The sequence below is a fragment of the Globicephala melas genome, chromosome 14 (genome assembly GCF_963455315.2).
Source record: "Globicephala melas chromosome 14, mGloMel1.2, whole genome shotgun sequence".
Lineage (NCBI taxonomy): Eukaryota > Metazoa > Chordata > Mammalia > Artiodactyla > Delphinidae > Globicephala > Globicephala melas.
In genome coordinates this window covers 12861652-13150009 of record NC_083327.1, presented here as the reverse complement: position 1 = coordinate 13150009, position 288358 = coordinate 12861652, and the positions used below count along the sequence as shown (strand labels likewise).

The 288358-nt window shown below is 39.1% G+C and overlaps 1 protein-coding gene and 1 non-coding gene across 2 annotated transcripts; both read right to left on the bottom strand.

Moving 5' to 3' along the window:
* Positions 1 to 46957: 46957 nt before the first annotated feature.
* Positions 46958 to 47094, bottom strand: LOC115854880 (small nucleolar RNA SNORA70). Its single transcript, XR_004040158.1, has one exon. It is a non-coding gene; the product is annotated as a small nucleolar RNA SNORA70 (small nucleolar RNA).
* Positions 47095 to 74252: 27158 nt separating this feature from the next.
* Positions 74253 to 272050, bottom strand: MEI4 (meiotic double-stranded break formation protein 4). The gene is made up of 4 exons (XM_060283968.1): positions 271819 to 272050; positions 231104 to 231639; positions 148927 to 149058; positions 74253 to 74522 (listed from the first exon to the last, which is right to left on the bottom strand). The coding sequence occupies exons 1-4, from the start codon at positions 272048 to 272050 to the stop codon at positions 74253 to 74255; spliced, it is 1170 nt and encodes a 389-aa protein (XP_060139951.1).
* Positions 272051 to 288358: the final 16308 nt, after the last annotated feature.

The following is a 288358-nucleotide window of genomic DNA, read 5'->3' as shown; positions in this document are numbered from 1 at the left end:
ATGTGGGAAACATTTAAAGAAAAAGTTTCCAGAGCAGTAAGAGACTTACTTTTTTTTTTTTAAGTCTGATATATTCTTCTGCATGTCGGTGAAGCAGTAAAAGACTATGTTCTTTAGCGTTGTCATCTTTCTTCTAGGACAAATTGAAAAAAGATATTTGAATTAACTTTTATCTTCTTTACCGATTTTCAGAATCATTAATATAAACTCACATAGAAATTTCTGAGACATCTGATCCTTTTCATTTCTCTATTCATAGCTGCCGCAATGGTAAGTGTATTACCTTGCAGAGACAGAACTTTAACATTGATGAAATGCATTATCCAGTTGTAAAGCCTACTAAATTGAAAATCAACTACGAAAATGGACTATGGTGAATTAGGGTCAAAAAAGTTAAACAATTGAGAGAAAGGCTATTCCAGGTAGAAGATGATTAAATCCATGGTTTGGAGAGGACAGTTATTCACCTTATATAACTATAATACATGTTAGACTCTATGGTGCCCCTTCCCTCAGTAAACTGATTTTGAAATGAACAAAAAGATATCTCACACACAGGAAAGATTTCGTGGAAGAGGTGGCATTTGAGATGTGCTTTGCAGATGAGTAGGATTCGATAAAGAGGGATGATGCTATGTGAATGTTTCATTAAATGCTGAATTAAAGTTCTGAGAAAAGGAAGCAGATTAGTACCAAATCAGTGAATCACTTTTGCCAAGGAATCCAGTAATCAGCATAGAAGGGTCAATCTAGCAGCATGGTTAAGCCAGACCAGTGAAAACAGGAGGCAGAAAAACCAGTTCTCTTAGTAAAGAAACTGACCGTTAGTTCAAGTGAGAAGAAATAATGCCTAGAAAGAGAGCAGAGATAATGGAAATGAAATGGCAAAGGCTGCTGCTATAGAATGTTGTAGGAAGTCCCATGATGGCAGGAAGAAGGACTGGTTGGTCGTCTCTGTAGTTCAGCCTTGAGTTTTATGTCTGGAACTTAGCAGGGACTGATTGTGTTTTGAAGGAATGAATGATTGGATGACTAGCTGAAAGCCAGAATGTATATGGCTTTGTATCTATTTTATGAATGTACCTATTGGAATTTGAATATGAGTTAGGCTTACCCTGACATTAACAGAAGTATTAATTTAGGAGAAGGAGACAATTTCAGGGAAAGGGGATGTGTTCATTCTGGACAGGTTAGGTTAAAAAAATCCAACGGGATATCCAGGTGGAGGTGTCTAACAGAGAGTTGAAAATATATTTGTTACTAAGAAAAGAGTATGTTTGTTGAAATAAATGAATGACTCATCTTCCAAAAAGGGATGATTTTTTTATTATTTAGTTATGAGACTCTGTTTTTTCCTTATCTTGATTGCTGTAAATTAAATTTTCCACTTGAATTTTTCTACCCTTTTTTTTTTTTTTTTTTGCGGTACGCGGGCCTCTCACTGTTATGGCCTCTCCCGTTGCGGAGCACAGGCTCCGGACGCGCAGGCCCAGCGGCCATGGCTCACGGGCCCAGCCGCTCCGCAGCATGTGGGATCCTCCCGGACCGGGGCACGAACCCACGTCCCCTGCATCGGCAGGCAGACTTTCAACCACTGCGCCACCAGGGAAGCCCTTTCTACCTTTTTCACTCTCATTCTGTTCAAGTTCTCTATTGCTGCATAGCAAACGACCTCAAAACAGTGGCTCAGATGTCAACCTCAACCATTCAGTTATTTATACTCGAAGGAAATTAAAAGAGAGGCTAAAAAAAAGAGGTCAAAGACAAACAATCCCAAGATTACACTGAGAGATTATTACAGTGACAATATGTCATAATGTCATAGAGTAGAATAAAAATAGATTTTAGAGTTGAACTTTACTGAATCTCTTGGTATATATATATATGCCCTGTAGCCATTTATTTAAGCAAAGGAAGGATGACAAGGTTACTATGTTCTTAATAAAATATGTTTTATGGTCAAGTTTTTTTGAAACTTTTAATGGAGTTAACTTCTGAGGTTTTATTTAAAGATACTTCAAATGTTTTTCAAGCTATTAACTAACAACACTATAATCTCTATGTGAAAATTGTAAGGGTCCATTATTGTACTGGAGAAGAATAGTTCTTTACTGCTTTTAACTGCTGCGCCTTCCCTCAAATAGCAGGCTGTCAAGAACCTTTCTAGTGTAATTGCAATTGTGAGTAATGACACCGCCTACCACCTGTAGCTTTCTGTTTCTTATCTGGTCTGTGTTCCAAAACCATGTAAGAAAAGCTTCTTTGGAATTTCATGGTAAAAAGAATCTAGAAGTTTCTGAACATGCTTGATCCTAATGGCTAAAAATAAGAGCTAATATGTTCAAGTTCTACTTTGGGGCCAGTGTTTAAAAATGCACATGTCTCATGTTATCTGATTCTTATCTCAGTCCTATAAGATAGGTACTATCATTACCCCTATTTTATAGATGAATTAAATGAGGCTTGGATAGGTCCTTCTCATATAAGCAAGAATTCTGTGTGAAGTCTTTTCTTCTTTATGAATCCTCCCTCAAAAATGGATAGAACAACTATATAGACAAACAAATAAGTAAAACATCCAGGGACAACATCTACTACACAATATGATAAGAAATTCTCACGAACCCAAAATATGAATGGGAGAGGACCAACTACTGTTAGCAACTGGATCCTTATGATACTAGAGACTGTGCTTTGGAATGCAGCAAAAACAACAACAACAACAAAAAACATGACCCAACGTGAGCAATGGTAGTTTAGATTGGACAATCTATGAACAGAGGTGGAAACTGGGAGGGGACTTTGCAGGCTCCAATTCTAAAGTGAGGGGAAAGGGTCTGCAGGAAGACCGAATGATGTTGGTGGGTCTGGACCCTTCCAACTCACAGAACTAGCCAAATGAGCTACTTGCAATTCACGGTCCTATACTGAAGAGAAAGTTCTGGGAGGAGAATTCAAGTTGAGGTTGTTAGCTTGATTTACATCTCTAAAATAATTAAACACAAGATCCGTGAGCTCGCATTTGGATTATTGCCCTGGGCCTTGCAAATGTCAGTGGTGGGTCTCGTCCTGAATATTAAGCATGACGCTACTCTCTACCTTCATGGTAGGGGTGTCAAGAAATTGCAGTACAGGTGTTCTTCCAAAAACCAGGGGATGTGGAGTCTAGGCTGTACCAGAAAATTCATTCTACTTAGCTGATCTGCGTTTGAGAACATAGAAAAGTGTCAATTTTTTCTAACTGTATAAGTATAGGTCATATTTGGGTGGGTTTTATTTTTCAAAAAGTAGAAAAAGAAACTTCTTTTTAAAAAATTCCATAGTTTGTCTCATATTTTTAAAAAGGCTTTAAAGATATGCAGAGAGATAAAAATGTGATGCAATGATATTTTGCCATAATGTGAAGGATTTTCTTTGTAGTTTCCCATAAAGTGGACCTCATATCATGAGGAAAGTGATTCTTCACCATATCCTCTTCTTTCTGCACATACACACTGATGCAGTTTAAAATCTTCTTATTTATAAGTTAAATTCATTTTCAAGCCATAGTTGTGATGGAACTTTATTTTTTCACTTTCCCAAAGAGGATTCATTTGTTCAGTAAGAAAAAAAGAAGGTATTTTAGCATAGAATTTTTAAATTGTCTTCACTATTTTAATTAAAAATACATGACAGAAAAAATATTTAAAAATCATCTAGTGAGTAAGTGTCCAGGCTAGGAGCTGGTGTCTTTAATTACTGGGCTCTGGTTGAGCCTCCCAAAATATGTGATTCTAACACAGGATGGCTTTTCTCACATATTTAGTTTTAAAGATTTGTCCTGAAGGGCAGAACCTCTAGGAGACTCTATTAGTTTCCTAGGGCTGCCATAACATATTACCATGTACTTTATGGCTTAAGACAACAGAAATTTATTCTCTCACAGTTCTGGAAGCCAAAAATCTGAAATTAAAGTGTTAGTAGGTTGCACTCCCTCTGAAGGCTCTAGGGGAGAATCTTTCCTCACCTCTTCCAGCTTCTGGTGGCCCAACATTCCTTGACTTGTGGCAGCATCACTTCAATTTCTGCCTCCGTCTTCACATTCCCTTTTTCTGTGTGTGTGTCTCTGTGTCCTTTCTTCCTATAAAGATACCTGTCATTGGATTAAGATCTAGGATGATCTTATCTCCAGATTCTTAATTTAATTATATCTACAAGTAAAGTCATATTGGGAGGTTGTGGGTGACTTATCTTCCATAACCCATCATGGAAGCTGATCTATAGATAAGTAAGAAATGTTTTTTCGTATACTTAAAAATCTATTAGTGAGAAAAATTATACTGTCTTCTTTCAATATCATAATTAAAAACATAAAAACTTATCAACCCATGATATTTAATAAAAGGAGACATTTACATCTTGAGTTGATTCCTAGTCACAGTATAAGTAAATACAATTTTATTAGCATGAAACAAATTTTGTTTTAGAGAAAATTGATACTTCAGAATTGTGAAAATCAGTTTCTTATACTGGGATATTGAGGGGATCATCTTGTACCCTAAAAATAAAAGCAAAGTCAGAAAATGTCAGAGGTATTTTAATAAAAGAATTTAGTTTAATGTTTTCATACTGGGTCATAGCTATATTATTATTATTAAATGTTTTTGCATTTTTCTCATTTGGGTTCAGTCAATTGTGAGATCAGTGACCTGTGAATATGAAATACAACCAGGGAACTTTAAAATAAGTGGAAATTTTCTATAATATAAAAAGGAAATTGAAGAGAAAAAACTGTTCCCTTCAATTTGAGGATCCTTTTTTATATTTTCCAAATAGGAAACCTAAACAAAAATTATCAACTTATGAAGAAAAGGAAGACATCTCATTCCTAATGTGATGAGGCAGAAGAAAATTTTAAATAAAAGAGCAACAGAAAGGAGAAAATTATTGCATGTGTTATTTTTGTCTTTAAGAGAGCATAGAGTCTTCAAGTGCAAAAGAGTAAGAGGAGGGGGAAAGAAAGAGGGAAAAGTATGGAGGTAGGAAGAGAGAGAGAGAGACAGAGAGACAGAAAGACAGAAAGAGAGCAGAGAGATGGGGCAGGGAATGTGGGAGAATGCTTTCCGTCACTTTCAGCAGTGTTATGTTTGCTGCTCCTCCTGTAGCCTAGTAGGAAATACTTGTGTTTCTCCTCCCCAGGAAGGAAAACTAGCTAAAAGGGACGAAGGCAGTAAGGCTAGAACACAGAATTGGTGAGTGTCATTTGTTTGTAAGTCTGACTACCCTCCTTTTTGATTCTTTCTCCACCAATAAGTTCCACATCATCAAAATCTTACCCTATCTCATAGAACTTTTTGCATGTAAACTCTAGGAATTAACCTTTTGGAAAGAGAATATTGGGAACCTTGTGCTCTTTCTCAGAGCTGGCTCTTAAAGTGTCTAATAATCTAATTTCACAAAGACACAGATGCTCAACTAACATTTTATCTCTACCCCCATTTTCCAGTGCCCTGCAATGAGAAGGGACCATGCAACTAGTCGTGGTCAATGAGATGTGAGCTGAAGCAATAAGTGTCATTTCTTATCCGAGGCAGGAAAAAAAGCCCTCATGGTTCTCCAGTTCTGTTCTTATGCCTTGAGGGTAAGAAGAAAACTCATGTGTTATTAATAGCAGAGCTACAAGTTTTAAACAGCCTGGATTTCTGAGTCACCACATTTAGTTTGTACACTGCAGAGTTCTAAGGCCCTACAGTACATTTTACATGAGTGAAAAATGAACTTTATATTTCAAGTCATCAAGATTTGGGGATGGAGTATAGCCACAGTATAAACCTATCTTAATATGTCTAATATTTCTAAACTGTTTGGGATTTGCTGAAGTTAGCCCTTAATAGACGTGAATCAAAATCAAAAGCTACAAAGTAGGCAGCCATTAGATAAATTTGCTTTTTAAAAACTGCACTCTCTTTGATGCTTTTTGATATTTTAGTTACTGTTAAAAAGAAAAATATTCTTGTGATCCTGGGCATGGTTATATTAGTAATAATTATATCCAATTTTACTAACAGGAAGGTCTGTGATTGCAAATTCCTCTTATTCTTTTCTTAACCCTTGTTAAGTGACTTTCTGCCACTTTTTAAAAGTTGTCTGGGAAAGAATAGAAATCATAAATTTCTTGATATCAAAATTTTCTTCTGGATATTTATAAATACTATATAATAAACTTCATAATCTGGCATGGCTGGATGGTATTTTTAGCACAACCAAAATTTAAACTCACATAAAAGTTTTTTTAACTTTGATGAACCTAATAGGATGGATTTGGGAAAATCACCAAAGCCCTGACCCAACCATAAAAAATCATTCTCCTTTTTCATGGGATTATATGAGAATTATAGACTATGGTCATTGTTCCTAAGCCCTGTGGGCCATGTAAGTGACTGAGCCCCTTCTTTAATAAATTTTTGTATCTGCATTGAAACATCACCCATTAGATATCTGGATAGAAAAGGGACATATGACCCACACCTACCCACTTCTAACCAGTGAAGATTACTAGTATTTACCAAAATCACTTGCAACCCTAAGATCTTTCGGGCATTAAACTGCACGTGTACCTCAAAGCAATGATAACTACTTGTTGTACAGGCTCTCTTAGTAAGTACTGGTAACCTTCACTGGTTAAAGATAAGTAGGTCAGAGCTGTATATACTTTTCCTTCCAAGATCTCTTGGTTAGATGAATATATATCTCAGAGTAAATTCTCCCAAGCAGGAAGAACAGTCTGTCCTATAGGTAATGGAAGTCCCTCACTCCTATACACCCTTTATAATACAGTTAAATTAGCATATGCACAATTTAACACTGTTTTCAAGAAGTTATATTATCAAATAGGCAGGTGCCAATTTTAAAGGGCATCCCCTGCTGCTTCGTGTAGACATTATGAACAGGAATCAGGGTGAGGTGTGGGAGGAGACTATCCCTTTGCTTCTAGAATTCTTCTAGAGCCCCCAGCATCTTTTTTTCTACTGATGACATATTACAAGGACTGGAACAATATATACTTGTATTATAATCCCAGAAGTTAAGGTCTGTTGCAGGATTTTCTTTTTGCTGTGAATGTCAGGAAAAAGTAACCATCTCAAGCCTTTTAGACTAAGCCATGAATTAAATAAAAAAGTCAACAGCTAACTGTACTTACTATGCACATTTCCATGCCTTCAAATGTACAAATAAATGTCATTCTAAAAAAATGTTTTATTCATTTAAATGAGAAGTGAATGGAAGCTTTTGGAGACATGAGGACTTCTTATTGCAACAAAAAATGTTATTTTTGAAAGATAAAAGGAAAATCAGTAAATCCATCATGTGTGCTCTAAAAGTGCCTCAAAAGCTACATGCCCCCGCCAGGTGGGTGACTGACCCGCTACTGACTGTATCTGTGGATTGACCTCTTTTGCAGGAGAATTAAGGCAATATGGTACTAAAATGAATAATTAGATCTTAATTAAGCTCCTGGGCTGGTAATTAGTAGGCACTAGCGGTGGCATGCTCGTCATTATAAACAGGCAGGTGCACGTTCATTTATCTTGGTTGTCTAGTGCTTTTTGCAGACAGACAGGGTAAATAACTGGGGAAATTAGTAGCCTTTTTGTCTTTGCCTACCTCAATTCAGCAAGTGACTTTTCCTGTTTAATTTCAGTTGAGGTCAGAATACTGAGGGTGATTTTAAAGATCAAGGAGAGAAAATTTTCATACACAATATTTAACAAAAGAATAAACCCAACAAACTTTATCCTATTGCTATCCCCATTTCTAATTTACTCCTGCCTCATCCCTGCCTCCACCCTGTACACAAACTACTGATAGCTCGAGCTCATTATAACCTGAGCTTCCCTTTCCCTTTAAGCTTTCATTGCCTAAGAAGTGAAAGATGATCTGAGACCACTGAGAAACAAGGAAAGCGCCATAAATAGGAGCATATGTTTTGTAGCATGACCTGGTCCTGCTGTGGAAAAGGAGGTTCTTGGTAGATGCAAGTCTCAACAAAAAAAAGAATCTTTCTCCTGATGAGTTCTCTCACAAGAATGGAAGATTTCACTCCCTTTTAACAGGTTGTCTATGAATACTCTTTAAAGAGAAAATCATAGTGCTTTTAATAAAAGTCCTTTCAGTTTCCTTCCCAAACTGCCTCTGTTGCTTTTCCTATTGCCTGATGGATCACAGTTTATTAAAAGGGTTCTGTCTACAAAGGATGAGAGAATTATAAGGCTACTTCAGGACCTGTTTCTGGAGGGGGCAAGAATGTCATAAACTAGTATCTTTCTTCTATTATAACTTGATTCTACACTTCAACTTGAGTCTCCTTGAATCAACAATAATAAAATAAACAGACTTCTACATTCTGAAGAAAATCATTCCAGTTAAGTTTTTGAAAGGTGAATAAAATTATAGCTAGAATATATTTATAATGTGCAAAGCGTTATATATACATATATGCAAACATATATCTGTATAGATAGGTAGCTATTAATAATTACCTAGTAAAGTAAGTTATAGCCAACAGTTGATTTTGAAAACATGATAAAATTTAAACATGAATATAATAATAAAAGAATAAGAGCTAACATTTTTGAACTGATACATATAAACCAACTATAATTTTGGGTGCTTTATATGCATAGTTTCATTTAAACTTCAAAATAATGCAATTAGTGGATATTTTTACTATCTTAGTCTTACAGGTGAGGGAACAAGACACAGAAAAGTTAATTAATTATGTAGAATAGGGTTTAATAAATACTTGTTTTTGATTGATCGAATTAACTCTTTACCAAACAGGTTTATTTAAGCATGCACTTATATATTTATATTCTATTTTAAGTGTACATTTACATTATATATTACTTATGTTTTATATATTTATATATTATATCAATATATACTTACATATTATGTTATATATTTCTCTATATTTAATTAGATCTCTAGTTGCTAAATAGTTAATTCAATCAATGAAAAATTAGTATTTATTAAACTCTATTCTACATAGTTAAATAACCTTGCTGTGCTTTTGTGTGTGTGTGTGTGTGTGTGTGTGTATACACACACACACACACACACACACACTAAGTAGAGAATATATAAAGATATGTATAAATATTTATGTATACATACTAAGGAGAGGGAGAGAATTCTCATGTCCACGAGTGTCTTGCATTTTACACGTCTTGCAAGTTTGCCCCTTTTAATTCTGAACTCTTTTCTTTTCAAGGATGTCTGTATAGTAAACAGCCTTTGACGGTAGAAATAGTGTCTTTGTCTGGACCAAAGGTAGGCTGGCTTACAGCCTTGGAAGATAAAGATAGTGTTATCCTCCAGAGCAAAGGACTAGCATGCTGTCCATTATGAAAGATTCATATTCGCCAAGCTCAGGGTTCCTCTCCTGGAAGGCAGTCCGTTGTGTGTGCCAGTATTACCTCAGACTCTTCACATCATTGTGGAAATTAAATATCATGCTGATACTCTCACTACTGATATTGGTACAAATAAGTCCCGTTGCCTCTGACCCACGTATCTTGGGTCTTTTGCCAGCATCAATAAAACTGTAAGAGGCTAACTTATTAGCTTACAAATGCGGTAAACCCTCAGACCCTTCATAGGTTCTTTCCTGCCTTCTGGTACACAGATATATTGTGCCTCCTTTCTCATCTTTCTTAAGGTTCCAAAAGTAGCAAAATTCACTTACTGATACTTTTATCACTTTTTAAAAATCCCTACCAAACAGTGGAAAGGGCAAATAGAGGGGAACATAAAACAAACAAAGGGCTCAAGAAATGACATCTTGGTCTAACAGAGACATACAGACTCTGTGACTCTGCTTTGGGTGTCTTACTCTGTATTACACACTCTGGGAGCATTTAGGACTGACTAATCTGCTAACAAGACCCATCTTCCCCTGAAAAGCTCATCTATCCCACCTTCCTTCTCTAATAAGGCCCTGAATATTTCCCCCATTAAGCGTAAGCTGCCAGCATGGATCTAATATGGTGATAGGAAAACAGCTCTTTAAAAGAACTATTTTGTTGAACCATAGCAGTTCCCTGGAAACCAAGTAATAGATGCCACTCTTTTTTTTATGGCTAATGAAACTGATCTCCTTCTTAAACCCTGTCTTTCATAATCCTAGATGTATTAGAAAAGTGATACTTCTAACAGCAATTGCTCTTTTTAGATTTGTAACTATAATAACAGGTGCCTTCTATGATCATGTAAAGATTATTTTACTTGCACCAAAACATCACTGTGATTTTTAAGGGTGGTAATATTTAAAGTTAATGGGAAATATACATAAGTCTATCTAGCTGTAGGAAACAGACCTTTAAAACATTTAGGAAAATTCTATAGTAACTTGCATGTTTTTTATTTAGACCTGAGACAACTGGTTTATTTTGGGTTTGCCTGTATGGGTTGATTTAGCTGTTTTAATTAAAGGCCAGTGCTCACGGTTTCTGTACCCTCTGCTCACCTCAGATTATCATTGACTTGTGAAACAGTCTCATCTTTTTCTGGAGGTTTGGGTAAAATGTGTCTTTGCTGTGTTAGCAAAGGTAACATAGGTAGGATAATGTCTGTTGTTCTAACAAACCAACCTCCGCATTTCAGTGCCCTAAAACAATAACTATTTATTTTTTTTCACTGATATAAAGTCCTATGCAGGTGCTTTCAGTCGGTGGGGTAGAGAATTCTACTCCATACGGTCATTCAGGGACCCAGAATATTGGAGATTTTACCATCATCAACACACGTCTTCTAAGATCATCCTGGGTTCATATTCAGCTGGCAGAGAGGGAAAGCAAAACTACAAAGACTATTCTCACTTCAAAACTACCTTGACCCCATAGTGTCATATACTACATCTGCACATACTCCATTGGCAGGAATTAATTGCAAGGCCCTAGTGATGTGTAAGGGTGACTGGTGAGTAGAATCCATGATGGGGCAGTCACTTCTCAAAAATAACTTCAAACTACTGAATTGGGTTATGACTCTTTGATGGAAGAGCTGTCCCCATCTTATTCCCCACTCTTAGCAATTACTTCTCAAGCCACCTTTAAGGACCTCTCAATACTTTAATAATGTCTTCATTTTATTCTTATGAAATATTGTGAATGAGCCTGTAAATCCTTCTGTAGAAACACTGACTCATTATACTACAAATAAAGTATAAACTTACGCAGGCTTACACTGGTTATGATCAATGCACAAAATAGTATGATATATGATACTATTTTCAGGTACCCTTACCTGTAGTAAGCATGATTTGAAGTCCATAAAGTAAATATGTATTGTTAACCTTGTTTATATAATATATCCTTCTCTAAAAAATAATTCTAAAAGATATCCTTTCTAGTTATCAATCTGTTTTTTTCAGAATAAGCTAATGTACATTTTCAAGGAAGGAAAGGGAAATCAGTAGAGTATATTAATTCACAGAAAAACATAATTTCGTTCTCATGGTATATAGTTATTAACTACTGAATGAATCCATTGTGTTTTACAGATGGGGAAACCAAAACTAGAGATGCAAGCTGTTGCCCATGATCATGCCACCTATGGTAAAATAAGATCTGGGAATTGGCTCTTCCAGCCCTGTGCTGCCGCTGAATACAGCTGACACCTTAGGCAGCTTAAGGCTGTCTAGAGCTGCTGCGGGGGAGCCCTCAGGTCTACTCTATGGCTACCTCTGAGTCTCTATATTGTAGGCTACAATGAATTAGAGTGCCATTGGCTATGAGGAGTAAAAATAATAGTGGATTTTTGTGGGAAGTGTTTTTATTGTTCATCTCTTTTCTTGCTATTCAACAAAATCTATTAAAAAATGAAGTGTAAAACTCACAAGAGAAAAAAATATTCCAGATAGTCATTGCCATATGCAAACTAATACAATAGCAATGGTTTCCATTCCAGTAGTAGATGCTTTACATAATGTTATCTCAAGGAATCATCAAATAATCCTTTGCAGTACATACTGTCAGCACATATGACCTATTTTACAGATGAGAATATAAGTAACTGAGTAAATAAGGGACAGAGTTGGCATTCATATTGAGGAATGTCTCATTCCAGGCCACTCCCTTTCCCACACTCCTACTTTATTCTCATGAATTTCAGAGGAGAACATGCAGCTAATCTTGTATGTGGTACTATTCGTGAGAGATTTTAGGCATACTGGAGCAATGACTGATTGTTGTACATGCAATTAAGTTTTTGGTGCTGAGGCTTGAATTGACTGCTAAAGTACCTGAAACATTGAAAAGGTTGCTTTTTAGAAGGTGCCTTTTGATTGCCCATATATGGTAATACAAAGGTATAAGATAATTTTTAGAATAAACCTGTTTAAGGAGGTAGAAATGAGGTTCAATTAATATGTTTATTCGCATAAGAGAGCTTTCCTGAAAGCACAACACAATTTCAAAAGTTAAGTTTTAAAAAGGATTTAGAGTAAAATAAAGATACAACATGGAAATGATACCTGTCAAAATTCAATTTTTGGAAAACTAAGGATTGTCACTACGGTCTTGAGAATAACTCCCTTTGGCCAGCACCTTTATTTCCTACTTACATTAGTTCTTGATATTATACTTGTAATTATTTGTCTATTATCTGCATGCCCAGATAGACTGTAAGCTACATGAGGACAGCACCCAAGTCAGTGTTAGTCATCAACATCTCTGCCTCTGGCACAAGTTTCTTCCTCATTATGTTGGCTATTAATAATACCTGTTAAGTGAATTGATGGACAAGGTACTGAAACTCATTAAAAGTACTTAAATAAATTAATACAGGCTAATGGTAAAATTCAAGCAACACAAAAAAGTATAATGTACTTCCTACCAGGCTTCTGTCACCCAAGTGAATCGCCCAGAAGAACACTTGTTCATCATTTCTTATAAAAATTTCTGAACATTTATAAGCATGCATTTACATCTCTTTTTTTATTGAAGTATGGTTGATTTACAATATTATATTAGTCTCAGGAATACAGTATAGTGATTCTGTATTTTTACACATTTACTCCATTAAAAGTTATTACAAGGTAAAGGCTATAATTCCCTGTGCTATACAGTATAAGTCAGACAAAGAAAGACATGTACTGTATGATATTACTTACATGTGGAATCTAAAAAATAAATGAATGTATATAGTAAAACAGAAACAGACTCACAGATACAGAAAACAAACTAGTGGTTACTAGTAGGGAGAAGGAAGGGGGGAGGGAAAGATAGGGGTATGGATTAAGAGATACAAACCACTGTGCATAAAATAGATAAGCTGCAAGGATATACAGTACAACACAGGGAATCTAGCCAATATTTTGTAATAACTATAAATGGCATACAACATTTAAAAATTTTGAATATTGTACACCTGAGGCATATAATATTGTATATCAACTATACTTCAATTTAAAAAAAAGAAATACGTATAAGCAAAAAAGGAAAAGGATATACAGATAAGCAACAGAGGTATAATGTATTTACTTCTTGGTACACTTAATTACCAGATGAATATAGTGACTTGCAATGTAAATATATTTATTTGTTTATATAATATCAAATCAACAATCAACGATCTAGACAAAAGATGTACAGTTTGGTTGAATTCTTCCAGTCCCTAATAAGTCATAGTCTACATATTTCTAAAAACAAAATCTTTATATCAACTCATTTGTTTATGATTTATCTCTTTCTTATAAAGGTAGTAAGCCGAAGGTAGACCAAGACAATTGCATTTCAACATTAGTTGAGCTTTCGGGTTGTTTGAAGTCAGGAGAAATAACAGTAGACATAAAATTTTACACATGGCTTACAAGAGAGGTTCTTGATTGTAGTTCTTCTACAGTTTTAGCAATGACCAAGAAATTTATTGTATCTGGGTCATGTGGGCGTAAGCAATGGGTTCATTAACTAACAAGTAACCCAGTCGATGCAAACAACTCTGGCAAAAGGAGCCACAGGAGGGCGCTTTGACACTGCACAGATCTTAGTGGACTTTCTTAAGTCGAATCTTATCATTTGGTATTAGGCGATTTAATTTTTTGTGTGTGTGTGTATAGGTATATTTTTATGAATTATGATTTAAAATAACAGGAGAATCAGTTGTGACCTGGAAATTTTGGTTCTACATTGGTATAATGTGGTATGGAATTATTTCAGCAGAAACTAAACTATAGATATAGGATCAGTATTATCTAGTGACATGTAAAAATATATGTAGAAAAACTAAAGCTGTATTTTTCCTTATGAATGTATATTTGCAACCACAGTAGAGTTCATCTTATAGCATAATGTAGGACATTTCATAATCTATAGTAGTTGTACGCAAAACATTCTTTGATGCACACCCAGATCTGAATCACGCTGGTCTCTTTTTATAATTCTTATGTTTGTTTGTGTTTTTTAAAACATCTTTATTGGAGAATAATTGCTTTACAATGGTGTGTTAGTTTCTGCTCTATAACAGGTGAATCAGTTATACATATACATATGTCCCCACATCTCTTCCCTCTTGCATCTCCCTCCCTCCCACCCTCCATATCCCACCCTTCTAGGTGATCAAAAAGTACCAACCAGATCTCCCTGTGCTATGTGGCTGCTTCCCACTAGCTATCTATTTTACGTTTGGTAGTCTATAGATGTCCATGCCACTCTCGCACGTTATCACAGCTTACCCTTCCCCCTCCCCCTATCCTCAGTCCAAGTTCATTCTCTAGTAGGTCTGTGTCTTTATTCCCGTCTTCCCCCTAGGTTCTTCATGACCACTTTTTTTTTTTTTTTTTTTTTTTAGATTCCATATATATGTGTTAGCATACGGTATTTCTCTTTCTCTTTCTGACCTACTTCACCCCATATGACAGACTCTAGGACCAACCACCTCACTTACAAATACCTCAATTTCGTTTCTTTTATGGCTGAGTAATATTGCATTGTATATATGTGCCACATCTTCTTTATCCATTCATCTCTTGATGGACACTTAGGTTTCTTCCATGTCCTGGTTATTGTAAATAGAGCTGCAGTGACCATTGCGGTACATGACTCTTTTTGAATTATGGTTTTCTCAGGGTATATGCCCGGTAGTGGGATTGCTGGGTTGTATGGTAATTCTATTTTTAGTTTTTAAAGGAACCTCCATACTGTTCTCCACAGTGGCTGTATCAATTTACATTCCCACCAACAGTGCAAGAGGGTTCCCTTTTCTCCACACCCTCTCCAGCATTTATTGTTTCTAGATTTTTTGATGATGGCCATTCTGACTGGTGTGAGATGATAGCTCATTGTAGTTTTGATTTGCATTTCTCTAATGATTAATGATGTTGAGCATTCTTTCATGTGTTTGTTGGCAGTCTGTATATCTTCTTTGGAGAAATGTCTATTTAGGTCTTCTGCCCATTTTTGGATTGGGTTGTTTGTTTTTTTAATGTTGAGCTGCATGAGCTGCTTGTAACTTTTGGAGATTAATCCTTTGTCAGTTGCTTCATTTGCAAATATTTTCTCCCATTCTGAGGGTTGTCTTTTCATCTTGTTTATGCTTTCCTTTGCTGTGCAAAAACTTTGAAGTTTCATTAAGTTCCATTTGATTATTTTTGTTTTTATTTCCATTTCTCTAGGAGGTGGGTCAAAAAGGATCTTGCTGTGACTTATGTCATGGGGTGTTCTTCTTATGTTTTCCTCTAAGAGTTTCATAGTGTCTGGCCTTACATTTAGGTCTTTAATCCATTTTGAGTTTATTTTTGTGTATGGTGTTAGGGAGTGTTCTACTTTAATTCTTTTACATGTAGCTATCCAGTTTTCCGATAATCACTTATACAAGAGGCTGTCTTTTCTCCATTGTATATTCTTGCCTCCTTTATCAAAGATAAGGTGACCATATGTGTGTGGGTTTATCTCTGTGCTTTCTATCCTGTTCCATTGATCTATATTGCTGTTTTTATGCCAGTACCATACTGTCTTGATTACTGTAGCTTTGTAGTATAGTCTGAAGTCCGGGAGCCTGATTCCTCCAGCTCCATTTTTCTTTCTCAAGGTTGCTTTGGCTATTTGTAGTCTTTTGTGTTTCCATACAAATTCTGAAATTTTTAATTCTAGTTCTGTGAAAAATCCCATTGGTAGTTTGATAGGGATTGCATTGAATCTGTTGATTGCTTTTGGTAGTGCAATCATTTTCACAATGTTGATTCTTCCAATCCGAGAACATGGTATATCTCTCCATCTGTTGGTATCATCTTTAATTTCTTTCATCAGTATCTTACGATTTTCTGCATACAGGTCTTTTGTCTCCTTAGGTAGGTTTATTCCTAGATATTTTATTCTTTTTGTTGCAATAGTAAATGGGAGTGTTTTCTTAATTTCACTGTCAGATTTTTCATCATTAGTGTATAGGAATGCAAGAGATTTCTGTGCATTAATTCTGTATACTGCTACTTTACCGAATTCATTGATTAGCTCTAGTAGTTTTCTGGTGGCATCTTTAGGATTCTCTATGTATAGTATCATGTCATCTGCAAACAGTGACAGCTTTATTTCTTTTTTTCCAATTTGGATTCCTTATATTTCTTTTCTTCTCTAATTGCTGTGGCTGAAACTTCCAAAACTATGTTGAATAATAGTAGTGAGAGTGGGCAACCTTGTCTTGTTCCTGATCTTAGTGGAAATGGTTTCAGTGTTGTTTCACCATTGAGGATGATGTTGGCTGTGGGTCTGTCATATATGCCCTTTATTATGTAGAGAAACGTTCCACCTATGCCCACTTTCTGGAGGGTGTTTATCATAAATGGGTGTTGAATTTTGTCAAAAGCTTTATCTGCATCTATTGAGATGATCATATGGTTTTTCTCCTTCAATTTGTTAATATGGTGTATCACGTTGATTGATTTGCATATATTGAAGAATCCTTGCATTCCTGGGGTAAGCCCCACTTGACCATGTTGTATGATCCTTTTAATGTGCTGTTGGATTCTGTTTGCTAGTATTTTGTTGAGGATTTTTACATCTATGTTCATCAGTGATATTGGCCTGTAGTTTTCTTTCTTTGTGACATCCTTGTCTGGTTTTGGTATCAGGGAGATGGTGGCCTCGTAGAATGGTTTGGGAGTGTTCCTCCCTCTGCTGTATTTTGGAAGAGTTTGAGAAGAATAGGTGTGATCTCTTCTCTAAATATTTGATAGAATTTGCCTGTGAAGCCATCTGGTCCTGGACTTTTGTTTGTTGGAAGATTTTTAATCACAGTTTCAATTTCAGTGCTTGTGATTGGTCTGTTCATATTTTCTACTTCTTCCTGGTTCAGTCTCAGAAGGTTGTGCGTTTCTAAGAATTTGTCCATTTCTTCCAGGTTGTCCATTTTATTGGCATATAGTTGCTTGTAGTAATCTATCATGATCCTTTGTATTTCTGCAGTGTCAGTTGTTACTTCTCCTTTTTCATTTCTAATTCTATTGATATGAGTCTTCTCCCATTTTTTTTGATAAGTCTGGCTAATGGTTTATTAATTTTGTTTATCTTCTTAAAGAACCCGCTTTTAGTTTTATTGATCTTGGCTATTGTTTCCTTCATTTCTTTCTGATCTGATCTTTATGATTTCTTTCCTTCTGCTAACTTTGGGGTTTTTTGTTCTTCTTTCTCTAATTGCTTTAGGTAAAAGGTTAGGTTGTTTATTTGAGATGTTTCTTGTTTCTTAGGTAGGATTGTAGGATTGTGTTGCTATAAACTTCCCTCTTAGAAATGCTTTTGCTGCATCCCATAGGTTTTGGGTCGTCGTGTTTTCATTGTCATTTGTTTCTAGGTATTTTTTGATTTCCTCTTTGCTTTCTTCAGTGATCTCTTGGTTATTAAGTAGTGTATTGTTTAGCCACCTTGTGTTTGTATTTTTTACACATATTTTCCTCTATTTGATACCTAGTCTCATAGCTTTGTGGTCGGAAAAGTTACTTGACACAATTTCAATTTTCTTAAATTTACTAAGGCTTGATTTGTGACCCAGATATGCTCTATCTGGGAGAATGTTCCATGAGCACTTGAGAAGAATGTGTATTCTGTTGTTTTTGGATGGAAATGTCCTATAAATATCAATTAACTCCATCTTGTTTAATGTGTCATTTAAAGCTTGTGTTTCCTTATTTATTTTCATTTTGTATGATCTGTCCATTGATGAAAGTGGGGTGTTAAAGTCCCCTACTATGATTGTGTTACTGTCAATTTCCCCTTTTATGGCTGTTAGTCTTTGCCTTATGTATTGCGGTGCTCCTACATTGGGTGCATAAATATTTACAATTGTTATATCTTCTTCTTGGAATGATCCCTTGATCATTATGTAGTGTCCTTCTTTGTCTCTTGTAATAGTCTTTGTTTTAAAGTCTATTTTGTCTGATATGAAAATTGCTACTCCACCTTTCTTTTGATTTCCATTTGCATGGAATATCTTTTTCCATCCCCTCACTTTCAGTTTGTGTGTGTCCTTAGGTCTGAAGTGGGTCTCTTGTAGACAGCATATATATGGGTATTGTTTTTGTATCCATTCATCCAGTCTATGTCTTTTGGTTGGAGCATTTAATGCATTTACATTTAAGGTAATTATCGATATGTATGTTCCTAATACCATTTCCTTAATTATTTTGGGTTTATTATTGTAGGTCTTTTCCTTCTCTTGTGTTTCCTGCCTAGAGAAGTTCCTTTAGCATTTGTTGTAAAGCTGGTTTGGTGGTGCTGAATTCTCTTAGCTTTTGCTTGTCTGTAAAGGTTTTAATTTCTCTGTGAAATCTGAATGAGATCCTTGTTGGGTTGTAGGTTTTTCTCCTTCATCACTTTAAATATGTCCTGCCACTCCCTTCAGCAGAGTTTCTGCTGAAAGATCAACTCTTTACCTTATGGGGATTCCCTTGTGTGTTATTTCTTGGTTTTCCCTTGCTGCTTTTAATATTTTTTCTTTGTATTTAATTTTTGATAGTTTGATTAATATGTGTCTTCACGTGTTTCTCCTTGGATTTATCCTGTATGGGACTCTCTGTGCTTCCTGGACTTGATTAACAATTTCCTTTCCCATATTAGGGAAGTTTTCAACTATAATCTCTTCAAATATTTTCTCAGTTCCTTTCTTTTTCTCTTCTTCTTCTGAGACCCCTATAATTCGAATGTTGGTGCATTTAATATTGTTCCAGAAGTCTCTGAGACTGTCCTCAATTCTTTTCATTCTTTTTTCTTTATTCTGCTCTGCAGTACTTATTTCCATTCTTTTATCTTCCAGGTCACTTATCCAGTCTTGTGCCTCAGTTTTTCTGCTATTGTTCCCTTCTAGAGAATTTTTAATTTCATTTACTGTGTTGTTCATCACTGTTCGTTTGCTCTTTAATTCTTCTACGTCCTTGTTAAATGTTTCTTTTATTTTCTCCATTGTATTCCCAGGTTTTTGGATCATCTTTACTATCATTATTCTGAATGATTTTTCAGGTAGACTGCCTATTTCCTCTTCATTTGTTTGGTCTAGTGGGTTTTTACCTTGCTCCTTCATCTGCTATGTGTTTCTCTGTTTTCTCATTTTGCTTAACTTACTGTGTTTGGCGTCACCTTTTCGCAGGCTGCAGGTTCGTAGTTCCGTTGTTTTTGGTGTCTCTCCCCAGTGGCTAAGGTTGGTTCAGTGGGTTGTGTAGGCTTCCTGGTGGAGGGGAGTAGTGCCTGTGTTCTGGTGGATGAGGCTGGATCTTGTCTTTCTCGTGGGTAGGTCCACATCTGGTGGTGTGTTTTGGGTTGTCTGTGGCGTTATTATGATTTTAGGCTGCCTCTGTGTTAATAGATGGGGCTGTTTCCTGTCTTGCTAGTTGTTTGGCATAGGGTGTCCAGCACTGTAGCTTGCTGGTCGTTGAATGGAGCTGGGTCTTGGCGTTGAGATGGAGATCTCTGGAATATTTTCGCCGTTTGATATTACGTGGAGGTGGGAGGTCTCTTGTGGACCAGTGTCCGGAACTTGGCTCTCCCACCTCAGCGGCACAGCTCTGACACCTGGCTGGAGCACCAAGAACTTGTCATCCACACGACTCAGAATAAACGGGAGAAAAGAAAGAAAGAAAGAAACAAGAAGATAAAATAAAGTTATTACAATAAAAATAATTATTAAAAAAAATTTTAATAAAAAAATTTAAATAAAAAAGAAGAGAGCAACCAATCCAGATAACAAATCCACCAATGATAACAAGTGCTAAAAACTATACTAAAAAAAACAAAAACAAAAAACGGACAGACTGAACCCTCGGACAAGTGGTAAAAGCAAAGCTATACAGACGTATACACACTCCCCAAAAGAGAAAAAGGGGAAAAAAAAAATATATATATATCTTTTCTCCCAAAGTCCACCTCCTCAATTTGGGATGATTCGTTGTCTATTCAGGTATTCCACAGATGCAGGTACATCAAGTTGATTGTGGAGCTTTAATCCACTGCTCCTGAGGCTACGGGGAGAGATTTCCCCTTCTCTTCTTTGTTTGCACAGCTCCCGGGGCTCAGCTTTGGATTTGGCCCCGCCTCTGCGTGTAGGTCGCCTGAGGGCGTCTGTTCTTCGCTCAGACAGGATGAGGTTAAAGGAGCAGCTGCTTCGGGGACTCTGGCTCACTCAGACCAGGGGGAGGGATGGGTACGGGTGCGGGGTGAGCCCGCGGAGGCAGAGGCCGACATGACGTTGCAGCAGCCTGAGGCGTGCCGTGCGTTCTCCTGGGTAAGTTGTCCCTGGATCTCGGGACCCTGGCAGTGGTGGGCTGCACAGACTCCCGGGAGGGGAGGTGTGGATAGTGACCTGTGCTCGCACACAGGCTTCTTGGTGGCGGCAACAGCAGCCTTAGCGTCTCATGCCCGTCTCTGGGGTTCGCGCTTTTAGCCGCGGCTCGCGCCCGTCTCTGGAGCTCCTTTAAGCAGCGCTCTGAATCCCCTCTCCTCGCGCACCAGGAAACAAAGAGGCAAGAAGAAGTCTCTTCGCCTCTTTGGCAGCTCCAGACTTTTCCCTGGACTTCCTCCCAGCTAGCCGTGGCGCACTAACCCCTGCAGGCTGCGTTCACGCCGCCAACCCCAGTCCTCTCCCTGCGCTCCGACTGAAGCCCGAGCCTCAGCTCCCAGCCCTGCCCGCGCCGGCGGGTGAGCAGAAAGTCTCTCGGGCTGGTGATGCCGTTCGGCACCAGTTCTCTGTGCGGGAATCTTCCCGCTTTGCCCTCCGCACCCCTGTGGCTGCGCTCTCCCCCGCGGCTCCGAAGCTTTCCCCCTCCGCCACCCGCAGTCTCCGCCCGCGAAGGGGCTTCTAGTGTTTGGAAACCTTTCCTCCTTCACAGCTCCCTCACCACTGGTGCAGGTCCCGTCCCTATTCTTTTGCCTCTGTTTATTCTTTTTTCTTTTGCCCTACCCAGGTACATGGGGCGTTTCTTGCCTTTCGGGAGGTCTGAGGTCTTCTGCCTGCGTTCAGTAGGTGTTCTGTAGGAGTTGTTCCACGTGTAGATGTATTTCCGGTGTATCTGTGGGGAGGAAGGTGATCTCTGCGTCTTACTCTTCTGCCATCTTGAAGTTCCCTCTCATACCAAGTTTTCTATAATTCTTTTAAAATTTCTCTTGTTATATGTGGACTTTTGAAGGACTGCCCCTGTTTTAATTCAAAATTTATATTCTTTTCAAGACTGTGTTTCTAACGCAATAATAATGGAATGTTTCTAAACCTGTTTGGGTAGTTTGATTGCCTTTGTCTGATCTGTATCTTTGACTAAATAACAGTGGTTTTCAAAGTGGTTCCCAAACCAACAATATCAACACCACCTGTTATCTTGTTATAAGTTCAGAATTTCTGGTCTCACCCTGACTTGTGAAATGAGTATCCACATTTTTAACAAGGTCCTCAGTTTGATTAAATATACATTAAAGTTTGAGATGCACTGCTGCTGCTATACCACTACTCACCTATACCTGAAGAGCTCCTTGATTCTGGGTAGAGTTGATCATGTTTTCTCCTGCACCACAACGATGGCGTGTGACCCAGCCTTGGCCAATCAGAGCACCACAGTTGTAAGAACTCCTTGCTTGATTCAGAGATGCTTAGGCCACCCAGCCCATGCAAATCAGTATCTCCCAGGAAACCTTTGCCAGGGCTCTCAAAAGCAGCTCTCTTTGTATTAAGGTTGCTCAGCTTTCAAAATTAAGTTCCATAATCCTGATGGCCAACATTTCATTATAAAGGGAGAGCCCACCTAAGAATGAAGCCAACACAGAAGAAATTAAAGGCAAGAGATGAGGAAGGAGCAATGGGCTAGACAAAAGAGAAAGAGGAGAAGGGAAGAGGGAAGTGAAAGAAAGAAAGGGGAAGATAGCAGAAGGGAAGAAGGAAGAGGGAAGAAAGAGGGAAGAAATATTTATCATTAAGCTCCCGAAACTATCTGTGCCTTAAGCCAGCATCACCTATGGGATTTCTCAGTTACATAAGTCATTAAATTCCATTTCTTAAGTTAAAGTTGGCTTTCTGACACTTGCAAAGGAAAGTGTCCTAATTGTACAGATGATAAAAGTGTTTCTGTGAGGAATTTAATTACTAAACTACCAGTCAGCAGTCTCGTAGTGTGCCTTCCATTTAGAAACATGCTTTAAAATGCTCAGCCTCATCCTCATTTACTCTCTAATGTATTCAACAAAGCAAGATCATGTTTTACATTCTTGAATCTCAAAACATGTGCTTTATCTTGAATAATTAAAAATGTGGTTCCTTGTGACCTTGCTCTAATGGCTGCCTTGGTAAGGATTGACAAAAATGCCAGGGATTAGTGTTTTCACTTGGTTATTAAAAATCTTTAGCCTGGGGCTTCCCTGGTGGCGCAGTGGTTGAGAGTCCGCCTGCCGATGCAGAGGACGCGGGTTCGTGCCCCGGTCCAGGAAGATCCCACATGTTGCGGAGCGGCTGGGCCCGTGAGCCATGGCCGCTGAGCCTGCGCGTCCAGAGCCTGTGCTCCGCAATGGGAGAGGCCACAACAGTGAGAGGCCCGCGTACCGCAAAAAAATAAATAAATTCTTTAGCCTGAACTACTTCTTATTATCTTCATGATTTTTAATCCTCTTAACACTTTCTGAAAACCTGTTTTATGATACTGACATACGGCAAGTAAATAGATTTAAAGAAGCAGTTGGAAAAAAACAAATCTTCCTTTCCTTCCCACACTTCCTATTCCTTGCTTTCTCCTGACTCACTTCCCATCTTTCTTCACTACTCATCCTTTCTTTCTTTCTTTTTACTTTTATTCCTAGGCCACATAGTGGGCATCCTCAAATACCAAATTCTAATTTTTAATCAAATTATAATTAAACAGTTTTTCATTTTTCCTGCACTATGAAATTCTAGTTATCAGATTGTCAAATGAATGTTAGATATTACATGTCCTCTGCATGAGAATGTTCAAATAGACCAAACATTGCAAAGGAGAGATTAGTGTTAATTCAATACATTAACATTATTGAACTAATGTATTAATTTGGAACTTACGCTGTAGATTCTTAAATTGTTTAATTTTTACATAACATTTTCACAAAAGTTGATTCATCACAAAATAGAAAGTTTCAATGTGCCACAGATATATATATATATATTTTATAATAAAACACATATATATTTTCCATAATAAAATACATATATATTACTATAGTAAGCCAAACTTTTGAGTGTTGAGCGAGGCTAACAGCAATATTAGTTCCAGAACCTAAAAAGAGAAGGTCTCCTTTCCTACATCCTATAAACCCATTTGACGTTAGAAATACATTCTGGAGAGGAACAACAAGTGCTATTTTTCATTTAGTTAGTCAAGAAGAATTTTTTGAACACTTGTAATGTTTTTAGGTCCTGTGGTTAGAGCTAGGGACAGCAGATGGTTAAGTCATTGTTCTTTCTTCTAAAACAATGTAATATGTTAGGGGAACTGTTGGGGGTTGGAAAGGTCTGGGAGGAGGGGGCCTTATAAATCTTTCTGGGGATTTGTATCAAAATATCCAGAAGCTTGGATTTTCTCCTTTCTCACCTCAATCTAAGGAAGTATCAAAATTTGGAGTGGTCTTCCTGAAAAAGTTTTCCAAGACCTGGGTCCTTCCAGTATACTCCAAACTTGCCAGGATCCTCACCCACTTGTAACCAATTGATGGTGTTTCCAAGGTGTTCTGGGAGCAGAGAAGAAGGGACGATTAGTTCTGTGCAGAGTGGAGTTGGAGAACTCAGGGGAATTTCTAAATTCTATTATGATTATTACTCTTGTATTTGAAGTGGGCCTTGAAGGATTAGAACAATAAAAACAGGTGGAGAAGTTAAGGAAAGAGCATTTCTGCCTATAGAAATAGAGACATAATGGTTATTAAACTTTTTAAAGCTTTTGTCATTTGCCATGCACACTCTTCAGGTCATAGACAAGAAGATAAAGGACAGAGATTCCACGATTTTCCTATGGTTTCATAGGAAATGAAACATAGGGCTGGTATGTGAAGTCCAACTTTCCCGTCCAAAAAGTGTGCTCTAAACCTCCGCACTTGGCTTCATAAAGGTTTAAAAAACATAAAGTTCAGTGCATCAGGGTTGATTTTTGCTCTTTCACAGCTTACTATCTAAATTAACGCACTTTCCTCAAACATCTATTTCTTTTCTATGCCATATTTCTTCCTCATCATGAGTTCTCTGTGTGTATGTGTGTGTGTATGACCTTGTGTGTGTACTCACAAATGTATACATGTATGTTTGTGTGTATTGTGGATAGGATCTCCACAACCTGGGTGTCGACCCTCCAGTTGCTTCTGTCTGGATGTATTCTATTACCAGGCAGATGGTGTGTTCTTGACAAGGTACATGCTATGGGCTAGGGCATGGACAGATGTTTAGCAGTTTATCGAACTGTGGATGAATGAACACCAATGAAATGATCGTTCAGAATGAAAATTTCTTTCCAAAGAAAGAAAGTCGGGTGGTTTGGTTTTTTAAAACCGATTTTGATATGCAGTATCTACTTTGTAGAGAAAATAAACATCTGTTCTCAAAATGTGTTTTCACATGTGAAAGTCATGCCAAGGAATCTTCCTTTGCTCTCATTCTTCATAAGCCACTTGATTCAGTCCCAAATTCATTATCAAAATCCTCTGACGTTTTGTTATCCATCTCTCAATTTTATTGCATGCAAACTTGAAAGGACAGAGGAAATTTCAAATATGAATAGAAAAAGGGTATGTGGTGGTTAAAGTAGGCCAGACACCTTATCTAGCCCTCTTTGGAATTTCCACCTCACTGCTCACTGAGACTTGGAAAGAGGCAGGTTTCACCCAGCTCGAAAATTCCACACGCTGCCTTGATCGCCCACCCTGCTCGCTCTCTGTCAGAGATGGCTCTAAACGCAATGAGATATGATTTAAAGGAATGAGCAGTGATATTTTAAAGGATTTTTTTAAAGACTGAAAATAATCTGTAAATTTACTGTAGCCAAATATTACATTCAGCTCATTCAAAAATAATTCAGGTTGTTGAATAATTCATAAAAATAATTCATACCATAATATATGCTAAGGTCAAGGAGATACATGAGAAATCCTCAGTAAATGTTAGTTATGTAAAGTGAAGTTATTTGTACAGCTTTCATTTATTTGCGCTTCCATTCCCACGATGAAAACATTTGATATCATAAGTAAGTTTAACATTTCCATTTTGATCAGGTTTTCTTTGGGGGGCAGGGCCATCTTGTATTTTCACTTCCTGCTTGGTTATTATATTATCTTTATAGAACTCACATGAGAAAAAGGATTGTTTTGCCTAAATTGACTTTAAAAAGGTATTTTATGCTACTTTCCCATACAAATATGGTTAAAGGCTAGGCTATTTCCAGGAAAAAGGCAAGGAAACATATAGCCTCAAATCCCAGTTGAGAGAAAAACCCTGTTTCAGTGGAAGTAGTTCATTAGTATTCCCCATAAATATTATCACTAAGTGAGATTAGATCTGTTAAGTTATGCATTTTAAAAATTCTACATGTGCTTCTTTTTCCATTTAAAATTCTGGCATGTGCTGTTTTTCCATTTGCTTCCACAGGATACTTTCCCTTTGGAAGTAGATTTGTGGTCAGTGAGTACCTTTTCTGTTTATAGAATTCTGCTTTCTCATGTAAATGACTTGCACTAATGAAAAGCAAGGCAGTTCTACTTCTATGCAGTAGAGAAATGTGAGAAATTTTCTAGGGACAAAACAGAGAGAGGAGAGGCAGAATAGGGCAGAAATAAATAGAAATTCTTTCTATTTATTTATTTATTTTTAAATGTATTTTTCTTTGAAGTATAGTTGATTTACAACATTGTGTAGTTTCTGGAGTACAGTAAAGTGATTCATTTATATATATATATATATATTCTTTTTCATATTCTTTTCCATTATGGCTTATTACAGGGTATTGAATATAGTTCCCTATGCTCTACAGTAGGACCTTATTGTTTATCTATTCTATATATAATGGTTTGCATCTGTTAATCCAAAACTCTCAATCCATTCCCCCCCACACCCCTTCTCCCTTGATAACCATAAGTCTGTTCTAAATAGACATTTCTCCAAAGAAGACATGCAGATGGCCAAGAGGCACATGAAAGGATGCTCCACATCACTAATGATTAGAGAAATGCAAATCAAAACGACAGTGAGGTATCACCTCACACCAGTCAGAATGGCCATCATTAAAAAGTCCACAAATAACAAATGCTGGAGAGGGTGTGGAGAAAAGGGAACCCTCCTACATTGCTAATGGGAATGTAAATTGGTGTAGCCACTATGGAGAACAGTGTGGAGGTTCCTCAAAAAACTAAAAGTAGAACTACTATATGATCCAGCAATCCCACTCCTGGGCATATATCTGGAGAAAAACATGATTTGAAAGGATACATGCACCTCAGTGTTCATTGCAGCACAGTTTACAATAGCCAAGACATGGAAGCAACCTAAATGTTGGCAAGTTGATGCTCATAATTTTTCATTTATTCCTGACATGATCATTTCATTGGTTTTGAGAGCTGTGGTGTTATCAGTTATTCCAACAATTTGGCCAGAGTCCTCTTAGTAGATAAAATCCTCTAGAGTCCTGTTCACACTGCCTTTTGTTCATCTGTAGCTATGTTCCTTGTTATTTAATCAAACTATTTTCTCAAGGCATTGAGCATTTATATATGCAGAAATAAATATAAGCATTATTAGACCTAGTCCCTACATGTATTTGTTCGTTCTTATGACTTATGCCATTTTAAATTGAATTCTTTTTCAGTCATAAAACTGAAGACTTACTTTAGTAAAACATCAATAAATAACACAAATACAGAAGAAGAGAGGTTAAAGGGGAAAATAGGGATTGCAGAAAATGCTTTCTCAGTGTTTATTCAAAATAGACTTTTTATTTAAGAATACTTTTAGATTTACAGAAAGCTTGTGAAGAGAGTACAGGGGGTTCCCATATACCCTACACCTGGGTTTCTCTGTTGTTAACATCTCATATTACTGTAGTGAGTTATTTGTCACAACTAATGAACTGATATCATTACATTATTATTAACTAGAGTCCACACATTTTTCAGATTTCCTTTTTCTATTCCAGGATCCCATTCAGGCTACCACATTACATTTAATTGTGATGTCTCCACACCTCCTTTTGGCTGTGTTAAGTTTCTCACTTTTCCTCTCAGAATTGGACTGCGGTGATGGGTTTTGGGGAGGTGTATGGTCAGGCCACTCAAGATGGCTGTTCTCTTGCTCTCTGTACATCCTCTGCCCAACCAGTGCCTGGTTCACCTACACCCTATGCACACGACTGACCTTCCTACGTACTAACCCCACGTCCCAGCTGGTGGTATTTTTATCAAAGGGGCTGTGAAGGGCGTGCCGCTCAACTGGTTTCCCTGGTAACTGATGAGCCCACCTGACATAAATTCCCCTATAAACTTCACTTCCTCCCCTGAGTGAAGCCTGCTGCCATGTCCTGTCCGCTGTCCGCTGCACACGGTGGGGTGTTGCTCTAAGACCTTGCTTCAGACAGGTAAGCTCCCCCATGCATTAAACCACTGAGGTCTCTGTCGCTGACTCAGCTTCTTCTTTGGTCTTGAAGCTGGGTAAGCACAGGCCTTGTAGGCCTTCGGGGTGCAGCCCAACAATTGGCAGAGAAGCCAGGAGACCAAGGAAACTCCCGTGAGCATGGAAATGTTGGGAAATACAGGACGGGGAATGGAAAGTTGCAGAGGCTGTCCACTAACACAGGGGACCCAAAAATTCCAGGGGTAATCCCAGAAGTTTCAGGGGCAATGCCGGGGTGGCTGTCCACTAAAATATGGGGCCCACAAGTTCCAGGTGTGATCCTGAAAGTTGCGGGGGAAATCCTGGGGTGACTGTCCACTAGTATGTGCGGCCTTGTGGTAGCTCTCCTTGATGAATGGGGGCTGCCAAGAGATCTGGAGATCAATGGCCTTAATGGCTCAGATACTGAACACAAGTGAGACGTTTGTAATTGGTTAAGCTAGCTTTCTATTTATAGAAGGAATTGGTATTCCTCTTGTGTCTTTGAGATGTAAATGATCTACCTGGGTTCTTTGGAACTTTAATCTTAAGTGGAAAGGAGAAAAAAGAGCTTTTAGGTAAACTCTATAGAAATAATTATGCTTTGGGAATGTCTGTCTAAATTAGTCTCTCTAGATTTTGGTAACTTGAAACTAAGCTAAGTTAAATAAAGAAAAGTCATTAACTCAGGAATCTCAATACTTTGGGAACGTCTAGAAGAGAAAAACCCACCAAGGCTGAGCCTGATAGCAGGCCTTTGGCATTTCCTTCCTGGCCTTGAGAGGCCTTTTGGGAATTCAGTCTGAGACTCCTGAGGAGTTCCCCCTCAGCCAGTTTGGAGGAGCCTATGCGGTCAACAAGACTTATTTTGCAAACAAATTAGTTTTGATGTGGCTGTGTTTGGTGGAGATGAGGGTAATTTTAGCACAATATTATGTTTCAGTGGATGTTAAATTCTAGTTCTGTTAATTGAGGTCTGCATTTATGAAAGTTATTGTGTTAGCCATACTTTTGCCCTGATGCTCTGGATGGAAAGAAAATTATCTAGTGACATCGTCACAGAGTATAGCTGTTAGGGAAACCACTGTCCTAAACTGCCGGCCCTGGCCAGGCCCAATAGTAGCCACTTGCATGAGTTAACTCACAACAGGTGGTCCTCATAAGGAATGTGGAACTAACAAGCTACCACCAACTGGAAGAATTGGGGAAAGGTTAAAAGGAGAGAAGAGACGCCAGTCCATATGTCCTACCAACATCCCAGAATCCTCCTCTCTGGAATCCATCTTGGCTGAGTGATGCGTATGCCACCAGGAAGGACCCTGAGTCACAATGATTGTGCAGAGACAACCTGGAAACTAACCCAATTCTCATAAAACCTGAGACTGTGAGCCATGTAGCAGAGTAGTTCTCCTGGGTTCCCTTACCCCCCTGCTCTCCACCCAGGTGCCCCTTCCCAATAAGGTCTCTTGCTTTGTCAGCACGTGTGTCTCCTTGGACAATTCATTTCCGAATGTTAGACAAGAGCTCACTCTCGGACCCTGGAAGGGGTCACCTTTCCTGCAATATAACTACTCATGAAATGTGACACTGCTTGCTTTAAGTCTGCTGCTAAAAACAGATGTACAATGCTTGTGTGACAGTTGGGTATAAGGGATAAAATGTATAGCCTATAAAGTGTTTCCCCATTAACATACCTTGAGCCTGTTCAGGAGATCTGATAAGTTTTCCCCCACCGTGAATGACTAGGCAAATATAAAGGAGGCCTAGCACCAAGGGACATGATCTGAACCTGGTGTAGGAGCCAGCACCCCAGCATTGAGGGATGGATATTTTGATCATCAATACTTTCTATTGAAAGTTTTACAGTCAAAAAGGGAAATGATGGAAAAATCTGTACACATTGCGGTATGGGGAAGTCATTCTGGCTTATATTCAATACATGGTTTAACTTCAATTTTACTGACCAGAGCAGCCTGTTTTGTGGTCGTTCAGACAGGCGTTGTGCATCTGCTTTGGCCATTGAGGAGGAGAATGCATTTGAAAGTCAAAATGGAGTCACTGTGGTTCAGACATGCAAGGTAAAACTAGGTGGCCATTGTATACATGGTTTTGGACATGTTATTGTATTACTGAAAACCTAAGTTTTCTGAACTGTATTGCAAACCAGGACAAAAACCACAGGCGGGGGCTCCCCTGGTGGCGCAGTGGTTGAGAGTCCGCCTGCCGATGCAGGGGACGCGGGTTCGTGCCCCGGTCCGGGAAGATCCCACATGCCGCGGAGTGGCTGGGCCCGTGAGCCATGGCCGCTGAGCCTGCGCGTCCGGAGCCTGTGCTCCGCAACGGGAGGGGCCACAACCGTGAGAGGCCCGCGTACCGCAAAAAAAAAAAAAAAAAAAAAAAAAACCCACAGGCCGCTGTGGCATTATCTCTGAATGCAGTTACTGCTTGTATTTTGCTTAACTGTCATGATCTCCCCTGTGCTGGACCTGTTAGATGTCCCACATTTCATCCCTAGCCCAAGAGGAGGAAATCTATTTGAAAACTTAGCAGCAACAGTGGCCTCACTGCAAAATGAGTCGAATTGCTGGGCCTACAGCCAGATACCATTGTCATCCTCTGGACTTCCATGAAAAATTGACCTGGCTACTGTGACTATGTGGGGACTACTGACCATGGGGGACAAAGACTCACCGTCTTCCTGGCCCACATGTCAATATATCAGAAGGACCCCCGTTGGTAAACATGACTGTACAGCTGACAGCCCATGAGCCCCCTGGGCTATGCTATGTGGGTGGTATAGGCTGGCTTCTGGACACACAGGTCCAACTAGTGGGATTAACTGTGCTTTGTTTGGAAAGACCTACCAGGTCCACCTCTGATGGCACTCAACATGGGGTGGCAGACCTATGCTGTGACTGCTGACTCCTGGCTAGGCCACCAGAATGTTCCTTTTAAAGCTGGGCCTTCGCCTCCCCATGCAGGTGGCTCTGGGTTTGTGAAAAACGGGGGTGGCCTTGCCTTCCTTATAACTGGACGGGACACTGCTGCTGTTGACTCCCTTTCCTTTGACCCGGTAAGCACTTGGCTCCAAAACTCGCCCACATCCTGGCAAACGACTGTTCTGAGCGTACTAGGTATCTTACTGTTGATGCTCTCTGGCTGCTGCTGTCTGTAGTGTATTTGTGGTGTCTGGTTGCAGTGCCCCTACAAAACTGACCCCAGGGATATTGTGGAAGAGGGGTGGGCCAAGATCATTAGGGTCGGTCGTGCAGGGTGTGTGAGGGTGGAGTTCATGGTCAGGCCCCACAAGGTGGCTGTTCTCTTTTCTTTTTTCTTTTTTTGTGGTACCCGGGCCTCTCACTGTTGTGGCCTCTCCTGTTGCGGAGCACAGCCTCCGGACGCGCAGGCTCAGCGGCCATGGCTCACGGGCCCTGCCGCTCCGTGGCATGTGGGATCTTCCCGGACCGGGGCACGAACCCGTGTACCCTACATCGGCAGGCGGACTCTCAACCACTGCGCCACCAGAGAAGCCCAAGATGGCTGTTCTCTTGCTCTCTGTACACCCCCTGCCCGACCAATGCCTGCTTCACTGATACCCTAGGCACATGACTGACCTTCCTACCCACTTGTCCCAGGCCCCAGCTGGTGATTGTTCTAATCACCAAGGGGCTGGTGAGGGTGTGCCCCTCTACTGGTTTCCCTGGTAACTAATGAGCCCACCTGACATCAATTCCCCTATAACTGGTAATTTCCCCTTCCCCCCCCCCAGAACCAAGACTGTCACCTTGTCTTGCTTGCCGTCCGGTAAGAAAACCACAGAGTTAAAGGACCATTCTCATCACAGCGTATTAAGGTAATATCCTATCAATATGACTATCACTCTTGATGTTAACCTTGAACTCCTGGCTGAGGTAGTATTTGTCATGTTCTCCATTGTTACATACTCTTTTTTCCCCCTTTTCCACACTATACTCTTTGGAAGGAAGTGACTATATGCAGCTCACACTAAGGAATGGGGAATTTTGTTCCACCTCCGTGAATGGTATTATATAAACTATTGGAATTCCTCTGGATGGGAGAGGTATCTGTTCTACTGATTTATTTATTCAATCACTCGTGTATATCAATGTGGGCTCATGGATATTTATTTTACATTTTGGACTATTATCCAATTCAAGTTTATTTGTTGTTCAGGTGTTCTAGCTTTGGCCATTGGGAGCTCTTTCAGTTAATTCCTGTATCCCTTTGACATAACATCATTGAGGGTTTTTGGTTTGTTTGACTGATTTTGTTTTTTAGGGGTTTTTTTTAGCACTACAAGATGCTCCAAGTGTATCTTATATATCCACTGACCCAGTCCTCCAGGAAGTCATTTCTCTAAGGGTCCCTACTTCCTTTTACTGAGAATTGTATTAGAATCCAAGATCTGTGTCCCAGTTGTGCTCATTGCGACTGGAGTGTCAGTACCACTAGGCCCTCTCAGCTGACAGAGCAAGGAAATATATGTGTGTGTAGTGATACTGTATACACGCAGATCTATAAGTATTTATATTAAGCTAAACATGAGTTCATGCTAACACGCTCAACTCTAATCTCTTACCACATGGGTCATTCTAGACTTCTCCCCTTGCTTGTCCGTAACTCCCCCTCCAACAGTAAGAAACCTGGCCCCTAACATCTGCCATCCTTTATACTCTCTTGATGACTGTAACTTCTTAATAAGTCTTGAAATCAGAGAATGCATTGTGGTTCTTCAATATTTTGTTGAGCCTTCTAGATCCTTTGCCTTTCCATATAAATGTTAGACACTATGCTGATATCAGATTTTGATAGTGATTGGGTTGAATAAACAGATTAATTTGGGAAGAAGTTTCATCATAAGACTATTGAGTCTTTCAGTGCAGGAACATGGAATATCTCTCCATTTATTTAGATATTTGATTTCTTCCATCAGTGTTTTAGATTTCTGCATATAATTTTGTACATGCTGCTACATTTACACCTAAGTACTTCATTTTTGGTGCTATTGTAAATATTTTTTAATTTCAAATTTCAATTATTCATTGCTGGTATACAGGAAAGCAACTGAGTTTTGTATTGATGTGTATGTTGTGATCTTGCTATATTTGCTTATTAGTTCCAGGAGTGTTTTTCTACAGATTCAGTGGAGATTTCTATACAGTCATGTCATCATCAAAGAGTTTTATTTCTTCCTTTCCAATCTTTACTTGCTTTATTGCACTAACTAGAACTTTCAGTATGATGCCGAACAGAAGTGGTAAGAGAATCTCTGCCTTTTTCCCAGTCTTAGTGGGGAAGTATCCAGTCTCCTATCATGAGCTACCATGTTAGGTGTAGGTTTTGTGTAGACATCCTTTATCAAGTTGAGGAAGTTCCTCTCTATTCCAGAGTATTGAGAATTTTTATCATGAATGGATGTTGGATTGTGTCAAATGCTTTTCAGCATCTTCTTTTTCTTCTTTTGCCCACTTATGTGTTGGCTTACACAGGTAGATTTTTCAAATGTTATGCTAGCTTTAGATACCTGGAATAAATCCCACTTGTTCCTAGTGTATAATTCTTTTAATACATTGTTAGATTCTATTTACTGATGTTTTGTTGAAGTTTTTGCATCTATGTTCATGGAAGATACTGATCTTTTTTTCTTTCCTTGTAATATTATCTGCTTTACATGTTAAGGTAATTCTGTTTTCAGAGAATAAATTAGGAAGTATTCCCTCTGCTTGTGTCTTTTTGGAAGAGATTACAGAGAATAGGTATTGTTTCTTCCTTAAATACTTGGTGGAATCATCAGTGAAAACATCTGGGTCTGGTAATTATTTTTAGAAGGTTTTAAAATATTATTTCAATTTTAATAAGCATAGAGTTATTCAGGTTATCTGTTTCTCTTTGTATGCATTTTAGTAGTTTGTATCTTTCAAGGAACTGGTTCATTTTTTCTACATTGTCAAATTTGTACAAATAGAGATTTTTGTAGTATTTCCTTATTATCATTAGTGTTGTTCCCTTTTTCATTTCTGGTATTGGTAATTTCTGTCTTCTCTCATTTTTTTCTTGGTTGGCTTGATTAGAAGTTTATCAACTTTGTTGATTTTTTCAAAGAACCATATTTTTAAAAGCAATGTTCTCTGTTGGTTTCCTTTTTTCAATTTCATTGATTTCTGCTCTAATTTGCATTACTTCTTGCTTTTTCCTGCTACCTAAAGCTTAAATTGCTATTCTTTCTCTAATTTTCTAAAGTGAAATCTAGGTTGTTCATTTCAGATCTTTCTTATTTTCTAATATAAGCATTTAATGCTATAAACTTCCTTCTATACACTACTTTTGCTGCATCTCTCTAATGTTCATGTTGTGTTTTCATTTATATTTGGTTCAAAATATTTAAAAAATTTGGGGGGGACTTCATTTTTGACTCATAGGCTCTTTAGAAGTATGTTATTTAATTTCCAAATATTTGTGGATTTTCTAGCTCTCTATAATTTATTTCCTCTGTGGTTTGAGAACATGCTTTGTTATGTTCTTTCAAATTTGCTAAGATGTGTTTTAATGGCCTGGAATTTGGTATATTTTGGATAATATTGCATGTAATCTTGAGAAAAATGTATATTCTGCTATTGAATGAAGTACTCCGTAAATGTCAATTAGATCAAGTTGATTGATAATGCTGTTTAAGTCATCTGTATCCTTAGTGATTTGCTGCCTGCTTGATCTATCAAATAGTGAAAGGGGTGTTGAAATCGCCATTGAGAATGGATTTGTCTATTTCCCCATTTAGTTCTATCAGTTTTTGCCTCGTGTATTTTCGTGCTCTTGTGTTAGGTGCATACACAATTAGGATTACTATGTCTTCTTAGAGAATTGACTCTTTATCATCATGTAATGCTTCTATTTATCTCTGAGTCTTTTCCTTGTCCTGAAGTCCTTTTTGTCTGAAATCAATACTGCTTTCTTTTTGTTAGTATTAGTATGATGTAGCTTTTTCTATTCCTTTACTCTTAAACTATTAAAATATTTGTATTTTAAGTAGGCTTAACCTAAATGTGAAAAGAATTTGGAAAAGAATAGATACATGTATATCTATAACTGAATCACTTTGCTGTACACCGGAAACTAACACAACATTGTTAATCAACTATACTCCAGTATAAAATAAAAATTAAAAAAAATAATAAAGTAGGCTTTTACAGACAACATGAACTGGGTCATTTTTACTTTTAAAACCACTCTAACAGGGATGAAGTGAGAGAGTAGCATTGACATATATACACTACCAAATGCAAAATAGATAGCCAGTGGGCAGCAGCTGCATAGCACAGGGAGATCAGCTTGGTGCTTTGTGACCACTTAGAGGGGTGGGATAGGGAGGGTGGGAGGGAGACGCAAGAGGGAAGGGATATGGGGATATATGTATGCATATAGCTGATTCACTTGGTTATACAGCAGAAACTAACACAACATTGTAAAGCAATTATACTCCAATAGAGATGTAAAAAAACCCACCAAAAACACTAACAACCTCTGTTTTTCAATTGGTTTATTTAGACTATGCACATTTTATGTGAATTTTAATTGGATTAATACCTACCATATTTGAAATTCTTTTTTATTCATTGCATTTATTTTCCCTCTTTCTCTCTGACTTCTCTAGTTTTAATTGATCAATTTATATCATTTTATCTCCTATCTTAGCATATTGATTATATTAAAAATTCACTGATTGCCCTGCAATTTACAATTTACATTTTTATCTACTTTAAGTCCAATTTCCAGTAATACTATGCTCAAAGCAAGTATACTCCAATAAAATTTAATTTTAAAAAAAGCAACTATACTCCAATAAAAATTAATTTAAAAAAACAAACAATACTTTACTCTTACCAAGTAGTTTAGGTACTTATAAAAAAATTATTCTCAATTTCTCCCTGCTTCCCCTGACATTGATATCACTCATTTCACTCATTTATAATCACCTAATACATTGTTATTATTGTTCTTAAAAGTATCTTTTAGATCAAATAAGAATTAGAAAAAAAAGATTTTATTTTACCTTTATATGTTCCTTCTTCAATGCTTTCCTTTCTCTATGTAGATCCAAGTTTCCGACCTTTATCATTTTCCTTCTCTCTGAAGAAATTCTCTTAATATTTCCTGAAGAGTAGGTTGGCTGGTGATGAATTCCAGTTTTGTGGTTTTTTGTAAATTTTTAATTCACTTTCAGAGGATAATTTGATAGATACAGAATTTTAGATTTTGGGGTTTTTTTGTTTTTTTTTTCAACGCTAACTCACTCTCTTCTTGATTTCCTGTTCTCTGATGAGAGGTCCACTATAATTCTTATCCTTGTTCCTCTTAAGTAAATGTTTTTCCCCCCTTTTCTTTTTATGATTTTTCTTCTTCTTTTTTAATTTCCTGTGGTTTGAATATGACATACCTAAATGTAATGATCAGAACTGAAGGAAGGAATATAGAGTCTCTCATTTGAAGAGTAGGTCATCTGTAGAATAAATACTTGAGGAGAGATGGATTTATGGAAACTACATTGTACAATTCTTGCAGGTGTCACTCATGTGAAATGCTATGGGATTGATGTGTCCTGGACTTGTGGCAAATCTGGGGAGATATGACTCATTTTCCCCAGAAATAGGACTGAGGAAGAAAAGCAAAGAGAGTGGAAAGATCGTGAGCTGTCTAGTAGGATAGGCTCCCATTGAATCTCAGCCTGATTCTTCTATCTGTGTATCCTTGGGAGAGTTATTTCACCTCTGAAAACTGTGTCTCATTGTCTGGAAAATAATACTCAATACCCATGTTTATTTTGAAGATCATAATACTATATAGACATACTGGAAATAAAGCAGCTGACACATAGTATTGATTAAAAAAGTTAGGTTTCTCTCCCCCCTGCCTCTTCATTCAATTCTTCCTCTTTCTCTCCTTCCTCTTCATCTTTTCCCTCCCCTCCCCCTCCCCCTCCCCCTCCCCCCTCCCCCTCCCCCCTCCCCCTCCCCCTCCCCCTCCCCCTCCCCCTCCCCTCCCCCTCCCCCCTCCCCCTCCCCCTCCCCCCTCCCCCTCCCCCTCCCCCTCCCCTCCTCCCCCTCCCCCTCCCCTCCTCCCCCTCCCCCTCCCCTCCCCCTCCCCCTCCCCCTCCCCTCTCCCCCCCTCCCCCCTCCCCTCCCCTCCCCCCTCCCCCTCCCCCCTCCCCTCCCCTCCCCCCTCCCCCTCCCCCTCCCCCTCCCCCTCCCCTCCCCCTCCCCTCCCCCTCCCCTCCCCCTCCCCCTCCCCCTCCCCCTCCCCTCTTTTTCCTCTTCCTGTTCCTTCTTTTCCTTATCCTCCTATTTTTTCTTCTCCTGTAACCTAAAGCACTGAATCTTCTTATCTGGTTTTTTTTTTTTTTTTTTTTTTGCGGTACGCGGGCCTCTCACTGCTGTGGCCTCTCCCGCTGCGGAGCACAGGCTCCGGAGGCACAGGCTCAGCAGCCATGGCTCACGGGCCCGGCCGCTCCGCAGCATGTGGGATCCTCCCGGACCGGGGCACGAACCCGCGTCCCTTGCATCGGCAGGCGGACACTCAACCACTGCGCCACCAGGGAAGCCCCAATCTTACCTGGGTTTTAACCAGAGAGATATTGTGTAGAATAGAAAGAGATCCCATGTGGCCAGACTATGCAGTTACCGTATAAGGGATAGGTAGAGTAAACGCAAAGGAAAGAAATTAGCCAGATATTTACAACTTGTGCCTGGATGGGAGGGCGGGAGTGTAGTTGTCTCAAGGCAGCGGGTGGATTGGAACAGGCTTGGCAAATAATCTGACAAGGCATAAATAGATTTTTGAAGTTTGTCAACATGTCTGGGATTACACTCTTTAGATCTTACTGACTTACTGTTATTCACTCTGGGAGTTCCAGCTTGCTTCCAAAGAGAAGGGACACAGATTTGAGCCAAAGTGCTGGAAATGGGATCAGGGCAGCGTCCTTCTATGTCCCAGACAGGTGGTGTTGGCATTACAGTAAAAAATGATACAACTCTAAGAAGCAGGTGAATCTCAGGGTGGCAGAGTCAGAACTATTTAGTAACCTAAAGATTACTCTGTTTCTGGTAGGTGTAGGAGACTGTGTTTGGTTTTATAATGAGTAATCCCCTACGGGAAGCAGGAACATGACCTTGACTCCAAGTCTAAATTCTGGATCTGCAAATGGCACTTGTATCCTTCTGAAATCACAGATATGGAAAAAATTTGAGAGCTTCCTCTAGGGTTGAGACTTGAAAACAAACATCTTTAGAGAACGACGGGCATGTTTTCTTTGTCTCTAACGCACTTGCTCAATTCTTATTATGCTTTAATGACATCATTTTATAGAACATTTTTGCCTCACACTTGCTCTCAGCCTTACCTGTATATTAGCATACCCTGAGAGACTTTAAAAAAATACCAGTGCTTAAGCTGATTTAATTTTTCTGAGGCATTGGTAATTGTTCAAAATTAATTTTTATTGGAGTATAGTTGCTTTACAATGTCGTGTTAGTTTCTTGCTGTACAGCAGAGTGAATCAGTCATATGTACACATATATCCCCTCGTTTTTAGATTTCCTTCCCATTTAGGTCACCACAGAGCATTGAGTAGAGTTCCCTGTGCTATACAGCAGGTTCTCATTAGTTATCTATTTTATTCATATTAGTGTATATATGTCAATCCCAATCTCTCAGTTCATCCCACTCCCCCTTTCCCCCTTGGTAACCATAAGGCAGTGGTAATTTTTTAAAGCTCCCAGTTGAATCAATATACACCTAGGGTTGTAAACTACTGCCTTACACACTTAGAAAAGTGTTCCCATGTTTCTACTGGAATTTTAGCCCATTGTCTCTTGGTTTGCCCTTTGTGGCAATGAAGGACATCTGGCCTCTGGCATCCTAGAACAGTTCTCCAAATGTTTGAAGGTAAATCCACCCCTCAGGCACTTCCCTGAGCTAAATCAACCTAGTGCCTTCACCTCACGTCTTAGAAGCCTTTCTATCCTTTTCATTATTTTTGTAAGTCTCATGAGGAATTCTTGCAACTTTAAATCTCTTGGAAGGCAAAAGACAAAAGTTTAGGAAAAAAATAGGCTTTACTGTAATTATAGTGGTAAGATTTATTACCAATTCACACCATTATTCCCTGGTCAAAACATTCTTAGAGTGTATCAATAGTTTCTATTTTTGAAGTAGTTATTGTCTATTGGTGTCTGATATAATTCAGTTTTTCCCAAAACTTAGGTTAGAGATTTTCCTAGTATTTTGAAGCCTTCTGTTGAGAAGAGACGACTTATACATTTCATTAAATTTGGGGGGATAAGAGAAGGCACTGTTGAGCAATAACTCTCAAGGAAAGAGTCTATGGAAAGCCCATTTCTATCTTATTATAGCAGCGTTTAGGTGTACTGGATTCCTGCTTTAAATTCTGCCTGAAGCTTGTCAAATGGAAGTGAAAGCTAGGCGGGAAAAGTATCTTAAATTTCAACTATTGAGCAAAGAGTAAAATTTCCCCCAAAGCAATGAACCATTTAATTTCTACCAATGTCATCTGAGGGAAAAAATATCAATAGAAGAAACTTAGAAACCAGAATATGCACTCAGGCTTCAGAGACTCCAAAACTTCTGGTTCAGGGAAATCAGAAAAGAAATCTTCTCAATACAGCCTTGATTGAATTTTTGGCCTCTATTTACGAATTAAACTTAATTTGACAGAAGATTGGCAAGGACACATAGCTCTGTTGGGAATTCAAAATCTGCTCCAAAATCAGCATAGCACTATGTAAACTGGACAAGCCCTGTACTACGAAAGGGTAAAGAGACTTATTCTAAAATAAAGAGTGGATGATATTTTAAGATGCCACATAAATGCCAGTTAAAACTTACTATATGGTAGGTTTTAGGCAAGAGATCAAATAAGAATTCCTACCTACTTAGAAATAAATTTTGTTTATTTTTTAGATCAGCCCTAAAATCGAACGTTCAGAGACCGGGTGGTGAGACAAAGTAGATCGAAGAATCACAGTAATATTTTTCAGTTAATTTTAAAATAACTAATTACAAAGAAATGTTATTGAGCACATAATAAGAAAAAGTTTTAAATTAGTCCATATCTATTTCTGTCGAGGAAATTTTAGTTGGGTCCTTTGAGGCAGATTGAACTGGAAGAGGATTTTATTTAATGTGGGGTCTGGGTTGCATGGGGGAAGGCATACAAACTGATTTTTATGACCTATAAAATTAAGTTGTAAAAGTTACTGAGAGTATTGACTGAACAGATGGTATTTTTTTTTTTTTTTTTTTTTTGCGATACGCGCGCCTCCCACTCTTGTGGCCTCTCCCGTTGCGGAGCACAGGCTCCGGACGCGCAGGCTCAGCGGCCATGGCTCACGGGCCCAGCCGCTCCGCGGCATGTGGGATCTTCCCGGACCGGGGCACGAAGCCGTGTCCCCTGCATCGGCAGGCGGACCCTCAACCACTGCGCCACCAGGGAAGCCCCAAACAGACAGTATTTTGAGGGTCATCTAAGGTTAATTATCATGTCAGTAACCTGCCATTTGAATTTAAAAAAAAAGGAATTGTTAATCTTAATATTGCTCATTAAAGAGTCAAAAAAGTATCATCTACCTAGAATGCTCTCCATTGTGTGATGTCAGACTGGTGCTGATGTCAAACCTACTGTTTTAGATTCCCTGGGATGGAAAGTTTCAGTAGACGCTCAGGAAGTTATTCTTGGTCCTTTTCTCTGAGAACAGTCTCCCATCCGTAATGGTTGGTCCACAGGGACCATAGTTCTCTCACATCACCCTGATTGTCTGGCAACATCAGGTTGGCCCTGACTCACCTTGGTTAGTCATATTACCTCAGGAATGTGAACCGAGGGACAGAGCCTGGGCCTTGGACGCTGAGTCCCCTTAATGGCAGTGCTCTAGGGAAAGACCCACAACCTCTTGATGCTACGAGCCCTAGATCCAGTTTCATCCTTTCTTAAGAGTTGCTTCTTCAATATTTAAAAAATTGTTCTTACCATAAATTTCCTTTTAATAGTGAAGATTTCTCATGCTGTATCTATTATTTAAAAAAAATTCTTTACTAAGTAAGCAATCATGACATTAGAGCTTAGGAAAGGCTTCAAGGAGTCAGCTAGTTAGTTCAGCTCCTTCACTGCATATGAAGAAACTGACTTTAAGTTTTTGAGTTAATTCTAACATCTACAAGAAGTAGAGATGAGGGATGAGAGCTTGGTTCTTACTTTTGCTGAGTGTTCCATTCTAGTTCCTGTGGTTTACCCAGGTTACAACAAAGACTTATGGACACAGCACAGCCTCTTGGTCCACATATTATGATTCCTTCTCCTCATGCTAAATTTCTCACTTTTCATATTTCTTAATATTTTATTGCTTTCACTTTATGACTGAAGCAAAAGAACCAAGGAGTTTCACAAACACTCTATCTAGAAAAAACCCAAAATTAAGTCTCATAGATTATTATTTGTAAATAAAATGTATTTGGGTAGGGAGAATTCAAAATTATAAATTAATCAATTAATTCAAAATTATTTAATTACATCTTTAGTGTGTACCAGACACTATTCTAGTGTCTAGGGGATACAGTGGTGAATACAGATAAATCTCTGTCCTCTTGGAGTTTCTATTCTAGTAGAGGAAAAGACAATTACAAAATGTAGATAAAATATACACTCTACTACATTGGAGTGAATACCAGGAAGTAAAATACAGCAGGAAGGGAGATAGGCACGTGTGGTGTGGTATGGCAGTTATAGAGAGGGTGGCCTCACTTAGAAGATGACTTTCCAATACATCCTCAGAGAAATAAAGTAACGAGCTATGCAAATACCCGGAGACAAGCAAACCAGAAAGAGAGAATAGCATATGCAAAGGCCCTGAGGCAACACCATATCTGATTTTTGCCAGAGACGTGGCTGGTGCAGAGTGAATAAAGGGGAAAATCATAGGAGATGAGGTTAGAAAGGTAAAGGAGTCTAGGAGACACAGGTCACATAGTGCCTTATATTCTACTGACTTTGTCTGTTACCCTGATGCAAAACCATTGTGGGGACTGAGGAGAGGAGAGATGTATTTTTACCTGCCTCCCTGTGGCTGCTGAAGTCAGAAGCAGGGAGACAAGCTAGGGAACTTGCAATATTCCAGAAGAAAGATACTGATGGCAGCAGAGCAGTGAGAAGTAGGAAGATTCTGGGTGTATTTGAAAGATGGAGCTGACAGGATTTATTGATGAATTAGATGCAGAGTATGCGAGACAAAGAGGAGTTAAGGAGACCTCCAGTGTTTCCACCCAAACAACTCAAAAATAGAATGGCCATTTACCAACAACCCCCCTAAGATTGAAACAGATTCCATAGGCAAAACAGATTCCTATGCAATTCCATAGGCAATGTAAAATGTAAAAATAAGACTGTGATGTAGGGTGCCAGGGATTAAGAATATTCCAAGAAAGAGTTTCTTTAGTGTCAATCTTGTGCTCAGACATCACTGAGTGTGTACTGTAAACCTGTGTCTGAATGTGGGTATGTTTTTACCCCAAATTCTCAGACATTATAACCATCTACAATTACTCATCAGGACATCCTTAACCATCTTTCCAGACAAGGTGAATTGCATGCTTGTGACTCAGACACAGTGCCACTGCCCATTTTTTCCTATCCAAAGGCCTGGTTTATGAGTGAAACTGATGGTTCAAATGTTAAATTTCTTGTGGCTGGGACTGAATTTGAATTTTTAAATAAAGTCCTAAGCACAGTCTTGTTACAAGTGCGTCTTGGGTGATTAATCATTGTATTTAGGATGAAAGTTTATTCTTTATTATTATTTTGCCAAATATAGCAGAAAAGCATTTGATTAATAGATAACAGAAAACATAAGGAAGCAGAGAAATTGATTTAAATTCAACATGTTCTCATTTTTGTGCCAACTTCAAGTATGTCTGTGAAAGTGAAAATTTTCTTCCCAAGTTAAACTAATTTCAGATGAGAGATTTGTTTTCCTCTACCCCAATAATGGACCATCTGCTCAATGGCCTTGGCTTTCTGTAAGCCCAAAAGAGCACAGTACCACCCATTAAGAGAGAAGGAAGAAGTATTTCTCTCTTGTTTAGAAAAACATTGCCCACTTCCAATAAATGTGAGCCATTCTTTCTTTCTGTTTCCAATAACTCTTAAAACCAATTGGTCAGTTTTTGCAGAATGAAGCCATCTTCATGGCTGTACATTCATTTTTGGTGTTGGAATGCGAGTAGGACCCAACTTTTCCAATTTTCTAACAAAAAAACAAATGTGTTCCTTTCACTGAAAAAATAAGGAAGACTTTTCTTTTTGTACTGTTGTTTGGAAAGAGCAACACTTTCCCATCTGAGTTTCTTCTAACTAGATTCAAGAATCATCATACTCATTAATTATTTACTCAATCCTTCCCTCCTTCCTTCCGTCAGCACTTATTAAACATCTACTAAGTGCCAGGCATTTGCTGGATACTGACAATAAAAGATGAATAAATCAAGGTCCACCTTTAAGCAATTTACAGTAAAAAACCAGAAGCAACTAAATACAAAATTAGTGACACGAGTATTTCTCAGCAGGGATAATCTCCCCCTGAGCTTGCTGCTTCCACTCCTGTCCCCCTCCAGTCTCTTCTCTACATAGCGGCTAGAGTAATCTTTTAGATGGTGTAATTCTCATGTCCAAAAACTTCCTATGGCCTCTCATCACACTTAAATTCTGAAGTCCTTGGTAAGGTCACAGTATGACTTGGCTCAACCACCTCTCTGAATGCCTCCCCCACCATCATGGTGCTCAGGACACATTGACCTACTTACTCTTCTTAGAGCTCCCAAACATGTTCCTGCCTCAGGGCCTTTGCATGTGTTTCTGCATGCAAAGTATCCCTTCAAGTATCTGCTCAAATGCCATCTCCTCAGCATCCTTCCTTGATTATCCCATTCCTTTGTATATAACGAGGAAATCAGGGAAGGACTCTAATGATGTTACACCACTTTATTTTAAATACCATTTATCACCACTTGACAACATATTTATTTCTTTATGGCATAAACCATGTTCCAGATTTTAAGTGTCATGCAGGAAGGAATTTTCTTTCTGTTTTGTTGATATTTACATTCCCATACTTTAGAGATAGGCCTGACATAGAGGAAGTACTCAACTAATACTAGTTAAGTGATATCACAAGTTATGGAAGCACAGATGGGTAAGTGGATTGAGTGGCAAGCTAGGGAATTCAGGGGATAATTCACTGAAGTAGCATGTGAATAGGGTATAAAAGGTGAGCAGAGATTTGATTGATGAGGAAGGAAAGAAAGGGAATGTCATGAACAATATATGCATACAAAGCAGGTACCCAATAATGTGATGAATTAAATTAACTCAGAGCGTGGTGTGCTTGGGCGCAATTGTGTATCCAGACGATACAGATATGGCATTCATTACTGTTAGAGAAGTGACTTAGAACAGTGGAGTTTCTTTGAGGTTAAGCATCAGGGAGAACCAAGAGAGATTCTAACTCCGGATAATGCCTTGCTTTAAAACAATCTGTCCTTTCCCCTAACCTTCTTATTGATGACAAGTATCTCCATGAAGAATTTGCATTCATCTCTAATAAGTTTATGGTAATTAGTGGTTTTAAGGAATAAGCCTTCTGCCATTCTATTACTAAAATTATCTATAAGCAGACAGGTGTACTCTCTGCTCCTACAGGCTTGAAATTACATCCTCTTTATCTTTCCTTCCCTCCTAGCTCTAAGCACAGTGCCTGACACATGGTTAGGAGCTCAGTAGATAATGACTAGAGCAGAAGTATAAAATTTTTTATTTCAAATATAAATATTTTAAATGAATCAGGAACACTGTTTTGAGCATCTCTACGGCATTTTTGTAAAAGGAATAGCCATCTTCATTTATCCATCTGAATTATCAATTGCCGTGAGTATTTAAAACGGGGCTGTTTCTGACTGGTCAGGATGTCTGTTCATCATGTTTGCAATGGCTTTGGCCCCAGGAGAGGGGCCATCGCCTCTGAGAGGGACATTCTGTTCTCAAGAGCTTTAGGAGTCCTCAGCACCACTACTTTGGTACAAGTCACCCCACCTTTTTCTAACAACTTAGATTTACAAGTTTGTGTTGTAAATATTGGTTCTGCCACCCACCTGTATATGGCGTTCCCCAGGGATGGGAATAGTTATTCATTCTTAACTCTGTGTCAAGCATCTAACGGAATGTCTTTCATTTATTCAATTAACACATAAGTTAGGCACTGTTTACTGTGTTTTATATGGGGCATAAGACAATGAACCAAAAAACAAAACCCCTTACCTCCAGTGTCTTATATTCTAATGGGAATAGATAGGAAATAAAACATAAATAAATAACATATGTGGTGTGTGAGAAGTCGATAAATGTTAAGAACACGAAAGCAGGGAAGAAAGTTGGTGATGTGGTCAGGAGGAAGCTTGCAAGTTAACATAGGATGGTCTGAGCGACCTCAGAGAGAAAACAGCATTTGTGAACAGACCTCAAGAATGTGAGGTTGTATGTTTACCTTTAGCCATTTTCAGTTGCCTGGGTACAGATGGATATTTAGGAAGAGAAATCTCCAGATATGGAAAGCCACAAGTAGAGAAGACTCGAGGTGAGGGTGTGCCTGGAATGTTCTTGAACAATAAGGAGGGCTGCAGCAGAAGAAGTGTGGAGGAGAAGGAAAGGAAATAGGTCCGAGAGACAGTGGGTGTTCAGAAAGTAGAGCATCTTGTGGGTGACGCAAGGATTCTGGCTCTTATTAGAGTCTGTCTGGGTCACCGGAGGATTTTGAGCAGAGGAGTGACATTATTTGACTTTACAGGATTACTCTGACTTCTGTGTTGAGGATCAAGTGTAGGTGGGTGAGGCAGGACTGAGAGCAGTAAGTGCTCATGGGGTGCTGATCAAGCCAGATCTCCACCAGAGATGGGAGACGGCTTGTGCACGTGAGCAGGCTTCGTTACGGGCTCCTGAGTTCCAGAACTCTCTTTTTTTTTTTTTTTTTTTTTTTTTTGCGTTACTCGGGCCTCTCACTGTCGTGGCCTCTCCCGTTGCGGAGCACAGGCTCCGGACGCGCAGGCTCAGCGGCCATGGCTCACGGGCCCAGCCGCTCCGCGGCATGTGGGATCTTCCCGGACCGGGGCACGAACCCGTGTCCCCAGCATCGGCAGGCAGACTCTCAACCACTGCGCCACCAGGGGAGCCCCAGAACTCTCTTAACTGTAGTCTCTGGACACTGAGCTGCCTGCCCTTTCAGGTCGCCAGGACCTCTAACCTATCCTGAGCTTTCTCTCCTGAAAGCTGAATCCTGGAAAGTTTTACCTCACACGTCTAAGACATCTTTATTTTTTTTTGACAGGAAAGTAGGATTTATTGGTGGGCATGAGTAAGGAGGGGACAGCGCCAAGGCTCTCACGAGCTCAGGGCCAGCCATGTGTCCAGAGGGTCATGATTAGGGATGTATCCGACCCCACAGCCATCGGGGATGAACTGCTTTTCTCCCACCATGTTTTCAAACTCGTCTGCATTAAACTTAGTAAATCCCCACTTCTTGGAGATGTGGATCTTCTGGTGGCCAGAGAACTTGAACTTGGCCCTGCGGAGGGCCTCAATCACATGCTCCTTGTTCTGCAGCTTGGGGCGGATGGACATTAGGACTTGGCCAATGTGGACCCTGGCCACTGTGCCCTGGGGCTTTCCAAAGGCACCGCGCATACCTGTCTGGAGCCTAGATTAGGGACAGTATGTCAGTTCTGAATGTCCACTGGAAAGGGCTGTCTCCAAGGTCCCTTCGGGCAAACCATACAGGCAATAGGCTGCGTACACTACACCCAGGAGGCTGCTCTTTGCAGACATTGCACACCGGGCCCTCACGGGGAAAAGAGCGCAGTCAACTTAATTGGCTGCAAACATCTAAGACATTTTTTACTTTACATTTGTTTCCTTTGAGTGTGGGCAAGGCACATTGGATTAGCAAATTAAAGTGTACTAATTGTACATTATCTCTCCTAAGCAAAACAGATGGTTGTGTTATTAAAAAAAAAAAAGAACAATTTTTTGTGTGTGTGAATGAAGAAGCGTCTGAACATAACCTAATGCCAAGGTTGGGCCTTATCTAAAGTTGTGAAACTGTCGACATTTACCTGGAGCTCCTGTTCCCTCTTTTTTCTGGCTCATCCCTTCTGCAGTTCGTCTCCTGGCTGCTCAGGGCTCGCACGCCTGGATATCTCCACCTTCCTCACTCTTACGTAAATCCACACGTTACAGCCCCCTCTTTACATCTTGTGCTCTGCTAGGTGCCTAAGAGTTAAGATCATTTTCTCATGAGATACGGCTAAAGGAAAATGACTACATTACCGCTCTCAAGCGATGTCATTCCTTAATCTAGTTAAAATGACTAGTATATGTTTGAACAGGTTGGTCGCAGGTAGTTTTGATTTAGAAAACTTGTTGACACCTTTCAAATCACCTAGAAAGGAGACACCCACTCGGACCAAATGAATGACCATTAGCATCCCGGGAATACTGTGCAACCTAGGATATTATTGTAAAATGTAGGGTTTGTTATTATTCAGGTATGAGGAGGCCAACAGATCAGAGGATGATTGTTCTTGAAAAGACAGATCGTTAAAGTCACAGATGCCAAGAGGAGAGGGGGGCGTACCATCCCATGAGGGGCCACGTGTGGAAGCCGCGGGGTTAGATAAGAGGCTGACGGAGCAGGGAACGCAAGGGCTAGCACAGTAGCCTTTCCTGTGGTTTCCATAGGACAGTGTGGGCAAGCAATGTAAGCATGTTCAGGATTGGTTAGTTGGATCATTTCAGCAGGCTCTGGGGTCTAGGGACTGTCCCTAGTTATCTGGCACCTGGCCCTGGAGTGATTCGGGCAGGTGGAGGGTACCCAGAATGTAAGAGGTCTGTGAAAGCCCCTACAGGAGAGTTGGGGTATGGATTTTGGATTGGATGGTTTGCCTATGAAAGCTGTGCTCTCAGCCCAGTAGTTCCTTACCCTTAGGAATTGGCCAGCCCTGGCAGGGACAGTCTCTCCAGGATCAGCAAGGGCCCGGATGTCGGAGATTCAGAGACGTGGTAAATATAGACATTGATGCGTATGTCCTGCCTTCAGAAGATTTCATGTCTCCTGGGCATAATGACACACATCCGAGAACTCTCAACAGAAGAAAACATAAAGTGGACCTTCCCTGAGTGTGAACCATGATAAGCAAGGCAGATGTACTGATGAGGTTTTATGTATTTATTTTTGGCTGTACCGCACGGCTTGTGGGATCTCAGTTCCCCGACCAGGGATTGAACCCGGGTCCCTTGCAGTGATAGCGTGGAGTCCTAACCACTGGATCGCCAGGCAATTCCCCTGATGAGGTTTTAAATTTCCTCTAAATTTCACTACAAGAGAGATTTTTCAGATTATCATTATACTATTTTGGAAGCTGCCAGGCTGTAAACCTCTCTACTTGGAATAAAATCCTTCAAAGGATCTTTGACCTACTCCTGATGGTAGACAAACAGTCTTGTCCACAATAGAAGTCTAAGCAGTTTCTAACTCATACTTGCACCTAAAAGTTATGTGTCCTCTAAAAATCTCTTCATATAGAAAAAAATCATTGCAGATAATACTTCAGTTACACTAAAGTGTTCTGTAAAAATGTGGCAGAAGACCACACTGCAACTGCATTTTAACTCCTCCCCCTTGCTGTTTGCTGGCAAGCTTGTTATTTCTTTATTTCTCTGAACAATATCCAGGCAGCTTCAAGAGAAAATCCATTAAGGCCTCTAAATTTGCATTTGTATAGCAGTTTTCTCAATTCTTTAACGCGGTATGGAGGAAAACATTATGACAGCTGCCGTGCACCCCTAAAGAAACACTGTGTTGGAAAGTAAGAGAGGTCTGTGGAGGATTTGGATTCACTTGAAAAAATCAGCTGTGGGACCTGCCAAATTGCTGCTAGCTATCGCAGACACGACGCTCATTAAGAAGCCCCACTGGCTCACGATTTATTGATTAGAGACCAAACATCCTGGAAGACTCATAAATTACTCTTTAAATGGGCTTTTAAACATCCCTCCTACATCCCACCAATGGATTATGCTTCAGATACATTTGCAACTGCCTTAATCTATGTGAAAATTTATCCGTTCTTCCTATCTCATTACTTAGATTGTTATATAAAAAGATTATGCAGCTGGAATATATTTAAACAACAGAGTTTTTGTTAACAAGATATTATCAGTCCTATTAAATTCTAAAAACGATTTTCAGAGAGATGTTATTTCAAATCTAGGTTTTAATATTTGAGTGATTTGCTAAAATGCTTTCTGGATATAGGGGTTAGGGCATTCACACGGATCAAGCTACAGATATTTTTATTCTAAAATAGGCTTTTTTTAATTTGGAGGAGAAAAAAAAAATCAAAGTATCAGAATTTTCTCTACCTCCCCAGATATGAAGGATATGTAATAGTTTCTGCAAAAGCTTGAATCCAAAAAATTGTCAGCATTCTGTGCATGAGGTATGAGAATTAAAGAAACCAACCTCTGGTTTCCAAACAGTTTAGAAAATTGAAACTAAAATGATTCCGTGCTAGCAGTAAGCTGGACATAAGTAGAAAACTAAAACAAAGAACAGATGGGCAAACAACATCATGTAAACAACAAACAACGGTAATTTTTAAAACTATGAAGTTAAAAAATAGCTGGATATGGGCTTCCCTGGTGGCACAGTGGTTAGGAGTCCGCCTGCCAAAGCAGGGAACACAGGTTCGATCCCTGGTGAGGGAAGATCCCACATGCCGCAGAGCAACTACGCCCATGTGGTACAACTACTGAGCCTGCGCTCTAGAGCCCACGAGCCACAACTACCGAGCGCGCATGCCACAACTACTGAAACCTGCATGCCTAGAGCCCGTGCTCCACAACAAGAGAAGCCCGCGCACCACAACAAAGAGTAGCCCCCGCTGACTGCAACTAGAGAACGACCACACGCAGTGATGAAGACCCGATGCAGCCAAAAATAAATAAATAAATACATTTATTAAAAAAAAAAAGAATTTCCTTCCTTTTAAAAAAAAAATAGCTGGACATAGACTTACGTAGGTAGAACAACTGAAAAACTGGAAGACGATAAAGCTGTAAAAGCGTCTTCTAAGTGTCAGTCATTTATTCAAAGACAAACCCTCATTCAGAACAATACTATTGATGGCCTTTGTCGTGTTAGACATTGAAGAAACAATGGCAATCTAGACAATGTTTTCTTCATCATGGAATGTAAAGACCATTTTGAGAAAACAAAGATAAGATATAACAAAAGGACGGCATGAGTGAACATTAAGTATGAAATACTTTGGGAGCATATAACTGGTCCAGAGGACCAAGGATGAAGACTTGTTTCCTGAGGCAGTAGCACTAAACAGAGATGTAGATGAGGCACTGGCATTAGAGACTGAGTGATGCCATAAGATAGAGGTGGTGGTGGTAGTAGTGGATGTATTGGTTGGTTGGGGAAGTGACTACAGATAAAGGACACAACAGCAGCACAGAAGCTCTGAGGTGAGGAAAAGGATAGCAAGTCTTCAGAACTGAATGCCAGTCAGCACTTCCAGAGAACAGTATGAAGATCTGATGAGCAAAAGGCTAGACCATGTAGAACCTTAAAGCTCTCAGTCAGGAATTCCAACTTACACTAAGAGAAATGAGAAGCCATTGGTGGGTTTTAATGAAGAGGTTTAAAATCTATACTTAAAACTACACAAATCACCTAAAGAACCATGTTGGCAGTAGCATGAAGTCTGGCTTGTAAGGCAGTGATAAATGGGGGATAACTAGGTATGAGGCTATTTCATTAAATTATGTAAGAGATGATGGGGTTTTTTTTGGACTAGGCTATTGGAAGTAGGGTCCAGGACTAGAGAAACGTAGAGGAAGTGAAAAACCATAGCACCTGGACATTGGCAGCATGTGAGTAATAGGAAACTGGAAGAATCAGGAAAGATTCTTAAGTTTTTAAATTGAGCAAACATACAGTTGTTGGAGGATTTATTGAGGTAGGAAACACTGGAGGAAGAATAATTTGTGGAAGAGTTCATGAGTTCTGTTTTGGACATGTTGAACTTGAAGTGTTATACAATAGCCCTGTGTCATGACTTGCAAGCTGTTAGCTATGTATAGTATAAAAGGTGCAGTCAGAAGAGAGGTCTGGGCTTCTGTCAGTCAGCATGAGCTGGATTATGTCACAGCAAAATTTCAGGAAATTAGAACAAGTTTTTTTTTTTTCGGTACGCGGGCCTCTCACTGTTGTGGCCTCTCCCGTTGTGGAGCACAGGCTCCGGAGGCGTAGGCTCAGCGGCCATGGCTCACGGGCCCAGCTGCTCTGCGGCATGTGGGATCTTCCCGGACCGGGGCACGAACCCGTGTCCCCTGCATCGGCAGGCGGACTCTCAACCACTGTGCCACCAGGGAAGCCCAGAACAAGTTTTATTTCTTGCTTTTGCTACATGTCCATTGTAGATCAAGAAGGGGGTTCTTCAGATCATTTAGACACCCAGGCTGATCGAAGCCTTACTTTGTTATGATGCTGCCACCTCTATTGAGGGCTTCAGCGTTGACCGTGGCAAGGCAAGAGAGCACATAGAAGGCATATCAGCTCAAATATATCCTGTCCTGGTGACAAGTGACATGACACTTGTCACTTCCATTTACGTCACATCAGCCAAGGCAAGTTATATGACCTCTGCTGCAGTTTCCATTTGTTTTCTAGGAAGAGGAAAAGATCCATAAAGGTTTTTGTGAGTGCTAGTAATGGCTACCACAGAATTGATGATGTCATTTTAGGTGATCCTAACATATGGCCCATGTAGTGAATACTTATCATGTGTGATGCCCCAATATTTTCCCTAAATTTTGGTAACTCCTCGTATTATTAATCTATCTTCACAAGACAGAGGACAGAATATTTATATTCCAGACCCACTTGCAGTTTTAGATGCAGGCATGCGACTTAGATTTTTCCAGTCATTTGAACCCACTTGAGATTTACATTAGAAAATTAGAATTGTGAAGAGGTGACTATGAAAGGAAGAATACACACTGTAGCACATGTGATGACAGAGACTTTGGTTCTTTCTGGGTGTGGAGGAAAGGAAGGGAGTGCAGCATCAGGCATCCAATCCTCAGGGCAATCAGCCCCAAGTGGCATGGCCATGGTATCTTTTCCAGAGGCACCCCTTTGGTGCAGTGTCATTGCTCCTGGATGGGTAGCTTCAGAATCTGATCCTCTGACTCTTCCCTAATTTACATTAGCTCATAAGTTCCCTTTAAAAATCCATTTTCTCTTTCAATAAATCAGAATATTTTACAATATTTGCAATTACAAGCCTGACCAATATGGTATTTGATTCCAGGAAAGGCAACAAGCCCTCAAAGAAATGGAAATCAGGGCTTCCCTGGTGGCGCAGTGGTTGAGAGTCCGCCTGCCGATGCAGGGGACACGGGTTCGTGCCCCGGTCCGGGAAGATCCCACATGCCGCGGGGCGGCTGGGCCCATGAGCCATGGCCGCTGAGCCTGTGCGTCCGGAGCCTGTGCTCCGTGATGGGAGAGGCCACAACATTGAGAGGCCTGTGTACCGCAAAAAAAAAAAAAAAAAAAAAAGGAAATCAGTGAGTGGGTTATTTAACCTGGTTGAGCTTTCGGGTTTTGAAGATCTAGCTAGTCCAGAACTGGGAACTCTGGTGGTTAATGGCAGAGCAAGTAAAAAAGTTACTTAAATCATCCTCTACAATGAAATGGCTATTGAACACAAGACTTGGAAAAACATGTAGCTGTTGATAAAGAATGAGTAGGGAGGACGAAGGACTACAAGGAAGAGAAGGAAGACTGCCTGCTTCTAGCTGTACTGGGGAGCTTAGGGACAGAAAATGATAAGATCAAAGTTTTAAATTCTTGGCTCAAGGCAGACGTTAAGAGAATCAGGGACTTGCTGTGTCTGTCAAAAGTATTTGTTGCAACAGCAAGATTGACACAGTTAAGAATAAAACATCAGGCCTGGTGCTCTGGGTTGCTGAAATTCAGATTAGATTGAATTCACCTCTTTGTCAGACTCCTTAGTAATAGCATGGTGAATGGAAAAGATCTGGACACTAGAATCAAAAAGAAGGCATTTGGGAGAACCCTAAAGGAAAAGAAATACCCAGACATTTTGTTGAGTTTTGGACACCAACTCTGAGTTTATACTACTGGCTGAGCCACTTCTGTAATTCACTAAAAATGCTGGGTTTATTGGGGGGTCAGGTGATTAATGGATGTCTCCGTCAGCTTGTTCTACTATAACAAAATACCACAGCTGGGTGGCTTAAACAACAACTGTGAGATTTTTTTCTCACAGTTCTGGAGGCTGGGATATTCAAGACCAAGATGCCAGTAGAGTCAGCCCACCTTCAAGACTCATCTAAACATAATTACCTCCCAAAGGCTCCGCCTCCCAATACTGTCACATTGGGGTTTAGGGCTCCAACATAGTAATTTGGGGAGGGACACAAACATTCAGTCCGTAGCAAGGGAGGTTGGGCACGAATATATTTCAAAGTAGGCCCTGTGGGTTTGCAAACATCCTGTTGCTATTTCCCTAGTTCCTTGTGATAGTTGGAGTAAATATAATCAGTAACTGGAATGATTTGCAGACTGGATTCATAACTCGTGGAGCAAACTCTATTATGGCTGGCTAAGTAGAAGTTCCTGGACCTATTCTTTGCCTTTAAATTTAAATTTTAAAATTAAAAACCAAAGTGTTATCATATCTCAGGTGGAATTATAGGGATTTATATTCCCACCAAAGTAGTAGTTGACACTAGACTTTCCTACATTTAATTAGGTATTAATTCTAATTTCAACTGCTGTTTTAGATTCAGTCTTACTTCATCAGGGAAATTTTAAAAAACAGTCTTGGAATAGCACTTGGAATGCAGCTATTGATATGGTAAATACCATTTCCTATCCTAATAACTAGAGAACAGCAGTAACAGTTTGCTTTCACCTGGTACAAACAGCAGGACCTCTTTACTATCTTGCCTTCAGAACTGCATTGCATCTGTGCCTCTGTACCGTAATTTATTCTAGGGGGACCTGATCTTCTCACAATGTCGGGGCATCAACCAAGTTCACTGTATTGACAACATCATGAGGAAAGGAATTTGAAAGCAAGTACTCTAGATTTTGGGTAGACCAGTTTTGTATGCATGCTAAAGTTTGGGTAATAAATACCATGGAAATACAGAGGTCTGTCACCTTAGAAAAGCTTCTGATTATCCTGTGGTATAGGACATGGTACAATGTACTATTTGAAGTGAAAGGCAAGTTGCTGTACCTTGCCCCATAATTCTCTAAAAAAGAAGTACAGTGAATTTCTATGGATATTGGAGAAAATTATCACCACATTTGTGTTGGCTGCTTGATTTGCCAAGGGACTCCAAGGATGCCGTTTTTTAAGGGAGTCTCAGCAAGAGAAGGCTTTTTAGTTGGACCACACGCCATGAAAGCAACCCTCCAATGGGCCCTATGACAACCAATCCGATTGTGCCCGAAGTATCTGTGGCAGAGGAGGTGTTGGTATAAAGCCTGTGTCAGGTCTTAATAGGAGAATCATAGTATAGGTACCCAAGGTTTTAAAGCAAAATTGCAACTTCTTTGCCAGTAACTCTTTCCTTTTGATTAACAGTTTTTGGTTTTCTGGTAGAAACAAGATCATGATGGGCACTGAACAGCTAGCAATAGAGCACCAAATGACCTGATCTTATATTCATAAATTTGGTGTTATCTAAATAGGCCAAGCTCTAGAACTGATTATGCCCAGCAATAACCCATCAATTAGAAATCATTTATACATGTTTGGCCTCAAGCAGGTCCTGAAGGACAAATAAGTTGCATAAACACATTTGTCAATCAAAAATAAAAGAAGCTGGAAGTTGAAGTGTGGCCGAGATGGCAGAGTAGGGTGTCCCTGACCTTACCCCCTCCCATGAGCACACCAAAATTACAACTATTTACAGAGCAACTATCTACGAGAATGACCTGGAGACTAGCAGAAAAGATTTTCCACAACTAAAGATACAAAGAAGGAACCACAACAAGATGGGTAGGAGAGGTGGAGATGTGGTATAATCAAGACCCACAGCCCCAGGGAAGGATAATCACAATTGCAGAGGTTCTCCCCAAGGAGTGAGGGGTTTGAGCTCCCCAGCACGGGGGGCCTGCACCAGGAAGATGAGTCCTCAGAATGTCTGGCTTTGAAGGCCAGAGGGACTTGCATACCAGAGAGCAAATCCCTATCAAAATACCAATGGCATTTTTCACAGAACTAGAAAAAAAAATTAAGTCAGTTATTCTTTTATTTTAAAAAGGGCATCAAATATAGCCACAAAAAGACAAATAAAAAATAAACAAAACTGGACAATAAAGTGATAAACAGCTTTTAATCAATATACTATATAATACAGCATAATTATTGCAATAGGGAAGGGGGTTCAGGGTAAATGAAACTCAACTTCAATTTTTACAAACGTGACTGGGCAGCAGAATGAGGGAGTGAGGTAGGGTCCTGGAGGAGGCTTGAGCAGAGCCAGGGAAGTGAAGAAATTGCAAAGGGTTGGTCAATATAAATGCACTGAGTCCAGCTGTGTCTGTCAGCGGGCAATGTTTGAAGTTAGGATTCTTTCCCACCACAGAGACCTGGAGACAGAGGCACTGTCCTTCCTAATGATGATTACGTTTCAAAGGAATGAACTTTCAGGACCTTGAGAAGACATTCCTGAGTTAAAGGAGATACCTGTATATCTCAAAGGAGTAGGGGAAGGATTCACAGTTGTAAGCTCTTTTTAGCAAATGCTCTAAGAAAGTCAGAGGCCTACCTGATGAGGTATCGGCTAGAACGCACAGTATATGCTTCGAGCAGCCTTGAGTTTTCTTCCATCCTCGGGGGTTAGGAGCCTAGTTCACTTGGCACCACATGGTGGCACTAATCAGAACTGGACAGCTGTCACACTAAACCCATTCAGAGGTGGCCATAAAGACAGTAGAAAAGGAATATCCTCTCAAAATACAGAAGTTCGAGTGTTCAAGTTCAAGTTCATATTTTGTGTTCTGCTTAGAGAGAGAGATGGCTGAAGGCTGGCTCTGTGCTGACTCATGAGTGATAAGCAACAGTTTGACTAGTTGCGCTGGCACCTGATGGAAGAAACTTGAAGTGCTGGTGAAAAGGAAGCTTGGGGTTAGATTTATGGACTTATTTCTCAAATGTATCCCAAGTGAATACTCTGTAAAAGGTCCCCACCGTGGAAGAGGCTCTCAGGAATCAGTTGGACAAAATGACCTTCCTGATGGATGAAAGTCTGATCCCTTCCCAGTCACCCCAGAATCGGCCCAGTACACTCAGGAATCAAGTGACCATGGTGCCAAGGACAGTGGATTTCGATGGATTTCCCCACAACGGGGCTGACCTGGACGCCACAGCTGCCGATTACCTGATTTTTCTGCATCAGGAAACAATCGTAAGCCCCCAGTAGGGTTCTATACCCCAGGGAAGCTATCCAGTTTGGGGTGGTAAATTAATTATGTAAGGCTGCTTCCGTTATGGAATAGAAATGTGTCCTTAGTAGGATAAATGCTTCATTTGGATTTATTTTTGCATCCGTGCTCATTCTCCTTCCTCCAGCACCGCCATTCACAGACTTTATGAAATATCATATTTAGTGTTAAGACTTTGCACACAACAGTTCTGCCTTTTTGAGAACTCATTTTTCGGTAAAAGAGATAAATCAGTGGGCCAACTGTCATGAAAATCACTGGTCCTACGGATACTGTGATTGACGAAACGCTTGCTTCCTTCTCGAGAAGGTGACGATATATTTGTTTATAGGTAGTTGCAACGGGATGGGTGGTGGCCTGTGGCTACCTGGAAGATTAATTTTGAAAGAAGGATATTAACGTTGGGTCAGGAAGAGTGGCCTGCTGTGGATCTTTGCCAATTTTGGTCACCTAATGTCTTAGAATACTCTCCCTATTTTTTATAATCTCTATATTATGAATCCTGCGCAGCTAGGAATCAGAAAACTCACATTTGTTGACTCTTCGCCGTCTGAGTGAGGACATACGCAGACGTTGTGACCTAAGTTCCCCTAATCAGACGCAATTTTGAGAGACTTGGATGCATGCGTGAGAAGTGTGAGGAGCTTGCTGTGTAGGGGGAAGCATCGTGGCAGAGCTCTCCCGTTCTTCAGAGGCGTCCCTAGCATTTTCACTAACACATCTTCCTAGCCTGGGTACTACTTCTGGGATTAGCTTTACAGACTGTCTCTCTCACCCTCCTCCAGATTTTGTGAGCACTCTAATAGGAATAAATTCCTTCTCTGCTTAAGCTAGTTGATATGCAGGTGTTTTCAACTTGGCACTCTGACCCATAGGGCAAAATTAAGGTCACTAAAAACATGGGGACAAATATTTCTCCTAGAGAGAGAGACTGTATGAAGCGAAAAGAAGGCCTGAGAGTAGAATCCTGAGGACCTTCACGGTGACTCATCAGGTAGAGGAAGAGAAGCCAACAAGGGAGAAGGATATAGAGGTGTCAGGGAGGTGGGGACACCACGCAAAGAGCATGGATCGCTGTGTCCAGAAAGGAGAGTGTTTCCAGAGGAGAGTGGTTGTGCTGAAAGGGTAATGGGGAATAACAGTCATCTTTTATTGTGCTATTTACCCGACTACCACATTTCATCATCACAAGAACGCTATCAGAGAGGCAATATTTCCTAATATGAATTGAGGAGAATGAGGATGATAGGGAAATAATAGTAGATACCACAGAAAATTATTTAAGTTAATGAGCAATAGAGTGTTAGAGGAAGATGTGGCACACTGGGAGGCTGTTTGTTTGTGGTGTGGAAATTTGGAAAAATTTAAAGACACTGGAGAGAGGACATAGAGAGAATGACATAGAACGTGATACAAAATGTAAGTAACCTCATCACCTTTGATAGGAGGAGGCCAACATAACTTTATTATTATAAAATTGATAAAGAGAAGATGGTTGTAGATGGACAGGCTTATGTTTGATAGCAGGAATTTAAGAGAATTCCTGTTTTTTTCTTTTTCTTTTTTCTAATTTCTATGTAAAGTACAAGATAAAGTTATTTGCTGAGAATGAGGGCAAATGAGGAGAATTTGGTCAATTCTGAGGAAAGAAGAGGTGCTTTAAGAAAGTGCTTGAGGATGAGAGTTGAGTACAAAATGAGAAAAAAAGAAGAGGTTCAGTGTGCAGCTACGCTGAAATTGGTAACAATGAAAATATAACAGCACGATTAGGTCTTCCTGTGTGATTTTCTCCAGGAACACTCAGCAGGTGGGTATAGGACACAGAAGATGGATCACAGCCCTCGCCCAGAGTTGGAGAAATGGAGATGTGGGGTACCCGCCACCATCTTTGTCAGTAGGACAGAGATATGCACACCCTATGATAAAACTCAGTATGGGCCATAGTGGTGGCACAGAGCAGGACGTGATCAACCTCACTGGGGGACCACTTCACAGATAAGGTGCCCCTCGACTGGGTGCTTGGAAGACTTGAGGACGGGCTATGGGTGACGTGAGGAGTGTACCCAGGGCAAAGGTAAACCTGTATGAAAATGTCTTGGTTTTGATAATCGACCCTCTGTGCATTCTGAGTAATGTAGGGAAATAGGTCATAAGTATTTCTCACAAAATAAATGTTAAACTGGGGTTGCACATCCAGTTCCAGTGATTTAGTAATCTTGTATTGCCATCTTGTCATCGGTACTGGGACCAACTGGAGAGTCTAGGCCAACTTACACGAGACGTTGCTGCTACATTCAGGTGTGTAGCTAGTATCAATAAATGACGTTTCACTGTGCCTATAAAGCTCCAGGTGGACAGCAGTGACCCACTGCATAACAAACCCATCAACCAGCATTTAACCTTAGATGATTGCAAACAAAACAAACAAATGAACAAACAAAACTGTGTTTCTCAACACATGCTAAGATTTTACTTTCTAGTGCTAGGTTAGTGATGAGTATATCAGTAACTTAGTTTCATATGATGTCTCTCATATCCAAAGGCACTATGGTAAAAGGTACCAGTTATGGTATCTGGAAAGTAGTCTACAATTTAAAGTGATGGAGGTAACACAGAGAAAGTAAAATAAATCTATGGATATTAAGTTAAATTTGCTGAAATTGTCAAAGGCTGTGAGTACATGTCTGAATGTCTGAGGTATTTCCATATATGTTGTTTCTAATGTATCCTATATATATTTTTAAATACATTTATTTATTTTTTGGTTTTGGCTGTGTTGGGTCTTCATTGTTGCATGCGGGCTTTCTCTAGCGTGGAGAGCAGGGGCTACTCTTCATGGCGGTACACGGGCTTCTCATTGTGGTGGCTTCTCCTGTTGCGGAGCACGGGCTCTAGGTGCGCGGGCTTCAGTAGTTGTGGCGCACAGGCTTCAGTAGTTGTGGCGCATGGGCTTAGTTGCTCCACAGCATGTGGGATCTTCCTGGACCAGGGCTAGAACCCGTGTCCCCGGCATTGGCAGGCAGATTCTTAACCACTGCAGCACCGGGGAAGTCCAATCCTATATTTTCACACTTGCTTTTTTTTCTTTTTTTAACCATGAGAATAGATCACTTTCATTGTTAGTATTTAGGGAATACTTAATGAGTGTTGTATCAGAAAATTAATGGACTTTAAATGTAAAATGTTACAAAGTTTCTTGACTTCTCAAATATTATAGAATTGCATGTAGGATTAACATTTTCTTTCCAACAAATATTATGTAAATTATTATATCATTCAACATAGAAGTTGTAAAGGCTTCCCTGGTGGCGCAGTGGTCTTCCCTGGTGGCGCAGTGGTTGAGAGTCCGCCTGCTGATGCAGGGGACACGGGTTCGTGCCCCAGTCCGTGTGGGAAGATCCCACATGCCGCGGAGCGGCTGTGCCCGTGAGCCATGGCCGCTAAGCCTGTGTGTCCGGACCTGTGCTCCGCAACGGGAGAGGCCACAACAGTGAGAGGCCCGCGTACCGCAAAAAACAAACAAACATCTGGTGGCTCACAGACCGAACTGGAAAGCTGAGGATCAGGTTTCCATCTGGTGGCTCACAGACCGAACTGGAAAGCTGCAGGATCTGCCTGCAGAAAGCAGGCAGCAGTGGGAATCTAGGAGCAGGAAGTGTGCAACAATCTCGTCAGTGTGCTGTGGCTGGGATCAATGAGCTGCAGCTGGTTTCAGTGATTCTGCACAGGAGTCAAATGTTAGAGAGGGAGTTTCCAAATGCTTCAGCTTGTGTCATGCGAACACCTTTCAGCTAGAAAAAAAGGCATCTTGATTTTTTTTAGTGTTACAAAAGACTGTGCACAATGGAACAAGGAAATTCACAAAAGAAAATTAAGATGCTCTTTCCAGAAGATGAGGAACTAACATCCCCTCTCCCGATCCCATCTAGGAGAAGGACCCAAATTCAACAGGAAATCAGAATGAGAATCAGGAGTCAGTGCAGGAAGCCTGGCCTGTGAACCACACACAAAAAACTGTCTGTCTAGGCTGCAGGCATGTGAAAGCCAGAGTCCCTGGCTGGCAGGAAGAGGTCTCCTAAATTTACTGCTATTTCAGAATGTCACTGGTTCTAGACTTCTGAATGACTGGTTTGTCTACGGCAGGTCAGCAAATGAAATTACAGAATATAATAAAGCATGGTGCAGCTTCTAGCAGACATAAATTATGGCTGACATTTATTGATCATCATAAATATAATGGGAAAGATTCAGCCAGAGATTGAGTTTCATTACGGCTCAGCTATGAGTCCACTTAGAATTCATGTAGAACATTTGGAATAAAAGGAGATAGGAATAAATAAAACTTGTTTAATACGATCTCTGTCACATTCTGTGTGACTCTGGAAAGTTCTTAAACTCTCTGTACCTGTTTCCTCATCTGTAAAATGGGACTAATAGAAATAATAGTACTGGCCTATGTTAGAGAGTTGTTATGAGGGTTGAAGGAGGAAGTACACGTAAAGTGCCTGGTGCATAATAAACACTAAGTGTTCGCTCATCTGCTTCTCAGTATCATTATTTTAACTGCAGAGTTCACAAAGTAGTTTTCACAGATATCATTCCATTTCTTTCACACAATCCTATGGTAAGATTGTCCTTGTAAAAAAAAAAAGTAACAATGAAGAAATGGAGCTTTTATTTATATGACGGGGTAGAATGATACCCTCATCTTTTAACTCCAAGTACTAGAACCCGTTACATGTGTAAAAATACATATCGAGGGAAGACTTCCATGAAGACAGAAAAGAGACACAACTTCCAATGCTGGGCAGTCACAGTTAGTAATAAGGAGTAGGTACCTTGAACAATTTTAGTCTAATCATTTATGCATACATTCAGAGAAACACATTTTCCAAGCAGAAATACAGATACTCTTTGTTCTTTCCACTTGAAAACTGAAACACAGGTGCTCTATGTTACAAGGAGAAACCGAGAGTATTAAATTACTTGTCCTAAGTCACACGACGGCTGGGCCCGTGATGGCCCTCTGTCCTTCCGTCCACTCCACAACACATTCCCCCGCATCTGTGCCTTCCACAGCTTGTTCCTTTCTGGCCTTCACTGTGGTCTCCCTGTGGGAAAAATAGAAAAGCTCTCAAATGAAACTGGGTGCAGTGAGAGCTGATGGACAAGGCAGATCGCCCGTCAAGTCTCCATATCTCTTTTCCCAGATCAAAGGAAAATGAGTCAACGAGAACTGCCTAAACTTTTGGGGGGGGGAACATGTCACTGAAATGCTTTCAATTATTTATTTACTTATACATCTTTTTCCTGTGATGTATAGAGTTATAAAGACATTTTCTGTCTACTTCATAGGATTGTTTAGAAATGTCAAATACTGTCAACAGGCTCATACTCATCAATTTCAATCATGAAATGGAGATATTTTTCTTTACACTGACAACAGGAAAGTATGATTTTGGAGCCAATATAGAGAAACTGTGCTTCACATGTGTTATTTATTTCCATGGCTAAGACTTAGGAATTAACTGTAATCCATATACGGTTGTCTGATCTTCATCCTTGCATTTTGAAAGATTTAACCTCCTTTATCCTCGGAAAGTGTTACTCGTACTGGCTTACAAAACAATCAGATACTAGAGCAGAATTTATATCTATTTCATTTAAATAAATGCCACCAGTTGGATATCTCTGGTGTCTTTCTGAACTTCTTTTATTCTTCCAAATATAAAGGAATGTTTCAGCCATCCCAGTTTTACTTCATGGAGTGTAAATTGCCCACCACTGTCATTATCACAAGCACATGCTGTGTATGTCTAAAATGAACTCCTAGAAAGAGTGCCCACGGGAGTTTTACTGTCAGGGTAACTTTATTCTGTGCACTTAGTTTCCACTTTTGCAGAGCACATGGCAGCTGAGGGCAGCTGAGTGCTCACAATGCAGGCTCTTGACTCAGTGGCTCGTAGCCTCTTTGAATCTTGGCTCTGATTATTTTTTTTCCCAGCCTTGTGATTACGAGCTAATTACTTACATGCTCTGTGCTTGCTTCCTGAAGCAAGCACAGAGCACGTGAGTAATGCATGCATTACTTACAATACTCAGTTTCTCCTTGTAATATAGCATCTAAGTAATGCATTCCTAAGTAGATTATCATCCGACTGGGGATGACAATATACTTACCTCATAAGGTTGTTAGAAGGATTAAGCAAAATAATAAATGTCAAGAATTGAGTGGAGTGCCTAGCACATACCAGGGGTTCACTAAATGCTGGGTATTACAACCTGCCTTAATAAAGTGATGGTGCAAAGGCACATGGATTAGATGGTATGTATGGAAGAGACTCTGATTAAAAGGAAAGTATGTCATGAGCCAAGCTCATATTAGCTTTAGAAATTATTTTTAACTTTTCACATGGAAATAATATCAGTATATTCATTTGGAGTTGGAGACATCCTCACATTTCTATAGTAACTTCTAGCTCTGTGTTTTTGTTTGTTGGTTGTATAATTGGAGTTGCTGTATTTTCTCAGCCCAGTCTCTGGAACTCCCTCCTAGATTTTATCAAGTTGTGAGGTAAGAAGCCTAGCCAGCTGTGGCGAGCTACACTTCTTGGTCACGAGCCACTGTGGAAGGGGACAAACCACACATTTTAATGGACCGTGGTCACTCGTCCCAGGAGAGTGCCCCGGCTCTGGAGTCCTCGCAGAGGGGAAGTTCATGTCAGGGTATTTCCAGGACCTGCACCCCGTCCTCAATGCAAGTTAGCTATCAACACTTAAGGACCACGAGGTAAAATATAAGAAAGGATATTTTGTTTTCTAAACAATAGACTTAGTTTCAAGAGGTTTGGATCTCTTTTTACAAAATGAATGTTGAAGTCGAGTGTGAGTTTGAAAGACAAATAAGAACAAATACATCCTTTTCCATGCTGGTGGAGTGTCTGGTGTTTCTAGGGTTCCTGAAAGGATCAATCATTCATGAAAATGTCTTAGCAAGTCGTTGAAGCTAAAAGGAGTGATGGTTCTGTTCCCTCATCACATCGGGGGTGCTGTCCTTAGGTCACTCTAGAGATTACAGTAACACGGTAAAGACTCAAAGTAGTGAAAATAAATTAAGCACACGAGTTGAGAACAGGCCATTGTTTATTACTTATTTATTAACATCTCACCATATTCCAGGATTGAAAGAAGATAGAATTTCATCTCGAGGATTGAGAAATAGAATCATATATTTATATCTAAACTATATTTACTGTATGTATAAAAACAGAACTCCTGGAATAAGAGAAATATTCTGATACTATTTGGGATGTCCAATATCTTGACTTAAAAGTAACATCCTGGAGGCTTCCCTGGTGGTGCAGTGGTTGAGGGTCTGCCTGCCGATGCAGGAGACACGGGTTCGTGCCCCGGTCCAGGAAGATCCCACATGCCGCAGAACGGCTGGGCCCGTGAGCCATGGCTGCTGAGCCTGCGCGTCCGGAGCCTGTGCTCCGCAACGGGAGAGGCCACAACAGTGAGAGGCCTGCGTACCGCAAAAAACAAAAAAAAGTAACATCCTGTCTGCATCTCTCTGCATGCTCCATACTAGGACTAATGCAGAAAGCTGTAATTAGTTTATATCTCTTAAACTCAGATTATAATAATTTTAAAAAATGCCACCAACAGAGAGTATTTTAGTGAAGGAACTAAAAGCTAAGTGTAAAGATGCTCATTTTTAAAGTGCTATTAAGGTTGATATGTTTATAAATTTGCTACTCATTTTAAGTAAATCATGAATAATTTAGGTTCCCCAAATCCTCCTTGGGAATTTTAAGGCACTCACTGGGGAAGTTTAAAAATTCAGTAAAGTAATTTGGGATGACTGAATTTCTACTTTCTGAATGATATTATATGTGGTAATCCCTCCTGTTCAGTAAAAAACAATGATTATGGCTGTGGTTCTTCTTATTTTTTAATTTTTATTGGCGTATAGTTGCTTTACAATGTTGTGTTAGTTTCTGCTGTACAGCAAAGTGAATCTGTTATACGTATACATGGCAGTGGTTCTTAAACATTGATGGAGGGCTTGATCCAACACAGATTTCTGGGCTCCACCCCAGCTTTTCTGATTCTAAAGTAGGTCTGGTGTGGGGCCCTAGAACATGTATTTCTAACAGCTTCCTAAGAGTTGCTGATGCTGATGGCCTGGGGCCCACATTTGAGAACCACTGCTTTACATCAGAGACAATTGAGGTTAATGTTATCACTGTAAATCTGGTTGCTCAAATGGATTGGCTATGGAACACTAAGCAACTACAGACTGAAAACAACAGAAGTTCACCAAACAGTTAAGCAGCTAAAAGAGAAATTAGATTAAAATATCAAAAGAAAATATTACAAATTCAGAATGTACACCTATGAATTATAAAATGGAGTTTGATGTCTTGAATGTTCATATTTTCTTTTTACAAGCTTTACTTCCTATTAGTAGTTGATTCTTTTTTTTTTTTTTACATCTTTATTGGAGTATAATTCCTTTACAATGGTGTGTTAGTTTCTGCTTTATAACAAAGTGAATCAGGTATACATATACATATGTTCCCATTTCTCTTCCCTCTTGCATCTCCCTCTCTCCCTCCCACCCTCCCTATCCCACCCCTCCAGGTGGTCACAAAGCACCGAGCTGATCTCCCTGTGCTATGTGGCTGCTTCCCACTAGCTATTTTACGTTTGGTAGTGTATATTATGTCCATGCCACTCTCTCACTTTGTCACAGCTTACCCTTCCCACTCCCCGTATCCTCAAGTCCATTCTCTAGTAGGTCTGTTTCTTTATTCCTGTCTTACCCCTAGGTTCTTCATGACATTTTTTTTCTTAAATTCCATATATATGTGTTAGCATACGGTATTTGTCTTTCTCTTTCTGACTCACTTCACTCTGTATGACAGACTCTAGGTCCATCCACCTCATTACAAATAGCTCAATTTCATTTCTTTTTATGGCTGAGTAATATTCCATTGTATATATGTGCCACATCTTCTTTATCCATTCATCCGATGATGGACACTTAGGTGGTTTACATCTCCGGGCTATTGTAAATAGAGCTGCAATGAATATTTTGGTACATGACTCTTTTTGAATTACGGTTTTCTCAGGGTATATGCCCAGTAGTGGGATTGCTGGGTCATATGGTACTTCTATTTTTAGTTTTTTAAGGAACTTCCATACTGTTCTCCATAGTGGCTGAACCAATTCACATTCCCACCAGCAGTGCAAGAGTGTTCCCTTTTCTCCACACCCTCTCCAGCATTTATTGTTTCTAGATTTTTTGATGATGGCCATTCTGACTGGTGTGAGATGATATCTCATTGTAGTTTTGATTGGGATTTCTCTAATGATTAACGATGTTGAGCTTTCTTTCATGTGTTTGTTGGCAGTCTGTATATCTTCTTTGGAGAAATGTCTCTTTAGGTTTTCTGCCCATTTTTGGATTGGGTTGTTTTTTTTTTTGTTATTTAGCTGCATGAGCTGCTTATAAATTTTGGAGATTAATCCTTTGTCAGTTGCTTCATTTGCAATTATTTTCTCCCATTATGAGGGTTGTCTTTTGGTCTTGTTTATGTTTTCCTTTGCTGTGCAAAAGCTTTGAAGTTTCATTAGATCCCATTTGCTTAGTTTTGTTTTTATTTCCCTTTCTCTAGGAGGTGGGTGAAAAAGGATCTTTCTGTGATTTATGTCATAGAGTGTTCTGCCTATGTTTTCCTCTAAGAGTTTGATAGTTTCTGGCCTTACATTTAGGTCTTTAATCCATTTTGAACTTACTTTTGTGTATGGGGTTAGCGAGTGATCTAATCTCATACTTTTACATGTAGCTGTCCAGTATTCCCAGCACCACTTATCGAAGAGGCTGTCCTTTCTCCACTGTACATTCCTGCCTCCTTTATCAAAGATAAGGTGACCATATGTGCATGGCTTTATCTCTGGGCTTTCTATCCTGTTCCATTGATCTATCTTTCTGTTTATGTGCCAGTACCATACTGTCTTGATAACTGTAGCTTTGTAGTATAGTCTGAATTCCGGGAGCCTGATTCCTCCAGCTCTGTTTTTCGTTCTCAAGATTGCTTTGGCTATTCGGGGTCTTTTGTGTTTCCATACAAATTGTGAAATTTTTTGTTCTAGTTCTGTGAAAAATGCCAGTGGTAGTTTGATAAGGATTGCATTGAATCTGTAGATTGCTTTGGGTAGTAGAGTCATTTTCACAATGTTGATTCTTCCAATCCAAGAACGTGGTATATCTCTCCATCTATTTGTATCATCTTTAATTTCTTTCATCAGTGTCTTATAATTTTCTGCATACAGGTCTTTTGTCTCCTTAGGTAGGTTTATTCCTAGATATTTTACTCCTTTTGTTGCAGTGGTAAATGGGAGTGTTTTCTTGATTTCACTTTCAGATTTTTCATCATTAGTGTAGAGGAATATAAGAGATTTCTGTGCATTAATTTTGTATCCTGCCACTTTACCAAATTCATTGATTAGCTCTAGTAGTTTTCTGGTAGCATCTTTAGGATTCTCTGTGTATAGTATCATGTCATCTGCAAACAGTGACAGCTTTACTTCTTCTTTTCCGTTTTGGATTCCTTTTATTTCCTTTTCTTCTCTGATTGCTGTGGCTAAAACTTCCAAAACTATGTTGAATAAGAGTAGTGGGAGTGGGCAACCTCGTCTTGTTCCTGATCTTAGTGGAAATGGTTTCAGTTTTTCACCACTGAGGATGACGTTGGCTGTGGGTTTGTCATGTATAGCCTTTATTATGTTGAGGAAAGTTCCCTCTATGCCTACTTTCTGCAGGGTTTTTATCATAAATGGGTGTTGAATTTTGTCGAAAGTTTTCTCTGCATCTATTGAGAGGATCATATGGTTTTTCTCCTTTAATTTGTTAATATGGTGTATCACGTTGGTTGATTTGCATATATTGAAGAATCCTTGCATTCCTGGAATAAACCCCTCTTGATCATGGTGTATGATCCTTTTAATGTGCTGTTGGATTCTGTTTGCTAGTATTTTCTTGAGGATTTTTGCATCTGTGTTCATCAGTGATATTGGCCTGTAGTTTTCTGACTTTGTGACATCCTTGTCTGGTTTTGGTATCAAGGTGATGGTGGCCTCGTAGAAGGAATTTGGGAGTGTTCCTCCCTCTGCTATATTTTGGAAGAGTTTGAGAAGGATAGGTGTTAGCTCTTCTCTAAATGTTTGATAGAATTCGCCTGTGAAGCCATCTGATCCTGGGCTTTTGTTTGTTGGAAGGTTTTTAATCACAGTTTCAATTTCAGTGCTTGTGATTGGCCTGTTTATATTTTCTTTTTCTTCCTGGTTCAGTCTCAGAAGGTTCTGCTTTTCTAAGAATTTGCCCATTTCTTCCAGGTTGTCCATTTTATTGGTATAGAGTTGCTTGTAGTAATCTCTCATGTCTTTTGTATTTCTGCAGTGTCAGTTGTTACTTCTAGTTTTTCATTTCTAATTCTATTGATTTGAGTCTTCTCCCTTTTTTTCTTGATGAGTCTGGCTAATGGTTTATCTATTTTGTTTATCTTCTCAAAGAACCAGCTTTTATTTTTATTGATCTTTGCTATCGTTTCCTTCATTTCTTTTTCATTTATTTCTGATTTTTATGATTTCTTTCCTTCTGCTAACTTTGGGGTTTTTTTGTTCTTCTTTCTCTAATTACTTTAGGTGCAAGGTTAGGTTGTTTATTCGAGATGTTTCCTGTTTCTTAAGGTAGGATTGTATTGCTATAAAATTCCCTCTTGGAACTGCTTTTGCTGCATCCCATAGGTTTTGTGTCGACATGTCTCCATTGTCATTTGTTTCTAGGTATTTTTTGATTTCCTCTTTGATTTCTTCAGTGATCACTTCGTTATTAAGTATTGTTTAGCCTCCATGTGTTTGTATTTTTACAGATCTTTTCCTGTAACTGAAACCTAGTCTCATAGCATTGTGTTCGGAAAAGATACTTGATACAATTTCAATTTTCTTAAATTTACCAAGGCTTGATTTGTGACCCAAGATATGATCTATCCTGGAGAATGTTCTATGAGCACTTGAGAAAAATGTGTATTCTGTTGTTTTTTGATCGAATGTCCTATAAATATAAATTAAGTCCATCTTGTTTAATGTATCATTTAAAGCTTGGGTTTCCTTATTTAATTTCATTTTGGATGATCTGTCCATGGGTGAAAGTGGGGTGTTTAAGTCCCCTACTATGAATGTGTTACTGTCCATTTCCCCTTTTATGGCTGTTAGTATTTGCCTTATGTATTGAGGTGCTCCTATGTTGGGTGCATAAATATTTACAATTGTTATATCTTCTTCTTGGAGTGATCCCTTGATCATTATGTAGTGTCCTTGTCTTTTCTAATAGTCTTTATTTTAAAGTCTATTTTGTGTGATATGAGAATTGCTACTCCAGCTTTCTTTTGGTTTCCATTTGCATGGAGTATTTTTTCCATCCCCTTACTTTCAGTCTGTATGTGTCTCTAGGTCTGAAGTTGTTCACTTGTAGACAGCATATATATGGGTCTTGTTTTTGTATCCATTCAGCCAATCTGTGTCTTTTGGTGGGTGCATTTAGTCCATTTACATTTAAGGTAATTATCGATATGTATGTTCCTATTCCCATTTTCTTAATTGTTTTGGGTTCGTTATTGTAGGTCTTTTCCTCCTCTTGTGTTGCTTGCCTAGAGAAGTTCCTTTAGCATTTGTTGTAAAGCTGGTTTGGTGGTGCTGAACTCTCTCAGCTTTTGCTTGTCTGTAAAGGTTTTAATTTCTCCACCAAATCTGAATGAGATCCTTGCTGGATAGAGTAATCTTGGTTGCAGGTTTTTCTCCTTCATCACTTTAAATATGTCCTGACAGTCCCTTCTGACTTGCAGAGTTTCTGCTGAAGTACCAGCTGTTAACCTTATGGGGATTCCCTTGTGTGTTATTTGTTTTTCCATGCTGCTTTTAATATGTTTTCTTTGTATTTAATTTTTGACAGTTTGATTAATATGTGTCTTGGTGTGTTTCTCCTTGGATTTATCCTGTATGGGACTCTCTGTGCTTCCTGGACTTGATTAACTATTTCCTTTCCCATATTAGGGAAGTTTTCAACTATAATCTCTTCAAATATTTTCTCAGTCCCTTTCTTTTTTCTCTTCTGGAACCCCTGTAATGCGAATGTTGGTGTGTTTAATGTTGTCCCAGCGGTCTCTGAGACTGTCCTCAGTTCTTTTCATTCTTTTTTCTTTATTCTGCTCTGCAGTAGTTATTTCCGCTATTTTATCTTCCAGGTCACTTATCCGTTCTTCTGCCTCAGTTATTCTGCTATTGATCCCATCTAGAGTATTTTTAATTTCATTTATTGTGTTGTTCATTGTTGCTTATTTCATCTTTAGTTCTTCTAGGTCCTTGTTAAATGTTTCTTGCATTTTGTCTATTCTATTTCCAAGATTTTGGATCATCTTTACTATTATTATTCTAAATTCTTTTTCAGGTAAACTGCCTATTTCCTCTTCATTTGTTAGTTCTGGTGGGTTTTTATCTTGCTCCTTCATCTGCTGTGTGTTTTTCTGTGTTCTCATTTTGCTTATCTTACTGTGTTTGGGGTTTCCTTTTTGCAGGCTGCAGGTTCGTAGTTCCCGTTGTTTTTGGTGTCTATCCCCAGTGGCTAACGTTGGTTCAGTGGGTTGTGTAGGCTTCCTGGTGGAGGAAACTAGTGCCTGTGTTCTGGTGGATGAGGCTGGATCTTGTCTTTCTGGTGGGCAGGTCCACGTCTGGTGGTGTGTTTTGGGGTGTCTGTGAACTTATGATTTTAGGCAGCCTCTCTGTTAATGGGTGGGGTTGTGTTCCTGTCTTGCTAGTTGTTTGGCATAGTGTGTCAGCTTGCTGGTCATTGAGTGAAGTTGGGTGCTGGCGTTGAGATGGAGATCTCTGGGAGATTTTCACCATTTGATATTATGTGGAGCTGGGAGGTCTCTTGTGGACCAGTGTCCTGAAGTTGGCTCTCCCACCTCAGAGGCACAGCACTGACTCCTGACTGCAGCACCAAGAGCCTTTCATCCACACGGCTCAGAATAAAAGGGAGAATAAGTCAGAAGAAAGAACCGAAAAGGAAAGAAAGAAAGAAAGAAGATAGAAGAAAATTAAGTAAGATTAAATAAAAAATAATTAAGAAAAAAAATTTTTTTGAAAGAAAAAAAAGAAAGGAAGAAAAAAAACAGACGGATAGAACCCTAGGACAAATGATGGAAGCAAAGCTATACAGACAAAATGTCACACACACAGAAGCGTACACGTACATGCTCACAAAAAGAGGAAAAGGGGAAAAAATCATAAATCTTGCTCTCAAAGTCCACCTCCTCAATTTGGGATGATTCGTTGTCTATTCATGTATTCCACAGATGCAGGGTACATCAAGTTGATTGTGGAGCTTTAATCCAATGCGTCTGAGGCTGCTGGGAGAGATTTCCCTTTCCTTCTTTGTTCGCACAGCTCCAGGGGCTCAGCTTTGGATTTGGCCCCGCCTATGCGTGTAGATCGCCAGAGGGCATCTGTTCTTTGCTCACACACGTCGGGGTTAAAGAAGCCACTGATTCGGGGGCTCTGGCTCACTCAGGCCGGAGGGAGGGAGGGGTACGGAGTGCAGAGCGAGCCTGTGGCGGCAGAGACTGCCATGATGTTGCACCAGCCTGAGGCCCGCTCTGCGATCTCCCAGGGAATTTGTCCGTGTATCCTGGGACCCTGGCAGTGGTGGGCTGCACAGCCTCCCGGGAGGGGAGGTGTGGAGAGTGACCTGTGCTCGCACACAGGCTTCTTGGTGGTGGCAGCAGCAGCCTTAGTGTTTCATGCCCATCTCTGGGGTCCGCGCTTTTAGCTGCGTCTCGTGCCTGTCTTTGGAGCTCGTTTAAGCGGCACTCTGAATCCCCTCTCCTCATGCACCAGGAAACAAAAAGGCAAGAAAAAGTCTCTTGCCTCTTCGGCAGATCCAGACTTTTCCTGGACTCCCTCCCAGCTAGCCGTGGTGCACTAGCCCTCTGCAGGCTGTGTTCACGCCACCAACCCCAGTCCTCTCCCTGTGGTCCAACCGAAGCCCGAGCCTCATCTCCCAGCCCCACCCGCCCTAGCGGGTGAGCAGAGAAGCCTCTCAGGCTGGTGAGTGCCGTTCGGCACCAGTCCTCTGTGCGGGAATCTCTCCGCTCTGCCCTCCGCACCCCTGTTGCTGTTCTCTCCTCTGCGGCTCTGAAGTCCCCCCATCCGCCACCTGCAGTCTCCGCTTGCGAAGGGGCTTCCTAGTGTGTGGAAACCTTTCCTCCTTCACGGCTCCCTCCCACTGGTGCAGGTCCTGTCCCTATTCTTTTGTCTGTTTTTTCTTTTGCCCTACCCAGGTACATGGGGGGTTTCTTGCGTTTTTGGAGGTCTGAGGTCTTCTGCCAGTGTTCAGTAGGTATCCTGTAGGAGTTGTTCCACGTGTAGATGTATTTCTGGTGTATCTGTGGGGAGGAAGGTGATCTCCGCCTCTTACTCTTCTTCCATCTTCGCCTCGTCCTAGTAGTAGATTCTTTTTTTTTTTTTTTTTTTTTTGTGGTACACGGGCCTCTCACTGCTGTGGCCTCTCTCGTTGTGGAGCACAGGCTCCGGACATGCAGGCTCAGCGGCCATGGCTCACGGACCCAGCCGCTCCGCGGCATGTGGGATCTTCCCAGACTGGGGCCCGAACTCGTGTCCCCTGCATCAGCAGGCGGACTCTCAACCACTGCGCCACCAGGGTAGCCCAGTAGTTGATTCTTAAAACAACTTAGAGCACTTTCATATTAAATGAAAGATAAATAAGAGGCCAACCTCATTTCCTATGTGTCAATCATATTCCACTCAAGGTGGAGGGTACTTCCCTGTCTCTTTCCTCTGGGCTTGACCCTTTGAAGTAACTTGGCCCAGGCATGTGGGCAGGAGTAACAGTGTGTGATTTCTCAGCCGAGCCCTTCTGCTCTTGCCCAGGGTAAGCACATGTGGAAGAGAACAAAGCCCAATCTATAAAATGGAACCTTGCCCAGTGGGAGCTGCCAATGCAGGAGAGTTTTCCAGCAGAGCCCAGATGAACTGACCCTGTAGCAACCTACAGATAGCTGAGAAGAAACACTTATTGCTGTATACCACTAAGATTTTGTGGTTCTTTGTTACATAACAATAGCTGTCTGATACATTTTGTTTCAGTATTATAAAAAAGGCTTTATCTTTTCTAGTGATAGAAAGCTAGAAATAACTCCACAAATGTGTGTCAGATAATGATATGATTTTATATAAATTGTTTTTTAATACCAACGACATTCAGGAATGGTAATTAACATATACAATATCACATACAATTAATAAAGCAAATTTGTATTTGTTGTGCCTTAAATTGCACTATAGGAAAGTAAATAATGTGTTCTCATTAAGTTAGTTGGTTATGATTTTAATAATTGAATGAAAGTCAATGAAATTGTGTGACTGGAAAATTCAACGAATACGTTCATAAGTATAAATATACTTTCAATAAATATAAAGTATATTTCTAGACAGATGTTAGACTTAATTACACATAAGAACTACATTCTAACAACAGGAATATTTTATATAATCAACAGAATCGAACAAACAATTTGTTGAAAACCAAACATTTTTAGCAACTAGTACTTTCAAAAGGACTTGACAAATACGTTGATTATATGAAATTAAAGGCCATTAGGTTTACAAATGTTAAGAACTTTTCTCCTTCTACATTGAGTCCCCTCTAAGACAACAGAAAATTATATAAGTGAAACTATTTAAGAAAGAAAAGTTAAAAAAAAATCTCATTGGGCTTCCCTGGTGGCGCAGTGGTTGAGAGTCCGCCTGCCGATGCGACACGGGTTCGTGCCCTGGTCTGGGAAGATCCCACGTGCTGCTGAGCGGCTGGGCCCGTGAGCCATGGCCGCTGAGCCTGCGTGTCCAGAGCCTGTGCTCTGGCAACGGGAGAGGCCACAACAGTGAGAGGCCCGCCTACCGCAAAAAAAAAAAAAAAAAAAATTTCATTTATAACCACTTATTTTAAATGCTCTGTTGATAAAGTAACAAAACATAAGATCTCTTCTGTTACCTTTTAGCATCTATTACATGAAAATATTTTAAAATCTCATTTTTTAATAAAAGACAATTAATGGTCCATTTTAGAGAATAACAGAGCTAGACTGTATTGAGTTACATATTGTAAGGTATTGTTCCGTAAGAATAAGGAGGGTATTCTCAACTGAAACTGGCTGATTTTAGTATAGAAATATGACTAATAATCTTTTATACACAATTTAAGACTATTAAATTGAATTAATGATTATATTTAGAGATGCATTTAAAATGCTCATTTAAAAATATTCTTGAAAATCTGTTAAGCACAAGATCTTCAATAATTTCAACTTTAGTATGCTTCTGATATTTGGTAAATTGCTAAGGAAGTGAGTTATTTTCAACAGTTCCTATCTCTACTGAGTTCAAGAGAGTGCCCAGTCTCCATAAATAAAAAGTAAATAAAGGAAATGCATCAGAGAGTTGCAAAATAGTTTCATCATGCTTCTGAAGAAATTTCTTGATTTCTTGGTCCTCATGCCCCATTTTTGAAGCGTTGCCTTCTTCGGTTTCCTTCTGAAGAAGTTGTTCCAGAACGCAGAAAACAGAGAAAATATTTTCATAGCGTGTCACGTCGTAACTGGCTTGCACCTACAGAAAAACAACAAACTAATGAGAGCCTACCGTATAGCACGGGGAACTCTACTCAGTGCTCTGCAGTGACCTAAATGAGAAGGAAATCCAAAAAAGAGGGGATATATGTATATGTATAGCTGATTCACTTTGCTTTACAGTATAAACTAATACAATGTTGCACAATACTGTAAAGCAACTGTACTCCAATTAAAAAAAAAAACTCCTTTAAAAAAATATTGGTTGTAGCTCAGATCAGCAAAAGCCAAATAAAGAGATCAAATTTTTGAACAAAAAGTAAAATACTTGGCTTATTTAACACCTTCTATCTTCCCGTTCCTCTGACTGGAGTGGGGGGATAGAGATCAGAAGAGAACATTTCCTCTTCCAATCTTGGTGAATGACTTTTTCTTCTCATGGTTTGCAAAGTTCTGAATCCTTTCTCTACGGTGCTGCTATAATTCGTTACTGAGATGAATCTGCGAATACTCGGCAGAGAGTCTAACACACAACAAATCTTGTGTGTTGAATTCAATGTTTCACCAAAGACTTCCAATACTCCTGTCAAAGATAACAAAAGGCTCTTTGGCGGTAGGATTTTAGGAACATGTTTCGAAGTGTAACTCAGTCCTAAAGCAGTTAGGGTTATGACCTGTAAGTGACTAGATGTGATCTCATCCTGAGACTACACAAACTGGGGAAAAGGAGGATTAGATTGTGTGGAATCAGATAGATGGTCATGAGAAGAAATGCAGATGTTTCTTATAGAAATTATTTGGCCTAGATGGCTGAAAGTGAGAAAAATCAAAGCAAGGCCTAAAAAGTGCACAGTGGAAAGCAGAACATGAGGGGATACAGGAAGCATGTAAAGATATAAACTGGCTTTATCATTTGCTTATTAAGAAATATGTTGGAAACATTCCAACAAATTTATCCACTGTAATAACACATAAATGAAGAAACATTCTGTTAGAGCCCAGAGGAATTATCTTCAACAAGGTTGTCTGATAAAAGAATAAAACATATACAGATAACTGATACTTTCATTTTCTTGACTGAGGTATAATTGACATTACATTATATTAGTTTCATGTGTACAATGTAATGATTCAATATTTGTATATGCTGCAAAATGATCATCAAAATAAGTCCATTTAAAATCCATCAGCCTACATAGTTACAAAATTTTTCTTGTGATATTTTCAGATTGACTCTCCTAGCCACTTTCAAACATGCAATACAGTATTATTAACTATAGTCATCATGTTGTATATTACATCCCCATGACTTATTCATTTTGTAATGAAATCTACACCTTGTGACTCCCTTCACCCATTTTGCCCCCTACCCTCACCTCAGGCAACCCCCAATCTGTTTTCCATATCCAGGAGCTCAGTTGTTTGTTTTTCGGTTTCACATATAAAAGAGATCACACAGTAATTATCTTTTACTATTTGACTTATCTCACTTAGCATAATGCCTCAAGGTCCATCCACATGTTGCAAATGGAATGACTTCATTCTTTTATATAGCTGAATAATAGTCCATTTTACATACATATATATGTGTGTGTGTGTGTGTGTGTGTGTGTTTATGTATATATATACCCCACCTTTTCTTTATTCATCCATCGACAACATTTAGGTTGTTTCCATGTCTTGGCTATTTGGCTGTTGTAAATAATGCTGCAATGGACACAGGGGTGCAGTGCATATATCTTTTCTAATTAGTGTTTCAAATTAGTTAATACTAATAGAAGTGGAATTGTTGGATCATACAGTAGTTCTATTTTTAATTTTTTTTTTAACAACTTTATTGGGGTATAATTGCTTTACAATGGTGTGTTAGTTTCTGCTTTATAACAAAGTGAATCAGTCGTACATAAACATATGTTCCCATATGTCTTCCCTCTTGCATCTCACTCCCTCCCACCCTCCCTATCCCACCCCTCCAGGCTGTCACAAAGCACCGAGCCAATATCCCTGTGCCATGCGGCTGCTTCCCACTAGCTATCTACCTTACTACGTTTGTTAGTGTGTATATGTCCATGACTCTCTCTCGCCCTGTCACAGATCACCCTTCCCCCTCCCCATAACCTCAAGTCCGTTCTCTAGGAGGACTGCGTCTTTATTCCTGCCTTACCCCTAGGTTCTTCATGACATGTTTTTTTTCTTAAATTCCATATATATGTGTTAGCATACAGTATTTGTCTTTTTCTTTCTGACTTACTTCACTCTGTATGACAGACTCTAGGTCTATCCACCTCATTACAAATAGCTCAATTTCGTTTCTTTTTTAGGCTGAGTAATATTCCATTGTATATATGTGCCACATCTTCTTTATCCATTCATCCGATGATGGGCACTTAGGTGGTTTCCATCTCCGGGCTATTGTAAATAGAGCTGCAATGAACATTTTGGTACATGACTGTTTTTGAATTTTGGTTTTCTCAGGGTATATGCCCAGTAGTGGAATTGCTGGGTCATATGGTAGTTCTATTTGAACTTTTTTAAGGAACCTCCATACTGTTCTCCATAGTGGCTGAACCAATTCACATTCCCACCAGCAGTGCAAGAGTGTTCCCTTTTCTCCACACCCTCTCCAGCATTTATTGTTTCTAGATTTTGTGATGATGGTCATTCTGACTGGTGTGAGATGATACCTCATTGTAGTTTTGATTTGCATTTCTCTAATGATTAATGATGTTGAGCATTCCTTCATGTGTTTGTTGGCAGTCTCTATATCTTCTTTGGAGACATGTCTATTTAGGTCTTCTGCCCATTTTTGGATTGGGTTGTTTGTTTTTTTGTTATTGAGCTGCATGAGCTGCTTGTAAATTTTGGAGATTAATCCTTTGTCAGTTGCTTCATTTGCAAATATTTTCTCCCATTCTGAGGGCTGTCTTTTGGTCTTGTTTATGGTTTCCTTTGCTGTGCAAAAGCTTTGAAGTTTCATTAGGTCCCATTTGTTTAGTTTTGTTTTTATTTCCATTACTCTAGGAGGTGGGTCAGAAAGGATCTTGCTGTGATTTATGTCATAGAGTGTTCTGCCTATGTTTTCCTCTAAGCGTTTGATAGTTTCTGGCCTTACATTTAGGTCTTTAATCCATTTTGAGCTTATTTTTGTGTATGGTGTTAGGGAGTGATCTAATCTCATACTTTTACAGGTAGCTGTCCAGTTTTCCAAGCACCACTTATTGAAGAGGCTGTCCTTTCTCCACTGTACATTCCTGCCACCTTTATCAAAGATAAGGTGTCCATATGTGCGTGGGTTTATGTCTGGGCTTTCTATCCTGTTCCATTGATCTATCTTTCTGTTTATGTGCCAGTACCACACCGTCTTGATAACTGTAGCTTTGTAGTATAGTCTGAAGTCAGGGAGCCTGATTCCTCCAGTTCCTTTTTTCGTTCTCAAGATTGCTTTGGCTATTCGGGGTCTTTAGTGTTTCCATACAAATTGCAAAATTTTTTGTTCTAGTTCTGTGAAAAATGCCAGTGGTAGTTTGATAGGGATTGCATTGAATCTGTAGATTGCTTTGGGTAGTAGAGTCATTTTCACAATGTTGATTCTTCCAATCCAAGAACATGGTATATCTCTCCATCTATTTGTATCCTCTTTAATTTCTTTCATCAGTGTCTTATAATTTTCTGCATACATGTCTTTTGTCTCCTTAGGTAGGTTTATTCCTAGATAGTTTATTCTTCTTGTTGCAATGGTAAATGGGAGTGTTTTCTTGATTTCACTTTCAGATTTTTCATCATTAGTATATAGGAATGCCAGAGGTTTCTGTGCATTAATTTTGTATCCTGCCACTTTACCAAATTCATTGATTAGCTCTAGTAGTTTTCTGGTAGCATCTTTAGGATTCTCTATGTATAGGATCATGTCATCTGCAAACAGTGACAGCTTTACTTCTTCTTTTCCGATTTGGATTCCTTTTATTTCCTTCTCTTCTCTGATTGCTGTGGCTAAAACTTCCAAAACTATGTTGCATAAGAATGGTGAGAGTGGGCAACCTTGTCTTGTTCCTGATCTTAGTGGAAATGCTTTCAGTTTTTCACCATTGAGGATGATGTTTGCTGTGGGTTTGTCATATATGGCCTTTATTATGTTGAGGAAAAGTTCCCTCTATGCCTACTTTCTGCAGGGTTTTTATCATAAATGGGTGTTGAATTTTGTCAAAAGCTTTCTCTGCATCTATTGAGATGATCATATGGTTTTTCTCCTTCAATTTGTTAATACTGTGTATCACATTGGTTGATTTGCATATATTGAAGAATCCTTGCATTCGTGGAATAAACCCCACTTGATCATGGTGTATGATCCTTTTAATGTGCTGTTGGATTCTGTTTGCTAGTATTTTCTTGAGGATTTTTGCATCTATGTTCATCAGTGATATTGGCCTTTAGTTTTCTTTGTGACATCCTTGTCTGGTTTTGGTATCAAGGTGATGGTGGCCTCGTAGAAGGAGTTTGGGAGTGTTCCTCCCTCTGCTATATTTTGGAAGAGTTTGAGAAGGATAGGTGTTAGCTCTTCTCTAAATGTTTGATAGAATTCGCCTGTGAAGCCATCTGGTCCTGGGCTTTTGTTTGTTGGAAGATTTTTAATCACAGTTTCAATTTCAGTGCTTGTGATTGGCCTGTTCATATTTTCTATTTCTTCCTGATTCAGTCTTGGCAGGTTGTGCATTTCTAAGAATTCGTCCATTTCTTCCAGATTGTCCATTTTATTGGCGTAGAGTTGCTTGTAGTACTCTCTCATGATCTTTTGTATTCCTGCAGTGTCAGTTGTTACCTCTCCTTTTTCATTTCTAATTCTATTGATTTGAGTCTTCTCCCTTTTTTTCTTGAAGAGTCTGGCTAGTGGTTTATCTATTTTGTTTATCTTCTCAAAGAACCAGCTTTTCGTTTTATTGATCTTTGCTATTGTTTCCTTCATTTCTTTTTCATTTATTTCTGATCTGATATTTGTGATTTCTTTTCTTCTGGTAGCTTTGGGGTTTTTTTGTTCTTCTTTCTCTAATTGCTTGAGGTGCAAGGTTAGGTTGTTTATTCGATATGTTTCCTGCTTCTTAAGGTGGGCTTGTATTGCTATAAACTTCCCCCTTAGAACTGCTTTTGCTGCATCCCATAGGTTTTGGGTCGTTGTGTCTCTATTGTCATTTGTTTCTAGGTATTTTTTGATTTCCTCTTTGATTTCTTCAGTGATCACGTCATTATCAAGTAGTGTATTGTTTAGCCTCCATGTGTTTGTATTTTTTACAGATCTTTTCCTGTAATTGATATCTCGTCTCATGGCATTGTGGTCAGGAAAGATACTTGATACAATTTCAATTTTCTTAAATTTACCAAGGCTTGATTTGTGACCCAAGATATGATCTATCCTGGAGAATGTTCCATGAGCACTTGAGAAAAATGTGTACTCTGTTGTTTTTGGATGGAGTGTCCTATAAATATCAATTAAGTCCATCTTGTTTAATGTATTATTTAAAGCTTGTGTTTCCTTATTTATTTTCATTTTGGATGATGTGTCCACGGGTGAAAGTGGGGTGTTTAAGTCCCCTACTATGAATGTGTTACTGTCGATTTCCCCTTTTATTGCTGTTAGTATTTGCCTTATGTATTGAGGTGCTCCTATGTTGGGTGCATAAATATTTACAATTGTAATATCTTCTTGTCGGATCGATCCCTTGATCCTTATGTAGTGTCCTTCTTTGTGTCTTTTAATAGTCCTTATTTTAAAGTCTATTTTTTCTGATATGAGAATTGCTACTCCAGCTTTCTTTTGGTTTCCATTTGCATGGAATATCTTTTTCCATCCCCTTATTTTCAGTCTGTATGTGTCTCTAGGTCTGAAGTGGGTCTCTTGTAGACAGCATATATAAGGGTCTTGTTTTTGTATCCATTCAGCTAATCTGTGTCTTTTGGTGGGAGCATTTAGTCCATTTACATTTAAGGTAATTATCGATATGTATGTTCCTATTTCCATTTTCTAAATTGTTTTGGGTTCGTTATTATAGGTCTTTTCCTTTTCTTGTGTTTCTTGCCTAGAGAAGATCCTTTAGCATTTGTTGTAAAGCTGGTTTGGTGGTGCTGAACTCTCTCAGCTTTTGCTTGTCTGTAAAGGTTTTAATTTCTCCATCAAATCTGAATGAGATCCTTGCTGGGTAGAGTAATCTTGGTTTCAGGTTTTTCTCCTTCATCACTTTCAGTATGTCCTGCCATTCCCTTCTGGCTTGCAGAGTTTCTGCTGACATATCAGCTGTTAACCTTATGGGGATTCCCTTGTGTGTTATTTGTTGTTTTTCCCTTGCTTCTTTTAATATGCTTTCTTTGTATTTAATTTTTGACAGTTTGATTAATATGTGTCTTGGCGTATTTCTCCTTGTATTTATCCTGTATGGGACTCTCTGTGCTTCCTGGACTTGATTAACTATTTCCTTTCCCGTATTAGGGAAGTTTTCAACTATAATCTCTTCAAATATTTTCTCAGTCCCTTTCTTTTTGTCTTCTTCTTCTGGAACCCCTATAATTCGAATGTTGGTGCATTTAATGTTGTCCCAGAGGTCTCTGAGACTGTCCTCAGTTCTTTTCATTCTTTTTTCTTTATTCTGCTCTGCAGTAGTTATTTCCGCTATTTTATCTTCCAGGTCACTTATCCAGTCTTCTGCCTCAGTTATTCTGCTATTGATCCCATCTAGAGTACTTTTAATTTCATTTATCTATTTTTAATTTTTTGAGGGATCTCCATACTGTTTTCCATAGTGGCTGCACCAGTTTTCATTCCCACCAGCAGGTGCACAAGGGTTCCCTTTTTCTCTACATCTTCACCATTATTTGTTATTTCTTGTCTTTTTGATAATAACCATCCTAACAGGTGTAAGGCGGTAGCTCATTGTGGCTTTAATTTGCATTTCCCTGATGACTAGTGATGTTGGGAATCCTGTCATGTACCTGTTGGCCATGTGTACATCTTCTTTGGAAAAACGTCTATTCAGCTCCTCTGCCCATTTTTTAATTGGATGGTTTTTTGCTATTGAGATATATGAGTTCTTTATATATTTTGGATATTAACCTCTTAACAGGTATATGATTTGCAAACATTTTCTCCCATTCAGTAGGTTGCCTTTTCATTTTGTTGACTTTCTTTGCTTTGCTGAAGCTTTTTAAAAGTTTGAAGTAGCCCCAGGTTGATTTTTGCTTTTGGTGTCAATCCAAAAAATAATTGCCAAGACCAATGTCAAGGCACTCACTGCCTATGTTTCTTCCAGGAGTTTTATGGGAGTAAAGCAGGCAGAGTATGTCTTGGTCCCTTTCCATTTGCTTGGAGAATCTCACTTTGGGCGTGTTTAGCTCTGCTTCCAGGTGGGCTGGGGTTCCCTGTAGTGTCCCATTTCTCTACTTTGTTTGGGACTTTGCTTTTACCAGAATTTATCTGTCTTGGGTTCCACCTTTATCCCAAATGCCTATTCTCATAATATTAATTGGATAAACTCTTTTGCTCCAAGATATTTACATCTCATAGAACATTAACTTGAAATGAACCTCTCCATTTAGAGACAGTATACATTTAACTTACACCCCTTAGCAGCCCTCCAGCTCACCGTGACTCAGATGGCATGTCTGTGGGGGAGGTCTTTCCTGTAGTTCCCGAATTTTATCACACTGGCAGCCGCCTGCTCTGCCTAATCATATGTTCAGACACTTTCTGAAATAGTGCATGAGCTGAATAAAAGCTAAAATAAATGGAATTAAGATGACAGCTGATACCCTTCTACTGTATTTTGGTGTAAGTTTTACATTCTCACTGTCAAATTAGACTGAACAGCACCAGTACTGGAAAATCCCCAACACAGATGAAACATACTCACCTGGAAAATGCCCACGTGTTTTGCCTGAACACCTACCAGGAAGACTGAATGAAGCCCAGTACACAAGCATGATGGCTCTGTACATCCAATAGAAAGCTATCAATTTATCTCTCTATCTGGGTCTTTCTGAACTGAAGGACCCCTGAGAGGCAGCTTCGATAGTCCCATGACTACTTCTTATACCTAATCCCATTTTATACAGTAGGGGACCTTCAGAAGAGGAAATACTTTCCTGGTAGGAAAATCACCATGTATTTTTGTAGGTCACTTTTAGAATTAAATATTTCTTATGATTATTTTTCTATTTCTGAGTTGGGCTTGAGAAAGTCAAAGTATCCAAATATTTATTTAAATAGTAAAAAAAAATAATATTTCTTTACATGCTGCAAAATTTTACTTCAAAACTTAGATTATGAAATTAAGGCTATAGACAAATGGTGCCAGTTTCCTAATTGTTGTTTCAGTTGAAATTCAGTCAAGGTTAACTTGATATTTTTATAAAGACTTATTATCCTTGAAGCAGACGTATCTACTTGCTTACTCCATACCCACTTCTCCCTCATTTTTCATCAACAGAACCCCAGTTTTGTTCAGAATGACAACAGATCAACAAAAAATGTATATTTTCCAGTCTCTCTTAAGGCTAATTCTGGTCAAAGAAATGGAAATATAAGTAACTGGGTGGGGCTTCTGGGAAAGTGCTTTAATAGCAGGCAAAATCTGGTGGAATGCACTTTTGCCTTCTCTCTTCACCATTGGTCCTGCTTGGAACTACACATGTAATGCTTGGAGGTCCAGCAGCCTTGTTGTGAGCCTGAGGATGAAGGCTGCCCATGGATAAGTAGAAAGGGCCAGATTCTGGATGGCATTGTGCAGCTCAATATACCCACGCAGGATGGCTGTACCTTCCTGCACTGTGCTGGGGCTCCCTTCTTCCATTTTGGTCTTTTAGAATCGGAAGCTTGAGACTTGATCTGGGCAGGAAGGAAGCTCTTAAGTTTCCTTTGTCTTGGAAAGGTGCTGCAGACACAGAAGGGACAGCGATGGCTAAAGGGACAAAAACAGTCACACTCCTTGGCAGCTGGTCATGTGGCAAAAGGACTGTACATGGAAGGTGTGGCTTGCAGTTTGGATGCTTATATATAATGCTGAAAAATATGAACATGTAAATAGTTCACTAAATTCAACACTTTGACAATTTAAGTGTGCTAACCAAGGGCATGCGGAAGTGCAGTCTGACTCTTTCAGAACTAAGCATGCTGCTACGGAAAGGGTAAAAAAAAAAAACCACGACATTTTTCTTATTGCTCCAAATGTAAGAGATGAAGGAGAAAACTGGATCGTTAAAGGGCAGAAAACCAAGTCAAAGAGTACAGGTGCATGGCCTAAATGTTCAATTAAATGTTCACGGAATATAATATGCCATCGGCTCAGTATCCCACATGCCAGATTTTATTAGACAGAAGCAATAAGTAAGATACAATTAAGACAAGCAGTTTCTAAAAGAATGAATTCAGCACAGTACTTCAAAGGAAAAGGTCAGTTGTCTACCTGATAATTAAGTGAAAAACTTACCCCTGAGTTTTAATAACTTAGCCTTTTTTATCTACTAGAAGGCAGTAGATTTCAGTCAAGGAGCTGAGGAGGATAAAAGTTAACTCTCTAGCAGCTGTTTACTAAGCAGCTTGCAGCTTCTGAAGCACAGGAGAAGATACTGGAAGAGCCCAGTGCGATACTGCACGTGACCATGCTAGCAACCGTGCCTGAGAACAGAGTAGGAGAACCACATGCATATTATATATCATCTATATAAAATATAAATCACACACACACACACAAAATCAATGAACTTATGGTTACAATAGAACCCTGGCAACCTGGGTGCCAGACCCATACCGAGGGAGTATAAGGCAAAAGGCTGATCAGAGCAGAGTGTAGTTAGCTAATTAGGGAAGATTTCCTAGGGATGAATTGTGGGCCAAGGCCCAAAGGGAGTGAGGGGTATAGATGGTGAATCACCTTTTGATCAAAGTGTCAGGTCAAAAAGAATAAAAAGGATTCAATGGATATTAATCCATTTTGCTTTAACAGATACTGGTATAGTTATCTGCCTAAAATGTTGCATCCTACAGACTGGCTCTAAGAGGCTAATGTCTAATTTGTAGGTAACTTAGATGAAAAATCCTAAACTATTAAAATGACTAGCATTTAGGATCTTGATATTTTGCCATGTTTCCAGTGGGAAGTAGTTTAATCTTTCAGTATAAATCTGAAAGATTTATACATAAAAATATCAATGAAAGGAATAGACATAAAATAATTTTTTAAAAATCTGTCATAATTAGCCTTGTTTAAAGATGATGGTTTTCTCATGAACCAATTTTACCTACTTTTCTCAAATCTGTTTCTGGAGGCTGAATATTAAGAACACAGCACAGGATCACAAATTTTCAAATAAGAAAATTATCATTTATCATTTATCATCATTATCGTCATCACCATCATCGTTATGTTTTTACCCAAAGTGAAAAAGATATCATCCCTATCCATAAGGTACTTTGAACCTAGAGGAAAGCTACTGGTATTATTCAAGTACTGTACTATGGTCAACTGTTGGGGGCATTTCACGTTCACTGTGAACTGTTCCTGTAGAGATGTGTAAGAACCTGATGATGCACCTTCACCTACTTTCCTCTACCAAGAAAATCCTTCATGAATAGCAGTCATCTAGCAGACAATTCCTTTTTGCATAGAAGGGTGGTAACAAGGAACCTAAATGTGAGACAATTATTTTAAAGTCTTTCTGATATGAGAAGGCCCCGAAGTAGGCGTAGGTGTGGGTTAAACACGGCATCTTATAGGAAATAGAAAAAGGTCCAGTTATTTGACTAGTGTGAGGTGAATCAACTTGTTCATCTATTCTAGTGGTAGGTTGGTAAAAATGACCTTCTAAGCAGTACACCCTTTTGGTGACTAACTCAATAACATCACAGATTAAACCCCAAGTGCTTTAAATTTTATATTTGCACATTTCTCTGGGGAAATCTCCTGTGGTTTGACTCCAATTCATCCCTTTCTTGGTCATCAGAATAGCAGATTGTTGGACATAATAATAAGATGGATCCCACATCAATTTTAATTCTCAAATCTCTTTGTGTAAAGAACAGAGAGTTCCCAATACAGGGAGAAAGCATTTCTTGTATGAGATCCCCTGAGTCAACTTGAAGTAGCTTTACCCGGCATCCCCACTGCTTTCTTAGGATCTGCGCCCTTAATTATGGGGTCATCAACCCCACTCAGAGAAACTTTTTCACTACTTTATACCACAATATTAAACTTAGTCTCAGGCTGGAAATGCCTTTCAGGCATTTTGAGAAGCAAACATCATTTATTTGTCTGGACTTCCATCACAGTAGTTCTTGACAAAGCAGTACAAACCGGATGACTTTGTTATCATTCTGAGAGTCTATTAAGTGAAAGAGCAGGGCTCACAGACTGGAATAAAAGTAGCTGAATTCATTAAGGATGAATTTAGCTGCGAATACTTAGCACTTTATGACGTTATGTTTCTGCCTGCCTCACACGCACCTCCTCTCTTGCTTCAGTCCTGTTACAAGCACTGATTGGGTACCTGCAAATGCCAGACCCCACCGTGAGTGCTGAGAACGCAGAGGTGAATAGGACAGGATCCCTACCTGTAGGAGAGCTCCTCGCACGCCTCTAGGGAGACAAAGAAGTAGAAAATAATGGCAATGCAGAGTGCGTGCATGCTATACGGGCTATAGAGGAACTCTAAAGATAGCTGAGTCACCTGTGTGAGACGACGCTGAAGGGCAGGAAATGAGTTAGTCGTGAACGATCACCCTGTAGGCTCAGCTCCTGCTGGATGGGATGGCAGGATTCTTTTGCAGAGGTGACTTGAAAGTTATCGTCAGCACAGGCCAACACCTGTTTGGCTTCCACCACAGGGCTCTCAGTCTCTGGTCGTTCAGTATGCGCTGGGGCAAGGGAGCAGCAGAGAGCTTAAAGGGGGAGTTGGGAGGTGTCAGCATTCTCTGCAACAGCTCACTCGGCACAGACCCCACCTCTCAGCCTTCTTTAAGGCAGTGGAACCAGACCCATCTGACTGGTACATGCAGTCAAAGGCCAAGTCAGGCCTATATGTTAAGAAAATCTTACAGACTGTGTTTGGTTCCATGAGGTCTATGGTTACTTTCATGCCTGACACTTATCTTCCTGAAGGAAGGCACGGAGAACAAGAGAAATGACGGAAGTATAATTCGTCATTATTATACCTTACAGCAGAGAGAATGCACCGCTTCACTAAGTGAAGCCACCACCGCCATGCAGTTCAGACACCACGTGAGTAGAAGAAATCAGAGCTGGTGAAATGTCTGATATATATTAGAAACAGAGATCCAGATGGCCGTTATTTATGGCAAACACACGTCCAAATAGCCGGTGGGGATAAAATCAACAAGAAACTTTCCTCTTTAGGACTCTATACAGACTATCCAAGACAGCATCAAAACCTGCGCAACCAGGCAGAAGGCAGAAACCAGATTTGCTGGAGGAGAATCGACGACCACCCAGACTAAAAAAGAATCTAGAGGCTGCTTAGCTAAGCGTTGATAAATGTGCCGAAGTAAGCAAGAAATGTAGATACATTTTTAAGAGCACTGGATCCAAAGCCTAAGATTAGTGACAACAGGGGGTGGACTCATAAGTGACCAGATCTTTTCCAGTACTTTTGTTTGGCAACTGAAAGCTAACTTTGGCCTCAGATAAATCTACTAATTATCTCCCAAAGCACAACTGAACGGGGTTGTATTTGCAGAAATTAAAAGCCAACACATTTGTCCCTTTTTCTTCCTATTTTAAACTTGTGTCACCACTGATTCAATGAAATCATTTTATCAGAACTTGCTTTCAAAGGCTAAGTGAAACTGCACAGCACCCAGGAAAGTCTGGAAACACAAAAGAGAAAAAACTGAATGTTTTCATGAACACTTATTGACATAGAGACTATGTCTGTAGCAAAGTGAGTACTGCATTTCTTGTTCTTTTGTTTTTTTAAAAATCAACTGACCACCATTTCTTTTTTTAAAAATCAGATTTTTTGAGATATAATTGACATACAGTAAAATTTACCCTTTTTAAGGTGTTTGGTATCATGAATTTGATAAGTTACTTTTAAGAACAAAGAAATGTCATAATAGAAATAATCTTTGAACAAAAGAAAAAGCAATCATGCTATAGCCATGTGATATTGTTTAACAACATTTTAAATGTTTTGCTACCTTCTAGTTGATTTATTAAAATATATATAAAACATTTAGTGTTTTTTTTACTACTATATGAAATACTTCTATAACCATGATTATAATAACTATAATTTGTTACTTGAAGATACTCCAGAGAATTTCTTTAAAAGAAAAGATCCATATGCAATGCAGAAAGTTTAGGACAAGGCACTAGACTTCCAACTATGAGACAGTTATCTGGTTTGACTATTTTCATTACCTTTGTGCTGAGAGGCTGCTGGGGAAATTTATCTGTTACAAAAGTGCTAAGTGGTTCTACAGAAAGCTTTGGTATGTTAGTGCTGGTGAAAGTCGCTACCTGATGACAAATGTAAAGAAAGGAATATAGAACCAGAGGACCTAACCTTCCGTGTCTCCTTCAAAGAACATCTCCTCAGTAGCTACAGCCAACCATATGCTGAGATGGAAATTATACAAAGATGACTAGAAGTATGGCTTCATATCCTTTAGGCATCACGGTTCAAGGTAGAATTACATATGGGAATAAGCATAATACAATGGGATGTATATTGTAAGAGTGTTCTTGTATTTGCATTGCTCCTGGATGAGTTACAGTCAAAAACATGAAGAATGCTCTCAGCACATAATCTCAATGGAGAATGCTAAATGCCTCTGTTTTAAACTAGCAATGGCTTACAAGGAAAATTAAATACGTTATGGGGAATTAAGTTAACTTAAATGCACTGAAAATAAAACAAGTGGGAGAACTCAGTATACATATATTAATATACAGGTTATAAAAGTGTTTCTCATCTTTTTTAGATACATGTTCCAAAACGAAAATCAAGTATTCTGAGGAGTACCCACATTTGTAAGACAGACAGATCAATTACTTTGCTTAACCAGTACTGTATGCACTTGGTTATATGCTTTATAAGCAATTATTTTCAGGAAAAAAAAAACGTTCCCAAGTAAGTTGACTATCATTGGTTAATTTCAAAGAAATGTTTAAAATAAACGCTGACCACATTTTAAATGTAACTGTATTTGTTTCTGAATTTTAGTCTGAAATTACAATAAATTTTACCTTTTTTAGAAACTAAACTATGCCGCTAACATTAGAAAAGTGATTGATTCTTTATTCAAACTTAACCCCAAAATGTAATATCTGGATCTGATATAAAAATGACATTAAAACTTTAAGATGATATATTTCACTAATGCAACCAAAAAACTCTCCAAATACTTCAAGAAAGTGGCTTCAGCAATGAAAAATGAGTATTTCGTTCAAAACCTTTTTCATACTCTAATTTATAATGTAAGGAAATACAGCAGTTTCTTGTAAAATGTTCCACTTCGGGGGAATAAGAAGCCAACTTCTCCGGATGTCTAACTTCCAGACATCAGGTATCTTGGAATTTGCAGACCCTGAGACAGTGAAATGTCCACCAGGAGACAGTTCCTGGTGGACTGTGCAGTGACTCTGCAGGAGGGTCTCGGGTCCTCACTCAGATCCTCTCAACTCACTTCAGGGGCTCATTCTGGAGGTAACAAGGACAGAGGAGGAAGTCCTGCTAGAGGAAAGCAAAAGAAGTGAGAACTGACAGCAAAGGAACAACTATAAAACTCAGACTGGATCTTCTAAAATGGAAAAGGAGCTCTGTATGCTTGAATGTGCCTCCAAGGACATAACTAACACCGCACAGTTCAAAAGCAGATGATGGGTATGACAAATGTATAAATGATGCTTGATTCATTCAGTTTAATAAATTCAATTTACTATAGCATTCCATTAAAATGTTAAAGTTTAAAAAGTATCTTATTCATGTGGGAAATTTTCTTATGCAGAATAATTAATTTTTGTAGTGATTTTAGAAGATGTGATGTACCATCAAATAACGTTACTTATTTTAGCGTAACTAATATGTTCCTGAGCATTATCCACAGAAAATTACTACAAAATAGTTTTTCTTGGCAAGTATACTAGAAAGTTTAGTAGCGGTGTCTTTTCAAAGATACACTGCGTTTTAAGAAAACTCAGAGAGGAGGCGGAGGGAAAGATGGCAGAAGAGTAAGACGCGGAGATCACCTTCCTCCCCACAGATACACCAGAAATACATCTACACGTGGAACAACTCCTACAGAACACCTACTGAACGCTGGCAGAAGACCTCAGACTTCTCAAAAGGCAAGAAACTCCCCACGTCCCTGGATAGGGCAAAAGAAAAAAGAATAAACAGAGACAAAAGGATACGGATGGGACCTGCACCAGTGGGAGGGAGCTGTGAAGGAGGAAAGGTTTCCACACACTAGAAGCCCCTTTGCGGGTGGAGACTGCGGGTGGCAGAGGAGGAAGCTTCAGAGCCTCGGAGGAGAGCGCAGCCACAGGGGTGCGGAGGGCAAAGCAGAGAGATTCTCGCACAGAGGATCTGTACCGACCGGCACTCACCAGCCCGAGAGGCTTGTCTGCTCACCCGCCGGGGCGGGCGGGGCTGGGAGCTGAGGCTCGGGCTTCGGTCGGAGCGCAGGGAGAGGACTGGGGTTGGTGGCATGAACACAGCCTAAGAGGTTAGTGCGCCACAGCTAGCCGGGAGGGAGTCCAGGGAAAAGTCTGGAGCTGCCGAAGAGGCAAGAGACTTTTTCTTGCCTTTTTGTTCCCTGGTGCACAGGAGAGGGGATTAAGAGTGCTGCTTAAAGGAGCTCCAGAGACGGGCGCGACCCGCGGCTAAAAGCGCGGACCCCAGAGACGGGCATGAGACACTAAGGCTGCTGCTGCTGCCACCAGGAAGCCTGTGTGCGAGCATAGGTCACTGTCCACACCCCCCTTCCGGGGAGCCTGTGCAGCCCGCCACTGCCAGGGTCCCGGGATCCAGGGACAACTCCCCCGGGAGAACGCACGGCGTGCCTCAGGCTAGCGCAACGTCACGCTGGCCTCTGCCGCCGCAGGCTCACCCCTCACGCCGTGCCCCTCCCTTCCCCAGGCCTGAGTGAGCCAGAGCCCCCGAATCAGAGGCTCCTTTAATCCAGTCCTGTCTGAGCAAACAAAAGACGCCCTCCAGTGACCTACACTCAGAGGCGGGGCCAAATCCAAAGCTGAGCCCCCGGAGCTGTGCGAACAAAGAAGAGGAAGGGAAATCTCTCCCAGCAGCCGCAGAAGCAGCGGATTAAAGCTCCACAATCAACTTGATGTACCTGCATCTCTGGAATACCTGAACAGACAACCAATCATCCCAAATTGAGGAGGTGGACTTTGAGAGCAAGATTTATGATTTTTTCCCCTCTTTCTCTTTTTGTGAGTGTGTATGTGTATGCTTCTGTGTGAGATTTTGTCTGTATAGCTTTGTTTCCACCATTTGTCCTAGGGTTCTATCCTTCCTTTTTTTTCTTAAGTTTTTTTAATTATAATAACTTTATTATATTTTATTTTTATTTTATTTTACTTTACCTTCTTTCTCTCTTTCCTTCCTTCCCTCCTTCCTTCCTTCCTCCCTCTGTCCTTTCTTTCTTTCTACTTCTACTAATTCTTTCTACTTTCTCTCCCTTTTATTCTGAGCCGTGTGGATGAAAGGCTCTTGGTGCTGCAGTCAGGAGTCAGTGCTGTGCCTCTGTGGAGGGAGAGCCAACTTCAGGACACTGGTCCACAAGAGACCTCCCAGCTCCACATAATAGCAAACGGCGAAAATCTCCCAGAGATCTCCATCTCAACACCAGCACCCAACTTCACTCAACGACCAGCAAGCTACAGTGCTGGACACCCTATGCCAAACAACTAGCAAGACAGGAACACAACCCCACCCATTAACAGAGAGGCTGCCTAAAATCATAATAAGTCCACAGACACCCCAAAACACACCACCAGATGTGGACCTGCCCACCAGAAAGACAAGATCCAGCCTCATCCACCACAACACAGGCACTAGTCCCCTCCACCAGGAAGCCTACACAACCCTCTGAACCAACCTTAGCCACTGGGGACAGACATCAAAAACAACGGGAACTATGAACCTGCAGCCTGCAAAAAGGAGACCCCAAACACAGTAAGATAAGCAAAATGAGAAGACAGAAAATACACACGGCAGATGAAGGAGCAAGATAAAAACCCACCAGAACTAACAAATGAAGAGAAAATAGGCAATCTACCTGAAAAAGAATTCAGAGTAATGATAGTAAAGATGATCCAAAATCTTGGAAATAGAATAGACAAAATGCAAGAAACATTTAACAAGGACCTAGAAGAACTAAAGATGAAATAAGCAATGATGAACAACACAGTAAATGAAATTTAAAATACTCTAGATGGGATCAATAGCAGAATAACTGAGGCAGAAGAACGGATAAGTGACCTGGAAGATAAAATAGTGGAAGTAACTACTGCAGAGCAGAATACAGAAGAAAAGAATGAAAAGAACTGAGGATAGTCTCAGAGACCTGTGGGACAACATTAAACGCACCAACATTCGAATTATAGGGGTTCCAGAAGAAGAAGAGAAAAAGAAAGGGACTGAGAAAATATTTGAAGAGATTATAGTTGAAAACTTCCCTAATATGGGAAAGGAAATAGTTAATCAAGTCCAGGAAGCACAGAGAGTCCCATACAGGATAAATCCAAGGAGAAACACGTGAAGACACATATTAATCAAACTGTCAAAAATTAAATACAAAGAAAACATATTAAAAGCAGCAAGGGAAAAACAACAAATAACACACAAGGGAATCCCCATAAGGTTAACAGCTGATCTTTCAGCAGAAACTCTGCAAGCCAGAAGGGACTGGCAGGACATATTTAAAGTGATGAAGGAGAAACCTGCAACCAAGATTACTCTACCCAGCAAGGATCTCATTCAGATTTGATGGAGAAATTAAAACCTTTACAGACAAGCAAAAGCTGAGAGAGTTCAGCACCACCAAACCAGCTCTACAACAACTGCTAAAGGAACTTCTCTAGGCAAGAAACACAAGAGAAGGAAAAGACCTACAATAACGAACTCATAACAATTAAGAAAATGGGAATAGGAACATACATATCGATAATTACCTTAAATGTAAATGGACTAAATGCTGCCACCAAAAGACACAGATTGGCTGAATGGATACAAAAACAAGACCCATATATATGCTGTCTACAAGAGTCCCACTTCAGACCTAGAGACACATACAGACTGAAAGTAAAGGGATAGAAAAAGATATTTCATGAAAATGGAAACCAAAAGAAAGCTGGAGTAGCAATTCTCATATCACACAAAATAGACTTTAAAATAAAGACTATTAGAAGAGACAAGGACACTACATAATGATCAAGGGATAGATCCAAGAAGAAGATATAACAATTGTAAATATTTATGCACCCAACATAGGAGCACCTCAATACATAAGGCAAATACTAACAGCCATAAAAGGAGAAATCGACAGTAACATATTCATAGTAGGGGACTTTAACACCCCACTTTCACCAATGGACCGATCATCCAAAATGAAAATAAATAAGGAAACACAAGCTTTAAATGATACATTAAACAAGATGGACTTAATTGATATTTATAGGACACTCCATCCAAAAACAACAGAATACACGTTTTTCTCAAGTGCTCATGGAACATTCTCCAGGATAGACCATATCTTAGGTCATAAATCAAGCCTTGGTAAATTTAAGAAAATTGAAATTGTATCAAGTATCTTTTCTGACCACAACACCATGAGACTAGATATAAATTACAGGAAAAGATCTGTAAAAAATACAAACACATGGAGGCTAAACAATACACTACTTAATAACGAAGTGATCACTGAAGAAATCAAAGAGGAAATCAAAAAATACCTAGAAACAAATGACAATGGAGACACGACGACCCGAAACCTATGGGATGCAGCAAAAGCAGTTCTAAGGGGGAAGTTTATAGCAATACAAGCCCACCTTAAGAAACAGGAAACATCTCGAATAAACAACCTAACCTTGCACCTAAAGCAATTAGAGAAAGAAGAACAAAAAAACCCCCCAAAGTTAGCAGAAGTAAAGAAATCATAAAAATCAGATCAGAAATAAATGAAAAAGAAATGAAGGAAACAATAGCAAACATCAATAAAACTAAAAGCTGGTTCTTTGAGAAGATAAAATAGGTAAACCATTAGCCAGACTCATCAAGAAAAAAAAGGGAGAAGACTCAAATCAATAGAATTAGAAATGAAAAAGGAGAAGTAACAACTGACACTGCAGAAATACAAAAGATCATGAGAGATTACTACAAGCAACTCTATGCCAATAAAATGGACAATCTGGAAGAAATGGACAAATTCTTAGAAATGCACAACCTGCCAAGACTGAATCAGGAAGAAATAGAAAATATGAACAGACCAATCACAAGCACTGAAATTGAAACTGTGATCAAAAATCTTCCAACAAACAAAAGCCCAGGACCAGATAGCTTCACAGGCGAATTCTATCAAACATTTAGAGAAGAGCTAACACCTATCCTTCTCAAACTCTTCCAAAATATAGCAGAGGGAGGAACACTCCCAAATTCATTCCATGAGGCCACCATCACCTTCATACCAAAACCAGCCCAGGATGTCACAAAGAAAGAAAACTACAGGCCAATATCACTGATGAACATAGATGCAAAAATCCTCAAGAAAATACTAGCAAACAGAATCCAACAGCACATTAAAAGGATCATACACCATGATCAAGTGGGGTTTATTCCAGGAATGCAAGGATTCTTCAATATACGCAAATCAATCAACGTGATAAACCATAATAACAAACGGAAGGATTAAAAACCATATGATAATCTCAGTATATGCAGAAAAAGCTTTCAACAAAATTCATCAGCCATTTATGATAAAAACGCTCCAGAAGGTAGGCATAGAGGGAACTTTCCTCAACATAATAAAGGCCATATATGACAAACCCACAGCCAACATCATCCTCCATGTTGAAAAACTGAAAGCATTTCCACTAAGATCAGGAACAAGACAAGGATGCCCAATCTCACCACTCTTATTCAATACAGTTTTGGATGTTTTAGCCACAGCAATCAGAGAAGAAAAGGAAATAAAAGGAATCCAAATCAGAAAGAGGTAAAGCTGTCACTGTTTGCAGATGACATGATACTATACATAGAGAATCCTAAAGATGCTACCAGAAAACTACTAGAGCTAATCAATGAATTTGCTAAAGTTGCAGGATACAAAATTAATGCACAGAAATCTCTTGCATCCTATACACTAATGATGAAAAATCTGAAAGTGAAATGAAGAAAACACTCCCATTTACCATTGCAACAAAAAGAGTAAAATATCTAGGAGTAAACCTACCTAAGGAGACAAAAGACCTGTATGCAGAAAATTATAAGACACTGATGAAAGAAATTAAAGATGATACAAATAGATGGAGAGATATACCATGTTCTTGGATTGGAAGAATCAACATTGTGAAAATGACTCTACTACCCAAAGCAATCTACAGATTCAATGCAATCTCTATCAAACTACCACTGACATTTCTCACAGAACTAGAACAATTAATTTCACAATTTGTATGGAAACACAAAAGACCCCGAATAGCCAAAGCAATCTTGAGAACGAAAAACGGAGCTGGAAGAATCAGGCTCCCTGACTTCGGACTATACTACAAAGCTACAGTAATCAAGACAGTATGGTACTGGCACAAAAACAGAAAGATCAATGGAACAGGATAGAAAGCCGAGAGAGAAACCCACACACATATGGTCACCTTATCTTTGATAAAGGAGGCAGGCATGTACAGTGGAGAAAGGACAGCCTCTTCAATAAGTGGTGCTGGGAAAACTGGACAGGTACATATAAAAGTATGCGATTAGATCACTCCGTAACACCATACACAAAAATAAGTTCAAAATGGATTAAAGACCGAAATGTAAGGCCAGAAACTATCAAACTCTTAGAGGAAAACATAGGCAGAACACTCTATGACATAAATCACAGCAAGATCCTTTTTGACCCACCTCCTAGAGAATGGAAATAAAAACAAAATTAAACAAATGGGACCTAATGAAATTTCAAAGCTTTTGCACAGCAAAGGAAACCATAAACAAGATGAAAAGACAGCCCTAAGAATGGGAGAAAATATTTGCAAATGAAGCAACTGACAAAGGATTAATCTCCAAAATTTACAAGCAGCTCATTCATCTCAATAAGAAAAAACCAAACAACCCAATCCAAAAATGGGCAGAAGACCTAAATAGACATTTCTCCAAAGAAGATATACAGACTGCCAACAAACACATGAAGGAATGCTCAACATCATTAATCATTAGGGAAATGCAAATCAAATCTACAATGAGATATCATCTCACACCAGTTAGAATGGCCATCATCAATAAATCTAGAAACAATAAATGCTGGAGAGGGTGTGGAGAAAAGGGAACACTCCTGCACTGCTGTTGGGAATGTGAATTGGTACAGCCACTATGGAGAACAGTATGGAGGTTCCTTAAAAAACTACAAATAGAACTACCATATGACCCAGCAATCCCACTACTAGGCATATACACTGAGAAAGCCATAATTCAAAAAGAGTCATGTACCAAAATATTCATTGCAGCTCTATTTACAATAGCCAGGAGATGGAAACCACCTAAGTGCCCATCATCGGATGAATGGATAAAGAAGATGTGGCACATATATACAATGGAATATTACTCAGCCATAAAAAGAAACGAAATTGAGCTATTTGTATTGAGGTGGATAGACCTAGAGTCTGTCATACAGAGTTAAATAAGTCAGAAAGAGAAAGACAAATACCGTATGCTAACACATATATATGGAATTTAAGGGAAAAAAATGTCATGAAGAACCTAGGGGTAAGACAGGAATAAAGACACAGACCTACTGGAGAAGAGACTTGAGGACACGGGGAGGGGGAAGGGTGAGCTGTGACAAAGCGAGGGAGAGGCCTGGACATATATACACTACCAAACGAAAGGTAGATAGGTAGTGGGAAGCAGCCGCATAGCACAGGGAGATCAGCTCGGTGCTTTGTGACCACCTGGAGGGGTGGGATACGGAGGGTGGGAGGGAGGGAGACGCAAGAGGGAAGAGAAATGGGAACATATGTATATGTATAACTGATTCACTTTGTTAAAAAGCAGAAACTAACACACCATTGTAAAGCAATTCTACCCCAATAAAGATGTTAAAACAAACAAAAAAAGAAATCTCAGAGATACCGTATGCTAACTCATATATATGGAATCTAAAGAAAAAAAAAAAGGTCATGAAGAACCTAAGGGCAAGATGGGAAATAAAGACGCAGACATATAGAATGGACTTGAGGACACAGGGAGGGAGAAGGGTAAGGTGGGACAAAGTGAGAGAGTGTCATGGACATATATTCACTACCAAATATAAAAGAGATAGCTAGTGGGAAGCAGCTGCATAGCACAGGGATATCAGCTCGGTGCTTTGTGACCACTAGAGGGGTGGGATAGGGAAGGTGGGAGGGAGGGAGATGCAAGAGGGAAGAGATATGGGGACATATGTGTATGTATAACTGATTCACTTTGTTATAAAGCAGAAACTAACACACCACTGTAAAGGAATTATACTCCAATAAAGATGTTAAAAAAAAGAAAACTCAGAGAAAGAGTACCCAAACTATATACACAACTTATTTTAGAAAAATTGTGTGTGTATACCCGTACACGCCTACGTATGTTTATATGTGTGTATACAATTGCATATAATTAATATGGACATAAATACTTATTTTAGTGATTCATAAGTATGTATATAATATCTTTACAGTAATAATGTTTTATATACATAGTCTTCAAGCAATTACCTTGAAGGAAAAACCTGCATAGGCTTCCATTAAATAAGAACTTTGGTTTAAAGGTATATTATTTTTCATAGAAGTGTAGGAAAAAAAGTTCAGTAAGCACATATTATATAATGAAGCATTTGTCTGATTTCTGTCCTTGGAATATCCTGAGTGTCTTTGTTATTCATGGTGAGCCCTTGGCTCCTACTTGACATTATGCTAATGAGATGAGTCAGTATAGGGGTTGGTCACCTGCAACACCAACCATGTAATCAAAAGATTGAGGCTTTGAGCCAGCCTGACCTCTGGGGAGTGGGGGTGCTGGGGACTGAGTTCAATCATGTGGCCAATCATTCAATCAGTCACAGCTACATAAGAAAGTCCAATAAAAACTCTGGAAAATGATGCTGAGTGGAACTTCCTGGTTGGTGAACACATTGATATACCTGGAGGGCACCGCACCCTGATTCCAGGAGGGGAGGGCACGTAAGTTCTATGCTTAGGACCCTCCCAGACCTCACACTGTGTGTCTCTTCATTAGGCTGATCCTGATCTGTATCTTTTATAGTAAGTGTAATACTTTCCTGAGTTCTGTGAGTCATTCTGTTAAATTATCAAGCCAAGGGGGGAGTAGGAACTCCCCCACATATGTAGCCAGTTGGTCCCAAGTGCAGACCCCTGAACCAGTGGCTGGCATCTGAAATGAGGGCAGTCTTGTTGGAGACTGTGTCTGTACCCTGTGAAGTCTGCACTGAGTCCAGGTGGCTAAGCATCAGAACTGAACTGATCTGGAAGACACCAGTCTGTCTTGAAGTTGAGGCAAGTTACACGAAGGTATTCAAAAGATCTAAGAAGTCACAAGAATGTAAAATAAATTTCCCAAGATTTCTTCCTCATCTTTCACACTTGTTTTTACTGAGGTATAACATATAACGCTATATTAGTTTCAGGTGTACAACATAATAATTCAATATCTGTATATATGTGAAATGGTCGCCACAATAAGTCTAGTTAACGTCCATCACCACCATAGTTACAAATGTTTTTTCCTTCTGATGAGGACTTTTAAGATTTACTGTCTTAGCAATCAAATATGCAGTACAGCATTATTAACCATAGTTACCATGCTGTACGTTACATCCTCATGACATGTATTTTATCACTAGAAGTCTGTACCTTTTGACCACCTTAACCAATTTCACCCATCCCCACCCCCCTGGCCTGTTGTATCTATGAGCTTGTTTTTTTTTGGTTTGCTTATTCTGTTACCATCCATCGCCATACAGTTGACCCCCTTCACCCATTTTGCCCACTCCTAACTCCCTTCCCCTCTGATAACCACTAATCTGATCTGTCTATGAGTTTCTTTGTTTTTTGTGTGTTTTGTTCTTTTAGATTCCACATAAGAGTGAAATCATACACATTTCACTTAATATAATACCTTCAAGGTCCATCCACCTTGTGGAATATGGCAGGGCTTCATTCTTTTTAATGGCTGAGTAGTATTCCATTGTATTCATATACCACATCTTTATCCATTCATCATCCATCAGTGAACACCTAGGTTGTTTCCATATCTTGGCTCTCAAGAATAATGCCACAATGAACATTGGCATGCATGTATCTCTTTGAATTAGTGTTTTGTGTTCTTTGGATAAACACCCAGAAGTGGAATAACTGGGTCATTCTTTATTTTTCGAGGAATCTCCATACTGTTTTCCATTGTGGCTGTACCAATTTACAGTCCTTCCAAAATGTACAAGCATTCCTTTTGCTCCACAGCCTACCAACATTTGTAATTTCTTGTCTTTTTGATAATAGTCATTCTAACAAATGTGAGGTGATCTCATTGTAGTCTTGATTTGCATTTCCCTAATAATTGGTGATGTTGGGCATTTTTTTCATGCACCTGTTGGCCATGTGTATATCTTCTTTGGAAAAAGTCTACTCAGATCCTTTCCCCATTTTTAATCAGATTTTTTTTGTTGTTGCTGTGTTGTATAAATTCTATATATTTTGGACATTAACCCCTTAGCAAATATGATTTGAAAATATTTCTGATTCAGTTGGTGGCCTTTTAATTTTAATCATGGTTTCCTTCACTGTGCAGAAGCTTTTTAGTTTAATGGAATCTCATGTTTATTTTTGCTTTTATTTCCCTTACTTTTGGAGCTAGATTCACAACAACATCGCTAAGACCAATGTAAATGAGTTTCTGCCTATGTTTTCTTTTAGCAATTTTATGGTTTCTGGTCTTACATTCAAGTCTTTAATCCATTTTAATTTTTGTGTATAGTGTAAGATAGTGGTCTAGTTTCATTCTTTCACATGTGGCTGTCCAGTTTTCCCAACACCATTTACTGATGAGATTGTCCTTTCTCCACTGCATGTTCTTTGCTCTTCTGTTGTAAATTAATCGTCCATACATGTGTGGGTTTATTTCTGGGCTCTCTATTCTGTTCCATTGATCTGTGTGTCTTTTTTGTTGCACCAGTACAATGCTGTTTTTATTAGTATAGCTTTGTATTACAGTTTGAAAAACACGGAGTATTATATCTCCAGCTTTGTTCTTTTTTCTCAAACTGTTTCACCTATTCAGGGTCTTTTGTGGTTCCATATGAATTTTAGGATTATTTGCACTAGTTCTGTGAAATATGCCATTGGAATTTTGATAGGGATTGCACTGAATCTGTATATTGCTTTGGGTAGTATGGGCAACATTTTAACAATATTAATTCTTCTAATCCAAGAACGTGGAATACCTTTCCATCTACTTGTGTCTTCTTCGCTTTCTTTCATTAGTATCTTATCATTTTCAGGATACAGTTCTTTCACCTCTTTGGTTAAATTTATTTCTAGGTATTTTATTCTATTTGATGCCATTATAAATGAGATTTTCTTAATTTTCCATTCTGATAGCTCATTATTAGTATATAGAAACAACATGATTTCTGTACATTGATTTCATATCCTGTGACTTTCCTGAATTCATTTATTAGTTCTAACAGATTTTTTGGTGGAGTCTTCAGGGTTTTCTATACATAGTATCATGTCACCTACAAATAGTGGCAGTTTTACTTCTTCCTTTCTGATTTGGATGACATTTAATTCTTTTTCTTACATAATTAGTGTAGCTAAGACTTCCAAAACCATATTGAACAAAAGTGATGAGAGTGGGCATCCTTGTCTTGTTTCTGATCTTAGAGGAAAAGCTTTCAGCCTTTCGTCTTTGAGTATGATGTTAGCTATTGGTTTTTCATATATGGTCTTTATTTTGTTGAGGTACATTCCCTCTATACCCAGTTTGTTGACAGTTGTTATGATAAATGGATGTTGAATTTTATCATATGCTTTTTCTGCATCTAATGAGATAATTTTTACTCTTCATTTTGTTAATTTGACGGAGCATGATGATTGCTTTGCAGATGTTGAACCATCCTTGTATCTCTGGAGTAAATTCCACCTGATCATGTTGTATGAGCCTTTTAATGTATTGTTGGGTTCGGTTTGCTAATATTTTGTTGAGAATTTCTGCATCAGTGTTCATCAGGGATATTGGCCTGATACTGTTCTAACTAAGTGACAAGAATACAAATAAATTTTGCAAAATTTTCACCTCATATTTCATACTCTAGTGACCTCACATGGTACTGTTTAATTAGGGGCCCCTTGCTGTTTAAAACCCTTTCACACCATCACTTAGATGTCTCTTCCTCCAGCTCAAAATCTTTCAATTAGATCAAAACATGGCATAAGCCAAAAGGTAAATATTTATAACTAACAAAGGTAAATATTCCCACAATATTTATGTCTGCTTGTTGTTCTGCTTCTCTGGAGCTTTTCTATTTTTCATCAGTAATAAAATCTATGTCATTCTAAGGCACAGCTGCCCCAGCAGAATAGCTTTTCTGGGATAGTAGAAGTACATCGAACACTGTTCTCTTTGCTCTGGGTTTGCTCTAGACACTTTCAGGGTCCAAATATGGATTCTGGGGGATCGAATGTGAAGCCTCAACTACTCAGGGAAGAGCAGTCCTTAAAACAGACCCTGAGGCCCTTGTTCTCATGAACTTCCACAGATCATTCCTAGCATGGCATGTCCTCGTTGTACAGATTGAATCCAAGACAACTTCTAAAACAGCAGCACAAGTCTACGCTGAAGATGGCTACAAAGGTCACTGGTAGGAGGGCGTTCTTCTCTCTTCAACCACTAATGGGGCAACTGCAGCATGTAGAGAGGGACTTCTCAACCTTTATATGAGACAAGGACGCTGTTTACTGTGAAATGCTGTGAGGATGCTATGAAAGGATGCTATGAAATCAAAGATGTCAGTTTGCATGGCCTATGTGTTCTAAATTCAGCCTTGGCACAGTTTCAGAGAATACCCAGAAGCTCGATTTAAAGGGGGAATAAAACACTTATGATTAATTTCGAGTTTGGCTGAATTTAAGCCTTGTGACTTGGTGTTTTAAGTGTCGTTGATGTGCATGGTGTTTTCTCTACATAATACAAGACAATCCCTACGTGTACTTTTCATGTCATCATTTTCTAATCCCAAATGTTTGACTCAGTTTTAGAGATGCAAAAACAGGCAGTTGATATTGAAAATTTAAAAATTTGATAGCCTATAAGTATAAAACAGCATGACATTTTGTTTAATACATTTACTTAATATGAGGAAATATTATATACATATTTTATTTTGAATTCAAAAGAAATAAACTGTTTTGTGTGTGTGTTAATTTGTTTTGGTTAATTTGTTTTCCCAGGTTACTCATGTTTAAAGAGACATTATAGCCTTGTCATGCCAAAGGAATATCCGGTATCCTGAAAAATTCTATCCTCAGTATCACTGAATAAATTTGGATTCTAATTGTTTTTAAATGTTGACAATTGTAGAACAGATATTTAGGTCACTGACTGTGGGATCCTCATGAGATTTCAAATGTTTTCCACCTTAAATGTCTATATGTTGCCACATCATACAGATTCTTACACAAAAACCTGGAGTGTAACCTAACCTTTAGGAGGTCCAGACCTAGACCTATATCCTTGTTGTATTAGGTTAGGCCATATCAAATTTTCTATATTTGACAGTTGTGACCTACAAAAACAGCAGTTTTATATGGTTCGATGTAATACCATATGTATGTATCCCTATACCAGTAAATAAAATTTACTTCAATGGTTCATTTGATTAAGAACAAAATGAAAACAAAATGAAAAGACAACCTACGGACTGGGAGAAAATATTTGCAAATGATGCGGCTGATAAGGGCTTAATTTCCAAAATATACAAATAGCTCATACGGCTCAATATCAAAAAAACAAACAGCCCAACTGAAAAATAAGCAGAAGACCTAAATAGACATTTCTCCAAAAAAGATATGAAGCTATACAGATGGCCTATAGGCACATAAAAAGATGCTCAACATCACTAATTATTAGAGAAATGCAAATCAAAACTACAATGAGGTATCATCTCACACTGGTCAGAATGGCCATCATTAAAAAGTCTACAAATAACAAGTGCTCAAGAAGGTGTAGAGAAAAGGGAACACTCCTACACTGTTGGTGGGAATGTAAATTGGTACAGCCACTATGGAAAACAGTATGGAGGTTCCTCAGAAAGTAAAAATAGAGTTGCCATATGATTCAGCAATCCCATTCCTGGGCATATATCCAGACAAAACTATAATTCGAAAAAATGCATGCACCCCTATGTTCATAGCAGCACTATTTACAATAGCCAAGACATGGAAACAACTTGAATGTCCACTGACAGATGAATGGACAAGGAAGAAATCGTATGTATATACAATGGAATATTACTCAGCCATAAAAATGAATGAAATAATGCCATTTACAGCAACATGGATGGACCTAGAGATTATCATACTAAGCGAAGTAAATCAGAAAAAGACAAATGCCATATGATATCACTTATATGTGGAATCTAAAATATGAAACAAATGAACATGTCTATGAAACAGAAACAGACTGACAGACATAGAGAACAGACTTGTGGTTGCCAAGGGGGAGGGGGTGGGGGAGGGATGGATTGGGAGTTTGGGATGAACAGATGCAAACTATTATATACAGAATGGATAAACAACAAGGTCCTACTGTATAGCACAGGGAACTATATTCAATATCCTCTGATAAACCATAACAAAAAAGAACATGAAATAGTATATATATATATGTATAACTGAATCACTTTGCTGTCCAGCAGAAATTAAAATATTGTAAATCAACTATACTTCAATAAAAAATGAAAAATAAAAAACTATACTTCAATAAAAAATGAAATAGAAAAAATAAAATAACAAACCTCTGATCAAATATCTGTAGGTCATCTGAAATTAAAACATCCACTACGAAGTGATTACTTCTGACTTAGCTAGCTAATGGTCAACAATTAATAGCATGAAACTAACTTTTAAAGAGATCGCCATCTAAAGATTTCACCATGTCCCTTTACAATGTATTATTATGCTTACCTTTTCTGAAGACTTCTATGCTCATCTCCTATCTATTAATTGTGCATTTTAGAAATCTATTTCAAATCATTTCCAGTATTCATTAGGAAGAGTCCTATGATTATTATTTATTGTTGAACACTTCAAGTTTGGAATACTGACTATCAATGGCACTTAATTTACTAATTAATTCCTTTTTATTTGTCACCTACAGGTAGTCAGGCTTTCAAATCAGGGGGTTATTTATTTATTCTAGTAGGGTGTGTGTGTGTGTGTGTGCATCTGTGCGTGCATCTGTGTGTGTGTGTGTGTGTTGGGGGTGGGGAGAGTGCGTGTGAGCAAGAGAGCTATAAATGACAAAACACAGGCAGAAGCCCATGGAATCAGCTATTCTCCACCCAGTGACACAGTAGTGCTGCCCATGATGACCACTCAGGTCCCGGTGCAAAGCAGTCTTTCAAAAGTGGTCACAGCAAAGGAATTAATTGTTTGATGCATTTTATTGCTAATTTACTATATTAAATTTTAATTATTAAAGAGTGAGTATCATTAAATGCTCTCTTTCCACTTACTTGCATCAGGTTCAACATGTTATGACTTCACCTCTATTTCACGGTGAAAGTAGTCATACCATAGATTATCTTTTCCAAGCAATCTTCTGATTCTCACATCTTTTTTTTTTTTTTAAATGGTGTTTCAATAAGAATAAGAGATTTTTGAGAGGAGGGAGAATCATTCTCACATTTTCCAGTGCCTTTTCCAATGCTCCTTACCCAGTGAGTTTTCCAGAAAAGGGGGTTGACTACTCGGTTTCTGGAGCACAGCATTTTCAGCTCTCCAAATCAAAACCAGCAGGGGGACAGATTGAGTCAATGCTTCCCTCAGTCATAGCAACTGATATTTTCAAAACACTCATTTTTCAAATGGCTAGATTTGCCATTTCTGATAATCAATATTTAAGATGGTTATTCACGTCCTGAACTATAAGCCATCTACTTGAGTATGTATGTGAATTAAAAAGGTTAGCAAACCTAAGCGTGTGAGGAAATCTTCCCTTGTCAGCCATCAAGTGTATGACACTCAGGGAAAATGGCATAATTTCTTTCCTTTTGAATACTGGCATTTCAACCGTCGAAAGATTATCTTCCTAAATATTTGGCCAAGGAAATCTGAGCAACGCCATCTGCTAATGGGCTCTTATCAGTACAAACTGGAAGAATCGTAAGAAACTTAGAAGGAAAGATATATATATCTTCTGTTTGTAGCTAGTAACACTAAGAGTTAAGTGTGATTCCATTTTATTTGCTTCAGACAAAAAATAAGTATATAATATATATATAATTACTTATATATTATATATATGAATATATAATATACATGAACAACATGAATAAATAAGCAGTTAAAAGCAAAGTGGGTATTTCTAGGATTTCCATCGGAATGTACTTTAAAACTCCATTTTTCCTTACATGTTCCACATTCCGTCCTGAGCCTTAAATCAGTGCTGCTTCATAAGTAGTATCCCTTCTACAAAAGATTAATAGAGTCCTTGAACTGATGGGCATGACCCTAACATTTGACAATTTCACTGTGCACTTCCGTTTTCCTTTCTTTCTCTTCCTTCTTTCTCTCCTCTTCCCCCCCTACTTCACACTTTTTCTATTTCTCTTCCTAATTTGAGAAGCACTGCCTGAGACACTTTGTCATTGAAGTTGTTACGGTATTTTGTCTCATATTTTGCTAAGTCATTATGTTTTATATTTTTAATGGCTTTAACTGATCAGTAAACAGATTGTCTTGGCAGCAACGTTGTGGGGTTGCTATTACTGGACATGGTACGAGGAGAGGTAATATTTAGGAGAAGGCAGAGGAAACTTTTATTGTCAGGCTAGGGACCTGACATATGAACTCTTATTTAAACCACACTGGGTTAGGCAGTTAGTATTATCATTGTTATTTTATAGACCAATAAACAATGCAACTGACCTGGGTCATGATATAGCTGTGATCCTCCCCAGGTCTCTATGGCTCTGAAGCCTGTGTTCTTTTATATCCTGAACTCCAGTGTCTGGTGGTGAGACCCTGATTTACATCATCACATTGCAGAAAAAGGATTTGAAGTAGATACATTACCTAGTCTGTCTGGATTACAGTTTCTTTGTCAAAAAATGAGGATTTCCATTCAACTATCCCTTGAATACTGTGGTTTGATCACTTCCATATGGACTAGTGGTCCCAAAGTGCCCAGATTAAGTGGTACAGGCATCTCTTATGCTGGATGATTGGCATTTTATCATGAAATACATAATTCAACGCAACTCTTAATTCTTTGAGCAGACCTAAGATCTGTTAAATTCTAATATCTGTTAAATAATGCCATGGAACAGTATTACAACATTTATTTAGTATAAAACTATATGGGTCAGTATTAATCCACTGCCTGTCATTTAGTACAGAAATCCCTTTCCAAGATTCTGAATTGCTAACTCTTGAAGCCTGAAAAATGATTGACAATGGTTAAAACTACTCTTTGTCTAGTTTGCAGACCATTTGCAAAGCTTGTTTCACAATTTCAGAGACGTATAATGGGGTTTAAAGGCTCCTAGATCTTTAGCAAAAAACTAAAGCTACTGTTAAACTATACTTTGTTCATACTTATCACACAGTCAGTTATTCAAGGAGTCATTCATTCACATAACATTTCCTAACTGCCTATGGGCCACATAAAATTCAGGGCCTCTATGTAGTAGTGAACCAAAAAGATGTAGAATGTGCCTCGTGGAGTTTACAGTCTAATAAAGGAGAAAGAAAAGAAACAACTAAATGTGCACGCACACACACACACACACACGCGCGCACACACACACACGCAGTGATGAGCACCACGAAGAAAACAAATGGAACGCTGTGACAGATCGGCTTAGGAGAAGGGGAGCTACCCGTGGTGGGCCCAGCAGGGGAGGGGGAGCCTACGGAGGGGCCACCTTTGTGAAGGACGTGGGCTGAGCACGCCAGTAACATGAGCTGGGCTGGGTACCTGGGCCCCTGGACAAGCAGAACCCCATCCTTTAGCCATGACCCTTCAGCTTTTAAAGGAACCAGATTGATAACAGGCAAGACCTTCTACCTCCCTGCCTTCTTGAGGGCTCCCAGAAGACAATTTTGCCTTCCTGTGTAAACATTTCTCCTGAACGTAACTTTTTATGTTACGGTGTAACATCTGTACCTAAATCTACAAAATTAAATTGAAATTAAAATGAGTGTATTCTACAGCGTGATTATAATTTCTCAAGGTTTTTTTCAACGGACTTAGGGTTCTTTCTGGTCTTTTTTTTTTTTTTCTAGTAGGACAAAAGAGCACCAGATGTCAAAAGCTTACAATCCTAGCCCTGACTTTGCCATTTGCTCGATAAAGTCCTTTCTCTCCCTTGAGTTTTGTCTCTTCATTTGTGAAAAGAAGGATTGGCTGTGAGGTATGTAAGTACTTCAAGCCATCTCCAGCTGTAAATTCTATGATGATCAAAAACGAGGTAAGGCTCTGAGTGTTAAGGAATCCAACTCATGGTGCTAAGTCTACAAATATGAAAATATGTGTAGGAGGTGTGTTATTATTACTATAGAAGTCTTCTTTAAACATAATTCATAGACATTTGCCAAAAAAATGCTTAATTAACTGATGAACTCTCCCTCAAAGGAAACCTAGTTTTGAACCTAATCTAAAACGATGGTATTTCAGTAGTTAATTTAAAAGGAAGAACTAGTTTCAATAATTTATTATCAGAAAGCATTACGCTAAGCAGATATTCACTACAAATTCAGGACACGTTTTAGAAACTACACTTCCCTGCTGTAAAAAAAAAGAACTTTTAATAATGCAACCACCTGATGAAAACCATCATATCACAGCTTCGCTCAGTGTAATTATAGTTTTGCTGGCTCTGTAACATTCATGTTTGTAAACTGTTTGAACGGCGTGTAATTACCTGTTTTCTCCTAAAACTCTCCCTGAACCTCTCTGTTAATGTCAAAAAAAAAAAAGAGTGGTTCCAAAATTAAAGGCAGTCAAATTAAAGCGACATCCATTTAACTTCACAGTTTGGGCACATCGCTTTAGGAAGTAAAGTGATATTCAGCAGTATTGCATAACTCACTCTACACTTTATTGACGATTCTTTTGTTCATCCCCCTTGGCATTTAAAACGTGGGTTTAGGGCTTCCCTGGTGGCGCAGTGGTTGAGAGTCCGCCTGCCGATGCAGAGGACGCGGGTTCGTGCCCCGGTCCGGGAAGATCCCACATGCCGTGGAGCGGCTGGGCCCGTGAGCCATGGCCGCTGAGCCTGCGCGTCCGGAGCCTGTGCTCCACAACGGGAGAGGCCACAACAGTGAAGAGGCCCGCGTACCAAAAAACAAAAAAAAAAACACGTGGGTTTAACACGCATCATTAAAATGTTTACATTCAAAGGGAACCAATTTACCCACGTCCCTTCTGTCTCTCCTCACCCCATGTGTTCTTCTGCCTGCAGCCCCTGCCCGTTTCCTCTCCGGGGGATGGCAGGATCGCCCTCAGAAGCCTCCCCGCGGAGCAGTTCCACATTGTGCCCAGCCTGACCTCCGGAGCCCTCAGCAGGTGGCGTGTCCGGCAGCGGGGGAGAGCGGGGGCTCCACCAGCCCCATAAATCCCGATTCGGAAGGTACGCACTGCATACCCACGTCCCCCCATCCACTCAGCCATTCCCGTGCTCACCAAACATCCGCCCCCAGCACTCTGCAGCCTCAGGACTTCTGTGCTTGCTGCCCCTCTCCCTGATGGTCCCCTCACTGAACAGTCACAAGAGTCCATTCCTTTGCTTCATCCAGGCTGGTGTTCCAATGTCACCTCTGCAGGGAGGTCCACCCTTCCTGATTACAGGGCCCCATTCCGTTCCATCTCCTCACTGCATACTTTTCTTCATAGCACTTACTATGGGACATTATTTATATGTAGCTTTTTTTTCGTGTAAGGTCCAGGAAATACTTTGTCTGGCACTGCACAGTGTTCCCACCATGTAAACTGGTCTCCAGTACTGAGTCGCCATTCAGAATATAAAAGATGAATGGGGAGTGACTTTTCTGAGGACCTCCGCTGCCTAAGGCAGGGGTCCCCAACCTCCGGGTTGTGGCCTCTTAGGAACCGGGCCGCACAGCAGGAGGTGAGCGGCGGGCGAGGACCGAAGCTTCATCTGCCGCTGCCTATCGCTCGCGTCACCGCCTCAGCCATATCCCAGTCCCCCCACCGGCCCCTTTCCGTGGAAAAGTTATCTTCCACAAAACCAGTCCCTGGTGCAGAAAAGTTTGGGAACCGCTGGCCTAAGACACTGGACTGGGCCAAGTGGGAGATGCAGCCAAGAGGAGGCCACATCCCAACAGCAGGGGAGCAGAGCCCAGACGAACACCGGGGCTGCACCAAGCACAGGGCTCCCTTCAGGTGCCAGTCCCTGCCCTACCACACCCTGGGCCACACTGTGCTGCATCTGGGCACTGCTGGTGGGGATCTTGGGATGACCCCAGGATCAGGGCAAAGGTGAACACCTACTTCATACGTAGCCTAGACGTTAATCCAGTCTTAGATTCTTTCTCTAGAGACTTTGCTCAAGAGCTCTGTCTTTTGACTTACAAGACAGGGGACAAGAACTTTGGAGGTGGGTTCTTACCTTCCCTTCTTTCTCATTGCCTTCAACATCTATACTTTTTCCACTTTTGAGCAGAAATCACGTAACTGTTCTTTTGGAGAAACAAGGGGGCATCGAGAGGAGAATTTATTGCACACTGCTCTAGACTGTGCCTTTAATAGCTTGTTTGATTAATTTTGCAAAGTAAAAAAATACGGTTTTAAATATATATACACACACACACACATGTATGGACGTGGAAGACTTCATTTACATGTATATTACTGCTGGTGTGTAATGGGTTAACCTACCCAAGTTTTCCTTTTCTTCAAGTATGTGCAGCGCTGCTCTGTTCACAGAGGCCCTGCAGTCTGATTGCCAAAAGCACATAATATCAGTGTCTGAACATATACTGCTACTAGGGAAAGCAAGGCAAACTGATAAATGTTCTGTATCCTGAGTTTTCTTATATAATCTAAAAAATTAAAACTACTGTACTTACTTGCATAATTAATGAAATTAGTATAATATTTGTAACCAGAAAAATGCTCCCTCTACTCATCAGTTGCGTATCTTTCCTGCTATTGGCAACTTTTCTTTTTAAATTTTTCCTGCACATGTGCCTTCTGAAACTCACTGGCCACAAAACATGTCCTAGAGTAGTGTTTCCCAAACTGTGTTTGATTAAAAGATGCTTCATCCCAAGAAAATAAAAATATTTCATGGTCAGTAAGCTTGGTAATATTCATAGTAAGGGCTCCGATAAGTTCTTCAGCAAATACATATGAATAACTTTCTTTAAACCAACATTTCCTATACTTTTATTTTGAATGCCTTATTCGCAGAACAAGATCTAGTGAGACAATGATCTGTGGGGTATTGATTTGGGAAACGCTCGTTTCCAAGCCTTTTGGGTCATACTCTTCTTTCTGTTATCCTTCCCCTTCTTTCCTACTCCCAAGTCTTTGCATCTGCCATGACACTACCCATCACTTAGAGCCCATTACAAACATTCTCCTGGGGGATTACCCTGCGTTCCTTCCTCCACCCTCTCTGCCCTTCCTTCCAATAATTATTTTTCCCACATCTACTGTGTACCAGGCTCTGTGCTTGGCTCCCATGATGTAAGACCAACAGACTGATTACCCTAGAGGAGTACTGGGGATGTAGAGGAACATGGAACCCAAGCTAAGCTGATAACTGGGCTGAACAAGTATGAATTAGGGAAGTGATCCAGATAAAAGGGGATACGGGACTGTACGTGTGTGTAGAGGAGTAACTGGGGGAGGGTTATTTGGTGCACATGACACATTATGTGCAAAAATAGCTTGACCTATAGGAATCTGCAGATTTCCCTGCCCTCTCTAGAACTTTCTCTAGGGAGAAAGTAGGGAGGTGGGCTGCGAAGGAGACTGATGGAGAGGTAAGAATTCATGTGATCACAGAGGGCTCTGCATGTTAGACATACTGAATTTATCCTCTAAACCAGAGGTTCTCAACCTAGACGCCGCTTTTGCATTACCTGGAGCTTTTAAGAAATGCTTATTCGTGCAGCCGCCATCAATTCAGGGGGCATCGAGAGGAGAGTCTACTCCATAATGCTCTAGATTTTGTCTTTAACAGTTTCTTTAATTTTGCACAGTTAAAAAAATAAGGTTCTATGTATCTTTTCTGGCATGGAAGATTTATTTTATTTACATGTATATTATTTTTGGTATATAAGGGCTTAACATACCCAAGTTTTTCCTTTGCTTTTAAGTATCTGTATCGCTGCTCTGTTCACGGAGGCCCTGCAGTCTGACTGCCAAAAGCACGTTATATCACTATCTGGAGTAGGGCCTGTTTTTTTTGTTTTGTTTTTTAAGCTTCACAAGTGATTTAATATGCAGCCAGAGTTGAAACCGCTGTTGGATGCCTTGGAAACTTTGAAAGCTATTGAAAGATTTTGAAAAGTATGAAACATGATCAGATTTATATTTCAGAGATATTACTTTAAAGGAAAACAAAAGATGTCTATGATTACAGAATGATGTTTAACCCTGAGAATCCCTGGCACGCAGAAGCTATCCAAGAAACATTTGGTGCAAGAATAAATAGGAAACAAACAAAACGTTTGTGGTAGACACTGGAGCCCTTGCTTTCCAAGCTGGTCAAGGGAGGAGTGGCAGCAGCAGGAACAGAGCTCTCTAATAAGGAAAGAGAGCAGGATAGTATAACCTCAAATCTGACCCTTTTTGTCAAAACCTTTCTCTAAGGGCTGTCTGGTACCCAGGGTAGGGGCATGAGGTTGGAATCAAACAGACCTGGTTTCTAATTCCTACCTAATACATACAACTGTTTACTTCTGGATGAGTTATTCATTCTCTTTAAGCCTCAGCTTTAATATCTGTAAAATGGGGATGAAGATAAGACAAATGAGGGAATGGTTAAGAATCATTTAGTCTGATGCCTGATATAGAATGAAAACTCATTAAGTGTTCACAGAAAAAAACCTTATGACTGACACGTACTTCCTGGGAATTCATCAAGGAATTTCTCCCCTTTCTGTTCTATGTGTAGCCACCAAACACACCAACTGTAAACAGAAGTTTCACCTACAAAGTATAGCTGTTAGCATACCCTAGGCATATGCTTAGTCTTTCTTAAAGCAAACATCTTGGGATGCCAATATGGCAACACAAAAACATGTACATAGCTCAAAACTTCGCCCAAATGCACTTCTAGGTGAACAGTGAATGAGTAGCATGGTATAGAGAGATTGTGGAAGGCCTGGAGAGGTCAGGCAAGTAGATGGTATGGCAGGCTGCAGGACCCAGTATCAAAGGGTCTAAACCAAAGAAAGCTATAGAGAATATGAATATTATAAAACTTTGTGGCTGTTTTAATCATTATAAAATGTCAACCTCATAGAAAATATAGTATTTATTCAATTGTCTATGAAATATTCACAAAAGGTGAGCATATACATTATATATGATTCAATATATAAAGTAAACACAAAAAGAAATACATAGGCCGCATGATCTAACCAGAACACAACAGAAATAGTAATTAATAATAAAAATATAAATAACCAAAAATAATAGTTAAGATTAACTAAATACTACAAATACTGCTTTGGGCATTTTATATGTTTTTGTTAATTTAATGCTACCAAACACCCCTTGAAGTATTTATTACTATTGTCTCCATTTTACAGATGAAGCTTAAAAAAGATGAATGACTTGTCCAGCTAATTAGAGGTGAAGACAGCACTGAAATTCAAGAAGTCTTATGTCAAAACTTTCAGTTTAACTGCTATTCTACACTGCCTCTCAAACTCTTGGAAATGAAATTTTCTTTTTCAGAATGAAACTTTAAGTTAAAATAGTTTTTTTTTTTAAAACAAAAGACATGCAATTCAAGAAAGAAGAAAAAATAAAGTCAAAAGCAGAAGTTAATGAACTAAAGACTGAAAACCAATACACATACTAAAGATTCAACATGGTTTTTTTTGAGATGTGCACAATAATAACAAATGACCACATACTCTTAATTATAGAAAAAATAATTAGCAATATTGCTTCTACTAGTAAGAGTAATGACAATATGAGAGCCAACTGTTATGCAGAATTTACTATGTGCCAGGCACTGAGCTAAGTGCTTCAATTTGTACTGCATCAATTAATCCTCACAATAAACCTTTATGATAAATACTCTAAAAAAAACTCATTTTACAGATGAGGAAACTGAGTCTCAGAGAAGTCAATTAACTTGCTTAAGTTCACCCAATTACTAAGTGCCTGCATCAGGTTTTGAACTCATGTCCTTTTGATTCCAGAACCCAATCTCATATGATTATACATGTAGCTACTCAGAGAAAACAAATATCTAAAATTAAGAACAAGAAAGTACATGTAACAAAGTAAGTGAAGAATATTAAAATTTATTAGAGAATACTAGGAAAAAACATTTTGTGGCACAGAAGTCAAAATCTCTATTAAATGAATGATTTACCAGGAAAATGGTATTGACTCAAGCTGATGTAAGAAGGAGTTTAAAAATGCATAACCATAAAAAAATGGGAGCTGCTGTTTTAAAATAAAACAAAACAAAAACCTTTCAATAAAAGAACCAGGCCTAGATCGTTTTATACGTAAATTTTATCAAGCTTTAAGAGGCAGATAATTCCATTACTATGTAAATCTTTGCAACCCATCAAAAGGGCACTAGGGAACAAGACAGACAAATGAAGATGGCGTTACAGAGGGTGAGGCAGACAATAAAGTAACCATTACAATGAAGTAACTTTGGATAAGTTCTATGGAGGTGATGGGGGTTGAGAGGAATTCTGCTTCAGATGCTAGTGCCACTACAGCCCCCTCCAAGTATGTGATATTGCTATCGGAGCAATGATGGGACAGGCAAGAAGCGGCTGGACACGACAAGATAGGCAGAAAGCGGCATTCAAGGGAATAACAGAGAGAATAACAAGGAAAAACACCCTGCGGCAGGCATGTAAGGAACATGAACGAGAAATAGAAAAAAGGACAGAACAAAAATATTAACAGTGAAGAGGGAGAAGGGGATGAGATCATTCTGGAGAGGCAATTTCAGTCATCCAAGTGACAGATGGTGGTAACGGGGGAGATGGTGAGATGGGAAAGTTGTGAATTGTATTTTGGAAATGCTGACATTCAATATACATGTGTAATATGTTATATATATTGTATATGTATATATACACACACGCATATCTATTTTACTCTGTATATGGTCAGGGAGGCATAATGAAATGCAAAAAAATATTCTTCTATAAGTGGTCTGATATAATGATATGAAATGTAATAAAAGAAACTCTGAGTTTAGACTGAGAGACGTGGTTTCTTAATGAAAAGATGCTTCTTTATGAAATAAAATCATTCTATAGCATTTCAATCCATCATGATGACCCCTGTTAACACCTCTCTGAGTGGGAACAGATCTTCTAGTAAAGTACACTGACCAGAATGTTGGTTAGTGGAATGGAAAAGAATAGGCAACAAACTGTGCCACAGAATCTTTGAAATTGTCAGTTCTAAGGAATCATTAGGAGTACCTTCAAATTACTGTCTGTGTAATTGAAGAATCTGTATCAAAGCAATAGGAATCATTCTTCTATGATGAAGTCAATGTCCCACTCCTTTGAACAACGCTTTCTCTAATCAATTCATCAGTAACAACTTCCTATCCCTTTCTTCCAACAATTTGCTGAATAGCAACCAAAACTAAAATGTATCCATATTTAAAAATAGGTCTTTTTTTTTTTCCTTGTGGTGCACAGGCCTCTCACTGCCGTGGCCTCTCCCGTTGTGGAGCACAGGCTCCGGACGCGCAGGCTCAGCAGCCATGGCTCACGGGCCCAGCCGCTCCGCGGCATGTGGGATCTTCCCCGACCGGGGCACGAACCCGTGTCCCCTGCATCGGCAGGCGGACTCCCAACCACTGCACCACCAGGGAAGCCCTAAAAAATAGGTCTTTTAAGAAATCCGTGATTAACAAAATGAGAAATTCTGTCCTGAAGATGACTCATTGTATTATAATTTTGAGATGTTCCAAATTATCACAGCATAATCTGAAATTTCTGCTCATGAACCTTCCTCTAAAAGAATTGCTTGAGGATGTGCTTCAGCAAATGAAAAAAGGATTCTAAAAAAAAAATGTGGATATAAAAATGGAATACACACTAAGGAAGGCTCCGATGACAGTATTTTTCAGCAATAAAGTATTTTTAATTAAGGTATGTACATTGTTTTTTAGACATAATGCAATTACGCACTTAACAGACTACAGTATAGTGTAAACATAACTTTTATATGCACTGGGAAAACAAAAAAATTGTGTGGCTGGCTTTACTGCAGTTGTCTGGAATTGAACCAAGCTGGCTGTAAAGTTCACTAGGAAGAGAAAATTAAACTTATCAGTAAATAGATGAGTGAAGTTAAAAAAAAAAGAACCATATTCACATAACAGCAGAGTTCTACAAAGCCTCATGCTGTCCATCAGATACATGGCAAGCCAGCTGCATTCAAAAGGCCACACACCATTTAGGATTCAGTTTGAGACACCTTTCATTCCCTCTATAAAAGCAATAACAGTAACACCAATTGGCTGTAAGATTTAAAAATTTAAAATATTCTAAAAATATCAAAATTAGTACTCTCTTTGAATTCTATATAACCTGATTAAGTAATGTGTCTATTAATTTCTTGAATTTTCATTATTGCCAGGTTATTTTCTCCTTTACACTTAATGACCTTCATTTGAATCTTACTGTAGGGTGCCCAATGTCCTTTCATACCTGATTTTAGCATCTGCATGCAATAGAGGCATTAAGATTATCCTGCTTTATAAATTACAAACAGCCCCAAAGTTTAGTTTGCCCAAATCTATGTAGCTGTGAGTGACACAGGTCTAAGCCTAGCTCTTGCACTCGACACTCTGAAGCCCTGAGGGGCCAATGCAGAAGACCTTGATTTATGGTTGGAGATCAAAGGGCATTCCCCAAACCACATGACATGCTCCTGGGCTCTGTCTCTAAATGGGTTACATGCTCCTGGGCTCTGTCTCTAGATGGGTTATCATCAGTCTGTTTCCCTTCTCCATCTCTCAAATAGTTACCAATGTTAATTTCATGAAGCCTGTCCTTCCTGATACATCTGGGTAACCCTTCATGTGTACAATGACATAAATAGATGGGGTTTCATGGGAACATAAGACAGGGATACTCAACAGAGTCTGGGGAGAGTCAGGTAGGCACCTGAGTTGAATTTGAAGGATGAAGAGTCAGCAAAGAGAAGGAAGGCTGGGGTTAGGGAATGACATTCTAGCAACGAGGGAGTAACCAAGGCAAGGATGTAAGAAAGAGAACACCGCCTGTCAGTACACACTGTGCCAGACTGGCTGGAAAGGCCAGTTCACACAGCAGCTTGTCTATCATGCAAGGGAGCCTGGGTTTAACCACGGGACTAATGAGGTGCTGGGGGAATGGGTGCAGGTGCAAGAGAAGCACTGCTGATAGAGCCCTGTGGGAGCTGGGTGAAGAACTGATGCCCAGGGGAAAATTATGGGAGTAAGGAAATCCTATTAGGAGAGAAATAGCAACTTCTTCTCCCAAGAATACATAGTGCCTATTTTGAATTCTAATTCTTTGTTAAAGTTATAGTTAAGCCAGCTGTCTCAATCACCAACTCCTGATTCTACTGAGATGAGTAAACCATTACAGTTATGTTTCCTTGACAGTGTGATTTCTTTCCAAAGGGAGAGTGGGGAGACGTTTTTGAAACTACCTTTTTAGTGATCGCAGAGTTTTTCTCCATTTTATCTTAGCAAAACAGAAAGTCTTGTTATATTTATCTGCTTTGAACTCTCCCAAGAAGAAAGCTTACTAGTTAAGGGCCCTGAGTTTGGAGTCAGATAGACCTGAGCCTTACTATCCACGTGACCTAAAGCAGTTTATCCACCCTCTCTGAACCTCAGTTCCTGAGCAGTAATGTGAAAATAATATATATCTTGGGGGGCTTGTAATGTTTAAATGCAGTAATTTTCTTAAGTACTTAGCACAAGTCTCATACATAGGAAGGGCTCAAAAAATAACAGCAGCTATTATTATTATTATTATTGAGGTAGCATAGGTTGATACCTAAAATCATGAGGCTTTGAAATTAGTAAGGTTTGAATTCCAGCTCAGACGCCAAGTTTCTGATCTCAAAAGTTATTTATCATCTCATCTGCAAATTGGAAAAAAAAATTATACCTACACCAGAGGGTTGTTTTGAAGATTAAACGAGACAATGTAAGTCAAGCGCATCTCTGGGCTGGCACACAGCAAGCAGGGCATGTTTACACTACCATGTTCACCACCACTACCACTACCCCTGTCATTAGTAACCTCTTCTCGGCTCAGTCATGAGTATAACAGGCCAGACACAAACATCTTCACATAAGCTCTTTACATAAGCTACTGAAATATGGCTATTACTGGGGCAAACATGTATTTTGGCCAAAATTACTTCCTTTCCTTCCTCCTTATCTTTGTTTATAACCATGTGTTTTAGTCTTTAAAGAAAAATACTGCTTTTTTTCCTTATTAAAAAAGACATACCACATGATCCATGAAAGAAATAATTGGTGAGCTGGATTTTATTAAAATTAAAACCTCTGCTCTATGAAAGGCAATGTCAAGAAAAGACACCAAGCCAGAGGCTGGGAGAAAATATTTACAACAGACACATCTGATAAAGGACTGTTATCCAAAATATACAAAGAACTCTTAAAGCTCAACAAGTAGAAAACAACCCAATTAAAAAATGGGCCAAAGATCTTAATAGACACCTCACAAAAGAAGACACACAGATGGCAAATAAGCACATGAAAAGATGCTCAACATCATATATCATCAGGGAAATGCAAATTAAAACAACAAGAGATGGTTATGCACCTACTAAAATGGTTAAAATCCAGAACGTTGACAACACTAAGTGCTGATGAGGAAGGAATTCTCATTCACTGCTGGTGGGAGTGCACAGTGGTACAGCTACTTTGAAAGACAGTTTGGTGGTTTCTTACAAAACTAAACATATCCTTATCACAAGATCCAGCAATTGTGCTCCTTGGCATTTATCCAACGGAGTTAAAAACATGTCTACACAAAAACCTGTACACAGATGTTTACTGCAGCTTTATTCATAAATGCCCACCCAAACTTGGAAGCAACCAAGGTGTCCTTTAGTGAGTGAATGGATAAGTAAACTGTGGAACATCCAGAAAATGGAATGTTATTCAGCACTAAAAAGAAATTAGCTATCAAGCTACGAAAAGACATGGAGGAACTTCAATGCACATTACTAAGTGAAAGAAGTCAATCTGAAAAGGCTACATACTGTGTAATTCCAAGTATATGACATTCTGGACAGGGCAAAACTATGGAGACAGTAAAAAGATCAGTGGTTTGGGGAAGGGGAAGAGATGAAGAGGCAGAGCACAGAAGATTTTTAGATCATGAAACTACACTGTATGATGCTACAATAGTGGGTACATGTCATTATACATTTGTCTAAACTCACAGAATGCACAACACCAAGAGGAAATCTTAATGTAAACTATGGACTCTGGGTAATAAAGATGTGCTAGTGTAGGTTCATCAATTGTTTTTTGGTTTTTATTTTTGCGGTACGCGGGCCTCTCACTGTTGTGGCCTCTCCCGTTGCGGAGCACAGGCTCCGGACGCGCAGGCCCAGCGGCCATGGCTCACGGCGCAGCCGCTCCGCGGCATGTGGGATCTTCCCGGACCGGGGCACGAACCCGCGTCCCCCGCATCGGCAGGCGAACTCCCAACCACTGTGCCACCAGGGAAGCCCTAGGTTCAATTGTAACCAATGTACTACTCTGGTGGGGGCATTGATAATGGGGGCGGCTGTGCATGAGTGGAAACAAGGGGGTATATAGGAAATCTCTGTATCTTCACCTCAATTTTGCAGTGACTGTATAACTGCTCTAAAAATAAAGTATATTAAAAAAAGGCATGCATAGTATAATGGAAATTTAGAGAATGTAGATTAACAAAGAATAAATAAAAATCATTCATAATCCATCACTCTACAATTACTGCTGACATTAACATTGTATTGTACATTATTTCACTCATTTTTATATTTGTTCCTGTTTTTTTCTTATTTTAAAACAAGATTATTTCTAGGGCTTCCCTGGTGGCGCAGTGGTTGAGAGTCCGCCTGCCGATGCGGGGGATGTGGGTTCGTGGCCCGGTCTGGGAAGATCCCACATGCCGCGGAGCGGCTGGGCCCGTGAGCCATGGCCGCTGAGCCTGCACGTCTGGAGCCTGTGCTCCACAACGGGAGAGGCCACAGCAGTGAGAGGCCCGCGTACCGCAAAAAAAAAAAAAAAAAAAAAAAAGATTATTTCTAGACAAAAGTCTTATATTGAGCACGATGGCCAAGGCTTTCATCTCAAACACTGAAGCAAACAGTTGGGGTGAGTGATACCATCTCTCGTTTAGATTTAAAGGGTAAATTTAATAGCATGTCTTTAATAGAGCAAATTCTCAAACAAAAACCCTTAACTAGAATCCAAAGGATTTAGAATCCTCATTTAACTTGTTTCCCCCTGCCTCCATGCTGTGCTTTTAGGAGAAATATTAAAATAAGAATAAGAAAAGAACACATGATTTATGTTTTAAGAGTAAGTTCACGGTCACAAAGAATCACTATTAATGCAGTCTCTTTAGTTCAGCTAAAGTCCAAGGACAAGTGATATTCACCAGCATCACACTCTTCAAGATTATCTAGAAAATATTTAATTATGTTGAATTGATTCGTAGTTAAACATAAAATCTAATTAACCAGAATAGCCCATTACTTGGATATTCCAATAAAATATTACATAGTCTTTGAAGAATGAGAGTCATCAAAAATGGATCTTCTTTAACATAGCTACCTTTTAGACTGTACTTTCTAAGACTCTCATTATTTCATCTGCTAATCTTCTAACAGAACCTATTTATTTATTTTTGTCTGTGTGCCATGCAGCTTGCGGGATCTTAGTTCCCTGACCAGGGATTGAACCCATGCCCCTCCCAGTGGAAGCAGGAGTCCTAACCACTTGACCACTAGGGAATTCCCTAACAGAACCTAATTTAGACCCTGAAATAGAAAATTCCTGAGACATACATTCAAGGAATTCAGGCCAATCTTCGGATTTAACTCTTCTGGAAGAGACTGACTGAGCTTTAGTACTTTGACAGAGAATAAGAATTCTGCAGCCCTTGATCTGTCACAGAGTTTCAGTATAGTTTTCAAAGCACCCAGATACACACTGTCTCATGTGCTTTTCACAGGCATTTAAGTTATGTAGTGAAGATATTGTTTTCTTTCACTTACAACAAAGACACAGATTCAGAGATATTAAATGGCTTTTTTCCTATGGGCGCAAAACACTGAAATTGCAGAGTTAGCACAGCATTCTTGTTTTTCCTACTGTGAAAATGAGCAACCTTGGGCATGCCACAGAATCTCCCCAGAGTTCTTCTTTCACTAGTAAAATGCAGGGATCAGGCTAGATGACCTTTTATTTCCCACCCAGCAGTATGATTCTATGAGCTATCACCCTCTAGAGCACAACACTCTTGGGCCCTAACAGTTAGGTAGTAGGAAACCTTATTTTGCTGGAAGTAACCTTTCTTACTGACTTTATTGATCCCTTTTCCTCTCAAAGTGTGGTTCACAAACTCCTGGGGGCTGAAGACTCCTTCATAGTGTCTGTGAGTTAAAACTATCAGAATAAAAGTAAGAAATTATCTTTTTCACTGTGTTAATATCTGTTAAGATTATACAAAAGTGATAATGGGTCAAATTGTGAGCACCTAAGCACCAAATCAAAGCAGTGGTACCAAACTATCTAAGCAGGTACTGTTTTCTTCATCATCTAGCAGTACAAACAAAAGTAAAAAGCAAAACAAAACAACAACAACAAATGCTAGATTCAAGAATGTCCTCATGGAGCAGTAAAAATTATTCATTTTATTAAATAGCCATGCTTGAGTGCACATCTTTTTAATCATCTATATGACAAAATTGGAAGCGTGCAAAAAGCACTTCTGCTGCATGCTTAAGTATGATGGTTTTCACAAGAAAAATGACTTGGGTGATTGAGTTGCAAGCTGAACGAACTTCTTTTTAGATGGAACACATTTTTACTTGGAAAAATAGCTATTAGAAAACTATGAATGATGTGAAACCACCATTTCAAAGAAAACAAATTACAGTATTTGCTGCTGATGCTAAATTCTAGCTTTCAAGCAAAAATTAGACGTCTGAAAGATTTGTGTCCACCACAATGGGCTGGAAAGTTTTCTAATATTTAGAGACTTTTCTGATGAGATCAATGGTAATATTAACAGATATAATTTTTTTAGTATTGTATAATGAAATGTGTCAACATTTAGAAAGTTTATGTAACTCAGTGAACCAATATTTTCCAAATAATTAATGCATGGGTAAAAGGTCCATTCAAAGTGCAAGCTAGACCAAAGGATTTGAAGATAACACAGTATGAAAAGTTCACTGTTGTGATTTCTAATCAGTTGATGCCCAGAACAAACACGTCTGGTGTTTCTCATCTTTTTTCTTGTGTGCTTCCCCATTCCTACAATTCCGTCCCATTTTTCACTGTGTCTCTATATTCTCATTCTTTAAGGTCTATCAAATCTTGCATACAGGAAGCGCTAAAGAAGTATGTGTTAATTTGTGTTAAATTATAACACAAATACACGAGAAGCCAAATCTTTCAAATCTCACCTCACTCAAGAAAAACAAGTACTTATTGCCCATTTCCCATAAGGAACTGGGGATCCAGAGGTGCATGTAATACACGTTCTCCCTGGAGGACAGACATGCTTCCTGCACACTCTCTACCTGGCAGCCCAATCCCCTGTGGTCTCTTACTCCACATCTTGGGCAGCAATCACTTGAAGCCTCTGAGTTCTATGTCTATGTCTGTATGTTAATATACGTTGGCATACACTTCACTGCTTGGGAAGACCAAGCCCTTTGAACGCTTGCTTCACTGGTTCTAGTGCAATGGAAAATTCACTTGCTCCTTGCCCACAGTTGAAACGTGAAGACTTTTAAATTACTTAGTTGCTGTCTTTCTGTAAAAGTTTTTGCATTTACTTGTATCGCATCTTGATTCAAAAAGGAATCAAAGCATACCAAATTGTTACATATATATGCTTTACACATACTTTGAATTGTGAACTTCGACTTTTTCCCAGGTAGGGACACGTGCTACAACACTCTCATGATGCTGTGTAGTGGCTGCTACTCCCATTCAGTTGGCCACACCATCACAAGGGAAAACAATCAGTACACTTAAAACCATTCTGTGTCCATATGACCATTCTGTTTTTCACTTTCAGTATAGTATTCAACAAATTATGCATGAGAATTCAACAGTATATTATAAAACAGGCTTTGTGTTAGATGATTCTGCCAACTGTAGGCTAGTTTAAGTGTTCTGAGAGCATTTAAGGTGGGCTGGTCTAAGCTCTGAGGCTCCGTAGGGTAGGTGTCTGAAATGCATTTTTGACATACAACATTTTCAACTTATGACAACCCATCGTAAGTCCAGGAATATATGTACCTCCTCCTCTGTGACCCCAAAGAAACCTAGCTCTGAACTAACAGTGGCACCTCCAGAGTTTCCTTGAGAGAGGAGCTTAGACAATGAGAAGGGGGTGGGATAACATAGCAGATCTGGATGTGCTGTGTCATGGCCACCAAGCTCACCTTCCCAGACATCCTAGCAGAGCTGAGCCCAACGCCCACAGCAGCGACCTTCATAACGCGCCCTCACCACCCTCTCTTCTCTACTTCTCATCCAAAGATATTTCATTCTTTCATTCATTTTCTGAGCTTAGACGTACCCAGCGCTCTTGCAGGCACTGATCAAAGAGTGAGGCACCTGTCTCTCAGGCCCCTTTCCTTCTGTTTTACTGTCATTTGACTGATTCCTTTGCCCACTGAATGAACCACCTAAGAATAATGAACCATACCTCGAATAATTTCTTGGCCTAGTCAACTGCGATAAACTTCACCACCTTCGCTATAACCAAAAGCTACAAGTGAGTGCCCCAATTCTAAAATCTTAAACTCTAAACTTCCACACGCAGGACACAGCTTTCCTTCTTTCTGTTTCTTTCTTTTATTCACTAGACTTGACACTTGACACCCCAGGCCATCCAAAACACCTCTCCTTATCACTGTACCTTTTAGTTGCTTTTGTTTTTTCCCTGTTTTACTGTGATACAATTGACATAACTTTGCATTAGTTTAGGTGTTTTGCCTAATGATTTGATATATATTTTTATCGTGAAATGATTACCACAGTAAGTTTAGTTAACATCCACCACCTCACACAGTTAGAAAGTTTTTTTTCTTCTTCTTTTTATATATATATATATATATATATATATTTATTTATTTATATTTTTGGCTGCATTGGGTCTTCATTGCTGTGCACAGGCTTTCTCTAGTTGCGGTGAGCGGGGGCTACTCTTCGTTGTGGCGCACGGGCTTCTCACTGCGGTGGCTTCTCTTGTTGCAGAGCACAGGCTCTAGGTGCGCGGGCTTCAGTAGTTGTGACACGTGGGCTCAGTGGTTGTGGCTGGTGGGCCCTAGAGCGCAGGCTCAGTAGTTGTGGTGCACGGGCTTAGTTGCTCTGCAGCATGTGGGAGCTTCCCCGACCAGGGCTTGAACCCGTGTCCCCTGCATTGGCAGGCGGATTCTTAACCACTGTGCCACCAGGGAAGTCCCAGTTTTTCTTTTTATGGTAAGAACTTTTAAGGTCTACTCTCCTAGCAACTTTCAAATATACAACAGAGTACTGTTTACTATAGTAACTATATTGTATCTTATACACTAGAACTTATTTATCCCGTAACTGGAAGTCTGCATCTTTTGATCACCTCTCCTATTCCCCCCAGCCCCTATGTGACAGTATGGTATTTGTCCTTCTCTGACTTATTTCACTTGGTATAATGCCCTCAAGATGCAACCATGTTGTCAAAAATGGCAAGATTTCATTCGTTTTTAATGGTTGAATAATATTACATTGTGTGTGTATTATATGTAATATGTACACTATATCTATATATACTTATACCCCGTTTTCTTTATCCACTCATCCACGGATAGACACCTTGTTTCCATGTCTTGGCTACTGTGAATAATGCTGTAAAAAACATAGGAATGCAGATTCCCGTTTGAGATCCTGATTTCATTTTCTTTGAACACACACCATAAGTGGGATTGCTGGGTCATATGGTAGCTCTATTTTTAGTTTTCTGAGGACCCTCCATACTGTTCTCCATAGTGGCTGCACTGATTTACATTCCCACCAACAGCATACATTTTCTTCACGTCCTTGCCAGCACTTCTTATCTCCTGTCTTTGGACGATGGCCATTCTAAGAGGTGTGAGGTGATGTCTCATTGCAGTTTTGTTTTCCATGTCTATGATGATTAGTGATGTTGAGCACCTTTTCATGTACGCATTGGCCATCTGTACGTCATCTTTGGAAAAATGTCTATTCAGATCCTCTGCCCATTTTTCAAATCAGATTTTTTTCTTGCTATTGCATTGCATGAATTCTTTATGTATTTTGGATATTAACCGTTTATCAGGAATATGATTCGCAAATATTTTCTCCCATTCCATAGGTTGCCTTTTCGTTTTGTTGATGTTTCCTATGCAGGAAGCTTTTTAGTTTGGTGTAGTCCCAGTTTATTTTTAATTTTGTTGCCTTTGCTTTTGGTGTCAAATTCATTTCTTTCTATTTCTTCAATAAGTACTTTTTAAAGTACTGAATATGTACCTTCTCAGGAAAATACAGAGAGCCATAGATCAGCCTTTCACCTGAAATCATTCTTTTTAGGTCCTCAGAGGATTTCGGCACAAAGTGAACATGGCGAGGAGATTTAGATTCCAACATCCTTTTCTTTCTTTTTTTCCTTTTTAATTTTGAGTGAACCACAGCTTAGAAAACAAGTGGTGTGTGTTTCAGGGTCAGTGAGAGTTGCTGATTATGGGTTGATTCCTTTCTACTTAAAGTGAAAAATCCTGATTTGATCAACACATTTCTTTCTTTCATAGGTGAGTTACAGAGAGAGAACAATGGATAAGACATTGTCGCTAACCTCAGTACATTAAAAAAAAAAGCATGTGAATGATACTGGATTCTAAGTATTTCCAAGAAAATGTGTTAATGTCTATCATACAGAGACAGGAGTGGGAAGGATTTGGGTGCCCTTGCCCTTGGTGATTAGAGAAGACTTCCAAGAAGGCATTAGGTTTCAGTTGCATCAGAAAATTGTTCAGAACGAATATAATTTTACTTGCCACAGGGAGCAAAAGCAAAACAATCAGGAAAGGATACATTATTGAAATACATTTGGATTTTCTCATGACACTGAAGTGACTCTTATAATTTCCTTTCAGTACTGATAGATCTCAATCTGACAGCCGTTAAAACTGCAGCAATACATTCTCCCACTTATGGAAAAAAGGAAGAACTAATCATATTTAATTGACATTTTATCGCTAGCCTAGCCAAGTACAGTGGAAAGACCTGGCTTTATTCTCGGCACTTACCCAAACCTTCTCTTATATTAGTTGTACTGTAAGGCACAGAGTTGCTGTGACAGCCACTGTTCACCTGGTCTCCCCGCAACTTTTTGCTCCTGCATATAACGAATGACTCCATATACCGCCTCAGAACTTGTAGGAAGAGCCCCACTGATTCTTTTATTTAAGCACATTTAAATTTTTTTATTAACTTTCCAAAATAAATGAATAAGGAAATGTTCCCTCACTCCTTTCGACTCCTTATGAGGGCACAGAATCTTTAAAGGTGATAGGAATTCTCGTTAAACATGACTTCCCCAAGAGTCCTCCAGTTTCGCACTAAAGAATCTGTGATGGCAAAAGAAACTCGAAGCAAGAAGCTGACTGAGCAGAATAGAGAAACATAATCCATAACCTCCCCCTAAATTCTCCCGTACTTGCCAAACAACAGGCTGGGGGATCAGGGGGCACTGGTGCCATGCACATGGCAAGGTGTGGCAGAAGCTCTGGAAACCGTCAGTGCTTGACACCCTAGTCCTACTGTTTCTGGTAAACTCATCCAAACGCTATGGTCAAGGCTACCGGAGTCCGTGTCGGGTCAACAGAAAAGCACTGACCACAGGTGCCACAATCTGCTCTCCAGGACAGGAGTGGGAGGGGTGTTTCTCCTCTCATCGAGTGCACTGACCAGGGACAAAGGACACAGGCAATTGTGGGAAAATTCTGGTCAGATCCAATGATAGTTTTCTCATTAGAAGACAAGGGAAAAGGAAAAAGGCAATTAAACAAACGAAACTATAGATCCCATGAGGAACACTGAGGTAACACAAGAAAAGGGATAGCATCCTAAATACAAGGAGGAAGGGCACGACGGAAAAGACTTACTAAGGAGACCAGACTAAACAGAGGGAAGCGGATGTGGTAAGCTCAGTGGTAGGCAAGGATGTGTACCATTATGAGAGGGGGAAGCCAAGAGAAGATAAAAAGGCAAGCATACTTAATTATGGAAAGCATATAAAAACTGAAATAAAAATGGAATGTGGTGAAATGATGAAAATTTATGAGAACTAAAATTCCAAAAGGAAAACTGAAATCCACCATTGAAGATAATAAACTGAAGAAGCAATACTACAGAAAATCAAATAAACAATGAAGGAAGAACTTGAAAAGTTCCACTTGACATATAATGGGTAAGGACAAAGAAATTAAAATAATAATAAAATATGATACATAGAGAGAATGTCAACTATAAACTACAATGACTAGTCTTTTTGAAGACATAATTTTTAAAAACGTTTCCTCGAAAAAATTCTCAATGAAAATCTGTACAGTTTTAATTTTGAACTTGAAAAAAATTATTCTCAAGGCCATTTAGAAGTATGAACAGGAAGAACACCTAATAAAAAGTAGTTATAACAATTGGATATTAAAATATCTAATAAAGCTAAGGTAACTAAGTTAATGTGGTGGTAGCGTAGGAACCTACAGGTTAGATGAACAAACAAACGCTGTATGTGAAAACAAAGTATAAACTAAAGGGAGCATCACAAACCAAAGGAAAGGCGTTAGAGTGATTCAACAAATAACTGGGAAGTTGAATTCTTTTTCCACTTGAAGCCTCAGTTCACTCTATGCATCAATATATTTTCCAAATATATTAAATAAAGCTAGAAAACTAAGCTATGAGATGAATCAATTTTTAGCAATATGATGAACCAGGCTACCAAATTAACCCTCATGCTACAGAATACCTAAGAGTATTAAATAGATACATTCCCCCTCATAGACCCATACAGACACACAAACCTAGAATTAACAAGAGGAGGAGAGGGGCTGAACTGTCTAGAAAATAAGGATCAGCTGTGGGAGTCCGAAATAACAAGAAAGAGCAAACACCAAGAGCTGATCTGCCTGACACTGCTGAAGCTGCGCTGCTGGGGAAGTTACCAATTCCTTGCTGACAAACAGTTTAGGTTTTACCTGGCTACCTCCACACAGGATGGAAGACAAAGGCTGCTGCCTGTACAGGGTGAGATTTTGGAACTGAGGCAACCACACGAGACTGAAGCCATCAAAAGTCACCGTAAGTAGGTGAACTAGGGGAAAAAAACAAAAGGAGAGTGTGAAATCTTCTCTGCTTCACTGGGTTCCCAGTGGATAAGACAAAAGGAAAAAGAATTTCTGAAAATTCGGAGTTGTAAACCAACCCTCACCCCGGTTGAAGACAAAGTTCACATCTATTTTAACACTTATATGGACTGTCTTACTCCTTGAAGGTTAAGTAGTCGTAGGTCCTAAAGCCACCTGCATGTATTGCTTTGTCCAGGAGTCTAGGAAAGGGTGTGGAGATCTTGGCTTCCCTTTCATTTTTTACTAACCATATGATATAAATATATTTATGGATTATATTAAATCCATATAATATAAATCTATACAATAAAATATAAAACCATTGCCTTTAACTTCCTCAACGTGTGGCAAGGAGTGGGGGATGGATTCAGGCATGGTAAGTGTTGTAAATATAACAATAAGTATACTCTGATATATTCACTGCATATTTTAAATTTTTGCATCAAAAAATTTACCAAATTACTGATTTCTGTGTAATTATTTAGTGTTTTGTATTTGTCCCATCATTCTTTAACATAAAGATTTCAATTTACAATACACACTTCTGAATTAATAAGCAAAAATTTAGAGAGCTGAGAAAGCTTGATCAATCATGGAGAAATGACTATCCTAGATCTTCAAGACAGAGGAAATTAACCCCAATGTGTTCATGTATTGATAGAAGGTTTCTGTTAGGTTTTCAGGGTTTGAAAGATTGTGACCTTTCAAGGTAGACGGAGAGATTTGGTTTGCACGTGTGAAAATACTCAGAAATTCCACATTTAAATTTTAGGACATGGCTTTGTGACCACGAACTCTACTCTTAAAAGAATTATTCATAGCATGATTCAAAAAGTTCTGAACAATGATTGTGTCAAGAGAAAAACAAACAGAAACAGATTCATGATCCATTCTAACAAGCATCAGTAACGTCACTATGCTTTGTGTGGGCATCTGCTCTATACAACCCTTGAGATGTTCTCCAAACTAAAATGGTAAAATGGCCAGAAAAGTGGAGTGACCATGATGCAATCTGGTTGAACAATACCCATAAACCACATGTTCGATTGGCTGCCACTCTAAGTCTTTGATTCAACTGCCTGAACACAAAAAAACATACTTCTCACCAAACAGCAACTGCATCTGATTTTAGAATTAAGCTCAGAGGAGCGGATTTTCCAAAGCCACTAAACTAGTTAATGATGGAGCCAGACCAGAGCCCAGGGCTCCCAGCTGGCACTCTGCTCTATGTCCCCACATTTCCCCAATTCTATTACACCTCCGTCTTCATTATGATCAAATCATAAGTAAATTAATAATTACTTGAAAATGTCATTTTTAAGAATAACTCATTTTCATACTTTGAGTTGCCTTGTCACAGCCTCTTCAGATATGGCTTCTGAAATTAGAACATAGAGGCCATCAAAATACTCCTAAGTACGCAGTAATTTATGGTCTTTAGTGATAAATCACCCTGGCCTTTATCCTTCTTACAAATTGATTATGCCCTCTAGCATGAACTAGACAGGGATTCAAATGGTTATTTTGAACTACTTGTTCTTTAATAGGATTTTTAAAATAAAAACGTCTGCCTATGTTTTCATAGCTTTCTCCTTGGTTGTTTTTTCTCAACAGGCCTATGGCTTTGAATTTAAACAGAAAAAATGGATAATTAAAGTTACCAAACATTTAATGAGGATATTATGGTAATAGAGAAGATTTTGCAAAATAAGGCATCTTAAATAGATCTAAAGAAATTTTACTTTTAGACAAAAATAAAACATCCACTTATTTATCCAGTGTTAACTTCTCAGTAATATTATCTAAGTGGAAGCCATACTCCATAGAAATGCTGTAATGGTGTTTTATTTTAAATACTCACCACCTGCATGCCATTCTACCATAAAGCATTTATTTGAGGTAAGCACAGTGTCCAAAACTTTAGCAGGTTTTTAAAAGGCTAATTATTTTTACATCCCACCACCGCAGAAACTTATAATAGTCAAACCTGTGAAACCAATCTTGGAAATAGAAAAAAACAAAAACAAAAACAAAACACATGCTACCTAATTTCTCTCAAAGACCATCAGAATTTATGTTTGCTCCTCCCATCTCCCCCCTATCCTCTCCTGCTCTCATTTCTCACTGCTTTTTGCCAGAGACACTAGGTGTCTCTCAGTTTTAACCACTCATGCTACTGGTGCACATTGACATGACCATGACCATTACAGAAGGCGCTGGAGAGAAAGCAGACACAAAACTAAACATCTATAGGATTCCTGCCACACTTTCCAGCTCATCAAGGCCCTGCTCCCAGTCTGCTTGCCAGAGATGTTTCGGCCCAAGCTTTTGGGCAGACACCGTCTTTTTTTTTTTTTTGCGGTACGCTGGCCTCTCACTGCTGTGGCCTCTCCTGTTGCAGAGCACAGGCTCCAGACGCGCAGGCTCAGCGGCCATGGCTCATGGGCCCAGCTGCTCCGCAGCATGTGGGATCTTCCCGGACCGTGTCCCCTGCATCGGCAGGCGGACTCTCAACCACTGCGCCACCAGGGAAGCCCCCTGTCTTAAAATATAGCCTCCTTATTCCTCTCTTTCTCCCCCTTCCACTTCTTCTCTCTATAATACAATCTATTTGTTGGGAAAATAAGTTGTTTTTTCCTATACAGGCTGGATTTTACCAAAGGTTTCCTCATGGTTAATTCAACATGTTCCTCTGCATTGCCTGTAAGTTTGTAACTCATTCTAGAGCCTTCAAGTTTGATGTGTTGACAAGACAGACTACTTCAGAAGTCACGTAGCATTTTAACCAGGCATCTGATTCCAAAGCTCATGCTCTGAGCCAAAATAATTTCACTTACCCTTGGAGCCATCTCTTAAAAAGATCTAGCCTCCATGTGGCAAATGCCCCAGATAACGTTCATCTTTGTTGCCAGCTGAGCTGATAGATAGAAGTTTTTTCTTAATAAGAAGTAGCTACAAGAAGGCATTCAATGATGTGGAAACGTTTAGGCCAATAGTATATTTTGACAAATTTTAAGCCTTATTTGATCCTTACCTAATAAATTATTATTTGCATCAAAAACACTGGTAAAGGAAAAATTGCGCTAATCTAAAATAGAGCTCATTATTGGGAATTTCTAAGTCCTTGTTAAATAATTCAAAATAAAAAGGGAAAAGCCATACTGAGGACCCCTAATCCCTTATATTGTCCACTTGAGCACAGTTTGATGCAAACTCTATTCTCACTGATGGACTGACTGCTGACTGCACCAGGCTTCCAGATCTCAGAGATGATCAAGATATGCATCATTTGAGAAAACAATATGGTTTCTCTCTCAACTGAAATAGGTCAGCTGTTTCTTGCTCTGAGCTACGATTACTTTTCTCTTTATCTTACTAAAAATGATTACTTTGTTGCCACATTTTGCCCTGATATAAAAAGTGAGCTTACTTTGGAGAAAGTATGCATAATCTCATTCCAGATTCAGAATCTTTAATTCGCATGTTCTATTTTTGTAAATGAGTTGCTTAGCTTTTATTTTATTTAACAAGTTAAACAGACATTTGAAAAGTAAAAATGCTTCCTGATGTAAGCAGGTGAGTTTTTCAGCTTTCTTTTGCTAATATGCTTTACTTCCAATTTAAAAAAAATCTGTTTTCATGTAGAAATTTCATTTACTTTGTAAACATTAGGCTTATAAAGTATTTAATATGAGTAGGCATATAATACTCTAAATTCAGATTTCACCCCAACCTTATCAATATTCCAACAGCATTGCCATTTCTAATAGCTTGGCTACTACACCCCGAAACATGCTGAGAGGTATGAACTGTACATAAGGAGAAAATATTTCTGTAAAAAAGCCATTAAAAACTGAAGTTTCATTTTAAATGAATATAGTTCTGATGCTCACAGACTTTTTCTTTTAGAATCTATTCTGTATTTTTAATTGTGAAATATTTTTCCAACATAAAAATATTTCACAATATAAAAAGCATAGCTCTTGAGTACACAAACTATATATTTTCAACACTCATTGATATTTTTCTTCTATTTACTTCAGATTCCGTAGTTTTAAAAGAAACTTTAGAAGTATGAGTATACTGGAGAACTGTTCCGTGTGTGTGTGTGTGTGTGTGTGTGTGTGTTAAAGTTGTTTTGTGTATATAATTTTCAAAACTGGTTTATTTGAGTATCTCTCCTCCTCGGATACTTCCTTCTTCCTTACAAGTCAACATTTATGCTTTCAAAATTTATCACTGTTGACACATGAAGACCTAATTTATTCTCTTCAACTGCCACAGGATATTCATCTTTGCCATACCACATCCAGCCACCTTTCGAAAAGGGACAGTGTTATTGCCAAGTTTGAGCCACTTCAGAAATGTTAACATGCACATCCCTGTACAGCTGTCCTTTGTACAGTATACAAAGTATTTTAGAGCACATATATCTTTAACTTTGCCCGGTGATAAACTCCATTTCCCCACACAATCACTAACACCTGATGCTGTTGCTAAGTTATCTTTTTTTTGAAAGTTAATATCAATAGAATTGGTATGAAACATGTCATTGTTTTCTAGACTTGCATTTCCTGGAACCGCTGAGGTTGATCGTCATTCAGGTTAATTTTCCTTCTGCGTTTTCCCTTCTATTAAAGTGCCTTTTCATATTGTTACCTCACTTTTCTATTGGATTGTTTCTCTCTTCTTATTCGTATGCAGTTCACTGTATAATATATAATATAATTATAATGATAAATTTTACAGATTTTTTGAGGGAAATACCATAACCCTGTTTACCATGTGAGCAACTGAAATATACCTTTATAAAAACATTTTCTTTCTCAGCTGTCTTGGTTCCATAAACAATTCTAGCACACCGAGGCCTTGGGAACTTGACAGCCAGTTAGGAGGAAGAAGACAAAGCTGCTGGTACTTACTGGGGATATGCCCCCCTGGGAGAAAGACAAGAAGCTGATGACTAGGCCTATCTCCTCCTCAGGTGGACCTCCTGGCATTTGCTAGTAGGAGGAAATTTTATCTATGGAACAACCTTAGTTGGACATTCCTAGCAAAGAATTACTTATTTAAATGGACCCAGAATCTATGAGACAGAGCTCCTTGAAGATGGTCATACAAGCTGTAAAATTCTGCGGGTTATAAAATGGAGATGCTTAACAACTTAAAGCTCCCTCTGTGTGAGACACCCCGCAAAATCTCGCTTGGGGACCTCATCTACTGTTCGAGGATACAGAGACACATCTCTCAACAAGGACCCTGGGAAACACAGAGAATGTCCCACATCTCGTTCTGATCCACCTTTGCCCTGTGATTTTCTATCTCTTTGAAATAATTAGTTACGCTGGGATTGAATAAGGTCTCTCTGATTCACAGGATTCAATGTGACAATCCAATCATGAGCGTGCTCACACGTATGGGCGGCGATTTTGCCTGGATAAGCCTGACCCTCACTGAACCTCTGTACTGTCTACTTTCTGCCTTGTTTCTGGACTCTCTATCTCTGCCTATCTGATTTTACTTGAAACAACATAGAAATGGTCTTTCTATTGATTTCAGTTTCTTCAAAAAATACTCTCTTTGCCACCTTCCTACTTATTCTCGCCTCAAGGCAACTGATTTGTTAATGAGGCCCAAATTGGAGCCAGGATTGGAGTTAGGATTCTTCAACGTTCATATAAAGTATAAACTAAACAGTTATGCCTCTTTTTCCATGTTGCCTTTCTGCATTAACAAAACGCTCCACTTTTGTTAAAATTTAAAAATAAAATATACTGATAAGCCAGATTTCAGTAGTATAATATTTTTGTAATGCCTGATCGAAAGGATGATTCTGTGAAAATCAGGTACCATCTAGATCTAGACAAACCTATAAACTTATTAATAAAATTCTAATAAATAAAACAGAAAACTTACTAAAAACATGTGTATTGTTTTTTTATAGAGATATCCACCCCGTGCATTCTCTGTAACTATTTGTGTACCGGCTGGCTTTTCCTAGATGGCAGCTGCTTCAATTCTATCTGAAAAGAGGAAGAAAGCTATTCAAAGAAGGAGTTACAAAATTTTCCAACACGAAGTCCCAATGGCATAAGGATAAAAAAATTAAAATCAATGTCTTGATTTTGTTCTCTGTTTTGAACAAATGCAGGCCCTTAGAAAATCAATATGTCAGCAGTCTACGGACTCCTATGGGAGCCACCTTTTCAAAGTTATTTTAAAAACAAATAGAAAATCAAGGTGATTATGTCACAAGGTGGTGAATATACAGTAACTGTGGTGGGAAGATTCTGTCACTCCAAAAATGAATGACAGACACAAATTCTTAATTTTAATCAATTGATAAAGAGAAGACTCCAACAGGAGAATACAAAAAACATAATTTGTCAAGATATTAGGACAGTTTTATGCTCAGCATCATGTAAACAATTTTTTCAAGACCTAAGAAAACTGCATTCAAGTAAGCAAAGCTATAGAAAAGGATAACAAAATAAGGGGATACAAGCCCACTTTATCATAAATCTGGTTCACAGATTACAGATGAAGGATATATTAAAATTGACACAAATATATTATCTACTATAATTTTACCTCTATAAAAATAGGTGAGGCAATATACATATCAGATGAAGACAAGTTAAAATAAAAACTGTGTCGGTGAAATACAAAGAACTAAGGTGGGCAGTCAGTGGCTTATTTATTTTTTAACTGGAAGTTTGTACCTCTTAATCTTGTTCACCTATTTCCCAGCTGCCCTGGCAACCACCCATTTGTTCTCTGTATCTGTAAGTCTACTTTTGTATTGTATTGTTTGTTAGTTTTTTAGATTCTCTATATAAGTGAGATCATATGGTATTTGACTTATTTCACTTAGCATAACACCCTCTAGATCCATCCACGTTGTCCTAAATGGCAAGATTTCTTTTTATGGCCAAGTAATATTCCATTGTACTGGCTATTTTAAACAAAAAATATATGTAAAAGCCCTGGAGGAGTATGAAATGTTTAGAATAGTGTTTGATATACAGTAGGGCTCAGTAAATATCTACAATAGTAATTATTATTGAATTTCCACTAATTATATAAAACAGGATCTCTCCTGCTTCTGATATACAAATACATTGGAAATTGAATCAGATTCATATACACTGAATTATATATATTTATAGTTTTTGACTTAATGACCACTTAGAAAACTTTCTATCACTAAAACGTAGAATTGTTTCTCATGAAGTCCTTGGTGACATCTTTGCATTCGTTATGAGATCAACAAAGAAATAAAGTCGTTAAAGTGAGCTAAAGCACTCACTTTATAAAAGCACTGAGAAAATTATGTTATTATAGTCATTTTGGATTCAGAAAAAACTCTGAAATTTCAAAGAATGTATTTTAATTGAGGTATAGTTTACACACAGTGGAATGCCCAGAACTTCAGTGCCTATTTTGATGAGCTGTGACACTTGCAGGCGCCCTTGTAAGCACACACCAGTCCTTCCTGTCCCTTTTTAGTCAATCCCAGGCCCACCTTTGAATCAAGCACTACTGTGGCATCTTCTGCCATACATTAATTTTGCCTGTTTCAGAACCTATTAGAAATTTAGTCAAACCATATATGTTCTTTGGGGTCTGGTTTATTTTTCTTAGTCTAGTATGTTTTAAGTTGATTCACGCTGTTGTGTGCATCATTGACTCAATACATTTTACGGTTGAATAATATTCTATTAAGTATGTTTAAGATAATTTACTTATTGATCCTCCTGCCAGTGGAAATGAGTCATTTTCAGATTAATACTCAAGATTAAAGATACTATGAACATTCACAGACAACTGTTCTTGTCAACGTAGCTGCTGAATTGCTAGGCCATGTGGTAAGTGTATGATTGACTTTCTGAGGAACTTCCAGTCTGTTTTATGTGCTCACTAGCAATTTATGACTTCCTACAACCCCAGCAGAATTTGGTATTGTTAGCCTTTTCAATTTTAGCCATTCTTGTAACTGTCCATTGTATTTCTCTTCTGACTAATCAAGCTGCACATTATTCATGTATTTACTGTCCATTAGTATATATTTTTTCATGTGTTTAAATCTTTTGCTCATTTTTTTATTGAATTGTTGATCCATTCTTTCCTGATCGAATTACCTTAAGATATGTCTACAACCAACTGGCTATATGTGTGTGCTCTATTGCAGGCTTATCTACTTGGTAGCTTTTTGATAAACTCTAGGATTTTCTCTGTTCCTGGTCATGTTGATTCTACATATAGTTTTACTTCTTCCTTTCTCAAAGTACCGCAGCCTTATTGCAATGGCAAGGAGGTCCAGTACAATGATAACTAGAAGAGATGAGAGAGGACATCCCTCCCTTGTTTCTCATCTTGGGGGGAAAATATTTAGTCTTTCACCGTTGGTATATCTGTAGGTTTTTCATAAAAAACAAAATTTCTTGAGGAAATTTCCTTCTATTCATACTTTTGTATTTTTTCTAGAAAATCATGAACAAGTGGTGAATTTTGGCAACTGATCTTTCTGCATATACCCGGGTAATATGGGTTATCTGTTAATATTATGAATTATATTGATTGTTTATGAATGAGAAAACAACATTACATTCCTGGGATAAATACCACCTGATGATCATGTAGTATTTTTTTGTATGCTGCAGGATTCTATCTATTAATATGCAGTAAGGATTTTACTTCTGTGTTCATCTGAGGTATTCTCAGTTTTTGTTTTTCCTTGTAATGTGAGTCTGGTTTTGATACTGAAGTACTTATGGCCTCATGAAATGAGTTAGAAATATTCTCTATTCTTCCATTCTCTAAACAGAGTTTGTGTAAGAGTGCTATTATTTCTTTCTTAAATGCATGATCATTTGGTCCTGGACTGGCCTTTGTAGGGAGGTTTATAAATTCAAATACACTTTATTTAATCAGCATAGGGTAATTTAGGTTTTCTATTTCTTCTTGAGTCAGTTTTCGTAATTTTCAAATTTCAAGGACTGTGTGTTTAATCTAAATTGTTGAGATTACTGTCAAAATTTTTTTCATATTTATATTTATCTATTATATTTTAAACAGATTTATTGGTATACAGTGCTTTTATATTTATGTTGAAATTTCCTATTTTCTCCTTATTATTCATATTTTCCTTTTTTAATTGAATGAAAGGTTCCTTAAATTCTATAATGCTTTACAATTTTCAAAAGTTTCATACACATGATTTTATGTAATCCCATAATAACCCTTTCTTTCTTCCTACCCCTATACTGCCCCTACCCCTTCCTTCTCCCGATTGGTAACCACTAGTTTGTTCTCTGTATCTGTAAGTCTGCTTCTTTTTTGTTTTATTCACTAGTTCTTTTTTTTTTCAGTTCTTTTTTTTTTAACATCTTTATTGGAGTATAATTGCTTTACAATGTTGGGTTATTTCTGTATAACAAAGTAAATCAGCTATATATATACACATATCCTCATATCCCTTCCCTCTTGAGTCTCCCTCCCACCCTCCCTATCCCACCCCTCTAGGTGGTCACAAAACACCGAGCTGCTCTCCCTGTGTGATGCAGCTGCTTCCCACTAGCTATCTATTTTACATATGGTAGCGTATATATGTCAATGCTACTCTCACACTTCGTCCCAGCTTACCCTTGCCCTTCCCTGTGTCCTCAAGTCCATTCCCTACCTCTGTGTCTTTATTCCTGTCCTGCCTCAAGATTCTTAGGAACCACTTTTTTTTTTCTTTTTTTTAGATTCCACATATATGTGTTAGCATACGGCATTTGTTTTTCTCTTTCTGACTTACTTCACTCAGTATGACAGTCTCTAGGTCCATCCACCTCACTACAAATAACTCAATTTCATTTCTTTTTATGGCTGAGTAATATTCCATTGTATATGTGTGCCACATCATTTTTATCCATTCATCGCTCGATGGACACTTAGGTTGCTTCCATGTCCTGGCTATTGTAAACAGTGCTGCAATGAACATTGTGGTACATGATTCGTTTTAGATTATGGTTTTCTCAGGGTATACACCCATTAGTGGGATTGCTAGATCATACGGTAGTTCTATGTTTAGTTTTTTAAGGAAATTCCATACTGTTCTCCATAGTGGCTGTATCAATTTAAATTCCAACCAAAAGTGCAAGAGGGTTCCCTTTTCTCCACACCCTCTCCAGCATTTACTGTATGTAGATTTTTTGATGATGGCTATTCTGACCGGTGTGAGGTGATACCTCATTGTAGTTTTAATATGCATTTCTCTAATGATTAGTGATGTTGAGCATCCTTTCATGTGTTTGTGGGCAATCTGTGTATCTTCTTTGGAGAAATGTCTATTTAGACCTTCTGCCCATTTTTGGATTGGGTTGTTTTATTGATATGGAGCTGCATGAGCTGCTTGTAAATCTTGGAGATGAATCCTTTGTCAGTTGCTTCATTTGCAAACATTTTCTCCCATTTTGAGGGTTGTCTTTTCGTCTTATGTTTTCCTTTGCTGTGCAAAAGCTTTTAAGTTTCATTGGGTCCCATTTGTTTACTTATGTTTTTATTTCCATTTTTCTAGGAGGTGGGTCAAAAAGGATCTTGCTGTGATTTATGTCATAGAGTGTTCTGCCTATGTTTTCCTCTAAGAGTTTTATAGTGTCTGGCCTTACATTTAGGTCTTTAACCCATTCTGAGCTTATTTTTGAGTATGGTGTTAGGGAGTGTTCTAATTTCAGTCTTTTACATGTACCTGTCCATTTTCCCAGCAACACTTATTGAAGAGGCTGTCTTTTCTTCACTGTATATTCTTGCCTCCTTTATGAAAGATAAGGTGACCACATGTGTGTGGGTTTATCTCTGGGCTTTCTATATTGTTCCATTGATATATATTTCTGTTTTTGTGCCAGTACCATACTATCTTGATTACTGTAGCTTTGTAGTATAATTTGAAGTCAGGGAGCCTGATTCCTCTAGCTCCATTTTTCTTTCTCAAGATTGCTTTGGCTATTCGGGGTCTTTTGTGTTTCCATACAAATTGTGAAATGTTTTGTTCTAGTTTTGGGAAAAATGCCACTGGTAGTTTGATACGGATTGCACTGAATCTGTATCTGTAGATTACTTTGGGTACTATAATCATTTTCACAATGTGGATTCTTCCAATCCAGGAACATGGTATATCTCACCATCTGTTTGTATTGTCTTTAATTTCTTTCATCACTATCTTATAGGTTTCTGCATAAAGGTCTTTTGTCTCCTTAGGTAGCTTTATTCCTAGGTATTTTATTCTTTTTGTTGCAATGGTAAATGGGAGTGTTTCCTTAATTTCTCTTTCAGATTTTTCGTCGTTAGTGTATCGGAATGCCAGAGATTTCTGTGCATTAATTTTGTATCCTGCTACTTTACCAAACTCATTGATTACTATAGCAGTTTTCTGGTAGCATCTTTAGGATTCTCTACGTATAGTATCATGTCACTGCAAAAAGTGACAGTTTTATTTCTTCTTTCCTAATTTGGATTCCTTTTATTTTTCTTCTCTGATTTCTGTGGCTGAACACTTCCAAAATGATGTGGAATAACAGTGATGAAAGTGGGCATACTTGTCTTGTTCCTGATTTTAGAGGAAATGCTTTCAGTTTTTCACCATTGAAAATGATGTTGGCTATGGGTTTGTCTTATATGGCCGTTATTATGTTGAGGTAAGTTCCCTCTATACCCACTTTCTGGAGAGTTTTTATCATAAATGGATGTTGAATTTTGTTGAAAGCCTTTTCTGCATCTATTGAGATTATCATATGGCTTTTATCCTTCAGTTTGTTAATATGGTGTATCATATTGATTGATTTGCTTATATTGAAGAATCCTTGCATTTGTGGGATAAACTCCACTTGATCATGGTGTATGATCCTTTTAACTGTTGGATCCTGTTCTACTAGTGTTTTGCTAGAGGAACTAGTAAAATGAGTTCCTCCCTCTGCTATATCTTGGAAGAGTTTGAGAAGGATAGGTATTAGCTCTTCGCTAAATGTTTGATACAATTTGCCTGTGAAGCCATCTGGTCCTGGGCTTTCGTTTGCTGGAAGATTTTTAATCACAGTCTCAATTTCAGTGCTTGTGATTGGTCTGTTTCTATTTTCTATTTCTTCCTGGTTCAGTCCATAAGGTTGTACTTTTCTAAGAATTTGTCCATTTTTTCCGGGTTGTCCATTTTATTGGCATAGAGTTGCTTGTAGTAATCCCTCATGATTCTTTGTATTTCTGCAGTGTCAATTGTTACTTCTCCTTTTTCATTTCTAATTCTGTGGATTTGAGTCTTCTCCCTTTTTTTTCTTGATGAGTCTGGCTAATGGTTTATCAATTTTGTTTATCTTCTCAGAGAACCAGCTTTTAGTTTTACTGATCTTTGCTATTGTTTTCCTCATTTCTTTTTCATTTGTTTTTGCTCTGATCTTTATGATTTCTTTCCTTCTGCTAACTTTGGGGTTTTGTTGTTCTTCCTTCTCTAGCTGCTTTAGGTGTAAGGTTCTGTTGTTTATTTGAGATTTTTCTTGTTTCTTGAGGTATGACTGTACTGCTATGAACTTCCCTCTTAGAACTTCTTTTGCTGCATCCCATAGGTTTTGGGTCGCCATGCTTTCATTGTCATTTGTTTCTAGGTATTTTTTGATTTCCTCTTTGATTTCTTCAGTGATCTCTTGGTTATTTAGTAGTGTATTGTTTAGCCTCCATGTGTCTGTATTTTTTCCTCTAATTGATATCTAGTCTCATAGCGTTGTGGTTGGAAAAGATATTTGATACGAATTCAAATTTATTAAATTTACCAAAGCTTGATTTGTGACCCAAGATGTGATCTATCCAGGAGAATGTTCCATGAGCACTTGAGAAGAAAGTGTATTCTGTTGTTTTTGGATAGAATGTCCTATAAATATCAATTAACTCCATCTTGTTTAATGTGTCATTTAAAGCTTGTGTTTCCTTATGTACTTTCATTTTGGAATGATCTGTCCATTGGTGAAAGTGGGTTGTTAAAGTCCCCTACTATTACTGTGTTACTGTCAATTTCCCCTTTTATGGCTGTTAGCATTTGCCTTATGTATTGAAGTGCTCCTACAATGGGTGCATAAATATTTACAATTGTTATATCTTCTTTGGATTGATCCCTTGATCATTATGTAGTGTCCTTCTTCATCTCTTGTAATAGTCTTTATTTAAAAGTCTATTTTGTCTGATATGAGAATTGCTACTCCAGGTTTCTTTTGATTTCCATTTGCATGGAATATCTTTTTCCATACTCTCAATTTCAATCTGTATGTGTCCCTAGGTCTGAAGTGGGTCTCCCGTAGACACTATATATATGGGTCTTGATTTTGTATCCATTCAGTCAGTGTCTTTTGGTTGGAGCATTTATTCTATTTACATTTAAGGTAATTATCTACATATATGTTCTTATTACCATTTTCTTAATTGTTTTGGGTTTTTCTTCATAGGCGTTTTCCCTCTTTTGTGTTTTCTGCCTAGAGAAGTTCCTTTAGCATTTGTTGTTAAGCTGGTTTGGTGGTGATGAATTCTCTTAGCTTTTGCTTGTCTGTAAAGATTTTAATTTCTCTGTCAAATCTAAATGAGATTCTTGTTGGGCAGAATAATCTTGGTTGTAGGTTTTTCCCTTTCATCATTTTAAATATGTCCTGCCACTCCCTTCTGGCTTGCAGAGTTTTTGCTGAAAGAGAAGCTCTTAACCTTATGGAGATTCCCTTGTATGTTATTTATTGCTTTTCCCTTGCTGCTTTTAGTAATTTTCCTTGTATTTAATTTTTGATAGTTTGATTAATATGTGTCTTGGCATGTTTCTCCTTGGATATACCCTGCATGGGACTTTCTGCACTTCCTGGAGTTGATTGACTATTTCCTTCCCCATTTTAGGGAAGTTTTGAACTATAATCTCTTCATGTATTTTCCCAGACCCTTTCTTTTTCTCTTCTTCTTCTGGGACCCCTACAATTTGAATGTTGGTATGTTTCATGTTGTCCCAGAGGTCTCTGAGATTGTCCTCAATTCTTTTCATTCTTTTTTCTTTATTCTGCTCTGTGGTAGTTATATCCACTATTTTATCTTCCAGGTCACTTATCCATTCTTCTGCCTCAGTTATTCTGCTATTGATTCCTTCTAGAGAATTTTTAACTTCATTTATTGTGTTGTTCATCATTGTTTGTTTACTCTTTAGTTCTTCTAGGTCCTTGTTAAACATTTCTTGTATTTTCTCCATTCTAGTTCCAAGATTTTGCATCATCTTTACTATCAGTACTCTGAATTCTTTTTCAGGTAGACTGCCTATTTCCTCTTCATTTGTTTGGTCTGGTGGGTTTTTACCTTGCTCCTTCATGTACTGCATATTTCTCTGTCTTTTCATTTTGCTTAACTTACTGTGTTTAGGGTCTCCTTTTCGCAGGCTGCCGGTTCATAGTTCCCGTTGTTTTTGGTGTCTGCCTCCAGTGGGTAAGGTTGGTTCAGTGGCTTGTGTAGGCTTCCTGGTGGAGGAGACTGGTGTCTCTGTTCCAGTGGGTGGGGCTGGACCTTGTCTTTCTGGTGGGCAGAGCTGGGTCTGGTGGTGTGTTTTGTGGTGTCTGTGAACTTATTATGATTTTAGGCAGCCTCTCTGCTAATGGATGGGGTTGTGTTCCTGTCTTGCTCATTGTTTGGCATGGGGCGTCCAGCACTGGAACTTGCTGGCTGTTGGGTGGAGCTGGGTCTTAGCATTGAGACAGAGGTCTCTGGGAGAGCTCTCACCAATTTATATTATGTGGGGCTGTGAGGTCTCTGGTGGTCCAATGTCCAGAACTTGGTTTTCTCACGTCAGAGGCTCAGGCCTGACACCAGGGTGGAGCAACGAGACCCTGTCAGCCACACAGCTCAGAAGAATAGGGAGAAAAAAATGAAAGAAAAAATAAGAATAATTTAAAAAAATTAAAAAGATAAAATAAAATTTTAAAATTATTAAAAGAAAAAAATAAAAAAGAATTTTTAAAAAAAGAAGAGAGCAACCAAACCAATAAACAAATCCACCAATGATAACAAGTGCTAAAAACTATATTAAGATAAACATAAAAATCAGAAACACGTCAGTTGCTGACAGCAAACCTCAAGTCTACAGTTGCTCCCAAAGTCTACTGCCTCCATTTTAGGTTGATCCGTTGTCTATTCAGGTATTCCACATAAGCAGCGTACTTCAAAGTTGACTGGGGATTTAATCCGCTGCTCCTGAGGCTGCTGGGAGAGATTTCCCTTTCTCTTCTTTGTTTGCACAGCTCCTGGGGTTCAGCTTCCGTTTTGGCCCTGCCTCTGCATGTAGGTTGCCCTCAGGCTTCTGTTCCCACCCAGACAGGATGGGGTTAAAGCAGCAGCTGATTAGGGGGCTCTGACTCACTCAGGCCAGGGGCAGGGAGGGGTACGGAATGCAGGGCAAGCCTGTGGCGGCAGAGGCCAGAGTGAATTTCAACAGCCTGAGGCACACTGTGTGTTCTCCCGGAGAAGTTGTCCCTGGATCACGGGACCCTGGCAGTGGCGGGCTGCACAGGCTCCCCGGGAGGGGAGGTGTGGATAGTGACCTGTGCTCGCACACAGGCTTCTTGGTGGCGGCAGTAGCAGCGTTAGCATTTCATGCCTGTCTCTGGGTTTCGAGCTGATGGCCACAGCTCGCGACCGTCTCTGGAGCTCATTTAGGCGGTGCTCTGCCTTCTGTGGGCAGACAGGGAAGGAATCCCTTCTCCTCGTGCACCCTGAAACAATGGTCTCTTGCCTCTTAGGCAGTTCCAGACTTTTTCCTGGACTCCCTACTGGCTAGGCAGTGTTCACGCCGCCAACCCTAGTCCTCTCCCGGGGGTCTCATCTCCGAGGCCCGAGCCTCAGCTCCCAGCCCCCGCCTGCCCCGGTGGGTGAGCAGACAAGCCTCTCAGGCTGGTGAGTGCTGGTCAGTATGGATCCTCTGTGCGGAAATCTCTCTGCTTTGCCCTCTGCACCCCTGTTGCTGCGCTGCCCTCCGTGGCTCCAAACTTTCCCCCTGCCCACCCCGTCTCTGCCAGTGAAGGGGCTTCCTAGTGTGTGGAAACCTTTCCTCCTTCACAGCTCCCTCCCAGAGGTGCAGGTCCTGTCCCTATTCTTTTGTCTCTGTTTTTTCTTTTTCCCTATCCAGGTACGTCGGGATTTTCTTCCCTTTTGGGAAGTCTGAGGTCTTCTGCCAGCATTCAGTAGGTGTTCTGTAGGAGTTGTTCCTCATGTAGATGTATTTCTGATGTATTTGTGGGGAGGAAGGTGATCTCCACGTCTTACTCCTCCACCATCTTGAAGGTCCCTCCCTGTTGTATTTTTTAAATTAAGTGATATCATATCTGTCTTTCTCTGTCTTATTTCACTTAACATAATCCTCTCCAAGTCCATTCATGTTGCCGCAAACGGTAAAATTTTATTCTTTTTTTATTGCTGAATGGTATTCTAGTGTGTGTGTGTGTGTGTGTGTGTGTGTGTGTGTGTGTGTGTATGAGATCACATCTTTATCCATTCATCTCTTGCTGAACACTTAGGTTGCTTCCATAACTCAGCAATTATAAATAATACTGTTATGAGCATTGGGGTGCATGTATCTTTTCTAATTATTGTTTTTCAGATATATACCCAGGGGGGTTATATGGTAGTTTTATTTTTAGTTTTTTAAGAAACCTCCATACTGTTTTCTATAGTGGCTGCACCAATTTACATTCCCACCAACCGTGCACGAGGGTTCTCTTTCCTCCACATCCTCACCAACATTAGTTACTTGTTGTCTTTTTGATGATAGCCTGTCTGACAGGTGTGAGACAATATCTAATTGTGGTTTTGATTTGAATTTCCCTGATGATTAGCTATGTTGAGCATCTTTTCATGTGCCTGTTGACCATCTGCATTTCGTCTTTGGAAAAATGTCTATTCAGTTCTTCTGCCCATATTTTTATTCCAGTTGTTTGGTTTTTTTGATGTTGACTTTTATGAGCTATTTATATACGTTGGATATTAACCCCTTATCAGTCACATCATTTGCAAACAGCTTCTCCCATTCTGTGGGGTTTTTTTTTCATTTTTAACACACATATGTGTGTGTGTGTGTGTGTGTGTGGTGTGTGTGTATGTATGTGTATATATATATATATATATAAATAACTGTCTTTGTCCTTATATGCTGATTCCATTATTTCTGTCATTTCTGGTTCTATTTCTATTAACTAATGCTTTTTCTCATGGCTATGAGTTACACATTCTTTCTTTTTCACATGCATGATGTCTGAATGGACGTAGACATTAACGATATCATATTGTTGAGCTTCTGTATTATGTCGTTCCAGCACGCAGCTAATCTAGCTGTGAACCAGCAAGAAATCTTCAAGGTGTGTTTCCAAGCTCTGTTAGAATCCCTCCAGCATAGCCTTTTCCTAGGACTGTAAAGTACTGTACTGCTAAGTTGTAACATTTTAAGGTCTCTACTGAATGCCTTATTGAGTAAGGTCTTGCCATTATATCTGGATAGAATTTGGATGGTCCCAAGCACTGTGTGAGGTCTGGCCATTATGCAGCTCACAATTGCTTTGTAATATTTCTTTCCTGAGTAGTTTTTCTTTGCTTGGCCTTGTGAAGTGTCCTCCTACACATGTGCAGCTTAGTGTTCAACAAATGATCCAGAAAACCTCTGTTCAAATTTCCTGAGTTCTTCTTTTCAGGGTTTTCTTCTCTCCATGACTCCGACCCAGAAATTCTCTGCATCAGTTCTCTGGAACTCCAGTCTCTGCCCTATCAGTTCAGTGAGACTGCTGGGACTTGGCTCGCTTCACTGTGCCACAGTCCAGAAAGGGCCTCCAGGCCCAAAGTCAAGGCAATCACGGGGCTCACATAGTTCGCTTGCCTTATTTCAGGAATTGCAATTTTGTACTGCCTACTGTCTGAAACTCACTAAGTCATATATTTTTCCAGAGTTTTAGCTGTTTACATTGGGAAGGCTACTCTGTTAACAATGAACTTTATGACTTTTTAAATACTTTTTAATAAGTTCCAAGAAATTTTAGTTTTTGAAAATAATTAGACATTTTATTATGCTTTTTCCAAAAAATCATCTTAATATGCAAGTCTGAGATGCAAATCACCAATAAGAGTTGAATTCAGTTAATGCAATCAAGTCAACTTCTGAAATGTATCTCCATGAATCAGTTTCAGAAAATAGTTAATGTTAAGTTTTATATCAGAGGTCAAAATGTATACAGCAATGACCTGTATGTCCAACAATAAGACTATGTCTAAGAGACATAAAGAAAACTGGAAAGTCAAAAATTATGTAGTATGACTTTAATATTTATATTTATAGATTTTTTTGCATAATCCATATTACATATAATATATATTACTGTTTACATCTGATGAAAAATTAAATCATTTAAGCCTGACATTTATAATAGTCAGCTAACATCTAATATTAAAATAAAGCTTGTCTTCTTTCCTTGTTTGTACATCTGCCTCTCCCATTCCACAGTACTTTTCCCTGAGTCCCTGTTCTCTTTCTGACTATGATTTCATGATTGCCATATAGTGATATTCCCCTAATTTTTATGTATGTCCCCTCCTTTCCCTCAAGTTTTAATTTCATATTTCCATCTGCCTATATTTAGATTACTTCAATGTTTCCTCATATTCAATATATACAAACTCAATTTTTTCTGCTCACAAAGAAGCATTGCTTCCCATTTATCTAATTCTTCTTAGTGATATTTTTCCTATCTCTTAGTTTTATAATATTAATTTTTGCACTGATTCTTCTCTCTCCTTCACATTAAATCTTTTCTTGAGTCCTTTGGATAACACTTCTTATATACAAGTGGTTATTTGTACTCCTGCTTGTGGAAGACTTATTACATTGAGAGTCCCGAATAAATGGCTTCCCTGCATTCACGCCCTTTGCCTTGTATTCCCTCCTATTCTGACGCCATCTCTTACCACCATGTTACTGAATTTCTGAGCCTTACATGTGATAGACACCTTGGACTGACTACATCATTAGTCATTCTATCATCCTTTTAGAGGAAAGAAGGTGAAAAAGCATAAAACTACATTTTCTGTACTTCCTTGATGCTAGGGTTCTGAATATGTTGTTGGCTTAGAAATAAACGCACTGACAAAAACTGAATTAGTTGAAACTGAATCACACAGTGAGACAGGACAACACAGGGCATATATCTGGCTGTTGTACCTTGTAGCAGGACTGTTTTATGGACCCTGTGTCTGTAGCAGTAGCTCCTTGAGTCAGCAGGCAGCTTCCCGGTCATGACAGCAAAGGCAGCAATTCCTTTGGAGCCTATTCCTATTCAGCTGGGTAGTTGCGGAGGTCATTCATGAAAGTACGGCCTAGTCTCTTCTTCAACTATTCCATAGCTATTCATGTATCCTTTTCTGCTTAAATTGGCTGGAGTGAATTCTGTTATCCATTGTTAAGAATGCTGATGAACAGTTTCCTTGTCTTTAAACAAGGATACTAATATCTTGAAGGGTTACTAAAAGGATTGAATGGGACAATTCGGGTAAAGCATAACACATATTACCCGCCAAAAACTAGTTCTTGTTGTTGTGTTATATTGTTACTCTTATTCTGAAGTGGCTTAACAATCAGAATGCCTGGGTCTGAATTATGGCTCTTAGCATATGTTCTTTCTGCAAGCTTGGTCAAGGTGCTTGACTGCTCTAAGGCTTGACTTCTTTATCTATAAACTAGGTAAATAATATAACTACTTCATGTATTTTGGTAAAAATTAAGTGAGAATATGTAAATAAAATTTTCTTTTCTGTGTTTTGTTATTTTCCACACAAATCTGATTCCATCAGACTAATTTCCCATATTGCTTCCTATTTTTAATGCCATGACCTTACCTTGTTTCCTCAGAATTCTGAGCACACTTTTTAAAACTGACACCCAGCGCCTCAACATTATGTATTCTCTCCTTTTCAATTCAAATCCATTTTTCAAGCTGTTCCTTTTTCATGAAATCTTTTCAGGGACTTGCAACCTACCTTGATCACTTCCTTGATCTTGGAGCTCCTACAAACGGCACCATGCATTTTAACACTTCACTGTTTTTTTCCACTAGTAAATGTGCCTTATTTCTTTCTCAAATGGATTTTTAGCTCCTTGAGATCAGTAACAACTACTTTTTAAAAATACATCTACAGAGCTCTTACAAGGGTTCACCATTTAACAGTCACTTGAAAAACTACTGACTAGATGATTTACCACGACATTGATTGAATTCAAGTAGATTATATAATATTTTGGAATATGTTATTAAATATAGAGAACTTAGACGTAAGAACTTGGTTATTATTTTTTCTCTTTACCAAAACATTTCTGTCTCTGATTTCCTTTATTTGTGTTTAATTCTAACCACAGAAAGAATAATATTAAGTGAGCTGAGAAAGTGAACACATAATATGCCACTGTCAACATTAGAACATGGGAATGACTTCTGTTTCTTAGACACATTTGTCAGCAGTGACATAAGAGTTTGCACAGATAAAAGAGCATTGTTTTCAACCTTGGTTGCACACTGGAATCATCTGGAGAACTTTAACAATACCAATACCTGCGTCTTAACCCCAGAGACCTCCATTTAATTGGATTGGCAACAGAGTATTTAAAATTAGCCACATGAGTGTCATGAGCAATTAGGAATAAGAACCACTGGTCAGAGGCTGTTCTCCATTTATCATCCTCTCCTGTTCACTTTCCTCTCACTGCTTTGCTTTAGGAACACACTGCCTTCTTGGAGAGGTTTAAGGCCATTCCTTTGCCGTCACTAGTGACACCTTTGGCACATATATACCAGTAAGGATGATAAAATGGCATTATTTTGAAAACTATTTTCTGAAAGTATCTTTCTGTAATTTCAGCAGGCAGCAACACTATTCATGTATGTTAGAAATAAGGTAACGACTAAAATATCAGCCTGGCAAAAAGAGAGGGGAGGAGAAAGGGAAAGAAAAGTCTACAGCTGCATTAACTATAAATGAAAGTTACAGTATCAAGTTATATGTACCTGATTGATGGTGCCCAGATCATCAGCGAAGCTGTTTACTTCTGACAGAAGCAGAGATATTATAGATCTTCTCAACAAGCTGCAACTTCCCAGGGTTACCAGACTCTGAGAGACATAATGCTGCACCTGAAACTAAAGATCAAAATGAATAGATTTCTATTTTCTATCAAGTTAGCTCAAAATATATTTAATGGGCACTTTCTAAAATTTACTATTGAGCTCCATGCTGCAGGGAGTACAAAAAGTGTCAACATAATTCTGGGTCAGTCTCAAGCAAAACTGTGAAACAGACAGATTATCATAATAGAAGTAATGAAACTTTATAGCAGTTAATATTTTGAAATGTGTGACAAGGTGCTAAAATGGAAGTTTTAGCTGAAGAACCAAAAGATCATATCATTTAGATAGAGTACATACAGAATGAATCAAGATGATAAAACGGGGCTTCCCTGGTGGCGCAGTGGTTGAGAGTCCGCCTGCCGATGCAGGGGACACGGGTTTGTGTCCCGGTCCGGGAGGATCCCACATGCCGCGGAGCGGCTGGGCCCGTGAGCCATGGCCGCTGAGCCTGCGCGTCCGGAGCCTGTGCTCCGCAGAGGGAGGGGCCACAACAGTGAGAGGCCCGCGTATCGCAAAAAAAAAAAAAAAAAAAAAAAGTCTAAAGTCACAATGTTTTAGAGTGAGGAGAAAGAAATGTGGGACTCTGAATTTTTATCTAGAGGCAGCAAAAGATCTCGTCATTAAATAAATTTCAAAGGATTGTGGGAGACAATAAACTATATCCCCTATAGTTAGTAGGAGAAAGGCCATTTGATTATAATTCACATTAAGTTGCATATAACTCATAACTGGAATTTCATTACATCTTTCCTTTAATATATCTGGGACAAAGGAGGCTTCATGGAGTATCTCAAAACACAGAAACAGCATCTGCCTTGCCATTGTTCTCTACGGGCTTAAAATCAGATTGAGGAGACACTGCTTTTATATGTAAAATGTTTAAATGACAATGCTGAAATAACTAATGCCATATGAAACTAGGAAATGCCATCTGTGTCCTTTACGATGTATACTTAACATAGATATTTCTCAAACTGACATTTTAATAATATACTTTAACTTTAAAAGTTAATCAGTGACACTAAGAAAGTGAATGGATTATAGACTTCAAAAGAAATTTCTATTATAAATCTGGACACGTATAACTAGCTGTTAATAATAATTTTTGAAATCAAGTTATCAAATTTAAAACTAAAACCACATCAATTTATTATCATAGAAAATCATAGTTATTTATCATTGTTATTTCCTAACAATGTAATTAGCGAAGACTCCCATCTTTTGTAACTCTCCAGTATGACTTACTAGATGTCACATGTTTTACAACATTTTAATTTGTACCTGAAAAAACAGTACTTTTACCTAAGTCCTAAAAAACTTCGGTTGAGTATTTCACTGATGCTTTAATTGTTTATCTTTTTTCCTCAATATTTAATCTTTAGGTGATAACTTAAAGAGAAGAAAAATTTCACCATAAACTGAAAGGGACTTTACAGAATGGGGATGAAATGAAAATGTGACAGGGTAGGCTAGACTCTGGAGTCCAACACCACCTGAGTCAAATCCCAACTCCATGCTTACTAACTTGTACTAACAACTTACTTAACCTTTTATGTCTCAGCTTACACATCTGCAAAACAGTGTCTGAGACAGCACCCACTACATAGAGTCGTGCATATTAAGTTAGACAGCGAAACTGATTAACATAGTGTCAAGCCCCTAGCAAGTGCCCAATAAGTGTTAAATGTTATAATGTAGGATAATAATGTAAAAGCATTGAAGGTTATACGTGTAATTCACTGACCCTTAAGAAGTTAAATACTAGAAATAAAATCCATTTGTCTAGAGTTAATACGGTCCTTTTAGAGGACATTGCTGAGAAGGAAATTTCACCACAAAGAGATTTTCCACAATACAGCTGTGAACTGTGACTGTCTCCCCCGTTTGACTGAGGTTCAAACGAGAGCAGACTAAGTATAGAGCCATTAAGGTGATTTAAAATTCTGTGAATATTATTATAAAATGGCCTCTCTTCTTCCTTACATTTTAATTGGCACTTGCCCTTTTGTAAATGCAGTGGAACTTTGAGAGAGGCTGACATGGAGGCCTGGGCTCACATTATGCATGCGGCAACTGCAGCGGAAACCACGGAAGGACCTGCCAACACCCACGCCATCATTTTCTACTCTAGCACATCTTTCTGCATTTCAGGGACAGAGGAGCTAGAAATAAATTTCCCCAGATTCCTCTGCAGTTAGGATTTTGGATGAGGTTTGAGTTCTGCCAATCAGAGCATTCATTTGAGAACCGGATTTAGCAGTGCATTACGGAAGAAGAGAAGCGGGCTCAGGGCATGCGTTTTGCTGGCGCGGACTGTAGCAGAGGCGGCACAGTTCTGGCTTATCCTGCAGCTGGTTCAGAGGCTTCCTGCGTTTCCAGGTTCTTAATCCTAGTAGAAGCAGCGGGATGCTATCTTGGTGACCCACTGGTTTAGGGAGTCATTGCTGTAAACTCAGTCTTCCCAAATGTGCTTGGATCTATATATCCACCTGGAAGATTCACAGAGCTCAGTGCCACGCTGAAGTCTTGAAATATTCAGGGGTGGAAATTCCTACCACATGCCCAATAAATTTGCCTATCTGACCTGTTCAGGACACTGAAGGATCTTGGAGAATAACAGTGAATTATCACAAAATTCATCGGGTGGTGTTTGTAATTACACAGTGCTAATTACTGTTCCAGATGCAGCTCCCTGCCTCTGATGCATATTAGACAGGTCTTGATCTGGGGGTTTGCATTCACCTAGGAGACGGCAGGGCACTTTTCCTGTCCTATTAAGGCTATGTTAACTTGCTGGCTCCAGGCCATTATTTAATAGTTCATAGGATTCTGAACATTGAAACGTTCCACAGGATATCGTGCCAGTGCACTGTACTGATGACATCATGCTGATATGGCAGGGGTTTTGAGGGCCCTGGTAAATCACATGCATTCCAGAGAGGGAACCCCAGAATTCAGGTGCCTGACACACTCGGGCAGTTTCTGGGTCTTAGGCGTGTTGGAATACACCCCTAAAGTGAAAAACGTGTTGCTTCAGATGTACTTACTATCACTAATAAACAGATACAATGCTTGATGGGTCTCTGGATATTTGAGGCAACATATATTTCTTTGGTTTTCTACTCAGATGCATATATTGAGCAACCACAAGGCTGTGAACTTTGAGAAGGGCCCAGAGGAGCATATTAAGATCTCTAGCTGGTCTACGTTGGGGAACAACAGGCTCTGCCGCATGGACCTTATGACCAGTAAGAGCCAATATTCCTGGAGCTAATCAGTATACCTGCAGCTGACCCTAATGAGACAATCACAAGGCGGGGAGGGGACTTGGGTTTGGGAAGAATGTCATAACTTTCTTGACAAGTAAATATTACCCTTTATAGAAAAAAGAAAAACTCCTTGCTTATGCTATTTGGCCCCAGTAATGACTGAATGAGTGCCTGATAGTGGGACACCAAGTGACTATACGCCCAGAGCTGCTCATCTGAACTGGGTGTCGCCTAAGGTTAGGTATACACAGCCGTACTCCATCATCAAGTAGTTGTACTAGATACAAAATTGGGATCAAGCGGGAACTGAAAACAGAAGTAAATTTTCCTTGAACAGTTAGTTCCAACTAGAATACCACTTCTTATAAGGCTGAGTGATAGGAAACTTATGTTCTAAACCAGTGACCGATATCCGGCGCTCTTTCTCCCACATCCAGAATATACAGGTTCAGGAGCCAAGGTATGAAAGTCAGACTGGGAACTCTCAATATTACATCTAATGATTTATTGGCAAAGTGTTATTCCCATCCTTGTGGCATTGGATTTTGTCTTAGAGGTCTACATAACCAAGTGAAAATGGTTCCGACCAAAGGACCGAACAATGGCTTCGTGAACTGGAAGCTGAGATTTCCACCTGGCTACACGGATTTCTTTATGCCACTGTACCAATGGCAAAAAGAAGTTCCTGTGTTGGCTGGTGCAATTGACCTCTATGGTGGAGGAAAACAGGCATTTACAATGCCATGTCAGCAGGGAAGATTACATCTGGAAGCCAGGGGTTGCCCTCTATTTCTGACACGTCCAAGTGGCAGAAATAAATAGGATACTACAGCAACCTCACGAGGCAAGATGACCAAAAGGTCAGATCCTTCAGGGATGAAACTCTGGGTAAGCCAACTAAGTGAGGTTCTGGCTGAGGGCAAAGGGAGAATGTAATTGGCAGTGGAGGAAGAAAATCAATACAAATTATGGAATTATAACCAGTTACAGAACCGAAGGCCATGATGGGTTACTTTATTCCTTCTTTGTGGGTATGTGTGTGTGTATTTTATAATTTAGTCCATGAATTACAAAGTATCAAACTAGAATTGTGACTGAACTAGCATAGGGATGATCATCACATCACACTATGTCACACGAAAAGATCGAGATTGAATCCTTCCTTTTGATAAGAGGTCTATAGATTTTTGTTTCTATAGAGCACTGGTGCATTATGTTTTCACAGCACGTTGCTGTTGCTACTGAGATTTGGTGGAAGTTTGAATATGGGAAAAAGGGAGTATATGAACACTGAATAATTAGAGGAGCAGTCCACAGCAGGTAGACTGGGATCACCACTCAAATATTCTTCAAGCATGCTTCCAGTGCTAAAGAGGCTAAAACTCTCTTTTAGGGAGGGTTCTGGATATAATGTAAATGTTTGTAGTAAGTCGATCTTATGTAAGACATAGTCAGAATTACTTGAGGTGAAAGGCAGGTTGCAGGGCATCCCTTTTTTTTTTTTTAAAGGTTAGGGGTTGGAGTTTATTAATTAATTAATTTATTTTTTGCTGTGTTGGGTCTTCGTTTCTGTGCGAGGGCTTTCTCTAGTTGTGGCAAGCGGGGGCCGCTCTTCGTCGTGGTGCGCGGGCCTCTCACTATCGCGGCCTCTCTTGTTGCGGAGCACAGGCTCCAGACACGCAGGCTCAGTAGTTGTGGCTCACGGGCCTAGTTGCTCCGCGGCATGCATGTGGGATCCTCCCAAACCAGGGCTCGAACCCGTGTCCCCTGCATTAGCAGGCAGATTCTCAACCACTGCGCCAGCAGGGAAGCCCCAGGGCATCCCTTTTGAATGATGATATGGTTCCGAGAAGATGCAGCAGGATTCTGGAACAGATGGCAGAAGTGTTCCTGATTCAGGAGATTCCTGACGATGACAGAAGTGCTATCGATCTGGGACTGGCAGCTTTGGAAACTTCTATCTCTGTGCTGCCTCGATCATGGCAGAAGCAGCAGCAACCCTGATTCTGTGGTGTGGTTTACAAGAAGAGATTTTAAGACAAATTTCAGAACTGTGCTTAATGTGAGCACTGATCCCAAAGATACAAGTTCAGTAGAGAAAGAGAAAAGAGTAAAAAGAACCAAGCAGAGATTCAAGAACATGTGAAATAAAAACTCAAGGCAGATGAGCTCGGGAGCAGAATGAAGATGACTGAGGAAAGAGTCTATGTACTTGAATACAGGTCAGTAGAATTTATGCAGCCTGAGGAATGAACAGAATCTCAGGGGCGCATGGGACAATATACACAGGTCTATCAAGTGTAATTGGGATCCAGAAGGAGAAATGGGTCAGCAAAGGCAGAAAATGTTTGAACAAATAATGGCTGAAAACTCCCTGAATTTGGCCAAAGACATACATTAAAGAATCTCATTGAACCCAAGCAATAAATATAAAAAGAGAAAATAAAGCCTAGGCATATCAGAGCCAAACCCTTAAAACTGTGGATAAAGAGACAAAGTTGAAAGCCATCAGAGAAAAATGACACCTTACAGGGCACACAATACAAATAACTGTGGACTTCCCATCAGAAACTAGGGTGGTTTGAAAAGACTAGATTATTATCTTTAAATTGCTGGGAAAAAAAGAAATGTCAACCTAGTATTCTATATCCAGCAAAAAATCCTTCAAGAATAAAGGTAAAATAGATCTTTTCAGATAAAAAGTAAAAGTAAGAAAATAGGTAACCAACAGAGCCACAGTATAAGAAATGCTAAGATAAATTATTTTTATGCTTAGTAGAAATGATACTAGTGGAAAATTTGAATCTTCATGAAGAAACGAAGGGCATCAAAAATGGTAACTATTTGGGTAAATGTAAAAGTTTATTTTCCCCTTAATTTCTTCAAAATGCAAGTAAAAATATATACAATATTGTCTTGGATGTGGATTAATATATGTGACAATTATAGCATAAGAAATAAGGGCATGAGCCAATGGTCAATTGATCGCCTCTCAGCTCCAAATTCACCCTTCAATATATGATCAGCGACAACAGACAGCATTCTTTTAAATATCTCTCCTTTACATGAGCAACACAGCAGGTTTCTCAGCAGAGGATACTGAGAAAGGATTAACTGCAGGAGAAAGAAGGTTTCCTGCTGTTTCTGGCTGCTGCACAGCGGGGCCGGCGGCGTGGATGGGAGGACATCTGGTGGAGCTCAGCCCCAGCTGCCCATCCAGAACATCAGGTCCCCTGAAGACCTTGCAAACTCACCCGAGCCTGGCTATAATCCTCCCATAACCCTCTCTCCACAGAAACCAGCAGCCTGAAGTCCTCCTGCCCTGGATGCCTGCTGCAGGCATCAGGGTGGCTCGTCTGCAGCCCAGAAGGTTCCTGCCAAGCTGACCCTTCCTCTGTGGCTTTCCTGTGACCTGGAGGGTTTCCTCTGAGCCCCCACTCCCTGTGTACCCTCACTCCACTAATTGCTGACCACCTGAATCCTACTGCGTGAAAATACAACATATCGACACTTGTGTAATACAGCTGAAGATGCTCTTGGAGGCAAATTTAGGGGGGAAGCACAGGAAGAAAAGCCTAAATCAAAGGAACTGATGGTTCACTATTTCTTACCTTCATTCATCTGGAAAGCAGAAGCTAAGCTGCCTTTGAAGGTCTTAGAGATTATATTGCCCACCTCTCATCAGCCAACAATGACTTTTGCAATTTGATCTTTTTTTTTTTTGGACAACAGCTCTCCATTTGCCACCCTCCCCCAACAGACCCTGGCAACCACTAATCTACATTCTGTCTCTACTCTGTCTCTATAGATTTACCTATCTGGACATTTCATGTAATAGAATGATACTACATGTGGTGTTCGTGTCTGGCTTGTGCCATTTAGAATATTTTTTCGAAGTTCATAAATTCTGTAGCATGCATCAGTATGCCATTCTTTTTAATGGCCAAATAATAGTCCACTGTATTTATGAATATACCATTTTTGTTTATCCACCCATCAACTGATGGACATTTGTGTTCTTTCCACTTTTTGGCTATTAGGAATATTGCTGCTATGAACATTCATGTACATGTTTTTAGATAGATACATGTTTCAACTCTCTTGAACACATACCTAGGAGTGGAACTGCTCAGTAACATGATAACTCTATATTTAACTTTTTGAGGAAATGCCAAACTGTTTTTCAAAGTGACTACACCATTTTGTGTTCCCACCAGCAATGTAGAATGATGAGTTTCTCCACATCCTTGTTACATCCTCATCAACACCTGCTATCTTTTTTATTTTAGCGATCCTACTGGATGCGAAATAGTATCTCATTGTGCTTTTGGTTTGTACTTCCCTTAAGGACTAATGCTTCTGAGCATCTTTTCATGTTGTTTATTGGCCATCTGTATATTTCCTTTGCAGAAATATCTACTCAACTCATTTGCCTATTTTTATTGGTTTATTTATCTTTTTTTATTATTGAGTTTTAAGAGTTCCTTATATAGTCTGGATATAGGTCCCATATCAGACATATGACTTGCAAAAATTTTCTCCCATTCTGTGGGATGTCTGTCTATTTTCCTGTTATCACTAATAGCACAAAAGTTTATTTATTTTTTTTCTTTTGGCATCTCTGCGTTTCACATCTAAGAAACAAATGCCTAGCCTTAGGTCAGAAATAATTACTCCTATGTTTGCTCCTCAGAATTCACAGTTTTAGTTCTTTAACCTATGATCCATTTTGAGTTAGTTTTGGTATATGGTCCACTTGCATGTGGATATCCAGTTCTTCCAGGACCATTTATTGAAAAAACTATTTTTACCACACTGAATTGCTTTAGTACCCTTGCTGAAATCAACTGTCTACAAATTTAAGGGCTTACTGACAGATCCTCAATTCTGTTACATTAATATATATACGTATCCTTAACCCTTACTCTTTGCCATAGATTTGTAGTTAGGACATGTGAATCTTCCAACTTTGTTCTCCTTTTTGAAGATTATTTTGGTTATTCTGGGTCCTTTTTTTTTTTTTTTTTTTTTGCGGTACGCGGGCCTCTCACTGTTGAGGCCTCTCCCGCTGCGGAGCACAGGCTCCGGACGCGCGCGCATCAGTGGCCATGGCTCACGGGCCCAGCTGCTTCGCGACATGTGGGATCTTCCCGGACCGGGGCACAAACCCGTGTCCCCTGCATCGGCAGGCGGACTCTCAACCACTGCGCCACCAGGGAAGCCCTCTGGGTCCGTTTTATTTCCATGTGAACTTTAGTGTCAGCTTGTCAATTTTTGCAAAAAAAAAAATGTGGCTGGGATTTTAATAGGGATTGTGTGGAATCTCTAGATCAATTTGGGGAATATTACCATCTTAATAATATAATCCCTGAACATGAAATAGTTTTCTCTTTGATTTCTTTCAACAATGTCTGGTAGTTTTTAGCAAGGATATCTTGTACTTCTCTTGATAATTTATTCCTAAGTATTTTGTTATTTTCATGCTAATATAAACAGAATTATCTTAATTTCATTTTAGAATCAAATCACTTTTTGAATATGTATTTTATATATAACTTCCCTTAATATATATTTTTCTTAAACATGTGCAAGAAACAACCAAATTATCAATACATTCTTCCTATAGTATATAAGATAAATCAATAAACCTAAGAATTGTGGGTGGGAAGCAAAAAAAAAAAAATTACATACACCATCTTTGGTTCCCTTTTTGCTTCAAAAATATTAACTTCAGCCATTAAAGATAGGAAATGAAATTTGTAACAGAGTTATATCATCAAAGTGGTACTGCTGTGTAGCATTTTCATGAATATTTGGGATATACAATACTATGGATTCTGTAATCATCTCTATATTCTCTAAAACGTCCATCACATAACCTCTCAGGAGGCTCCCATAACTTGGGGTATAACTTGCCTATCCCTCTGCTGCTGCTATAGCTACTACTAAGATACTTAGAACTATTACTACGACTATCCCCACCTCTGAGAGGTGAGATAATCTGGTCACTAAGAGTTCAGACTCTGAAGCCAGACGCCTGTTCAAAACTTGACTCTGCAAAGTACTCCCTATGTGACCATTGGGAAGTTACCACACTTCTCTTCACCTCAGTTTTCTCACTTGTAAAAGGGGGATAAGAAGAGTTAAAATTTCATAGGCTTGTTTTGAAAAATAGATGAGTTAATATACATAGGTACTTGTAACAGTGCTTGGCACATAGAAATGCCCGATAAATGTCAGCTATTTTCAACTCCAAGAAAAGAAGATAACAAAATGGAAGTATGGAGATGTCTTTTTTTTTTCATCTCACCTGCAGCTCTATGAAGCGCTTACATCTCCTCTACCCTATTTCTTCTCTCAAGGAGGAGAAGTGCAGGAATGACTGGGTTCTGGACTGAAGTGCCAAAGAAGGAACAGGTTGGGTAAAGAAATAACAGGATCTGTGCCTTTGGCTTTAGCTCTCAGGGAACATCATCTCTTTGTGACTGCAGTGATAAGAGACTCTCAGAGGGTGCCTATCTCCTGACTAAGAGTACACCTCAGTTAAAAAAAAAAGAAGGGGGCTTCCCTGGTGGCGCAGTGGTTGAGAGTCCGCCTGCTGATGCAGGGGACACGGGTTTGTGCCCCGGTCCGGGAGGATCCCACATGCCATGGAGCGGCTGGGCCCGTGAGCCATGGCCGCTGAGCCTGCGCGTCCGGAGCCTGTGCTCCGCGACGGGAGAGGCCACAACAGTGAGAGGCCCGCGTACCGCAAAAAAAAAAAAAAAAGAAGGGAAAAAGGGTGACAGGAGGAACACGGTATGGCCAAGAATGCCTAGATCAAGCACTATTGTTGACTAGAGATATGCACATATGCCTGACGCAGGTACATCCCAGTCCTTTAAGGTAACGTTACAGGTAGGCCTTCATTATAGTAGGGCTTTTGCTCTAAAGACAGTGCATAGGTCTGTGGGCAGAATTCTGGAAATCTTCTCCTCAGAGGCGCCACTAAGGAGAAATCTACAAACTAGAGCTTAGCAGGTTTCCAGAGGAGAGACCTAGTGTTGGATAACACTGGTCGGCAGGAGGGATAACTCCAACGAAGTGTGTTTAGAAAGACAGTAATAGTAGACAAGTTCAGACCTTGTCAGAGGAACAGCAAGAAGTGACAGGCACCCTGGCAATCAAGTTCAGTACAAGAGAGAAGGGTGTGAGCAGAGGTCGTGTTTGAAAATCCATGATCAGCTGTGCACTGCAGGATCTCAGTGTTGAGGATAAAGTAAGAAATGGGGAAGGCTGACAATGCAGGGAACCAAGCAGAGAGGAATAAGACAGGAACTCAGTTCCCATGCCTGCCAGACATGGGCAAAGCACGAAATATGCTTTCTGGGATTAGAATGGGAGGTCTGCAGTTCTAGAAGCACTACTGATTTGAGATGAAATGATCCAGGGCTCCTCGAGTCCTCGCCATGGAACAGCCGGGAGCCCAGGGCTTGAGGAAGAGTTAAGCACACAGATATGGGTCAACTGACTGCTGGGGAAATAGGTAGAAGGGGCAAAGTCCCACTATGTGAAGACACTCAAATACTTCGTGTATCATGGAGCTTCAAAATAAAGCAAGGCTTTAAAAACAATCAAAAGGTAGGCAAACGTTTCATTAAGTTTAGGGCAAGGAGTAAAAAATGGTAGTACAGGGCTAACAGATGACCCAAAAAAACCCATTTTTCCCATTCAAAGGGATGATCTTCAATCTGGAGATAATAAAAAACAGTATAAATAGAAGATAATATAATGCAGAATTAGAAGTTCAAATTCAGTGATTACTGGGTAGAGCAGATATAAGTGCTTTGTAAAGCTGCAGATGTGATGAAAAAAAGACATACTGTGAGAACTGAACTACTTGAACTGAGCTCAAAGTTTAAAGAATTTTATCCTAAAGTACACAAGGTACTTGTAAATGTGACTGATGATATATTCATGATAACTGTTGAGAAATCAGAAAAAAGGCCCTAAGGAATAGAAATGGGCAAGTGACACATGGATTTAAAAAAAAATACGAGAGTAGACGTCTTGTTTCATAGACTAATACGTATGTGGATACTGGGACAATTCTAGACATTACTATGCAGAACATTTTTGACAACTAAGAGAAGCATACAGAGTCCAGGAGAAAAGTGCATCAGTTAATAAATGCCAGGCACACTAACCTTAATTTCTGTCCTGTTATGACAGAGTTGGTATACTCAGTCAAAAGAAGTCCCAGACGTAGAATGTACTGATTTCAACAAAGGCTCTGAGCAAGCCTTTAGGATTTCCTGTGGTTAAAATAGGGGCCATATGAGTTTCACGCTGGTTGAATGAACTGCATATGAATTGCATGTGTGGATTGTAACTGCAGGGGCTCCTCTAACATCACGCCACAGTATTTGGTCCTTTGGTCACATTTTTAATGAATAATTTGAACAAAATCTTGCAAATCAAAATTTAAACTATGCAATACTGGAAGAGACAGCTAGTGCTGTGGTAGCAAAATCAAGATTCAAATGAACTCCCTCAGCTACAATAACTAGCCCTAATTAAGTGAAATTTAATAGGGCTATGTGAACAGTTATGTTTATTTAAATTCTTATAAATGCTGAAAACAAGAATTGTAGCTAGGGATATTAAAAATATCTTTTTTTAATATGCTAAGTACCTACTCAGGTTGGTGCTAAAGACAATTAACATTCAGAAGAATCCAAAAGGTCCCAAAAGGGAACAGTGGTACCTTCATAAAGGTCTTCATATTTCCTATAAGATTTCTCACGTAGGCTCAGACATGGGATAGGCAGTGACTTCTGTTAGACTTTGTCATTTTGTTCAAGCCAGTGTGACTGAGAATCTGGAAAGGTGTGGGGCCCTATCCAATAAACTTTAAAACAGCCATCTGCCTATATGCAGATGGCTTATTTATGAAACTTCTCAAAGGCAGCAGATTAACTGAACAAAATTTCATTTCCTTATCACTGGGGACTGTGTGACATTTGAATGGAAGTCAAAAGCAAATAATAATAACATGGCATTTTATATGCTCAAACTGATCTGAGGGGGTTGTAGAAATTCTATGCTTTGTCATTTATTCAAATGGTTCCTATCCTTGAGTCACTGACATGTGTTTAAAGATGTACATGCTAGTAAGAGATACATCATATCACATTTCACAGAAGAATAACAGCAAACATGTGAGTGCTAGCAAGTTCACACTGAATTCTGGGAAACAATCTGAAGAAAACGGTTTGAGATCAAAGGTACATAATTATCACTGAATAACCAAACACGTAGTAGAGATTGGTTATATGGAAGGACTGCCTTGGATAAGCATTAGGATGCTGAATCACGCCTTCTATTTCTATGATATCTATTTGTATAACTCTACTAATGAAGGAAACTAAGTTAAACCAACTAAAAATGTCTATTAGAACAACAAGAACTATGCTAGTTTCTTCTGCCTAAGAATTTAGGCAAAAGAATTGGGATACTCCATTTAGTATCCTGACGACACTGATAATGGCATTCCCCATTTGCAAAAGAATTTGAAAAATGAGGCAATTAAGGCTCAAAAATGTTAAGGTTACACGGTGAGTGGTAGAGTCTAGTACTAGATTTAGATTTTTTTTTCAACTTGAATGCCTATTATCTCTGCTGCCAGTAAAGTAAAACTTACAGGATAACATGGCAACAGAGTAGCAGAAAATAATATCGGTAAAAATACACTGCAACTTATTAAGCTTTTATGTTGCATTATGCACAGTGCTTAGTGTCTATATATTATATCATTTAATCCTCAAAACAATCCTAGGAGGAGGTGTAATCTCAATCTAAATAATAGGAATTCGGTTGAGAGAGAGTAATCTGTTCAAAGTTAGATCAAATACACATTAGAATCAGAATTCTCTTGTGCTCTTAACCATTGCATACCTAAAGCTATCATATCCCAATCTCTCATGGAGGCATAATTAATCCGAAAGCCTCCAAGAGCATTCATGGAGCATGTTCAACTACTTGCCATATTTTTTTTTTTTTTTTGGCACGCGGGTCTCTCACTGTTGTGGCCTCTCCCGTTGCGGAGCACAGGCTCCGGACGCACAGGCTCAGCATGGCTCACGGGCCCAGCCACTCCGCGGCATGTGGGATCTTCCCGGACCGGGGCACGAACCCGTGTCCCCTGCATGGGCAGGCGGACTCTCAACCACTGCGCCACCAGGGAAGCCCACTTGCCATATTTTGATAAGAATGTTATTACCACTTTGAATTAAAGATACAACTGCTGGACTATAAAGTATCGATTTCTGTTACTAGGCCAACACTGGAAACAAGCTGAACTGTAAGGGAAAAGAGACTCAAATACACAGGTACAGATGGTATCAGCCCTAAATATGGGTGGACAATGCAGTGATAATTGTTTCCTACTTCCTGAAACATCTAACATTATATTTCACCCCTTTATTTCCCTAGTATTCTATAGTTAACATGCATTAATTGTATAAAACAAGAAAACCAAAGTCTATGTAGAACAAAATATATATATTCTAGGGACTGTTACTCCAGGAAAGCTGGGGAAATAAACAGGTATGAAAACCCTCTTCCCATAAATGTTACAAGCACACCTATGAAACTTCTGAAATAACCAAAATATTCAGCAATATAAACTGTAGCTATTAATATAAATCTGTATTATCAGAATGGAGGTGACCACAGTAGTCAAGCAATTTAGAGGTAGAAATGTCCAGAGAATTGACCTCTGGAACTAACCACGGCTTTACACAAACCATATGAAGGGCCCTGCCACCTCCCTAGCCCTCCAGGATCTGAGCAGTGCTGATGTGTGGAAGAGAAGCTGTTTTACAATCTTAGAACTTCAGTGCAATAAGAGTGAAGGTAAGCCATCCAAACTCAATCGAAAGGAAATCACAGTAAAAAATTTTCAAGGCTCTCACTCATATGAAAAAATATGTACTACAAAAGTAAATATGTTGTAGAGTTTAGAGTAAAAGTTACTGCTACAATTAATTACATAAAACGATTTTTTTTAAACAACTGCATGTGTTAAGATTTCCTATGAGGTAGGAGATTATTCATGAAAATGCCACGATTCTAAAGAATAGGACACAACAAAATTAAAGCTATAAGAGTCAAAAGTAAATGGTCATACATTCATTCATTCTTTATAGCAAACTCCGACTGAGTGCAGACCTTGTGCAAATGACTGAGCTAGTCCCCACGGTCACTTAGAATTCAATAAAGAATAAAATAAGATTACTTTTGCTTTAGTGGTTACTTCTGCCTATGGTGGGCAAGATAATTTAAAAAGCTTTCAAAATGCAATCCGATTTGATCCTGATGTGAAAGGATTCTTCTCAAAAAGTTTAAAACGTGACTCTTACAAATTTGGAGTGAACACATCAGTGGTGTATTTGTATCATTAATGAGGGTAAAGAACATTTGAGGAATTGAGCATTGGCTTTAAAGAAAGAATACTGTAGTAAGACTGCTAGGTAAGATACAAAACTGGTTAATACCTTACAGAATAAATCCCTAACGTAACCTCCAGGCTAATCTTTTTCTTTTCTTTTTATAAGGTTTGAGAGAGTTTATGCATTTATGCATTAACACAAATGGCTGTGCCTAGTAGGGCTTATCTTTTCAACTGTACAGAATCATTTGCATCTATACTAGACAAGAATCAATGTGTTAATACGGAACTTTACAGAGTCAGGGCTCTGATGAAGTACCTTCCCAGACATTTCAGTACTCCTTGGGTTACCCTATTAGATAAGGCCCTAGTATGTCACTAAGAGGATGATCAGCTAACCTCTTGTCTTATTTCTAGCTCTTGATAATGTATCTTAACACTAGATAGAGCAGTATATGTTAATGCATGGTTGAATTCTTAAGAAAGAAGGAGGGATCCTCAGAGGCCAAAAGACAAAGAGGAAATAAAGAGAAAAAAGATGAAATCAGACAATTAACTTTTAGAAATGGATAAGCTGGGGCTGCCTTGTCAGTAAACAAGTACTAACAGCACAGAATTCTCAACTAATGACTGGGCACTTCTGATGCAAGTGAAAGCCTGAGATTCCCTAGATTAAGTCTAAAGGGCTAAAGTACTAATGAAAGGCATCCTGGGAAACATCTACTAGCAAAAGAAACTTCCAAATTAGTAATAATAATACCAGTGGAAGAACTAGTAATAATCACCTCTAAGGACGTGCAAAGTCAGCTATGTCTACATGGGGTCTGCAGTTCAAATTTATACTACTGAGTATTCCAGGACCCCAAGCTGAGAAAGTCAGCTAATTTCTTCTGGCAACTAGAAGATGCAAATATAAAAACACTTTTTTTCTAGCTTTACTGAGATACAATTGACATATAATCTTGTGTACGTTTCAGATATATAATTTGATGATTTGATGCACTTACATATTGTGAAATGATTACCACTGTAGGGTTAGTGAACACCTCCATCACCTCACATAATCACCATTTCCTTTTTTGTAGTAAAAGTTTAAGATCTACTCTCTTAGCATCTTTCAAGTATATAATACAATATGATTAACTATAATCACCATGCTGTACATTAGATCTCTAGAACTTGTTCATCTTATAGCTGAAAGTCTGTACCCCTTGACGAACATCTCCCAGTTTCCTCCACCCAACAGCCCTTCATAAACACCATTCTACTCTCTGTTTCTATGAGTTCAGGACTTTTAGAATTCACTTATAAGTGATATCATATGGCATTTGTCTTTCTCTGACTTATTTCACTTTGCATAATGCCCTCAAGCTCCACCCATGTTGTCAAAAATGACAGGATTTCCTTCTTTCTTGTGACTGAATAATATTCCATTATATGTATATATGCCACATCATCTTCACCCATTCATCTATAGACAGACACTTATGTTGTTTCCTTCCTTATCTTGGCCATTATGAATAATGCTACAATGAACATAGGAATAAGGATATCTCTTCGAGATCCTGATTTCGCTTCCTTTGGATATATAACCAGAAGTGGAATTGCTGGATCATATGGTAGTTCTGATTTTAATTTTTGAGGAACCTCCATACTATTTTCCCTACTGGCTGTACATTTTACATTCCCACCAACAGTGCACCAGGGCCCCTTTTCTCTACATCCTCATCAACATTTATCTCTTGCCTTTTTTATGACAGCTGTTCTAACAGGTGTAAGGTGATATCTCCTTGTGGTTTTGTTTTGCATTTGCCTGTTGATTTGTGATATTGAGCGTTCTTTCATGTACCTGCTGGTCATGTTTATGCCTTCTTTGGAAAAATGCCTGTTCAGTTCCTCTGCTCATTTTTAAACAGATTGTATGTTTTTTCATTATTCAGTTGTACAAGTTCTTTATTTTCTCCCATTCTGTAGGTTGCCTTTTCATTTTGGTGATTCTTTCTTTTGCTGTGCAGAAGCTTTGTAGTTTGATGTAGTCCCACTTGTTGAATTTTGCTTTTGTTGCATGTGCTTTGGTGTCATATCCAAAAAAATCACTGCCAAGACCAATGTTAAAGAGATTCTTCCCTGTCTTCTCCCAGGAATTTTATAGTGTTAGCTCTTATGTTTAAACCTTTAATCCATTTCAAATTAATATTTGTGAGTGGTATAAGACAGGACTAGGGGTCTGATTCATTTTTCTGCATGTGGTTACACAGTTTTCCCAACACAATTTGTTGAAAAAAACTATCTTTTCCCCATTGAGTCCTCTTGCCTCCCTTGTCAAATATTAGTTGACCATATATGTGGAGGATTTATTTCAGCTCTGTATTCTGTTCCATTGGTCTCTGTGTCTATTTTTATGTCAGAAACATACTGTTTTAATTACTATAGCTTTGTAGCATGGTTTGGAAATGTGTGATGCCTCCAGCTTTGTAACTTCTTTCTTAGGATTGTTTTGGTTATTTGGGGTCTTTTGTGGTTCCATAAGAATTTTAGAATTGGGGTTTCTATTTCTGTGAAAAATACCATTTGAATTTTAATAGGGATGCCATTCAGTCTATAGATAGTTTTGGGTAGTATGGACATCTTAACAACATTAATTTTTTCTGACCCATGAATATAGAATATTTTTCTATTTATTTGTATCTTTAATTTCTTTCCCCAACATCTTTAAGTTTTCAGTGTACAGATTTTTCACTTCCTTGGTTATACTTATTCCAAACTATTTTTTTGTTAATTAATTTCTGGCTGTGTTGGGTCTTTGTCGCTGTGCATGGGCTTTCTCTATTTGTGGTGAGCAGGGGCTACTCTTCATTGTGGTGCATGGGCTTCTCATTGTGGTGGATTCTCTCATTGTGGAGCATGGGCTCTAGGCACACAGGCTTCAGTAGTTGTGGTGTACAGGCTCAGTAGTTATGGCTTGCAGGCTCTAGAGCACAGGCTCAGTAGTTGTGGTGCACAGGCTCAGTTGCTCCGTGGCAGGTGGGATCTTTCCAGACCAGGGCTCAAACCCATGTCCCTAACATTGGCAGGCAGATTCTTAACCACTGTGCCACCAGGGAAGTCTCCAAACTATTTTATTGTATAATACATTTGGGAGTGTTCCAACCTCTTCAATTATTTGGAAGACTTTGAGACAAACTGGCATTAATTCCTTAAACATTTGGTAGAATTCACCAGAGAAACTACTACAAAACCACTCTTGAGGAAAACATTCCCAACTTAGTTCTTCAGGATACACACAGATTAAATTCAAATATGGGCTTATAATAAAAACTGACTAAATAAACTTGAAAATAAGCCATCATCCATTAAACAGCAATAACAACGTAACAAATTTGGATCTCTGAAGACTTCAGACATAACTAGATTTATGAAATATAGGCTATAAAGTAACTATGAATGAAATGATGAGATTTGAAAAAATAAAAGTGACTGAAGCTGAAAAATAAAATATTAAAATTATACACAGTTAATGAGAGAAATAGCAGTTTAGTCACAGTTAAAGGGAAAAGTAGTAAGTTAGAAATGGATATAAAGAAACCATCCAGAATATAGAAATACAGAAAAGAGAAGATTTTTTTTTGGCCATGACACATGGCTTGTGGGATCTTATTTGCCTGACCAGGGATTGAACCTGGGCCACAGCAGTGAAAGAACTGAGTCCTAACCAGTGGACCACCAGGGTATTCCCAAGAAAGGATGTTTAATATTTGAATAAAGATTAAGAGACATAGAGAATAGAATGACAAGATATATATTTATAGAGTTTTGCTTTTTTTTTTTAAAGAGAGAAATCTGGACAGGAAACAATATAGGAAAATATAATGGAAGAAAGTTTTCCAGGCATAAGGAACAACAAGAATTTATAGATAAGGGAAGCACAACGTATACTAACAGAAAAGAACAGACTGACAACATACTTCCTCAATAGCAACAATTAAAGCCGTAAGTATTTGGTATATTATCTTCAAGATACCTAGAAATAATTGTGTACCTAGCAGAACTCTTCTTCAAGAACAAAGAGAAAATAAGACAATATTAATGACTAAAACATGATTTCAACACTTAATTGTACTGAAGGGACCTCTGAAGGTTGGACTTAAAGAAAAAGGAAAATGGTCCCAGGAGTCTCTTTTTGTTTAGTATTCTGAAGAGGTCTGTTTCCCTTTTCTTATGTCTATTTATTTTAAAGATTTTTTTAGACATACTTTTATATTCATTTTAACCTGCATCAAAAGAAAGCTTATCCCAATACTGACATTCGTTGGATGTGTTAAGTAAAGCCACACACTGCATAGTGAGAAAAGGGCTAACATGGTAAAAAAATAAATACAGTTTATGCTCTCAGAAAGCTCAGTAAAAGCAAACACAAACTTAAATAATACATGGAGGAAATAAATGAAGAAAAGAAAATAAGAAAAGCAGGTACATATAAAGGTTAGATATTGTGAAAATCAGACTTTCTTGAAGAAGAAAATAGAACAAATGAATCAGAATAAATTCTCAAAGCTCAAAGTAAATACATCTTCCTAGAAAAAAACAAAAGATCAGATATAGGAAACCAAAGGACCTCTTCTTCCAAACAAAATCGATACACTAAAACCAACACCAAGATATATGTAGGAAATATTAAATCCCAGTTAAAAAGAAAGGCCCTTATTATTTCCTTCCTAAGGCAGTTTTTGGATCTCTTTAATGGAGGAAAGCTACCAGCCAATTTCCAGTTCTCGAGCATCACTTAAAAGTATTTCTCACGTCGCAGGTTAATGTATTCATAGGGGGAAGACAAGGGCAAAGTGAAGAAAACTCTGGATGGAAAGAACCTGGGGTGATCAATGGTTAAACTTAGCCTTTTGGGGAAGAGCCTGGACTCTAGAGCAGGAGCTCGCACCTCTTCATTCTTTGATCCATGAGTAAAGCTTTCCTTTGCTTCTCAACCGAACTTGGTCTCATTCTACTGACGCAAGCGACACCAGACAGAAGGACCAGCTCAAGAGGATCCCATTAGACCACTGCATTTATTTTTCTCAAGTTTGTTTTTCCCTTCTGAGAAGATCTCTTAACAAGCATGAGCACCAAAAGTACTTGTTTTTGACTTTAGTCTTCACTAGCTCTTTAAAAGAGCCATTATAGGGGAGAGACCTTCAAGATGGTGGAGGAGTAAGATGTGGAGATCACCTTGCTCCCCATAAATACATCAAAGATACATCTACATGTGGAACAACTCCTACAAAACACTTACTGAACACTGGCAGAAGACCTCAGACTTCCACAAAGGCAAGAAAATCCCCACATACCAGGGCAGGGCAAAAGGAAAAAACAGAGAGAAAAGAATAGGGACAGGACCCACACCTCTGGGAGGGACCTGTGAAGGAGGAGAAGTTTCCACACACTAGGAAGCCCCTTCACTGGTGGGGATGGGGGGGTGGGAAGCTTCAGAGCCACGAAGGAAATGCAGCAACAGGGATGCGGAGGGCAAAGTGGAGAGATTCCCGCACAAAGGATTGGTGCTGACCAGCACTCACCAGCCTGAGAGGCTTGTCTGCTCACCTGCCGGGGCAGGTGGGGGGTGGGAGCTGAGGCTCAGGCTTTCGAGGTCAGATCCCAGGGAGAGGACTGGGGTTGGCTGCATGAACACAGCCTGAAGGGGGCTAGTGCACCACAGCTAGCCAGGAGTGTGGCCGGGAAAGAGTCTGGACCTGTGGAGAAGCAAAAGACCTTTGTTTTGGGGGTGCGTGAGGAGAGGGGATTCCTTCCCAGTGTGCCCACAGAAGCAGAGCACCAACTAAGCGAGCTCCAGAGATGGGTGCGAGCCGCGGCTATCAGCTTAGACCCCAGAGATGGGCATGAAATGCCAAGGCTGCTGCCGCTGCCACCAAGAATCCTGTATGCAAGCACAGGTCAATACCCACAACATCCCAGGAGCCTGTGCAGCCCGCCACTGCAAGGGTCCTAGGATCCAGGGACAACTTCCCCGGGAGAACACACAGTGTGCCTCAGGCTACTGCAACGTCACTCCGGCCTCTGCTGCCTCAGGCTTGCCCCGCAGTTCAATTTGACAACTGTACCCCTCCCTCTCCCTGGCCTGAGTGAGCAAAAGCCCCCTCATCAGCTGCTGCTCTAACCTCCTACCGTCTGGGCAGGTAAGACTCCTGCAGGCAGCCTACACACAGAGGTGGGGCCAAATCCAAAGCTGAACCCCAGGAACTGTGCGAACAAAGAAGAGAAAGGGAAATTTCTCCGTGCAGCCTCCATGCAGACTCAGGAGCAGCAGATTAAATCCCCACAATCAATTTGATAAACCCTGCATCTGAAGAATACCTGAATAGACAACGAATGTTCCCAAAACTGAGGCGGTAGACTTTGGGAGCAACTGTAGAGTTGGGGTTTGCCTTCTGCATCTGATTTGTTTCTGGCTTTTTATTTATCTTAGTATAGTATTTAGTGCTTATTATCACCGGTGGATTTGTTTGTTGATTTGGTTGCTCTCTTCCTTTATTTTATATATATATATATATATATATATATATATATATATATATATATATATATAGTGTTTTTCCTTTTTCTCTTTTTTTGAGTGTGTATGTGTAAGCTTCTTTGTGTGATTTTGTCTGTAGAGGTTTGCTTTTACAAACCTAGGGTTGTCCAAGGGTTCTGTCTGTTCTTTTTTGTTAGTTTGTTTCTTTTCTCTCTTCCTTTTCTTCAGAGCAATGTAGCTGGCAGGGTCCTGGTGCTCCAGACAGGTGTCAGGCCTGAGACTTAGAGGTGGGAGGGCCAAATCCTGGACACTGGGCTACCAGAAACCTCCCGGCCCCATGTAATATCAATCGGTGAGAGCTCTCCCAGAGATCTCTGTCTAAACACAAAGACCCAGCTGCATGCAAGGGCCAGCAAGCTCCAGTGATGGATGCCCCACACAAAACAACGCACAAGGCAGGAACACAACCACACCCATTAGCAGAGAGGCTGCCTAAAGTCATACTAAGTTCAAAGAAACTCCAAAACACATCATCGGACATGGCCCTGACCACCAGAAGAACAAGATAAAGTCCACCCAGCAGAACACAGGCACAAACCCACTTGGGGCAGACACCAAACATAACAGGAACTACGAACTTGCAGCCTGCCAAAAAGGAGATGCCAAAAACAGTAAGTTAAACAAAATGAGAAGACAGATATATATGCAGCAGATGAAGGAGCAAGGTAAAAACCCAATAGAACAAAAAAATGAAGAGAAAATAGTCAGTCTACCTGAAAAAGAATACAGAGCAGTGATGATAAGGATGATCCAAAACCTCGGAAACAGAAACTACAAGAAACGTTTAACAAGGACCTGGAAGAACTAAAGAGCAAACAAACAGTGATGAACAACACAATAAGTGAAATTAAAAATACTCTAAAAGAAATCGATAGCAGAATAACTGAGGCAGAAGAACGGAGAAGTGACCTGGAAGATAAAATAGTGGAAATAACTGCCACAGAGTAGAACAAAGAAAAAAGAATGAAAAGAACTGAGGACAGTCTCAGAACCTCTGGGACAACATTAAACGCACCAACATTCGAATTATACGGGTCCCAGAAGAAGAAGAGAAAAGGAAAGGGTCTGAGAAAATACTTGAAGAGATCATAGTTGAAAACTTCCCTAATATGGGAAAGGAAATAGCCAATCAAGTCCAGGAAGCACAGAGAGTCCCATACTGGATAAACCCAAGGAGAAACAGGCCAAGACACATAGTAATCAATCTATAAAAATTTAAATTCAAAAAAAATATTAAAAACAGCAAGGGAAAAGCAACGAACAACACACAAGGGAAACCCCATAAGGATAACAGTTGATCTTTCAGCAGAAACTCTCTAAGCCAGAAGGGAGGGGCAGGGCAAATTTAAAGTGATGAAAGGGAAAACCATACAATCAAGATTACTGGATCAAGATACCCAGAAAGCATCTCATTCAGATTCGACAGAGAAATTAAAACCTTTACAGACAAGCAAAAGTTAAGAGAATTCATCACCACAAAACCAGCTTTACAACAAAATGCTCAGGGAACTTCCCTAGGCAGGAAACACCACAGAAGGTAAAAACCTACAATAACAAACCCAAAACAATTAAGAAAATGGTAATAGGAACATCCATATTGATAATTACCTTAAATGTAAATGGATTAAATGCTCCAACTAAAAGACATAGACTGGCTGAATGGATAGAGAAACAAGACCAGTATATATGCTATCTACAAGAGACCCACTTCAGACCTAGGGACAAACACAGACTGAAAGAGAGGGGATGGAAAAAGATATTCCATGCAGATGGAAATCAAAAGAAAGCTGGAGTAGCAATACGCATACCATACAAAACAGAATTTAAAATAAAGAATGTTACAAGAGAAAAAAGAGGACACTATATAATGATCAAGGGATCATTCCAAGAAGAAGATATAACAACTGTAAATATTTATGCACCCAACATAGGAGCACCTCAATACATAAGGCAAATGCTAACAGCTATAAAAGAGGAAATTGACAGTAACACAATAATAGTGGGAGAGTTTAATACCCCACTTTCACCAATGGACATATCATCCAGACAGAAAATTAATAAGGAAACACAAGCATTAAATGACACAATAGACCAGATAGATTTAATTGATATTTATAGGACATTCCATCCAAAAACAGCTGATTACACTGTCTTCTCAAGTGCACATGAAACATTCGCCAGGATTGATAACATCTTGAGTCACAAATCAAGCCTCGGTAAACTTAAGAAAATTGAAATCATATCAAGCATCTTTTCCAACCACAACGCTATGAGATTAGAAATGAATTACAGGGAAAAAAACATAAAAAAACACAAAAACATGGAGGCTAAACAATACAGTACTAAAAAATCAAGAGATCATTGAAGAAATCAAAGAGGAAATCAAAAAATACCGAGAGACAAATTACAATGAAAACACGACGATCCAAAACCTATGGGATGCAGCAAAAGCAGTTCTAAGAGGGAAGTTTAGAGCAAATAAACTGAATCTAACCTTATCAAATAAAAAATAAAAATCAAATATATAATCTAAACTTACACCTAAAGGAACTAGAGAAAGAAGAACAAAACCCAAAGTTAGTAGAAGGAAAGAAATCATAAAGATCAGAGCAGAAATAAATGAAATAGAAACAAAGAAAACAATAGCAAAGATCAATAAAACTAAAAGCTGGTTCTTTGAGAAGACAAACAAATTTGATAAAACTTTATCCAGACTCATCAAGAAAAAGAGGGAGAGAGACAGACACCGCAGAAACACAAAGCATCCTAAGAGACTACTACAGGCAACTCTATGCCAATAAAATGGAAAACCTGGAAGAAATGAACAAATTCTTAGAAAGGTATAACCTTCCAAGACTGAACCAGGAAGAAATACAAAATATGAACAGACCAATCGCAAGTAATGAAATTTAAAGTGTGATTAAAAATCTTCCAACAAGCAAAAGTCCAGGACTAGATGGCTTCACAGGTGAATTCTATCAAACATTTAGAGAAGAGCTAACACCTATCCTTCTCAAGCTCTTCCAAAATAAAACAGAGGGAGGAACACTCCAAAACTCATTCTATGAGGCCACCATCACCCTGATATCAAAACCAGACAAAGATACTACAAAAAAAGAAAATTATAAATCAGTATCACTGATGAATATAGATGCAAAAATTCTCAGAAAAATACTAGCACAAAGAATTCAACAACACATTAAAAGGATCATACACCATGATCAAGTGGAATTTATCCCAGGGACGCAAGGATTCTCCAATATAGGCAAATCAATCAATGTGATACACCATGTTAACAAATTGAAAAATAAAAACCATATGATCTCAATAGATGCCGGAAAACATTTTGACAAAATTCAACACCCATTTATGATAAAAACTCTCTAGAAAGTGGGCCTAGAGGGAACCTACCTCAACATATTAAAGGCCATATACGACAGACCCACAGCAAACATCTTTCGCAATGGTGAAAAACTGAAACCATTTCCACTAAGATCAGGAAAAAGACAAGGATGTCCTCTCACTGCTATTATTCAACACAGTTTTGGAGTCCTACCCGCGGCAATCAGAGAAGAAAATGAAATAAAAGTAATACAGATTGGAAAAGAAGAAGTAAAACTGTCACTGTTTGCAGATGACATGATACTATACATAGAGTATAGTATCCTAAAGATGCCACCAGAAAACTACTAGAGCTAATTAATGAATTTGGTAAAGTTTCAGGATACAAAATTTATGCACAGAAATCTGTTGCATTCCTATACACTAACAATAAAAGATCAGAAAGAGAAATTAAGGAAACAATCCCATTCACCACTGTAACAAAAAGAATAAAATACCTAGGAATAAACCTGCCTAAGGAGACAAGAGACCTGTATGCAGAAAACTGTAAGACACTGATGAAAGGAATTAAAGACAATACAAACAGATGGAGAGATACACCATGTTCTTGGTTTAGAGTGATTAACATTATGAAAGTGACTATACTACTCAAAGCAATCTACACATTCAATGCAATCCCTATCAAACTACCAAAGGCATTTTTCAGAGAACTAGAACAAAAAATTTCTCAATTTGTATGGAAACACAAAAGACCCCGAACACACACACGCGTGTGTGTGTAACAAAGCACTTTTCTGTATATGTTATTTGGAAAGAAGAGGCCTAAAATTTAATAATGCCGCCATCATACTCTTGCAAATGCAAGAGAACATGACAGAAACTGAGCCCAGGAATGTGTGGGTCAGTATAAAGGGCCAGCCACGAAGAAGCTTGGTAGAAGACCCGGGCCTTTAGCACATTCGACAGTGAGTCTTCTTGTGAGATGACACTGAGCAGCATTTTAATGAGGAGAATAAAATAGGAGTCCCTGTCTAGTAAACTCAAGTAGAAAACCATATGGGAAAAGCATGTACAGATTTGATATTTGGGTGTACACTCTTTTGGATACTTCTGACAGATTTTGCCCATGGTCTGAATCTAGAATTTTGGCTGACATGGTGTTGTTTCACTTAGCCACTCCACTGTCCCTTCGCCACCCCACGGGGAAAGGGAGCAACTAGGAATTTGTTTACAGCTGGAACACGGTCTAGCTCTTTTTAAGACTCCACCCATCTTTTAATCAGCATTCCCTGTAACTGGCCCCTGGTTCTTCTATAGATGAGAAAACAAAAGATAAACTGATAGTGATTATAAGAAATGGAAGCGATGTTGGCTTCTCTAAGGTACTGATAACTTCTTTTATGTATCTAGGATGCAGGAAAGTCAGAGTTTGGGGTCAAAGGTAACAGCAGTTAACAGTCTGGGAGGTTGTGTCAGGAGAGGGGCATGGGAATGCCTGGGATGATTTCCTCTGACTCCTGGGGCTCGATCTGATTTTGTTTCTCCTCATCTGGGTCTCCACTTTAATTTGGTCTGTGGGCTGATTTCTATTGAGCTGAAGGAGATTCATTGTCCATCAGAGGCCAAAACTAATATCCAAATGTGCCCTCACTATGTACAGGACTGCTCAAGAGCCCTGTAGGGCGTCTCCATAATACCTTTCAGGTCACATCTTTGAACACTTTAAGTATGGAGCTAATATTTTATGACCAAGACATTTTTATTAACAAAAAGTGTTACTGCTTCTTTTTCTTAGTGGTATTTTAGACTATGAAATTCTCTTATTTATAAAAGTTTGCTTTCTTTTGCTCTTGATTTCCATTTATTCTAGTGTAGCAACTCATCACTTACTCCTTTCCATTCTCAAAATTTCTGTATACTATCTTGCTGTCTTCATTAGGTAGCTTCAGTTTTATGGTTTCCTCCTTACCCATACATAGCAATGTGCGTTGTTATTCTCCCTTCTGTAGGCACTTAACTGTAAATACAATTAACTTCCTAAATAATATAAGTAGCTGAACTAAGCTAAAATACTACCTTGCCTAGATGTTTTAATACATTGTCAACCTGACTTTGGCTTCTTATTCATTCTCTTGTAAGCAGATATTTTAAATTATTAATAGTAAATATTTAAACTACTGTTGGCAAATTTTGAGCCTAAAATTTATCATTTCATAAATAACCCATATCCAATTCAATCCAATCCAATTTGATTCTGTTATTTAGAATACTAAATCAAAGCTTTACATCAAATAAGAGCCAAAGATGGATTGTCAATACAAGTACTCTAACATGACTTCAAGTAAGTGTTTAAACAGTTTATTCCCTAAGTGATGTTTTGAGCTGTAAACTTATTGCAGTTGTGAATACCAACGCTTGGAATACTCTAGTGTTTAATGTTCAATTCCAACTTGTCCTAATGAAATTCTCACCATCATCTGAATACTGTCATCATCATATTTATCTTTTAAAGACTACATTTGCTTACTCCTTCAGGCTATAATTCATATAACAGCCCTTTTTCACAAAAAATCAAAGACTGTACTTATTACCTGGTTAGAGACTACAGAGAATAAAAAATAAACATTAACTTTGTTATTCAACGTAAACTCCCAGGCACCATTATAATTCTGTGCATTATTACAGATCTTCCTTGACTTACAATGGGGTTACATCCCAATAAATCCATTGTAGTTGAAAATATCATTAAGTCGAACATGCATTTAATATACCAAACCAACCAAATATCATAGCTTATGCTAGCCCACCTCAAATGTGCACAGAACATCTGCATTAGTTTATAGTTGGGCAAAATCATTTAACACAAAGCCTGTTTTACAATACAGTGTTGAATATCTCATGTAGTTTATTGAATACTCTACTGAAAGTGAAAAACAGAATGGTTATATGGGTACAGAATTGTTGTAAATCACAAAGAACTTCAACAAGGAGAAAATATGAGAAAGTTCATAACAGAAGTCACAGACCTGAAGAATACAATAACTGAATTGAAAAATACACTAGAGGAGTATATGAACCAGTAGACTATATGAACAGCAGACTATATGAACCAGGAAAGGATCATGAAGGCAGAGGAACTCACCCAATCAGAGCAAGGAAAGAAAGAGAAGGAAGGAAGAAGGGAGGGAGGGAGAAGGAAGGGAGGAAGAAAAAAAGTGAAGATAGCCTAAGGGACTTATGGAACAACATCAAGAGGACTAACTGTCAAATTAAAGGAGTTCCTTAAGGTGAAAAGAGAAAGGGGCGGAAAACTTATTTAAAGAAATAATGGCTGAAAACTCCCATAACCTGGAGAAAGAAAAAGACATCCAGATCCAGTAAGCTCAGCAAGTTCCAAATAAAATAAATCCAAGGAGGCCCACAACAAGATACATTATAATGAAAAAGTCAAAGTTTAAGGACAAGAAGAGATCTTAAAAGCAGAAAGGAAAAAAACATCTTGTTACAAACAAGGGAATGCCCATAAAACTATGGGCAGATTTCTCAAGAGAAACTTTGCAGGCCAGAAGGGAGTGACACAATATATTCAAAGTGCTAAAAGAAAAGAATTTCAACCAAGAATATTCTACCCAGCAAAGATGAGTTTTCCAGCCAAGCAAAAGCTAAAGGAGTTCATCACCACTAAGCCAGTCTTACAAGGAATGTTAAAGGGATTTCTTTAAGGTGACTAGCTAATAAGTAACAAGAAAATATATAAAGTGTAAATCTCACTGATAAGGTTAAATATATAGTATGTATAGTGTATTAATCACTTATAAGGCTAGTATGAAGGTTAAAAGACAAAATTAGTAAGTAAAAGTAACTGTAATTACACACTTAGTTAAGGAATATACAAGGTAAAAGGGGCAAAGTGAGAGTAGCATTGACATATATACACTACCAAATGTAAAATAGTTAGCTAGTGGGAAGCAGCAGCATAGCACACGGAGATCAGCTCGGTGCTTTGTGATGACCTAGAGGGGTAGGATAGGGAATGTGGGAGGGAGGCTTAAGAGGGAGGGGATATGGGGATATATGTACGCATATGGCTGATTTACTCTGTTGTACAACAGAAACTAACACAGTATTGTGAAGCAATTATACTCCAATAAAGATTTATTAAAAAAATATAAAACATGGTTGGGGGGAGAGTAAAAATGTAGACCTTTAGAATGTGTTCAAATTTAAGTTTTTTATGAACTTAAAATAGACTTTTATAAATATTAGTTTTCATATAGAAGCCTCACATTAACCACAAAGGTAAAACAATGGATAAACAAGAGACAATGAGAAAGAAATCTAAGCATACCACTAAAGAAAGTCATCAAACCACAAAGGAAGAAAACAAGAGAGGGAGCAGAGAAACTGCAAAACAGAAAACAATGAACAAAATGGCAATAAGTACATACCTATCAGTAATTACTTTAAATGTAAATGGACTAAATTCTCCAAACAAAAGACACAGAGTGGCAGAATGGATAAAAAAAACAAGACCCATCTATATGCCGCCTATAAGAGACTTACTTCATATGTAAGAACACACACAGACTGCAAGTAAAGGAATGGAAAAAGATATTCCATGCAAATGCAAACCAAAGGAAAGCTGGGATAGCTACGCTAATATCAGATAAAACAGACTTCAAAACAAAGACTGTAATAACAAAGAATGATACTACATAGTAACAAAGGGGTCAATCCAACTACAGAATGTAATATTTGTAAATATTTATGCATCCCATACAGGAGCACCTAAATATACAAAGCAAATATTAACAAATCTAAGGGAAAAATAAACAGCAATACAATAATAGTAGGGGACTTTAACACCCCACTTAAATCAATGAATAGATCATCACGACATTAAATCAATAAGGAAACATCACATAATAAATAACGCATTAGAACAGATTAACTTAACACGTATATACAGAAAATTCCATCTGAAAGCAACAGAATACAAATTCTTCTCAAGTGCCCTGGTACATTCTTTAGGATAGATTATGTGATAGTCCAAAATACAAGTCTTAACAAATTTAAAAGGAATGAAATCATATCAAGCATCTTTACCATTGTGGTAAAGATGGTATGAAACTAGAAATCAATTAGAAGAAAAAACTGGAAAATTCATAGATATGCAGAGATTAAAAAACATTCTACTGAACAATCAATGGATCAACAAAGAAACCAAAATCAAAATTTAAAAAATCTGAGACAAATAAAAATTGAAATACAATATACAAAAACTTATGGGATGCAGCAAAAGCAGTCCTAGGAGGGACATTCATAGTGATAAATGCTTACCTCAAGAAACAAGAAAAATCTCAAATGAACAACCTAACTTTACACCTCAAGGAACTGGAAGAAGAACAAGCAAAGCACAATGTTAGCAGAAGGAAGAGAATTACAAAAATTAGAACAAAAATAAAGACTGAAAAAAAATAGAAAAGATCACTGAAAACAAGAGTTGGTTCTTTGAAAATAAAAAATTGACACTTAGCTAGATTCACCAAGAAAAAAAGAGAGAGGACTCAAATAAATTAAATCAGAAACAGATGATGAGACATTACACTGATACCACACAAATACAAAGGATCATAAGATGGTACTCTGGTATCAACAATGGTAAGACAGTATAAACAATTATATACCAACAAACTGGACAACCTAAAAAATGAAAAAATTCCTAGAAATAGACAATCTTCCAAGATTAAATCATGATGAAGTAGAAAATCTGAACAGACTGATTGCTAGTAAGGAAACTGAATCAGTAATTAACACTCTCCCAACAAACAAAGGTCCAGGACCAGATGGCTTCAAATTCTACCAAACATTCAAAGAAGAATTAATACAAATTCTTCTAAAAAGCATTAGGGAAGGGAATACTTCCAAACTCATTTTATGAGGCTAGTATTACCCCACTATCAAAACAAGACAAGGACACCCACCAGGAAAGAAAACTACAGGCCAATATTCCTGATGAACATAAATGTAAAATTCCTCCAAAAAATACTAGTGAACTGGATTCAATGATATATTAAAAGGATCGTACACCATAACCAAATGGAATTTATTCCTACTTGGTTATTAAGATTTACTCCTAAGGTGACTTATTTTAAATGCCCTTCTAGAGAATATTTTGAAATTACTTCATCATCTCTAAATCAATAAGCGTATCATAAACAATAGCATCAAAATACACTGTAAAGAATCATTATGCTAGATAGCATTTTGAGTATCCTCTCTAGATTAACTCATTCAATCCTCACAGCAACCTTATGAAGTAGATATGATGATTTGCCCTCTTTTACAAGATTAAGGAATTGAAGTTCAGAGGGGTGAAGTGACTTTCCCAAGGTCACACAGTAAACAAACGGTGAAGCCAGGATTCAAACCCAGACCGTCTGACGTCTGATACAAGAGTCTCTTCTTAACTATATGCCAACCTACCAAATACATATGTATACTTGAACAAATCTGTTTTCCAATACTGGAGATGCATCTATAAACAATGGAATGATATCTCTGATACCTATTTACACAGCTTTAATCAATTGTTAAAAGAAAATTGGAGTACAACTGAGCTTTAATTAAACACTCTTGAATAACCAATCATGCAATCAATTTCAATATAAGCAGTTCTGATTTTAAGTAAATAGATTTTTTTCCCTTCTCTTCCCGCTCACAGCAAGAGATCTAATCAAGAAGATATATTCAAATGCATTAATTTGGAGACAGATCGATTGTTACGATATAAAAGGAAACCATTTGTCACATCCAAAGTACAAACAAGGATAGATTCTGCTGCTTGTGCACTAGAACAAAAATCTATTTCATTTCTGGACCCTTCCTTCTATATTTTGTGACCTACTTATGTATTGGCCTTTGAATATTAAGAATTCAGGGTGTCTATGACTTGTATTTTCCCTTTGATAGCAGTAAGACTCTACTAATGGGGCCAAAACGAAAAAGGCCCCCCAAAATCTGAGTTTTAATTACTTTTTACATTATAAAAATAAGAGCCTAGGAGCTTCGTATAAGCTTGACATTAACCATGATGTTCAAACAAATGCTTGTGAAATGTATTGACTAACTTGCCTTTACCTTTTATTCGCTGGCACTAGGCAAATGCCTTCTTTCCCTCTTGCCACGCTCATAAACAGCTGTATTCCTATGATCATACCCCTCAAGGTGCCTTCCCTGGCAGCAGCTGGCCTAGAGATCAGTGTCCAATCATGGTGTACCGAGACACACTGCTCCTATTCCCTTCTTTCCAGAACAGTTACGGTTCTAAGGTCCAAACAAGGCTGCCAGAGTCTCGACCAGGTGGCCTGAAGGAAGACTTGGAGATCCACTCAAGTGTTAACCACAGAGTTTCGCTGCTTGGCACTCAAAATGCTAGACCATCTGCCAGGTACACCTCCACACTCGTGCAAACTATTTTGTCATGTCTCTCCTCACCTGGGAAGGTTCGGTGGACATTAATGAGATTCCACATCTGATCACAGGCAACATATACAAGCTGGACTTGCTCAGCATGCACTGATTTAGCTCACTCTAACCTACATTCATTTATGCATGCCCTGCAACATGGCTCTTCTACTTGGCAGGTGTTACATTTCTAATGTCACCAATTGCAATTGCATATGCTATGAGGGAATTCCTTCCTTCCTCCCTCCCTTCCTTCTTTCCTCCCTCCCTCCTTTTTTTTTTTTTTTTTTTTTTTTTTTGGCACAGACTGTAAAGGCAGCAAATACCATCGTGTCATACAACCAGAGCTGCCAGACTTAGCAAATTAATAGAGGAAACCCAGTTACTTTGAATTTCAGGTAAACAAGGAACAGTTTTTTAGGATAAGCATGTCCCAAATATTGCATTTCATTTGGTAACTCTACATACAACATGATTATCTGAATTTGATAAAAGATATTTAAGTCCTGGTTAGTAGGTCAGCTTGATTTAACAGAAAGACTAGTGGACAATATGTCAAAAGATGGGTTTCTCAGCCTCATTCCACCTCCTCCCATATGCTAACTCTCAGTTTATCCCCTCCCTCTGTGAACTCCAGTCTTCCTTATAAAATAGGCTGAATGATGCTTTTCCTGTCAGTCTTACAGGGCAGAAAATCAACTAAATGAACAGAAGTGAAAGAATTCTAAAAATTGAATGTAAGACAACCTTATCTATGAGTCATTATTAATCAGTATGTTTTTAATAAGAATAGTTGACATATTATCTTTCCACACAGAAACAATTCATAACTTCCCTGTTTGAAAATAAAACTATCACATTAATTGCTCAAACTACTTCAGTCTATTTCTCTCCAAACCATGCCATCCAACGACTACTGTAAAGGTCACAAGGGCCTCCTTAAATACGCTAAGTAAATCCCAACCCAGCAGTCACCATTACTTAGCTCTGTTCCCTTCGTTCACTACAACTTATTACAATGTGTGAAATTGTTTTACGTATTTATCCACAAGCACGAAGCGCACTGCCTGGCACACTAGAGATGTTCAATAAATATGTTAAGTAAGTAAACAAAGGTCACTAATTGGTCCTCATCTAGCTTGTCCTCTGTAGTCGACACTAAGATGGGTCCCCAGATCCCCGTCCAATGAAACAGCTGTTGCCCCAGCTGGTAGGAATGCTCTTGGAAGATAGCCTTCAATGGACAGTGTCTTCAGACACTGCCTCAGCTACAGGGAGCTACCTCACCCAAAGTATCAGCCCTTCTCTGGGTGCCCACACTCCAGTGGGAATTCAATGACCCGGCCTTTTGGCCCAAGCTGGGAGAGCTCTGAAGGACCATCCTAGCTGCGGAGCTTCACTGAGGGGTCAGCCAAGGTTGCTGTCGGGCCTACACAGTGGCTCCACTTCTCCTGTAACCCTCCTTCCTAACCTTCTCTTCCACAGATTCTGATCCCAAAGACCTGGATAAACACCCTGCATGTTACACTTCTCCTCAGAATTGGCTTCCCAGAGAATTCAACCTGCCGATAGTCTCATAATAGCTTCTAACAGAGATGAAACTCTCTCTTAGAAACAACCTCCTCCCAAGATTTTCATTTTTGCCAGTTCTCTTCTCCCCTCTTACAAACATGAAGGTGCTAGAATTACCAGAGCCAGTCCTCCTGGCTCTCTTGCTTTTTATTTTATATTGTAAATTGTTTTACATTCTCTCTTTAGTTGATCTCAACCATTTCTATATTTTTTGATGTTAAGGGTTCCCACACTGATCTCTAATCCACACTGCTCTTCTGAATTTCACATTTGTACACTTCATCTGAATGGCATCCCCATTTGGAACCGTCATCTGGAAGCAGGGACACCCTTGCTGCCTTTCAACTGATTCTTCACATGCCAACCACTGATCTTTAAAAAACAAATCAAACTACATTATTCTTCTACTTCAGTGGCTTTCCATTGTACTTTTAGGTAAAAATTCAGATTACTTTCATGACCTAAAAGGAAGCTGAGGGCTTCCCTGGTAGCGCACTGGTTCGGAGTCCGCCTGCCGATGCAGGGACACGGGTTCGTACCCCGGTCCGGAAAGATCCTACATGCTGTGGAGCAGCTGGGCCCATGAGCCATGGCCGCTGAGCCTGTGCTCCGCAACAGGAGAGGCCACAACAGTGAGAGGCCTGCGTACCGCAAAAAAAAAAAAAAAAAAAAAAAGAAGCTGAATACTTTTCATATCAGTGAACATTTGCTCTTCATATTCAATAAGATTCATAATTACCCAAACTGGGATGCTTTAGAGAGTGACACAGAGTGCTGTTAACAATTACTCCAAGACAACAGACAATAAGCAGAACAAGCCCAGGCAATCGGAGACGTATGTTCAGTCTATGTATAAGATGTCCACTACATTGTTTTCAAACTTTCTGAAGTTAGAGAATGCCTACAGCTACTTTTAGTGTCCTAAGGTTCACAGCTCTTAGTACTGAGTTAGGTCCCAAATGCAGTAGCTACATACATTTTGTGTGTGAAACCATAAAGAGAAGATGTCTCATGGAGACATGGTGTTTAACTAAGCTGGCGCTTCACAGCCTTTGGTGCTCTTCAGCATCACGGCTGGGACATTTTCAAAATGCATGACCGTAGGATCTTTCCAGAACCACAAAATCAAACTGTCTGGGGATATGGCCAGGCATGTGCATTTCAGAAAACCTTTCCAGGGTGAGAACCATTGCACAACTCTATGACTGCTTCAGCCACTTTTTAAGTTAAAAGGCAAATACACTAAAATTGATTGTGAACCCTTATCTGCAGTGAGAGTATTACTAAACTTAGCAGTACTGATTACGCTTAGACTAGTGCTGGGTTTTGCTTTAGAATACTCCAGCAATAATAGTATTTTTTTTTAGCAGTGAAGAGAGAGAAAACATGACTGGCAAATGATGATTACTGTTGAAACCAGGGGCTCATTACATGGCTGCCCACCCTTACAGTAAGTCCCCTACATATGAACCTCCAAGTTGCGGGCTTTCAAAGATGCGAACGTGTGTTCACATGTCCAATCACATAAGTTAGTTCACATGTCTGGTGTATATTGTCACGTGTGTGCATCCTCTACAAGTGGTTGTGCTTTTGTGTACTTTACTGCACAGTACTGTATAGAGTACAGTAGTACAGTATCTTTATATCAAGCCCAGGATGTCCAGAAGCAGCGGTGATGAGGCTGGTACTACTGTACTTTTCAAGGCACTGCACTGCAAGATTAAAAATGTTTTCTTTACTTTTCATGACTGTTTGTTTTTTATGTATTATTTGTGTGAAAAGTATTATGAACCTATTACAGTACAGTACTATATAGCCAACTGTGTCAGTTGGGTACCTAGGCTAACTTTGTTGGCCTTACAAACTGGACTTATGAACACGCTCTTGGAACAAAACTCCTTATATAGGGGACTTACTGTACTTTTGCGTATACTTAAAGCTTTTGATAACTAAATGCTTAAAAAATAAGATCCATTGGTAAAAACGAACAAATGACTGATTTACTAAAATGAACAAGCGAAGTCCAGATATTTCTATTTCTCAAATAACTTTAATTTAGACCCTCTCTTTACTACCTCTCTTTCCACTATCCTTATTTAAGGCTTTTATTAACTCTCACCTGAAATCTGAATTTACTTTTTAACTCACTCTAATATCCCATAATGAATATAGTCATTCATTCTTCAAAATGCCTCTATGAAGCAGCATATCTATTTGCAAAGAACTAGGATATGACAAGAAGCTACTATCCTCTTAATGCTGCCAACCTGATAAGTCATAAATCCGATGAAGCCATTTTCCAGGGAAAAGAAAACAAAACTATCATCTGTGAAAGAGGTGGGCAAACCTTTACTGTAAAGGGTCAGATAGTAAATATATTAGGCTTTGTGGGCCATAAGAGCTCTCTTGCAACTACCCATTCTGCCATTATAATGCAAAAGCAGCCATAGATAATATATAAACAAATGTGTTGATGTATTTCAATAAAACAAGGTGACAGGCTGAATCTGACCCACTAGCATAGTTTTCTAACCCTGACCTGTATTAAACAACCAAATTTCTTTAAAATAGTAACCTAAGGTACTTCATGACTACCCCAAACCACACTTATAGTTGTATTTCCTACTACTACCCCATGTCTGGAAGCTCACATTTTTTATGTTGCCACAGATTTGGGTAACTTTTTGGTTGAGCACATATTAATAGTCCAATACCCAGAACAAATATAACTCTGTAGGTGAATCCTGCCCCATATTTTAAACATTCCTTGAATTTTGGTAGCGTTAACAGCACTCCATAAATGTATATATAAAATGCTGTGAAAGTACTTATTACATATTACAGATTCTCTAAGTTCTTATCTCCACCACCAGTGACCTGGTTAATCTGTAATCATAGGGTCTCTGAAGGGAATTTCTGGGTGTTTTAAAACATCAATAAATATAGAATCATGGACAGTACCATTTCCGCCTCTCAGAGTAGATACTGCACTTCTTCTAGGAAAAGACAACCAAACAGTACTGATAAAATTGAACTTTATTTCTCTGTCTTAAAGTCCAAAGCAATACATATGCAGAAATAGGACTTCATGGAAATTAACAGCATGACGCATGTGCACTTTATGTATGTGCTTTCTAAAACCATTCCTTTAGTCCTCTTTGTTTTTTTTTGTTTTTTTGCCAAGACCCTAATGAGGTTTCTGAGCATGTTTTTTCCTCACACTCAGTAACCTGAAACAGGCCAGACGAAAGGGACAGTTAGAGTCAGGTTATTCATCCCTCTTCTCTTAGGAAGAAGCATTCCTAACACACCAGGAAAAGGAGAAATCATTCTATTTTTAGGGATCTCAAGAGAAAGCGATTTTACAACCTCCTCTGGTAATCTGTTCTAAAGCTTAACAAATTTTGCTGTCAGAAAACAATCTTCGTAAGTCCCTTATGCTGCAGAATAAAATGATTTTTTTCTTGCTCTGTTCTTGGGGGAAATGGAAAACAGTTTATATTACATGTGTAAGAGACCTGAATATGTTTAAAACCTGTATGAAATTATCCCTAACCTATCTGCCATCATCCTTATAGAATTTTTCATTTCTTGAAGCAATAATCCTGGTTCCAAACTGCAAGGTATTTGAAACTTAATTCCAAATATTTATTTTTCTTGTCTAACGTACTAAGTAACAGCTTATACTGGCTTTCTTTCCCTACATGTTATAAAAATAAGAATTATTCATCAGACTGTAAAGTTCTAATTATTATTTAAGAGAAATTTTAAAAATTAGAATTTAAAATTCACCTCCTATCTTTTGCTTAGCCCTTGAGCAATAATGTTCCCCCAGCAAAGTTTTTTTTTAACTTGAGAAGATTCTTCAAATATCCATTTTTATATAATAATATCTAACTGAAATAAATGAATATGGCATTATCGAAAGTAGGAGGTTTGAAAGCACATGAAGTTGTAACGATTCACCTTGAATAAGAAAAACATATAGCGGTAATGAGATAGTCTGCAGAATACTATTTCATTCATATTCAAGACACCATTGTTTGAGTTAATCAGAAAGCTAAAGGGATGACAGGGGGAAGGAATTCTTATTTGTGTCTAAGTCTTATCATTCTTCACTACTTATACTTTACTTTTCCAACCTGAAGACATTTTCTTTATCTTTCACATCCAAGATCAAAATATCTTCTATTATTTTATTCTACTTTATTGTATAATAGCAAAAGTTACAAATAACACACTGCTCAACAGGATTTCAAAGTGTTTTATCATTAAAATGTCATATGCCTAATAGTGATGCTGAAAGTACAGATAAAGCCTGCTGATCGATGACCCACAAAATATATCTGATTGGCGTATTATACCAATATTAAGATCTATAGGATCTCTATGAAATAAAATTGACAGATGATTCTTATTGTAGGAGACTAGAAAACTATCACGTGTAGATCAGTGCCTCTCAAGCCTGGATATACTTCAGAATCACTTGGGAAGCTTTTAAAAGCAGATTGATACCTGAACCACATCACCCAGATATTTTGATTTCTCTGAGATGCATCCTGGACATCAATATGTTTAAAAATTGGCCAAATAATTCGAATACACAGCAAGGGATGTGAACCACTGATGGAGCTACACAACAGAGAAAGCACTATATTAAAAAATGGAAAAAGAAAGGAAGGAGAGAAAGAAATGGTCTGGTAGAAAGGGGCAGTGTGCTGAACTGAATAGACAGGCCAATGAGAAATGAAGTTGTCAATGGCTAGTTTCTCTGTCTCCGCTGGGAACCACTGCCTTTATTGTTTCTACTTTTCTGTTTACTCCATTCTCCTCTGTAAAATCTGGATGCTACTATTTTCCCACAGCTCAACATTCTGATCAACCCTTGGATTGTATAACCCTAAAGTTCTAGTGTTCACCATCAGCTGACTTCAGTATCTTGTTCCAGTTCTAAATTCCTGGAGAGCAAACCTGTCTTTACTCACTTGAATTAAGCATCCTCTCCTGGTCAACTTAGTAGTTGTAACCAAGAAGGAAGCAGATACAAACATGGCCACCTACACCTATCCATCACCATGATCTGTGGCTAGGGGAAGATTTTCTTAAATGATGTTAGAGAGATGAACTAGAATCTAAGGACTGTTTTCCATTCTGAATATATTATTATATATTTTATTATTATATATATTATGTATAACATATTATTGTATATTATTTTATATATATATATATATAAAATATAGTATATTATATATATTCAGGTTTAGCCTGAATAGGTTTGTCCACTTTGCCAAACTTTGCTATTTATGGCTGACTCTAAAACTCATAGAGTGCACAATATGTATGATCACCTTGAATTTTGCAAGCTCAAACTGCAATGTTTCCAACTGGTCCATTCGTAGTTCAGCATTCCCAAGGGTCAACTGTCTCTAGCTTGATTTTTTGGCTTTTATTTCTTCTGCTTATATTCTCAGTTATTACACTCCTACTAACTGCATAAAATCTAGTCCAATAAAGCTGGAATAAAACCTGAATGGCTGTAATTTTGGTACACCAGGTGAACTAATGCTCAAGTAGTCACAGTGACAGCGCAGATAACAGAATATTTCCATCATTGCAGAAAGTTCTATTGGACAGTGCTGGAATCCTTTCTATTATCCAGACATCAGCATTTTACTGTATTGTAGGTTTTCTATGCTGTACGTAGGTATCCACAATTATTTTCTTCAATTTTAGTTTTGGTTACTGTACCATAACATAATGAAAATACAAAATGTTTCAAATGCTTGGTCCAGATATGATCAACTCCTGATTTTTAAAAAAAATTTTTTTTTAAATTTATTTTTGCCTGCACTGGGTCTCCGCTGAGGTGCGTGGGCTTCTCACTGTAGTAGCCTCTCCTGTTGCGGTGCACGGGCTTCAGTAGTCGTGGCACATGAGCTCAGTAGTTGTGGCTCGCAGGCTCAGTAGTTGTGGCCCACGGGCCCAGCTGCTCCACGGCATGCGGGATCCCCCCAGACCAGGGCCCGAACCCGTTTGCCTTGCACTGCAAGGCGGATTCCCAACCGCTGTGCCACCAGAGAAACCCTCAACTCCTGATTTTTTGTGTGTCGATATCCTGAGAGCTTTGCCCAAAAAAACCTGTCCAATTCATCATCACTGTTTCCGACAGAACATGTGACCAACCTAACTGTCTCATATCTTGGTTTAAATTGTTTCTTAAAAAACTATAGCTTCCTCGTGTTTGGAAGCTTTAAATAAAAACGTTTTTAAAGAAAGCTTTAAGCAAAAACACAACGTCTAAAATAACAGCTAGGAAATAAGCAGTCATATTATTTAAAAGTCTTTTCAATACTCACCATATATTCTTCCCAAAGTATCACAAGTCATGGCTACCTTTCTGCAACTAGAATGCAAATGTCATACTATTCTAAGTCTACACTAAAAACCAGAAGTTTTCTTTTTACATATCTCAAATGTAATATATAACAGATGCTAATGTCCCACTTTCAAGTTAGTTGGTTTGTAGCTTGGAAATATTGCATGGAATTTTTACCACCTACGTATTTCTTTTTTTAATTATTGACGTATAGTTGATTTACAGTATTGCATTAGTTTCAGCTGTACAACATAGTGATTTAGTATTTTTATAGATTATACTACACTTAAATTTATTATAGGGCTTCCCTGGTGACGCAGTGGTTGAGAGTCTGCCTGCCGATGCAGGCGACACGGGTTCGTGCCCCAGTCTGGGAAGAACCCACATGCCGCGGAGCGGCTAGGTCCGTGAGCCACGTCCACTGAGCCTGCACGTCCAGAGCCTGTGCTCCGCAACGGGAGAGGCCACAACAGTGAGAGGCCTGCGTACCGAAAAAAAAAAAAAATTATAAAATGTTGGCTATATTCCTTGTGCTGTACAATATATCCTTGCAACTTATTTATTTTACACATAGTAATCTGTACCTCTTAATCCCCTACCTATATTTTACCCCTCTCCCTTCTTATATCCAGAATAATATTCAGAAACTTGCCAACTTGATTTCATCAATAACAGGTAAATGGGATCACTCTGAATAAAAGTGTCAAAAATCTATAGATCCCTAGTGAATAAATTATGGAAAAAGATAACACATAACCTGTATATTCTGAAAGGTAAAAAGAAACTACTTAAGAGGAAAGTGAATTTAATTTGGTTACTCATTTTTAAAGCAATTTCTTCTAAAACATGTAAGAAGTATATTTTGAGCTGAATTTTTTTTTAACCAATGTGAGTGATATCTTCCTATTTTGAATTTGGTAACACCATTAACCATGTCAGAAATAAAAACAAAATAATACTACTAAAACAGTAAAGAAATATTTGTACAAAACTGATACTAAATGAAAAGGCATACATATGGTAAGTTAATCATAGACAATTTTTAAAAACTGATCTAAAACTGAGGAGAGGGCTTGGAGCAAATCAGTAAGACTAGTCTCATTGATTTGAACCTGCAGGTAATGACTATTAAAGACAATTTTATAAAATTCATAACTGTCTTAGCATCAAAATAAGCATTTTTATCCCAAACAGTTCTGTTAAAGACATAAAATATTCAATCCACACTCCGTCACCACCATCCCCAGGTAACCACTGGCCTTCTTTCTGTCACTATAGTTTTGCCTTTTTCTAGAAATTTCATATAAGTGGAATCATACAATACGTAGCCTTTTTTTGTATGGAATCTTTTACTTAACATGATGTTTTTAAGATTTATCTATGTTGTAGCATACAAGTAGTTTGTACCTTTTTACTGTTTAACAGTATTTCATTGTGTGGATATACCACAATTTGTTCATTCACAAGCAAATGTACATCTGTGCTGTGTCCATCTGGGGGTTGTTATGAAAATTCACAAGCAAGCACTATTATGGTCTAGCATATAGCCTATGCTCATGAATGTATCAGGTGTACTTAAAAAGAATGTGGAGTCTGCTGTGTTGGACGGAGTTTTCTATATAAGTCAGTTGGGGTTGGTGTTTGATAGGCTTATTGATTTTCTACCTACTTGTTCTATCATTTATTGCAGGAGGAGCATTAACTTTTCTTACTCCTTTTAATTCTGAAAGTTTTGTGGTTCTGTTATTCGGAGCGTATACACTTATAAATGTTATATCTTCCTGATGTACTGACACTTTTATCATTACGAAATGTTCCTCTTCTCTCTAGTATTATTCTTCCCTTAAAGTCTATTTTGTCTGACATTAACGTACCCACTCCAGGTCTTTTATGCTTACAGTTAGCATAGTGTATATTTTTTAATCTTTACTTACAAACTATTTATGTCTTCGAATTTAAAGTGCCTCATATTATAGATAGCATACAGTTGAATCTTACATTTTTGCCTAGTCTGATAATCTTTTAATTAAAATGTTTAGTCCTTCACATTTAATGTATTTAAGGTTATTAATAATATTTAATAAATTTATGTTCAATGTTTAATATAATACTTAAATGATATTAAATATATAAAATAAATTATTATTTAATTAACTATTCAGATGTTGGGATTTAGTACTGTCATCTTGCTTTTTGATTTATATTTGTCTCATCTCTTTTTTTGTTCTACTATTCCTTCTTTATTGCCTTCTTTGTGTCAAATGTATAGTTTTTTATTTACCTGTCAATTTTTTAGTGGCATTTATGTGTTTGTTTTTAGTGTTATACCGAAAATTATAATATGCATCTATAACTCACCATGATCGTCAAGTTACTACTGACATTTCCAGTACAATACAGTAAGCTTCCTCCAGTTTAGCTCCATTTTCCCCTTCTTGTACTATTGTTAAAACATACGTATTTACTTATATTAGAAACACATTTACAGTATTTTGTACATAAGTGTGTGTTTATAATTTTTACTTTACTGAGTCATTAACAGAAGAAATTAACAGAAGAAAAATATAAATATATTTCCTCACACATTTGATACTTCCAGTACTCTTAATTCCTCCTAGGATCTCAGTTACATCTGTAGTCACGTCCTTTCAGCCTAAAGAATTTCCTTTAGTGATTCTTTTTCTTTTTAATTGAAATACAGTTGATTTATAATATCATGTTAGTTTCAGGTGTACGGCATAGTGATTCAGTTATTTCTTCAATTTATATTCCGTTATAGGTTATTATAAGATATTAAATATAATTTCTGTACTATAAAGTAAATCCTTGTTGCTTAGCTATTGTTTGTATCTGTTAATCCTATATTCTAATTTGTTTCTCGCTATGCCCTACCTTTGGTAACCATAAGTTTGTTTTCTGTGTCGGTGAGTCTGTTTCTGTCTTGTATATAGACTCACTTGTATTATGTTTTTAGATTCCACATATAAGTGATATGATATAGTATTTGTCTTTCTCTGTATGACTTACTTCACTAAGCATAATATTCTCTAGGTCCATCCATGCTGCTGCAAATGGCAATATTTCATTATTTTTAATGGCTGAGTAATATTCCATTGTATATATATACCACATCTTCTTAAGCCAACTGTCTGTTGATGGGCACTTGGACTGTTTACAGTTTTTGTTTTTTGTGTATATATACCCAGGAGTGGAATTGCTGGGTCATATAATCGCTCTATTTTTAGTTTTTTAATGAACTTCCATACTGTTTCCCAATAGTGGCTGCACCAAATTACATTCCCACCAACAGTGTAAAAGGGTTCTTTCTTTTCCACACTCTCTCCAGTCATTCTGACAAGTGTAAGGTTATAACTCACTGTGATTTTGATTTGCATTTCTCTAATAATTAGTGATGTTGAGCTCCTTTTCATGTGCCCGTTGGCCATCTGTATGTCTTCTTTGGAAAAATGTCTATTTAGATCTTCTGCCATTTTTTGATTGGGTTCTTTTTTCAATAGTGAATTGGATGAGCTGTCTGTATATTTTGGATATTAACCCCTCACCAGTTGCATCATTTGTAAATATATTTTCCAATTCTGTAGGTTGTCTTATTGTTTTCATGGAGGTTTCTGTTGCTGTGCAAAAGCTTTTTTGGTCCATTCAGTAATTCCTGAAGTGCAAGCATGCTAAAAACAAATTCTCTCCATTTTGCTTTATCTGTAAACATCTTTATTTTACTCTTGTTTTTAAAATTCTGTTATCTCCTAGATATAGAATTTTTGTTGTCAGCTTTTTCCATTCAACACTTTGACTATGTCATTCCATTGCCTTCCTGCCTCTTATTTTTGATGAAAAGCCAGATGTTCATCATGTCATTGTGTCTTTCTTCTCTTGCTGCTTTAAATATTTTTCTCTTTGACTTTGCTGACAGTAGTTCGACTATATTGGGTCTATGCGTGTTCTTATTTATATTTATCCTATTTGACATTCAGTGAGATTCTTCAATCTGCAAGGTAATGTTTTTTCATCAAATTTATATTTGTTTTCTACAGAAACCTTCCATTGGCAGAAGAAGTGGTTCCCAAAATTTTAACTGGAATCATTTATGAATTGATGAATCTAGTAACCAGAACATAAATCTTGAACAAATACACATAATTACAAATCAACTGGAGAGAACTGACATCCTTACCATATTGAGTTTTATTATTCATGAATCTGGTATAGCTGTCCATTTATTTTACTTCCCTTGTTAATGTTAATCTTTTTTCCACAGAGATCTTACATAAATCTGTGTTTCTTCCTGTTTGTTTTTTGTTGCTATTGCAAGTGGACTTTTTCCCTATCCAATTTGTTAATTAATCATTACTGGTATAAAAACCTTTGAATCTGAATAATGACTTTACATCTAAGAATCTTCTTAAATTCTGACTTTACATCTGAAAACCTTGTTAAATTCTAATATTTCTAATCTGTACATTCTCTTGTATTTACTACATAGATTAATCATATTAACTACAAATATGGACAGTTTTACCTCTTCCCTTCTAATCCTTAGTACATATTTCCTTTTCTTGTCTTACTACATTACTTAGCACCTCCACTAAAATGCTGTATAGAAGCAGTGATACTATTTCTTATTTTAAAACAGGCATGTTTGAAATTGATTATCAAACACTTCTACTTATAGCAATGTTAGAGTGTTTATTAATATAGATTTATTAACAAATTTTTGACTGGAGACATACTACAGCCATAGGCATTAGTTTCTGCAAAAACCCCCCAGTCAATAACGTGTTAAGGGAGACCTTCAAGATGCCGGAGGAGTAAGACGTGGAGATCACCTTCCTCCCCACAAATACATCAGAAATACATCTACATGTGGAACAACAACTACAGAACACCTACTGAACGCTAGCAGAAGACCTGAGACTTCCCAAAAGGCAAGAAAATCCCCACATACATGGGTAGGGCAAAGGAAAAAAGAGAAAACAAAGACAAAAGAAGAGGGCTGGGACCCACACTGTGGGAGGGAGCTGTGAAGGAAGAAAAGTTTCCAAATGCATATATGTGGAACCTAGAAAAATGATACAGATGAACCAGTTTGCAGGGCAGAAATAGAGACACACGTGTAGAGAATAAATGTATGGACACCAAGGGGGGAAAGTGGCGGGGGGTGGTGGTGTGATGAATTGGGAGATTGGGATTGACATATATACACTAATATGTATAAAATGGATAACTAATAAGAACCTGCTGTATAAAAAAATAAATAAAATAAAATTGCAAAAAAAAAAAAAGTTTCCACACACTAGGAAGCCCCTTCACTGGCGGGGATGGGGGTTGGGGGGGAAGCTTCAGAGCCACGAAGGAGAGCGCAGCAACAGGGGTGCAGAGGGCAAAGCGGAGAGATTCCTGAACAGAGGATCAGTGTCAACCAGCACTCACCAACCTGAGAGCCTTGTCTGCTCACCCACCAGGGCAGGTGGGGGCTGGAAGCTGAGGCTTGGGCTTCGGAGGTCAGATGTCAGGGAGGGAAATGGGGTTGGCTGTGGGAACACAGCCTGAAGGGGGCTAGTGCGCCAGATGTAACCGGCAGGGAGTCCAGGAAAAAGTCTGGACCTGCCAAAGAAGCAAGAGACCTTTGTTTTGGGGTGCATGAGGAGAGGGGATTCCTTCCCAGTGTGCACACAGAGGCAGACCACAGCCTAAGCAAGCTCCAGAGATGGGCTTGAGCTGCAGCTATCAGCACGAACACCAGAGATGGGCATGAAAAACTAATGCTACTGCTGCTGCCACCAAGAATCCTGTGTGCAAGCGCAGGTCACTATCCACCCCCCCCCCCCCCCCCCCCCCGCCGTGGGAGCCTGTGCATCACGCCACTGCCAGGGTCCTGAGATCCAGAGAAAACTTCCCTGGGAGAACACATGGGTGCCTCAGGCTGGTGCAACATCACGCTGGCCTCGGCTGCCTCAGGCTCACCCCACATTCTAATTGTGACTGCAGTACCACTTCCCCCCAGTGGCCTGAGCGACTAAGAGAGCCGCAATGAGCTGCTGCTTTAACCCCCTCCTCTCTGGGCAGGTAACAGACTCCAGAGGGCGGCCCATATGCAGAGGCAGGGCCAAAACCAAAGCTGAACCTCAGGAGCTGTGCAAACAAAGAAGAGAAAGGGAAATTTCTCTGTGCAGCCTCAGGAGCAGCAGATTAAATCCCCACAATCAACATGATACATCCTGAATCTGAAGAATACCTGAATAGAAAACAAATGTTCCCAAATTGAGGCAGTGGACTTTGGGAGCAACTGTAGACTTGGGGTTTGCTTTATGTGTCTAACTTGTTTCTGGTTTTACGTTTATCTTAGTTTAGTATTTAATATCACTGGTGGATTTGTTTATTGGTTTCATGGCTCTCTTCCCGTTTTTTTCTTTTTTTTATATAAATATATACATTTTTCTCCTTTTTCTCTTTTTGTGAGTGTGTATGAGTATGTTTCTTTGTGTCATTTTGTCTGTATACATTTGCTTTTATCATTTGTCCTAGGGTTCTGTCTGTCCGTTTTTTTGTTTCTCTTTTTGTTTTTGTTTTCTTTCTTTCTTCCTTTTCTTCTGAGCCTTGTGGCTGGCAGGGTCTTGGTACTCTGGCTGGGTGTCAGGCTTGAGCCTTCGAGGTGGGAGGGCCGAGTCCTGGACACTGGACCACCAGAAACCTCCCTGCCCCACGTAATATCACTCAGCTAGAGCTCTCCGAAAGATCTTCCTCTCAAAACAGACCCAGCTCCACCCAAAGGCCAGCAAGCTCCAGGGCCGGATGCCCCATGCCAAACAACTAGCAAGACAGGAACAACCCCACCCATTAGCAGAGAGGTTGGTTAAAGTCATACTAGGTTCACAGACACTCCAAAACATACCACCGGATGCAGAACTGCCCACCAGAAAGACAATATCCAGCCCACCCACCAGAACACAGGCACCAGTCCCCTCTACGAGGAAGTCTACACAAGCCACTGAACGAACCTCACCCACTGGGGGCAGACACCAAAAATATGGGAACTACGAACCTGCAGCCTGCAAAAAGGAGATCCTAAATACAGTAAGTTAAACAAAATGAGAAAACAGAGAATTATGCAGCAGAGGAAGGAGCAATGTAAAAACCGACCAGAACAAAAAAATGAAGAGGAAACAGAGAGTCTACCTGAAAAAGAATACAGAGTGATAATAGTAAAGATGATCCAAAATCAAGGACACAGAATGCAGAAAATACAAGAAACATTTATCAAGGACCTAGAAGAACTAAAGAGCAAACAAAAAAAAATGAAATTAAAAATGCGCTAGAAGGAATTGATAGCAGAATAACTGAGGCAAAAGAACGGATAAGCGACTTAGAAGATAAAATAGTGGAAATAACTGCCACAGAGGAGAATAAAGAAAAAAGAATGAAAAGAACTGAGGACAATCTCAGAGACCTCTGGGACAACATTAAATGCACCAACATTCGAATTATAGGGGTCCCAGAAGAAGAAGAGAAAAAGAGGGGTCTGAGAAAATATTTGAAGAGATTGTAGTTGAGAACTTTCTAACATGGGAAAGGAAACAGCCAATCAAGTCCAGGAAGCACAGAGAGACCCATACAGGAGGAGAAACACACCAAAACACATATTAATCAAACTATCAAAACTTAAGTTCAAAGAAAAAATATTAAAAGCAGCAAGGGAAAAGCAACAAATAACATACAAGCGAAACCACATAAGGTTAACAGCTGACCTTTCAGCAGAAACGCTGCAAGCCAGAAGGGAGTGGCAGAACATATTTAAAGTGAGGAAAGGGAAAAACCTACAACAAAAATTACTCTACCCAGAAAGGATCTCATTCATTCGACGGAGAAATTAAAACCTTCACAGACAAGCAAAAGCTAAGAGAATTCATCACCAACAAACCAACTTTACAACAAATTCTAAAGGAACTCCTCTAGGCAGGAAACACAAGAGAAGGAAAAGACCTACAAAAACAAACCCAAAACACTTAAGAAAATGGTAATAGGAACATCCATATTGATAATTACCTTAAATGTAAATGGATTAAATGCTCCAAACAAAAGACAAAGACTGTCTTAATGGATACAAACAAAAGACCCATATATACGCTGTCTGCAAGAGACCCAATTCAGACCTAGGGCCACTTACAGACTGAAAGTGAAGGAATGGAAAAAGATATTCCATGCAAATGGAAATCAAAGGAAAGTTGGAATAGCAATACTCATACCAGACAAAATAGACTTTAAAGTAAAGACTAGGGCTTCCCTGGTGGCCCAGTGGTTGGGAGTCCGCCTGCCGACGCAGGGGACGCAGGTTCGTGCCCCGGTCCGGGAAGATCCCACATGCCGCGGAGTGGCTGGGCCCGTAAGCCATGGCCGCTGAGCCTGCGCGTCCGGAGCCTGTGCTCCGCAACGGGAGAGGCCACAACAGTGAGAGGCCCTCATACCGCAAAAAAAATAAATAAATAAAAAATAAAAATAAAGACTATTAAAAGAGACAAAGAAGGACACTACAGAATGATCAAGGGATCAATCCAAGAAGAAGACATAACAATTGTAAATATATATGCACCCAACATAGGAGCACCTCAATACATAAGGCAAAGGCTAACAGCCATAAAATGGAAAATCGACAGTAACACAATAATAGTAGGGGACTTTAACACCTCACTTTCACCGATGGACAGATCATCCAAAATGAAAAAAAATAAGGAAACACAAGCTTTAAATGACACATTACACAAGATGGACTTAATTGATATTTATAGGACATTCTATCCAAAAACAACAGAATACACTTCCTTCTCAAGTGCTTATAAAACATTCTCCAGGATAGATCATATCTTGGGTCACAAATCAAGGCTCGGTTAGTTTAAGAAAACTGAAATCCCATCAAGTATCTTTTCCAACCACAACCCTATGAGACTAGATATAAATTACAGGAAAAATCTGTAAAAACTGCAAATACATGGAGGTTAAACAATACACTACTAAATAACCAAGAGATCACTGAAGAAATCAAACAGGAAATTTAAAAAAAACCTAGAAACAAATGACAATGAAAACACGAAGACCCAAAACCTATCGCACGTAGCAAATGCAGTTCTAAGAGGGAAGTTTACAGCAATACAATCCTACCTCAAGAAACACGAAAAATCTCAAATAAAACAACCGAACCTTACACCTAAAGCAGTTAGAGAAAGAAAAACAAAAACCCCCACAAAGTGAGCAGAAGGAAAGAGCATAAATAACATATCAGAAAAAAATGAAAAAGAAATGAAGGAAACGATAGAAAAGATCAATAAAACTCAAAGCTGGTTCTTTGAGAAGACAAAATTGATAAACCATTAGCAAGATTCATCAAGAACAAAAGGGAGAAGACTCAAATCAACAGAATTAGAAATGAAAAAAGAAAAGTAACAACTGACACTGCAGAAATACAAAGGATCATGAGAGACTACTACAAGCAACTATATGCCAATAAAATGGACAACCTGGAAGAAATGGACAAATGCTAGAAAGGTACAACCTTCTGAGACGGAACCAGAAGAAATAGAAAATATAAACAGACCAATCACAAGCACTGAAATTGAAACTGTGATTAAAAATCTTCCAACAAAAGCCCAGGACCAGATGGCTTTACAGGTGAATTCTATCAAACATTTAGAGAAGAGCTAACACCTATCCTTCTCAAACTCTTCCAAAATATAGCAGAGGGAGGAACACTCCCAAACTCATTCCACGAGGTCACCATCACCTTGACACCAAAACCAGACAAGGATGTCACAAAGAAAGAAAACTACAGGTCAATATCACTAATGAACATAGATGCAAAAAACCTCAACAAAATACTAGCAAAGAGAATCCAACAGCACATTAAAAGGATCATACACCAGGATCAAGGGGGTTTATCCCAGGAATGCAAGGTTTCTTCTATATATGCAAATCAATCAATGTGATAAACCATAATAACAAATTGAAGGAGAAAAACCATATGATCCTCTCAATAGATACAGAAAAAACTTCTGACAAAATTCAATACTCATTTATGATAAAAACCCTCCAGGAAGTAGGAATAGAGGGAACTTACCTCAACATAATAAAGGCCATATATGACAAACCCACAGCCAACATCTTTCTCAATGGTGGGAAACTGAAACCATCTCCTCTAAGATCAGGAACAAGACAAGGTTGCCCACTCTCACTGCTATTATTCAACACAGTTTTGGAAGTTTTAGCCACAGCCATCAGAGAAGAAAAAGAAATAAAAGGAATAAAAGGAAATAAAAGGAATTGGAAATGAAGAAGTAAAACTGTCACTGTTTACAGATGACATGATACTGTGGATAGAGAATCCTAAAGACGCTACCAGAAAACTACTAGAGCTAATCAATGAATTTTGTAAAGTAGCAGGATACAAAATTAATGCACAGAAATCTCTTGCATTCCTGTACACTACTGACGAAAAATCAGAAAGAGAAATTAAGGAAACAATCCCATTTACCATTGCAACAAGAAGAATAAAATACCTAGAAATAAACATTCCTAAGGAGACAAGAGCCCTGCATGCAGAAAACTATAAGACACTGATGAAAGAAATTAAAGATGATACAAACAGATGGAGAGATATACCATGTTATTGATTTGGAAGAATCAACACTGTGAAAATGACTATCCTATCCAAAGCAATCTACAGATTCAGTGCAATCCCTATCAAGTTATGAAATGCAATTTTCACAGAACTAAAACAAAAAATTTCAGTTTGTATGGAAACACTAATGACCCTGAATAGCCAAAGCAATCTTGAGAAAGAAAAACATAGCTGGAGGAATCAGGTTCCCTTACTTCAGAGTATACTACTCAGCTACAGTAATCAAGACAGTATGGTACTGGCACAAAAGCAAAAATATAGATCAATGGAACAGGATAGAAAACCCAGAGATAAACCCACACACATATGGTCACCTTATCTCTGACAAAGGCAAGAATATACAATGGAGAAAAGACAGCCTCTTCTATAAGTGGTGCTGGGAAAACTGGACAGTTACATGTAAAAGAATGAAATTAGAACACTTCCTAACACCATACACAAAAATAAACTCAAAATGGATTAAAAACCTAAATGTAAGGCCAGACACTATAAAACTCTTAGAGGAAAACATAGGCAGAACACCCTATGACAAAAATCACAGCAAGATCCTTCTTGACCCACCTCCTAGAGAAATGGAAATAAAAACAAAAATAAACAAATGGGACCTAATGAAACTTAAAAGCTTTTGCACAGCAAATGAAAACAAGCCAAAATCAAGACAAGCCCTCAGAAGGGGAGAAAATATTTGCAAACGAAGCAACTGACAAAGGATTAATCTCCAAAATTACAAGCAGCTCATGAAGCTGAATATCAAAAAAACAACCCAATCCAAAAATGGGCAGAAGACCTAAATAGACATTTCTCCAGAGAAGATATACAGATTGCCAACAAACACATGGAAGAATGCTCAACATCACTAATCACTAAATGCAAATCAGAACCACAATGAATTATCACCTCACGCCAGTCAGCATGGCCATCATCAAAAAATCTACAAACAATAAATGCTGGAGAGGGTGTGGAGAAAAGGGAACCCTCTTGTGCTGTTGGTGGGAATGTAAATTGATACAGCCACTATGGAGAACAGTATGGAGGTTCCTTAAAATACTAAAGATAGACCTACCATATGACCCAGCAATCCCACTAGTGGGCATATACCCTGAGAAAACCATTATTCAAAAAGAGACATGTACCATAATGTTCACTGCAGCACTATTTACAATAGGCAGGACATGGAAGCAACCTAAGTGTCCATCGACAGATGAATGGATAAAGAAGATGTGGCACATATATACAACGGAATACTACTCAGACATAAAAAGTAATGAAACTGAGTATTTGTAGTGAGGTGGGTGGACCTAGGGACTGTCATACAGAGTGAAGTAAGTCAGAAAGAGAAAAACAAATACCGTATGCTAACACATATATATAGAATCTAAAAAAAAAATGTTGTGATGAACCTAGGGGCAGGACAGGAATAAAGACGCAGACATAGAGAATGGACTTGAGGACACGAGGAGGGGGAAGGGTAAGCTGTGACAAAGTGAGAAAGTGGCATGGACATATATACACTACCAAATGTAAAACAGATAGCTAGTGGGAAGCAGCTACATAGCACAGGGAGAGCAGCTCAGTGGTTTGTGACCACCTAGAGGAGTGGGATAGGGAGGATGGAGGGAGATGCAAGAGGGAGGAGATATATGTGTACATATAACTGACTCACTCTCTTATAGAGCAGAAACTAATACAACATTGTAAAGCAATTATACTCCAATAAAGATGTTAAAAAAATTAATGTGTTAAGATTTATTAAGATTGCCTCTTAAGAAAGATGCTGATAATTTATTGAACGTATATTATTGTGTATATTCTACAATCAAGCTTACCATCATTACAATTTTCTCTTAATGAGAGTTTGTTGATAACTAAGTAATTATGCATGAACTCACTGTCAGTTGTCACCATGACAGTCACTCAAAATTCAGTTAATTTACATATTCCTCATAAAAAATTCTTCTCTCCACTATTTCTCCCTTTAGTGAATTGTCTCCCACAGTTCCAATTTAAAAAAAAATTAAGGAAACAGTTTAACTAAATAGTTCCCAAGCTGTAAGTTTTTTTGTTTGTTTTTTCTACTTTGAAACAGAAATAGTGGATACTTGAAGAGCCATTTCGGTTTGTTGAGTAAGAGACATCAAAGGCAGAAACAGGATGAAATACTGGCTGTGCATCAGAGATGTTTTTGTGCCTCTCATTCAAAAGTAAATATGCCACAGGTACTAAGATCCTAAAACTGTATATCTAATGGGAACTATAAGGGTGATTCTGAGGTTTAGTGAGAACTGGGGATCTCTGGGCAAACCAACAAAGCTGATGATGACTTACATCAACTGCAGGAAGAATGACAGCTCCTTGTTCAATTTCCTGCTTTCTATCTAGCTGCTTATTTCTCCACTTTCTCCTAATCCATTTCCTCCAAGCTACATTTGCTAGGTTATTCTTACCCTAGGGCCAAAGGTCTTCCTTATAAAGAAAACTGAAAAGTCTACTCACCTCTCCTGCCCCCAAAATACAAAACTAGTAATTTCTCCCATATTCTCACAAAAATAAACTAGCAGATGTCCAGTGGTACGTGCATACACAATCTCTGTCACAATGTCTTGCTTTTGCTTGTCCATTCTACCTAACTCCTTTATAGAATCATGTAGCAGAGTCTGATAAGAATGAAGGAATAGTGAAATGTGAGAAATTTCTAGCCTGTGTCCTACCGTTTTCCTTCTCAGTGACCTCTTATTCTACTTGCTATGCCTTCCCTCATTCCTTAGAGTTTACTGCAAATGTGTAAAGTATGATACCTCTGGATAGCAACTTAGGCCTATTATCCCCAAGCTACGACCCGTAGTTGTGATTTGCATTGAAACAAATCCTCACAAGGATTTTAATGATGAATTGGTTTTTATGTATCATCTCTCACTCCAGAGAGAGCTGCATTAATAATAAAATAATAGAATTTGCATAAAGCTTCAAAAATTTACAAAGTGCCTCTACAAACACCATTTTATCCTTCGCTAATCCATTTTCAAATGATAAAATGCAATGACACAGAGGTTACTTGACTTTCTGAGAAGTGAAAAACTCTCTCACTTCCCACTCCAAATCCCTAGTGACTTCCTATATTCTATCCTAGCTTAACCCAAATGTTTATCTGTCGGAGAAATTGCAGAGCCAGTATGTTATTCATAAAGGTAACTGGGAGAGAAGGAAAAAGTATGGACAATTTCTAATATGCCTCAATCCTGAGTCAGCAATGTGCCTTGCCACTGATTTCTTGGAAATTCTGGATAATTACCTCATTAGAAAGTAAGAGGAAGAAGTAGGATTTATGAGTTGCCTAGAATGAAAACTTAACAGGACCCAGATGGTGGGTTATATTTCCTCTTCTATCTATCATGGGGTATAAAGGGAGAAATAATGCATGTAAATATGGTACTCTGAAAAAACAACCTAGGGCACGTCAACTTAATTCAACATTTACATTTAACAATGCTCCGCATCCAGTCGTTTGCTGTTACTTACCAGGTTGCAAATTTTAAAAGAGCTTCTTAATAAACCCTGTGATTGAACTGTTGTTCTGCCAGCGTTAACTGACACTCTTGCACCTAAGAATGTACAGTGTTTCTTCAGCATTAATTCCCTTGGTATTTAATTAATTCATGGAGAATGAAGCCTCATGTTCATAAACTTGAAATGCATCAAGGGCATACATTAATCTATTTTTAAATAGCATTTGTCCATGAACAGAAAATCTCTCCTGGTTGCTAACTCAGGTTTTCTCAACGCAGTAGCTGCCACAACCAACCAGCATGAGATGGCTCACAGTGGTGGCTTAGTAACAGCTTTAACTAGCCGACACACACACACAGCATTGAGAGATCAGTGTGCATTTCAGCATCTGAAAACTTCAGGACCCACACCGCATCATCTAAAGAAAAATGTATCTGATCAGTTACTAACTGGTGTGTGTGTGTCTGTATGTTTGTGCACGCGCGCCTGCATTTTGTTTTTTAAATAGACCACCCCTCTAGCTCAATGGTTCTCCATCATACTGAGTGTTAGGATAATCTGTGAAACTTTTAAAGACATCAGATGCCCCAAATTCCATTTCAATGGGTCTGGCATGGGATTCAAGCACCAGTATTTTTTTAAAAAACAGGTTAAGGACCATTGTTAATTTCATGTCCGCCAGTAGAAATTATTTGAAGATGAATTCTACACTCAAGTTCTCTATAATTCTGTCCAACTTGATTTCTCTCACGTCAATTATTTAAGATTAGTTTGCTATAAAAAGGAAGTTTCAGTACTGTTTCTAGGGAACTCATCTCTTAGCAAAAGACTGAAACTAAGCATTAGTAAACATATTTATAAGTAACTATGTATAAATCTTCATTTAAATGTAGCATGTATTAGTGTTTAAGTGTTCTTATTATTTGATTTTACTCTGAAGCAATGAAAACAAGATCCGACTGATGATATTTACTTTCTAGTATTTTCCTCAATTTTGTGTTCTTTCTCAAAAAAAATTGCTTTGCATAAAATAACAAATATTCATGAAAATGGCTAAAATAAAAGAAAATAATACTTTGGATAAAAATGTATGTCATATTTCTGAATAACTCTCTTCCACAGTACAAGGTAAAACTCCTGGTGAAGGAAATTAAGAGACCTTTCTAAGCCTTTTCTGGTTTCAATTATCTGAATATATATTATTTTTATATTTCCTGTTTGCCTTACGTTGAGAGATCAGCTTCATCAGATTTTTTCATGGCTTTTATTAAGACTCATGGAAAAAACTGAACGCATTTAAAAAGTAAACCAAGCTGTTTATCATGAAGGAAGGCATGGGGTTTTTTAAAAATTATTTTGCCATTTTCCCCTTTTATAACCTTAGGTCTATCACAGACTAAGTATATATTATTACATATATGCTCACCTGTACTCCAATTCATCCAACTAACTCCTCTTAGATGAGCCTAAATTCATTGTTCTGTGATTGCTAGGGAATAGGTTGGAGGAATGCCCCCATCTTTCAGACAGTGATCCCAGGAATGTACATGAAAGCTCGTCTTCTGTTTCCCAGACAAATACATCCCATGGTTTCCCTTGAAAGTGCAAAGCTGCAATGGACAGCAACACAGGAGTGCAAGAAAACAACAGATTTACAAAGAAATATAATGACTCCTTCTGAGTTTCAGGTAAATGCCCTAAGGAGAAATAAAGTCAACTAAGATGGAGGCTTACTACTGTATGTGCTATACTAACTCAGCAATAGACTGATACGAATTTGAAGTTGCTGGGCCTTTGGTGAAAAACAAAAGGCCTGCTGGTGAAAAACAGTAAGCAATTTTACATATGTTCAGTAAGTTACTCATTCAAAACTCATAATTAATTTGTTACTTTTATGTGCAAAGCAATGGATGAGCAATGGTCATGCTTCTAGTTCAGCCACAGCTACATACAACAACCCTTTTGTTTATACACCTGATAATAAATGGACTAAAACTGTCAAATTAGAGAACTGGCCCCAATCTTCCTTTATTCCAATTTCAGGTGCACCCTGTTCCTTACCCCTTGAAGTCAGCCTGTGACTTCTCTCCTCCACACCTCTTCGCTTATCAAAACAAAAAGATTCAATATCATTTGGCCAAGATCTCAACTACTGTGGTATAAACTTTCCCACATAATTCTAATTTTATCTTTTGTGGTATAAGAGTGTTTGCCTCCTGTGAAAAGAATTGCAGACAAAACCGAAGAGATGAAACTTTATCAAACTGGGTATTTTAAGCACATGTAGTTTACTTTACAACTCAGTAAAGCTGTTTTAAAAACCTGAGTAGATGAAGATATTTTTCTGAGATGGAAATCCTTTCCCTTATTGTAAAATCATGTCTTAGGCTGATACTGAAGATTCATCTACTTCCATGGTTTTAGGGTATCTAGACCAAAAGGGACTCAGACTCTCTCCTCGTTTCTCATCTTTCCCTTAAGCCTAACCAACAACTCCCTAAGGGAATTATAAATGTCAGAATCCAGACCGTATTCATAACATCCCTCCCTCTCCATTCTGCCTGCCTCCTGAGGGCTAACACACAGCAAGTACACAATCCATGCATGTGGCTCCAAAGCCCTCAGGAACCAGGGCAGACAGAAGGTGAACATTCTCCTCAAACACTTCTGCGCTTAGGGTATGGGGAGGAAAGAGATTCTCTGAGCTTAGAGGACAGACACCACACCAGTGGAGCACAGGTTACTAGGAGCTGGGCATAAGCAAACCACAGCTTTGGGGAGGCAGCCACTGTCTTGATGAAGAACAAAGCCTGCTGAGTAGGACTGCCTGGGTCGGATCCAGGGTCTGCCTAGCTCTGTCTATGGAAAAGTTCTTATACCTCTTTATGCCTCAGTTTCTCCATCTATAAAATAAGGATAATAAAAACACTTTTCCTGGGTTGTTATAAGGATTACGTGAAATGATCTATGCAAAGAACTTAGCAAGAATTCAATAAATACAGGACTTCATTACTGGGGAGTTAGAATCAAAATTTATTTTTTAATTCAGTGCACCTCACACTTTCGTATGTATATGAACTACCTGGGGATCTTGTTAACATGCAGAATCAGATTCTGTAGATCTGGGAGGGGGGTTGAGAGTCTGCATTTCTAAGAAGCTCCCAGATGATGTCAGCATGGCTGGTCCCTGGAGCACGCTTTGAGGAGTAAGGCCTTAATGTATTTAGGAACAAGCATTCATGTGCTATGGGGGAGAACAGCACACAGTATTTGGAAAATCTAACTGCACTGATGTGAACAGCAAAGGCATTAGGAAAATAACACAGAAGAGGGAAGGCAATGTCTATCCAGCTCTATAAAAACAATCTTGAATTATCACACAACACAGTATCAGTATAATTTTTACCATGATCTACCTTAAGAGTACATTCTGCATATAAATATTAATCTTCATATGTGATGATTATTTGAGCACATTTGGTGATTCTGGCATGATGGTCTTGACATATACTTTTAACAGAAGGAACATTAGCTACTCACTCATTAATTATTCAGTTCGATAAGACTATATTAGAATTAGAACTACTTAATTCAATTAGACTATAATATGCCAGGGACTGTGCTGAGCCCTCAACTTCGTTTCAAGCACAGAACTGAAAGGTCATGATATATAGAGAAGAGATGAACAGTAAGCCAAGATTACAAGCGAGCTAGAGAAGCAGATGAGCGGCTTTACACCTGTAGAGCCTGAAAAGAGCAACCATGAGAGGGTCACAGAAGCACCTTGCTTTGACCTGAAGGGGTTGAGGTTGAGCTTTAAGGAGTCTCCGTTCCTCGCAACCTCCCGAGAATGCTGTTACTTTCCAGGACACATCCCTATCAGGCGACTACTACCTAAAATTCTAATACCCAGACGTCCCCAAGTCACTTCAAGTAGCTACCATGCCATTCCAAAACGGTCATAGGTGTTTCTTCACTAAGACATAATACTTTTTGTTTGAAAGTGTTAAGAATTCCTCCTATGAACATGAACAACTATAGCTAGCTCAACGCCATGTTCTTCTGTTGTGTGTTTCTAAGTGTTTCTGAATAAAAGTGTAGAACTAAAGAATTAAAGTGTGGAAGTAAGGGGTGTGTGTGAAAATAGCATTTGACAGAGAGAACTGAGAGATAGAAGCCCAGGAAAGCGGCAAATTGTGACCAACAAAAAGACAACTGTGGTAAACGTCATAACATCTTTCCTTACACACTAGTCACAGAAAGAGCAATCAACAGGTTCCAGTCAAAAGCCCGCCAAAAGTTAAATCCAAATATAACAACATATTTTAGAAGAATACATAATTTTAAATTATTATTTTGAATTATCTATAGTATGTTTCCCCAGCATTAACTCAAAAATTAAGGTGTCTGTGTACAAGTAATAAAGTGACCACCAGTACATTAAGATTTGAGAGCATCCTCAGTAAATGCATGGCAACAGCACTAAGTTTATCAAGTTACATACGAACAACATGAGCTTATGATGGACACCTTTCAGCTTCCCCATCCGAAAGCTCTGAGTATCACACAGCAAGACAACCAACCCCTTCTCTTTGAAAGATGCTCTTCTCTTCACTTCCATGACAACACTCGCTAACTTTTCTGCTACTGCTCAGTGCTCTAATTCTTTATCTCCTTTTCAGGATCCTTCCTGGCTCCTAGCACACCAAACGCCCAGGGCTCCTAGGGCTCTCCCTAGGCCCTGCTCAATTTCTGCTTATGAGCTGTCTCCCACAGCTTTAAATAACCTCTATACGCTGATGAAGACTCAATAATCTCCAGGCCGGTTCTCTACTTTGGGACCCAGGCTGATAAAGCCCACTGCCTTGCTAAGCACATCATCTTACAGTCAGCATAAAACTCAGTACTTGGTCTGCCCATCCCCACTCCTACCCCCCTCCTCCTCCGGGCTGTCCTCCTTGAATCTGTAAATGGCACCTCTATTCACCTGGTTGTTAGCGACCAGAAAGCAAGGAATACTGCTGAATGACTACTTCTCCCTCATCCTCCACGCTGTCCATAGCCAAATCCAGCGGATTCTCCCTCTAACATACTTTCTTTTCAGTTTTTAATTTTTTCAAAGTGTTGCAAGCAGATACTGTCCAAGAGTTGTACAGCATTTATCCCAAAGACAGTGGTACCCTACCCCTCTCCACCATCATTCTCATTTGAAACTATTCTAGTTGATTCTTTTGGTATTTACCCTCATGATTATAAATAACATATATAACATTATAACATTATAAATAACACATCCTTAAAAAACACTGATTTTCCACTATGGGAGGGACTATCTTTCTTTGCCCTGCACTCATCTCCATTCTCCTCCTCTCTCTCTCTCTCTCTCTCTCTCACACACACACACACACACACACATTCACACACACATCCACTTTTCATCCATGACTTTGGATAGATATCCACTCTGTGTTTTTATTATTGTAACTACATAAATGCTATGCACAGCCAAACCATGTACATTACCATATATTTTTCCTTTTCTGCACATTCTTCCCTGTAATTAATAACTGTCTAGTTTTATTCATTGGTTAATTTTTTATGTACGTAATAAAAATTCACCCCCACACTCTTCTTCAATTGTCTTAATATGCTCTGAAGATGTTCCTACATACTCCACATTCTGTCAGTCTTGCTTTCTTAAAGGCTCGTGCCTGGAACCTCTGACCAACTCCACCAGGTTGCTCTCTAGGCCTTGTGCCACGCTGCCGTCCTGAAACTGCCTTCAGCATAACCTTCCACCATGCGTTGGTCTTCAGCTTCCTGTATTTCCTGCCTTCTACTCCTGTTTCACTAGCTCATTTTGTGACAGAACAGCATCAATAGTGTCCTGAGAGAAAATACATACATGGGAGGTATAATCTGAGACCTAATATGCCTGAAAATATCCCCATTTACTCTTAGACTTGATTGATAGTTTGATCAGGTACCAAATGCTGAGTTGGAAATCAATTTCCTGGAAAATATTCGGTAAGATTTCATTGTCTTCAATTCTTCCACTATTTTTGCTTTTGAAAAATCTGAAATATGTGTATTCCTGGTATTTGGCTCATAAAACTGTAAATGTGTTTCCTCTTCTCTCTGGAAGCAGCTTTTTTCTTTGAGATAGTGTTTAGAAATTTCACAGTGACGGCCTTAGTTGAGGTCTATTTTCATCCAAGTACAGGGTACTTGGTAGTCTGACAACCTAAAAATACAGGTTTTTTTTTTCACTGTTAGGAAATTTCTTAAATTGTATCTTCAATGATTTCCTCTTATTTTCTTATTCCCTCTTTCCGGAACTCTATAATTCAAATGTTCGATTCCAAAAATTGGCCCTCCAGCTTTCTTTCTATTGCTCCATTATTTTCTCTTTTCTTTCTTCCTTTACTCTCTGGAAGATTTCCCTACCTAAACTTCCAAACCTTTAGTAATTTTAATTTTAAAAGTCTTATTTATTCCCTGAAAATTTTATTTTGAAGCACCATTTTCTTTTTTGTTACAAAACATGCTTTTACCTTTCTGAGACCATTAAATATATATATATAGCTATATAGATATATAATACATATATTTGTGTGTGTGTGTGTGTGTGTGTGTGTACACACACATATATACATATATATTTTACTTTTAAATTTAACTTTTGCCTCTCTGCCTGCTCTCTGAATCCACCAAATTGTTTTCAGGAACTGACTTTCATATTAGACACTTTCCTTCATAAAAGCCACGACTGAAAGCTGACTGCAAGCTCCCATTTGTGGGTGGGGCTCGTGTACTATAAGCTTCACTACAGGATCCACTGCTGTTTCCCTTAGGGAAACTTTGATTTCAGTGCGTTCGTGCTTTTCCTCTTGGGATGTTCAATTTCCCCAGAAAAGATTTCTCATTTGCTGTCTGAGAGGTAAAGGTCTTGTTGCCAGTGTTCTGGAGCCAAACGGGAGAAGAAGGTTGGGGAAGTATCAGCAACCATACACGTAGGTTTATTTAATCCCCGTTTAAAAAGAGCACCTTTACCCTCAACTCTAATTTCCAGAATAAGATGCCTTATCATTATTATTACTACTACTGTTTCCAGAGAATAAATCCCCAGGCTTTTGCCGGTTGTGGGAGTGGCACATCCCTGCCATGTGTGGTAGGGGAGGGGATCCAGGGCTCTAATGCTTCCAAAGCACACTTCTGACCAAACCTCCTTATTCTACCTACCGCCACTGGTCTCCATTTCCTCTTCCAAAGGTAACTAGCAGAGCTACTTTCTGAGTCTTTGTCAAGTCTACTGTGTAAACTAGTTTGGATAATAGCTTTCTCAAATGCTCCTTTACAGTTCTGTTTTCTTGGATCCACTAAGGCATTTACCAATTGTCCAAGTCTTCTCCAGCTTCTAACAGTTTGTTGCTATTGTCTGGCTTCCCATTTCCCCCATATGCTTACACCTTTAAAAAGTCCTTTACTATTGTTTTAATCAGGGTAGAAGCCAAGTTAGATGTCTGTCCTCACTCTACCAACTTTAAGGAGAAATCTTCCAGTACATACTTTTGTCCCCAGTATCTATTTTAAATCTGTGTAACTCTTTTCATTTCTACCTCCACCAACCTAGTGTAAGCTGTCATCCACTCTCACCTGGACTGCAAGAGGGTCTAAATGGTTCCTCTACCTCCACCTCTTGTCCCCCTTCTAATCAATGACCTCAGAGGTATTCAGAGTGAGGTTTTGAAACCTAAAGCAATGACTTGCATTGCACAGCAAATAAAATCCAAACTCCTTGCAGCAGCCTATCCAAAAGATGCTGCGGGCTGCAAGTTGCAGAAAACCCAACTCAAACCACTTTAAAGGCTAACGAAATGCACTGACTCCTGTGAGTGGAAATCCAGAGACTGAGGAGGCTGCTCTGGCTGCTGACCGGCTCTGGTAGGATTTCCTGTGGTTTTCTGGACTGGACCCTCCTTTATGTAGCTACTCTGCCCTTCAGATGCCGCAGGATGATTGTGAGTCCCAGCTTTACATCTCCTCAAGACAGCAGCCAGAGGAAGAGATGGAGAATTGCTTCTAGGAATCTCTCAGAGAATGAGAAGAAACTTCCCCAGAAGCCCAGAGAAACACATGCATGACCTGTACAGAGGTAGGGATAGACATTTTAATAAAATCAAAGGGTAATAAGAGTGGAAACGAACAGTGGGTAGGTGCAGTAGGCTAGAGCATGGCCCTCAAAAGATATCTACATCAAGTCCCTGTAACCTGTGAATGCCACTATCTTATTTAGAAAAAGGGTCCTTGCGGAGGCGATTAAGTAAAGGATCTTGAAATGAAGAGAGAATCCTGGATTGCTCAGGAAGTCCCTAAATACCATCACCAGTATCCTCATAAGTAAGAGGCACAGGGAGCTTGGACACACAGTGAAGAAGGCAACATGAAGATGAAAGACAGCAGGATGCAGCCACAACCCAGCAATGCCAGAAGCCACCAGGAGCTGTCAGAGGCAAGGAACAGACTCTCCCCGAGCATCTCTAGACAAAAACACCTTTATTTCAGATTTCCGGCCACCAGAACTGTGAGAGAATAAATTTCTGTTGTTAAGCCTTCGAGATTATGGCAATTTGTTTCAGCGGCCCCAGGAAATAAACACAGTAGGCATCCTACCAATCCATTAGAGTCCATACTTTCCCAAACTCATTACGCAGCTCTCCGCCCTTCCCTCTCTCAACCTGAGCACACGACACCTTCCAATCACTCACCCATCCTTTCTCAGGGGCACATGCTGCAACCACTGTCTCAAGAGTCCTTACTCGAAATTCCCTCTCATTTTATTTAAAAGCTACTTCTTCCATGAGGCCTTTCATGTCCCACCAATTTAAATTAGATCTTTTCTTTCATCCTCTCCCACTGCACCCTGCTCATTTCTTTTTTGCATACCTGTTACGTTAGTTTACAGTTTATGGCTATCTCATTAGCTCCCTAAGTCAGTGACTGTGTCTCATTAGTCAACCACAGTATGTCCAGTATCTCTGACAGAATCCAGCCCATTAGAGGGGTTCGTGTTTCACATTACAGACCTCACACTCAAAAAATACCATGGGAAAAACAAATAAATGAGTTAATGGTTAATTATATGCTCAAAGTAAAATGTTCTGCTTCAAAGTCATCGTTGCCTATAAATAAAGGAGAAGCAATTTAATGTTCTCAGAATTCTTTGATTTTTCCAGGTCTCACATCTGATAGCTATGATTTAAGCTTTTCCAACCCTTATGAGTACTGATAACTAAGTGGGGTGGGTACTTTAAGCAGATTCTGAACTCAGTGGGAAAAATAAACTATAAAAAAATGATAGCTTCAAATTCCTATTTATAAATTTATAAAGAGCAAAATTTAAATATTTCACAAAACTTATTAAAACAGGAAGGAAGATATTTTAATTTTTATGTAGACACAAGCAAAACCACATAGTTTATATACTCAATTAGAAATTAGTGCTACACGACTCAATATACAATCATAAAGTCTCCAACAGACTGTTATATATAGTCAATAAAGAAAAAAAGGAACAAGTGACCCTATATTAAATGCAGAGCAGTAGTTTTGTTTTCCATTATTGCTTTCTATAAACATAAACCTTTGTACAGAATAAAATGCAGCAACTTACCCAAGCAAACTATACATATTCTTCTTATAAAATTGAGAGAAATATTGCTAAGGTCTTTGATTTCTAATGAATATTTTTTTATCCCATAACTTGAAGTCAGTTTACTTCTTTTGCATTTAGGACAAAAACGTATGGATATATTTTTTAAATTAATGATGGAAATAAGATATAGTAGAAAAGGGGAAAAATTTGTGGTCACATCTATAGGTTTGAGACACAGGTGTTCCATGACTGGCTAATTAAGTAACTTTACTGAGTCCTTTAACCTACCCATCCTCAATCTTTTCCGCTATAAACTGAAGATAGTAATAACAGCCATGACACAGAGCTGTTGACAGAAGAGATAATAAACTCCATGTGAAACGGCTTCACAAGCTATGAAGTATAATATGAAGATAGACTGCAGTTAATTATCTTAGGAAGAGATAAACTATACCTTGCAAGAAAACTGAACCAAGTTATGCTCTGTCTATTCCTGTTTTCTCTGAATGAGTGCTGCAAGTTAAACACTACTTAGAAAATCCAAGGAATGTCTGATTTATGCAGTGGTCAAATGAGTATTAAGATTTTAGTTTATGACACAACTTGTTTCAGTAAATGCTTATTAAATTAAACTACAACCGCAGGAATATTAGCCTAGAATTTCTTTTTTTTAAACACAGCTCTGCAAAAAAAGATGCAAAGGGGCATGGAGGCTTAACCTTAGACACAACTTCTGTTTCCCCAGGAGTGTCCCAAAAAAAGCAGACTGTGAGTAGCCTTAAAAATCTGGCAGGCAGGGCTTCCCTGGTGGCGCAGTGGTTGAGAGTCCGCCTGCCAATGCAGGGGACACGGGTTCGTGCCCTGGTCCGGGAAGATCCCACATGCCGCGGAGCGGTTGGGCCTGTGAGCCATGGCCGCTGAGCCTGCGCGTCCGGAGCCTGTGCTCCGCAACGGGAGAGGCCACAACAGTGAGAGGCCCGCGTACCGCAAAAAAATATAATAAATAAATAAATAAATAAAAAGTTAATAAATAGGTTTTATTTGTTGATACGATTGTGGCATGATTGAGTTTTAGATAAAACTAGGAAACATGGGCTTCCCTGGTGGCACAGTGGTTGAGAGTCTGCCTGCCGATGCAGGGGACATGGGTTCGTGCCCTGATCCGGGAAGATCCCACATGCTGTGGAGCGGCTGGGCCCATGAGCCATGGCCGCTGAGCCTGTGTGTCCGGAGCCTGTGCTCCGCAACGGGAGAGGCCACAGCAGTGACAGGCCCACGTACCGCAAAAAAAAACCAACCAAACAAACAAAAAAACCCCGAAAACTAGGAAACACAGATTGGTGAAAAAAAACATCCGATTTCATGAACCGTATCTTCAGATTTACCTAAAAACTGCCTGAAGGCCACATCATTGGTGATCTAAGCAAAAAGGACAGTCTGAGGGGAATCAACAGCTAGCAAATCTGAGAGCAGAAACATAACCTAGACAGGAAGGGATGGGTGCAAAGAGTAAGTGAAACCAAGACACTCAAATACTTAACTTACATTGGATTTTCTTGTTTTAAGATTTTTTTTTTAAGTGGACAACTTTTTAAAAAAAATATCTTTCTCGGAATATAATTGCTTTACAATGGTGTGTTACTTTCTGCTGTATAACAAAGTGAATCAGATATAGGTATACATTTATCCCCATATCTCCTCCCTCTTATGTCTCCTTCCCAACCTCCCTATCGTACCCCTCTAGGTGGACACAAAGCACCAAGCTGACCTCCCTGTGCTGGGCGAGTGCTTCCACCAGCTATCTATTTTACGTTTGGTAGCGTATATATGCCCATGCCACTCTCTCATTTTGTGCCAGCTTACCCTTCCCCTCCCCTTGTCCACAACTCCATTCTCTATGTCTGAGTCTTTATTCCTGTCCTGCACCTAGGTTCTTCAGAACCTTTTTTTTCTTTTGATTGCATATATATGTGTTAGCATATGGTATTTGTTTCTCTTTCTGACTTACTTCACTCTATATGACAGTCTCTAGGTAAACCCACCTCACTACAAATAACTCAATTTCTTTTCTTTTTAAGGCAGACTAATATTCCATTGCATATATGCACTACATCTTCTTTATCCATTCATCTGTCGATGGACACTTAGATTGCTTCCACGTCCTGGCTATCGTAAATAGAGCTGCAATGAACATTGTGGTACATGACTGTTCTTGAATGACAGTTTTCTCAGGGTATATGTCCAGTAGTGGGATTGCTGGGTTGTATGGTAGTTCTAGTTTTACTTTTATAAGGACCTTCTATACTGTTCTCCATAATGGCTGTATCAATTTACATTCCCACCAACAGTGCAGGAGGGTCCCATTTTCTCCACACCCTCTCCAGCATTTATTGTTTGTAGATTTTTTAATGATGGCCATTCTGACGGTGTGAGGTGATACCTCATTGTAGTTTTGATTTGCATTTCTCTAATGATTAGTGATGATTAGCATCCTTTCATGTGTTTGTTGGCAACCTGTATATCTTCTTTGGAGAAACGTCTATTTATGTCTTCGCCAATTAGCGGATTGGGTTGTTTGTTTTTTGATATTGAGCTGCATGAGCTGCTTGTATATTGTGGAGATTAATCCTTTGTCCATTGATTCGTTTGCAAATATTTTCTCCCATTCTGATGGCTGTCTTTTAGTCTTGTTTATGTTTTCCTTTGCTGTGCAAAAGTTTTTAAGCTTCATTAGGTCCCATTTGTTTATTTTTATTTTTATTTCCATTTCTCTAGGAGGTGGGTCAAAAAGGATCTTGCTGTGATTTATGTCACAGAGTGTTCTATGTTTTCCTCTAAGAGTTTTATAGTGTCTGGCCTTACATTTAAGTCTTTAATCCATTATAAGTTTATTTTTGTGTATAGTGTTAGGGAGTGTTCTAATTTCATTCTTTGACATGTAGCTGTCCAGTTTTCCAAGCACCACTTACTGAAGTGCTGTCTTTTCTCCAATGTATATTCTTGCCTCCTTTATCAAAAATAAGGTGACCATATGTGTGTGGGTTTATCTCTGGGCTTTCTATCCTGTTCCATTGATCTGTATTTCTGTTTTAATGCCAGTACCATACTGCCTTGATTACTATAGCTTTGTAGTATACTCTGAAGCCAGGGAGCGTGTTTCCTCCAGCTCAGTTTTTCTTTCTCAAGATTGCGTGGGCTATTCAGGGTCTTTTGTGTTTCCATAAAAATTATGATATTTTTTGTTTTAGTTCTGTAAAAAATGCCATTGGTAGTTTGATAGGGATTGCACTGAACCTGTAGATTGCTTTGGGTACTATAGTCATTTTAACAATGTTGATTCTTCCAATCCAAGAACATGGTTTATCTCTCCATCTGCTGGTATCTTTAATTTCTTTCATCAGTGTTCAATAGTTTTCTGCATACAGGTCTTTTGTCTCCTTAGGTGGGTTTATTCCTAGGTATTTTATACTTCTTGTTGAAATGGTAAATGAGATTGTTTCCTTAATTTCTCTTTCAGATTTTTCAGCATTAGCATATAGGAATGCAAGAGATTTCTGTGCATTAATTTTGTATCCTGCTGCTTTACCAAATTCATTGATTAGCTCTAGTAGTTTTCTGGTACCATCTTTAGGATTCTCTATGTATAGTACCATGTCATCTGCAAACAGTGACAGCTTTACTTCTTTTCTGATTTGGATTCTTTTATTTCTTTTCCTTCTCTGATTGCTGTGGATAAAACTTCTAAAACTATTTTGAATAATAGTGGTGAGAGTGGGCAACCATGTCTTGTTCCGATCTTAGTGGAAATGGTTTCATTTTTTCACCATTGAGAACAAGGTTGGCTGTGGGTTTCTCATATATGGAGTTTATTATTTTGAGGTAAGTTTGCTCTATGCCCACCTTCTAGAGGGTTTTTATCAAAAATGGGTGTTGAATTTTTACTAAAGCTTTTTCTGCATCTATTGAGATGATCATATGGTTTTTGCCCTCCAGTTTGTTATTATGGTGTATCACATTGATTGATTTGCATATGTAGAAGATTCCTTGCATTCCTTGGATAAACCCCACTTGATCCTGGTGTATGATCCCTCTGATGTGCTGTTGGATTCTGTTTGCTAGTATTTTGCTGAGGATTTTTACATCCATGTTCACCAGTGATATTAGCCTGTAGTTTTCTTTTTTTGTGACATCTTTGCCTCATTTTGGTATGGGGGTGATGGTGGCCTTGTAGAATGAGTTGGGGAGTGTTCCTACCTCTGCTATATTTTGGAAGAGGTTGAGAAGGAGAGGTGTTAGCTCTTCTCTAAATGTCTGATAGAATTCACCTGTGAAGCCGTCTGGTCCTGGGCTTTTATTTGTTGGAAGATTTTTAATCATAGTTTCAATTTCAGCACTTGTGATTGATCTGTTTATATTTTCTATTTCCTCCAGGTTCAATCTTGGAAGGTTGTGCTTTTCTGAGAATTTGTCCATTTTTTCCAGGTCGTCATTTTATTGGCATATAGTTACTTGTAGTAATCTCTCACGATCCTTTGTATTTCTACAGTGTCAGTTGTTATCTCTCCTTTTTTCATTTCTAATTCTATTGATTTGAGTCTTCTCCCTTTTTTCCTGATGAATCTGGCAATGGTTTATCAATTTTGGTTATCTTCTCAAAGAAACAGCTTTTAGTTTATTGATCTTTGCTATCGTTTCCTTCATTTCTTTTTCATTTATTTCTGATCTGATCTTCATGGTTTCTTTCCTTCTGCTAACTTTGGGGTTTTTTAGTTTGTTTTCTCTAATTGCGCTATGCATGAGGTTAAGTCGTTTATTTGAGATGTTTCTTGTTTCTTGAGGTAGGACTGTATTACTATAAACTTCCCTCTTAGAACTGCTTTTGCTGCTTCCCATAGGTTTTGTGTCATTGTGTTTTCATTGCCATTTATTCTAGGTATTGTTTGATTTCCTCTTTAATTTCTTCAGTGATATCTTGGTTATTTAGTATTGTACTGTTTAGCCTCCATGTGTTTGTATATTTTACAGACTTTTTCCTGTAATTGATATCTAGTCTCATAGCGTTGTGGTCAGAAAAGATACTTGATACAATTTCAAGTTTCTTAAATTTACCAAGGCTTGATTTGTGACCCAAGATATGATCTATCCTGGAGAATGTTCCATGAGCACTTGAGAAGAAAGTATATTTTGTTGTTTTTGGATGGAATGTCCTATAAATACAAATTAAGTATATCTTGTTTAATGTATCATTTAAAGCTTGTGTTTATTTATTTTCATTTTGGATGATCTGCCCATTGGTGAAAGTGGGGTGTTAAAGTCCCCTACTGTTATCGTGTTACTGTCGATTTCCCCTTTTATAGCTGTTAGTATTTGCCTTATGTATTGAGGTGCTCCTATGTTGGGTGCATAAATATTTGCAATTGTTATATCTTCTTCTTGGATTGATCCCTTGATCATTAGGTAGTGTCCTTCTTTGTCTCTTGTAGCAGTCTTTATTTTAAAGTCTATTTTGTCTGATATGAGAATTGCTACTCCAGCTTTCTTTTGATTTCCATTGCATGGAATTTCTTTTTCCATCCGCTCACTATCAGTCTGTATCTGTCCCTAGGTGTGAAGTGGGTCTCTTGTAGACAGCATATATACAGGCCCTAATTTTGTATCCATTCAGCCAGTCTCTGTCTTTTGGTTGGAGCATATAATCCATTTATATTTAAGGTAATTATCGATATGTATGTTCCTATTAACATTTTCTTAATTGTTTTGGGTTTGTTATTGTAGCTCTTTTCCTTCTCTTGTGTTTCCTGCCTAGAGAAGTTCCTGTAGCATTTGCTGTAAAGCTGGTTTGGTGGTGATGAATTCTCTTAGCTTTTGCTTGTCTGTGAAGGTTTTAATTTCTCCATTGAATCTGAATGAGATCCTTGCTGGGTAGAGTATTCTTGGTTGCAGGTTTTTCTCCTGCATCACATTAAATATGTCCTGCCACTGCCTTCTGGCTTGCAGAGTTTCTGCTGAAAGATCAGCTCTTAACCTTATGGGGATTCCCCTGTATGTTGTTTGTTGCTTTCCCCTGGCTGCTTTTAACATTTTTTCTTTGTATTTAATTTTTGATATTTGGAGTAATATATGTCTTGGCATGTTTCTGCTTGGATTTATCCTGTATGGGTTTCTTGAGCTTCCTGGACTTGATTGACTATTCCCTTTCCCATATTAGGGAAGTTTTCACCTATAATCTCTTCAAATATTTTCTCAGTCCCTTTCTTTTTCTCTTCTTCTTCTGGGACCCCTATAATATGAATCATGGTGCATTTAATGTTGTCCCAGTGGTCTCTGAGACTATCCTCAATTCTTTTCATTCTTTTTTCTTTATTCTCCTCTGTGTTAGCTATTTCTGCTCTTTTATCTTCCAGGTCACTTATCTGTTCTTCTGCTTCAGTTATTTTGCTATTGATTCCTTCTAGAGAATTTTTAATGTCATTTATTATGTTGTTCATCATTGTTTGTTTGCTCTTGAGTTCTTCAATTTCCTAGTTAAATGTTTCTTGTATTTTCTCCATTCTAGTTTCAAGATTTTGGATCATCTTTACTATCATTACTGTGGATTCTTTTTCAGGTAGACTGCCTATTTCCTCTTCATTTGTTTGGTCTGGTAGGTTTTTACTTTGATCCTTGATCTTCTGTGTATTTCTCTGTCTTCTCATTTTGCTTAACTTACTGCATTTGGGGGTCTCCTTTTTGCCAGCTGCAGTTTCGTATTTCCCATTGTTTTTGGTGTCTTCCCCCAGTGCGTAAGGTTGGTCACTGGGTTGTGTAGGCTTCTTGGTGGAGGGGACTGGTGCCTGTGTTCTGGTGGGTGAGACTGGATCTTGCCTTTCTGGTGGGCTGGGCTGCATCCGGTGGCGTGTTTTGAGGTTTCTGTGAACTTATTATGATTCCAGGCAGCCTCTCAGCGAATGTGTGGGGTTGTTTTCCTGTCTTGCTAGTTGTTTGGCATGCGGTGTCCAGCACTGTAGCTTGCTGGTCGTTGAGTGGAGCTGGGTCTTAGCATTGAGATGGAGATCTCTGGGAGAGCTTTTGCTATTTGATATTATGTGGGGCCAGGAGGTCTCTGGTGGACCAATGTCCTGGACTCAGCTCTCCCACCTAAGAAGCTCAGGCCTGACACCCAGCTGGAGCACAAAGACCCTGTCACCCGCACAGGTCAGAAGAAAATGGAGGACAAAGAAAGAAAGAAAGAAAGAAAAATAAATAAATAAAATAAAATTATTAAAATAAAAACAATATAATATTAAAAATAAAAATTTAAAAGCAATAAATAAAAAAGAATGAAAGAATAGAGCAACAAAACCAATAAAGAAATCCACCAATGATAACAAGCACTAAAAACTATACTAAAAAAAGAAAAAAAAATGGACAGAAAGAACCTTAGGACAAATGGTAAAAGCAAAGCTATACCAGACAAAATCACACAATGAAGCATACACATACACACTCAGAATAAAAAGGAAAAATATATATATATATAAAGAAAAAAAGAGAGCAACCAAATCAATAAACAAATCTACCAATGATAATAAGCTGTAAATACTAAACTAAGATAAACAAAACCAGAAACAAATTAGATGCAGAAAGCAAACCCCATGTCTACAGTTGCTCCCAAAGTCCACTGCCTCAATTCTGGGATGAATCGTTGTCTATTCAGGTATTCCACAGATGCAGGGTACATCAAGTTGATTGTGGAGCTTTAATCCGCTGCTCCTGAGGCTGCTGGGAGAGATTTCCCTTTCTCTTCTTTGATCGCACAGCTCCCAGGGTTCAGCTTTGGATTTGGCCCCGCCTCTGCGTGTAGGTCGCCTGAGGGCATCTGTTCCTGCCCAGATTGGACGAAGTTAAAGTAGCAGCTGATTAGGGGCCTCTGGCTCACTGAGGCCAGGGGAGGGAGGGGTACAGAATGCGGGGTGAGCCTGCGGCAGCAGAGGCTGATGTGATGTTGCAACAGCCTGAGGCGCGCCATGTGTTCTCCCAGTGAAGTTGTCCCTGTATCACAGGACTCTGGCAGTGGCGGGCTGCACAGCCTCCTGGGGTGGGGTGAGGTCTGGATAGTGACCTGTGGTTTCACACAGGATTCCTGGTGGCTGCAGCAGCAGCCTTAGCATTTCTCTGGTGTCCGTGCTGATAGCCATGGCTCATGCCTCTCTCTGGAGCTCGTTTAGGCAGTGCTCTGAATCCCCTCTCCTCGCGCAGCCTGAAACAATGATCTCTTGCCTCTTAGGCAGCTCCAGACTTTTTCCCAGACTCCCTCCTGGCTCACTGTGGTGCACTAGCCCCTTCAGGCTGTGTTCACACAGCCAACCCCAGTCCTCTCCTTGGGGTCTGACCTCCAAAGCCTGAGCCTCAGCTCCCAGCCCCCACCTGCCCCAGCGGGTGAGCAGACACGCCTCTCAGGCTGGTGAGTGCCAGTTGGCACCGATCCTCTGTGCAGGAATCTCTCCACTTTGCCCTCTGCACCCCTGTTGCTGTGCTCTCCTCTGTGGCTCCGAAGCTTCCTCCCCGCCCACCCCCCGTTTCCGCCAGTGAATGGGCTTCCTAGTGTGTGGAAACTTTTCCTCCTTCACAGCTCCCTCCCAGAGATGCAGGTCCCATCCCTATTCTTTTGTCTCTGTTTTTTCTTTTCTTCTTTTGCCCTACCCAGGTACATGGGGATTTTCTTGCCTTTTGGGAAGTCTGAGGTCTTCTGCCAGTCTTCAGTAGGTGTTCTGTAAGAGTTGTTCCACATGTAGATGTATATCTGATGTATTTGTGGGGAGGAAGGTGATCTCCACATCTTACTCCTCCGCCACCTTGAAGTTTCCCGCTATGTGGACCATTTTTAAAGTTTTTATTGAATTTGTTACAACAGTGCTTCTGTTTTATGTTTCATATTTTTGGCTGCAAGGCATGTGGGATCTTAGCTCCCCAACTGGGGATTGAACCTGCACCCCTGCATTGGAAGGCAATGTCTTAACCACTAGACCACCAGGGAAGTCCCTAAAATTGATTTTCTATAATTAAAATAGGAAGAAAAATCCATGATACCTGCTAATAAGCTCATCGGTCAGTGGGAAGCTGTGGCCATTGGAAGGGTAAGTTTGTGACACCACAAAATGAGGCCCTGCTGCCTAGTACATGGAGGTGCTTCAGGAATGTCATTACAGTGTCAGTAAGACAGAGCTGCTCCTTGGGAAGGTTTTATACACAGAAAAATTTGACCAAAAGACAAAAGATGGTATTTAAGTATATAGGAGTATATGAAGTATAACTTGTCATTTACTTTCATTCTCTTATTTTCAATTCACAAAACACTTCATTTTGCTCCTGGAATGAGCTCAGCATTATATCAGGAATAGTAGAGAAAATAGGATATGGCCCTTCCTCAGGAGAGCATATGATACCTGATATTATGCTAATAAGTACTTCATTTGCATCTACACGTTGAAAATTCCCAACAGCCCTATGAGGTACTCACATTTACTGTCCCCATTTTATAGATGTGGAACTCCGATATCAGTTATCTAAGGCCAGCGCTAGTAAATAAAATTTGGGCGTGCTAACCTAAGCTGTTAATCTCTGTGATAAAAACATTTGACAGGTTTAATAAAACATTAAAAAAATTCAAGCCATACTAGATAAGCTGAAATAATACAGCATATGGCAAACTGAAAAGTGAATTATGTAGACAATAATCACTACAGAAGTTCAGAAGAGGAGCCCATTTCAGGATCAAATTGATAAGACAGAATTTATGAGTGAAGTAAGATTTGAGTCATGTTTTGACGTATTTATTTGGGTGGGGTGTGCAAGTCAATCTCAATGGTTTTCCCAGATGTTGTTTACTTTGGGGATCACAGCATCGTTTCGGAATCACATGAAAAGGATGAGCGCCCTCCTAGGAAAAAGAGCACATGCTCCAACACACAAAATTGTGCACATGATTTTAAATTGTACACCTTATACCTCAGGGCTGCAGAAGACACTTGAGTTATTTAACAAAACAATAGAAGAACTTTCACTACTTGGACCTTCTCATCTCGTTAGGCGCATGTCTTCCAAAGCTCCATTCCTTCCCAACCGAACCCCCCAGACTGCAGCAGTTCCAGGGCTCTCCAAGCTTCCCCCTGCCTCAGTGTCTCTTGTCAAGCAGCTGGTATACCTCCCCCAAGTTATCTTTCAGGGGGCCCTTCTAAATCTTGCCCATCTTTCCAGGTTAGTTCAAGGCACTGGAAAGCCTCAAGTATGAAAAACAGTGATCAACTGAGATGGGGAAATCAAGACCAGAAGAAAATAGAGGCAAAGCAGGGAACAAGGAAAATATAAAAGTTTTACACATTACTGTACATAAAACAAGAACTGGGAGCTATGAAAAGGAACAATCAAGAGAACAGGAACTCATACAAACGAAAAATATTTCAGCAGAAATAAAAATTCAATAGAATGGCTAAAAGAAAAAGTTGAAGAAATCTCCCAGGAAAAAGAAAAAGGAAAAGAATAAACAGTATAAGAAAAAAAGATAAGAAATCTAGAGGATCAGACCAAGAACTGTTCTAGACAAAGGATACAGAGAAAAGGCAGAAATATATGAGAAAAACTATTCAAAAATTTTTCAGAACTGAAAGATGGAATCCCAAATTCAAAGACCCACCAAGGACTCAAGAGAAAGACCCACACTGAGGTACACCATCTGTAATTACAAAACAACGGAAACAGGAGAGATCCTAAGTGCTTCTGCGGGTGTGTGAGGTTGAGGGATAGATCACGTTGAAGGAATTACAATCCGAATTACACTGGAAATCTCATTAGAAACACTGGAATCCAGAAGTTAGTAGAAAAATGTTATAAATTCTACGGAAAAAATGATTTCCAACCAGAAATCTATCCTAATCCACCAATAAAGTTTAAAGTTGGAATAAAATATTTTAAGCAAACAAATATTTTTCAAGTTTACATCCCAGGAATCCATTCTAAGTGAGCTCGTAAACAATGTGCATCACCTAAATGAAGTTATAAACTAAGGAAAGGAATAGATGAGATCTAGGGACTCAGAGACCATAGCACAAAAAAGCAGCAAAGGGAATTCCCAGGGTGGTGATTAAAAGAAGTCCATGGAATAAAGCTGATCAGAGACACAGGAAGCTCAGCCCAGATGAGAACAGGAAGATGAAGGGCTCCAGAAGGTGTATCTTAAAGTAAAAGATGGAACTGATAAGTGACTTAATTTGTTTGGCCATACTGAGAGGATGTTTACAACCTGTCAAAGTATATGAAAGAAGCATCAATTATAGGTATGCAGAAAACTAAGCAAGTGGAAAAAAAAATCCTAAAGAAAAAAGAAGCTGTAAAAAAAGGAAATGAAACCATTGTATATTAGATGTGTTGGTGTTAAAAATTACATCTTTATAATAATATAATTATGCAGTAACATATTTATAATAATACAAATACATCATGGCATATTTATAATAATACAAATACGTCATGGCATGTTTATAATAGTACAAATACGTCTTGGCATGTTTATAATAGTACAAATACGTCTTGGCATGTTTATAATAATATAAATATGTCATGACATATTTATAATAATATGAATATGTAATATTTACTTAACCAAAACTATGACAAAACTATGATTGAGGAGAACAGCCACATAAGACATAAATTTTTGTCTTCTATGATAAAACACGAACAGATAAAAATGAAAATAACCTGAGAAATAGGAGCATAAGCCTTTTGTTTAAAAGCACAGGTGTAAGTGGGGGCAGAAGAGGAGTACAGACCTGGTGGTCTCGGGTGGGACAGAGGGCTAGCTCTTTGTCATTATAATATGGAATAGTACGTATTTTAAAAATACATTCACAGGTTTCCACTTCTGGAAAGTGGACTTGTGTATCTCTCATCCTCTCACTAAGTACTAAAAACCCTAGGCATTATATTTAAAACACACCCAAGAAGACTGACAGGTGGACAGGCTACGAACCTTAGGACCAAAGAAGGACTAGGTGGTGAGTTCTCCGGTTTTCTTTTTTTTTTTCTGTAATTACTTAGGTTTTTGTTTTGTCTGTTTTTTTAAATTGAAGTATAGTTCATTTACAATGTTGTGTTAGTTTCAAGTGTACAGAAAAGTGATTCAGTTATACATATATATACATGTACATATACATATATATATCTTCTTTCTCAGATTCTTTTCCCTTGTAGGTTATTACAAAATACTGAGTATACCTCCCTGTGCTGTACAGTAGTTCCTTGTCGGTTATTTTACATGTAGTAACGTGTATATATCAATCCCAAACTCCTAATTTATCCCTCCCCACCTTTCCTCTTTGGTAACCATAAGCTTGCTTTCCATGTCTGTGGGTCTATTTCTATTTTGTTAATAAGTTCATTTGCACCATTTTTTTTAGATTCCACATATAAGTGATGTCATATGATACTTGTCTTTCTCTGTCTGACTTACTTCACTTAGTATGACAATCTCTAGGTCCATCCATGTTGCTGCAAATGGCATTATTTCATTCTTTTTTATGGCTGAGTAATATTCCATTGTGTATATATACCACATATTCTTTATCCATTCATCTGTCAATGGTTAAATATTTAGGTTGTTTTCATGTCTTGGCTATTGTAAACAGTGTTGCTGTCAATATTGGGGAGCACGTATCTTTTCGAGTTATGGTTTTCTCCAGATATATGCCCAGGAGTGGGATTGAGAGGGTGTGGAGAAAAGCGGGAATATAAATTGGTGCAGTCACTATGGAAAACAGTATGGAAGTTCCTCAAAAAACAAAAAAATAAATCTGATTTCCTTTTTGTCTCGTTTATCCCACATTTGGAAATAAAAAAGCCAACAACCCAGAAATGCCAATGGGTACAGACAAAAACAACAACAATAGAAGTCTGCTCCCCTAGCCAAAGGACAGAAAAGGGGCATCCTAGCAAGACGGAGAGCTTTAAAAGATAACCTCCCTAAAGCTGCCAAACATCACAGGAAAAGACTGTGGCCCAGCCCCCTGTGGGAGCAAAGGCCACGGGAGGAGCCTAGACCCCACCTGCACCAGCTACAGTGAGACCCCCAAACCCATCCCACCAAGCACCACATAGAGCCCTGAGGACAGAGTGAGGACAGCCTGGCACTGGCCCAGAGACTGGATTCTGATGGAGGATAAATCCGAGTCAGGAGCCCCTGCACAGTGAGACGTGTGCTGCGGTGAATTCATGGGAAGGTATTTAATCAGCCAAAGGAAAGGGAGACGGAGGCAGGGGACGAGGGAGGCTTCTCCAGGGAGCTGAGCCTCAAGCTCCGTCTGGAAAGCCGGGTGGAACTGGCTGGACAGCAGAAGGGCCTGGAAGGTCCTGCAGCACAGAGGGCAGGGACAGAACAGCAAGTCCTCGGACAACCACAAACACGTCTGCCTGACTGGGTGAAGAAGGTTTAGGATGGAATGGAGAGAGCTAAGGCCAAAGAGGCTGGATGAGGCCGTAGGAAAGGGCCCCACGGGCTGCGATGAGGAATGTGCCTCCTCGCGGATCCAGCGGGGCCACCGCCAGACTCCCAGCCGTGAGGCGGGGGATCAGACGGGGCCAGACGAGTCAGGACTCTGGCAGGAAGGGATGAGCATCAGGGAGCCGGCAGCAGGTGGGAAGAGGATTCTGTAGGCGATACCTGCAGACATCTGGGTCAGTCTTCCGGATTTGAGGATTGTGAGGAGAGAGAAGGGAGCGAGCAAGCACAGCCACATGCCGTCCTCATTCGAGGGGCTAGTGTGCACAGCACCGCTAACTAGTTTTCTGAGCCTCATCTTTCCTATCTCTCAAGTGGAAATAAGAATGGCAACCACACGTATCTCACAGAGTTACTGTATGAAAATGGGGAACACAGCTTATTACATCCCGTTGCTGCTGTATCAAACTACCCCAAACTTAGTGGCTTAAAAGCACATACATTTATTCCGTTACAGTTCTGGGGGTCAGGAGTCTGAAGGGGTCTCACTGGGCCAAAGGGAAGGGGCTGGCAGGCCTGTGATCCTTGTGGAGCCCATTTCCCTGCCTTCTCCAGCCCTCATTTCTTGGCTCTCAGCCCCCTCCTCCATCTCTACAGCAAGCAGCATAGCATCTTCAAAATTCTCTCTGATTTGGACACTGACTCTCCTGCCACCCTCTTTCACTTACAAGCACCCTTGTGGGTACTGGGCCCTAGCTGGGTAATCCAGGAAAACCTCATCCCAAGGTCAGCTGATAAGCAACCTGCAATCCCACCCACCTGCTGTCATGGAAGGTAACATACTCACAAGCTCCAGGGATTAGGATGTGATTATTCTGCTTACCATACATACCAAAGATTCTAATTTAATGTCTATTTGATAATCAGTTTTTTTTTCAATTTCACAACTAATATGTCTGAGAGTTGTTTTATGGTTTAAAAAAATAAGAAATCTGAAGAATATGTGTTCTAAGTAACTCACTATTATGTCTCTAAGATTTAGCAATGTATGCTAAATATCTAAAAAGCAATGATAACTATAGGTTTTGATATTTAACTTAATATAATCATTCCCATCTCTTTAAAACAAATGAAAATTTAAGACAAAGATACCACTGCAAAATCTAAATAGAACTATAAGCATTCTAGTGTTAAACTTCCATGATAGTAGAAACAGGTGGCCATACAATGCTAGGATTAGCTCACGCTGTTTCTAATCATAGAAATAAACACATTTGGAAGTCTGGAAGTATAGGAAAGGTCAGTTTGTCAGTCAAACAAAGGGCATTAAATAACTCAAAGGGAAACCTTCCTGACCCCAAGCAAGTACCCAGAGGAATGAGGAAGGTGCCATACTGGAGCCTGTAAGTAGAAGACAGTTCAACCCAAGTCAAGTCACCATAGCATCCCAGGACCCCTAGAACAGCCCCATTGCAGATCCCTGGAAGCCATCTGGTTTCAAGATACATATCTTCCATGCCTGTCAAATGTCACACTATAGACTACACCTTCAAGTCCTACGCCTAATGGTTATCCTAAAAATATAATACAGACATGGAACTAAGATAACAATTCCTAAAAAATTTGTTATTAAATAAACATAATATAAAGTTCCTTAAAAAAAGCACAAAAATAAATAGGATTTATCCAAATCTAAAAAAATCAGAAATCATATACTTTCCCCTAAACTTATTAATAATTTCAACCAAGCTAATATCAGAGAATTACTCAAAATAATTTCTAAGATATCTCATTTCAATCTCCTATTTCTTGAACATATGTATATATATATACACACACATATATATATATGTATATACAGCTCTAATATAACTGATATTCATCATGATGACCTCAAGATTTTGAAAGATACCAAGTTCTTATTGGTATCATTAAAGAAAGACTAAGTTATGGTCAGAATAATTTTACTACTGAATGTGTTGAGAACATGTTGTTGACCATTTAGATTTTATTTAAAATCTGCCTGTACATGAATTATAGATACATGAAATCCCTCAGTCAGAATATTAAAGTATTCATACCACACCTTTTCCTATCACATTGCACAAACACAGTTTCACTTTAATGAAATCAATAGCAGGGCTCACGTTTTTAACCAGTATAATTTAATTAAACACTTCCAATCTATGGAAACAAGGTTTTTCAAAAGAAGTACTTTTTTCCCCTAAACTAGGATATTTTGTTTTAATAAATCAAGAATAGTATCAATAAAAAATATAATAGTAGGAGCTATCCTATATTTCATGTCAGGATATATTCTTTCTTGAGATTTTGTTTATTACTCAAGGAAAGCTAAAAAAACACAGAAAAGCATTTATAAAGAGTAAATGTTAGTCAATTTTTCTACTAAAGAAGTTTTGTGAACATATCTGGAACAAGATGACAATGGTAATAATAATAATGATGGTAGTAATAATGACAAAAGTTTGAATGATTTAGTCTAAGATGCTTTTGCTAGGGAGAAGAAAAATCCCCAGAGATAAAGTCATTAAAACTTATTTATGAACCATCATCCTAACTGTGAATGCAGTGAGCAATTTTATGATCCTACCTTCTCTAAATGGCAACAATGACCTCTCCAAGAAAAGTAGAGGTAACTGCAAGCAGAGGACAGCTTAACCTTCCCAGACAGACACAGGACCAAGATAACAATTAGATATTGGCTAAACAACAAAGCCCCTCATTCACTCATTCTTCCACTGCTGACCAACTATTCAACAATGGCTTGTACCATGATAAATGGTATGAAAATACACTTCAGACCCACCCGTACCATCACAAGTTTCTTCTATACATACAGTTCCCAACTCTACTCTTGTGTTGGCCAATCCTTCAGTGAGAGAAAGACTAGACTGAAAAAACATTTGCATCATCTGGTAACTGATAAGGAATATGAATGCTAGTATCTGGAAGGCTCCAAGTCACACAAAACCTGTTTAAAGTAGTTTTAAAAGAAGAGAGCAAACATATGCAAAAAAAACAGATTTAGGAATATTAAGTATTCGAGGTATTTACTGATGGCTAAGAAGCTGATTATATATTGCAGATAGATACCATGGAAAATCTGATATTTAATTCCTGATTGACCATATAAGGTAGAAAAAATTTTCAGTTTCCTAGACAGAAAATTCAGTATCTTTCAAAATACCAAAAGCTTAATTGTAAAGTTTTCTATAATACTGATCAAATCATACCTTAATAGAGAAGGAAAGAACAGATGGTTGTGCAACAAATCAGCTTATTAGTTCAATTTTGTCTGAGTTTTCAAAATTCAGGTAAAGCCGATATTGTACAAAAACTCTGAGCATTAGATGACACTGGGAACAAACATGAGACAGAGAGGTATCAGAAAAAACAAGGTCCAACAACCTTGTGAACCTTTACCCAATGAAATGTAGTAAATAAGTTAAATGGACCTTTTGGTCTCCTCTGATATTTTTAGTAGTCAATTAAAAAAGATTAAAATATGAAGGCATTTACAACCATCCCAAAGGATAAGATAGTGAAGAAGATAGAAAGTAATACCAAAAAGAAACTCTCCATTATGTCTCAAGAGCCAAACAACAAAACAACTTCAGATTACCTCAATGTCACCTGTAAGAAAAGAATCCCTGAGTCAACTTTTCTAAGCCATGTTAAGTAAATAAGAAAAACAAAAACCAAAACAATGCCATATAGTATCTGTTCCTCAGCCAATGTATTCTATTAACCCACATCTGCAGTGGGTCCATGGGGTATTATGCCACTTACAAGGGAAATTCTAACAGAAGAGAAAAACAGTCTTTGACCTTCAGGCATCTGCTAGTCAATGCCAGAGAAAGAACAAACTCAATACAGTACAGGTAATCTATCCTGAGGAATTTAACAGTCATAGACGTTACAGATTGGAAAACCGTAAGTATAAGTGGTGTTCTGAAAAGCATAGAGACTTTTTGAGCAATAGGAAGTAAATGTAGGCAGGGGAAAACAAAAGGGAAGCATCCAGGGCTTCCTCGGTGGTGCAGTGGTTGAGAATCCGCCTGCCAATGCAGGGGACACGGGTTCGATCCCTGCTCCGGGAAGATCCCACATGCTGTGGAGAAACTAAGCCCATGTGCCACAACTACTAAGCCTGCGCTCTAGAGCCCGTGAGCCACAACTACTGAGCCCGCGTGCCACAACTACCAAAGCCCGCGTGCCTAGAGGCCCTGCTCCACAACAAGAGAAGCCATGGCAATGAGAAGCCCACACACTGCAACGAAGAATAGCCCCCGCTCGCCGCAACTAGAGAAAGCCTGTGTGCAGCAACAAAGACCCAACACAGCCCGAAATAAATAAATAAATATTTTTTTTTAAAAAAAGAGAAGTATCCAAAGATACCAATTAAAAAAACAGGGAAGGTAACTCAAAGTGGAGAAGCATAAACTTGAAAGCATAGGAGTCTATGGAGAGAACAAAGCTGTGGCATCAGAGGCCATAGCTGGGTCGTGAGGACCCAAGCAGATGTTGCTGGGTCAGAACTCCAGATGGCTGCAAAACAAGGTCCAGATGGAGACTGAGCCACGAGGCCAAGGGACCACAACAGGCACTGCCCAGTGGGCGTGCTCACCCAAACTACTGACATGGTATTTCATACAAAGAAAAGATGCATTACTTACCCGATTGATATGGTTGTTGCTTAAAATAACCTGGAGCAGGGTCTTCTCGAATTCTTCCAACTTCTTGGAACACTTTTTAAGAATATGATTAGATAAGTTACAATCACCGATCAGTCTAGCTAAAGTATCCACAGCTTCGATCCAGAAGCTTGAACAAGGAAGTTTGGGTTCTCGGTAAAAAGTGATCAAGCCATCCAGCAACTGAAAAACAGAATCGGATACTGTGGAAGAGGCGTTTTCAAAGTGGCTTAAGTCTGTTTTCAGACTTTCTGACTCGGTCAAGGTCTTCAGTCCAAGCAGACGTTGCAAGAACTGCATGTGAGAAGATAGAGGCTTTTCCAGAGGAGCACAAGGTCTGTTCACAATGGACAGTGGTGGGAAGGGGGTGGAGATGCAGCTCTCCCCAGAATGCTCGGTCATCTCTGAAGGTTCAGTTCTCTGATCATTTGATAAAACGCACCCAGAATCTTCCAGCAGAGTCAAAGTGCTTTCAGAACTTCTAGGTTCCTGAGCCTGCAACTGGGAAGATGGACCTCCTGAAATAGAAAGGAACAGAAGTGTTATCTTTCTGTATCTTTTTTTTTTTTTTTTTTTTTTTGCTGCACCGCACAGCTTGTGGGATCTTAGTTCCCTGACCAGGGATCGAACCTGCATCCCCTGCTTTGGAAGCACAGTCTTAACCATTGGGCCACCAGGGAAGTCCCTAACATTTCTTCATATAAAAACTAAACATTGAGTTTTCTAACTTAAAATACTAAATGAAGCATGAACTATGTATTAAACATTTGAAAAGCAGTAGTATAAAAATTGATAGAGGAGAAACTGTGAATGAAATTGCTTAGACTGACTGCAGACAAGGTCTTTATCTGGTAGAAAGCACAGATGATTCACCCATGTTTTGTCAAGTCACTATCTCCCAGTCAAGGCCATGCTTGAAAGGTACAGAGGAGAGACCACGAAACCTGAAGGAGGTCACTGTCTGGTATAGATTCCAACAGGTATCTGCAAAACAACAGGTGTATGTAAGATAGAGATATGCTCAGGGCACTATGAAAATAGGAGGAACACTGAACAGCCCACCCCAGTTAGACCAGTGCCTCCTGGAAGAAGTGATGGTAGAACTAATTTATAACACATAAGCAAGAATTCCAAGTTAAAAAGTTGGGGGAATGGAAGAAGAGAAGAGTTCCATCTACCAAAGGGTATGCACAAAAGCACAACTTAAGAAGGAAAAGAAAAGCACTGTATATATAAGGACCCACCAGTAGTTTCATGTTCCTTTTACAGAAAATATAAGGCAAGATATTAAGTTGGAGGAATACGTAGAGGCCGGTCACAAAAGATCTTAAAAGAGATATTAAGGACCTCAGAATTTATATGTAGAGTGTAGAGTGAGTGTAAGTTGGAAAAATTATCTATATACCCACACATATACCTAATATATAAAAATAAATATATAAACAATGTATATATGTATGTGTACTTATTTATAATTATTAAGTATATCTGTCTATATCTATGTATATGTGTGTGTGTGTGTGTGTGTGTGTGTGTGTGTGTGTGTGTGTGTATGTCATAGATCCTTGAAACTATATATATAACCATCAGAATTTTCCGACATCAGCTGAGACATACTGCAGTTCAGGCTTAACTTAGTAACTTTAGGTCATTCTGTGACAGAGATGCCATTGTAAACACAAAAAGGCTATTGTTTGTAAAATGATTATCAGTAAGACGTACACACAAAATTTTCACTGAATGTTATACAGCACATGCATACATCTATGCAACCACATCTGAGAAATACTGATGTCAGCAGTGGAAGCAGGAATAGGACAATAAACAGTATAACGTAGGAAAGTGAAATGGTCGCATTTTCATTTCACAGATCGCTCTATGGGCTTTGTGAAGGAGACACTGGAGAAGGACCCAATGAGACACTGAAAGATCAGTTCAGAGTCACTCCTATCAGTCCTGATATCAAGTGATGAGAGAAATGAAACAAGCAGTTACAGTGGAAGACTGGAAAGGAAACACAAAGGGAAGCCAGCTGACTGACTGACAGGCATTAGAGTAGAGTAGGAATAAATGCATCCCGTGATTCTGAATTAGGTGACTGGGTGGACGACGGTGCTACCAAATGATCAGTAAAAATACAAACAGAAAAATGGCTTAGGAGAAACAAAGAGAAGCTAGTCTTGGCCATGTAAACTTGGAAGCAACCAGAGGAAATCTAGGTGAAGATATTCACCTGGAAACTGGCCACATGAGCCAAAGGATGGGGAAAAGGTCTAGACTGAAGCTACATTTTAGGAGCCATCAGTGTGCAGGTGGGATGTGGAAGGATGAGAATGGTAATGATCACTCGGGGACGGGATGCGCAGTGGCCAGAGCAGAGGCTCCAAGAGGAACCCTGAGAAGCATCAATCTGAGGGCTGAGTAGAGAAAAGACAATCACCAGGGAGACAGAGAAGAAACAATTAAAGAGGTACAAGCAGAATAAAAACAACAGTGTCATGAAAGGCTAGGGAATAGTTTCAAGGAGAATTACATGCAGGAGGGAAGTCCAATAAAATGCAGAGCTAAAAAAACACGTCGGAATTACCAGCTAGAAAATCACCAGCGATCAAGTCCAAAGCAGCTTCGGTCAGTCGGGGCGGTGGGCAGAAGCCACAGTGAGCGGACTGAAGGGTGACGGGGAAAGTCACAAAGACAGTGAAGAGTGGCGAAGGCTTCTGAGGACCTGGGTCGGGACAGCTTAACACAGAGAGTAACTGCAGCAAACATGGCCAGACACACTGTGAGAAACATGAGCAACTATAGATTATGAAGAAAAAAGCTGGAGAAGCAAAAGCTGGAGGCAGGAGAGAAAATAGGTGGGGCGGGACGCGGGAGCAGGCGGAAGGAGACTGAGTCAAGGACCAGTGGATGGGTTGCACTTACTGATGAGGAAGGAGTTTCCCCACACACCCCCACCCCCAGGCTGAAAGAAATAGGATGAGAATGTACAGGGATGTAAAAATACCCCTGGCACATAGGAAGTGAAAGGAGATCTCATCCAAGTCTTTTAAAATTTTTTTTTTATTTTGGAGATGGGGGACACTAGTTGAACAGGACATAATAACAATGGCAAAAGCAGCACCCTCTCCCTGCCCCAGCATAAACTGGAAATCTACCTAATTTACTGCTCTTTTTTCCTTCAGTAAAATGAGAAGCTGATGAGGCAGAAGCAGAGGATTAAGCTTTAATTTAGCATGCATTCATTTAACAAGTGTCTACTATGACCACTACAAATATGCAAGTGTGTGCTTGGGATTCATCACTACAGTATCTGTACTCCAAGTTAGGGAGGTGATGCAGCCAATCCCCAAACGTGGTGGTGCCCAGAGCAGTGAACCGTCAGCAACATGTTTAACGACACGTGGCTGTTTCTATATTAAAGCAGGCAGACAACATGTTCATTTGAAGCCAACAGACATTTCCTTTTTCGTAGGAGCAAAGGAAAAACATTAGAAATCACTTCTCAAGACATCCATCTCACACTTCACACAAGTAAAACAGGGGGTACTACGGTAATTATTCAGGTAGATTACATATTTCTTTCACAAAATTCAAAAAGGTTCTCCACTAAGAAAGTGAACATAAGTTTAAATATTTTATTAACCTACTCAATTTTCCAGCAAAGTAAGCTGAACTTCACAGGTGATGATTTCAGGGAAGACTCATAAAATGAATTCTCCCAACAACTAAGTTGGGAAGCAAAGCTGCTTTCTTGTTTCTGCTTCTCACTCACTCCTCACTGGCGTGCCTTTGGGCAAGTAATGATCATGCCATCTCATCTCCAGTTGCTCACAGGTGCAAATTTGAAGGGAGTAGTTCTAGACGCATGGGCTCTGGTGATAGGAATACACAAAACCGAGTACCATTCTTCCTCTCTGGTTTGTTCCTGTGTCCTCAGAGAAGAGTGATAAGGCCATATGCTGAGGATGACAATTACTAAAGTCATGCTACCAAATCGAAGAAAAGAATCTATATTCACATTTCACTTTACAAAGTAGCTCCAGGGAATAATTCAATTGTTCAGAGGAACCCTGGAAAGTGTGCTGTTATCCCTAATTTACCAATAAGGACATAAAACACAGGCTCAACTTGATGAAGAGGCCTGAGAAAAGCCACACAGTGAGCAAGGAAAACCAAGCCTTCTGTTTCAAGGCCTTCCAACCACGGCAAAGAGGCCTGTGTGTTTCCACACCAGCTTCTGTACATGTCCACTATGGCATTCATCAATTTCTTTTTTTTTTTAATAAATTTATTTACTTATTTTTGGCTGCATTGGGTCTTCCTTCATTGCTGCACACGGGCTTTCTCTAGTTGTGGTGAGCAGGGACTACTCTTCGTTGTGGTGCGCGGGCTTCTCATTGCGGTGGCTTCTGTTGTTGTGGAGCATGGGCTCTGGGCACACGGGCTTCAGTACTTGTGGTGCGCGGGCTCAGTAGTTGTGGCTCACAGGCTCTAGAGCGCAGGCTCAGTAGTTGTGGCGCATAGGCTTAGTTGCTCCATGGCATGTGGGATCTTCCTGGACCAGGGCTCGAACCCATGTCTCCTGCACTGGCAGGCGGATTCTTAACCACTGTGCCACCAGGGAAGCCCCCATCAATTTCTATATGTTATCCACTTCTTGCTGGGCTCCTGAATGGCAGAAGTCCTGTCTCTTGTCATCTTTGTGGTCCCCTCACTGAGTAATGTTATCATCTGTAAAAGACACCTTATCAGGGGAAATGCTTAGGGCGACAACCTGCTGCTGGCTGAGACAGACCTCCTCTCATCCCTCAATATTCACGGTGCACCGCGATTTTACACCAAACTGCGATAATTACATACACAGATAAGAGAAATCAAACAGAACAGATAGAAAGACAGAAAGAATATGGTTATTCCAATAATAACTGATAATGTCTCAGAGTACTTGCTAACAAAAAGCCAATAATTTACTTTTTATAGGATCTACTACTTCTGGTAACCAATAACCAATTAACTTCCTCTTCTATTTGTCCTCAGTGATGAAACTGTGTAGAAATGCAAACAGCATTAGCACTGGAAACCAACACTTTCAGGGTGAAAACCCCTCACTGCCTACTAAATAAAGTAAATAATAGTGGGCAAATGTTCCTATTGTATATATTCTTATAAAATGGAAAAGACAAACAGGGGGAAAAAGCTTTCCTAGAGAGGATTAAACATTTTCAGTGATACTGAATATATTAACAGGTTATAATCTTGCAATAGTCATAAATGAAATATTTATTCATAAAACAAGATTTTTAAATATCCACCCTTATTTGGGTAACACAGAGCATGGAAACAGAAAAGGATCCCTGTCTCTTTAAATGAATCTTACATAACCACAATCAGATTTCACTCATTTGCTTGGATGACTTTTCTCAACATAAATCACAAAGCATGGCTAACAAAGGAGAAGAGAGAAAATGAAGCCATGCTCCTGCAACTTTTTGTAATTCCTGTTGTTCCAGGAGGGATTAAGGTAAAGCAGAAGTCAAATGATGCTTCTTTTTTAACTTGTTATTGGGCTGAAGGGACTGAGGACTGTAATTTCCCTCCAAGTCACTGGATATGATCTAATTAACACATGTGTTATTAGATTTAAAAGAGATAATAAACTACACACACACACAAACTGATCAAGCACAGTCCAGTACATATGAAATGCAAATATTATCTATTATTGTTAAATGATTATAGATGTCAAGAATCTAAATTATGCTGAAGTGTGAAACCATATACAAAAGTACGTGAAATAAGATAGCAATTAAAACTACAGATTCTGCCTAAAATATTCTATAGTCTCTCCCATACACTGGATCCCACAGACCTTCTATTCCACTTTACTGGACCCTTAACTCTCCCATTTTCTTGCAGTTGTTAACTTCCACTTTAATCCACTTACCATTTCAGAGTGGATCGCAAGCATACTTAACAAAACAGAGCCAGTGCCCTCCTGCCACACATGCTGCCCTAGAAATGCTCACCCTTGAGCAGTAAATAAATATTCTGCTGCCCCCACAAAACATTCACACCCACATCAACTTCCATGCCTTTTCTCATCCATTTCCACAGTTCCTACTTCATTTATAAAAGAACCAGCTGTTTAAAATGCATCTTTACACCTTGCAAACCCCATGAACTCTATGTTTATAAAACTGAACAAGTCATCTTCACACTCTGCACACACACACAACACAACTTATGTTTCTCCTATGTGCTATCTATGTCAGCTGACAGCAGGACCATGCCTCCAGTCACCAGGCCTGGGGAGAGGAACCAGCCTCACCCCGCTCTTTTTCCTATCCTACACACACACTGCAATGCCACATTATGTTGGTTCTACCTTCTGCACGTGTGTAAGTCAGGACCCTCCAGAGAAACAGAACCAATAGGGTAGAAAGAGAGACAAAGAAGTAAATTTATTATGAGGAATTGGCTCACATGATTATGGAAACTGAGAAATTCCTAGATCTGCATTCAGCAAGCTGGAGCCCCAGGAGAGCTGAGGTGTGAGTTCCCGTCTGAAATTCAGCAGGTTCCAGACCCAAGAAGAGCCAAGGTTTCAGTTCACATTGAGTCCAAAGGCAGGAAAATACAGACATCCCAGCTCAGAAGCAGTCAGGCAGGAGGATTTCTCTCTCAATTTTCTTCAATTTACCGAGGCTTGATATGTGACCCAAGATGTGCTCTATGCTGGAGAATGTTCCATGTGCACTTGAGAGGAAAGTGTAACCTGCTGTTTTTGGATGGAGTGTCCTATAAATATCAATTAAATCTATCTGGTCTATCGTGCCATGTAAAGCTTGTGTTTCCTTATTAATTTTCTGTCTGGATGATCTGTCCATTGGTGTAAGTGTGGTGTTAAAGTCCCCTACTATTATTGTATTACTGGCCATTTCCTCTTTTATAGCTGTTAGCAGTTGCCTTATGTATGGAAGTGCTCCTATACTGGATGCATATATATTTATAATTGTTATATCTTCTTTTTGGATTGATCCCTTGATCATTATGTAGTGTCTTTCCTTGTCTCTTATAACATTCTTTATTTTAAAGTCTACTTTATCTGATACGAGTATTGCTACTCCAGCTTTCTTTTGATTTGAATTTGCATGGAATATCTTTTTCCATCCCCTCACATTCAGTCTGTATGTATCCCTACGTCTGAAGTGGGTCTCTTGTAGACAGCACACATACAGGTCTTGTTTTTGTATCCATTTAGTGAGCCTATGTCTTTTGGTTGGAGCATATAATCCACTCACATTTAAGCTAATTATCGATATGTATGCTCCTATTACCATTTTCTTAAATGTTTGGGGTTTGTTTCAGGTCCTTTTCTTCCCTTTTGTTTCCCACTTAGAGAAGTTCCCTTAGCATTTGTTGTAGAGATAGTTTGGTGGTGCTGAATTCTCTTAGCTTTTGCTTGTCTGTAAAGCTTTTGATTTCTGTCGAATCTGAATGAGATCCTTTCTGGGTAGAGTAATCTTGGTTGTAGGTTATTCCCTTTCATCACTTTAAATATATCGTGCCACTCCTGGCTTGTAGAGTTTCTGCTGAGAAATCAGCTGTTATCGTTATGGGAGTTCCACTGTATATCATTTGTCATTTTTCCCTTGTTGCTTTTGATAATTTTTCTTTGTCTTTAATTTTTGTCAATTTGATTACTATGTGTCTTGGCGTGTTTGTCCTTGGGTTTATCCTGCCTGGGGCTCTGTGCGCTTCCTGGCCTTGGGTGGCTATTTCCTTTCCCATGTTAGGAAGTTTTCGACTATAAGCTCTTCAAATATTTTCTCAGTTCCTTTCTCTCTTTCTTCTCCTTCTGGGACCCCTAAAAGGCAAATGTTGGTAAATTTAATGTTGTCCCAGAGGTCTCTTAAGCTGTCTTCATTTCACTCTTTTTTCTTTATTCTACTTTGCAGCAGTGATTTCCACCATTCTGTCTTCCAAGTCACTTATTTGTTCCTCTGTCTCAGTTATTCTGCTATTGATTCCTTCTAGTGTATTTTTCATTTCAGTTATTGTATTGTTCATCTGTTTGTTCTTTAATTCCTCTAGGTCTTTGTTAAACATTTCTTGAATCTTCTAGATCTTTGCCTCCATTCTTTTTCTGAGGTCCTGGATCATCTTCACTTTCATTACCCTGAATTCTTTTTCTGGAAGGTTGCCTACCTCCACTTCATTTAGTCGTTTTTCTGGGGTTTTATCTTGTTCCTTCATCTGGTACATAGTCCTCTGCCTTTTCATCTGGTCTTTCTGTGAATGTGATTTTCATTCAACAGGCTGCAGGACTGTAGCTCTTCTTGCTTCTGCTATCTGCCTTCTGGTGGATGAGGCTATCTAAGAGGCTTGTGCAAGTTTCCTGATGGGAGGGACTGGTGGTGGGTAGAGCTGGGTGTTGCTCTGGTGGGCAGATCTCAGTAAAACTTCAATCCGCTTGTCTGCTGATGGGTGAGGCTGAGTTCCCTCCCTGTTGGTTGTCTGGCCTGAGGCAACCCTGCACTGGAGCCTACAGGCTCTTTGGTGGGGCTAGTGGCGGACTCCAGGAGGGCTCACGCCAAGGAGTACTTCCCAGAACTTCTGCTGCCAGTGTTCTTGTCCCCATGGTGAGCCACAGCAGCCCCCCACCTCTGCAGGAGACCCTCCAACACTAGCAGGTAGGTCTGGTTCAGTCTCCTATGGGGTTACTGCTCCTTCCTCTGGGTCCCGATGTACACACTACTTTGTGTGTGCCCTCCAAGAGTGGAGTCCCTGTTTCCCCCAGTCCTGTCGACGTCCTGCAATCAAATCCCCCTAGCCTTCAAAGTCTGATTCTCTGGGATTTCCTCCTCCCATTGCTGGGCCCCCAGGTTGGGAAGCCTGACATGGGGCTCAGAACCTTCACTCCAGTGGGTGGACTTCTGTGGTATAAGTGTTCTCCAGTCTGTGCGTTGCCCACCCAGCGGTTATCAGATTTGATTTTATTGTGATTGCACCCCTCCTACCGCCTCACTGCAGCTTCTCCTTTGTCTTTGGATGTGGGGTATCTTTTCTGGTGTTCCAGTGTCTTCCTGTTGATGATTGTTCAGCAGTTAGTTGTGATGTCAGTGGTCTTGCAAGAGGGAGTGAGCGCACATCCTTCTACTCTGCCATTTTGAACCAATCTCTAAATTTAATAATAATCACTCACTTGTACATTGAACAACTTAAAAGTAATGTTTACACTACCTGGTGGCCAATTTGGAAAAGCTATTTTAAAATGAATTCATCTTCTAATAGACAATTTTCAGTTTAAAGGAACTGTTTGATTTCTGCCTCTGGAAGGGTATATTTTAGCATATGACAAAGCATGTTTAAGAAATTCTGACCAAGAAAAGGCTGCAGTTTTGTTTAATCCCTCTCTCGAAGCCTGCATTACAATTCTAAATTTGAATACACCAAGACAGGCAGTAATATCAAATGCATGAAATTATAAACTAATGAAATAACTGTCTTAGCTGGACTGTCTTCGCTGCATGAGAGTCACAAAACAAAACAGTGTATTTGTGTGCCTGGCTGGTTCAGGACCATATGACAGTATGATTCCTCCTGCCTTCGATGCTCAAACTCTGGACTTTCCTGGTTATCCCGATACTCTTTCTCCCAAGTCATCCTCTAGTTCCCAAAGTAAACCATCCTCATGGCTGTGCCTTTGGCTTCCCCCTCTGTTCTAACTTCCTAGACATCCCCACCTTTCCTACAGCCTCAAAGAATTCCTTTGGGCAGATGATTCCCAAATCTCTATCTCCAATCCTACTCCCCTCCCAAGCTCAAGCCCCTAGGTATCTCGATGTGACCTGACCTCTCAACATTAAACCACAAATGTCCAAAACAAATCATCACCTTCACCTACACTTGGTCCAGCTTCCAAACAATGGTGCTACGACTTTCCAGTCGCCAAAGTTTGAACCCCAAGAGTCAACTCTGACTTCTTCGTAGACCCCCCCCCCTTTACACTCCACTGACAAATAACATGACCCTGCCTCACCCTTCTGCTCCTCAGAATCACTAAATTGGTCCCCCTTTTAGGGCCTTTATGCTAAACATTCGCTCTGCCTCGGTTGCTCTCCCCACAACCCATTCCTAATTTTCTCAAGGCTGGTTCCTCCTTATCATTCAAGTGTCTGTTTAAAGTCACTTCTTCAGGGAGGCCTTCCCTGACCACTCAGTCTAAAGACGTCACCAGATCAGCCTCTGTCTCATCTCCCTGTTTTCATTCTCTGAATCTCCTTGTCACTGCCTGATCATTTCCTGCTGGTAAAATCTGTCTCACCCACAAGAATGTGGGCTCTATGAGAGTCTTGGACTGCCTGGTTTACTGCCATAGCCCAGAGCCTGGAATACTGAGTAAGAGCTCAATAAATATTACTCAGTAAATAAAAATCTTTTTATATCACCTCTCTATTTCTATGCCAAAATAATTACATGTCAGACGTGGGCTATGACAATGATGTTCCCATCTCCGATCTCTTCCCTCCCCAAACAATTCTAAACACGTAGCCCAATTACACTGCCTGAATAATATTATCCCTCAGGTCACCTAGAGGAATCACTTTCGGAAAGAATACTTCTTGGCACGTGCAAAGCACACACCCAATAAATGTTGGTTTCTCTTCTATTCTCCTGCTGGAAAATCTCCAAGGGCCCCTTACTGCCTATAGAATAAAGTACGTTTCCCACTGGCTGTCACACCTCTTCTTAATAGGCTCCAACCTGGTTTTTCATCTTATTTTCCAGAATACCTCTTCATGCCCCACATGCCCTAGTCAAATTAAACCATTTGCCAGTAGTAGATTCTTGTGTCCCTAATTTACACTGTTCCTTCTTGCCTGAAATACTCCAGTATCCATAGCTTTCTAAATCCTACCCATCCTTCAAGGTCAGCAACTTCCTCCAAAAAGACATTTAAGAGACCTAGTTCTCTAAGGCAAAAGAATCACTTTCTCTCTCCTCTGAACATCAGTATCAATCTCTGGACCACAGAGTCTCCCCGGGTACAATACGTGATACGATTTTGTTCCCAATAGACTCAGCAGGGCTCAGACCTTATCCCTCTCTGGCATCCTCACTTCGTTTGTAACTGACAGCTAGTGAATAAAAAGGGGCTGATTAAATGTACAAGAGAATTTCTCTAAAGAAAAGAATTACTGGGATAAAATTAGGAGCTGATAAGAAGAAGTGCCTTCTCTTTGGATGCAATCATTTAGGGGTCAGAGACGTGCAGTACAGGGAAAATGCAGAGTCCTAATTCCTAACAAATGGGAAGTGTGAGGCTGAGAGATGGTGGATACTTCTACTGATGCCAGTATCACAGCCCCATAGAATAACATGAAAACTATGAAAAGACAACTCACTATCAAGTGAACTGATGACTCCACTGGCATAACTTCCACTCATCAGTGTGTGGGTGTTATGAACACCACGGGGAACTGGCAAAAATAATAAAATGACTGAAGTCAGCAATATACCACATTCACTGGCCTCCTAATACTGTGGATGCCAAACCACATCGCTCTCTACCATCTCACCCGTTACCTTTCCTGCTGAGATCCCACACACCTTCAATCGCTCCTTGACCAAGCCTCTTCCAAGAGAATCTGCCTGAATTTGTCTTCCACCAAACCGCTGAAAGCACTGCTTTGACTTCAGCTCTTGGCCTCAGGGCTCCCCCTGCTCACAGAGTACACTGTTGAGATGGCACCTTGAAGCTGGCTTGGTCCCCTAGCCTTCCTGCTAGACAACTGAAACTGACATTCATTTCCACCAGATGTGTCCTCTTCACTCTCTTTATCAGAAAACAAAAGCACTGAGATCTTTTACCCAGTTCAATGTTTCCACAACCATAAAGGGAACACACTAAACATAGGCCTTCCTAGGTACGGTAATCAGAGTTTCCATGGGAGGACTCTAGGAGCCTGGGTTTTACATGAACATCTCAGAGGAGTCCCATAATTGAGAAAACTTCAAAAGCACTGCTGTGCTCTGCTCCCAAATCATGCACTCAGCCCGCTTCGTTCATTTTTTGCTAGGCTCAAAGCCTCCTGCCTGTGTCTCAGAAGCTACACTGACGATCCTACAGCAGTGGTTTTCAACCTTGCTGCACATTACAGTGACGTGCATACTAGACCACACCCCATGCCAAGGACATCAGAATCTCCAGGGCTGGGGACCAGATATTAATATTTTTTAAAACTCCCCAAGTGATTCCAGTGTCAGGAACATGACCTTACATCAATGCATGTTTGTTCTGCTTTCTTAGGAGAGCAGGGGAGTGGGCTGTGCCCCCTTCGTGCCATCTCCACCCCTGCCTTCCAACCTCCTAGAAAAGCCTTTCTCCTTCCTCTCTACACGTTCATGTTTAATTCATGCTGAACCTTTCAGAGTTCAGCTGGGATGCCACTCCCTTTTCAGGGTTCACCTTTACCACAGAATTTTCTCTCTTGTAATTGGAGAGCCTCATATAGCCTAGCTGTCTGCTTCCTGCCTTATCCTAAGACAGTGGCACCTGCCTTATGGACTGCAGCCTTGGATTCTACCCAGCAGCCCTGCCTCTCCTCCCATTTATGTTCTCCACACAGCAGCCAGGGCAAGAAGCTTCAAACTCCTGCTCAATACCTACCAAAGGATTCCACTCTCCTTAAAGTCCCACCCACTGGAACAAGCCCGACATAACCTGTGCTCCTGCCGTGCCTCAGGCCACCTCCCCCACCTCTATTCCTCACTCTGCTCCCCAGCCATGCCATCCACTTTCTGCTAACTGAGCACACATGCTACTTCCTGCCTCGGGGCCACTTGGATGACCCTGCTCCTTCAGGAGTCAGCTCCATCTCCTCTCCTTCTCACGAGGTCTCACTGACAACAGTCTAAGTCGGTAGCCCTGCCCCATCCCCAGACACTACATCACTTCAACCTGGTTTAGCATCTCCACAGCTTTTAACACTCTCGGAAATTTTCTTGCTTATAGGTTTACTTGCTATTGTCTGTCCCCCCCCCCCATAGGAATATAAATTCTATTTCTTCTGTTGTTTTCATCACCACTTCAGAAATTAAGTTTCTGTGGAATAAAGAAATTACTGAATTAATCAACGAGTGAATAAACATGAATAAATATAACTTAAAACAAATTTATATACATCACATGTAGCACCTTTACAAGTGACTATCTCAAGAGCTCTTGCCTCTCTAATCATACCATAAACTCATAATGGCACCAAGTAAACCTCTTCTCCTTTTCCAGCCTTGAAAGTCAAGCACTGTACTGAGCAAATATCATCTTTAGTATGTACAAGTTGATATTTCTTGCTATTTTAGAAGATCCTCTGTACTGTATTCAAAAAGATATGTGTTTTTCAGCATATTACACTTTCTTCCCAAGTGCTCATGGAACATCTCCAGGTTAGGTCATATCTTGGGTCACAAATCAAGCCTCAGTAAATTTAAGAAAAATGAAATTGTATCAAGTATCTTTTCCAACCACAACGCTCTGAGACTAGATATCAATTACAGGAAAAAATCTGTAAAAAATACAAAAACATGGAGGCTAAAACATACACTACTAAATAACCAAGAGATCACTGAAGAAATCAAAGGAAAACTAAAAAAATACCTAGAAACAAATAACGAAAACATGAAAACCCAAAACCTATGGGATGCAGCAAAAGCAGTTCTAAGAGGGAAGTTTATAGCAATACAATCCTACCTCAAGAAACAAGAAACATCTCAAATACACAACCTAACATTACACCTAAAGCAGTTAGAGAAAAAAGAACAAAACCCCCCCCCAAAGTTAGCAGAAGGAAAGAAACCATAAAGATCACAGCAGAAATAAATAAAAAAGAAATGAAGGGAACGATAGCAAAGATCAGTAAAACTAAAACCTGGTTCTTTGAGAAGATAAACAAAATTGATAAACCATTAGCCAGACTCATCAACAAAAAGAGGGAAAAGACTCAAATCAACAGAATTAAAAATGAAAAAAGAGTAGTAGCAACTGACCCTGCAGAAACACAAAGGATCATGAGCGATTACTACAAGCAACTATATGAAAATAAAATGGACAACCTGGAAGAAATGGACAAATTCTTAGAAAAGCAGAACCTTCTGAGACTGAACCAGGAAGAAAAAGAAAATATAAACAGACCAATCACAAGCACTGAAATTGAAACTGCGATTAAAAATCTTCCTTCCCAGGACCAGATGGCTTCACAGGCAAATTCTATCAAACATTTAGAGAAGAGCTAACACCTATCCTTCTCAAAGTCTGCCAAAATATAGCAGAGGGAGGAACACTCCCACACTCATTCTACGAGGCCACCATCACCCTGATACCAAAACCAGAAAAAGATGCCACAAAAAAAGAAAACTACAGGTCAATATCACTGATGAACATAGATGCAAAAATCTGCAACAAAATACTAGCAAAGAGAATCCAACAGCACATTAAAAGGATCATACACCATGATCAAGTGGGGTTTATCCCAGGAATGCAAGGATTCTTCAATATACGCAAATCAATCAATGTGATACACCATATTAACAAACTGAAGGAGAAAAACCATATGATCATCTCAATAGATGCAGAAAAAGCTTTCAACAAAATTCAACACCCATTTATGATAAAAACCCTCCAGAAAGTAGGCATAGAGGTAACTTACCTCAACATAATAAATGCCATATATGACAAACTCACAGCCAACATTGCTCTCAATGGTGAAAAACCAAAATCATTTCTGCTAAGATCAGGAACAAGACAAGGTTGTGCACTCTCATCACTATTACTCAACATAGTTTTGGAAGTTTTAGCCACAGCAATCAAAGAAAAAGAAATTAAGGGATTCCGAATAGGTAAAGAAGAAATAAAGCTGTCCCTGTTTGCAGATGACATGATACTATACATAGAGAATCCTAAAGATGCTACCAGAAAACTACTAGAGCTAATCAATGAATTTGGTAAAGTAGCAGGACACAAAATTAATGCACAGAAATCTCTGGCATTCCTATACACTAATGATGAAAAATCTGAAAGAGAAAATAAGGAACAAATACCATTTACCACTGCAACAAAAAGAATAAAATACCTAGGAATAAACCTACCTAAGGAGACAAAAGACCTGTATGCAGAAAACTATAAGACACTGATGAAAGAAATTAAAGACGATACCAGCAGATGGAGAGATATGTTCTTGCATTGGAAGAATCAACATTGTGAAAATGACTATACTACCCAAAGCAATCTACAGATTCAATGCAATCCCTATCAAACCACCAATGGCATTTTTCACAGAACTAGAACAAAAGATTTCACAATTTGTATGGAAACACAAAAGACCCCGAATAGCCAAAGCAATCAAGAGAAAGAAAAACGGAGCTGGAGGAATCAGGCTCCTGGACTTCAGACTATACTACAAAGCTACAGTAATCAAGACAGTATGGTTCTGGAACAGAAACAGAAATATAGATCAATGGAACATGATAGAAAGCTCAAAGATAAATCCACACACATATGGTCACCTTATCTTTGATAAAGGAGGCAAGAATACACAATGGAGAAAAGACAGCCTCTTCAATAAGTGGTGCTGGGAAAACTGGACAGCTACATGTAAAAGAATGAAATTAGAACACTCCCTAACACCATACACAAAAATAAACTCAAAGTGGATTAAAGACCTCAGTGTAAGAACAGACACCATAAAACTCTTAGAGGAAAACATAGGCAGAACACTCTATGACATAAATCACAGCAAGATTCTTTTTGACCCACCTCCTAGAGTAATGGAAATAAAAACAAAAATAAACAAATGGGACCTAATGAAGCTTAAAAGCTTTTGCACAGCAAAGGGAACTACAAACAAGATGAAAAGACAACCCTCAGAAAATATTTGCAAATGAATCAAGGGATAAAGGATTAATCTCCAAAATATATAAACAGCTTATGCAGCTCAATATTAAAAAAACAAACAACCCAATCCAAAAATGGTCAGAAGACCTAAATAGACATCTCTCCAAAGAAGACATACAGATGGCCAAGAAGCACGTGAAAAGTTGCTCAACATCAGTAATTACTAGAGAAATGCAAAGCAAAACTACAATGAGGTATCACCTCACACCAGTTAGAATGGGCATTATCAGAAAATCTACAAACAACAAATGCTGGAGAGGATGTGGAGAAAAGGGTACCCTCTTGCACGCTTGGTGGGAATGTAAATTGATACAGCCACTATGGAGAACAGTATGGAGGTTCCTCAAAAAACTAAAAATAGAACTACCATACGACCCAGCAATCCTACTACTGGGCATATACCCTGAGAAAACCATAATTCAAAAAGAGTCATGTACCACAATGTTCATTGCAGCTCTATTTACAATAGCCAGGACAATGTTCATTGCAGCTCTATTTACAATAGCCAGGACATGGAAGCAACCTAAGTGTCCATAAACAGATGAATGTTTAAAGAAGATGTGGCACATATATACAATGGAATATTACTCAGCCATAAAAAGGAACGAAAGTGAGTTATTTGTAGTGAGGTGGGTGGACCTAGAGACTGTCATACAGAGTGAAGTAAGTCAGAAAGAGAAAAACAAATACCGTATTCTAACATATATATGGAATCTAAAAAAAAAAAAGGTTCTGAAGCACCTAGGGGCAGGACAGTAATAAAGACGCAGACATAGAGAATAGACTTGAGGACACGAGGAGGGGGAAGGTTAAGCTGGGACGAAGTGAGAGGTGAGAGAGTGGCATGGATATATATACACTACCAAATGTAAAATAGACAGCTAGTGGGAAGCAGCCACATAGCACAGGGAGATCAGCTCGGTGCTTTGTGACCACCTAGAGGGGTGGGATAGGGAGGGTGGGAGGGAGACGCGAGAGGGAGGAGATATGGGGATATATGTATATGTATAGCTGATTCACTTTGTTATACAGCAGAAACTAACCATTGTAAAGCAGTTATACTCCAATAAAGATTTTTTTAATGTGTTTTTTTAACCAACTTTCAGTTACCTGTAGTCCTCCAACCCCTAAACATGTACCCGAATTTTTACATTTACTGTATCACAACTGAACAAGCACAGCAAAAAGTCTCTTATTTTAATTCATCTTCCAATGTTGTCACCTTCAATCCCACTCTCTAAATTACTTCCATCTTATTAGGTGCTGAACGACTTCTGAGTCTGCAATTGCAGGCTTTGCCTGGATGTGGCCGTTGATCTGCCTAATATAGAGCCAAGCACATTTCTGTCTAACTGACGTGCACCTGTTCAGATCAGACAGAGGCCTCAGCCAGGAAACTGCTACAGGGATGCTCCATGTCCGAGCTGCATCTATGGAGATAAGGCCTTCCTCTGACTAGGATATCTCTGAAAGCCTGCCTCAGAGAGGCTATTGGTTCTGGTTTCAAGATTTTATTGTATTTGTTAGTTTCCATCTGACATATCAAAACCAGTCTGTGAAATCTAGACTTCATTAAGAAACAATCAAAAACTTATTGGGCAAGAAGATAATCATTTCTTTTCCCTAAAACCTTGCTGACAATCTCAGATACTAAGGAAACTGCTTTTGATGAAATAGAAGGAAGAAAAACCCCACAAAATTCACGCAATTTTTCTAGGATCACTTAAAATATAATTTTATTTATGCCCATAATGGGCAATACTACCTTCCAATGCCCCCTTCTTATTTACTTCAGAATAAGTAACAGTTCAGTCTTTCCCCAGGTAACTGCTAAACATGTATCTTCAAATAACTCAGGCTTCTCCAAGGAAATAATCTCATAGTCCTAGGATACACAAAACATTCGTAAAATCCCCTTTAATCTTCAGTTCTGATGACTAAAGATAACGTTTCTCCCTAGGGCAGATGATTATAATACGAGCCATAAAACACACCAGTCCTCCTACTAGTGCCTTTCAGAGCCTTGATGTATGTACTTATCGTCCCCCAGGTTCTGAGAGTCCCCATAAATTCTGTTGACCCAGGTGGGGGGACTCTGATCCAAGACCCTCACTGACCCTGCAGGGCTCAGAAATCAGCACTCACATCTGAGACATCCTCTCTCCCTTTCACATGGAGATGTCACTCCACCAGGACTCTGACAATGGATCTTGCTGGTACCAAAAAAGACATTTTTATATGTTGGTTCATTAAATACATGTTTCCTTTCCCTGTCAAAATGTGAAATATTTTTGACCTCATAATCAACTAAATCAATAAACAGCATATACATGTATCATCACTGTTATCACTGTTAAATAAAAAGTTCTTTCTTCAAACCACCAAATTTCAAAACGTTGAATCCAACTCTGAGCACTCTCTTTTTCTTCTCTCCCTACAGCCAGTTATTTGATAAGCTGTATTATTTTTGTTTGTTTCAAAATGCATCAACTTTGCCCCTTTTCATTCCCTGTTCCAGCATCCTAGGCCATGCTCTTCTCATTTTGTGCTTAGAACACTACCGTCTTCTCCTATCAGGCTTTCCTGCCCTCAGTATAGTTTCTCCCCCTCTCCTGCAATCAATACCTTGCTGCTGGACTAACTCCAGTCCGAGTGCATAACTTTTAATGTCTCCTCATTATGGAAAATAAAGCCGGAACTTCATAAAAGCAATCATATATTCTGGTCCTGGACACACCACATCCACACCACGGGATGTTCTTTTCTTCCTGGGCTGTGTATTCTCATTTACTGAAGTTCTACGTGTCCTTCAAGGCTCACTCACATGCTCTCTCTTCCCTTAAGTGTTTCCTAATCACATTATACCAGTTACTTTTCTATTATTGTTCACGAAACTCACTGCCTACTGCATGTGGATGGGTTTTTCATATATATTCTACTTCTCTAGGCAAAGATGCTACTGAACAAAGGACCTCCTGGTCACTTGCATAAATGGACAGTCAACAGTTTCCACCTTGCTTGACCTCTCACCTCATACATTTCCTCATTCTCAAATTACTCTCTTCATTTGGTTTATGTGATATTAACTTCAGATTTTCTCAAAACTAATTAGCCTCTTTTCTCTTTTCTCTTTGCCAACTGCTGTGGTTTGAATGTTCACGTCTCCTCCAAAATTCATAGGTTGAAATCCTAAGCCTCAGTGTGCTGGTTTAGGAAGTGGGATCTTTGGGAGGTGATTAGGTCATGTGGGTGTAGCCCTCATGAGTGGGATCAGTGCCCTTACAGAGAGGCCCCAGAGAGGTCCCTCAGCCCTTCCACCATGTGAGGACACAGCGAGAAGGTGCTGCCTATAAACCAGGCAGCAAGCCCACACCAGACACCAAATCTGCTGGTGCCTTAATTTGGGACTTCTGAGCCTCCAGAAGTGTGAGAAATCAACGCCCACTGTTTATGAACCACCCAGTCTGTGGTATTTTTGTTATAACAGCCTGAAAAGTCTAAGACACCCACTTTTACTCTCACCATTGTTCTTCATCCCAGCTGACGCCAAGCTGTTCTCCTCTGCTGCCCAGTTCACTGCAGTGCCTCTCAGTGGGTCTGTGCCCACCCAGCCTCAGCCCTCTGCAATCTGTCTCAGGCTGAAGCCCAGTGATCTTCTCCCACAATCATACTGTGTCACCCACCTGCTCAAAATACCTCAATAATGGTTTTCCAAGTATCCAACAGTGTCTCTCAGAATGGGATCTAAGCAGTGACCTTTTTCAAACTCTTCAGGTGATTCTAATGTGCACCCAAGTTTGGAAACCACTCCTCTAACTATATTTACCTCCACACCTCTGTGTTTTGTTTTGTTTTTATCTAGAACATTCTCCTACCCCTTATAAACCCACCTATCCTGACTACTATTCAATCTACAGATTTTAATTTAAATGCCTTCTCTGATGCTTAGATCAGATCAGATTCCCCTGAAATGGGCTCCACAGGACCTGTTATTACACATTAACTGTCTTCTCTTTGTGACTGTAAACTCCAAACATCAGTCTTATACTATATATCCTAAGCACTCAACACAGTGCCAGGCACAAGGTGGGTAGTCAGAGGTCCCTGCTAAATGGATATTATAACAGCATTACAAGAAAAGGGTTAGGAAAGCTCAGAGGTGAAAAGATTATTTCATCATGGAATCACATAAATTATCCTTTTCTTTAAAAACTCACAAGACTATCTGAAAATATGAATAACAGCCCTAGACTGACAGACAATCCAGAAATAGAAAAACACTGTAATTGGCCAATTTTGAATTTCATTTCACTGTGGAATAAAACATTTGAGGGATGACATAACAGCTCATCATATGCCTTAAGTATGTGAGCTAATTATAGGCTTGTTACAAAGACCAAGAGTCATTCACATGCCACTGTCTGGAGACACACGCATTTTCAGAGCTAACATTCTTTTCTTAAGTACAGTCTATCTGCCAGTAAAGTCCCAAATGACAACTCTGTAATAACATATGGATATGGCCAAAAGTCACATACTTAATTCTGTAGAGTCTGTTCCCTAGTATACGGAGACAAGGTAAAAATAGTCTTAATTCTTATAAAAGAGGCATAACCAGAGAGAGCTCAAATAGTCAATTATTACACTGTCAATTGATTAAAATTTATTCTTCGGTAAAAAGGAAAGCTCAAAGTCAGTTTTCTGCAGACACCTTATTGCTAACCAAGCAGAACTCATTTCCACTGCTCTTTACTATTGTGATCTTCCTGAAAATAAAGTCCACGCTCAGGAGTTCTGGTTTCCATAACTTGAAAGGCTGAGTTATAAAGCAGTACAGCACGGCTTTAGTATTACAGTTCATCCATCCATCACTCATTGTAAAAATCAGTGGTCTAGGAAATTAAATAAACTTGACCAAAAGTGCAGCATAATCTCTTGCCATTAAAAAAAAGAAATGGACACACATTTTTCAGGGAGAAAATAAACCAAACTAAGTATACCCTGTCTTGCCAGATCAGAGGATGTCACAGAGCTTATACTGTATTCAATTTAATTCATCAGATATGTGTTGGGTGCCACAATGTAAAGGCACTAGAATAAGGGGTGAGAGGACTCAAAGGGTAAAGAAGGCAAGGCCTCCTACCATCAGGGAGTGAGAAAAAGGCAGGCCAAGAACAAGCTCTACCACAGGCAAAAATGCATCACTGTCAAACTGAGGTCCATGTGATGCTACAGGAACCTGAAGGAGTCAGTTCTGACCAGGGAGAAGCCAGAAAGACCTCATGTGGTATGAGTGTCAAGGGATCACAGAGCTTTCCCCAGCGAGTCTTTTGCAGAAGGAAGGAGCATGGAGGAAGGGCACAGAGGCAGGTGCATGGGCAAGGGCTGTGTGAAGGTAGAGCTGAAGCAGAGGGAAGGAACAGGCACGTAGAGACGAGCATGTGGAGCTGAGAAAAAATTCTGGGTTCACGACAGGAAAGGACCTGAATTACATCTATTCCTACACAATGGAACACTGTCACTGCTTAAAAACTGATCTTAACTGTGCGTTAGGAAAAACTGCAGAGGTAAAATGGGTGGTAGATGACCTCCAGGGTGCTCCTACAACGTTCAAGGAGAAATAATGATTTCAGAAAAGACAGAACTCACAGGGCTCCTTGTGGAAGGGGTACACTGAAAATTATATGATTGAGAAATGAGAACAAAGAATAGAAACGAGATTAGAATTTTTAATAACAATACAGAGACAGGGCAGAGAACGAAAATCCAGTTCCATTAATATAACTCCCAAAATAATGAGACAAGGTAACAGCTAAATTCCTACAGAATGTTCTAAAGAGTTTACTTACTCCTAACAGAATCAGACTTCCAGGCCTGCAGCACATCAAGGAGCTTCCACTTCTGCTACTGGACCAAACTGAAAACATGGCAATGATGCCAATCATTCAATTTTACTACTGGAAAAAAGAAAACTTACACACACACTTAAACCTTTGTTCTTTCCTTTCCCTCCGGAATAACCTGCTAAAAAGCTAGATTCAGGTCTTTGCAAGACAGAATTAAACAATAAAAGTCTCAAGTCAAAAAAAAAAAACACAAAAAACAAGAAACTTAAGTTCTTCTGCTATTAAGGAATCAATGACAATTCCCATCAGACCATCAAGCTGAGGAAGAAAACTAGTATTTGTTTTCTGTCTACGTGTCAAGAAGCTTGGGGCCAAGTGCTCCCCATTAAACCTCACCACTGCCCATCACTATCCCCCTCCTCATTTTACAGAGGAGGAAAGTGAGACTCACAGAAGGAAAGCGAGTTGTCTAAAGGAACTTAACCAATGTCGGTAGAACTGAGACTCAACCCAGATTCCTCTAATTCCCAAATCCATGCTCTTTCCAGTAAGCTCTCCACCTCCAGAATTTGTCCTCAGCAACCTTCCCCCATCAATAATACCTCCTCTTCCTGTGCTGGTTCTTTTTTCATTCATTTATGTATGTTCATTCTTAAATTAATCACTGAGCACCTACTGGTACTAGACTTGCATGATGACCACTCATTAGTGTATTCAGGTGTTTTCCACTAAGCATGGTGCTCTAGGCATTGCCCTTTTCCTCATTCAAACATGTCAGAATGGATGTTAAAATCACATCATTTCCATTTGCTTACAAGATGCCTTCTGGTAAACATAAATCCATGATATTCAAGCCACAAAAAGTCAGTGTCTACTACCTTCCAGTAAATATTGAAGATTTTAACTAGTTGGGGGGGGGGAAAGCATTTACTTCAGAACTATCTGGAAGATAACATCCTAATTAATTAATTTTCGTAGCTGAGAATTCTTGGTAAAATTGTCCACAGCATTAAAAGCAGAATATATGAATTAAGACCATGCTGTCACAACGTTTTTAGTGTAATTTTAATTAAAGCATTATGTAGTTGTGTGCATATATATATTAAGTACTCTATTAATTAAATAGTTATTTATGAATCATACAATAGAAAACATCTCTGCACCAACTGGTATAGGGTTTCTCAGTAATATACCACAGTATTGCTAAGATTTCATCTCCAAATGTTAGTCAAAGGGAGGAACAATATTTGATTCTTTCCTAAGAGGTATCTTAACTCATCATGAACTGCAGAGTATTACTGCTCATTCAAGGACCCTGAACAGTACAGTAATTACAGCAATAACCTAAGGAGAGCATTTTAAAAGCATACCAGATTGTTCAATAAGCCGTATACTAATGTGAACAAATAATACTGGAGAAAGAGCAGAAGTACAAGTATTCCCTAATTTAAAAATGATATGCCTGTGACATTGCTTTTGGAGCTAGAAGAAGCTGTCTACTACTACTACTACTCTCTGCCCTTACAGAATAAAGGAAGAGGAGATTGAAAAAAAATGCCATTTCATTTAGTTGCTCACCATCCACACCATAGTTGCTCACCATAGTTGCTCACCATCCACACCAAAGAGCTTGCCAACCCCACCAAGGGCCCAACTCCAATCCTAGTCAGGTCACCAGCACATCCAAACACACACAGAGGCAACTGGACAGCCCTTCCCCAGCTGCCTACGCACCCACCATCCCCTCCGCCAGTATAACCCATGCTCCCAAATATCTCATAATTACAGTAAATTAGTGTGGATTAAGTCTATCACCAGGTAACTCCCGCAAAGGGCCAATATCAGTGTGTTCTACTCTTTCTAGTCAATAACTGCAGCATTCCACAGAGAATATGCCAAGAAAACAGGGGCATTAAAATTACATGGGATTAGTAATGAAAACTGGAAATAAGGGCATTTGGGTTGAACACAGAAAATAAAAGTTGGCCTTAAAGCAGTGTTTCTCAATCTTGGCTGCACTTTAGAATAACATAGGGATAGTGAAAGAATAAGGATACCTCAGTCCAACCCCTAGAGATTCTGACCTCATCTGTCTGCGGTGCAACCCAGGCATCAAGATATTTTCACAGCTCCCTGGGGATTTGAATGCAGGGGCAGGATTTAAGTCACTACCGGGAACTCTGGCCTGATGTCTACCAGCTCTGAAGAGGAAAAGCCTTTCAGAAAGTCACTTAAAAATAAAAACAAATTTTAAAACTGTACATTGCACATCTGATTAAACGTACTTTTCTTTTTTACAGACCTGTGGGTACAAAACGCCTAGGTGCACGTGGCATTTGCTGTCTATAAGGGAAGTGAGCAGCTAAGTTTGTCATCACTGTGTTCACCGTCACAGATGCCTGTGCACGGACTCAGCGCTTCTTTAAAGAGAAGCTTTGGAAGGCCTGGAAAAGTACAGCTCACTGAGGCCCAGAGCCCTCCGGGCCACCTCCTCTGTCTCCCTCACACCATCAGACATGAGAGAGCTGCGTGACCACACAGAACAGCCACCAGCATGGACCTGGCCTACTTTGGACCAACTCCTGCTTGGAAATTACAGATATGAAGAGACGCTCTGTGGTTCACAGGGGAAAAACGAATCAGATCAGGATAAACACTTCATAAAATACACAGATAGAAATAACTGCAGTGTCATTAAAGGCATAATGATCAACAAAATTAGATATTAAATATGCAAAATGCCATCTTATCTGTATGACCTGGGTTGAAGAATAAGGTCATTCTCACAAAAATATTATTTTAGATAAAGAATGGACAAATTACTCCCTCTTGCAAGAGCACCAGAATCACAACTAACTGCTGAACAATCATCAAAAGGAAGACACTGGAACTCACCAAAAAAGACACCCCACATCCAAAGCCAAAGGAGAAGCCACAATGAGACGGTAGGAGGGGTTGAATCATAGTAAAATCAAATCCCGTAACTGCTGGGTGGGTGACTCACAAACTGGAGAACACTTATACCACAGAAGTTCACCCACTGGAGTGAAGGTTCTGAGCCCCATGTCAGGCTCCCCAACCTGGGGGTCTGGCAATGGGAGGAGGAATTCCTAGAGAATCAGACTCTGAAGGCTAGCAGGATTTGATTGCAGAACTACAACAGGACTGGGGGAAATGGAGACTCCACTCTTAGAGGGCACACACAAAGTAGTGTGCACATAGGGACACAGGGGAAGGAGCAGTGACCCCACAGAAGACTGAACCAGACCTACCTGCTAGTGTGGGAGGGTCTCCTGCAGAGGTGAGGCATGGCTATGTCTCACCATGAGGATAAGGACACTGGCAGCAGAAGATCTGAGAAGTACTCCTTGGTGTGAGCCCTCCCAGAGTCCACCACTGGCCCCACCAAAGAGCCCGGGTAGGCTCCAGTGTTGGGTCGCCTCAGGCCAAACAACCAACAGGGAGGGAACCCAGCCCCACCCATCACAGACAAGCAGATTAAAGTTTTACTGAGCTCTGCCCACCAAAGAAACAGTCAGCTCTACCCACCACCAGTCCCTCCCATCAGGAAACCTGCACAAGCCTCTTAGATAGCCTCATCCACCAGAGAGCAGACAGCAGAAGTAAGAAGAGCTACAATCCTACAGCCTGTTGAACAAAAACCACATTCACAGAAAGACAGACAAGACGAAAAGGCAGACAGCTATGTACCAGATGAAGGAACAAGTTAAAATCCCCCAAAAACAACCAAATGAAGTGGAGATAAGCAACCTTCCAGAAAAAGAATTCAGAATAATGTTAGTGAAGATGATCCAGGACCTCGGAAAAAGAATGGAGGCAAAGATTGAGAAGATGCAAGAAATGTTTAACAAAGACCTAGAAAAATTAAAGAACAAACAGAGATGAAAAATACAATAACTGAAATGAAAAATACACTAGAAGGGATCAATAGCAGTATAACTGAGGCAGAAGAACGGATAAGTGACCTGGAAGACAGAACGGTGGAATTCACTGCTGTGGAACAGAATAAAGAAAAAAGAATGAAAAGAAATGAAGACAGCCTAAGAGACCTCTGGGACAACATTAAATGCAACAACATTCGCATTATACGGGTCCCATAAGGTGAAGAGAGAGAGAAAGGACCCGAGAAAATATTTGAAGAGATTATAGTTGAAAACTTCCCTAACATGGGAAAGGAAATAACCACCCAAGTCCAGGAAGCGCAGAGACTCCCAGACAGGACAAACCCAAGGAGAAATACGCCGAGACACATAGTAATCAAATTGGCAAAAATTAAAGACAAAGAAAAATTACTGAAAGCAGCAAGAGAAAAACAACAAATAACATACAAGGGAACTCCCATAAGGTTAACAGCTGATTTCTCAGCAGAAACTCTACAAGCCAGAAGGGAGTGGCATGACACATTTAAAGTGATGAAAGGGAAGAACCTAAAACAAAGATTACCCTACCCAGCAAGGATCTCATTCAGATTCACTGGAGAAATCAAAGGCTTTACAGACAAGCAAAAGCTAAAAGAATTCAGCACCACCAAACCAACTCTACAACAAATGCTAAAGGAACTTCTCTAAGTGGGAAACACAAGAGAAGAAAAGGACCTACAAAAACAAACCCAAAACAATTAAGAAAATCGTAACAGGAACATACATATCGATAATTACCTTAAATGTGAATGGATTAAATGCTCCAACCAAAAGACACAGCCTTGCTGAATGGATACAATAACAAGACTCATATATATGCTGTCTACAAGAGACCCATTTCAGACCTAGGGATACATACAGACTGAAAGTGAGGGGATGGAAAAAGATATTCCATGCAAATGGAAATCAAAAGAAAGCTGGAGTAGCAATACTAATAACAGATAAAATAGACTTTAAAATAAAGAATGTTACAAGAGACATGGACGGACACTACATAATGATCAAGGGATCACTCCAAGAAGAAGAAACAACAATTATAAATATATATGCACCCAACATACGGGCACCTCAATACACAAGCTATAAAAGCTATAAAATACAAAAGCTATAAAAGAAGAAATCGACAGTAACACAATAATAGTTGAGGACTTTAACACCTCACTTACACCAATGGACAGATCATCCAAACAGAAAATTAATAAGGAAACATAAGCTTTAAATGACACAACAGACCAGATAGATTTAATTGACATTTATAGGACATTCCACCCCAAAACAGCAGATTACACTTTCTTCTCAAGTGCACACAGAACATTCTCCAGGATAGATCACATCTTGGGTCACAAATCAAGCCTCAGTAAATTTAAGAAAACTGAAATCATATCAAGCATCTTTTCTGTCCACAACGTTATGAGATTAGAAATCAATTACAGGGGAAAAAACTGTAAAACTCACAAACACATGGAGGCTAAACATTACGTTACTAAATAACTAAGAGATCACTGAAGAAATCAAAGAGGAAATCAAAAAATATCTAGAGACAAATGACAATGAAAACAAAACGATCCAAAACCTATGGGATGCAGCAAAAGCAGTTCTAAGAGGGAACTTTATAGCAATACAATCCTACCTCAAGAAACAACAAACATCTCCAATAAACAATCTAACCTTACACGTAAAGGAACTAGAGAAGAACAAACAAAACCCAAAGTCAGTAGAAGGAAAGAAATCATAAAGATCAGAGCAGAAATAAATGAAACAGAAACAAAGAAAACAATAGCAAAGATTAATCAAACTAAAAGCTGGTTCTTTGAGAAGATAAAATTGATAATCCATTAGCCAGACTCATCAAGAAAAAGAGGGAGAGGACTCAAATCAGTAAAATTAGAAATGAAAAAGGAGAAGTTACAACAGACACTGCAGAAATACAAAGCATCCTAAGAGAGTACTACAAGCAACTCTATGCCAATAAAATGGACAGCCTGGAAGAAATGAACAAATTCTTAGAAAGGTATAACCTTCCAAGACTGAACCAGGAAGACACAGAAAATATGAACAGACCAATCACAAGTAATGAAATTGAATCTGTGATTAAAAATCTTCCAACAAAGGTCCAGTACCAGATGGCTTCACAGATGAATTCTATCAAACATTTAGAGAAGAGCTAACACCTATCCTTCTCAAACTCTTCCAAAAAATTGCAGAGGAAGGAATATTCCCAAACTCATTCTATAAGGCCATCATCACCCTGATGCCAAAACCAGACAAAGATACTACAAAAAAAGAAAATTACAGACCAATTTCACTGATGAATACAGATGCAAAAATCCTCAACAAAATACTAGCAAACAGAATCCAACAACACATTAAAAGGACCATACACCATGATCAAGTGAGATTTATCCAAGGGATGCAAGGATTCTTCAATATACTCAAATCAATCAATGTGATACACCATATTAACAAATTGAAGAATAAAAACCATATGATCGGGCTTCCCTGGTGGCACAGTGGTTGGGAGTCTGCCTGCTGATGCAGGGGACGTGGGTTTGTGCCCCAGTCTGGGAGGATCCCACATGCCGCGGAGCGGCTGGGCCCATGGGCCACAGCCGCTGAGCCTATGCGTCTGGAGCCTGTGCTCCGCAACGGCAGAGGCCACAACAGTGAGAGGCCCGCGTACCGCAAAAAAACCCAAAACAAAACAATATGATCATCTCGATAGATGCAGAAAAAGCTTTTGACAAAATTCAACACCCATTTATGATAAAAACTCTCCAGAAAGTGGGTACAGAGGGAACCTACCTCAACATAATAAAGGCCATATACGACAAGCCCACAGCTAACATCATTCTCAATGATGAATAACTGAAAGCGTTTCCTCTAAGATCAGGACCAAGACAAGGATGTCCACTCTCACCACTATTATTCAACATAGTTGTGGAAGTCCTAGCCATGGCAATCAGAGAAGAAAAAGAAATAAAAGGAATACAAATTGGAAAAGAAGATGTAAAACTGTCACTGTTTGCAGATCACATGATACTATACATACAGAATCCTAAAGATGCCACCAGAAAACTACTAGAGCTAATGGTAAAGTTGCAGGATACAAAATTAATGCACCAAAATCGCTTGCATTCTTATACATTAATGATGAAAAATCTGAAAGAGAAATTAAGGAAACCCTCCCATTTACCATTGCAACAAAAAGAATAAAATACCTAGGAATAAACCTACCTAGGGAGACAAAAGACCTGTATGCAGAAAACTATAAGACACTGATGAAAGAAATTAAAGATGATACAAACAGATGGAGAGATATACCATGTTCTTGGATTGGAAAAATCACTATTGTGAAAATGCCTATACTACCCAAAGCAATCTACATATTCAGTGCAATCCCTATCAAATTACCAATGGCATTTTTTTACAGAACTAGAACAAAAATCTTAAAATTTGTATGGAGACACAAAAGACCCCAAATAGCCAAAGCGGACTGGAGGGAAAAAAATGGAGCTGGAGGAATCAGACTCCCTGACTTCAGACTACGACAAAGCTACAGTAATCAAGACAATATGGTACTGGCTCAAAAACAGAAATACAGATCAATGGAACAGGATATTAAGCCCAGAGATAAACCCACACACCTATGGTCAACTAATGTATGACAAAGGAGGCAAGGATATACAATGGAGAAAAGACAGCCTCTTCAATAAGTGGTGCTGGGAAAACTGGACAGCTACATGTAAAAGAATGAAATTAGAACATTCACTAACACCATACACAAAAACTCAAAATGGATTAGAGACCTGAATGTAAGACCAGACACTATAAAACTCTTAGAGGAAAACATAGGAAGAACATTCTTTGACATAAATCACAGCAAGATCTTTTTTCATCCACCTCCTAGAGTAATGGAAGTAAAAACAAAAATAAACAAATGGGACCTAATGAAACTTAAAAGCTTTTGCACAGCAAAGGAAACCATAAACAAGACCAAAGACAACCCTCAGAATGGGAGAAAATATTTGCAAACGAATCAATGGACAAAGGATTAATCTCTAAAATATATAAACAGCTTATGCAGCTCAATATTAAAAAAACAAACAACCCAATCCAAAAATGGGCAGAAGACCTAAACAGACATTTCTCCAAAGAAGACATACAGATGGCCAAGGAGCACATGAAAAGCTGCTCAACATCACTAATTATTAGAGAAATGAAAATCAAAACTACAATGAGGTATCACCTCACACCAGTTAGAACGGGCATCATCAGAAAATCTACAAACAACAAATGCTGGAGAGGGTGTGGAGAAAAGGGAATCCTCTTGCACTGTTAGTGGGAATGTAAATTGATACAGCCACTATGGAGAACAGTATGGAGGTTCCTTAAAAAACTAAAAATAGAATTACCATATGACCCAGCAATCCCACTACTGCACATATACCCAGAGAAAACCATAATTCAAAAAGGCACCTGCACCCCAATGTTCATTGCAGCACTATTTACAATAGCCAGGACATGGAAGCAACCTAAATGCCCATCGACAGACGAATGGATAAAGAAGATGTGGTACGTGTATACAGTGGAATATTATTCAGCCATAAAAAGGAACGAAATTGGGTCATTTTTAGAGACGTGTATGGACCTAGAGACTGTCAAACAGAGTGAAGTACGTCAGAAAAACAAATATCGTACATTAACGCATATATGTGGAACCTAGAAAAATGGTACAGATGAACCGGTTTGCAGGGTAGAAACTGAGACACAGATGTAGAGAACAAATGTATGGACACCAAGGGGGGAAAGCGGCAGGGGTGTGGTGGTGGGATGAATTGGGAGACTGGGTTTGACATGTATACACTAATATGTATAAAATGGATAACTAATAAGAACCTGCTGTATAAAAAAATAAAGAGAATAAAATTCAAAAATTCAACAACAACAAAAAAAAACAAAATATCTCTCTAAAAAAAAAAAGAATGGACAAATTATACTAAATTCCAGGGGAAGTTCTAGATATAATCTGTTACTAGAATAACAAGGGAGAGAGGAAAGATGCTTAAATTCTGCATATTCTGTTTTATTAATAAGTTAGAAAAACTCCAAATACAATTAGAAGTATGTAGAAGTAGAAGGATCAGAGGCATTACTTAAAGTTTTACCAGTTTCTTTTTCACCAAGTGGTTACTTTTCAAATTGATACAAAATGTTAACATTTTATCTGTATTACATTACATTTTACACAGAAAATCCCACCTTACCTGGAAAATTATTTCTGCTACAAATATTTACAAGCCTAATCAGAGTCAATAATTTAAAAATCAAGCCAAGGAACGTCTTTGAAAATCGACTGTGCGTAAGATGGTATTGAATGAAGCACCAAGGGAGGACACAAAGGCAACTTAGTCTTTGTTCTTTGTGTGACATTAATTAAAAGGGTAATGAGCGGGCTTCCCTGGTGGCGCAGTGGTTGAGAGTCCGCCTGCCGATGCAGGGGACACGGGTTCGTGCCCCGGTCCGGGAAGGTCCCACATGCCGCGGAGCGGCTGGGCCCGTGAGCCATGGCCGCTGAGCCTGCGCGTCCGGAGCCTGTGCTCCGCGGCGGGAGGGGCCGCAACAGTGAGAGGCCCGTGTACCGCAAAAAAGGGTAATGAGGAATGTTTAGAGCTGGGCGTTGAAAGCATAAGAACTAGCTTGCTCTGGCAGCAATCTTTTTCTTGTTTACGTCAAAGCACAAAACTTGGTAGACGTGGTCTGAATGAATTAAAAACACACAGGCAATATTTCTCTCTGACTCTGAGAGAAATGGGAGCGACCGAAAACAAGAAAAATTATCACACGCTTACCATGCAATAACTGACGATGTGATAGGACAGATCTGCTGGTGGCTGAGAGCAGCTCCCAGCCCCGTTGTCCCCTTTACAGCGCACATCCCAGCCAGGCACTCGCCCATGGATTTAATTTTCACAGTAACTCTAAGAAAGGCTTACAAGAAATTTAATTTTTAAAAATCACAGAAATGAGGTCTCTAAAACAGGAGATTCAACTGAAAAGACCACAGTTGAGGTGCAGTATGAGAACTATGTAATGATGCCCTTCCTCCTGAATGAGGGCTGTACCTGCATACTCCATTTAGGAATTCATTCAAGTTCATTTGATAACCAGGTGACCTGGTTCGGCCCTCAGAATCACCCAGAATACAATGTAAGTACCTGTGTTTACAGTTGTACATGTGTGACAGACTTTATTTATGACTCAGTGTTTTTTGTCTTGTGGCCTGCACCATGCTGGCATTCATTGTTAGCAATATATTTCTTTTTAGGTACGTTACATTATATTCTTTTTGAAGGATTGGTAAAATATTATCAGAATTTAAGATTTTCTACTAGTTTTTAGAATACAGTATATTGCTTCTCCTAGGCAATATTTTCCCCTACAATATATCTCCAAAATTACTTGAAATAGATATAAGACATATTCCCCTGCAAAAATGGGAGCTGTCTTATACAACTGTACATGTATACAGAAAACATGGCATATATTCAGGATTGCACGTAGGATGCTTATGAGGAAGAGATGAGGGAAGCAGGATGGAGGGAGGAGGAGAGGAGAGAGGGGTAAGGAGGGGAGAGAGAAGTTCTCCTAGAACAAGAACGTACAATACTCACTCCTTGTATCCCTATTATGCTTACATATTTCACTGAATGGTATGGAACAGTATCAAACACGGTTGTTAGAGTCATGTTCATGTTACTATTTTATATTTTTATTCATTTTCTCTAAGTTCTACTACCTGCCCCAGCTCAATCAGGCTCTAAATGAACATTTTCTCAGTACTTCGGTGACTGAGGGTATCAGCTGGTATTAAGGAATCTTTCAGAGTCTTGCCAACAAATCCCTTGATGTGTGACATTCAGATGGTTTGACCCCTTTTCTGGAGAGGTCTCACTATGCTCCCTGAACATATATTTCACGTTTATGTGTTTAATTCAGTGGTTTCAGTGGTTCTCAAACTTCAGTTTTCAGCAGAATCACTGGGGGGCTAGTTAAGCCACAGATGCTGGCTCTCCCGCCAAGGTTTCTGATTCGGGTCAGGGGTGAGGTCTGTAAATCTATCACATCTCCACCTGATGCTGACACAGCTGGTCTGGGGACCACAGTTTGAGAAATACCTGTTTAAGAAAACATCTTCAAGTACTAGAAAGGCATGGTTCAAGGATCCTACGGGAATCCCACTCCATTTACCATCCATTTAACCTCAGGCAAGTTAGCCAACTTGCTTTCCTCATTCCTTTATCTATACAACCAAAGCAAGAGGTAGGGAAAGAGGTAGGGAGGATTCAGACCAGAGCTGAAACAGCAGGGAAAGAAATGTGAGAATGAGACTCCAAAGGCAGTTTGAAAAAAGAAACAACACAACCAGAAGTCATTAGGAAGCAGGGGCGCTGGGTGGGCCGGGAGAGCTTTAAAGGGAAGGAACTCCTTGCAGAGCTGCCAGGAACGACTCAGAGAAGCACAAATCAAGGGGCAGCGACTCTCTCCTTCAGAAGACAGGGCAGCTCCTTTTGGGGCCCAGGGCCCGTCTCTCCCTCTCTCCGTGTGTGCTCTGTAAATCTTCTAGGTTTAGGGCCCCAAGCCACCTGGGATTCCTTTATTATCTTCCTTTTGTATCTTCCCCTTTCCTCTCTCTGCCAATTCCTTCCCATCAAAGTACCAGTGGGCTAACGTCTTTTCCATCCTAAAGAGAAAACTTTCCCTCCACCTTGCACGCCCCGCCCCCAACTGCCAACCTATCACTTCTCCTTCCTTCACAGACCAACGCCCCACCAGGGATTCCCCAGCCCCATGGCTCCTTACCCGGGTCTTCAGACGCCACCTGGGAGCTAATCAGAAATGCACAATCTCCAGCCTACTCCCATTTACCCTCATCATCTGATTTCCTGGCTTTGATAATGGAATTGATATTATTCCATCAATTTTCCCACTCCTAACTGTAGCCCACAGCTACCTACCTGGTTTCTCTTCACTGCACACTGAACTTATCCAAAAAAATTCATTTTAGGATGTTTAGGATCCAAGTATTGAATCCAAAATCCGCAAGGTACTTTCATATTTCTAACAGAATCTTGAAATTTGAAAACCAACAGCAGGGCATTCAAAAAACACAAATAAAACCTGAAAAAAATGAAATATAATCCTAAATGAAAGGACTAGATGAGAATTTGCTACAGGTTAAACTATTCCAAAAATATCACAATGAGTAAAGACCTAGGAATACACAAGTACTTTGAGCAGTTTTAGCTTTTGTTCCACAGAGGGGCCCTCAACATTGTCACTCTTTGTTTATTCTGTTCTGGTTACATGACTGTGTGCCTGCACAGCTCCCTCAGAGGAAGAGCCCTGATACTCACCCTACCTGAGTCAGTTCCCTTTCCTAGGATGCTGGACCTCCCTCTCTGATTCTCCTTCCATCATTACAGTGGTTTGGTAGATCTCCAGAAACGACAGATCAGCAAGGCCACTTTGCTCGAGGTATTAAATAACACCCACATAAACCTTTTCTAAACATATTCATCCACAAATGTCACCAAGGAGCCCTTCCATGCCAGGTGTTGTGCTAACCTAGGAGTACAGTGGTAATGAGAAAAGACACACTCCCTGAAAGCATGGAATGTAGGCCCTACAGGGAAGACAGGCTGATTAAACCATAGTAATTTAGCTCAAAAATGCCGTAAACAGTACAGAATATCATGGGGACCCCTAGCAGGGGAATCTGATCTAGTCTAGGGAGGTAGTCAAGGAAGGCAAAAGAGATTTTAAAACTACGTCAGCAGAAAAGAATACTGTAGTGCACAACTAGACCAAAAGGAGAGGGAGAACACATCCTCCAAAGAGAAATCACGTGTGTACAAGCCTAGAGCTGAGAGAGAACAAGGTGGATTCAAGTAAGTGGAAGAAATTTCGCATGTCGCCGAGCAGAACGTGGAGGACACAGTGGTGAGAGGCTGGGCTGGAGAGGGAAGCAAGTACCACACTGTGGAGAGGCTTGGAGCCCGTTTTATGGGTTGAGGACTTCATCCTAAAGTAAGTGAGAGGACCTGAGACCAGGCTGCAATATGGACTTGAACACAGCAAGGCTACAACCACAGACATGGAGTCCAGTTGGGATTTTTCAGACAAGACCAAGACAGTGGTACTGGGAATGCAGAGAAGTGGAGGGAATCCAGAGATGCACCCCAACTAGGGCATCACCTGGACATGCCAGACACCCACCTGAAACCCAGCTCAGGCTGCATCACAAAGTGACATTCGGAGCCTGGTACAGGAAGAGCATGGGAGGACGGATGGCCTCCACCTGGAACACTCCGCATGTGAGACGCCAGGCTGCCCTGCCCAGGCCCAGCCTCTGCGGCTCCCTCAGGCCTCGTCCATGTGCCAGGACTTGTTCGGCCCTCCTGATTCCCTATCTCCACCATTCCCACCAGAGCCGGCGCCTGTGATGATAAGGAACGTGTTCACATTTCTAAATTATCGCTGTTACTGTTAAAGCCATTTGATACTGAGCTTTTTCAGCCTTAACTTTAATTTCTTTGCATGTTGACAGTGGTCTCTAATATCAAAAGTTTAATTCAGTTTTTATATATAATGAGTAAAGCATTTCTAACGTACAATTATAAATTTACTTTAAATTATTGTACAGACTTTCATTAGAATCCATACTAAATTAAGGGCGTATTCTCTGATGTTTATGTACATTATGCATGTGTGCTTTAAATCAACTGCAATTTTAGGCAAATTCCCATTATTATTATATTTGACAATTTATATTACAGGAGCTCTTGTGACGAAGGAAATGCTATGCATTCATAGTCTATGCTCTTTCAGCATCTGTAAAACAGAGAAGGCCCCAACATATAAATGCTGAGCTCCACAGCTGTGTCTGCAAGTCTGTTATTTGTGGTGTCTCCCCATTATGTGGTCTGGAACAGGGTGAGAAGGAAGGGAGGGGACAGAGGCTGAGTAGGCGGGGCCAGAAGAGTGGCAGCTGGGAGCCAAGACAAGCTCCGAGCAGGGTGGCGGCGATATCCAGCCCCTACTCTGATACCTCAGCAGCACCAGTCGGCTGAGAACCTTTGCCTGAACGCAAACTTACAGGAAATGAGAAGTGGGGTCTGGGGTAGGCAGTGCTGCAGTAATGGGAACAGCAGGGGAGGCTGGACAAACTTGAACAATGTCAGCAAGAAGGACAGGGAAGCTTCCACAGCCATCTGGTTGTGCTGGTTGCTCCCCAGGACCCCAACCTGACAAGAGCTGAGTTCAACCTAAACTGACGGTGCTGCCCTGCCCACCACGCTCCCCAGCCCCAAGCCCGTGACACCTGAGCCCCAGATTCAATGAGTATTTACTAAATAAACAGACAAATTGATGTGTTAATTTCGTTTGATTTTCTTGTACTTTTTTACTTTAGCTAGTTGCTCATCCAGTAACCTATGTATCATTTATGAAGATACTGAGTGCCTATGTTGTAGGGGAAAAAGCATATGCCTGACAGGACATCCATCTCTGTCCCTCCTGTAAATGCCAAAGCACTGTGCAAGTCTCACAGCAACCGTGCAGATCCCACCAGCACATTCACACACACACTCAAAGCTTAGATCTAAATCTGCTCACTGAAATCCTAGGCCAGTCTTCCCACTAACAAGGCCCTGTGCCTGTCGTCACATCCCTTTCAAGCCCTGGTCAACATTTAAGAACAACCACTAATGTCTTCCTGGCCATTCTCTATGCTCTGTGTCTCCCTCAACTACCTACTCAGACCCCACCTAAATGCTCACAACATTATAAGGCCATCATTTAACCGGAAGCTGTTCTAGATAAAAGAACACTTTTCTCTCTCTCTCTCTCTCTCTCTCTCTCTCATTTTCTCCTCTATAAATCAAGAAGATTCTTGGGGAAAAAAAGCTCTCTAATTTATTCATTATCCCCACCACTTCCCCACTCTTTAAGTTAGGATGTGTTCAGTTACAAGGAAGAGAATTATGTGGATAAGAGTGGCTTAAACCATTATTTATCTTTTAAAACAAAATTCCTAATAAAGTAATCCTAGAGTTGCTTTGGCTGGTCAGATGACAAGAAGGACCAAGGCTCCTCTCACCCTCCTGCTTATCATCCTTACCATGTTGACATTAATTTTTCAATATTGCCACATGGTCGTAAAACGGCTACCGCAGTTCCAGGCATCACATCTTCATGTGGCAGTGCCCATACAGGAAGCAAGTGGTTGAGGTAAAAACATTTTAAAATTGCTACCTTTCACAAGCCTCAATCTCTTTATACAATGAGGTGAATCTTTACCAAAAGCTCTAAAGATTCCTCTTTAGCTTCCACTGCCCAACCACAGAATAATACTGGCAAAACAAGTCTAAGTCTTTCATAGATTAACCCACTAGGCATGGGCACATGTCTGTCAAAACAAAATTGGAGTGTTTTAGTAAAGAAGAAGGAAGCTGGCTATTGAGTAGACAGCTAACCTGTCTGTCACACATCACCCAGAAGACTTTAAGAAGTGTGACACCGGATATCTGGGCTTCTTCCATCCATCCTCCCTCCCTCCCTCCTTCCCTCCCTTCCTTCCTCTAATAAGAAGCATTTAGGTAAAATTTAAATGTGGCATAATTCCAAGAGCAAGTTCTATTTATCCCTTCTCTATATAGTCTAGCCCCCTAATAAATACAATAAAGAATATTTCCCTTTAAGAAATTACAGAAAAATAAATCAGAATAAAGAAATAGCTGAGTTCCTGAAATGCTGTATAAACCATATCATACATCCTTATTTGTTTACTTTGCCATTTCAGCTCTGCTCTATCTAATTCTGGGTTGTTCGGTTGCTTCAATGGATAGCTAATGCTGTAGATTAAGTTCCCCAGCCTCTCAATCTGTCAGGAAGGATTCCAGTCACCATTTTTTGAGGGCCTGTGGTCTCTGAACACTGGAGAACATGCAAGTGTAAAGAAACACATAATATAAATACACAAAATATAAATACGCCTATAAAATAGTTTGATTTTCAGCGATGGAGTTTTCTTAGAGCAAGGCGTGTCAGTCTTTCAAGTCATACATCTTTAAAAACCAACTGTGTTCCTCCTTTATTTTCCTATCAATCTAATAGCCCCCCTTTCTTAGGTTTTTTTCCTTTCCCCTTTAATACTGACTCTATTTATCTGAATCTATCCATTTATTCCTCATTTTTCAAGTCTAAGCTAACAGATGGAGAGTCAGACTACTTCCAAACATCTGCACTGAAACGCTTTACCTGCAACTCTCGCTGCGAGTAAAAGAGATTTTAATTACATGATATTTGAAAATTCCTCTCACAGGCACTGCAATTGAAAGATTTCAGTGTAAAAACAAGTCATCCTGGAGGCTCTCACCGTTAGGTCCACTCACGTCCCAAACAAATCACACACCCCACACCGTATTGGTGTTGTAAAGAGATTCTTGACGGTAAACAACAGCTCTGATACCATGGATGCTTACGATATTCACAGTTCGATATTACTGGGAATTTTTACATGTGTACCATTATATCAGTCATATGACTGCACAAAAAAAGTTAAAAATAATTATGTTTGCCATTCACAGATATTCTCAAAGAGGCCATTGCCTAGAAAGACGAGAGAGACTAAAATGTGGCTATAAATCATGTAACACTGTTTCTGCTCACAGTGATGAGATTTAGTAACACCATGGGTATCGGGTTAGCAGGGTTTGCCTGAACCTAGAAAGTACCCTACTATCACCCATGGCAGGCACCAGTCCACTACACCTGCACATCCTAGTATGACAGTCACAATCTTTCCAACAGCTCCTTTCCCTCTGCCCAGCCTGCAGTGTTGGAACCTGCAGCCTCCCTGTCAAAGCTGCACCCTCCCTGTAGCCTCATCCACAGTGGTAACTTCACTATCACTTAAATACCAAGAAATCCTTACTGACAGTCTATATTTCCAGTCTGCTCATCCCCTTTGATATTTAGGACCATACTTCTACCTTCCTTCTAGGTAATGCCTATATACTCAGGGATATGTTCAGAACACTCTCAGACAGACCTGGACTCAACCTGTTATCCTATAAGCTTTGTTCTGTGTTCACTCTCTGGAGTCAAAGCATCGCAATCAATTTAATGAACAAGAACTAGAAACCTCAATTATCCTACACGCCTCCAGCTCCCTTAAAACCCCCTCTTAACTCATTCACAAACTTCTGAAGTTTCTACTCTGAAACTGTGCTTTTTGGTTCTCCCTATCACAGATCTAGTTCAACGCATCACTCTTCCTGTGGGCTTGGTAAACCCTTTTAGAAGCTGCCTCCTTGCCTCCAACCACTGCCACAGCCAAAGCATCCTCTATGCTCCACTTCATTTGACAAATATGGATTGAGCACCTTCTGTGAGGCAGGCTTTGGGGTGGGTCTTGAGGAGAGAGTGGTGAGCAAATCAAAGACCCTCTCCTCAGCAAACCCAGACTCAAGTCAAAGAGATCAAGCAGCAACCAAGTAAGCAAACAGGTACATAACCCATAGGGGGGTGTTTGGGTAAAAAATAACTGTGAGTGGTGCTATACCTGTAGTGATCACTGAGCAGGGGTCACTCAGAATAAGAACTCTGGGAAGGGAAGAGGCAGCCACACATCAGAGAGACGAGCACAGCAAAGCTCGAGGCGAGAAGAGCCTGCACAGGCTGGAAGGAAGCCCAGGGACACTGGAGCTGTGTGCAGAGCGGGAGGGTATATGCGTGCAGGGGAGCAGAAGTGAAATCACCGTGGCATCAGGAGCCACAGCCACGAGGGGGGATCTAGTGCGAGGCACAACGCGAAGTCAGGGAAAGGTTTTAGGCAAAGGAGTAACACGATCTGATCTACATTTTCAAATAATCGGCAGAATTACGTTTCATAATCACAATGTGAGGGTCAGTCCTCTGAGTCAAAAAGGTGAACGGCTCCTGACGAAGGAGGTGCCCATGTGCTCTGGTTTGTCCTAGAGGGTCCTGGTCTTCCCTGCTGTCCTCGTGTCATTATTACAGTCCCCCTTTCACGCTCTCTCACAGGTTCTATGGAGATCACACGTTGTTTGGCCAACTCACTGATAAGGAACATTCCTCAGGCTGACATCCAAAGCCCTTCTGAGCCTGGTCCCCACTCACCTCTCTGCCTCTCCCTGTCAGATCTCTACCATACGGTGTTCTGGGCTCTGGGATGTCCCGCTGGCCATGGTGAATGGGGCATATATTCTCCCTGCTGCCCAGCTCACGCTCCTGCCTCTTGCTGCAAGCTCTGACCACCTCACTATTATGGACAGACCCACGAGGGCCAAACCTGAGAAGCCTTTCCGGAAACCAGGCAGAATGAATGGCTTCCTGCTCTGCTCTGCACTTTGTCACTGACTCTATGATAATGTTCATCACAACTGGGCTAATTATCTATATATAGGTCTTTTTTCCCTGCTGGAATGGTAGGTACTTCACGGTAAGGGCAGCACCTCTCTCTCTGTGTTTTTGGGTCCTCACCACCCACTGCATGCCTGGTCCAGAGCTGGTACTTGATACAGAGCTGCTGGATGAATTATGTAATATAAAAGCAACATAAAATACAGAGTAAAATAATATGGATGAGTAAGATTTTTAAATTAATTTCTCCAGTAAACTTACAGTATTATTACTGCCTTTGCATCTAGACAATTTATTCTCCAACTTCATCCCCATGTGTAATGCAGCCCCATTGATTAGAAAGTGACAATAGGTTCTTCATGAATGATTAGAAGTAAAAAATCTTTATAGGGTAAGAAGAAGAAGTCTAATTTTAGGAAACTAAACAACGGTGTCTTGGTAACAAATTTCTAAATAACTGTGAAGCTGAAATAAAACAGACTGATACATCCCCAGGATTCATCCACTCACCACTCTCAAATGATCCTGAACAAATCCTGCTCAGAAGTTGTTTTTGACGTAATTGCAGAACTTCAGCTTCCAAGGCTTTGACTTTTGCTCTCCACTTTGATTCCTGACCAGACACCGTCCTTGCGAGATGCTCTGTGTATTCTCTGCTGCTTTTGTCTGCTGGTTTTGAGTGGATAATTGCCAAGGCCAGAGCCAGCTTTGAAGTTCTCAAATACCATGCTTGACCATCCATCCTGGCTTTTGTCCCTATCATGTAATAAGAAAAAAAAGTTACAGAAATTCTTTGCAGTACATTTCATTTGCTCAAAATTGATTTTGCAGAATAACACTAATAAGTTTACAACTTGAAACCAAGTAGCAGAAAAATTTCTCAGGAACTGAAGACAGTTTGAAAAAAACACGCAGAAGAGAAATGCAAACACATGCACATTAAGTGTATTAAGATTCAAAACAGTAGGTGAGGATACTCTGACAATTTCTTGGAATTTAAAAAAACACAAATTAATTCATTTAGTGGTTTCTAACCAGAGACACACATTGAAATCTCTGAGGGAGCTTTTTTTTTTTTTTTAACATCTTTATTGGGGTATAATTGCTTTACAATGGTGTGTTAGTTTCTGCTTTATAACAAAGTGAATCAGTTATACATATACATATGTTCCCATATCTCTTCCCTCTTGCGTCTCTCTCCCTTCTGAGGGAGCTTTTTAATATATATACCTGGTCTCATCCCTCCAAAATTCTGACTCGGCAAATCTGGGGTAGGACTGAGGCTTTTATATCTTACCAAGAGTTCACTGTGTAATCAGAATCACTAAATTATATCCTTCGTTTAAATGTAAGCCCTTCTACTTCTCTAATCCACTCTAAGTCTTGAAGTCAGTGCCCCCCAATCCTGAATTCCCTAGTGAACATTTACCCACTATTCCTACTTCTCACCAAGCCCCTCTAATCTATATTTAGAACAATCTTTCAAATATTTGCATCATTTTCGCTATGACTCTGCTCTGACTCCACACCTCCAAAGCTTTCCAATTGCCACCGTGAGGATACTTTTCCAAACCAACACTGTACCACAGTCTGACAATTATGAGGACAACGTGACACTACGTTCATTGGTTTAATACAAATGAAGTATAAGGCCCTGTGGACCTCCACCATGCTTTACTGAATTTAGGGGCTTTGCACATAAAACATGCTACATAAACATTTTTAATGAATGGTTAAAAAGTACAATAGTGCAGAAAATTCAGGACTTTTAGTTGCCACATCTACATACTAACATAATTTCAAATTCCACACTCCCACCTTCATTTCCTTCAGTTTCTCAAGGCTATTCTCCACCATGGTTGGATCAGTCATACAAATAGATGTACACAGCCCAAGGTCATTCCCATTCACTTCTCTGCTCATGAATTTTCCGCAATTATGACGCCCTGACAGTCTTACAGCTGCCAAGGCCCTGTGTGCACCTTTCAAAGAACAGCTTGAAAGCCTGCATATCCAATCTTACCAGATGTATTCCCACCCTCTACAATGAGTACCTATCCGATATCCTATAAATTTTCACTGGAAATATACAATCTAATAGGTAGCATAATGCTGTTTTATTATAATCAGAGATGAACACAAGAATGCGTGTACAATATGTTCATTACAGGATTATAATATTTAAAACTGGGACCAACAACCAGTTCAGTAAATAATCATATACCATACAAATGATAATTACATATCCATTAAATACTGAATTTTCAGAGATATCTTTATTAGCATGGGAAAGTGTTAATGATGGGCTGAGGGGGAAGACAGTGAGTTCATGAAATTATATGTAAAACACAATCATGTACAAAAATTAAGTAGGACTTCCCTCTACTAGAGAATTATTACTGATTTTTTCTCATATTTCTCTAAATTTTCCTGACTTTCTGAATTGAATATATATCTACTATAATCAGAAAAAATTTTATAAAAAATGGATTTCTAAAAGCAAAATACAGCTGCCATTTTCCCAACTTTCGCAGCTGGAGAATACACCAAGGACTAGATACTGTTAAGATGGACAAACTAATAAGAGTTACAGCTCCACTTATTTTAGCTGTCACAGCACCCCGTTCACTTGGCTGGCTCATCCTCCATCTGTTGTGTCGGCACGGGAAGCAGGAGAACCCACCTCTCAGCACTCCACAAAGGCACACTGTGCAGAAAGCGCACAGGGACGGGTGTCTCTCCCTAAGGAAGGTTAACACGTATATACAACAGTACTGAGAGAAGATAACAACGGTAATAGTAATTAATAATAAGTGACCTATTTAAAGTGTTTCTGTTAGAAAAGAATCTGACATTCAATTATGAATGGTGGGAATCTTGGGTAAAAAAAAAAAGAGAACAGTTTATTAGCATAAGAGGACAAACTTCTCTGATAATGAAACACAGCAAACTCCCTGTCATTTTGCGGAAATATTTAATTAATTGATTCAAGCAAGCTGATTAATTAAATGTTCTGATTTTTAAGTCATCATATGTGATTTGTTAATAGTCTTAAAACCATGCTGAGTATCAGTGAATGGAAAAAAAGATCGAATTATAAAGTCCTTCTGGATCAAAAATATCCCAGGGTCACTTTTCTGAACATTAATCAGAAAGAAATGTATCATAAATAAGCAGAATACGACTGCTAATAGACATCTCTGGTACAGACTCTATGGTATAAATCACACTCAAAACACACACAGAACCACAACCTACACCCAAACAGAGCAAGCTTTTAAACTCCTTCCTCATGTTTGTTTGGGTTTTTTTTTGTACGTGTGTATTATAAATATATGCCTTCTTTATTTTAGGATAGCATTCCTATCCTCAAAGTACCATTTGCAAGGTGAAGATAATTCTATTTCCCCTAAAATTTCATGGAGAAAAAGATGAGCTTCCTAGATATATCCTCTGTTTAACTGAGAAAAAAAAATCAGTAGTAACTTTCAGAAAGACTTTTGTAAATTCAATTTATGCTCAAATAATTATACTAAATAATTAAAATGAACATTTAATGTTCTTCAATAAGGTATTTGGTGTCTTTGAATTCTTAATAGCGTAAAATATAAAATTTTAACAGTCTTTTTAGAATAGTGCATTTGATCAAATGGGCTTTCTTTTTCTTGCATTTGGGAACAGTCCTCACCATAACAAAGTCCCCCACTGGGCTACTGAAAAATCTAGTCATTTTCCCTCTGTCCTCTACTCTCCTTCAGGCATGTGTGCAGAAACAGCTACTCAGCAAACAGTATTTCAGCAATTTTTATCTACCCTATTTCTGCTACCCTCATTTTCCCCTACTGAACTTAAATTTGTTATCAACTAACCAATTCTCTGTACTGTCAAAACTGTTTTAAATTATAATCCTGAATTCTGAAGTTAGTTCATCTCCAAGATCATTGACGAAAATTCTATGAAGAGCCCCAGATCACTCATATATAAGAGGAATGGAAGTTTAAATTAGATAACCATTCAGGAAAATATTTTCCTAATATGTACCAAACACCTTCAAAACATTTATCCCCCTTTGGCCCAGCAATACAAGTCCTAAGATTTTATCTTAAAGAAATGACCAGAACTACAACAAAACTTTATGCAGCTAGATGGTCTTACAGGATTACTTATAACTACCGAACAAAAAACCAAAAACAAAACAAAACAAAATAAAACCTGTCACCAGCTTCAACATCTAACAATCGAAATGTATTAATTAAATTGTCACATATTATACAACTTAATTGAAAATGTTTTTGAAAACATTTAAAAGTATGGGAAAATATTTCCCACATGATGTTAACTACAGATGCTAATGTTAACTACTAAATGCAAAACCACAATGAGATAACACCTCACACCTGTCAGAGCATCTATCATGAAAAAGAACACAACAAAAGTTGGTAGGGATGTGGAAAAAAGGGAATCCTTGTACACTGTTGGTGGAACTGTAAATTGGTGCAGCCACTATGGAACAGTATGGAGGTTTCTCGAAAAACTAAAAATAGAACTATCGTTATGACCCAGCAATTCCACTCCTGGGTATATATCTAAAAACAAAAACAATAATTCAAAAAGATACATGCACCCCAATGTTTATAGCAGCATTGTTTACAATAGCCAAGATATATGGAAAGCGACCTACGTGTCCATCAACAGATGAATGGTTAAGGAAGATGTGGTACATATTTTTACAATGGAATACTACTCAGCCATAAAAAAGAATGAAATTTTGCCATTTGCAGCAACATGGATGGACTTGGAGGGTATTATGCTAAGTGAAGTTAAGTCAGACAGAGAAAGGCAAATACTGCATGACATCACTCATATGTAATCTAAAAAAATACAACAAACTAGTAAATATAACAAAAAAGAAGCAGATTCACAGATATAGAGAACAAACTACTGGTTACCAGTTGGGGGGAGGGGCAGTATAAGGGTAGGAGAGTGGGAGGTACAAACTATTGGGTGTAAGATCAGCTCAAGGATGTATTGTACAACACGGGGAATAGAGCCAATATTTTGTAGTAACTGTAAATGGAATGTAATGTTTAAAAACTGTATAAAAATAAATAAATTTTTAAGAAGTTAAAAAAAAACAGTAAATACAAAAAAATCAGAAAAAAAATGAAATAACCACACATTAAACATGCTCAGAAATGTTTAACTGTCCAAGTGTTTTCAGAACTGAGGAAACACAGCCAACGGAATAAGAATTCTGCCTCCTAGGTTTCCTAGTCTCCCTTCCTGATCAGCCTTCAACAAGTTCTACTAATGAAACCAAGTCCCCCTAAAGCGGAGTTCCCTTACCGAGTTTATTACTAATCTCTCTATCCAAATCTTTATTCCCTTTCTTGTCCCCTCTGACCTCCGTCCTGTGCTAACTGAACACTAATCAACCAGAGTCAGATGACTAAGATTGCTGCTGCCAATAACAGCGTTAATGTCCTAAAATTGCTCTAACAGTTATCATCATTAACGTACAAACTCAGGTTGTTTCTCCTAACAGGCCCCTAAGCCGTGGACCACCTGGCCAGAGAATAATAAACCAGAGTCATCCTGACCCCTGAAACTACGATTAAGGACTAAGAAATATCACAGCAATGTCACAAAACAATGATTAATCCCTGCACCTTTGTTCTTTGCCTTTAAAACATCCCTAACTCAAAGACCAAGCTAAAGTGGATCTGAGGCTTGTCTCCCATTCCCTTGCCTGGTGCCCTGCAATAAATGCTGTGCTTTCCTTCACAACCTGGGGTCAGTAGATTGGCTTTGCTGCACATCGGGTGAGTGGACCCAACTTCGGTTCGATAACACTTACCCTGTGGACTTCAGATCTTTCCATGTCCATAGGAGATGCATGTCCTTTCGTTAGATGTGTTTTGTGTTCCTTCTAATTCAAAATACACAGTGGATTTTGGAGGTAGTGGGGGCAGAAAAACTTTCCAGTGTGACTAAGCAGCAAGCTACTAGCCACTGTATCCCCAGTGCCGTGATAGCTGACTGGCTCATAGCAGGCATTCTACTGCGTACTCGAAGGACTGAATGAGTGAGTGACTATATCGGTGCGGGTCAGGCAGTCACAGAGGGCTGCTTGGTCAGCTCTTATCCCCGGCGCTCAGCTAGTCTTTGTTAATTACATACTAGAGAGAATGGCACTGCAGGGAGAATGGATTAGGAGGGGAATTTAATTAGTTAACCTGAAGGTCACATCTGTCTCTCTTCACTTTACAAAGCATCCTTTCTTGACTACTTCCAATGAGTCTACTCCCTCTAAACTTATGCCTTTCTAGAGTATACCCTTAAACTTTCACCAATATAACTCCTGAGTAAAGAAAATACAAGACAAAATCTAGTTCATACACAGGTTTAGGTCAGAGGGTAAGCTATAAGGAAGAAAACCAGATTTTATCTCATGTAAACCCTATGATAAATACTTGCTTTCCCAGTAAAGCAAGAAACTGAAGAACATTGGCTGAACATTCCCTAAATGACTGAGCTGACTACGATAAGACAAGCCTGGATGCTGGAGGAGATCCCGAGGACCATAACGCCATATTCATTTATCAAATACCAGTCTGGGGACAGCTGAGCTATGGCAATGCCAGACGGTAAGACATTACAAGCCTTTTTCGATAGGTTCAGTAAAGTTTGGACAAGGCCTAACATGCACTTTTTAGATCAGATCCAGCTGACAAGTTCTCTAATTACTGTTATAGTTTCAGCACATACTGTACTGTGAATTGTTCTGCAGATTAACATCATGTGAAATTTTACATAAAAGAATCAGGAGTTCCTCAAGATTTCCAATCCCTCCACTTTAATTATTAAGGGGGTCTTTAAAGCTTTCTCAGCAAAGAGTCTGTGCATAACAAGACGCTTAGAAAGATAAAAGGATACTTGCTTTTTTTCTTTCTGTTTCATTCCCATCATTAACAGGCTAACTACCTGTAATCTTCCTTTTGTTGAAAGAATTAATTAAACATAGATTTAAATTGTCTACAGAGTCTCTTAACATGGTTTTCTTTTCATGCAACCCCCCAACTCTCACCTTTGGATTCCTCAATGCCTCTTTTTTGTCATAGAAAAGATTTTCTCTGGATTCTGGCAAGAAATACTGCAGAATTTCACACAGGAAAAGTGCACCACACACATTTCATAAGTCAGCAAAAAGTACACTGATTCAGAAACGCAGAGTCATGTATATTCAGCACAATCAGTAATCATCTTCCACTATGCAAATCCACAGAAGGAATGGGGATCTGATACGTACTATTAACACGTATTTAGAAAATAAATTGGAAGAATTATAGGTATTTCCTAGTTCCTAGCTACTTCACACATTAATAAAGACATAATGCTTATCACAAAAACAATCATATTGTTCTATTAAAATGTCTGATAATCTACATAACTCAAATTCACAAACTGCACAAATTTGGAATCTGTTAGTCAGAAAATGAGGAAGACTGCAGAATGAAGCCAGAAACCAAAGAAACCACCAGAAGAGGCAACTGAGAGAGGATCAGTCAATCCCAGGAGAGACAGAGGAGCAGCTGAGACCACTGAGCCAGGGCCTGAGCGTCAAGGAAAACAGAAGACTAAAGAGGGAAGATGGTGAGCATAGAGTACCCTGCAAAAGGTAAAAGGCCCTATCCAAAGAAGTCCCCTTTTGTAAATGACACATTAGGAAATAAGATGTGTTTTCACCACACCATCTCAGACTTCACTTGTGCACTTGAAATGTGAACTCAAGGAAGCACAAGCAGCAGCACAGAAACATTTTCTTTAAGGCTCATCTTAACTCTGAAGAAGTGCCCTAATTCCCATCTATCTCACCAAGTAAGTCTCACCAAGGAGATCACCACAAATTTCACAGAGCAACTGGCAACGCTTCATGGCCTCTCACAGGGCCTCATTTCACAAGTAAGTCTTTATTAAGTAGAAAGTTCTTTTACTTTCTACTTAGATTTGCATTTAAAATATTGACAGATTAGCGTTCTACTTTTTTACTTGCCTTAGAATGGCCCACAAAAAAGGGAGACCATTTCACAGATATTGAGCACTTTGATGCTAGACATCCTCTAGCACTTGATGTTCTTTGCCCTTTTGTCCATTTAAACTCAGCCCCTCAACTTGCTGCAGACAACAAAAACAGAGGCAGTGTAGCCCTCGCTGTAGGGAAGCCATCACTCAGGACTGGTCCTCATGCTTTCCTCTACAGTGTGCATCTCTACCTGCTTCTGCCCAGACTCTCAACCTAGTCCTACTGTTCCTGCAAAATCAGACAGTGACAAATATCTATATCAATATAATGCTCTTCTCTACCAAGGACCTGTCAATTCACAGGATCCATACTACTTCCCCTCTTCCCCTCTGAGTACAACTGTAACCCTCAACCAACTAAGGAATACCAGAAGGAGCAGCAGGCCACTCCAAAAGATTGGCATGCAACCCTCTACAAGACAGAATAGAGGGAATAGAACAAGACAAACAGAATAAGGCACATGTCTCTGGGTACCAGGTGAGGGAATGGGGCAGGAATTGGTTCCCGGCTTTCCTCCCATCATTGTAACCAACACCTACCTCTACCCATGTAACAGGGCCCTTTCAAGGTCAAAGGCATCAGCAATCCTGTGGCCTAACACCTGCTGTCTAATTTTCCCAGGCAACTATACCACACTTTCCAAACTCCCTATTTCTTCTACCGTCAGAACTTGCCTTCCTCCTTAAAGTTTAGACCTGGCCAACCTGAGATTACCAACCCAAACAATGTCATGATAGCTAAGAACTGGCCTCATGATGACACCATAGCCAGGTCTGAACCTTGGTGCCCGTGGAAAATATAGGCAGAACAGCAGCTGCATAGGCATCTTGTTTTTTTTCTTTTAGTAACATCACTTGTATTAAGAATTTCTAGAACTTCTTTTATTACGCTATGCTATGGCCATGAAAGAGGCCTTTTATTGAAAATAATATCAATCTACTTCATCTTCTAAATGGTATACTCCAACAAAAACTAGACTTGGCTGGATCAGGAGTTCAATGTTACTCCAGGGTAATCAAGTCAAGTCATTTCTTTAAAGCCATAGGAATTTGCCAAAGTAACTCAGGCTGTAAAAGAAATTCAGATCTTTAACTCATCATGGTTTCTGAATCTATTTGTCCTTTCAATTACTATAAGAAAATTGTAAGATTTGGGTTTTACTCCCTTACTAATTTTTCTGAAATAAAGAAAATAAAGGAGGATCATTAATTTACACATATATTTGGCAATTTATCTCAAAGTAAAACTTCTACCTGGATGCTCTACCTAAGTTATTTGATTTGTGTCCGAAGGGCTAAACTGAAAATACGTAGGTTAAAGCAATTAACTATTTTCAAACAAATACGGGCTGAAAGTAACTGAAAATGCAAACAGTAAACATAAGAAATCTGCAACAGGTATGTTAATGTCAGACAAAAGAAACTTCATGACAAGAAAATATTACCTGAGATGTAGAGGAACATTTCATAATAATTTAAAAAGGTCAATTAATCATGAAGATTAACAATCCTAAATCTGTATGCACATAAAAGCAATAACAGAACTTCCAAATATATGATGCAAAAATTCAAAGTACTTAAGGAAGAGAGGACAAATCCACAATCATATGCGAAGATTTTAACACATTTCTTTCAGTAATTGGTAGAATAACTAGACCTTGAATAAACTGATGATTATATAAGATTTGAAAAACACTACCAACCATCTAGAACTCACTGGTATTTATAGAACATTACGACTTATAAATGCAGACGTATGCATATTCTTTGCAAGTTAACATGGGACGTTCAACAATACAAATCATATGCTGAGACAAAATAATTCTCCTTAAATTTCAAGACAGAAATCTTACACAATATGTTCTCTAACCATAAGAAAAACAATTAGAAATTTTCTAGAAAATCTCTCAACTATTTGGAAAATAAACAATACATTTCTAAATAAAACAGGGGACAAAGAAAAACTTGAAAATGTAATTAGAGTACTTTGAAAGCATATTTCAAACTGAATAATAATGAAAACACAGCATATCAAAATTTGAAGGAGGAAGCTAAAAGAGCCTGTAAAGGAAATTTTATTTTAAATAAATACTTATCTTTATAACAGAAAAGTTTAAATTCAATGACCTACATTTCCACCTTAGAAAATTAGAAAAAGAATAGCAAATTAAAACCAGAGGAAATAGAAGGAAGGATGTCATAAAGATATAATCAGAATGCAGTTGAATAGAAAATAAACAATTTTTAAAAGGCAAAAGCTATTTTTTTAGATTAATAAAATTGATAAATATGTAGAAGGAATTATCAAGAAAAAAGAGAAATAACACCAATCATATCATGATCAGGAGAAATAGAAGTGATTTCACTATATACCCCTTCAACCATTAAAAAAGCAAACTTATGAACAATTTATTTTAATAAATTTGAGAAGTTATGATGAAATAAATACAACTCTTGAAAAAAAAATATACTGACCAACACTGATAAAAGAAGACAAAGAACTCTGGAGAGCCCTATACCTATTAAAGAAATTCAATGTTTATTAAAAACCTCACCCACACTCATACAAAAATTCCATTCCCATATGGTTTCACTACTAGATTCTAGTTAACAATGAAAGAATAAATTGTACTAAGTTTATCTCTTTCAAAAACTATGGGAATTCCCTGGAGGTCCAGTGGTTAGGACTCTGCACTTCCACTGCAGGGAACACGGGTTCAATCCCAGGTCAGGTAACTAAGATCCCACAAACCGTGTAGTGTGGCCAAAACACACACACACACACACACAAAAAAAAAAAAAAAAAAAAAAAACTAATGGAAGTAGGGTAGAACAAACCTCACAAACTCTTTCTGTGAAAAACAGAAGAAAGAGAAAACACCACACATTGTTTTATAATTTGATATGTATACTGGTATAACCCTGATACTAATAATACAAAAATATTACAGGGGGAAAAAATAAACACTACAAACCAATATATGTAACGAACAAAGATTCAAAAATCCTTTACACAATACTAGCAAATCAAACAGCAATTTATAAAAAGAGTAATCATCATCACCAAGGAGAGTTTTTCCAAGAATGTAAGATTACTTTAACATTCAAAACTCAATCACTGTAATTCAACATATTAACAAGATAAGTTATTTTAAAAGCAACTTACGATCATCTTAATAGTTTCATAAGTAACTTTTAAAAAATGCAAACTGATTCGTGATAGAAAAAAACTTCTTCATAAACAAACAAAAACAAACAAACAAAAGAATAGAACGTTCAGAACTTACTCACTGTGATAAAGTTCTACAAAAGTGCACAGGAAATATTATACTTAATGATGAAACATTGAATGCCTTACCACTAAGACTGGAAATACAACAAGGATACCCACTCTTCTCAACTCTATTAAATACTTTACTGTATACAACAGGGAGGAGAATACAGAAAAAAGTAAGAAGATATATAGATTGGAAATAAAGAGGTAAAATTCTACTTATTAATATAGAGCATGAATGTCTACAGAAAACCCTCAGGAAGCTGAGAACAAACAATTATTAGAATTTATGAATGAATTTAGCTAGGTCTCAGGACACAAGGTCAATATGCAAAAATCCATTTAAGTCAGAATAATAATGATGATGATGATGAATAAATTTAACAGCAGATGTGAAAGACTTCTACCTTGAAATCTATAAAACGTCCAGTAAAATTGAAGACGTTAATAAATCAAGAGAAGTACAATGTTCATTGACTAGAAGACTTAACATTACTAAGATCTTAATTCTCCTCAAATTGACCCATATAAACCATCCTAAATCAAAATTCTAATCAACTACATTGTAGAACTTGATAAGTTAATTCTAAATTTTGTACTGAAAATTTAAAAAAAAACTAGAATAGCCAAAATAATCTTGAAAAAGAACAAAGCCGGACAAATCAAACGGCTTAACTGCAACACAATATACAAAGCAATCAAGACAATGTGGTATTAGAATAATGATAGACAAATATATTGATGGAGCAAAATAGCAAGTTTAGAACTAGATCCACATTTTTAGAGTCAATTCATTTTTGACAATGGCAATTGGGAAAGTAAAGTCTTTTCAACACACAGTGCTAGAACAATTAGTCAAATATATGGAAAAAAGGAACACTGCCATCTATTCAGATCTTACACAAAAATCACATCTAATTAAATCACAGGCCTAAACATAAAAACTAAAATGAGAAGAAAACAGAATGAATTAAGGAATGAGAAAGATTACTGATAAAAGTCATAAAAAAACTGATCATTGAAGAAACACTGATAAATTAGACATCATCAAAATTAAGTCTGCTACTCATCAAAAGGCATCATTAAGAAAAGAAAAAGCAAAACCACAAACTAGGAGGAAATATTCGCTATATATTTACCTGACAAAATACTTGGATACAACTCTATAAAGAACTGCTAAAAATCCTTAAGGAAAAAGACAAGCAACCCAACTAAAAAATGGCCCAAAGACATAAACATATATCATAAAAGAAGCTAGAAAAACAGTCAATAGTCAACAGTCAACCACATGAAAAGGTATTCAAAGTTATAAGTTATTAGAGAAACACAAATTAAAATCACAGCGAGATACCACTTCACATCCATAAGAGCTAAAATTAAGAAGTGTATGAAGTAATTGAGGCTCTCATACATGGCTGGTGGAAATGTAAAATGGCTTCACCATTTTTGGAAAAGGTTTCACAGTTTCTAAGAAAACTGAACATATAATCTCCCTATAGCCCAGGAAATCCACTCATTTATTTACCCAAGAGGTAATATAAATATATGTCAAAAAGACTTGTACAAGAATGTTCATAGCAACTTTAATCGTAATAGCCAAAAACTGGAAATGGCCCAGGTGTCATCAGTAACAGGATGGAATAAAACAAATTCTGGCATATCCATACAATGAAATACTACTCAGCAATAAAAAGTAATGAACTACAGATACACTCAATATCACGAATGAATGTTAAAACATTATACTGTGTGAATAATGAAAACATACATAGAAGTATACATATTCTAAGTTTCCATTTAAATGAAGTTCTAGAACACTCTTATCAATGGTGGAAAAAATAACAATAATGTTTTCTCTATGAGACGGGGAAAGGGATTAACTGGGAAGAATAATGAAGGGATTTTCCAGGGTGACAGTAATATTCTATATCTCACGGGGCTGATATGCACGGGTGTGTTAATTTATCAGAGCCACCAATGGTACACTTAACCTTTTCCATTTCCTTGTATTTAAATTTTACCCCCATAAAACAGGGGTTTTCTAGCAAAGATGGAGTTTAAAAGGACCAGATTGACACTTCACCTTAAACAACTAGATAGCAAAACAAAACTGGACAGAAAGCATGCAGGGCTCTAACTTCCTAGAGAAAGAAACCAAGGTGAACCCCACACTGCACCAGCTTCTTGCTTGAAGGCAGTTCCCAGGCCACAATGCAAGGAGCTGGAACTCAAACAGAGCCTCCGTATCTCAGAGAAATGAGCAGACTGAGGTCGGAATTCAGAAGCCAGAGATGCAAGAACTGTGCAGAGTCCCACAGAGGAGGGAACTGCACAGAGAGAAAGCTCTGGAAATCTGCAGAAGGAGTCCCTCAAAATGTTAGCTACTTATTTGTCCGTGTGTAAAAGCAAACTATGCAAAGTCCAGTGGTTCCAATGTTCTTCCACTTAACGGTAAGTAACAAAGGCAAATCCTTCGAAAGAAGAATATGAAGAAAGGTTAGACAACAATGATAAACACTTGCAGCGCTCCACTTTGACCGTGTGCGGCCATCACTGTGGGCAAAACATCTGATAAAGGAAGGTCAAGAAGAGGCAACAGATGAAAAGGCAACCCACGGAAATGCCACCAACACAAAGCAGTCCAAAAAATAACAGAATTGGTGCTTCCTTCTCCTTTATCCTGTTTCAGTAATTCTTACACTTGAAGCTGCCTTGGAATCACCTGGAAGCCTTGTAAAACACAGATCCCTCGGGTCCACAACCAGAGTTTCTGATTCAATAGGTCTGGAGTTGGCCTGATAATCTGTATTTCTTACATGTTCCCAGGTAATAGTGATGTCGCTGGTTTGAGGACGACACTTAGAGCATCACTACCATACTCCCTTCCTGGAATAATACCACTTTCAAAAGTCTATAAATACTTTCTCTAAGCAATGGTCCATTCCAAAACTGTTATGACTTTCAGCCCCAAAACAAGAATAAAACAAACAATAAAAAGCACTCATATTTTAGGTAGTTTCATAGTTTATCTCACAATAACCCTGAAAATATTTCTACCTTCCACTCCTCTCTACCATATTTTTTTTCTTTTTTAACAGATTAGGAATCTGGAATTCAGAGATATTTTTAAGAACACATCCTTAATCTCACAGCCCATCTGATATCAAAGCACATGCTCTTTTCTGTATGTCCTGCTGTCACCCTCTGAAATCCCCAAGTGCCAAGCCTCTTATGGGGGCTTTGGCTGTTGATATCCACCCACATTGAGGCTGTACCTAGTACTCTGTTACATGACAAAGTCCAAATTCCACTTTGAATTGGAACAATACATATTTGACTAAACTACTGAGAATGGTAGGTGAGATTCTGTCGCATCTCACAAAGCACAACTTCTTAAAAACTTACTTTGGGCAGACCTTTACTCCTCCCACCCCAAGAACTGATAACAGCCAACATTTAATGAGTATTTCCTATGTGTCTCTTAGCAACCTTCAAATATACACTACAGTAATTTTAACCATAGTCACTATGTTGTACATTACATCCCCAGAATCAATTGTTATCTCAAGATAAACCTCGTAATATTTCTTATAAAATTTTCTAGGGTAAGTGGTTTAAAGAAATGCAAAGGTCTTAACCACAGTCCAAACAATTTGCCATCCTATAGGCCATTAATTTTATATTTTTACTCACAAAGACTAAACATGTGGTCAGTGCTCTAATAACCATTCTGTGTGGTATAGGGCAACTTGGTGACGGCAATTCAGTTCGACCAACATATTGTGAGTGTGTATAACACTCAAGGCCAAAACTGTATTAGAATTTGACCAAAGATGAATTACATGTATTCTCTGTTTTTTTTAAAGTTCATTAAAACATCTGTTTTCTTGTGGGGAAGGGGTCAGAGAGAGAGAGAAAAGCATAATTCAATCTGATAAGAGACAATCAGAGTCAGAGCACAAAAGATGATACCCATGAGGTCATCATAACCTCTGGCTCCGATCCAAAAGCTCTTAAACACATACTCAATGGGTCTCTAAGAAAGAGAATGCCTGGAATACTGAAGCCAACATCCAACTACATCACTGCTTTACAGCAAAGCCCGACAAGATCATTTGGGAATCTTACTGAGGGCTTCATAGGGGTTTTTCATCCTCTTCTGAAATCCAGTAGTAGTTTAACTTTTACTGTTAATGGTAACAACCATTTCATAGTAAACTGTAGCTATACTTTATGACTGATAAAAAAAGGAGATAAAACAAATAACTGAGACATGACAGATACATTCAGACGCATCAAGAGATACACCAGTGGTTTTTATGAGCATCTCTCCTTACAAGACTTCACACTTGTGAACAGGTTCACAAAAGACAAGATTTCAGGAGTTCTGGACACCAAGCATTAAGTCATTGCGCAACTAAGATCAAACTTATCAAAAAAGATGATGACAAGTAAGTAGAAAAGCTTGAGAAGGCTACGAGAACAGCCATACGAATGAAACACTTCAGGGTCACTCCACCAAAATTATATCCAAAGCCTCATCTTCCTTCATTACAGCTAGCAATGGCCCATCTGAATTACTTATGGTTACTCTGAGCTTTCTGTACAGGAAGGAATGTGCACATGTGTGAATAAACACTTTGCTATAAATGAAAAATGTTTTATTAATAAACAGACTGATAATTCTGTAAATACTGAGGTTTTACCATGGTTTCCCCTCCCTAAGCTCTCATTTTATAAAATGAATTATTGAGTTTGGACAGAAAATTTATATATACAGTAGTTATGGTACAATGGTGGGCTCTGTTTTGAGTAAACTGGTATTGATAAAAGATATGTCAAACTGCACTGAGCCAATTTTGACTTTTGACTTTTTAAAAAATCCATGCTTTTCATCTTTACATTTAAGGATTACTTTTAAATTAAATTTCCTTCCCTCAATATGAAAGAATTCTTAAATTAGACACATATGGTATAAATGATAAAAGAGAAAATGACAAATTTTACTACATCAAAAGTAAGTCTGTTCATAAAAAGACACCACAAAAAAGCAAAAAGGTAGCCCAGTCTAGGCAAAGACATTTTCAACACATATAGTCAATAAAGGGTAACTATTTATAACATATTAAAAAGTCTATAAAACAATAAAGATCATCCATTATAAAAAATGAGCAAAAGAGATGAACAAGCAAGTCACAGAAAAGGTAAGAAAATGGTCTGTAAACATATGAAAGACTTGCACATATATACACAAAGAGACATGTTCAAAACTGTTTATAACTTCATTGCTTGTAATAAAAATTACAAACTAAATATCTGCTAATAGAAAAATAGCTAAATAAATTGTGATATAGTAATGCAATCAAATACTATTAGGTGATAAAAACAAATGAACTAAAGCTATACACATCAAAATGAATGATTTCATAGTTAAAAGAATTAAAAATGCATATAACTTAATATAATTATTTAATATAAAGAGTACTGTATATTGCTTAGAAATATAACCATATGTAGGAAAAATACAAAGAAATGCATGGGGTGATAACATTCCAAATTTAGAACTATGATTACTCCTGCAGGGGAAGGTGAAATCAGAAAGAGGAAGGTTTTTTTTCTGCCTTACAAAGATCTAGTTTTGTAAGCTGGAAGTTGAGTACACTGGTATTTGTTGTATTATTCTTTATGTTTTTT

Coding starts and splice junctions, on each gene's coding strand:
- MEI4 (XM_060283968.1), bottom strand. CDS start 272,050: ATGGATGGTCAAGCATGGTATTTGAGAACTTCAAAGCTGGCTCTGGCC. Junction 149,059..231,103: donor GCAACAACCATATCAATCGG/GTAAGTAATGCA, acceptor TTTGATCTTTAG/TTTCAGGTGCAGCATTATGT. Junction 74,523..148,926: donor ATCTGGGCACCATCAATCAG/GTACATATAACT, acceptor GTTTTTCTGTAG/GTGCAAGCCAGTTACGACGT.